Genomic DNA, 288,358 nt, shown 5'->3' with positions numbered 1-288,358 from the left:
TTTCAGATGGGGGGGCGGAGGCATATTACATATAATTTTTGGGGTGCTTGACATGAAATATTGAGCACCACTGATACAGAAACATGAGGTTTTTCAGAAAACTGTCAGGATTTTGAAGATTTTTTTTTATTTCTACGTCGGGCCTAAATGGGTTAATGACTCATGCTCGACTCTGGCACATTCCTCATTCACACACGGACTACTGGGATGCACTGCAGAGCCATAAGCATATGCCTGCAGTAAATATTTAATTGTAACTAGATGGATCGGATTTGTACCCTCATATACAATATCAGTGTTGATATCCTGCACATATATCTTTAGTTGATACTGCATGCAGTATATATATTCATGCATATATTTAATGGTGATAGATTGTACATTATACTTACTGTAAATGAATTACAGATGGTTAGGGTAAAAGTAAAACTGTTATTATTACTATTATTCCTCCTATGTTTCACACTTGTAATGCTGCTGAAACCTGAATTTTCCCATGAGGATCATTAAAGGTCTATTGCATCTTATCTGATCTCGTCACAGACCTTTGTTTGTTATAATGGCCATCTTCAAAGGTGTTGTTTTTTAGCCAGGAATGAGGAGGAAAGGCAACACCTAAATATCACAAAACAAGGAGGTGGTATTTCAAATAATTCTATCAGCATCGCTGTCTATTTGAATCATGTTCCGTTTTAAACATCCCCTCGTGAAGTTACTTGTTTTCGATTTACCGTCATTAACGAGGAAGCGACAAAATATACATTTTGTGTTGATTAGAGTCATTTAGCTGTTGATTATTGCAGAGGGGAGGCTAATTTGGAGGATGTGACTGTCAAAGCTTATTGCCTCATTATACGAGTCAGACGTAGAGAGAGAGGAGGAGGAGAGATAAAAACTCAAGAGTTCAGAATATTAATCATCACCAACTGATGGCAGCACAGAGGTTTTTGTTTTGATGTCTATCTGATCTAATGAACCTCCTGCTGAGAGACAGCAGAGACTTGACTGTCTACTGGCTGGGTCTCATGCACTGCTTACCCCATTTAAACTGCTGAGAGACAGCAGAGACTTGACTGTCTACTGGCTGGGTCTCATGCACTGCTTACCCCATTTAAACTGGGTCTCATGCACTGCTTACCCCATTTAAACTGGCTGGGTCTCATGCACTGCTTACCCCATTTAAACTGCTGAGAGACAGCAGAGACTTGACTGTCTACTGGCTGGGTCTCATGCACTGCTTACCCCATTTAAACTGGGTCTCATGCACTGCTTACCCCATTTAAACTGGCTGGGTCTCATGCACTGCTTACCCCATTTAAACTGCTGAGAGACAGCAGAGACTTGACTGTCTACTGGCTGGGTCTCATGCACTGACTGTCTACTGGCTGGGTCTCATGTACTGCTTACCCCATTTAAACTTTGCTGTAGATGGAGCACAAATTAACCCGTTTAGACCCCGAGGCTGATTCTACAAAAATGTCAAGTGCTTTTCAAAATATTTCATGTCAAGGACCCCATAAATTATGAAATTGGCCGCCGATTCCCATCTGAAAATATGTCATTCCAGGGACCCCCTCCCAGAAGCAAAGATTTTACTTAAAAAACGTTCGCTCTGAAAGAATATATATATATATATATATATATATATATATATATATATATATATATATTCAAAGATTTGCGCCTCATTTAAAAAAATAGCAGATCTACAAGCTCATAGCACGGCACTCTGTGCCACGTTATGAGCTTGTAGATCTGCTATTTTGCAATAGCTAAAGTATAACACAATCCTTAAAGCACCAAAAGGGGTATATGTAAACTCCTGAAATAATGAGTTGGTTCTGCTTTTCAGCTTCCCACTTTATGAAAGAAGCTAATTGTGATAACGTTCTGATTTAAAAATTCAGGGCTTTTACTATTGTGGTGGAAATGGGCTTCCATAACTTTCATTTCCTCACCGTTAATAAATGGGCTCTCTCTTCATTGCTTCACACTTTCCAGGTTCTTTATTGATGTCAGATTAATTTATTTAGTTAGGGTTGTTTATCATTGTGCTTATTTGTGCAGGGTATGGACATCTTTGGTGCTCAAATACACCAGAAGGCTGTGTGCAAGAGTGTACATGTTACTAACAAGACTCTGTATGAGAGAATACCAAGGGTGAGCCAGAGAATAGCAGCCAGGAGAATGAGACTATAGCAGGACACTGCCAAAGACACCAAGAATGGCCAGCTAGCAAACTGGTGCACTCGGAACCAACACACGGGCATCGATCACGTCCCCCACACTAACATACGTGGATGTACTCAAGAACGATGCAGGAGTGCAAAGTACCAATGAGCTGGCCAGATATATGGACGAATTAGAGAGTGTTCAACATTCTGAGCCAACATTCCGAGTAAGAAAAGTCTTGGTAGGACTGGTACATTTTTTTATAGACCAAACCAGTTGCTACTGTAATATTATAGTATTGCCCTACAGTATATGTTGCTCGACATGCTATGATGTACTATAGTCTAGATAGATCATTCTTTGATGTTTGAGAACCCAAAGCAACAGTCAGAATCACTTACAGAAACCGTAATGCCTCAGGGCATTAACAAGAAAAACAAACACTGCAGGCGTTTCTACATGGATATTTCAGCATGCTTCCATGCTCACCAGATACAATACTGACAGCGTAGCAAACTGTGATATATTGCAGATAGCATTTGTTTTTCGTTTTCATTAAAGATCATCCTTTAAAAATATGTTCCAACAGGTTAGTATGGTATGAGATACTGACTAGTAAAAAGGTAAAACTGCAATTTCTCAAGACAATATAGCATTGTTATACTTCTGCTTCACGAGTAAAACTAAAAATATATACTCAACCTGAATATTGGTGTAGAAAGACAGGGTTTGAATAGTATATTAATGTTGTTTTTTTTTTCATATCAATGTTAGCGTTATAGTTTATATATTAACCACATTTAGACCTGAGGCCTATATTGATGTAATTTAATTTACTGTATCAATATAATGATTATTAATATGAAGTCAAACTGACATGACAAGACAATTACAGACTGACATCAGCTGTTTTATAATCAAACAAATAACTACTAACTTACAGCACGTAGTATCTACCTCCATACGATACAGACTTTTCCCAACCTACACATTTTATTAGGCCAATTTTGTTACTTGCGCAAGCAGAGAGCGCTCAAGTACTGTGATCGGCTGGGTATGTATGTATTTAGGTCGGTGTTGTCCACCGGCCAATAAGGGACCACCGTTCTTGATGACGTAACTAAGGTACGTTTGGATCGACTGGGAATGTATGCATGTATGTGTCGGGTTAAGAATGGTGGTCCCTTATTGGCTGTTGATGGTGATGTAACTAAGGTACGTTTCAACTAAGGTTGGTATAAGGTAAACAATAAGTTGTAATAGACATTTAGTTAGTAGCAGTACCATGTATGGCCTACAGTACTTGTGTGCAAGGCGCAAGTTGGCACCTCGACAGAGTGCATGTCTATTGTCTAGTTCTATTATACGGTAGTTGCTACAAGATACAGTTTGTGCAATGAAAGTAGTAGTAACTAAGGGCTGTCCAGTGTCCACACCACCAAGCACCAGAACAATAACCACATTGTTCATCACTACTGTCATTGTGTTGTGGACTATATTTATAGTCGTAGTAAAGTGGCTTGGTGTGTTGGCCCTTTAATCCCAATGGAACTAAATGCAATCTCTTCTGGGCACCTGCTGAGAAATGGGGGGGGGGTGCAGTGTGTTTTCAGGGTGAAAAATATTTCCCAGCGGGCAGATTCATAATACCATCCCACGGGGGAGATCAATATTCCCCGTTTTTTGCAGGATCGTATTTCTGCTGGAGCCACATTTTATCGGGGAGCCATTACATCAATGTTCTATACAAGCTTTCAGAGGGGTAGTTGAAAATAGCTTTGAGACTTTTTAACACACTGTACCTTTCCCGAAAACAAGTAGCTGGGCACCCACAGCCAAGGAGGCAATCAGAGCAAGGGCACCTTCTCCACCTTTTTGACCAATTTACAGTAGGTATTAATAACACTATGTAACGGAGACTGTTCTGCATCATATATACAGTACACTTTTTACACTTCTGTGTTAGGGCTGCATTGCATTGTGCCATAGTTTTTATTACAAAATTACAAGATCTCAAAAACGTATATAAATATTATATATAGGCTACTGCATCATGTTATATTGTTAAACTACGGCCAGACTCCTGCTCTGCTCCTCCTAGACTTTATGGGCTCACCTCCCTGGGCACCTGAGTTGTTGAAAAACCTTCAAGTTTGACACCTGCCTTGCTCTTAAAAGTGTGCTCTGACACCCGCCTCCCATACCCATGATTCCCTTTAATGCGTTCCGGGGGATGACTTGGAACTGCATTTCTGCTGAATTGGCCATTGTTAAAAGTAGTAAACCTTGCCGAGCCCATCTCCAGGTTGATGCAGTTGGGGAGAGCACATGTGCTGATGCATTCGGCTGATGGACAGCCCAACGCATGTGCTTTCCCCCTCAGCACATGTGCTGATGCATTCGGCTGATGGACAGCCGAACGCATGTGCTTTCCCCCTCAGCACATGTGCTTTCCCCCTCCCCCCCAGCTCTGTACGATGAACGCTGTGTCAGCAAAGCTCGAGGAATCGTGAAGGATTCAAGCTATCCCAACCGCAGACCGTATGAGATGCTGCTGCCGCATGGGAAGCGGTTTCGCAGTCTCAAAGCCACTGGAAATAATAGAGCGCAAAAAAAGCTTCTTTCCCCGAACAATCAGATACTGGTTCTGATAAGAACCAGAGCAAACAGGGAAAAGGAAAACGCTAGCCCCCCCGCACCTCTCGCAACTTTTAAGCTCAAATTGCACCTTTTGTTGTATATTTTTATGGAACATAGCCTACTATGAAGCTGTTCATAAAAAGTTCACCTAACCTTGCTACTACAAGGAAAACATGCACATGGTACTCTTTTTCTAATCTTAGTTTGCTCTTTATTTTATTTATTTATTTTATATTCTATGCCTTGGTTTGCTGTGTTTGATGTGTGATGTTATAGAATATAAATATGCTGCTGCAGCCAAATAAAAATAATTTTTATGTACCTGTATACAAGCTGCAACAACAAAGCACGACCTTGAACCCCCTGGACATGCTAGAATGTGGCAGGGTCATTGGTCCGGGTCCAGGGACCACCAGTGGTCCTTGAGGGGGTTCCAGGTGGTCCCCAGCTAAATGACAGAGTGTTGGTAAACAAATAGAACCTTTATCTATTGTGTAAAATGCAAATGTTTACACTCTCAAGAGTAAAAGTATTGTTAAACATCTGCATTACTTAATTTACAAGAAATATACACAATTAGAGAATGTAGAATTGTTATTTTGATCAACGTTTGCCTGTTATCTCTCCTATAATGGTACCAACATCAAAACAGCATGGACTTGTGGCAAAAGAGGGTCTGAGAGGCAAAAATCTCATCAAATGGTGGTCCGTGGCTCAAATGCCGAATAAATAATGGACCTTAATTGATATGAAAAGGGTTGAAAACCACTGGTGTAAAGCCATGGTGTAGCCAAAGCCATGGTGTAAAAAGTACAAAAAAGTAAAACCCAACACCTTGGATCATACCAGTGTTGTTTTTGGCAGCAATGACATCAATGGATTTAATCACCTGGAATGTTTTAGTGTTAGTCAAGTTTTAGTTGACTAAATCTACAGTTGATTTAGTCGACTAAAATGTATTTTGGCGGGCCTTGATGCCGGAGTCGTAATGACTGATTTTACACGTAGATCTGCTATTTTCAGCATGCAACCAAGTGTAAAATGACTTATACTGGATCTCTTGTCCAATAGTCCCTTCCTAATAGTCTGTTTTATCTGTTGACGAAATTGTCAGTATATTTAGTCTTAGTTTTAGTCATCGTAGCTTAGTTTTTATTTAGTTTCCATTTAGTTTTCACCAGTGAAAAAGAGTAGTCGAACATTTTTCGTCTTAGTTTTAGTCGACAAAAACAACACTGGATCATACTTCCCTTTTGTAACAGATTCTATTCATGGAATAACATACTGTCTTTGATGTAGTCAGAAAGCTGCTAACAAACCTACGCCTACAACTTTGAAAACGGATCCTCATATCAAGGACCACCTTTTTCAGTTTGCATTGGTTCCGCTATGGAGTTTGATTTAAAAATTTCTGAACTGTTTCTAGAAACTGAAGGTGGTGATTTTGGGTGGGCTGGCGATTAAACATATTCCTTAAGTTATACTAAGGCTACCCATAGTTCACGTTGAGCACTGCACTGCAACAGCAGCATCACATCCCAGATACCAAGGTACAGCATTTTATTTTTGCACTAGGCCTACAGTATACTTGGTTATGCATGCAGCAGGTGTCAAGAGTGCTCTGAGGAGGCAAAGAAAAACATTTCTCTGTACCGTGACTGTCTGTCTGTCTGATTTCTATCTCACACAAACAAAGTTTCTCTGTAGCCTACACATTAGCACATTCTATTTTTAGCTAAAACAATATGCAAGAATGATGGAATGAAAGCTGACATAAACATTACAGAACAGTATATGCTCCAGAAAAGGGTCCACCTAATGCACTACAGTGTTTCGGTCTGTGAGAAATGCAGATAGATAGATAGATAGATAGATAGATAGATAGATAGATAGATAGATAGATATAGATAATCAATAAAAGCAAAAATGGACAACAAATGTGTTAGCTTGGATCAAGACTATATCATTGAGCTTGTTTTTATCTGGAGTTGCAACACAGATCATTGACAGCCCATATACATTCAAACAGAAAAGTCCTATCAAAAGAATCACCTGCACAAATGTGTTGACAGAAAGTAGCTCAAACATAACCTGACTTTGCCAGCTGGGAGCTGTGAAACAAACGTGTAGCAAGCTTCTTGGATCTGGCAGCGTCAGGTTAGCTCAAACATGTCTACTTTATGAAACAAAAAGAGGATAATTCAAGCTTTCCGTACAGCATGTTGGTGAGTTTAATGTCCTTTATTTTCCGTTTGAATGTATATGGAGTATGGACCGTCAATGGCTGGTCTTGCAACTCGTCAACATTATTAAAACAATGTTATAATTGTTCCAAATTGCAGATAACTTTTGCTTACCGTCGTATGCAAGCAAAATGTATAATGTCAGACTCGACAGAATACATGGCAGTCTTGATCCAATTAAGGCTAATAATGTTGTAGTAGCCTATTTAACAGAAAAGGAAATGTATTTTAAGAGGTTTATTAAGGCTTATTGCTTGAACCTACCTTATAGAGCTCGTTATCTGTAGCGACGCGGTGGCCCAAGTTAAATTGACACAATGACAGCCAGACCTGTCAGTGCAACTTTACCAGCCGTTTCCAATGGACTTAATTGTGCTGCCTTCATTTTTTAATAATGTTGTCCGATAAATGTTTCAAATCCACTTGTTGGTTACTTACAAGCAGTCAATCCTCCAAAAAAGAAAGCATGAAGTATGCATAGAAACCAAAAAAACCTTTTTAGCTTCTCTTATTGCATTTAATAGTCGGAAGTCCAATTGAAACCAACACAAAATAACATAATTTGGACTATGTGTCCCCATTTCTTCCTCCAAAAACATAGGCACAGAATGTAAATAATCCTCCTCGTTCATCTGCATGGAGGCAGCCATAATCTCACAAGCCACAAACACGCAGGTGTAGCTGCAGTAGCCTAATGATGAGTAAATTAAGGGGGCGTGTTTACAACAAAAGTGAATGGAAGCAGATTTGTAGAAAATACTTTATACATTTGATATATTTTGTACTTTTGCACAGAATGTATTGACAGAAAGTAGCTCATAACATGTCTATGGTGGATTTTTATGAAACAAAAAGCTTGGCAGATTGAAAGAGGATAGGCCTAAGTCAATTTGGCCTAGAGCTGCAATGTTGGTGAGTTTAAGGTTGTTTAATACAAGCAGATTGCAAATGTAAATTGGATGAATCATTCAATCAATCAATGGAGGGTATTGCAACTCTAAATTCATCCCATTATAAAAAAAATCTAGAGTTGCAAATTGCGACTAGGGAGGGATATGGCCTTTTAGCCCACTTATACCAGCCATCCCTGGTAGTTTCCACCCAATTCTAGACCCTATAATGAATTTAAATGATGTCTCACCAGACAGCAGTTGAGAATATAGATTGTCTGCCTTTGCAAGACTAAAGGCTATAGCCTAGAATAGCTATAGTCACAGTGCATATCTGCTCACTAGGTGTTCGGGAAATTAAAATAAAACCAATCAATATCAATCGATCACAATCATGCTACCTAATTCCACTTGAACCTTAGTGTCCTGTTCTGGGCATTTATAATAGGCAAAAGTTTGGTAAAAGAAATTAGCTGATATGCAAGCCTACAATATGTCACAACGTCACGTGACACATTGTGAGCTATAGCTATTTGCAGCAAAATAATAGATGGGTATGCGCGTGACATCATCATACCCAGAAGTTATGCGGGAACGCCTCCCGAGTGGCAAAAAACGACTTTCTGGCCTTTACAGGCTTAAACCAGCTCAGTGGCCTTGTGGTTAGAGTGTCCGCCCTGAGACTGGGAGGTCGGGTGTTCGATCCCCGGCCAGGTCATACCAAAGACTCTAAAAATGGGACCCAGTGCCTCCCTGCTTGACACTCAGCATCAAGGGTTGGATTGGGGGTAAGTCTCTGCGACATACTAGCGTCATGTCCAGGGGGTGTACTTGTACATCAAGCTGCCTCACGCTACAGAAACAGGAGATAGGCTCCTGCCCCATGGCTCGGCAAGGCTACTTACTTGTCATTGTTCCGACCTCCCGTTAGTCCCACCGATTACTAACAATATCCCAAACCCTAACCAACCTCAGTCTTAACCGCCATGTAGGTCGCTAAAGCGTTATTCATAGTTCAATATTTTCGGTGGTGAGGTGACCACCGAACTACATCATGACGTCACGGACTCACGGAGCCCCAGCCCTTCTCTCTGTTTTTACTCACCAACGCTCCACGTTATTACAGCTCCGCTGTTCACCTCACCAACGGAGCGGTGGTCACCTGACCTCACCACCAAAAATCCAGACTATGTATAGGCCTTAACCCAGGGCTCCAGTCAGACTAACTTTTTCACAGGTACTGTAGCACTATAGTGCCACCTACCTTTTCATTTGGTATCACCACCACAAATTACATAGCACCATTATTTTTTCTTTGTATATCATGATATTAATACACACATGATAAGGTCGCCATTTATTTAGGTAGTGGTTTCCACCATTAAAGGTTTGAATCATAAAACCCCCTACAAAGTGTGTAAAAAACAGCAACCTACCTGGTAGCCTACTTAAAAACACTGTAAATGATTTCAACCTAACACAAAGTCACTCAAAGTCAACAAAAGCTATACTTATATTCAGCCAGTTTAAGGTTTTGTGTTAAATTAAATGCAGTCCAAACCTTAAAAAAAACTTTAATAAAGGATTAATAAAGTGACAACTTTACCATTATACAAATTAATTTCTAATTATAATATTTTTACATTTTGGAAAAAAATAGCTCTTTTGCAATGTGAAATGCCACCGAATTCTTAATCCTTTTCCTTGTCTTCATGGGCCAATTTGTGAAAGCTGCATGCTTTTATTGTGAAGTGCAAAAGTTTCTGAATGTTCTATGTTCTCAGAGCCTGCATATCCACGTGTGCTGAAAATAGCTAATCTATAAACTCGCAACGCTTTGTGAGCTTGTTTCAGCATGGTACGCGTTGTACGACGAAGAATAAATCAGGCATCAGTGCGCTTCACTCACTCAGTGTTTGGGTCAGGAGTCGGCTGTCTGCGTCCATGACTGGATTAACCTCACGTTGCGATACTAATATACCACTGCGCTGCACTGTGTGTATACAGTACAGTGAATTAGGGGCAGATGAAGTCTGGCTGCGCCAGGCTATGACTGTTTTTACAGCCGAGAAAAAATAGTTAATTTGTGTCGGATAAGGGCTTATTGGTGGGTTTTCGTAAATGATCGTTCTTTGAACGCGCTCAGGGACAACACTGGGTGTCAGGCGAACGTCCAATGTTTTTATCAATGGAACAGACAAGCACCACGGGATGTTTTTTTTTTTCCTCCACTCATCCTTCCTGCAAGTCACACCGGTGCAACCTTGTTAAATTTTAACTTGCACGTTATGAAATGATCAAATTAAGTATCATATGCGACCTATTAAGTCGCACGCTGGAGCCCTGCGCTAACCCTATCCTCAGTCTTAACCGGCCAAGGTCGTCCTCAGACGAGCCTTCCATCGTCGCTTCCAGAGTTCCAGTCATCCCGGTTCTCCATACATCCGGCCAGCTCGTTGGTGCTTTGCGCTCCTGCGTGTTTCTTGAGTACATCCACATATTAGTATGGGACGTCCTCGTGACCGGTGCCCATGTGTTGGTCCCCACAGCACCAGTCTGCTGGCTGGGACTGGGAGCTCTTGGTGCCTCTGGCAGTGTCCTGCAAGTCTCATTCTCCTGGCCGGTTAAGACTGAGGTTAGGGTTAGGTTTAGACTGTGGTTAGGCTTAGCGACCTGCACCTCACCACGCCTCAGTCTTAACCGGCCACGTAGGTCGCTAAGCCTAACCTCAGTCTTAACCGGCCATGCCTCAGTCTTAACCGGCCACGTAGGTCCTACCGTCCTACTAACGGGATGTCGGACTGCTGCACAGTCCCCCTTGAGGGCCCATACAACCAAACAGAAAAGTCTGATTGCACTAAACAAGGTAAAATTAAGTTAAACTCACTTTGCCACTAACTTTATGCATGCACATAGCCTCTATGTGTAGTGAGAAAAAAGGAGGTGTGCCTAGTGCCTGCCTGTGTGTGTGTGTGTGTGTGTGTGTGTGTGTGTGTGTGTGTGTGTGTGTGTGTGTGTGTGTGTGTGTGTGTGTGTGTGGATGCGTCATTCTGGAATCTAGTGTCTCAATAATGCTATCATTCTTCTGGTGCCTCTCAGCTGCTGGCAGCCAGCATGCAGTCTCTTTCTGACCTTGAGGAGCTATTATCCAGAGCTGTAGCCTAATTACTGCCACGGGAGCCGAGTAGTGTTTGTGTTGCTGGCAGCACAGAAGACACAGCAGACAGCACAGCACAAATTTACTTAATGAGGAAATACATTAAATGCCAGTAATGAATAAACTGATACATAACATTTCCAAAGCTATTTGTCAGTGGAGGACGACTGGTATCTGCAGCAAGCCTACTACTAGACAAGAAGATAAAATAGCAAAAGTGGCGTACACTGAATGTAGTGGACTCATGGGAAATCAATAATGGTAGCCTAAACCAACAACCAGGTATGATTTGAAACTTGAGGGCACTGACTGATAGGATGTACTGGAACTGGACGATATTTGACCCTCTTGGCTGACAGTGAGATGTTTTTATTTAGAGAGATATACTCATCTACAGTATATACTTTAGGCCTCAGCTGCTCCTTGAACCAGCGCTGAGTGCACCACCCATATGGAAAAAAAAGTAGAAGAAACATATATGTTGTCCTGTTGCCTCCAATAGTAAGTATTTACATTTTCTATGTATGTCATTTACATGTAAGTCATGTAAAGTACATACTAGATTTTATATGTGAACTCTTGAAAGTGGCACCTTTCATACAATCCTCATATAAGACAATAAAGTGAATCATGTATGAATCAAGTAAACAACATGTATGTGATCTATGAGGTAAGTACATGGCAAACTGTATTTTCCTTACATGTTCCATACAATGTTTGTAGTTTTAAATTATATGAGATATATCCTTTCCATATATAAACAAAATACCATTATAGTATGTATTTTATAGTTTGTAACCATTTAATTTACAAGAAAAGTATGCTTCTTTTATATGATTTTTATAACATTGTTATATGTCAGCCAATACATTATACCTTATAGTTATAAAAAAAAACATATGTTTTATCTATGACTATATATAAGTTTTTATATGTGAAGTGTATGATAGGTATAAAAAACATATGCGCTATAGACCCCTGGGAGATAGTTGCTGAGATAGAGCACCACACCTACTATACCATCAACTCCCAATTCTTCCCGCATCACTTGCCGCACCCAAGCTGTGCTACTCATACGCTGAGTTGCCAGTGCCCAGGATCGAACCCACGAACTTGTGGTCTTAAGGCGAGAGCTCTACCGACTGAGCTACCCAGACACATCCTGACATATGTGAAGTGTTTGATATGCTCTCTTTATGTTTTTTGTTTTTTTTAGAAGATTCTTATAAGTTACCATAGCAGTATAAAATAAAATGCATTGGGGGGGACATTGGTGGTGACACTGGCTGGGGGGGCACTGGCTGGGGGGGGGCACTGGTTGGGGGGGCACTGGGGGCTTGTGTCACACTGGGGGGTTACTGGCTGTGGAGGACACTGGCTGGGGGGGGGGGCACTGGCTGGGGGGGGCATCACACTGGGGGGACACTGGCTGGGGGGCACTGGTGGTGTCACACTGGGGGGTCACTGGCTGGGGAGGACACTGGCTGAGGGGGGCACTGGGTGGGGGGATCTTAAATAATGTAGGAGTCATAAAATGTAAAAGGGAATACAACTCATTATTTAGTCATCTCATGTTATTTCATTGTAAGATTAGGTTTTGTTTAATTTGGATGTCTCTGTGACATACATGGCCTGTATTGTATGGTTTCTATACAATATCCTATCAGATTTTGGTTTCACTGATGTTTGCCCAACTCTACAAGTTTGACAACACACAATTACTAAGGATTTTGTATGTGGATTTACTGCAGTAATTATTTATAAGTTCATATATATTTAAATTTATACTACTTTACTAAGAATATTGTATGTGGATTTACCGTCACATATAGTTCTTATAAATGACAAAATTATATAAGTTTCACTTTACAAAAACTTACTATGGCTCTTATATGTGCTTTGACTGTTTTATATAGTTCCTATAAATGACAAAATTATATAAGTTTCACTTTACAAAAAAATACTATGGATCTTAAATGTGCTTTGACTGTTTTATATAGTTCCTATAAATGACAAAATTATATAAGTTTCACTTTACAAAAAAATACTATGGATCTTATATGTGCTTTGACTGTTTTATATAGTTCATATAAATGACAAAATTATATAAGTTTCACTTTACAAAAAAATACTATGGATCTTATATCTGCTTTGACTGTCATATATATTAACTACAAGTTTCATGTAAAACATATAGAAATTTAGTATTTTTTTTTCCATATGGGCATCATCAGAAGAAAAGGGCTCTACTGCTCAGTGCCCCAATCTCGTATGGGGGATATATAAGTAGGAGACATGTTGTGAGTGCAGAAGATGCCTGCAGTGCATATACCCGCCGAATACACGGAAGGGTGAAATGTTGTTTGTTACTCTTCAAAAAAAGTACTTTTTGTTCAGCACCTGTGGAGTTTTATTTTGTTGATGTGAGTGCTTCCCTTAAGACCCCATCTCTGCAGATCATACAAATCATCATCACACACAGTGCTGCTGAACAACAACTGTGGGTTTAAACATGGAGGAAAGAGAGGAAAGAAGAGAAAGCAGTAGGGATGCATGATTAATCAGTAGCATAATTGGAATTGGCCATATCGGCCATAAAAATGCCATATCGGTATCGGAGTGGTCTCAAAATAATACAGATTATTGAATCGGTTTTCAACAGCAAAAAATACATAAAATGTAAAATAAATCTACATTTAATGTGTGTACTCATCTCATTCAGTAGTCATTCAGTTGTGAAAACTAAGTATTATGCTATTTATTGACTGATTGATTGATTGTATACTTTATTAACAGGCTTTGGGCAAAGCTCCAATTGGCCATATTCAGACCGCAGCCATCTTGCCATCAAGGTGCTACCTACGTACGTAGGTGACACTTCCCATAGACAACCCATTCCTCCATACAGAAAAGTCCTCTCTAATTATATTAAACAACGTCAAAAAGCAGCTATAGGGAATTATCCTCTTTCAATCTGTAAAAGTGTTTGTTTAATAAAAATCCACGGTAGACATGTTATGAGCTACTTCCTGTCAAGGAATTCCTTGCAGATGATTATTTTCTAAGTATCAGAGTATGGAGGGGACCCTCCATTTGGTTCCATTTGTACACTCTCAGAGTTACAGACCCACCCATAAGGGTCCATTTGGTTCCATTTGTACACTCTCAGAGTTACAGACCCATAAGGGTCCATTTGGTTCCATTTGTACACTCAGAGTTACAGACCCATTCCAAACTACAATTTAGTTTGGGAACCACTTATCTACAGTACTCAGCTGTTGGCTTCCTGCCAATGACTGCAGCACACCTGTGCCACGTTTGCAATGTATTTTCATTAATTTGTAGTACTGTAAATGCCACCATGCAATCAATTGACAGCGACAGAAATAGTGTTTTTCCAATAGCATTATATACTCTTTTGTGCAGCGTTTGGCTGAATAAGCTAATCATGATGATTGTACCACAACATATAGTTCCATACTGACACAGGCAGCTGTAACTCTAGTAACATTATTTACTGAATGATTAAAACGCAGTATAGCCAATTATGTCAGTGATTATAAGTGTCCTTATTGCGCCTCAAATCTTGCCAACACTACAGTATGTAATTGTATTTATCAATTAAGTAAATATAGCAAACCATTAGTTGGGTGGAGTTAACATTAGCACTATACTTTCAACTAGTGATGGGAGATTAATCAGCAAACACATCGGTATCGGCCGATATTGGCCTTAATCGGTAATCGGTATCAGTAAAATAATATATCGGTTTTACTAGCAGATATTTTATTTTATAATTATCCGAAAAAGCCTTTTGTTATAATGAAGGCTGCAAATTATATCAATGATTTCTGGGGAAGCTTTCAAAACAGTCAACAAGTTGATTTTTTTTTAATTCAGAGTTTATAAGCCTTTTTCAGAATGGCAATTTTAAAAATATTTTCTTAATACAGAATGAGATCATATCGACATATCGATCGGTTATATCGGCATAACAGCAATTAATTTGATATCGGATATCGAAATGGCCCAAAATGTCTCATCGGTACAACCCTACTTTCAACACATCCCAGATCTCCTTGACATTTTAGACACCCTTGCTTCCTGTATCACCAGGCAGTGACAGCTTGACTATTAAAAGTTAATTATTCTACAGTATATTGTATGGGCTGTCTGCATACTACACTGAATACCACACACAGATCTGCTGTGATATTGTTTTACAATCTCACATGCACAATACAAATGAAGAATATGTAAAACATAATGTCAGCCTATTTATAGCCTTCCGTTAAATATTGAAATGGGGATGAGTCATCCACGTTGAATGACGCATGATACTATAATTAGTGAAAATAATGATGCGTGTGTCATCAAGGCCAAGGGAAGAAAGGATGGGACTAGGTTACAGAAACGTTTCAACATGAGGTTATACAGTACCATTTATGAGAAATAATGTTTCATTCCGGATAAAAGAAGAGTCCTTATGGGAAAGAACACCATCTAACAATTTTTTGAGGGGCGCTAGCTCCTCTTATATTCAGCTATATAGTGTAGATTTCCGTCTTACACAAACATTAACTTCCAAATGACAAAAAAATTAGCATTTACGTCATATGTAGACGAGCGAATCGGCTATTTTGTCCTATACACAAAGTTTAGATTCCTATGAATGGAGCATTTACGTCATAGCAAATCGGCTATTTTTGTCCTACACAAATTCTACTTCTCATTGACAAGGAGTAGGAGGAAGGCTCTACGTCCTCCCGGTGGGGGCTCCTCACTGGCAGGTGAGTTTATCACAGCAGTGACAACACGGTAAAGTGTGTGGGGAGGCATCGACTGGCATAATGACTAAAAACTATTGATTTCAAGATTCTTTTAAGGTTCAAGGTTATTTTATTTACTTTTAAATCCCTAAATGGCTTGGCTCCCCTGTTATATGCACGTATGTATACATCGCCGCCCACACAACCCATCCAGAGCTCTAGTCTGAGGTCACTATTGACTGTGCCGACAGATCCAAGCCGCAAAACAAGAGGTGACGTGCTTTTGCGGTGGCGGCAGAGTTATGGAATAACCCCCCCAACCCCACCCCACATTAGAGCTAAACTCAATCCATACACATTTTTAAGTCCCTTCTTGAATGAGAATTCCATGCTAGAAGGCTCTATTACCTTAATTTGTAGTTGTTACGTCCCCACCAAAGAGGTCAAGCTATTATTTTGTGCAAAAGTGTATTATTGGCTTTTTCCCCTAATCTAAACCCTCAATGGGGGTTGGTTTGTTGTGCTAATTCGCTTATTTCCATCGAAATAAGTAGTAAAGTGTGCCGCTTGGGATACTATTTACATTATGAAGAGAGGATATGTACAAAAAATAATTGATTTTTGAGCGGAAATAAGGACCTCTTATGGTGGGGACATAACTACAGATAAAGGTAAGAAAGCCTTCTAGCATGGAATTCTCCTTTAAAACTCACCTTTTCTCAGTCTAGCCTTTAATGTTGTCTGATTTGAATGGTTACTTATTCTTTTATTTTATTACTTTCTTGATGTAATTTATTTTTTTATTTTACTTTTTCTACTGTGAAGCACTTTGGTAAATTTCGGCTGTGTAAAACGCACTGTATACAAGTAAAGGTCGATTTGATAAACGGGGGAGAAAAGGGGTAAAAAAAAAAATTGGCTACTGTGATTGCTTCATATGCCAAGAAAGGGAAGGAATATTTTTTTAACAACTGGATATAAAATGAGAGCACATCACAAGAACAAGAACATGAGCAGTGAGCACCGCTTTCAGTGAACAATAACTCTTGATTAGAATTAATTAATATCACTATCAGCACTAAAGAGAGCCATTATTCAGATTATGTGAACATCGGGACAACGAACTACACTACTGCCAACGTTAGGCAAAATGTCAAACATTCAGTTATTCCAATGAATATTTATATATTGCTCAGTTTCTTTTTAACCAGTTCTGAACGGGAACTCCATTTGGTGTTTTAAGCATTATGTTATACTTTAACTATTGAAAAATAGCAGATCTACAAGCTCGTAGCGCGACACGAGCTGCTATTTCTTTGAAAAATAGTGAAAATGTGGCGCAAATCTTTGAATATATATTCTTTCAGAGCGAACGTTTTTAACTTTGCTTCTGCGGGGGGGGGGGGGTCCCTGGAACAACATATTTTCAGACAGGGGTCGGCGGCCAATTACATTACAGTTTTTGCGGTCTTTGACATGAAAAACCTTGAGAACCACTGACATAGAAACATGAGGTTTTTCTGAAAACTGTCAGGATTTAGGAGACATTTGTAGAATCGTCCTCAGGTCTAAATGGGTTAAAGTGCTTGCAGGCCAATGTGTGACTGCATGACGTCCTCAAATCATTTCACCAAGGAAAACTAGTAGCGACACAACTCACATCCCACAGTACAGTCAGTGCCTCATTTGTGCCTCATTAGCTGTTGCAAGTTTCAACTCTTGGAAAAAAAACATGCATTTGCAGAAAATTGGCAAAGGCTTTAAACCTTGTGGTAGCAATTAGCAAAGGTATCGTCCACAGCTGCCACCTGGTGAAGACTGGAAGTCATGTGGTCAGGGATGAAAGGAGATAAGGACGGGAAGAGGAAGACAAGAGAATGAGAAAACTGGTGGGGAGAGAGAGATAGAGAGAGAGAGACTGGTGTGAGAGAGAAAGAGATAAACTGGTGGGGAGGGAGAGAGAGAGAGAGAGAGAGAGAGAGAGAGACTGGTGTGAGAGAGAAAGAGAGAAACTGGTGGGGAGGGAGAGAGAGAGAGAGAGAGAGAGAGAGAGAGAGAGATACTGGTGTGAGAGAGAAAGAGAGAAACTGGTGGGGAGGGAGGGAGAGAGAGAGAGAGAGCGAGAGAGAGAGAGAGAGAGAGAGAGAGAGAGACTGGTGGGGAGAGAAAGAGAGAAACTGGTGGGGAGAGAGAGAGAGAGACTGGTGGGGAGAGAGAGAGAGAGAGACTGGTGGGGAGGGAGAGAGAGAGAGAGAAACTGGTGGGGAGAGAGAAAGAGTAAATGGTGAACTGGTGGAGAGAGAGAGAGAGAGAGAGAGAGAGAGAGAGAGAGAGAGAGAGAGAGAGAGAAACTGGTGCATGGGGAGAGAGAGAGAGTAACTGGTGGGGAGAGAGAGAGAGAGAGAGAGAGAGAGCAGGGGCGTAGTAAGGCCAGCATGCTTTGATGAGTTAAGCGTAGACGATGGAGGGGCACATCTGGCATGTAAGGACACACAGTGTAATTCACTACCAACAACACATTACTTTTTGGCCAAGTTTAGTAGACTATACTGTATTTATCGTCGTGTCAGCGGCTTCTATTACACCCCAAATAAATTGGCTCATTCTTTCTGTAAACTGAACTGCAGTGGGAGCTATCAAGTTATCAACATTACTGCATTACACATACAGCGCTTACATTGTTAAATACTTTTTCTGGGATCAAAAGCAAAGCAGTAATTATATTAATTTCAAACGAATAATGTTTGTGCAATGGCTGCGGCTCAGTGCAATATGTGCACTGGCAATGTCTAGCGTGCGTGCATGGGCGGGCACGGGCACACACACACACACACACACACCTCTGTCATCATTCATGTGTCTCATATATTGTTGCTTCATGCTGCTTCAGTGGCCTTGGTTCTTGCTGTATAATTGGCACCTTGTGTTTCGATAAACAAGCTGTAATTCCTTCCTGGAGTGGACCCATAACCTCTACCCATAGAGTATTCATTTCAGTGGAAGTTGCTCAGTGGCGTTTTGAAGCACCCGGAAGAACGGTCTACTTCTGCATATTTTTGAATTGGTGTCCAAAGTGCGGAAGTGCACTTTGGACGTTAAACCCCAGCTGCACGGGGTTTCCTCGTCATAACTCCATGACATGACATGAGGAATATCAGCCAAAGAAAAATCTGAAATAGATGTGCTATTTTTGTGTGGACAAAACAGTCCATGTACCGTTGCAACCCAGGTCCGTTTGACATCTCATTCCGGCCAATCGCTGACTTCAGAGAGCGCCATGAGGGGCGCTCACCACGACTGCTCTGAGTCCTAAAGCTCTCTGGTCAGCGGTCCCTCATTGCCCGGTGGAGGACACCCACATACACACATACCCAGCCGATACATACATACCCCCTACTGATCTCATACCAATTTTGAAACATACTTTAGTTCCATGGAGAACAGTGGTTTCTCATTGGCTGGTGGAATGTACCGACATACAGTACATATACTTGGTCCCTGATTGGCCAAGCGATGCCACCGACATACACAGCCGATTATTGCAGTATTTTATAGAAACTACAGTAGGATATGTAATGTACAATAGTGGGGCTAAAATTATCGGGTTATTTGAATTGAGTTGGACTTTCTGGCATTATGTGGCTCCGCCTGTCACTATGATTTAAAGCACGATGTAATGGAAGTATAGGCTACGCTACGCTTTCATTCTTGTGGAGAGATGAGATGGACTCCCTTACTTCCCCCTGCACATAATGGATTGAGCTATGTAATATGGACTTTCAATGAATAGCCTATGGGCTATTTTTAGACGCACTTAGAGTGATATGTGATATGTAATTCTAAATGTCCTGTCCCAGTCAAAGTCTATGGACTTTAATGTAGGCCTGTGTTTAGGGAAAATGGTCAGGATTGTCATCTTTCTGATATAAATTCATCTTGTAATAAATCATTTTTCACGGATGTGAGAACATCAACATGCCCCCCGAAAAATCTGGGCACCCCTCACTTCACACAAGTGTGATTTCTGTGTACAGGTAGTCTACACAAGGGTAAAAAAATATACTTTGGTTGCATGCACTTTGCATTCATAATTACTGTATGTCACATGCTGGTGAGTCACTTTGTCTACACTGTCAAGGTCATTACACAACAGGGGAGTGTAACAAATAAATGATGCAAAAAATAAATAAGAACTCGGCCTTCAGTGAAAAATCAACCTTGTTCCGAATAAAACATAATGCATAATTGCTTTATATGGCAGGCTGCGTAATATTAGGTGTGGATGTATTCATGTATTCAAATTAAATGTAAGTGTGATTTAATGGCACGAAACAAATGCTGCCCGGTGTCTAAGGGCCATGAAATGATTTTACAGTCCAGTGGCCTGGCAGCACACAGTCATGATTATACCGTGGTACAGTAAGTACAGGTCACTGTACTTCCATGGGAACGGAGCCAGCAGGGCAGCAGGGCGGGCCCACATCATATGGAAGGCAATTATGTACAGAGAGTTTTTTAACTGCTCTATAGCCATTTTATATACATTCTTGTTATTGGTTTTTGTGCCATTCTCATGTTGTTTGTTTGTTTGTTTCTGTTTGCACTGTGCAGCACTTTGGAACCGTTTTGAAAAGCGCTATACAAATAAAGTTCATATAATTTCATGTTCATGCAGGGGTCCTTGAGGGAGTTCCAGGGGGTCCCCAGATAAAGGATAGTTTGGAACCAAATGGACCCTTATGGGTCTGTAACTCAGAGTTGTACAATAACGGGTCCATTTGGTTCCATTTGTACACTCTGAGTTAAATTAACTTTGATTTTACAATATACAGTAAATTGGGGTCCCAGAGATAGAAATGCCATTAAATGGGGGCCCATAGAATAATGCATGTCAAACTGGGGGTCCTTGAATTTAAACAGGTTGAGAATCACTGTAGAGCGTACTATCTCCTCTCATGGTGGTCCCTGGCATATCTTTTCAAAAGGGGGTCCGTGTGCTAATTATTTTTGAAAAAACTGTTTCTTTTTAATGAGAATCGATTTTTTTCAGTTCGCGACCCTTCAAAATAATCATATTTGAACAGGGGCCCCCCAGCCTGACAACCACCTGTAGGAGTTGAGGCATTACATTGTCGGCCGCAAAGTAAAACACGAATTTCAAGCCCTGATTGAGAAAAGGTTAGGACGGATGCTGTACACTGTATAATGAATTCAATTACAATTGTTAAATTAACTCTGAACAAATCTAAGCTCATTTGTTCACTCTTATATATAGTTACAAATCCCTAAATGAACAGTGTGAGAAAGTCCCAGTTGCTCTGCCCTTTGAATAAACAAGTACCTTATTATTTTGATTCCCCGCTCCGAGGATGTCAAAACCTGCCCGCTGCAGGTCTGACCTTCACACTGTGTTGAGTGTGATGCACGACCTTTCAACGTGGGATAATAATAATAATAATAATGGGTAAGGAGGGCGAGCGGAGGCACTTCTGTTCTCTGACAAAAGCTTATAATCAGTTCATCGCTTTAGGAGGTATATATTATGGGGCAACAGTTTAGTCTCGCTGTGATATTATTCAGCAGCACCTGGAGAGGATCACTGCAGAAACAGAGTGCTCCAGCGCTGTTCATGCAGCCTGAACTGGGACAAGCTGGGGTTTCAAATACATTGTTTTCAACGAGGGCGGCGCAAATACGAGCAATTTTAGGCATGTGTGCAACATGCCAACTGTTTAAAAGTATTCTACAGTGACTAAAGTCTCTGTCTGTAATGTTTATGTTGTATGATTACTACAAAACAATCTAAAATAAAGGGATTTAAGATCATCAAAGCTGGGCTGTTGCCCGAGTCCAATGCATTTCTGCCTACTTCCGGTCCGGTCCCTATTTGTTGTCCCCATTCTCATTAGAAGTTTATGTAGGACTGAAGCCCCATGAAGTGAACAGAGTTTGCGTAACTCTGTCTTACTATGGCTCTGGCCTGCATGGTCCCCAATGCATCCAAGGAGTGTAAAAAGAGGAAAGGTCGCCAACGTCACTCATTTTCTCTACCCTATACAGTATAGCTGCAATTCCAGCCGGCAGATTCGTCACACTTGGTGGCAAACTGCTGCAGAAACTCTGGAGCCGAGTGGACAAGCACTGTATGAACAAACACTATTTCTGAATGATTGAGACCATTGTAAAATAATCGCAAAAAAAGAAAGAAAGAAAAAAGTAACGTTTGTGGAAGTACTCTACTACTGACAGTCTGCACAGAGAATGTGTCACTGATCGGTCAAGCTGTTTGGAAGCTTATCTCCGGAGACACAGACTGACCTGACCCTTTAGCCTCTTGCAAAGCCATGCCATAAAAATAAAATAAAATCCATCACCATTTAGTGATGCCTCTCCTCTTTATCGGTATGCAAACCTTTCCACAGCCAAGTGTAAAATATATTTTGTGATAATGTATGCATTCTGAAAACTAGAATTAATAGTTTGCATACACACAGCTGCATCATGTTAGGTACAAATCTATTCTTATCCTCCTGCTGGCTGTTTGTAATCAAGGCTGTTGGGACTGTCCTGCTTTGATGCGTGCTGTGACTGGCTTCAGCACTCAGCCTGTACGTGCGTGGCCTCGTGCCTAATGCCTACACACCCCAATCACAGCCACGCTGATATATACAGTACACCCCCCAAAAACACCCAAAGAAGCAGAGGTCATGTGAACTGACCTGTAGGGTCAGTTGTAGAGAACTGTGAGGCTGAGAGAAAGGGACAACCAAAGCCTCCTCCGTCCTTGGTGGGGCCTCCAGCCAGCAATGCACCATGTGGTTGGCGGGTAATTAGCATGTTTGTTGTTGTTAATGTTGTGCAGGAGATGAAAGTGAACTGCAGGGAGGAAGCAAAGGAGATGAGCACTCATTTCCCAGAAAGGGATCGACGTCCTTGTCACTAAACTTTTTTTTTTTCTGTTGTTTTTTTGTCTGGGACAACTAAAATGGAACAAAACATATTAGTGAGAGTTGACGTTTTTTTTAAATATATAGATCTATGGCGCATATATAGACCCACATTAGTTACTCAACACACTGTTAGCTCACATTACAGGAGTTTTAAAATCCCCAACCCGATTTTGAAATTGTGTTGCATTATACGTACATAGGAATAATCTTAACAGATTATTTTATATATAATGATCTCAAACACACAGAGTGCCCCGGAGTGGCCATTATTGACACCACCCCCACTCCCCTGGGAGACTTAAGGAACCACGTAGCACACGTTTCCTCCATCTCAGCGCATGCCTCTGTGCCGTCCGTACGGACAACAGGTTGTTTTCTTCCTTGTGCCGCTTTGCTGCAGCCAGACACAATAATCTTTAATCTTTAATCATGAAGCTGGAAGGAGAGGGAGCCTAAAGTAGATGAGCACTGCAGTGGAGGGGTAAGTAAGTACACATCAGAATTCCCTCCATCTACAATGAATTTTAATGGCATTGAATATAAAACTACAGATAGCAAAAGTCAAATTGCTATCTGAAGATGCATAATGTGCAGTGAGTGGAATCAATGGAATATAAATGAGATATATCTGCCTGTGGTGGTTGTTCCCACTTACTCTAGGGCTGGGCTCCATCTGGGCTGTGTGGCTGTGTTTACACAGGCATATGCAAAGATACAGTCTACCATTCATTTTCAATGGAAGTCAGCGACATGAATTGCATGAATATACAAAGATACATCAGTTTGTAACTGCTGAAAAAGATACAACAGCTCAAAGCTACAAAAGACCATTACGAACACTATCCCAATCCTAACCTCACAGGAAGCCACGGGTGATTTGTAACCCGCAACACGGGCGATTTGTAACCCGCAACATGGGCGATTTGTAACCCGCAACACGGGTGATTTGTAACCCGCAGCACGGGTGATTTGTAACCCTGTAGCATAACTACATTGGAGTAGTCAGTTATCAGTGGACACACTTCAAATCATGCACCCATAACCGTTGTGGCATGTCAGACCGGTAATGTAATTACTTTAATTGGCAGAATTCACCTTGACAGTGAACTAAACAGGCAATCAACAAGGTGAGAGATTTATTCACAGCATGGGGGAAAATGCAGCTGCCGAATTACTGAACTGTGCCGAGAGGCAATTTGAGACGCTTTGCCAGATCACATCAATGTCCTCATTAATGAATAAAGAGTATACAAGAAAATGGCCTCCCTAGTGACTAATGACTTGAGTGACAATATTCAGATTAATTGATGTTGACACCAAATTAAATGTCACACAGTATATCATAAGTGAAGTATGTTTCCTTAATTCTTTCTCTGCAAAGTACGTACACCCCAGCTATGGGACGTTATCAGCCATGTACGGACATGTTCGTAGTCGTACATGGCTGTCATATATACTCATATACTATACGTCTATATAGTGGTTGGGCCCCACAACATCTTTTCACGTTGATCCGGTTGCTATGCAAAACCTCCGTCACCACCAGCTATGGGACGTTAAAACTGGTCTTTGTTTACCTCAGTTCATAGCAGGATTTTTTTGAAAGCTCCATAAATCGGATTCTAGGAGAGCCGTCCTTGGTGGATCTTTAGCCATCCAAAGTTCGGATGTCATTTGTGACTTTGTACCGCATCGGTCCCGACGACATGTACACGTTTTCTGACGAAAGGTAAACAGTAAGCGCTAATACTAATGATAGCAAATGGTTACAGTGTGTGTGTGTGTGTGTGTGTGTGTGTGTGTGTGTCGGGAGAAAACATCCTGTTAAAGTGAACGCAGCCATGGCACAGCTTAACTACAATTATGCTACGTCACCATTGTTGTTTCTATTTTAGTTTTAGCATAGTCTCTTGAATAGTTTTCTTTTTGTTTTAGTCACATTTTAGTCACCTGGAAAGTGTTTAAGTGTTTAAGTGTTTTAGTCGACTAAATCTGCAGTTGATTTAGTCGGCTAAAATGTGTTTTGGTGGGCCTTGATGCTGTACGTTGTAATAACTAGCCCTTACCCGTTGTGAGATACCCCCCCTTGTGGCCGCGGGGGGTACTGCTTCGTTAAGATCTCCATATTATTATGGTCAATGCCTGTGTGAAAAGTGGGAGTGATTGGTGCAGGCAGTGAGGAGCTACGGCAGTCACAGTGACACACAGACACACAGACAGACACACATGATGATGATGACTGATTTAACACTTGCTGAAAATAGCCGATCTAGAAGCTCACAATGTGTTGCGCTGCGACGCATTGTGAGCATGTAGATCTGCTATTTTCAGCATGCAACTAATTGTAAAATGACTTATACTGGATCTCTTGTCCACTAGTCCCTTCCTAACATTTTAGTCTAGTTTGTAATCTGTTGACGAATTGTCAATACTTTTAGTCTTAGTTTTAGTCATCATAGTCACAAATAATGTTATAGTCTCAACAAGTGACAACTGTAATTTGCTGGGTATTTCTGAGCTTTATTCAATGTTTGAACAAGAGTGTCAGAGAGGTTTAATGACAACTTTTCTTAGAGAGAGAGAGAGAGACAGAGAGAGAGAGACAGAGAGAGAAGATTGAGTGCACGTCTGTCTAAATCATTAAGCTAAATTAACTCCAGCCTTCAAAACATATTATTAGATATGGCTGACATAGCCATCAGCCATATCTGTCTCCTGTTGCTCACTCATTTATTTTGTTCTCCGCCGTATGATTTCGCTCACCAAACTGCAGCACTGTCAACTATTACCGTAGACCACTTTGGCCAGTCTCCGTTTCACTTGGCATATTGCCCTAGCCTGTTTATACCCACTCCCCCTTGAATACATTTCATAGGCTAATATTGCCCCCGATCCAAGGTTGATTCATGGCCATTCAGTGTATTAAAAAAATCACACCCGTGTGGGGGTCCCCGGGGGGTCCCGGGCCGGTTCCGGCGAGCCGCCCCGCGTCCGAAACGATTGAGAAATGACAGAGTTACCGTGTGGGGGTCCCTCTGCTGTACTGTACTGTACTGTACTGTACTGTACTGTACTGTACTGTACTGTACTGTACTGTACTGTACTGTACTGTACTGTACTGTACTGTACTGATACACCTGAAATCATCATATATACAGTTAATATCTATGTGTGTGTTAGGCTGCACAACAGTGCCAGCCAGCCAGCCAGTTATGACTATATGGACTATGGTAAGCCGGCTATTTTAACACCTTTTTGAATATCATATTAGACAATATAAAAATGCAAACGGCACAAGGTAGAGTCAAGCATTCGGTCCAAAGGGTTTCACTGAAAAAGAAAGACCTTGCGGTCTTGTTTCCATCCGTGTTGATTTCGTCAACTAAAACTATGACGAAAAATGTTCGTCGACTACCTTTTTTCACTGACGAAAACGAAATGGAAACTAAATCAAAACTAAGCTATGATGAATAAAACTAAGACTAAATATATATACAATTTCATCAACAAATAAAAATTGACTAAAATGTTAGGAATGGACTAGTGGACAAAAGATCCAGTACAAGTCATTTTACACTTGGTTTCATGCTGAAAATAGCTGATCTACAAGCTCACAACGCGTCACAGCGAGACACGTTGTGAGCTTGTAGATCGGCTATTTTCAGTGTAAAATCAGTCATTGGGACGGCATCAAGGCCCGCCAAAATACATTTTAGCTGACTAAATCAACTGTACATTTAGTCGACTAAAATCTTATGATATTTAGTCGACTAAAACTAGACTAACACTAAATCATTCCAGGTGACTAAAATATGACTAAAACGAAATGAAAACTATTCAAGAGACTATTACCAAAACTAAAATCAAAATGTGCTGCCAAAAACAACACTGGGTCCTGACTCCTATGCACTCACACACGTTGATGAAACAAAGTTTGAATTGGGTTTCATGACCCCAGCTTTACTTTCTGCTCTCTCAACACGTACAGGCTGATTTAGAAGTTTGTTTTACAGTTCAGGTTAAAAACTAAAGTTGGCTAAAACCATGGCTGGCTGCATGAGACTGAACTGCCAATTTCCAGGAGTTCCAGACCCACAGGAACGCACCCAGGGTGCCGGCCCGGTTCCGGCGAGCCGCCCCGCATCCGAAACGATAGAGAAATGACAGAGTTACTGTGTGGGGGTCCCTCTACTGTACCCTCTACTGTACTGTACTGTCACTGTATTGTACTGGCACACCCCCAGCCAGCCACCCACCCAGCCACACACACAGCTCCGTAAGGACTCAAAAATATAACACAGGCGATTGGTAACTTTGAAAAGGAATGGGCTCTTGATGCCAGATGAACATGCAGTGTTGCTGAGGTATTATAGCTTACTGTAGGTAATTAATGTAAATAATACTTTACAAAAATAATTTATAGCCAACAACCAACTATGGTAATCTCTACGAATATGTGCCGTTGTTACAATCTTCTGCCGAGCCTCCACAGAAAGGGTTACTGTCAATATAATAATAGCAAACTCTACAAATGAATACAATTTGTTTTAAATTGTTAAACAATAAACATTGGTGATATATGTGTGTGCTCAATCTCATCTGCTAGGTAACAAGCAAGCAATGCTCAGCCTGCTCCAGACAATGCTGGTTTTCAGTATAATCTATCAAATGACCAGAGAGATATTTCAGTACAATCATTATTATGGACAATCAAATGTAATTATGCAGCACACTACTTTTTTCCACGGGCAGTACAGTACGTCTCCTATACAGGTGACTGGTGAGGTTTTGGTAGGCTAATTATCTCTTGTTGCAGCACTTTAACCTGTGGTTGAACTTTGTATTGTGGTTCTGGCACGGCAGCGGTTCAGGCAGAATGAAGTAATGATGGTGGGATTCTCTTGGAATGAAAGAAACAAAAGCTGTCTTGTCGTTACCCTCTATTAAGCCATTCGGGACGGGGGGAACTTTATACTTTAGATGTTGAAAAATAGCAGATCTACAAGCTCGTAGCGCGGCTTGTAGATCTGCTATTTTTTTTTAAATCGTGAAAATGTGGCGCAAATCTTTGAATATATATTCTTTCAGAGCGAATGTTTTTAACTCAAATCTTTGCTTCTGGCAGCCAGGGGGTCTCTGGAACTACATATTTTCACAGCCAAATACAGATAATTCTGGGTGTCCTTGACATGAAAAAGGTTGAGCACCGCAGACATAGAAAAGTAGGTTTGCCTTGCTCATCACAATAAAACATACAGTATACAAGTGTTCACCCCTTTGGGAATTAAGCAGTACAACTTTCGTCTATAAAAACATAGGTTTTTCAGAAAAGCGGATTTAGAAGACTGTGAAGACAGAGGTCTAAATGGTTTAAGAGAAACTCAAGTTTTATGCCCATAAGCATCCAAACCATGTGAGCCCAGTTCTCACACGGTTTACAGAGAAACCATAATAAGCCATAAAAGGCTAGGCTAATTGTAATTATTCTGGCCACCCTTCTAAAGTGAACCAGACCACCATGGAAGCAGCAGGAGAGTGGAACGCACGCGCGCGTGTGTGCGTGCGTACGTGCGACGTGCGTGCGCTTGTGTGCGTGTTACAGGAATTCACCACAGATGTTTAGACATATGCGGGTTCACCTGAAATGAACTAGGCAGGAAGTTCTGTTTTGTATCTATACTAAACATGGACATATGCTAAACTAGACTGCAGTATTATTGGATTGTCAATTCTGACGTGTGCATCTTTTGCTGACCAGCATTTCCATAAACCTCAGAGATTACAGTAGCTGGTTTAGGCTGATTTCAGCCCATGACCAATAAGACACTCGATCTGTCCGTCAGTCAGTCAGTCTACACAGAATCTGTCCAAATGTCTCGAGTTGCTTGCTCTGAGACACTCCATGACACAGGGACATGCAGAGTGTTGCTCTGAGACACTCCATGACACAGGGACGTGCAGAGTGTTGCTCTGAGACACTCCATGACACAGGGACATGCAGAGTGTTGCTCTGAGACACTCCATGACACAGGGACGTGCAGAGTGTTGCTCTGAGACACTCCATGACACAGGGACATGCAGAGTGTTGCTCTGAGACACTCCATGACACAGGGACGTGCAGAGTGATGCTCTGAGACACTCCATGACACAGGGACGTGCAGAGTGTTGCTCTGAGACACTCCATGACACAGGGACGTGCAGAGTGATGCTCTGAGACACTCCATGGCACAGAGACGTGCAGAGTGTTGCTCTGAGACACTCCATGACACAGGGACATGCAGAGTGTTACTCTGAGACACTCCATGGCACAGGGACATGCAGAGTGTTGCTCTGAGACACTCCATGACACAAGGACGTGCAGAGTGATGCTCTGAGACACTCCATGACACAGGGACATGCAGAGAGTGTTAGAGTGGCAGGGGCTGGAATCCCATTAAGAGGGCACTTTTGGACCAAAATAGCGAAAATAGCAGATCTACAAGCTCTCAACGCGTGCGTCATGCTTGAGAGCTTGTAGATCAGCTATTTTCGGTGGTGCAAGCCAGCACTCTTTATCTACTGAGATGCGGTGTAAGACATGGATTTTGAAACAAATTTGTTCAACACAAAATGCTACGTTCCAAGTTCAGGAGACTTCGGAAAAAAGCTATTCTCCTGAATGCTGCCTTCCAGCATGACATGCATTTCTTTCACCATGTAGTAAATGCTGCATTCGTGGTCTGGAGTTGTTTTACAGTTCTGTTGTTTGTTTTACAGTTCTGTAAAACAACTCCAGACCACGAATGCAGCATTTAAAGGCTACAGCTATGGCATATTACCCTTCTAAGGGTAATATGCCATGGCTATAGCCTTTGTCCAGTTGGACACAGTACAGTGCAGACAATGACTGCACAAATACAAGCACACACACACACACACACACACACACACACACACACACACACACGAGAAAAAAAGAAAAAAAAGGCTGGCTGATAAAACATTGTAGTTCTAACATGAATTAATGTTTCCACTGATTAAGCCCTTTTGGAACCCATCACATTTGAAGACTCCATTTTATGATAATGATCCACTCAACAGGCACTTTAAATGTCTTTGTCTATAATTTGACAGACTGTACTTTGTTAAAAGCTTGAGCATAAATTAGCATAGGCCCATACTTGCAATGGAAGGCACTAGGCATGTAACAACATATCTTATAATTTATATAATATCGATATGAACTGAGTAGCCGGTATAGAGGGGCCGAGCGTGAGGTTGCCAGTTTGATCCCGGGCTCCTCCAGAGTTAGTGTCAAAGTGTCCTTGAGCAGAGTCCCAATGTGCAGGTTGGTTGGTTCCTTGGATGGTTTCCTCTGCCATCGGTGTTGAATGTAAGACGATATATCGCGATCCAGACAGCAAAGGCCCAGAGGGTGCAATCAAGTTGTTCAGCGGCCTGTTATGAATTGAAATGATACTTTACTGTATTATGGATCCCCATTAGCACTTGCAAAAGCGTGGCTATTCTTCCTGGAGTCCAAACGTTTCCTGTCATTGGTAATTGCTATGGAAAACAAACACTATTGCAAAAGAAAATGGGTAATAATAAAAAAATGATAATAATAATAAAAAATATTGTTCTGTCATTTCAATTTGGGTTTAACAAAAGCGTGAAATATGGTGATTTGAAACGTATTGTGAGTTGAGTGAATCGTTATATGCCTATAGAATGCACACTAAAGCAAACCTTTCCACGTCAAGGAGCCCCAAATTGACACTAATTAACCCGCGGAACCCCATTTGTAAAGATATTCCAGGGACCAGTGATTCTCAACCCGTTTAATTTCAATGACCCCCAGTTTGACATGCATATTAGTCTTCAGACCCCCACTTAATGCCATTTCTATCTCTGGGACCCCAATGTATAGGCTATTGTAATATCAAAGTTAATTTAACTCTGAGAGTGTATAAATGGAACCAAACCATTTGGTTCCATTTGTACACTCAGAGTTACAGAGCGATAAGGGTCCATTTCCATTTGGTTCCAAACTATCATTTAGCTGGGGACCCCCTGGAAGTCCCTCAAGGACCCCTGGGGGTCCTCGGACCCAACTGTGGGAACCACTGCTCTAAAGGAGCCAAATACAGTATCATTTTTCATGACCAATTTTACTCACATCCATCTTCTCTTTTCCCATGGCACAAAGGACTGATGTTCTTTACATTGAATATTTAAAGCAAATACGATAAGATATAAACATGTCTGGCTATTTGAGCAGAAACGGATGTTTAAAGACAGTACATCAAGACCATAGGAAGCTTATTAGCATACCACTCTATAATTAATTTCCCTATTTGTCAGTTTTATGACTTGAGCCATAATATCACATAAATCACACATCACATGCTTAGCATTCGAGTTCGATCAGAAAAGGACATGCAGTACAGACAAGCAAAGACCAATTTAAGCTATTCTAGAATCCCTTGGACATTTTTGTACTTTATTTTCTGAGATAGTGGAATAATTTGAAAAGAAAATTGTCAAGTTGGAAGTGGTTGGAAATGGTTTAAAGGATTAAATGACAATACATGCAATATGATACTATATAGTGCTAACATCCCTCTTTTTAGTTGTGCCAATTAAATTCCAGGGTGAAAATCCTTCATATTTATAAATCAGACATGAAATTATAGACACACTTGACTTGCCTATACCTTCTCAGTATAACTTGGCCAGAATTTGTTTTTAGAAATGTGCGTTCCCTTCGACAGTAAATCAACAACTGTATGCACTACTCTCCCTACACTCCTTATGGCTGCCATTCAACCCCCCCCCCCCCCCCCCCCAACCCCTTACTGTACATATTACAGTAAGGGGTTACAGTGATTTCTAACCGTTTACATTATGTTTTTGCATGGTAGCCTAATTTGTATGCCATTAATGTTCTGATGAATTAAATATGAAGAACCCCATTGGAAACAAGCCATAGGCTTTCTTGGGGTTTAAATATTCATAGCAGACCTTTTATTGAACTGTACTTTCTTGTGCCTTCTTCTTCTACAAACTGTTAATTATTAACAGTAAAGTATTCAATCAATCAAAAAGGCTTTCTCGTTTTCTAAACAAAATATAACAACACTTTATTTGCTTTAAATTATGAAATACCACAGAAAAGAAAATATATATATATATATTTTGTGTGATATTTCATCTTACATGCACCACTTTCCACCTGGCGTTCCAATTTTGGGCATGTCTGTCAATATAGAAAAACATTTGTCAAAAACAGAGATGCAACTATAGGGTTTACACCCTAATTCAACGGCTCAAAGTTTGCCAACAAGCACTAAGTAGTAGTGCAAAGTACATCTAATTTAAGAAATGTTGCATTTCCAACTGGGGCTTACATAAAAGCTTTTTTATTAGCCTCCGGAGCACCTTTATTATTGAAGAGACTTTGCTGCTAAAATCTCCCTTTATTCGGGAATGGTAAATGGCAAGGTGCATTTATATGATGCTTTTATCTAAAGTGCTTTACATATTGCGCATCACACACACACACACACACACACACACACACACACACACACACACACACACACACACACACACACACACACACACACACACACACACACACACACACACACACACACACACACACAGAGTTGGTTAAACACTAATAGGAAAACTAAAGTTACTTGATCCTCTATGAAATTAAATAAGTGAACTAAAAGCATTTTAAAGAATTATAGGAGTTAGGACTGTGGGGTTAATGGTCTACTACTCCTGTACAGTATATAGTGCTTTTCATTTCAGGTTCATTAAAATGCTTTACATTCATCCATTCCCACACACATTGGCATGCCGATAGACAGTGCAGATGAAGCCATGCAACAAGCGGCACCGATCTCATCAGGAGCATTTAGGGATTGTATTGTCTTTCCCCACTCCTGAGTCCTGGGCTGGCATGGGACTATAGTGGACATGTTCTGAATGTTGCATGGAGTTGGGCTGATGTAGCTGTCCGAACACCGATTACCAATACGTATCCAAAATAGCAGATCTACAAGCTCATAGCGCGGCACAAGTGCTGTGCTACGAGCTTGTAGATCTGCTATTTTTGAAAAAAACTTGAAAATGTGGCGCAAATCTTTCAATATATATTCTTTCAGAGCGAACGTTTTGAACTTGTATCTTTGCTTCAGGGGGGGTGTCCCCGGAACAACATATTTTCAATCCGTGGCCAAATGCAGATCCCGGGGTCCTTGACGTGAAAAAGGTTGAGCACCACTGACATAGAAACATGGGTTCTTCAGAAAAGTTTTAAGGAAGTCGGTCTAAATGGGTTTGGTGAGCGGGACTGATTCCTGCACTAGGCTTTAAGTCATCACAGACTCCACAGTCATCAGCAGGCACACAGACTCCACAGTCACCAGCAGGCTCACAGACTCCACAGTCACCAGCAGGCTCACAGACTCCACAGTCACCAGCAGGCTCACAGACTCCACAGTCACCAGCAGGCTCACAGACTCCACAGTCACCAGCAGGCTGCAGGCACACAGACTCCACAGTCACCAGCAGGCACACAGACTCCACAGTCACCAGCAGGCACACAGACTCCACAGTCACCAGCAGGCTGCAGGCACACAGTCACCAGCAGGCACACAGACTCCACAGTCACCAGCAGGCACACAGACTCCGCAGTCATCAGCATGCAGGCACACAGACTCCACAGTCACCAGCAGGCACACAGACTTCACAGTCATCAGCAGGCACACAGACTTCACAGTCATCAGCAGGCTCACAGACTCCACAGTCACCAGCAGGCACACAGACTCCACAGTCACCAGCAGGCTGCAGGCACACAGACTCCACAGTCACCAGCAGGCTCACAGACGCCACAGTCACCAGCAGGCTCACAGACTCCACAGTCACCAGCAGGCTCACAGACTCCACAGTCACCAGCAGGCTCACAGACTCCACAGTCACCAGCAGGCTCACAGACTCCACAGTCACCAGCAGGCACACAGACTCCACAGTCACCAGCAGGCTCACAGACTCCACAGTCATCAGCAGGCTCACAGACTCCACAGTCATCAGCAGGCACACAGACGCTGAGAGTTCAGCCATAGTGACTCCACAGTCATCAGCAGGCCCACAGACGCTCTGAGAGTTCAGCCATAGTGACTCCACAGTCACCAGCAGGCCCACAGACGCTCTGAGAGTTCAGCCATAGTGACTCCACAGTCACCAGCAGGCACACAGACGGAGAGTTCAGCTATAGTGACTCCACAGTCACCAGCAGGCACACAGACGGAGAGTTCAACTATAGTGACTCGACAGTCACCAGCAGGCACACAGACGCTCTGAGAGTTCAGCTATAGTGACTCCACAGTCACCAGCAGGCACACAGACGGAGAGTTCAGCTATAGTGACTCCACAGTCACCAGCAGGCACACGGACGCTCTGAGAGTTCAGCTATGGTGACTCCACAGTCACCAGCAGGCACACAGACGCTCTGAGAGTTCAGCTATAGTGACTCCACAGTCACCAGCAGGCACACAGACGCTCTGAGAGTTCAGCCATAGTGCAAAGCTAGATCAGATGAATGGATAGAGGAGAACGGATTCTCCTTTTCCAGGCTGCCGTGTTGGTGACCGTCAAAAAAGGGAAGGAAATAAAGAAAAGTGAGGGAGCATGTATCTGAAAACATGTATTGTTTGGCACCTATATACAAAAAGGCAGGTTAAAACCTAACATGTGGCAGGTTAAAACTAACCCGTGGCTCCCACCATGCGTGGCAGGTTAAAACTAAGCAGTGGCAGGTTAAAACTAACCCGTGGCAGGTTAAAACCTAACACTAGGGTTGGGCGGCTGCAAAGGCGGGAATTTAAGCAACGTGATTGGTGAAAATGTGTTAACCACTGAAGGAGGATTGATTAGTCTTCGGTCCCTAGGGGGGGGCGAGACAAATTATGAATCAATAATAATCCATCACCACAATCAATAATCCTAGATCAATAATATAATGAATCAACGCTAAATTCTTGTCCTTGAGTGAGGCGATAATGCCTTGCATGGTTTCCTCCACTGTTAGTGAGTGATGTGTGAACGCATGGGGCGTTGACAGTCTTGATAAAGTACAGTAGGCTATACACTACCGTAATGTACTGCTTCATGTTTACCGTTTAAACTCTGCTGGATTGGAATCCTGTAACATATAGGCTCACACTAAGGTTCCAAAATGTAAACTCAGAACTGGGGAAAACGTATAGCCTTTTGTTTTAGTGCCCCAACCACATGGAATGACTTAGACAGCTTAAATTAAAGATCTGCTCTCCCATTACATACGGTCAATTAAAATCTTTGATTGCAGACTTATCCCCAAGTGTCTAGTTGTTTTTAAACATGTATTACTAGATTACACAGAGGAATCTGTGCTGTTCCGTTTTGTTTAAAATATATATATATATATTGCTTTGAAAATGTTGTATTATGTTGTACTGTATCTCGACAACACGGCAAATGAGGGAAACATCAATGTCTCTCGAATGTTTCATGCATTTATATTTTTCTATTATGCAAAACATAAGCATTTTTTGTGTACGACAGATGAAATTGCTAGGGGAGGTTTCAATCTCTGATTTGTTGTTCATTATAATTATTGCAACTTACTGTTACCTACGCAAGGGTCGAGAGGCTTGGGCAACTTTGAAGATGGAAAGGGCCACAATAGTTCCACCATTGTGTTGCTGTTGTAGCATGGATACGTGGATATGTGAGAGTGTGCATGTCAGGGCCCAGGGGAACATTTTCCATCTTCTGGATGAACAAATACCCGTCTTCCCCTTTAACTTCTTATGGCATGGTCATTTTTGACCCGGAACACCAAAGGTGCAAACCTCAGAATTCACTAAAAGTGGTAATCAGCTATTTTCCACGTTCATCTTGAGGTCTTGACTGAGGCAATCGGAAAGAAAAACACAACATGAAATTAGTATACAGAGTGTAGGCTACTAGTACTACGAGTACTCAAAGTTTGAGAGGATGTATAGAAAGAAGAAAACAAAGTTGCGCTTGAATCGTTATTCTTTTATTTTATGTAACTAATATATACTTATATATTCTCTAGTGCATGGGTGTCAAACACAAGGCCCGCGGGCCAAATGTGGCCCGCCATGTCATTTAATGTGGCCCGCCTGCCTCAAGCAAAAAAAAAAATAGCCAAAATATAGGCTTATAAGTAAGGCTGCATGATATATCGAACATGTACCTTCATCAGAGTGGAGAATATAAGTATAAATCAAGTTGAGCAAAGCCACTCTTCTCTGCCCCTCTCTCTAACAGACACAGTTAACGATTGCTTGTTAAGTGCCTGCCAGACAGACAATCAGATGAAATGAAGGCAGGTGTAGAGTAGAGTGTAGACTAGTGAACTGAACATGTTCTCTTTATATCAAGTACTTCATACCAGCCCCTTATGAAACTACTTCTCCCCAAATCCAAATGGATTTCATTTTCCATCCTGAATGGCAGTAACTATAGCATGCAATGAGAACTGAGAAGATCTCCACAAAGGTTTACTCATCAAAACTGATTATATAACTGTAACCATCAAAGCATGCACTCAACATAATGGTTATGTGACCATGGCATGTGCATAATATAAAATCTTATACGTTTTATCTGATATTGATTAATATGGGGGGTGGGTTCAATTAATCGATTATTAATCGGCAGAGCTGTCGACTATTCAATTTGGCTGATGTTCCCTTTGTGGCATCCCTACAAGTTACAACAAGTGAGTAAGTGACTATCTCTCTTCCATACTGGTGTGTGGCGTCTCTTGCGTGATATGATGAAGTAGAACGGTGCCGTGCACATTATAGGGACAAAGTCGTGTGTGTGTGTGTGTGTGTGTGTGTGAATGTGTGAAGACCCATCTTCTCTTTCTGTCATAGTGACATTGTCCTGCATCAGATCATGTCCAAATCAGGTTCTCCAATCTCCAGTAGCCTCTTCAGTTTTTTGAAGATTTTTTGAGTGGTGCAACCACTCCCTTACGGAGGTGTGTGTGGCTGGCTGGGTCTGAGCACTATGTGTGTGGCTTGCTGGCTGGCTGGGTCTGAGCACTATGTGTGTGGCTTGCTGGCTGGCTGGGTCTGAGCACTATGTGTGTGGCTGGCTGGCTCTGAGCACTATATGTGGCTTGCTGGCTGGCTGGGTCTGAGCACTGTGTGTGGCTGGCTGGCTGGCTGGCTGGGTCTGAGCACTATGTGTGTGGCTTGCTGGCTGGCTGGGTCTGAGCACTATGTGTGTGGCTTGCTGGCTGGCTGGCTGGGTCTGAGCATAGATAGATAGATAGATAGATATTATAGCAGTGACTGACTGAAGGGCCTCCCACACCGTCTGCGAACGCCGCGCGTCAAAACAGCCGCCTCCATCATTTTCAATTAACCTATCGCACACCGGCGGCGTCCGACGTGCGCTGACGCGCCGCGTCGGACGGAGCCGGTGTGTGTTGGGCTTGAGACATAGAGCGTGCGTCCGCAACTGGTTGTGGCCCCCATCAAGTGACCTTTTGACCAATGCGGCCCTCGCCCCAAATGAGTTTGACACCCCTGCTCTAGTGTCTCTATCTGTTCGCTCTCTAGTATAGAGGGTATGCGCATGCAGAATAGTGAATGGCAAATCGAGTGGCAAAGTGACAGGCAAAGTGAGTTTAACATTGTTTATTTTTTTTTACTTAAATTTTTATCCCACGATTTTGTAACCCAGTTTTTCTTTTCACCCAGTGCCAATTATCTAAGTAATCCTGGGCGCTACACTTCCTCTGCCAACCTGGGGGGGCAGCGGACTGACCTCATGCCTCCTTCTATGCATGAGGAGTCCAAGCTGCTTCTTTTCACCTGACAGAGGGGAATTTCCCCGGTCGGACGTAGCGCGTGGAAGGGACACGTTATTCCGACCAGTTCCTTTCCCCTCCATCAGGCGCCCCGGCTGGCCAGGGGGAGGTAGTTTTAGAGACCAGGATTACGGCATGTTTTTGTGAGGGTATCTACCCTAGGGGACACGGGGAGAACATGCAAACTCCACACAGAAAGGCCCTATCGCCAACCCCCGCCTCGGGTATGGGCACTGATGACGCGGAGGAGGGAACACGCCGCCAGTGCCCACAGCGTCCCCAGCGGGAATCGAACCCAGGACCTTCTAGCTGTGAGGCGACAGCATTACCAACTGTGCCACCGTGCCCCTTAACATTGTTTAATGTTGTTTAATGCAATCAGATAGGACTTTTCTGTTTGGATGTATGGGCTGTCAAGGCCAGAAAGTAGTTTTTTGCCACTCAGTAGGCGTTCCTGCAGTATGTCCGGGTATAATGATGATGTCACGCGCATACTCTCTATAGGCCTATCAAAGTCCTGGGTCACAGAAGTATTTTTTCACCACTCAAAACTGGCCCCACAAAGTCTGAGTTCCCCACGAAACCCTTTTTTCCCTCTCACTGTGTGTAATATATATATATATGGTGGACCCTGTTGTGTAAGTGTAATGTTTTATGGTGTCGTCCACTGTAACAGTTTTTGTATTGAGTTGTGCTTTCGTTTGAAATGTACTGTATTCCGCATACTGTTAATACAATTTTCAAATCTAAACCATATATCAAACCATATAAATAAACAAAATGATTTGTTTAGATTTGGAACACATAGTTCTTAAACTGGGTTCCAAAACAAAACAAATCACCCTGGCCATTATCATTTTACATTTGTCACTACATTTCATAACGCCTTAGATTTTTTATTCTTTGGATAAATTAGTTGCCTACTACTAGTAGTAAAATCACCAGGGTGACGTAACAGGTGTTCTCTCTTGTTTCATTATATCAGTTTAGATTTAATTTCATAACTATTAATTCATAACCAAAAATCAAACAAAATCAGACTGTAATAAGGTTTGATATTCAGAGTTTAAAACTAAATTGAGGTCAATTACAATTATATACACAAGTACTTTTTGAGTGTTTTTCTAAGCTACTGTAGGTCCATGGTTAGCATTCAGTTTACAGTGTTTAAATGGAGCTAAACGCTTATGTGTCTTGCTCACGCACACCCAGAGAGAGAGAGAGAGAGAGTGAGAGAGAGAAATTCACATCTATCGTGAGAAAGAGGCCTGCAGGGTCTCTGTGTCACAGAGCAGGTCTCGGGAGAATAGCTTCAGTAAACTGGGTATCACCAGCAATCAAGTGAGATTTACACAGTGTCAGACAGAGGCCAAGTCAAGAGGATATGTATGTGTGTGTGTGTGTGTGTGTGTGTGTGTGTGTGTGTGTGTGTGTGTGTGTTGAAGAGTGTTTACGTCTGTGTTAGACTCAGAAAAGAACTCAGAAGCACTGTATTGTATAAGAATATAGGAATTGGAAGTTGTCACATGAAACATAGAACATCTTTTATGACAAAAAATTATACGACAAATTATCTATTTTGTGAGTTGTGCAGATTTCAGATTTCAGAAGGTGCCGTGTCCTTTGTCCGAAGCTCATTGTTCCGAAATTACTAAAGCCTATCCCTAACCTTTTCCCAAAACATAACTGCAAGCACGGGAGCAGCGCATGTTCAGACTAACGCGACTTCGGAGTTAGGGGCAGTCCCCTTTCAGAACACAACTAAAGTTGTCAGAAATTGTACTTAGGCCTATAGTTAGACACAAATACTGGTACATGTCCAATGCCTACGTCAGTGTTGGTGGCAAACACAAATACAAATTGTGTTTAAAACTCTTTTGTTGCTGCTAGCTGGTAGCATAAATGTAGTTAACCTGTGCCAGCGCCTGTGTCCAGTTTAAGATAATCGGTTTCCTTCCTGCTGTAGCCCCATGCACACACTCACTGTAACCATTTGGGTTGGCGAAAGGGCCTTTCTGTGTGGAGTTTGCATGATCATCCTGTGTCCTCTAGGGTAGGTACCCTAAAAGAAACATGCAATAATCCTGGTCCCTAAACCGCCTCCCCCTGGCCAGCAACGGGCACCTGATGGAGGGGAAAGGAACTCGTTGAAATAACGTGTTCCTTCCACACGCTACATCCAACCGGGAGGTCAGTCCGCTGGCAGAGGAAGTGTAGCGCCCAGGATTACATTAGATAATTGACACTGGATGAAAAAAGTGGGTTGCAAAATCGTGGGATACAAATGAGCAAACAGCACCTATACCTTCTCCTACAGTACTTGTTTGAATCTATGGTGTGACACTGATCCTCATGTGAATCCATGTATTAGATAGTACATGTCACATACAGAAAGGTTCAACACATTTAAATTCTGTCAGCATGGGATTCTTGCTTGCCACGCCTGTCTGTCAGCATTCCCACGCCTGCCTCCCTACCACCACATATTGAAAATGACTAGACACAACGTCAGTCACAATTCCCCTGTGGAAATTCCATCACACACACACACACACACACACACACACACACACACACACACACACACACACACACACACACACACACACACACACACACACACACACACACACACACACACACACACACACACACACACACACACACACACACACACACACACACACACACACACACACACACACACACACACACACACACACACACACACACACACACACACACACACACACACACAGCTTTCCTCCACCAACCACTTTTGGCTCAAAAGATAAACTGACATTCAATGTTCTTCCATGACTCTAAAGTTGCATTTGAAATTGCTTGCCTTGTACCCTGGGAGGATTTCTGCTCTGTGCTCCTTGATTTGGCTTATGCTGCATGGTTAATTGACAAACAAATGTACCATACCCACATCCTCAAACATTCAAAGATGCCCTTGCAGCTAAATCTCGACATTTCACAGATAAAATTACTGCTGGCACTGTTTTCAGTGGTCATCAACTCACTCCGCCCCCCCGATTCCCTCACCCCACACTTCTGCTCCACTGACCACGGTAACTCCCTGATGTCATTTTTTCAAAAAAAAAATAGCCACTATTCACCAGCAACTGACAGTTGCTCCAGTTGCCCACCTCCTTTGCCCCCCCCTCCCTCTCTGTACCTCTATCCTGCTTCGAACTCCTCTGCCACTGATTTATCCAAACTCATCCGGAATTCCAAGCCATCCACCTGCCAACTTTTGGCAGCTGACTCCGCAACTGCCAAAGTTTAGTATCCATCCTCATCCTCCTTGATCTGAGTGCGGCCTTTGACACCATTTCCCACTCCACCCTCCTTAGCCGACTTGCATCCATTGATTTAGCTGACACACCCCTAGCCTGCGGTTTCATTCTTATCTCTCTGGCCGTACTCTGTTCATTCAGTTAAAATCATTCACATCCCAGCCCTCCCTCATCTCCTCTGGTGTTCCCCAGGGCTCCGTTCTTGGCCCCATCCTATTCATCATCTATACCTCCTCCTCCTTGGACAACATCAATTTCCACTGTTATGTGGACGACAAGAACAAGAGCTAAGTTTGTTGCACAGTCTGAACAAGAGCTAAATCAGTCTGACCTGATTCATGATCTAATAGGGACTCATTTTATGTATAGCCATAGACGTACATACATGCACCCATGACAAACTTATTTATTATCCACTCACAATTGTCATGTTATGCACTTTATGCTCTTCTCTTCTCTCTACCTTTTAACTGCAATATGAGCCTGCACAACCAAGTTTTTCACCCACCTTACTTGTAATGTTATGTGACAATAAAGATTGATTCTGATTCTGACACCCAGCTCTACGTCTCCTCCAAACCCCTCTTCCACCTTCCCACCCTCCTCTGTACCCGTTTACAGGAAATCAAATCCTGGTTCACCTCAAATTTCTTCAAACTCAACAGTGACAAAACCAAGGTAAGATATTGGTTCAAAATCCACACTCACCAAGCAACCCAGTTTTACCCTCACCCCATTGACAACTCCTCGGTTTCCCCCTCCCCTCAGGTTAAGAGCCTGGGTGTCGTCCTCGACAGCACCCATATCTTTCCAAACCCATATCAACAACACCATCCGGTCCGCCTATACTTCCACCTCAGAAATATCAACCGCCTCCGCCCCTCACTCACCACTCCCCACAGTGCCGCTATCCTGGTTCACTCTCTCGTCACCTCCCGCTTGGAGTATTGTAATTCCCTCCTTTTTGGTCTCCCCCACAAACTCCTCCACAAGCTTCAACTGGTCCAGAACGCTGCTGCCCGTATCATCACCAGAACCCCTGTCATCAGTCACATCACCCCTGTTTTACACCAACTCCACTGGCTTCCCATCAAACACCGTATCGACTACAAGATCCTACCTCCACACATTCAAGGCTATTCATAACCCCCCCATACCTGTCTGACCTTGTCCACGTCAACATTCCAACCCGGTCTCTTAGGTCTGCCTCCTCCATCACTTTGAAAGTCCTTCCTTCAGCCGCTCTGCCCCCCACCACTGGAACTCCCTCCCCCCTGATATAAGAAACATAGAAAGCTATGCAAGCTGTACTTTAGTTTATTTTATTATTATTATAATTATTATCAGCACCAAATATAACTGTATTATTGTAATAATTAGTAAAATCTGCAACTAGAATGCAACTAAACCTTCAAGGGACAAGATGTCCAATAAGTGGCATGATCTGGATTTGCAGTTCCACCAGTTTTGGAGATATGGCTAATAGAGTGTCTTGCAGAGTTGAGAAAACAGGCTTGAAAGGTTCACTTCTGTGGAACATTACACCTAGCTGTTTAAGCATTTACTTCATATTTAAATGTCAATTTCAGCTCTGAAATTTATTTCAGACATGATGATGTGAAGAGTCTGCCTGTGCTATTGATTTTGAGAGAAAAAAAGTTTTTCTCCTCTCCTGAACAATTAGTCTTTCCGTCATGACTGTCTCTGTATCAAAGAGTCACAATTGAAGAAAGCCCGGCCCCTCGCAGAGGGCAGTATGAGTCACCAAAGCCAAGGACTTAAACTAGATGCCTCATTGGCCGCTGCAGGTTCTGCAGTTCATTGGAGCGACCTTTATCGCACGGGAAGCAAGGACTGTCTAAAGAGGACGAGACGCGAAGACCGTACGGGCGACGCCATGTTGCTCCATGGTGCAAACAAACATGCGCAGTCGAGACCAGAAAGTTGTACATGTCCAAATTTGTGCATGTACAACTTCCTGGTCTCAACTGCGCATGTTTCTTTCCTTCCATGGAGCAACATGACGTCGCCCATACGGTATTCGCGTCTCGTCCTCTTTAGACAGTCCTTGACGGGAAGGAGGAAGTGCAGAAAGCATGCTGCCACTCACGTGACTATACTGGCCAATCACAGTGCCTCTTTTCTGGGATTAATCAATTCAATGGAGCTTTATTGGCATGAGAGAACAAACATTTACATTGCATCTGATTGTCCTGTACCGAGCGTAGTCTTCGGTGACGCACGCGGGAGCTTGGCGGGCTTCCGAAGTTCAATGAATGCATCACAGAAGCTTGCCCTATACTGTAGCTCCCTTGAGATACAGACACATCAAAGCCGAAGGAGGCGTCTACCTTTCTATGTCTATGCAAAGATGGGTGTTTCCGATCAATCTGTCATGGTTGAAATGGAGTTTGAAGTTGCAATGGCTTTGTATAGGAAGTGGACGTAAAAAAAAAGTAATTGAAAAAAGTAAAAGAAAAAGCCCTCACGGAGGGCAGTATGAGTCACCAGGAGGACGGGTGTTTTCCATGAATCGTTCATTGAAATGGAGTTTGAAGTTACTTTGTGTAGACATCAGAAAGTGTTTATCAAGATCATTATCTCATTATCTCTATAGACATCACATGTCTATAGAGATAATGTGTACAGAATCAGATTAGCGTGATGTTTGGACAAAATCGGTATCGGTAATATCAACAAATGTGTTTTTCTAAAATCTGCCTCCTGGTCCATGCACTATGATAAGGTGTGTACAAAGGGTGGCATTGTTCTTCAACCGTGCGAACGTGCGTTCAAAGTTTCACCGCAGTTGGACTCTGCATTCAAGATTTGCGCCCCTTTGTTCAAAACGGGTCACTCCTGCAAACTTTGTCAATCTTAGCCAATCAGGATGGAATATGAAAACTCAAATGGAGCCGCCTTGACCACATGACAACACGTGTACCGATCTGCATGAAATTTGGAAAGAATCTGGAGTAATATATATTTTTTTTTTAACAGTTTTACATAAGTCGGCCTCCTGGTGGCGCTATGCTGTACTCTCAAGTCCATTTTGTATACGTCCAAGTTATCTTGCATCAACATACCATACAGATTTTAATAAAGAAAGTTACATAGGGCCCATTTAAATTACATGTAAAATGTTGCTACTTTATTCATTGTTTGTGTATGTTTAATTTACACACACATTTTGTTGAGAAGTCATACTGTCTGCCTGAATGAGGCATCATTCCCCGTCTCCTCCTCTCTGCTTATCTTCCTTACAGAAAATACAATTATGTGGATGGTAATTATTTTCTCATGCTCCCCTAGGTCATGCCAATCACATTTTAAAACTCTGCCAAACCCAGTGTTGTTCTAACCCTCAAATGGAATTGTGTCGATTGACCCTGAACCAAAAAAATACCCCGAGGTACAGTATATTATTACCAAACCACGCAGCCTAAGATGAAATACACATACTTTGCCACACTGCATTAGCCTTGGAGAAAATGACAAACTCATGGCACAAAAATGTCCTTCAAGCTGCAGTTCTAATTGATATTAAAACTAAATAATGAAACGGAGAGTTGAGTTGGAGGCGGCCGCGGGTGGAAGCAGGTCAAGGAAAAACTAAACAAAACACAACAATAAGAGACCAAAATCTCTTCCAGAACATGAATCAAACTTTTAAACGATTACTTTCGGGCAAGCGGGGCAGAATTGTTGTTTGAACCTACTTGCAGCAAGACTTACTTGAGGCGGTTATAAATATGTGTGCTGTATTATATGCAGCATTCTGCTTAGACGGTGTCCTCTGTTCCTCTCTCTGTGATCACTGGCCAGAGGGACTCCAGTCCAAGCAGCCTATCTATCTCCAAGCTATGTGTGTTCACTGGAAGGTCTCCCAAATAAATACATCATCACACTTACACTCAGCAGAGTAGCAGAGCAGATTTGCCACTCTAGTCCGTAACTTTGTCACCGCAATTGCAATAAACAGTGTTTACATTTATCCGGTTGTGTGACTGTGTAGGCCTTAATGTACAGTAGAACATATCGCATATCGGTATAGTGTCCACCATGTTTTACCAACTTTGTGTGGCTGTCAACATTGTGAGTGTGTGCGTTCGTGCCGTGCGTGCATGCGTGTGTGTGTGTGTGTGTGTGTGTGTGTGTGTGTGTGTGTGTGTGTGTGTGTGTGTGTGTGTGTGTGTGTGTGTGTGTGTGTGTGTTCAGCACACATTTGCAAAAAGGTACATATGGTGATTGGTGACACTGACATTCCATCCATTCATTACACACAAACATTATGCTGAAAGCTTGCACTTGAAGTTAGTCCATCTGTCAATAACTGAGTCAAAACATGTTTCAAAAGCTGTTTTGTGGGTAGTGGGGTATAGCTACTTACCTAGCTTGAAAAGTCATAGTTATAGAACTAAAACTTTTAAGGATTAGGCTAGAGTCGCTAGACTAACGCAGTGTCTCCCACACATTTTCATGTCAAGGACCCCCAAATTGACACTAATTAGCCCCGAGGACCCCCATTTGAAATGATATGCCAGGGACCCCCATAAGAGAAGATTCTTACGGCTCTAGCAGTGATTCTCAACCCATTTAATTTCAAGAACCGCCAGTTTGACATGCATTAGTCTACTCTATAGACCACCATTTGATGGCATTTCTATCTCTGAGACCCCAATTTATATTGTAAAATCAATGTTCATTTAACTCTTAGAGTAATTTCTACACAGACCCATAACTTAAGGGTCCATTTGGTTCCAAACTATCATTTAGCTGCATGGGGACCCCCTGGAACTCCCTCAAGGACCACTTTGGGAACCACTGGACTAATGTATAGGCCTACAGTAAAGGCTACCAGTTGGATTCTCTTATGGTTGTCTCTCCTTCATATCTTGACCTCATGCATTTCCCATCGCAGTCATAGAAAATTGGTTAGGATCAGAAATAAATAATACATCATTTTTTGACCATTCTGGATTCATATGAATTGTATGAAAAGAGCAGCCGAAAGCAACAACATTGACGACTATAGCTCTCTTATGAATATAATATGAATATAATATGAATTATTTTGGGGGGGGGGGGGGGGGAGAAAAGTCAAATGCCTTTTGAAAGCAGAGAGCAGCCGAAAGCAACATAATGCCTTTACTTTACTGCATGTCACCCCCCTATCTCTCTCCCCATTAGTCAGCCTACTGTGATTCTATCCCTCTACAAATAAATAAAATTAAAATAAAGACGAAAGTCACAAAAAATATCAAATGTGTGTGTTGCATACAATTTAAAGATATAACACAAAACAGAAAAGAAAATACAATTCCATACATAGAAACATAAGGGCAAAGAGCAATGTCCACAGCTCAGTCTAGTTCTGCATGCCAAAATCCTGAATAAGCCTCAGCCTCAGTCGACTGATGGACAAAAGATTTCTTCAGTCTGACCTTTTTGTATGCTGGAACCATATCTCGTTCCCGAAGGCAGCAATCTATACTCTCCATACAAAACGTGGCTACAGTATTAGAGGTGATATTCCTTGCTAACCTTAGGATGCTGTTCATCATACGTGGATGTACACTGCAGGTATAGAGCCTCTGAGGCTCTGAAGTGGTTGTCCAATCTTTGAACAAATTAATGTTTAGTTGTTGCAGCTGAGGAGAAGGACTGAGGAGGCCTGACAAATGGTACGGCTGGGATTATTCAGTATAGTTGTTTCAAGTATCTCAGCCACCCACTTATGGTAAATAAATTTAGCTATCTGGATTCTAGACTAAATACTACACTATATTTGGTTTTTAGGATCTATATATCTGCCAACACTGACGTTTCTCCCTTATTTTTAAACTGGCTGCTGTACTCCCTTTCCTGCAATATATTATTAAAACTCTCCTGCTGGGATAGCACGCAGCCAGATTTAATGAACTACCGTCTGAAACATACACTTTCCGTCCATGTATATGTTTCTCTCTGGTTGTAAATAATCACTTTAATTGGAGATGTGACCTTTTCCTAAGATGCAAGATTCAAGGTTTATGCGTTACTCCAATCGCTATATATGCTCTGCAGATTGTGTTATTAATATTGACCAGTAATGAATACAAAAACAGTAATAAAGAGGAAAGAGTATTAAAGTTTGTCTGTCAGTCTGTACATTCTGCAAGCTGTAGAACATTTCTAAAATATCCCTTTTTCTATGCAAAGGTTGGAATTGCGTCTCTCCTTGAGTTACTGAGTGGAGGATACAGTAGCTATTTGTTTTTGTGACTGTAGAAGAGAATGAGAAACTTCAGCATAACGTGAGTTGGGTGGCAATATCCCGACTCGAGTGTTGCAATGTTTGTTTCTGTGTGGCAATATTACACATCTATAATGCATGTCCGTTAGAGACTTGTGGAGTTACACATGCACACGTTAGTGCAGCACGATTCTTGCTCAAATGTGAATCTCAATTTTCCTCCTCCACACGATTCCCACTTTTCCCATGAAAAGATTTAAAGTGTCATTTTAGATTTTAGCGTTGGATATTCAAAAATCTTGAATCTTTAACACAAATCTTCTCTTCTAGGGGTCCCTGGCACATTTTTCGGACACTTTATTTAGTTTCACTTCATTATTCAGACTTAAAGCCCTTCCCACGGCAGCCGTTTCTGGGATGGGCGTTGCCAACGCAGTAGTCTTTGGTCATTGGTTCACACACCAACCAATCAAAATAGCAGCACAGCAGATGCCGCACTATGAGCTTGTAGATCTGCTATTTTTTTTAAATCATGAAAATGTGGGCGCAAATCCTTGAATATATTCTTTGACAGTGAACGTTTTTAACTCAAATCTTTGCTTCTGGAAGGTCCCTGGAACAACATATTTTCAGATGGGAGTCGGCTGCCAATTACATATATATTTGGGGGTCCTTGACGTTGACATTGTAGAATCGTCCTCAGGTCTAAATGGATAAGGAACAGTGTCTCTCATTGCTAATCCCCTCACATGTGCCAACCCTACCATTCTCCCCTGAGATTGCACCGGTGCTCTGGTATATATCTCATGGCCCTGCGCCATGAGGGGCTTCTCAGCAGAGGCGTATTTACAATAAAGCGAGGACAGGCTGTCCAAATCCATTTCTGCCTGGCCAAAATCCATACACTGAGGACAAAAACAAGACCTGAGAACTATTAGTGGACAGCGGCTTGGCCGCTGCGCGTATAGAGCGCGACCCTCAATCACCCATTCGAATGCAAATGCATGCCTTTTCAGCCTTTGTATCCTAGTGTCTGGCAGGTATCTCTCTTTGAAAACCGTTAGTGCTACTGATTGTGCGTGGGGGGACGACAATTAACACATCTTGCCTGCCCAAAATGTAATTCCTGGAAACGCCACTGCTTCTCAGGCTCTTGGACAAATAGAACAACCTCAGAAACATGCCAATCCAACCAAACGGATCACAATACGATTTGCATTCCCCAGCTGTCATCACAATCCGGTGCTTATTTTTTTCAGACCTGCGCTAGCTGCTGGCAAAAGCCTACAAATATATCAAGCCCGGAGCTTGAATGAATTCATCCTGAAGTTATTTATTAACTAATTTGCCCACTACTGTATATCAATATTAGTGTAGTCCTGAATAAAACTGAAGCAATTATAATCTCATACTCCAAACTAAACCAGATGTGAATCGAATTAATTCCCAACGTTGCTAATGTAAATATACTATAGCAATATCTTGCCATCTAGGAAATTCTTTATAGAACAGGGCGCTGTCAAAAGTTCAAGGTGGTGATTATTAATATTATTATGCACCATAGGGTTGATAAAGCTCTTTTCTTTCCACTCTGGTCCACCTGGAGACAGAGTCATCTCTTATTAATAAAGCAGGGGAAGGAGTGTTGAGAATTTAAAGACAAGAAGCAGGATGAAATCATGGATCTGAAGTGAGGACCGCAGCAGCTGAGTGCAGCTGAGCCTGTAACGACTAACGTGTAACCTGTAAAGCGCTCTGTGAAGGCCTTATGTGTCCACAAGGCATAGACATAATATAAAGGCTAGATGGCTCAAGGCGGAGTCTGTGACGGGGTTCACCCGGCGGCCATCTTGCCTCGGGGCTACAGTACAGTAGGAGTAGGCTAGAGTAGGCCTACTGTATGTTCTATGGCAGCTCAAACAAAAACAGTCATAACTCGCTCAAATCTTGACGTTTACAAACGGGTTGGTTTATTACAAACGTTAGCAACGTGGCTATGATTCAGGTCTGCTTTTTTATATGAACGTCATATTAAAGCATATAATTATGCGGACGTCTGACGTTTATAACAAAACCAAACCGTTTGAAAATCAGTTGAAAATTGAGTAAGTTATGGTTATTTAAAAAGTACATGCGCCCATAGACAATGTTATGCTGCCCTAAAGTAAGATGGCCACCACGTAGCGACGTCGCTCTCCATTGGCCAGCAGCGCGGGTGAGCGATCTATAGCTTTCTTATATATATCTATGCCACAAGGCACAAAGTGGATAGGTAACGGGTAACAGGAAGGCGTGTGCACACTGTGCACTGTGCAGCTGCATTTAACACACCAGTATCAAGCCATAATGGCATCATAGAGCTCATTCACTGTTTCTGACCGGTTCACGGAAGTAATTTCTCTATGGAGAATAACATGGGGTCAACTTAAAATCGTTTCATATAAGCATTGTGGTCCGAAAATAAACAAACATCTTTGAATATATATTATTTTTTAGCTCAAATCCTTGCTTCTGGGGGGGGTCCTTGGAACAACATATTTTCAGATGGGGGGGTCTGCGGCCAATTTCATATAATTTCTGGGGTCCTTGACATGAAATCATTTGAGAACCACTGACATAGAAACATATAGGTTTTTCAGAAAACTGAAATGATTCAGAACTTAAAAAGACATTTTGTAGAATCGCGGGTGAAAAAAATTGAGTAAGTCATTTCTACAGTTATATTCTACATTTTGTAGAATCGGCCTCGGGTCTAAATGGGTTAAACAGTTTAACACAGAACTGCCTATACACACACACACACACACACACACACACACACACACACACACACACGCACAGTAAAGTATGATGTGGATAGTTGACTCCGTGGCCAGCAGATGCCGCGGGCCAGGAATTGATATGAGAAAGTTCTGACCATCTGACCCTGAAGAGAGACAGTTGGACATCTGTACACCCCGTATGATTGCAGCGCCATGTGATTCGAGGCAATCTGGATTGCATACTGTTTGGGACTGATAAGATGTCTAGTATAGTCTGGGGGAGCCAATCACTATGTCTTGGAGTCATATTGTGGCGTGCGTGCGTGCGTGCGTGCGTGCGTGCGTGCGTGCGTGCGTGCGTGCGTGCGTGCGTGCGTTCGCCCAAGTCCTGAAATCCCAATTCATCATAAGAAAGTGTGCCCTTGGTGGTCAAATGAAAAGGTAGAAGGACAACGATAAATTGAACCAAAAAGTGCACTATAAAATAATTAGAAAAGCATAGATTCAGACGGGGCACAGGTCTCCACCAGGCCAGGTCAGGTTGTGGCCTCCTGGTGGTGCTATAATAGGCCAATGTGAAAAGGGTGCCATTTCTTCTCACACCTTTGATGGCAATTGGACAATTTGAGGCATTTTGTTCCGGAAATGTGTTTTGCAAAAGTCCACCCGTTGGTGGGGTGGGATATATTCCTCTGCCTAGTAGGTAAGTCTGTGAAAAATGTCACGTAAACTAAATGAAAACTAAGCTATAGTGACTAAAACTAAGACTAAATATATTGACAATTTCGTCAACAAATGTATGTATATACTTTTATGTACAGTAGAACGTATAGTGCTGAAAATAAATAAAATAAAGTGTCCACCTTGTTTTACCAACTTTGTGTGGCTGTCACTGTGCGTGTGCGCGTGCACGAGCGTGATTGACATGCAGTATATTGTATTATGGCATTGCAACTTTTAACTTGCCTGAGCCTGACATATCCAATCTGACATAATATTATACAATATCAATTGCTAGTGTGAGCTAGTGTTCCTAGTTATTATTATGACACAATGTGACTTTTTTGTACTTTATTACTTTGTCTTTTGATGGAAAGCCGGTGCATGTGTGAATGTAGACTAGAATCTTCAAGGGAGTCATTTCATTTATTTCATGTCACTGAGGGAGACGAGGTGAAAGCTGCCATTATTAAGTTACTGCTCCTGCAATACAGTGCTAGACAGTGTTGTTTTTGGCAGCACACTTAGATTTTAGTTTTAGTCACAGTCTCTTGAATAGTTTATTTAGTTTTAGTCACGTTTTAGACACCTGGAATGTTTTAGTGTTAGTCTAGTTTTAGTCGACTAAATATCATAAGATTTTAGTCGACTAAATCTACAGTTGATTTAGTCGACTAAAATGTATTTTGGCGGGCCTTGATACCGTTGTTATGACTTAATTAGTCTATAGTTTTAATTTGTTGACGAAATTGTCAGTACATATAGTGATATAGTTTTAGTCATCATAGCTTAGTTCTCATTTAGTTTCCATTTAGTTTTTGTCAGTGAAAAAAAAGGGTTAGTCGACGAACATTTATCGTCTTAGTTGACGAAATCAACACTGGTTACTGCTCCTGCAACACAGTGCTAGATGGATGATTAAACCCATCTGACAGCAGTGCCATCTTGGATAATCACCGCAACAAATCTGCATCAATATTTCAATGAGGAATACAGGCTAACTTTCACCAACCATTCTGTTAGAGCATGTGGTTCCCAAACCTTTTCATGTCAAGGACACTTATTAGCCCGCGGACCCCCCCCCCTTTGAAAATATATGCCAAGGACCCCCTAAGAGACCCATAAGGGTCCATTTGGTTCCCAACTATCATTTAGCTATATAGGGACCCCCTGGAACTCCCTCAAGGACCCCTAGGGTCCTGCTCGCTTTGCCTAAAAAAATGGCAACTAAAGAATATGGGGAAGCTGGCTCAGACATTTTTAAAGCACAGCTCAAGACCCACTTCTACACTCAAAATCCATTATCATTAATCCTGTTATATTTCTGGAACATCAAGCATTTTTTGCATACTGTGAACGCACTGGTGTTCTGGCGGGTTTGTAAGGCGTGCTGAGTTCTTTAAGATACAGTGTGGTGCTTATGACCATTGACAGCTTTGTAGGTGAGGAGGAGAATCTTAAACTCCATTCTCTATTGAACACGGGGAGCCAGAGAGGCGCCAGTGAAGGAGTGATATGATATGATCTCTTCTTCTGGTTCCTGTCAGTACACTCACAGGCAGCAGCATTCTGGACAAGCTGTAGGCCGTTTAGAGACTTACTTGGGCATCTTAATAACGAGTACAGTAGCCAAGCCTGTAACGAATGCCTGAACACGTGTCATTTTGAGATGTGCCTAACTTTTGCAATATAACGCAGGTTGGAAAAAAAGCAGTCTTCGAGATTTGTTTGATGTGGACATATAAGGTTACCTTGGCCCTGGAGGCCAAGGTAATGCCATCTAGGGTATAACATTTTCATCAGCTAATTTGTCTCTAAGGTGCATGCTTAAAGGGCCAAGAACAATAGAGCGCCGAAGTCCTTACGTCACTCGCTCATCCCCTTGGTTCTGCCTGGTTCACGGAAGTATGGAGAATAACATGGGGTCATCTTAAAATCGTTTCATATAAGCATTGTGGTCCAAAAATAAACAAGCTGTCTCTGTGTTATTGTCAGGGAGGTGTCTCTGTATCGTTTGCGACCGTCAGTCACTCATATGATACAGTTTGTTTCTACCGAAAATGTAACTAATTCAGTAGCAGCGTTTTGGCCGGGTCATCCAACTCTTTATGCCTTTGCAGACACCTGGTGTAGAGTGTTCCTCTCACAACGTACACAGCAGTAAACTGTTCTTTGCTCCACACCCTATGACCATTGGCCACGCTTGGTGTTGTCCAGGACGCAAACTAGATTTATGTTAGGAGGGGTGCTGTCTCAACCGAACTTGAACCACGAGACCACCAAGCGTGCTAAAGCGAGCGCGTTGCCGTGTCGAATGTTGCCCCCCTGCAATGAACACAGCGGAGCGCTCCCTACCCCACTGGCCGGCCCGTCTCAACCAATCACAAGCCGCGGCGCTCCATCCAGCCCCTCCCATCGGACGGGCGGGTGGCCGAGCAGGCATTGGCTTCTAGAATAACTTTGGAGTGAACTCAATAAAAATGTTGCCATTGAAAACATGCCAGGTGTACCACAAGTTGCATTCAGATATTTTAGATTCAGAATTGCACTTACTATTTGACAATATACAGTATCTCTGCTGTCAGGAGGAAACCTCATAACTCCAAAATATAAATTTTTCAGGAAATTAAGAAAACCTTATATTTTTAAAACAAAGTAATACAGCCTCATCAAAGTTGGTGTTGTAACTGTATATATTGCCAATTACTTCCATGAGAGGGAGAGAAGTGGTGGAGTTAGTTGCTTTAGCAGACATTTTGAGGGTCCAATGGAGTTAAGAGGTTTAGTCCAAAGCACTTTTTACTACTTTCCATTGGTTCAATATTTTCGAAACAGACGTAAAGGGTGTTCAATAGCACAGATTTATGCCAAAACAAATCTAAAACCTAAAAAATGGAGTTATGAGGTTTCCTCCCGACAGCAACGAATATAGCGTATGAGACTTTTGGTTCAGAAACACGGCGCAAAGCCCATGTTTTTAATCTGGTGACCAGGTTGCAGCAGTACAAGGAGAAAGAACAGAAATCTGTGAAAGTGTATCAGCATAAATCACAAAATAAATAGAAATAAATCTATTTGAAGTAAAAAAAATAAAAAGGGGGAAAAAGTCTCCTGTGAATTTAACCTTGAAGTTAGGGAAAATATTAGGTTAATGAACTTCTTTTTAGGTGATGGATTATTCAATAAGTGACAAGATGACTCATGCAGCAAGAATGTGCATTTAGGCAAAAAAGACTGGGTTTTCAAGCAGGTCCAGGTGATTTATTTTACTAATTACAGCGCATTCAACACTATAATTGAATAAAGCGCTCAGAAATGCTCGAGCATAGAGTTATGTAAAATCCAAATGGCTGAGATATTCTTCGTTTCCTCTGCGGATGGTTGCCATAATTCTGATTGTCAAAGGAAATACCAGGGATTTCTAACAGAAGTCACAGGACGGGGTTATAGTGACATGTAGACAGAAAGGGAACTGACATTTTGCAACACACCAGAAAATCATGTTAACCCATTTTGGACTGAGGTCGATTAAAAAAAAAGGCTTAAATCCTGAAAAACCCATGTTTATATCAGTGGTGCTCAACCTTTTTCATGTCAAGGACCCCCATCTCAAAATATGTTGTTCCAGGGACCCCCCAGAAGTTAAAAATGAAATTAAATATATATTCAATGATTTGCGCCATATTGTTTTTGGCAGCAAATTTTGATTTTAGTTTTAGTCATATATAGTTTCTTTAATAGTTTTCATTTTGTTTCAGTTACATTTTGTTGACGAAATTGTCAGCATATTCTGAGTCAGTCTTAGTTTTAGTCATGGCTTAGTTTTGTTTAATGCTGCGATGGCTGACGGGATAAAGCTTCTACTGAAACGGAACTTTTTCCATGGTAAGGTTCTGTCTCTTTGTCCAACTGTAGCAATGTGGCTCTCTGGAGTGAGTGTGGAAAAACAGTGGCCCTTCATTTCTATCATCCAAGTTGCCCATTACATCCATGTTCTAATAGAATGGTTCACAGAGAAGCCATGCAGTGCTGGACGTTAAGAAAAGGTATTTTAAAATTGAAAAGGGGACACATCCAGACAAGCTCACTCACGGCCGCAATGTATGCATTACGAAATAACACATCAACGACAGCAGCATCTGTCAACAAAACATCCTTCCCTAGTGGTATAGGAGGCCACAAAGGAAAGGATGGGGGTTGGGAGGGGGGTTAGGCTGGCGCTGGGGTTACTGGGTGCAGATGGAGTGGAATAGCATGGGGGGTCATGGTCCCAGAGATATAAACACCGTTAATAGACTGACGTTGTTATGATGACATATACAGTACAGACAGTATGCTGACAGATACTGACTCCAGGTCTATAGACTTTCAACATTGCATACTGTAGAACAGTGGTTCCCCAAAGTGGGGTCCGGGGACCCCCAGGGGTCCTTCAGGGAGTTCCAGGTGGTACGTCCCCAGCTAAATGATAGTTTGGAACCAAGTGGACCCTTATGGGTCGGTAACTCAGAGTGTACGACGGGTCCATTTGGTTCCATGTCCGTACACTATCCATTATTAAATGCCATTAATTGGGAGTCCGTAGCCTAATTCATGTCAAACTGGGGGGTCCTTGAAATTAAACGGGTTGAGAATCACTGCTAGAAGAGTAAAAATCTTCTCTTATGGGGGGTCTCGGGCATATCTCTTCAAATAGGGGTTCGTGGGCTGATGAGTGTCAATTTGGGGGTCCTTGACATGAAAAAGTTTGGGAACCACTGGTATAATAGATTTAATGGAGTGCATGGACAAGGTCATGCTTGCAATTGTGACCATGTTTAGCACAAGGTAATGCTAAAGCATTCAATCAATCAATCAATCAGTTGTGTTCAAAATGGTCAAAAAGTGCAAGCCATTACTGGAAATCAATGCCTTCTGAAGGTTATAGCTCCATAAAGTGGCTGTTGGCAACGGCACTATACACACACACACACACACACACACACACACACACACACACACACACACACACACACACACACACACACACACACACACACACACACACACACACACACACACACACACACACACACACACACACACACACACACACACACACACACACACACACACACACACACACACACCATGCAAAGATGACATTCTGGACAACTTAGTATAGAAAGTGTTTATGCAATGCACGTCTCGACTGACTACAGTAAGCAGGGCTGCATTATATTAGGGATCGATCAGTGTTTTGTTTTGACAAAAGAGCGACCTATAATCCAATACTTTTCACTTTGGTGTACTGGTTAATGTCCTGTATGATGCTTAACAATAATAATGTCTGCTAGAGGAGAGGAAGTATTTATACACTTTTGCTAATCCATTTGCAAGCAATACAAATAATACAACATGTTTATGATGAAGCTAGGTAGGCTAAGGGCAAATGTATCTAGAACAAAATCCAATACTTTTCACTTTGGTGTACTGGTTAATGTCCTGTATGATGCTTAACAATAATAATGTCTGCTAGAGGAGAGGAAGTATTTATACACTTTTGCTAATCCATTTGCAAGCAATACAAATAATACAACATGTTTATGATGAAGCTAGGTAGGCTAAGGGCAAATGTATCTAGAACAAAGAAAGTCAAATGATCTGAAAGTCTCAATCAGCAGACACGTATACTCCATTAGGCCTCGGTATGTTAAGGTCACCACGGCTGCTGCTATAGACAATACTAATGGTTGCCTACACAGCAGAAAAAAGAAAAATCACAAAATCACACCCATGTGAAGTGAGTACATCATCAAATCAAATCGACAGAAATGTCATTCCAGCCTATCGCAATTTGCGTCCTCACTTTTGTCTTCAATGTTTGTGTTTACACAAACACTCAAAGCTGGACTTAGGAGGGGCTAGCGCCCCTAAAATATAATGATCTGACTTAAAATGAGAAAGTTCTGAAAATGTAGAGGAAGTAGAGGAATTCGCTACTGCACATAGGCAAGGCAGGCAAGGCTCTAGCAGTGAGTCTCAACCAGTTTAATTTCAAGGACTCCCAGTTTGACATGCATTAGTCTACGGACCCCCATTTAATGGTATTTCTACCTCTGGGACCCCCATTTATATTGTAAAATCAATGTTAATTTAACTCTGAGAGTGTACACTCTCTGAGTTACAGACCCATAAAAGGTCCATTTGGTTCCTAATTATTATTTAGCTCGGGACCCCCTGGAACTCCCTCAAGGAGGGTTGCTAGACATTGTAAATGTCTAGCAACCCTGTGGAAGACTTTCTACTGTTACATAACACAATTGACCTCGACCTTGAAATTCCATGATATTGGGACCACATTTGTGTAACTATTTATTACGACTCTACATCCTGGCGACGATGATCGTTTTTCCCACAGATTGTGTTTCTAATTCTCCCCCTTAACGCGTTCAGGACGGGAACACCCTTTGTGTTCTAAGCACTAATATGTTATTCTTTAGCTGTTGAAAAATAGCAGATCTACAAGCTCATAGCACGGTGCCGCGCTATGAGCTTGTAGATCTGCTATTTTTTTGAAAAATCGTTTTCTTCTGGGTGGGGGGGTCCCTGGAACAACACATTTTCAGATGGGGGTCCGCCACAGCCAAATACAGATAATTCTGGGGCTCCTTGACGTGGGAAAGGGTTGAGCACTACTGACATAGAAAACATAGGATTTAGTTCAAGCCTTTTTTTCCTTTTTAGAATCCAACTCAGGTCTAAATGGTTTAACCTTTCCACTGCTGCAGGCTCCCTGATGGCTTGTAAAGGCCCGCCGTAGCCTTCGTCTCGAGATATGTATACCCTAAGCCTGTAGCGGCGGCAGCTGCAGAGTGCAGCATCGATGAGAAACTTCACAGTTCTTCCCCGGGGCAGTGTGGGGCTGTAATTGGGTTTAAGCCTCAGATTTGGCTGTACTGTATATATAGTAGGCTATCGTTCCAGCCTATCTGATGTCTTCTAATTGTTTATCTTATCTCGTTTAATCATTTTACATTTCCTTCACATATTATTCAGCAGACAGTGGAACAAAGATGATGCCATTTTGTACCTGGATTAACCCATTTACAGTATATACAGGACGGGAAGTCCTTTTGGGGGTTTTATCCTTCAAAACGGGAACCCCTCATGTACAGTATAACAACCAGTATATAGAAACATAACAACTGTATACGTTTTGAGGGGTGCTAGCCCCTCCTATACACAGGTTTAATGTTTGTCTTTAGTTCAAAGTTTGTTTAGTAAACACATTGACAATGAAGGTAAAATTTACGTCATAAATTAATGTGTCATTTTTACGTCATATTGTCTCTATTGTTAATGGCGTTTAATGTTTGTGTTGGCACCGTTTGTTTTACATCACCATTACATCACCTAATCAACATGAGTTAGACTTTCATATATTAGTGCCCCTCACTTCTCACACGTGTGACTTTTGAATAAATATTTGAAGCACAAACATTGGCTTGTGATTGGCTGAGCAAAGTAGGCTACATATTGACGATAAAAGTGAGGGCAGAGAAGTGAAGACGGAAAAGTGAGGACGCAAATTGTGATTGGCCAGAATGAGATGATGTACAGTATGATGATGTACGATGATAAGAGCGCCCCTCACTTCACAGTCACACAGGTGTGATTTTTCAGAAAACTGATTTAGAAGACATTCGTAGAATGGGCCTCGGGTCTAATGGGTGAATTAAGGCAAGGGGACAGCAGGCTCATGTCTCTGTCTGGACAATCGCTGCTCCTTTATTGCCATTGTGTACACACTGACCGCGCACATGCACGCACGCACGCACGCACACACACACACACACACACACACACACACACACACACACACACACACACACACACACACACACACACACACACAGTCATTTAGCTGGAATGCAGGCCACACGGGCCTATAATTGTTAAATACCACTCTTGATTCAATGATAGGAGGCTACTAGCAATCTGGGGATCCATTCTTGCTTTTTTGTCATGATGAACATGTACAGTATGATGATGAAGTCATCAAGTGTCATCAACTTTTGTCAGTGTTTTCTGATGAAAATGGTATAGGCCATACATGCATAATTGTAAATTAAACTGTTAATAAATACTTCAATCAATCATACTCACTGTACTGTGGCACCTGTACACTACATATTAAATTGGCGTGACATTTTTGTACGGAATAAATTGTTCTGTACACTGGCGGAACAAGTCAATACCGGGCCAGCTAGAAAAACAAAATAGCTAAAGTATAAAACACCAAAAGCAGTTCCCGTACTGAAAACACAACACTGCGGGTCTTCCAAGCCTGGGCTATACTGCAGTTTTCTCTCACACAGATTCAAACCGTTTGAAGAGTTAAGAGTTCAGCACCTGCATGCACAGTGCACAGCAGACCCACTTCAACTAATGAACTAAAATGTTTGGAAAAGGATTGGCACAGCGGCCAAAGAGAGTTCCAAGTACAAGCACTATTTAAGGGCAGGCTTAAGTGAACTTCAATTTAATGACATTCCTTCTTGCAGGCAGTGAAGTGACATGTCTGTAGCCTACTGTTAATTAAGCTGTTGATGTGTTTTCAGACCGTTTATGCGTTGAACACATGACATTCAGAACCCATTTCTTCCGAATGAGGATGGGATGGCCCCAGGCCCCAGGCCTAGGATGGCCCCAGGCCACCCTATAGCTGCCCTGCCCAGCTGTCCTTTAAAGATACCTTTATAGATTGTATTATAACTTTAATGCTACTGACTGTGTACAACACAAGAAAACAAAGTATTGCATTGTGGGTTTGAGGTTTGAGCCGACAGGCCATTATAGATGTCAGTCAATCAAGTCACCTTAATTCAAGTGGCACATGCAAAACAGTTGTTTTTATATTTAAATTAAATATATTTGTAGGACCATGCCATGTGATCTACCTGCATGCACAGCCTTTGTGATCTACTGGTACCGTAGATCACAATCTACCTTTTGGGAACCCCGGGCCAATTTGAATGTGATCATGCATGCATTTGTCCACTGACTCAGCAGGGCATTTATTCTCTGAAGATTTAAATAGGGGACATGAAGGAATACAAAAGAAAACAGTTGTCTTGGACAGACTATTACTGAAGGCTAAGATGGTCTGAGACTGAGTTGTACCCATTTTCTTCCATACATACTATCTGGAATTGTTTTATCCCTGATGAAACATACATAATTAGCTTAAGAAACGGGTAGATTCATTGGTACTGGTCTGGTACATTACAGAATCATGATTTTCTTTTTTTTGTTAAACAAGACAAGACAAACAAAATAACAGCATGTAAGTCCATGTGGGCTGGGCACCCCTCTGGTGCATGAATAAATAAATAATCCTTCAAAACCGCTCTCAAAAGGCACCTATATGGATGGCCCCCGTCGAATCTAAATCCCCCCACCCCCTTTCCCCCTCACTGCATGTTTTCTTTTCCCTTTTTACCCTCTTTATGATGATGATTTCCTGTTTTTTGGCTATATAGAAGTGTATATTTGCATGTCTCTAAATGTCATAATGAATTGAACAAGGTGGACCATCTTGTAAACAAATGTAGTGCTTTATTTGTCGTCCACTCACAGTTGACAGTTTTTTTTTGTATTGAGTTGTGCTTGAAATGTACTACCATTATGCAAACTGTTGATAAATACTTGAATCAATCAATCAAAACTCTCACCGTCAGAAGCAGGGATGATGCCCTCTTGTGGCGCGTTATGATCACAACACTTAATTGTCCGGCGCGCGTCACAGAAGCCCCTCGCCGGGGAGGAGCTGTGTTTAGACATGATCGAGGGGCTCTCAGTACGTGCACGTCGGGACTTTAGTTGCTGCAAGGAATGCCACCGTTCATGGGAATAGAATCGGCGTGAGTGAGGCTCCTGCATTAGGTTCACATTGGCGATATTTAAATTAACTGCGTAAAAATGGAGCAATGTAGACTATAATTTTCACTATACCCCAAGAAGAAAGTGCTACGTTATTTTTGTTTGGTGGAAAGAAAACAAACTCACTCTTTAAAAAGGAAGGAAAAAAACCGAACATCCTTCATTTTCGTCATTTTGTTCATATTTTATCAATTGATTTAATTTCAATAGCCTACACTCTCGCCCATCAGTGAACCTGGATGACGTTTTGGAGGGTGCAACTGTGCACTCACTATAGCGCACGGAACGCATGCAATTTTGGAAGCAGTCTTAGCAGTGAGTGAGACGGGAATCATGGCGCACAAAACGTTGTTTTCGATTGGAAACCAACTTTAACATTTTCTGCATGGAGTTTCAAAATGACAAAATATTTTAACTTGATGAACACAAGCAGCAGCAGCGATGGGATCTACTACGACGAAGCTCTCAACAACAACGTGTCGCTTTTTGACACCATATTCTCCAACAACAATAATAGTAATAATAATGACAGTAACGCCACGGCGATCTGCAGGAACATCGCGCTGGACCCCCAGGTCCTGGGTGTCGGGGTGTTCCTCGGGGCCTTCATCCTGGTGGCCATCGTGGGGAACATCCTGGTGATCCTGTCGGTGCTGTGCAACAAGCACCTCCAGACGGTCACCAACTTCTTCATCGTCAACCTCGCCATCGCCGACCTCCTGCTGAGCATCGTGGTGCTGCCCTTCAGCGCCTCGCTGGAGGTGCTCGGCTGCTGGGTCTTCGGCCGCGTCTTCTGCGACGTCTGGGCGGCCGTGGACGTGCTCTGCTGCACGGCGTCCATCCTCAGCCTGTGCGTAATCTCCGTGGACCGCTACATCGGCGTGCGCCACTGCCTCAAGTACCCGGCCATCATGACGGAGCGGCGCGCCGGCGTCGTGCTGGTGCTGGTGTGGGCGTCGAGCGCCGTCATCTCCGTGGGACCCTTGCTGGGCTGGAAGGAGCCGCCGCCGGCCGACGAGAGCATCTGCAGCATCACGGAGGAACCGGGCTACGCGCTCTTCTCGTCGCTGTGCTCCTTCTACCTGCCGCTCACCGTGGTGCTGGTCATGTACTTCAGGGTGTACGTGGTGGCGCGCCGGACCACCAAGAGCCTGCTGGCGGGCGTCAAGCGGGAGAGGAGCAAGTCCATGGAGGTGGTGCTGCGCATCCACTGCCGGAGCATGGCGAGCGGCGGCGCGACGGAGCAGGAGGCGGCGCAGCGGCGGCGCGACGTCGCCGGAGGAGGCTCCAAGGGCAGCAGCAAGTCCTCGCACCCGTTCAGGAGCTCGCTGTCCGTGCGCCTGATGAAGTTCTCCCGGGAGAAGAAGGCTGCTAAAACCCTGGCGATTGTCGTCGGGGTGTTCATCGTGTGCTGGCTGCCGTTTTTCTTCATTCTCCCGCTGGGTATGTATATGTCATATTAATATTAGCATTGTTTATAATCATTATTATGGAACTTATAGCATAATGTGGTCCCTGGCAGTGGTTTCAACCAGTGGTCCGGGGACCACCAGTGGTCCTTGAAGTGGAGTAAATGGAGAGTTGGTAAACCCTTTATAGATATTTAACTCTTGAGAGTATACGGGTCCATTTCAGTTTCATTTTACGCTCTCAAGAGTTACACAATTACAGAATGTAGAAGAATTCACAATCTTATTAAATGACAAATATTCTTCATTTTTGGGTCTGAGAGGCTAAATGTCATCAAATGGTGGTCCGTGGCTCAAATCTGCAGAATAAATAATGGTCCTATATGAAAAGGGTTGAAAACCCCTGGGCTGGCCTAGGCTATATAATACAAGTAGGCTATTACGCGCAGACAATATATGCCCCTTAGGCTACACAGCTATATTGTTTATTACCCATCATCAGTGTCAAATTCAGTTGTTATTCACATCAGAGTCAGACTAATGTATAGGCTATTATTAGTCTAATAACCCGCCCTCCTCGCTGTTGATTTCAGTTCAGCCTTTAATATTTGTTAACTGAATTAAGTATTCTCTGCAATTTCATGTGGAATGAGTCAGAGTGTGCTATTCTCATTAATCAATGCAACATGCAATTGGAATGTGTATACCTCCCTTACTTTGCCCTCACATACACACATTCCAGCTTTAATAGGCCCGATATCCCTAATAGACCAATCAGAAATGCTTTGAATATAAATTACTTTATGCAGCCATGGAGATTTGTTAACCAATAATAACAAAATGAAACTACCCTACACTACCACTAAAACACACTCAAAATGCATCATGGTAAATGGTAAAAATCATGCCGTGTCAAATGCTCATCATCGTAGGCCTATCAGTGGGAATATGAAACAGGTTCTGACATGGATCCTTATATATTTACTGGTTTTGGTTGAGCTTGTGATGATCCAGATACTGTATGTTTTGCACATTCTTATAGTAGCTTAGCCACAGAGGTGCCACTAAACAAAGCAGTACATCATGGTCTCCAAACACTGCTGCTTAAATAGTCTTAACCCAACAATAAATGGATTGACTGAACATAGTTCATAGTTGAGCTATAATTATGATTGAGCTAAGACAAAGCAAACTGAACCATATAGGCCTAGTGCAGTGGTTTTCAACCCTTTTCTTGTCAAGGTCCATTCTTTATTCTGAATCTGAGCCACGGACCACCATTTGATTACTTTTAGCCTCTCAGAAGCCTGAGGAAGGTCGCAAGACCGAAACGTTGCTCAATAAAATGCTCTGAACCAGCAAGTGGCAGTGCGCGGATGTCCCTCCTTTCACATGATCAGCCTCTCAGACACAACACGTAAGAATAGTTTGTTGTCGTTGGATAACTGTGCTGGGCAAATGTTGATCAAAAATAACAATTCTTCTACATTCTCCAATTGTGTAGACGTCTTGTAAATTAAATAAGGCAGATGTATAACAAAACTGTAACTCTTGAGAGCGTAAGGACCCATTTGGTTTCATTTTACGCTCTCAAGAGTTCAAGATCTGCAAGGGTCCATTTGGTTACCAACTCTCTATCATTTAACTGGGGACCACCTGGGAACCACCTCAAGGACCACTGGTGGTCCCAGGACCGCTTGTTGAAAACCACTGATATAGTGGGATTGATGATAGATGTGATTGACATGATATTATTATGGCTTTAAGACAGAATAATGCACTCAAGAGTGTAAGGACTCATAGCAAAACCTGCAGGAGTCTGAATCCAATCCATTTTTAAACTTTACTTACAGAGTCCATTGACATTGGCTGTATGTTTTACACACACTTGTAAACTGGCATCCACACAAGACAGAAATGTATACCTGGGCCGTATTTTGTATATAAAGTGGGTTGGCAATTAATAAACCAAATATTAATCATTAGTCATTATTTGCATATATTGGGTCAATGCCTAATGTATACTGGGCCAGCACTTCCTTCATTGACAATGAATGGATAATTTTACATCATAGTGTCTGAGCAAATAGATGTACGATGATAAGAGCGCGCCTCACTTCACACGGGTGTGATAATAAAAAAAGCATTCAGTGCAGGGGTATAATACAGAGATCACTTCCTTTCTTGTAGTCATATGCTCTACTATCCATAACGCGAGACAGTCATGGTTCAGTTACAAATCCCCTCAACGTGACTTTAATTGAACTGCAGTGAGTGTCAAGATCCCCTTCTCTTGTTGTGGAATCATGCACGGTCGGGAGTGATAACATCTCTTGGCAGAACTTTTAACACAGAGAGAGAGAAGAGAGAGAGAGAGAGAGAGAGAGAGAGAGAGAGAAAGCGTTGTCAGGCAGCTGTCTGGCAGCCCCAACAGAGGTTCCTTGCCACTGACTGTGCTAATCTATTGCCTTTCTGACAACAATACAGTATATCAAAGAGGTTATTCCATATTTTCATTGACATGTACGTACGTGTGCGCGCACACGCAGGCACACGCCCTCTCCCTCCGAGTCTCATTCTCTCTTTTTCCTCACCATTTACATAACAAGCGTCAATGCAGTGATTTGAATACCTCGATCCTCTTGACATAATTTGTGGCGCACAAGGAACAACATTTGGGTAACGTCAAAGCATGTGGATACTTTTGGATTTGTTTAACGTTGTTGCGGCCACTTTAAACCAGATTCTCTCTCACTGTGTGTGTGTGTGTGTGTGTGTGTGTGTGTGTGTGTGTGTGTGTGTGTGTGTGTGTGTGTGTGTGTCTGCGTGCAAGCATGTATTTGTGAGAGAGAGAGAGAGAGAGAGAGAGAGAGAGAGAGAGCGTACAGACAGCTTGTCACTCAACTGTCACAGAGCTAGGCATGCATGTTTAAGGTCATAGTTTAGTTGTTCCAGGGTTGGAGACAGTATTCAGGAACCAGATCCTCTGCAAAGGTTTCTGATCTAGGCCTACTGGCATATAATGAATCATAATATTGCATTAACACCCTATGACCTTAAACATGCATGCCTAGCTCTGTCACAGTTGATTGACAAGCCCCCCCCCCCCCCCCCCCCTCTCTCTCGCAGATCTAAAAGCTTTGTAGTGCTGCACGAAGTCACGCTTTATGAGCTTGTATATCTGCTATGTTTTAAAGCCAAAGTATAAGATAATGCTTCTTAGTTAAACGTCTAAAATGACAGATGCTTTCCCTGTCTTAATGTTTTTTTTGGGGGGATTTAACCACCATGATTCACTCTATCAAAGTGACTCTATAATGTTCAGGCACACATTCTCTAAAGTTGGGGTGGGATGCTTGCAAGGGCAATAGGGAGGGCAAGGGGTGTCCGATCACTAAGGCCAGGGTGAAGACAAGGTGTATGAGTAACGAAAGAGAGGATAGGATGCCCGGACCCATAGAAATACAATTGATAACAAGGTGGCTTTTGTTATTAGGTTGGCTGCCGTGAGTTCTGGAACGGTAGGTATATGTGGTGGGCGCCAAGGAAAAGGATTGTAGAGAGGGTGTTTATGAGGACGATATTGGCGTATTTGGCAAGGAAAAATAGAGCAAAAGGGCCACCAGCATAATTGAACATTGAAGCCAGAGACTAACTCAGTAAGGTCGAAAGGGGCTCGATTGGTTTTGGGCCAGGGTGGAAATGGAAACATTGTCAGAATTTGTAACTTTATTCAGGGTAACTTTATTGAACTTTATTCAGGGTTTCAACTCCAGTATATTCACATTCTACATCACACATTTTGTTTTCTGGGCTTTTCTCCGTCCGGGCTATTCTAAATCCCAGTGGTGAAAGAGAAGGGGAAATACCCTGCCAAAGGAAACAATTACACCAGGGAAAATAGGTCCGATGTTATCTTGAGGATTTAGTTTTTGTCACGTAGTGTAAACGAGTATAAAATCACGAGTGTAAATTAAACCTACAAAGTTTAGCTTTTTGTTTATTAATACAACAAGTGAGTTACCGACAGTCGTCCTCTTTGGTTTGTTACAGGTTTACAACACTGGCCTCTGTAGCGTTGTTCATACTGCATGGACGTGGTTAGCACTGACCTTCTGAACTGATAGTTATATACAGGGGAAGGGAAGTACACTGACAGTGCTGCCTGCTTGCTAGCACTGGTGGACAGCAGTAATGTACTTAAGTACATCTTTTGAGTATCCATGATTGATTGAAGTATTTCAGTTTTACAGTACATTTCAAGCACAACTCAATACAAAACATATACATAGCCAAAAACAGGTCAAATAATCATAAAGGCTCAGGTAAAAAGGGGGGGAAAACCTATACAGTGGCACTTTGGCTATCAGTGTCTGTGCGGCCACTCTTTTGTCTTTTTAAGACTAAACTCTTTAGATGTTTCTGCCGTGAGCTGGCACCACTACCAAGACTGGTGTGCATTTAGCATTCTCCTGCACAAGTTTAAAGCATGTACCGGTACCTTGGAATAGTTATATACACATTTTGACAGAGCAACTTTTACCATGAGTGTCTATAGCAGGGCTGTCCAAACTTTTTTCAAAGGGGGGCAGTATTATAAAATATTAAAACACCCAAGGGCCAACTACATTACCAAATATAACCAGACGTGCAAGGTAATTATCTTTAAAATAAAATAGCTTTTCTTTGACCCCTTCAGAATGAGACAGCAAGGAATCCTGACAAATTATACTCTGGGAAATAAAAAACTTGAATGTAAAAATGTCCCATACTGTTGTGGGTGAGCAGTTCATAATACATTGTACAGTAGGTGTGGGTACTCCAGTAAAGTACAAATACTTCACAATTGTACTCAACCACTGGTGACAGAATGTCTCATTTGCTGTACTGGATGTAGTCCTGCTGTATATACGGTTTAATTATAGGCTAGAGGTCGTGACCTCTGGGGGCTTTGAGAAGACCATGCCTGTAGGCAGGTTGTCATTACTGAGCTGTCCAGATGGCAATCAACAAGAGAACCCAGCTGGCTGACTAAATGCTAATTGAAATCCTTGAATGGCGATCTAATTCAGTGGTTTTCAAAACACTTTTATTCATACCAAGGCCCATTATTTATCCTGCATTTGAGCCCCACGGACCATCTGAGAATTATCCTCTCAGACCCAAAGGGCTTAGAATATGTTGTTGACTCGTTGGATAACATGTTGTCCACAATTCCATGCTGTATTTTTTATCCAACAATTTTGCAACCCACTTTTTCCACCCAGTGTCAATTATCTAATGTAATCCAACCTGGGGGGGGCGGGGTAGTTTAGAGACCAGTATTACTGCATGCTTTTTGTGAGGGTACCTGCCCTAGGGGACACAGGGAGAACATGGAAACTCCACACAGAAAGGCCCTTTCGCCAACCCCGCCTCGCGTATTGATGTTGGTACCATTAGCAGAGATAACAGGCAAACACACTTTGATCAAAAGAACAATTATTCTCTAATTGTATAGACTTTTTGTACATTAAGTAATGCAGATGCTTTACAATGAATTAACTCTTGGAGCGTAAAATCAATGGGTCCATCTGGTTTCATTTTACACTCTCAAGAGTTAAAGATCTACAGTATGAGGGTCCATTTGGTTACCAACTCTCCATCATTTAGCTGGGGATGACCTGGAATCCCTTCAAGGACCACTGGTTGAAAACCAACAATCTAATTGTACAACCAAGTGGTAATTGTGTAACCAAGTGGACCCGTGAGGGTTTGCAGACGCTGTCAAGAGCTACATTAATCCTGAGGATTGTGTGCATGGTACAGTATGTGCAACACTGCCTGCAATTCATTATGAAACGATAAGAATATAACATATTTTTGTAAGGGTTAGGGTTATTTTCCCAGGACGGGAATCGAACCGGGGACATTAAAGGAAAACTTTTGTTTTTTATTATTAGAGAATAATTAGAGAAAGTAAAAAATGAAGGTTAATTCTTTTTCATTTGCAGCTTTCTTACGTTTTAGCGATTTTAGACATTTTTAAACACTTATCTTCTACTTTCTCTAATAACAATCTAAATAAAACATGAACCTTAGTTGAAAAAAAAACAAAGTTGTCCTTGAACCCATTTTGGGCAGGAACCCCTTTTGGTGTTTTAAGCATTATGTTATACTTGAGCTATTCTAAAATAGCAGATCTACAAGCTCATAGTGAGGCACTGAGTGCCGCGATACAAGCTTGTAGATCTGCTACTTTTGAAAAATTGTGAAAGTGTAGTGCAAATCTTTGAATATATATTCTTTCAGAGGGGATGTTTTTAACTCAAATCTTTGCTTCTGGGGGGTCCCTGGAACAACATATTTTCAGATGGGGTCGGCGGCCAATTACATATAATTTTGGGGTCCTTGACATGAAATAGTTTGAGCACCACAGAAACAACGTTTTTCAGGATTTAGAAGACATTTGTAGAATCGTTCCCAGGTCAAAATGGGTTAAAGCCTAAGTGGTAGGCTACACGGACACAGCCTAACCTCCACCAATCGGAACCAGCATGGATAAATAACTAAATATAAAAAGCAATCTGGGATCATAGGAATATTATTTCGGGGAATTATTCTACAGTACAAAGCCATTATTGGATTGGTTTAATTATATGAAGATAGGTTGAACAGTGGTGAAGTGGACCTTTTAACAGTTTGGCAGCACAGTGCACGGCGAACCCACTTCAACTAAAACGTTTATAAGAATTGGCAGTGGCACGGCGGCCAAAGAGTTCCAACTTCCAAGTACAAGCACTATTTAAGGGCATGATATAAGCAGGCTGAGTGAACTTCAATTTAATAACATCACATTCTTGCAGGCAGTGACGGTAACAACTACTCTGCAGTAGCCTGCCTACCTAGTGACATTACCAGCCTGAGCCAGACTTGATACAATGAACTACTCACCTAATGCTGTAGAAACGCTTCCAAAGTGTGTACATTGTTTAAGTCACAGATGCATGGTTTTAATATCGTGAATATATTCACTTTGGCCTAAAAACTTGTGTTTAATCCACATGGATCCTTGTTTACTACTGCAGACCACGGCCATCTTGCCATCAGCGTTTGGAAGCACTTGTTTTCAGTAAAGCAATGTCCTGCTGCCTCCTCCATCATGTGCAAATTCAAAACAGGTGGTACGAAGGACAGTTGAGTGATATCTAACGAGCACTTCCAATCTGCAACACTCACAGCAACTTGTCATGCCAGCTTGGCTACAACCAAAAAAGACCTCTTCAAAATAAGAGCCACTTGTAATGATTAGTCAACACCAGTTTTAAGTGTACTTACAGCAGTGGTTCTCAAAGTGGGGTCCGGGGACCCCCAGGGGTCCTTGAGGGAGTTCCAGGGGGTCCCCAGCTATATGTTAGTTTGGAACCAAATGGACCCTTAATGGGTCTGTAACAAATTTGTACACTCTGAGTTAAATTAACATTGATTTTACAATATAAATTAGGGTCTCAGAGATAGAAATGCCATTAAATGGGGGTTTGTAGACTAATGCATGTCAAACTGGGTGTCCTTGAAATTAAACAGGTCGAGAATCACTGCTAGAAATCGGGCTACTGTAGTGTCAATTTGGGGGTCCTTGACATGAAAACATTTGGGAACGAACCACTGACTTAGAGATAGACATTTTGTATAGCAGCCTGAGATAATGCTTTGAACGGGCCCCGCTGCCTGCTGCTCATACCGAGAGTGCCAGAAGTGTACCAAAGTGTGGCCAAGTAAAGGTCTGTGATGACTGTGTGATGGTGATCATCTGACAGCTGGATAAGGCTGGGGTGGGCCCGGGCCCCTGGAGTCCCGGGCCGGGGGAAATGGTCGTACGCCTGCAGGCATGGCCTTTAAAGTAAATGAGTGAGTGACTGGTATTTGGCTCACAACAAATGTAGTGGGAATGGCTGTATACTTTAAATAACTATTGTGCATACTTGCATTGGGGTTTGAATATCAAAGCATAGATTCATGACCTTCACTTGGACTGTCAAAGATGATTCCCATAGCTCTGTGGCAGGTGATTGACAGGCGTTCTCTCTCTCTCTCTCTCTCTCTCTCTCTCTCTCTCTCTCTCTCTCTCTCTCTCTCTCTCTCTCTCTCTCTCTCTCTCTCTCTCTCTCTCTCTCTCTCTCTCTCTCTCTCTCTCTCTCTCTCTCTCTCTCTCTCTCTCTCTCTCTCTCTCTCTCTATGAAATGGAAACAAAACAGCACACGCACGCACACACACACAGGAGGGGGACTCTCGCGTCGTGATCTTGTAGACCAGCTATTTTTGGAGAGAGAGAGAGAGAGAGAGAGGAAAATGCTATAGTGTATTTCTCCTTGTATTTCACAGTTTAATTCCAGGTAAAACAAAAGACATGATAGTGACTGTGATGCAGAAACAACAACTAAAACATGGAAGAGTACGGAAATGAAAGGCAGTGTTTGTTGACCCGTCGTGGTATCGTGGTACAAATGGACCCTTATGCGTCCATGTGGTCTCATTCGACACTCTCAAGAGTTACATTATTGTTAACCATCTGCATTACTTAATGCTACACAATTAGAGAATGTAAGAAGAATTGTCATTTTGATCAACGTTTGCCTGTTGTCTCTCCTAATGCTACCAACATCAATTCAGCATGGAATTTAGTTTAGTTTTGGGTCTGAGAGGCTCAATGTCATCAAATGGTGGTCCGTGGCTCAAATGCCGAATAAATAGTGGGCCTTGATATGAAAAGGGTTGAAAACCGAAACCACTCCAGACCACAAATGCAGCATGGTGAAAATAATGCAAATGTCCCCTTTTCCATGCCAGCAGAAGGAGAGAATTGCCTCTTTTCAAGCTGAAAGAATTTGTCATACGCAGTAGAAATCCATGTCGTACGCCGCATCTTCAGTAGCTAACGCCACGCCACGCCACGAAAATAGCTGATCTACAAGCTCTCAACGCAACGCAGCGCAATGCGTTGGGTGCTTGTAGATCTGCTGTTTTCGATATCTTTGTTCAAAAGTGCCCTTTTAGGGGATTTCAGCCCCTGCCTCTCTAACATTCTCTGCACGTCCCTGCTCCCAAACATAGAATCCTGGGGTCACAGACACATTTTTTACAGGTGGTGACTGAGTGCACCTTTCCTTCAAAATAAATATTCCCAAAACAGCTAAATAAATCTTCATCACTCACGTTTCTTGTTTCTCTGGTAGAAATCATTGATTTTCTTTTTTGTTATTGTTTTTGAAAAGGAAATAAATTAAATAAAATGAATGAAAAAGTAATTGGAAAAAGCACAGCCCCCGGCACATTAGAAGGCCAATATAAGTCACCAGAAGCAAGGACATGTGTTTCCAATTAGTCTAACATGGTTAAAATGAAGGAGCATAAAAGCCCAAAGTTCTGCTTTTGGTGATCCAGACTGCACTCAGCTGAAAAGGACAAATACAATCAAATAAATAAATGAATATAAAAATATATATATCAAGCAACGTTAAAAACTGTCTGGGGTGCACACAGAAGTGGTTAATTCGGACAGAAATTATCTCTGTTGGGTCTCGAGCTATACAAGGTTTGGGAACCCCTAAACCAGTGGTTTTCAACCTTCATATCAAGGCCCATTATTGATTGGGCATTTGAGCCACCGACCACCATTTTATGAGATTTTAGCCTTACAGACCAAAAACGAAACAATATTTTGTTTTCGTTGACACACAATTCCATACTGTTGGCAAATGTTGATCAAAATAACAATTCTTCTACATTCTCTAATTGTGTAGACTTCTTGTAAATTAAGTAATGCCAGATGTTTAACAATAATGAAACTCTTGAGAGCGTAAAATAAATACGTGTCCATTAGGTTTCATTTTACACTCAAGAGTTAAAAGATCCATAAGGGTCCTGACTCCTGAGGGTCCAATTGGTTATTATCAACTCCATCATTTAGCTGGGGACCACCTGGAACACCGTCAAGGACCAATGGTGGTCCCTGGACCACTGGTTGTGGTACCCATCGTACCGATTAAAAATCACGTCCCCAATCTCGGCACATAATGTTGTTGTTTCTAAAATAAAAAAGTACCTATATTCTTACAAAGATCCTGTATTTTTGCGTCACGATTCGATTGCTATTTAATCATGATTTAAATTGTCACCAGTTTGAATGGATTTTAATCGCTTTACAATTACGATACATGGTTACATGCCTAGTGTATTAAAGTGATATATGTTGGGTGGAAAGTTTTAGCATGTCCAAAACGGTTTCTTTTCAGAAAACAATAACCTATGTTCCAATGCACTTTGTCACTTTTCATTGGTATTTTTTTCATACATCCCACAGACACACCTAACCACGTTCACATTTTCTTTCACAAATGTAAAAAATAAAATCGCCCAAATAGCAGATCTGCAGTATAAGCTCTTGACACGACACAAAAGTTTATATATGGAGAATTGGAGATACGATGGTTTTTGCCCGACATTTACATCATATTTTGCAATTACAAGATAAAGAATAATTAATTAGTATGGAGTACGTGGCCGGTGACAATTTCTCAAAAGAAAAGTGTCCAAGATTGTGTCCAAATTGCATGTAACGAAAATGTTACTGTTGAGTCTTTCTGTTTTGTATCTTAACATATTCATTTCTATTAATAATAAGATTGAGACAGCATTGTCTGGTTTTAAACATAACCCAAGGTTTTTGTGAATAAACATATTCAAACTGAATAAAATATTGTCATCGTATGGCAAGTGAGTAGATCTGTTGAATTGTTGTATCAGCACCTCAACAGTCCAGAATTGTTATTCTTTTTCATTATCTCAAAGCAAAATCAGAGTAGGACTCTCTTGCGACTGGGAAAATATGAGCCCAGTCTCTGAGGTTATTATTTGATGTCAGAGGTTTGGCATTGCACTCAAACAGAGTGCAGAGCCTGCTTTATTTTGTATTGAGTACATAGAAGTCATATTAAGTCAACATGTTATTCTTATGTTACAGTAGTCAAGTTGAACTTGAGAAAGCCCGGAGGGGCGAAACGTTGTATTTAGGTTGAAATAAAAAGGACGGGGAGCAGAATTATATTGCGTGCAGACATTCCACTCTTTTCTTCATTTAGTCACGTTTTGGGTCCAGCACCATATTCAGAAACTGGGATGTGTATATCGTTTTCCTTCTTTACAGTAGTCAAGTTGAAAACAAGACAAATTCATTATGAAAGACAAATGAATTGTTATCTATTATGATTTGTGAAAATGAAATGAAATGTTCATGGATTAAACTTTTATTATAAAATGTCAATCACATTAAACCATATCTAACGGATTGTTCCACATCCTTCCAGGTTCCTTCTTCCCGGCCCTGAAGCCGTCCGAGAGTGTGTTCAAGGTGATCTTTTGGCTGGGCTACTTCAACAGCTGCATCAACCCCATGATCTATCCCTGCTCCAGCAAAGAGTTCCAGCGAGCGTTCACCCGCATCCTCAGGTGCCAGTGCCACCAGCGGCGGCGGGTCCTGCGCCGATTCTACGACCAGAGGTGGCGCACCGCCGTCAAGGGCATGTCGAGGGACCACCGCAGGGGAGACTACTGCCCCGGCAGGGGAGACTACTGCCCCGGCTTCGCCTTGCACCAACCCTGCGGAAACTCGTGCTGCTTCTACAGGCGGCGGGGCCGCTCACGGGGGAGGAGCTGCAAGGGGTGGAGCCTGTTCCGTCCGCTGCGGACGAGCTCCGTCCAGCTCAAAGAAAAGATGAACAACCTGTCCAATAAGATCAAGGGAGGAGGGACGGGGAAGAACACCAACAGTACGTCGCAGGCTGCGCTCGGCCGGACGGAGATCGACACGGTTTCCATGGGGATTTACAATGACTGCGCTGAGCAGAGTGATTATCAGATCTATGACCTGACGGAGTGTTACAGTCTGAAAGAGACTGACATTTAGATTAGTGATTATCAGATCTATGACCTGACTGAGTGTTACAGTCTGAAAGAGACTGACATTTAGATTAGTGATTATCAGATCTATGACCTGACAGAGTGTTACAGTCTGAAAGAGACTGACATTTAGATCTATGACCTGACGGAGTGTTACAGTCTGAAAGAGACTGACATTTAGATCTATGACCTGACGGAGTGTTACAGTCTGAAAGAGACTGACATTTAGATCTATGACCTGACGGAGTGTTACAGTCTGAAAGAGACTGACATTTAGATCTATGACCTGACGGAGTGTTACAGTCTGAAAGAGACTGACATTTAGACTGAGCAGAGTGATTATCAGATCTATGACCTGACGGAGTGTTACAGTCTGAAAGAGACTGACATTTAGATTTTATGTTCTCCCAGAGAATACGAGTGACATTTTGATTTTGGTCATGGAACAATGAATGGGCCATGATGGGACTTTAATGAAGGCAAAGGCAAGGCATCATTTGACACCACACTAGAGCGGTGCCCGTTGGGCACTGGCATACTTGGAACGATGCAAGTTGGAAATTAATGCCCTAGCCAGATATTATGTCTGTGTCCCTTGTATGCCCATATATGGAGTTCTTTGTCAGGCATGCCCAAATATGCAGTCTATGCAGACGTCAGAATGATGTCAGAACAGGCCAGCTCCATATATGGACACTGGGCAAGGTCCAGAGCCGGGGCTAAAAAGAGGCCTTTTGTGGCGGTTCTGGACAACTGTGGGTTCGACCGACTCGACACCGGGCACTGCACTCCCCGTGGGGGTGTGGAACGCGTGTGTCGAATTTGAAGTCGGTGGGGCGAACGGTTCTCTAGTTACGTGGATTACAGACGTACAGACGTATGTACACACACACACACACACAGAGACTTGGTGCATTTATCGATGAGATAAAGACCCTGAAAGGGACTGGAAACGACATTGATCAAACTCTGAGGAGGTTCATTTTGGATGGAAACTTTTTTTTATGTGAAACTGAAGGCAAATCTTGGGTTGTGTTTTATAAGGAATTGATATTGGACCACTCTCTGCAGCTCTTTGCTGCTGGGGTATAGCTGTAAAGTACACACACACACCTGAGGGTATGATTAACATAAACAGGTGTAGTGATTGTTTATGATCTCACTGTGGCCTATTAAGTGCTGTGTCCATTTGTCAGCTAAATAACCAGCAACAGCGGTATTTTTGATCATCGATAATGAATGAAAAATGCTTTATTTTCTATTCAGTTTGATTTAAATGAAACGTTAAGACATTAAGAATAATTGTTTTTAGTAAACGGAGATTAAAGTGACTACTGTGGTAGGCCTACAAGTAAGTGCAGGATAATATTGTCCGTAGAAACTTACAGTAATTAATTCATTCATTTGTGTACCATTTGTTACTTGTGTTTTGACAAGACGTTGTAGAGTAATGGGCCAGCACAATAATTTATGTAAGATTTACTGCAGTATAACCATCCATTATATGAAGTAAGAATAAACGAAAGGTAAGGTCAGCTGTTAATGGGACTCTATTCCAGGATAAAAGCAAGGAAAGGAGTCGGACACAGGCTTAATTCTATGAAATGTACATTGCTACTGTAAATGATTACACATGCTAAAAGAACATGCTTCGTTTGTACAGTATTTGCTGCTGTGATGATGTCCGTTAATGTCAGCAAGGTAAAGCAAAATAAAAATGCCCACATTTAGGCTATTTTTTTTGTTAGTCATAATAGTCAACTTTTCAAGGCCCAGTAAGTAGTAAGCCTTAGCCATGAGGCCCATAGTTGCCCATCTCCTGTTTCTGTAGCCATGAGGCCCATAGGGGCAGCCAGGCAAGAGGCTATCATCCTGTTTGTTTGTTTGTTTGTTTATTTCGAATATGCCAATAAACAGAACAATACCTTGCATTTCACAATAAAAAAATAATTAAAATAAAATAGTTAAAAAAAAATAGCAAGAAGAAATAAAAGGAAAATAATAAAAGAAATAAATCTAAGCATATCCGAAAAGGAGTGAGAAGAAGTAAAAACGTATAAACTCCCACCCCTCTATAACTGAAATTACTTGCTGTATTCTGTGCCAGTTAAGCTGCTCTTCAAGAGTAATACTAGTATACATATAAAGTTAAACATATGAACACCCATATTCTTACACACATACATCCAAAGATTTCTGTAGCCATGAGGCCCATAGTTGCCTATCTCCTGTTTCTGTAGCCATGAGGCCCATAGTTGCCTATCTCCTGTTTCTGTAGCCATGAGGACCATAGGGCAGGAGCCTATCTCCTGTTTCTGTAGCCATGAGGCCCATAGGGCAGGAGCCTATCTCCTGTTTCTGTAGCCATGAGGACCATAGGGCAGGAGCCTATCTCCTGTTTCTGTAGCCATGAGGCCCATAGGGCAGGAGCCTATCTCCTGTTTCTGTAGCGTGAGGCAGCTTGATGCACAATTACACCCCCTGGACAGGGATTTATCCCAAATCCAACCCTTGATGCCGAGTGTCAAGCAAGGAGTCTTTGGTATGACTCGACTGGGGATCGAAACCCGACCTCCCAGTCTCAGGGCAGACACTAACCCCAAGGCCACTGAGCTTGTAGATCTGCAATTTATTGTGGAATGTTTGCCTATTATGACATGCCCGCTACTGATGTGTCCATGTAGTAACTAAGATGATCAGTGTCCATGTAGTAACTAAGATGATCAGTGTCCATGTAGTAACTAAGATGATCAGTGTCCATGTAGTAACTAAGATGATCAGTGTCCATGTAGTAACTAAGATGAGCAAAGTGAAATTCCATTTTACATTGGTCATTCAATTAGACTATACCCACTATACCCAGCAGATGTCACTGTTGATTTTGCCTAATTTATTTTTTTATATTTTCTGGGCAACCATAAGGATGCATATTGGATGGGATTTGAAGGATTACCGTGAAGTGAATCCTCACGAGAGATGAAATTTGTTTTTGTCCTCAGGACATCTGCTTAGAGCTCATAGTCATAAATAAGTTAGCCCCTTTGTGGAACCCTGGAATACTTTTTTTGTATTTTGGATCTCGGTACTGTATGTCGGTATCCAGGATACCCACATTCAGGGTTCTGAAAGGGGCTAATAAATAGTGAATAGTGAAAAACGTAAATGCAAAGAGGAAGAGAGATGCCATGTAGTGACATTTTGAAGAGTACATCTTGTACTGGCTTGCTAAAAGGACACAAAAGACAGTTTGTGTCCACAGTTTTTTTTGGGAGCCAGAAGCTTAGAGTCGGGGGCATGTGGAGGAAGGGTTCTGACTGACAGCTTCCATGTGTGATCACTGCTTTGTACTCAGTAAAATGGGAGCCATTTGAGGGAGTGGAGAAGGGGAGAGCCATATGAGAAATTGGCTGTTTGAAGACCAAACATGCAGCGGCATTCTGGATCATTTGGAGGGGCTTAAGTTCACAAGCCAGGGAGGCCAGTAATACAGTAGTCAGGTTTTGATATGACTGGATAAGGAGCTAGATGGGCTGACTCCTGGGTGAGGAAGGGTCAGATCCTTCCAATGAGTGGCCTGTCAAAGAAGAAATGCAACCCGACATTATTTTTAATTGGCTTCATAGTGGCGCTATAATTCAGATTCACGTTTTGCCCTATAGGTCTTGAACATAGTCAAAATATTTTTTTCCACCATGTTGCGTTTTCATTTTATTTTATTGTTTTAACTTGCCTGCTGGCTCATAAGCTGGCCTGGTGAAGACCTTTTTCTAGGTTTTCTTTTTTTAAACACAGCTCTCTAACAAACCCAATAAACAAATGGGTAATGTACAATACTAATATAATAACATTTTGAAAGAAGAAGTAGAAGAGGTGGATGATACATTTGGACATCCTGTACTGTACTACAACTTTGTCATGTCAAGGACCCCCAGTTTGACATGCATTAGTCTACGGACGCCCATTTTAACAGCATTTCTATCTCTGGGACCCCAATGTATTATTGTAAAATCAATGTTAATTTAACTCTGAGAGTGTACAAATGGAACCAAATGGACCAGTGAGGGTCCATTTGTCACAAACAGTATACATGTATACAAAATATAAACAAAACAAACCCATGCATCCCTCCCAGGACCAACGAAAAGCATACCTGTCCAAACCACTGTGTAAAGACAAACAACAATCGTACCCTTCAGTTTACAATGCTAGACCATTATGTCATTTTCCTCTTTTGCTCCATGTAATCTCGCCATTGACATTTCTAGGTAAAATACATGTAGAATGGAGGTTTCCACCACATAAGCAACCATCCTCTTAGCCGCTGGTAAGCCAGCAAAGAACAATTTAGCAATTAATTGTATTGCTCAGAGACACTTTGACACATACTCTGAGCCAAGGGTCGAACCGGTGACCTCTGTCGTTTCCCAGAAGGCCTCCCTACTAAGTACTATCCACCCACTCAGCTACAGTTCCCCCCCATTAATGCATTTACTGATGAGCCAGTCTAAGCCAAAGGTTGACTGTGCTATCAATAAGAGGAAAGTGCTCAGTTCAGATTTCATTTCAAGATTGCTTTAATAGGAGGAATTAAATTATATTGACCACGCTGGCCTGTACCAGAACACCTGCCGGTTATTGCGTGTTAGCGTGTATGTAACTCGTCTCTCTTGCAGATTCACCCGCGGATTGTTCAATAAGTAAAACATAACATATTGCACATGAATTAATCCAAATATTTAAATAATTTATGTCTGTGTGCTTACTTTTCTATGCTAATTAATTCAACCTGAGGTATGCAAGTGAGCTGTGAATCGCCCCTAGGACAGAAAGAAATACAAAGAAAGAAAGAAAGTCAGATTGAAGTATAGTATTGTAGCTGGGCTCTGGGCTGTATTCTAAAATGTTACCATATTAAGACAAACACGGCCATGTGGAATCACACACACACACACACACACACACACACACACACACACACACACACACACACACAAATACGCCTTCCCAATCACAATATCCTGAGGTCCATTCTGGCCTTTATTATTGTTAGCTGGCTGGTGCCACGTACAGACAGTAATCATTTTGTAAACATCATTTAATCAAACCAACCATATCGTTGCTGTCGCGTGCATGGAAACCTTATCCAAAACCCTTCCTTTTTTATTAGTAACAAAAAGTTTTGTGCCTTTACTTTTGTACTTTAAAGTATTTTGATTCCAATACTTTTGTACTTTGATCAATTCATATTTCATTTTAATAGGCCTACATTATTTTGGCATTAACAGGATATTTCTACATTGTGATATTGCTACTTTTGGAGAAAAATGTATGTTCTCATAAATGAGAATGTTTTCCACCACTGACCATGTTCAATAGAAGCAATCTACAATAACCAGGCTGACTAAAAGTCTGTCGAACTGGGTTCATCGTGATTTCAAACACTGTTTACATTGTCACACTGCCAATAACATAAAAAATTAAATAAGATATATCAACATGCAATGCAAATTACACTTTCAGAAGTGTACTGTTGAACCAAATTATCTTCAGATCTGGATGACTGATTTTGATTTCTGTTGTTTCTATAAACAGCTTAATTATTCACACTGATAAAGCCATGACTGATAAAGCCATGACAGTGTGGCTGCAACAACATTAGTGTTTCCGCATGTTGGCACTGTATACCGCAAGCTACCAAGATATCACGCTTATTTCTATAGTGTCATTTGTGGCTTCACAGTCCAAGAATGTGCCATACTTTTCTTCCATGTATTTATATGCAATGGGTTTACATGCAGGTTTATGTCACAGGTGTAAATATCAATGGTGCAAAATAACCGCTGCAATGCACCCATGGAGGCCCAGACGCTGTGGGGGTCGAATACCAGACGAGTCGCCCATTTACCAACACGCCCCGGACGTACAGCTGGCGAGGTGACAGTAAAAATAAATCTGGGTACCGAGGTTCACAAAGAGTAACACCAAGGATTTGTCAGTGATGTCACTGACTGACTGGTTTATAAACAGCTTCAAGTCCGGAAGTCCAGTTCAGAAGATAACCCAGGTAAATTAATGTTTATGTGCTTTAGAACTCTCCAGTATGATCCTTTAGATAGACATTACTAAATGAATGGTCGGGTGAAGTAATCCATAAAGTCATCAAATAAAAAAGGCAAATCATTGCCCAAGAAGGGAAAACATATATATTCCTTACCCCTTCAAGTCAGGAGGCCACAGCAGGTTCCCCTTTGTCCAAACGCTTTGAACTGATTCATTCAGAACTAAACAAAATGTTCTTTGTCCAAAAGCTCAGAATAATTTCAGAGCTGAACAAAATGTTCCTTGAGCAAACTTTTCTTCTTCAGATCTCAAAGTTGTCCAGCCCTGCACACTAATTGTGGCTTATCAAGTTCTTATTCTGGTTTAGTATTGGCCTTAAAAGAGTCTTATTGACAAACCACCACCAAACACTCTTTCTGATACCTAAAATGGAACCCCTGGCGCGCCTCACTTCCTGTACTTTTATAGATGTTCCTGGTACCTCACTTCCTGGAACTAATGCTAACATGCTTTTTCTCCACAGCTGCCCCTATTCTCCATATTTAGACCGCAGCCATCTTGCCAGCAAGGTGATACCTATAGGTCACACTTCCCATAGAGAGCCCATTCATCCAAACAGAAAAGTCCTCTCTAATTATATTAAACACCGTCAAAATCACCAACATTGCAGCTGTAGGGAAAGCTTGAATTATCCTCTTTCAATCTGTAAAGTTTTTCTTTTTAATTTTGTTTAATTTATTTACGTTATCAGTAAAGCAACCTCCTTTTAGTAATGATTAAGCAGGCACATTAATCAAGATATCGCCACAACTATAGAGACCAAAATGTAAATGTAGTGAAAATAGCACTATTGCAAAAAATGTTAACCATAGTTTATATTCTGTAGCATCAGTAGTGGATATAAAATAACACACAATGCATGGGATAGTATTGCTGATGTTGTGGGTTTTTTATTTCAGACTGCAGGCCTGTCACAATTATTACACAATCGCCTAATCGCAATTATTTTAGGTGATTGTAATAATATTTATTTTCCTTGTTCAAAGATTGTGGAAATACATGTTCAAATGTGCCACGATGCAATGCATTTTGAGTCCATTTCCACAATTAAAGGTAGGTAAGTGATTTTCTTCCGTTAAAATAAGTGTCAAAAGCTTTATATTGTGATAGTACTCATTGCTATAGAATATATATAGTGTTTGTTCAGCAACAGGAGAGTCCATGTCTCTCCAGCTTTTTAATTTTTATTAAACCGAAATTTTAATTTCAGGTCAGTCATCATGGCAGATCCATTCATTTATTCTCCTTCTGGACTAGCTGACCTAGCTGGACTCTCCGTCTGTGTGCCTGCTGGTGACTGTGGAGGAGCCGGCCGGGGGCAGTCCGTCTGTGTGCCTGCTGGTGACTGTGGAGGAGCCGGCCGGGGGCAGTCTGTCTGTGTGCCTGCTGGTGACTGTGGAGGAGCCGGCCGGGGGCAGTCTGGGCAGTCAGTATAACAATCAAATCAGGATAGAGAACTGTCAGGATACATGAAACAAGTGGAATTGTAAGTGTTGACACAAAGATATGAGGAGACAAAATGGAACACTATGAAAAAAAAAATCTGAGAAATAGCAACTTTCTTCTGATTGGCTGAAATGTAGTTGTTATTGAACAAACTCTCTATAGCAATGATCAGTAAATAGACTTTTGTCATATCTGCCCTTTGTTTATGAAGCCTAAAAGCCCCAAAAAATGCAATTTGTTCAATGTTCAGGGGTGGCGGTTGCTCAGGGGTAGAGTGACCGGATGAAAACGGCAAGGTTCCCAGTCCGAACCCGGGCTCGCCCAGAGTTAGTGTCGAAGTGTCCTTGAGCAAGACTCTGAACCCCTCATTTTTCCTGATGTGCAGGTTGGTACCTTGCATGGTTTTCTCCGGCATCGGTGTGTGAATGTGTCTGTGAATGGGTGAATGTAATGCACAATCTATGTAAAGGTGTGTGTGAATGGGTGAATGTAATGCACAATCTATGTAAAGGTGTGTGTGAATGGGTGAATGTAATGCACAATCTATGTAAAGGTGTGTGTGAATGGGTGAATGTAATGCACAATCTATGTAAAGGTGTGTGTGAATGGGTGCATGTATAATGCACAATCTATGTAAAGCGCTATATAAATGCACCATTTACAATGTTCAATACATTAAAGGGTAATTTCACAGCTGGAAGAAACTGTAATCACTCAATGTTAATATTATTTGTAGTAGATAACACTATCACAATTTGAAAAATGCACTCATATGGCCATGAGTCTTACTGAGATAACAGTCCAGGAAGGAAGTGAGAACACATTTTCATGACAAATTTTGGTCATGAACATGACCAAAATGAACATTTAGCTGGCATTCCCCAGCTAAATGATGGGTAGTTGGTAAACAAATGGACCAAATGGACCCTTAAGAGATCTTTAACTCTTGAGAGCGTAAAATGAAACCAAATGGACCCAATAGTCACCATGCAGTGATACTCAACCTCAGGCCCGCGGGCCACATCAGGCCTGCGGGACCATTATGACTGGCCCACCAATGAAAATCTAAAAAAAAGAAGAAAAAAAAATCTGGAAAATGAAAAAAAAAAAAAAAAATCTGAATGAAGTTATCTTTAATTACATTATTATAAGTAATATACTATTAGAGTTGTACTATTACTCGAACGAAAATAAAAAAGTAATTAAAAAATAATTGCGGAAACTGTGGAAATGGTGGAAATGGAAATTGCGGAAATTGCGGAAATGCGGAAATGGAAATTGCAGAAATTGCGGAAATTGCGGAAATTGCGGAAATGGAAATCGCGGAAATGGAAATTGAGGAAATTGCGGAAATGGAAATTGCGGAAATTGCTCTTCACTTATAGCTATCTATTTTCAGGTAGATTGTTTTATTTTACTCAGTCAGCCATATCACTACTCATTTTTTTTCATGAAAAAGGTCATAGCTGGGTAATCTATTTTCAGGCAAATTGTGTTTATTGTATTTAGACAGACAGACAGCTACTCATGGACAATTGGACAGGCAGGAAGGCAGACAGCTACTCATAGACAGGCAGACAGACAGCTACTCATGGACAATTAGGCAGGCAGGCAGACAGCTACTCATAGACAGGCAGACAGACAGCTACTCATGGACAATTAGGCAGGCAGGCAGACAGCTACTCAGACAGGCAGACAGACAGCTACTCATGGACAATTGGACAGGCAGGCAGACAGACAGCTACTCATAGACAGGCAGGCAGACAGACAGCTACTCATAGACAGGCAGACAGTAAGACAGCTACTCATTGACAGACAGACAAATAACTACTCATGGACAGACAGACAGACAGGCAGGCAGGCAGGCAAAGAGCTACTCATGTTATGTTATTATGTTATTATAACAGATACTCATGTTATGTGCAATAATTTGTGCAGTTATGGAAACAGCTCTTTGTGTTTATGCAAGAAAATGTAACACATTTATTTATTTACATATTGTGTGCATGCACATTGTACTTTGATACATTTTGCGAAAATAAAGCAATTGAAAGAGAGAAGTTATCAAGTATCATTAATGTCGTAATTTTATCTACTGGCCCCTGGCCCCTTGCCATTTTTGTAATGTGGCCCACAGGTAAATCTATTTGAGTATCCCTGCCCTAATGGGTCCATTTGGTTTTCTTTTTACACCCTCAAGAGTTCAATTATTGTTAAACATCTGCGTTACTTAAGTTACAAGAAGTCTACGCAATTAGATATTTTTTTTCCCAAGTGCAGTGAAGCTCATAAACGAACTGCGCCCCCTACCCCCCCTCCCCCGGCTCATAAACGAGCTGCGCCCCCTCCTCCCCCTCCCCCGGCAAAACTGAATGAAGCGTTGGACTGAACTGGACAAAAAATGTACTTTGGATGCACAACATCACTTTAAAACAACAGTGCTGGTAACGTTTTGTTTTTAAGGATAGCACCAGGCCACTTTATTTATTTATAGGTTGTGCGTGGTGTTGGTAACTCTTAACTTTTCCATATGAATTGCACGTCATCATACATACTGGGGCTCTTTTTAAATGTTTGTCCATGTTTGGTTTTAGTTTTTAGCTTGTGTTTTTAAATAGGCTCTATGTCTTATGTTGCACTAATAACTGAGGGGAAACGATATTTCATGTTCTTTTGTATGCAAGTACATAGGAAAATGACAAATAAAATGATTCTGATTCTAGAAGAACTGTAATTTTGATGAATGTTATGTTATCTCTCAGCATGGACAAAATCTTATCCAACGATATACAAAAATATTCCTTCGTTTTATGTCTACGAGGCTACAGCTCATCAAATGGTGGTCTCAAATGCCGAATGAATAATGGGCCTTGACATGAAAAGGGTTGAAAACCACTGGAATAGTGTGTGAGTTTGAGTGTGTGCGTGCATTCCTAACATAATTCACAAATTACAGTCCACTGGTGATCTGCATGCTTATGGAACTCTTTCCGAAAGATTGATCCCAGGGGTGAAACCAGGCAGGCATATCCTACAACCCATGATCATGAGGAACGCCCTGCGGAAGGACCGGTTGAAGAAACCGTATATGAAGGGATTCAGAGAGGAGTTGCTGTACGCTATCCAAGTGATCGCTTCCCAGACGGCCCCCGGGGTGCCGTGCTCGACGAACGGGTCCACGATGTTCACCGTGAAGAACGGAAGCCAGAACAGCAGGAACACGCCCATGATGATCCCCAGGGTCTTGGCCGCCTTCCCCTCCCTCCTCATGGCGTTGCGGTGCTTCTTGCCGGAGTCTTTGGTCAGGCAAAAACAAGAAGCCATCTGGCTCTCCATGGCGCTGATCTGCATGGCCTGCCGTCTGGCCGCGCGGTAGATCTTCCAGTACGCCACCAGCATGACGGCCATCGGCAGGTAGAAAGCCACCAGGGAGGCCATGACGGCGTAGACGCGGTTAGGCACCAGCGCGCACACGTCGTCGGGCAACGAGACGACGAGGCCGATCGCGTGGAGGCCGAGCATTATGGGCCCGAAGGAGATCAGACTCGGGACGGCCCAGCAGACCACGATGAGGAAAGCCACGCGACGCGGGGACATCTTTATCGGGTAGACCAGCGGGTTGCAGACGGCGTAGTAGCGGTCGAAGGCGATGCAGCAGAGGTGGAATATGGAGGCGGTGCTCAGCATCACGTCCAAGCTCGAGTGCAGCCGGCAGAAGAGCGCCCCGAAGAGCCAGCAGCCCTCCACCGTCCGGATCATGCTGTAGGGCATCACCAGGAGGCCGACGAGGCAGTCGGCCACCGCGAGGGACAGGATAAAAGTGTTGGTCTGTGACTGCAGCTGTTTGAAGCAGGCGATGGACAGGACCACCAGGAGGTTCCCCACCACCGTGCAGACGATGGTTAAAGTGAGGAGAGCGTACAGGAGCAGACTGGAAACGGGGTTCCTCATCGTGGAACAGGGCTGAACATGGTCGCCGTAGGCAGATGTGTTGGCATGCAGCTCCTGCCAGTCTACGCTGCTGTTATCCAACATGGTCTCCTTATCCGAAAATCTGTCAAAACACACACAGAGACACTTTGTTTTACTGAATCCCTTGGCCTGAGCTTGCAGTAGGAGGTCTGGAATTCTACCAGTGTTTATGGTAAAACAACCTGATCAAAGATAAACAAAATAGCTCCCAGGATTCCGGCTCCATGTAAATTCCTGCTGTAAATAGTTGATTAGTAGCCTACATTTACAAACTGTATGTTTGATTTCGACATGCAAATTGAAATAACTGCTAGATGATCATCACCCAATTGATAGATGATCGCCTTAAGGCCCATATCGCCACTGCTGTGGTCTAGAAGTTTCTTGTCATCTGTACAATCCACTCCAGCCCCATGCAGGAAAGTTACAAGTGACTTTGTGTTTGTTGTTGATTTACTATTGAAAAGAGGCATCCGAACAAGTGTCAAATGATGCCTGGAGTGTCAGGGAGACTTTCAAACGTTTCCCTGTGGAAACCATTCCAGAATTTTCCTCCCTCCTGTCATCAGAACTGTTGAAGTGCAACATGACAGACCATGACAACCACATCATCTTTTAACCCATTATAACCGAGAAAGTCGTCTGTCATTTTTGCATTTTTTGCTATGCTGTATCGTCTCTGTCAGGTGGAAAACCTCATATGTCCAAAAAACTTTTCAGGATTCAAAATTCAAAAGTATAGCAGATCTACAAGCTCAAAATGTTCTCACCGCGTTTCGAGCATGTGGATCTGCTACTTTTGATGATTTTGTGTGACGCTGTATTATGATGAATTAAGGCATTAATTTACGTTGAAGAAAAAAATGGGAAAACCCACAAAAGGTCTGCAGAATATGGAAGATGTTCCTGCCGGGCAGCAACGATATATACTATAGCAACATAGGATTTAAGAACATTTTTAGAATCAGCCTCAGGTTTTAACCCATTCAAAATGGGTGATTTTAGATTTTTGTGTTGGCTATTTAAAAAATAGCAGATACAAGCACACATCGTGTGCAAGCTTGTACATCTGCTATTTTTGATCATTTTTGAAAAAATAAAATCTTGAAAGCGTAAGAACCACTAATTTAGAAACCATTCGTGGAAGTCTTAATGGATTATACCGTTAAATGATGTGACAGCTTAACCTTATGGGACTTGATTGGAGAGGACATATTGCATTGCATACACTGCAGGGGATAACCGTATGATGTTTGATGACAATTCCAGGGATGTGTATTGTATCGCGTTACGTTACCCATGGGGTTGTCACCTACCTGCAGGGAAATTAATTATCTCAACTGCGGGCAGCAATCCATGTTCTTCATGCAGAGAAGAACATAGTGTGACTCAGACAGGCGGAACGACTGTCACTCTTCCAGTGCTGGTGGTGGAACACTGGTAGATCTCTCAGAGCAATAAAGCCTACGCAGAAATCCTTGTTCTGGCGGAGATGGGATGGAATTTTAATTAGAGCCATGCATGGACATTTTATGGACATGCTATACAGATTATACTATAGCTGACCTATCATTTCACACTGAGCACATCATATATCCATTTGTATCTATGAGTGTACAATTGTGACACTGTGACAGTATAGTCATTTCCTCACTTATGTACATTTAATGTAGTAACTTTTTAAATAAATAAATAATCAATCAAATGATTTGGTTAATACATTCCACTTGTTACTTTTGATTTTATTTACAACCGTGGTAGGGTGAAAAATCAAATCAATTTATTACATTTACATACAAGCAGACATTGCCCAAAGTGCTGCAGAGCAAGAACATCAATGAGCCTTCGAAGGCACCACACATGCAACACATAATGAAAAAAATAATAAATAAAAAAGCAAGGATGAAGTCCTCCTCTAATGGATCGATCTACTTGGAAGGGGCAGACTATATTCCAGAGACTGGGGGCAGCAGCAGCAAAAGCCACCCCTACATTTTACTCCAGTATTGGACACAACTAGCAACAGCATGTCAGCAGATATCAGACCTCTGGCAGGGATACAGAGCTGTAGTAGATCTGAAAGATAAGACAGCCGTAAACCTTACAGGCTAAACAAAGAGGGGAGCAAATAGTCAAAGATCGTGACCTGCTAAACACAACATGATCATTAGATAAATTATATCTGTGTTTGCTGCAGGCATGTTCCAACAATGTCCACCCCTATGGGCCCTCATCTCCACTTACTGTATGTTACCAATGTCCACCCCTATGGGCCCTCGTCTCCACTTACTGTATGTTACAGACTGCTCCCCCGGCTGGTTCTCACTGAGAAGCTATCTGCTTGCTTGGCTATCTACTCTAAATATAATAGAAGCATGGTTTGCTGTCACTTTAACATTCCGGGGTTATGTTGTGTCCCCTCAGACCAGGGGTTCTCAACGTTTTTGGCCGGGAACACCCGGGAAATGCTTTGCCAATGTCTCGGGACCCCCGCCCTGCCCCCTCCCGACCCCCAATATAAATGTACTGCTACATTAACCTTAATAATTATAGAGACAATACACCATAAATATATACTGAAACCAGATATAATCATTAGGGAAGGTGTATGCATGTACTATGTGTACTATATGTAAACTCTTCATTTCCATTTTACAGCCATTCAGTTGCATTCAGTTTTCTTTTTTAAATAATTTGGCGACCCTCCGAAGGGTCGCGACCCACGGGTTGAGAACCTCTGCCTTAGACTAGAGAAGGGCCACGGCAAATGCAGGTACACACTGTTATCCTTTAATTCATGTCATGACAATTCCATCATCCACAGGGCATGCGATGTCACTCATGGCCCTGGGTGTGATGTGTATAATATTATGACCCCTGCACTCATGGGTGTGATGTGTATATGACACCTTTGGGAGATTTTGAAACAACGGGTTAGAGTTAGACCACCATGCAGCTTCACCACCACCACCACCACCACCACCATCATCATCAAAACACCAAATCTTTGGTAGAATATGGCATTCTCCAGTAGAGTTCCAGAGACGTGTAATCTATCCAAGGATCAATAAAGCTGTTCTGGTGGTTCACGGTTGGCCAACACTTTACTAGGACACTGTTTGTTTCCTTTAACCCAGTGGTTGTCAACCTTTTTCACATCAAGGCCCATTATTTATTCAGCATTTGAGCCACGGAAACCACCATTTGATGAGATTTAGCCTCTCAGACCCAAAACTAAAGAATATTTTGTTATCGTTGGGTAAGATTTTGTCCACAATTCCATGCTGAATTGATGGTGATGGTACCATTAGGGGAGATAACAGGCAAACTCTTGTATACGGGTCCCTTTGGTTTCATTTTAAGTTCTCAAGAGTTAAAGATCTACAAGTGTCCATTTGGTTACCAACTCTCCATCATTTAGCTGGGGACCACCTAGCTCTGGTCCATAGCTCTAATGCGTTGCAACGCATTAGAGCTATGGACTACCACCTGGAACACCCTCAAGGACCACTGGTGGTTCATTCTACAAACGCCCTCTAAAGTCAGTAGTTTATAGCCTCGGAAACCCAGACGTTTTTAGTAGTTCTCACACTTTTGTGATGTTTCCAAAAATGATCAAAAATAGCAGATGTACAGCTTAATTGTAGATCTGCTGTTTTTGAATAGCCAACGCCAACATCTAAAATGATGCTTTCCTGGTGTTAATGGGTTCATTTGTCATCCGTTATACTATATTTCTGCTGTCGGGAGGAATCCTCATAACTCCAAAATATTCATTTTTCAGGAAATTAAAAATATACATTTTTCAGGAATTTAATTAAACCTTATATTTTTTAAACATAGCAATACAGCCCCATCAAAGTTGGTGTTGTAACTTTATATATTGTCAATTACTTCCATGAGAGGGGGAGAGGTGGTGGAGATAGTTGCTTTAGCAGACATTTTGAGGGTCCAATGGAGTTAAGAGGTTTTGTCCAAAGCACTTTTTACTACTTTCCATTGTTTCAATATTTTTTTTAAAACATACAGACGTAAAGGGTGTTCAATAGCACTGATTTACTAAAACCTAAAAAATGTAGTTATGAGGTTTCCTCCCGACAGCAACAATATTATATTATCTGTTGTATATTTATATATGGACACAGTGACATCGGAACATTCGTTTCATCCTCTCCACAAAGTGGACGTTTTTGTTTCTCCTTTTAAACTAGCATCATGACCATTTCCTTGTTTGTTCTTCTAATCCTGTAAAAGCTAGAATGATTGCATGTCAGCAAAGGACATTATAACAAGAGTAGATTAGAGGCTGTTATTTTTGTACAGTCCCGAAACCGCTTCCATCGTCCAAAATAAGCAAATAATTAGTTAGTGTGGGTGATTCATATTGCCAACGGACAGTAAGTATGCATTGATTTCATGTTTTAGGAATTAGGAGCAGGACTGTACCTTGGCACATCATGGAGCAGAGGAGAAAACCAGGCTTTTATCAGATTTCCATCAACTAGTTGTACCAATAACCAGTAGACCAACACTATTCGTATTAATCATATGTGATACAGTGATGCGTGATTATACAATAGGAGTTTTACACCGCAACAGTTTAAATATATTGAATACATAACACGTCCAGTGTGGAATGGATATGGATGTACATTTTGCTGAATCTATAGATTCTATGATTTTAAACTATTCAATTATAAGGTTGCAAAAATGTGTGTTTCATTGCTTATCTACATTAATAAAATGCTTTTATTTCCAATGAATGATACATTTACTATCCATATATTTTAAAAAGAAAATGCTACATGTCCCTAACACCAGGAGATTTTTCATGATCTAATAAACGACTGCATTTCTTTAATGAACATATTTAAATTTTTATTTCATATAAAAAATAAAACAAATGTTTCCCTGACTTATTCAAGAAAATCATGTAAAGTATGGAGCTTACCTTTATATGGTGAGAAATTATCCTCCAAGAAAGTGTGTGATTTTACAGAATGATGAGAGGATATGATGAGAGGAGGAAAGTAGAGCTGAGGAGACAGAATGCAACACTAATCACAGTCTCCTGCCATCCAGGAATAGATGTGTGTGTGTGTGTGTGTGTGTGTGTGTGTGTGTGTGTGTGTGTGTGTGTGTGTGTGCGTGTGCATGTGTGCGTGAGAGATACAATGAGGTGTGCTTAAAATCAAGTGCATTGTTGTACCAATGCATGAGGGAAGTGTCATTTAAAAAAGATATGTTATGATTAAAACAAAATGGGAACATTTTCAAACATTCAATAAAGATGACAAATCTAGATCATCTTACCGTAATATCCCTTTCCTCTAAAGCTTTCCTCTCTTTGAAGTGGATATTTTTGTAACATTTATACAAAATAATATTGTGGTCGACATTAAATCCGCTTCTGTTCAGGAGGATATATAAATCACCCTAGTATTAGTGTAAAATATTATTCATGAAAAAGCTAATAACAGGAAGACATCAAAGGTATGATCACAATTGTTATTTTTTCCCCCGAATGGTTGTCGGTTATGAGTGATGGCAGAAAGTATAGGCCATCATAATCTTTCCCCATTACTGTATATGTTTCCTTTCCGTTTTTACCGTCTCTTAATGTTCTGATGAATTGAAAATGGTGGACCGTGTTGTAAACAAGTGTAATGCTTTATCAGTGTGTCGTCCACAGTTAAGTCTTTGTATTGAGTTGTGCTTTCATGTGAAATGTACCCATTCTGCAAAACGTTCATAAATACTTCAATCAATCAATGTTGTTGAAGTTGATATATAATAACATGGCTTGAATTGCCTAATATAGCTATTACTGTACATGCAGTTGCTTGTACAGTATGTATATGAAGCCGTCATTATTTAGTCCCAATGTGCTGGGTGTAGGCTTCCAATTCCTCCCACTCCATCCATCCTTCATTACAAGTGTCCTATAGACATATAATATAGCTAACTGAACAGATTGGATTAGTTTAACTCTTAGAGCTCTTAAAGGATGTTATCAAATATGAGCAGGCCATTGCAGATCACTTTCCGTGCTTGTAATGAAGGCTACTGTAAATATATTGAGGTATATTTATGGAATTAATTGTGGGGGCCCACCCATCTTTATTCAGGCCCACCCGAAACATTCGTTCTAGCTATGCCACTGTGACATGCTTAATGGGTCCATTTGGTTCCATTTGTACACTCTCAGAGTTAAATTAACTGATTGATTTTACAATATAAATTGGGGTCTCGGAGATAGAAATGCCGTTAAATCGGGGACCGTAGACTAATGCATGTCCTTGAAATTAAACGGGTTGAGAATCACTGCTAGAGCCTCTTATGGGGGTCCCTGGCATACCTTTTCAAATTGGGGGTCCGCGGGGCTAATTTGTGTCAATTTAGGGGTCCTTGACATGAAAAAGTTTGGGAACCACTGGTCTATATTAGCACATACCGTAGGATGTCATGCTGTTTTTCTAGAAAAATAAACATGTAATATGTTATACATACATCATTGTTGTTTCCCTCTCCTGTAATGTCTGTGCTAACCCGGGGTTCGGAAATAAAAGAAAAAGAATTGGTCGCAAAAAAAATTTCATGTCACTCCACATCATGTTACTCCATCACTCAGAGCTTAGCTCTGCCTGTCATTCTCTTTCATGTGACATTATAGTGCGCATTAGAGCACGGCTATACAAACACGGCCTTGCCTGAATACCTTTGAAATCTAAGCCAGAAAATCATGTCTCTCAAGTGTGGCAGATGCTAATTAAACATGGGGAGATTTTTAATGAAGGATTTAATAAAAAAGGACCCACGGGCCCTCATGTGACTATGGAGTTGTTGTTTTTTCAGGCTAGTTACGGCAGAGATGGTAGACTGGCTGCACATCTGTTAGGTTAGTTACGGCAGAGATGGTAGACCGGCTGCACATGTGTTAGGTTAGTTACGGCAGAGATGGTAGACCGGCTGCACATCTGTGCTTTTGTACCCAAAAGAGGAGTGATCAGAGGCTGATTCCTGGGCTTTGTTACATTTACTGCGGGGCAATTATAGCCCCTAGAGGCCTCTATAATGTGATTACACATATCATTATGGACAGTGGGGGGTAAATTCCTGACAGTTTAAACGGGTAAACTGTCAGGAATTTAAAGTTAAACTTTAACCCATGAGCCAGATTCTAACAAACTTCCCGCAAATGGATATATATTTGGCCACGGACCCCCTTCTCATAATGTTTTGTGCCAGGGACCCACAGAAGAAAAGTGTTAGTGTTAACATAAAATCAATATTCAGAAACACTTTCAAGATGTTTCAAAAATGTACAAGATGTATACAAGCTTCGTGCCACACGGTGACGCGGTTTTTGAGTAGCTACAACGCTAAAATCTAAAATGACACAGATGCTTAGTTTTAGTGGGTTAATAAACTGACACTATGTGTAAATGGTATTAGGCTACAGAGTGTGGTTACATTTATTTAAATTTGTGCATTTTATTTTGGTCAGCAGTTTGGGACTATTCAAACAAAGCAGAGTGCTTTGTTTCAATGGAAATGTCCACACAATGTCATGAGCTAAACTCGAGTTCTTGAAATAATGGAGGGAAAAACTGTCCCTGCGTCCTGAGAAAACCAAACTCACAAAAACCACGAAGCTGTAAGATTAATCGCTTGACTCAGGGCTACATTTTCTTCAGCCAGTCACAAAATCTACTGTTACTCATCCTAATGCTGCAACACATAACTTTTTTCAGTGATTAAAATGTTATTTTAGCCTACGGTATTTGTATAGTAGAGTACACTACTAAGACCCAGATTTGAATCCCTCATATGACATAAATCTTAAAGATTGCCACTTTAAATAACTCCCTTGTAATGACCCGTGAGGTGTTGGGTGCCTCTGTCAGTCAGATAAGATTAATGTTCCCTTGGGGGCAGGGATGCACTGACCCCTTGAATGAGAACTCACTAAAACAGTGGGTGGCAATAATAAATGACCACAAACATGTTCTCTCTGAAGACTCTGATGATAACAAGCAACCAAGCAACAGGGAAAACTCTGATTGATGTCTTTTCCCCACAGTGAAGTCTGAAGTGGCCATGTTTGAAAAGCACTCAACGGAGAAATGGGTGTTTACACAGAGCTGTCATTCAACTTCAATTCTTGAATTGGGACTATAGGGCATTTGGGGGCATGGCTGAGTCCCGCCATTGCCTTGTAGGGGGAAAACAACACGTGTGTATCAGCATTGAGTTTGTGAGAGAAATGCCCTAGTGCAAAACTATATGGCCTAAATATCAAGAAATGACGAGGGGTTATTCAAATATTGTTTTTTTGAAGCTCACAAACCACCAAATGGAACCAAATCCCTGCATGCACCACCATTGCACTATTTATGCATTATTTTCTGTACTAACTTCCAGAAAGAAATGCAAAGAGAAAAAGAGAAAATGCCAGGACAGACCCAGAATCCACAGATATAGTTCAACAAGACTTTACTCGACACGAAGAACATTATATACACCTTTTAGAGAAAAAGCTGGTGAACAACTCGAATATACAAACAAACGGAGAAGCTGTCATACAAACTCTAATGCAGTAGTAGCTTATTAAACAGCACTGGGGAGAAGGGAGTGGCAGGGGGGAATTGGGAGGAGTGGCACACGGGTAGCAACCGTGACAAAAACAATATCAATTATGCATAAGTAAAAAAAGGGGGGGGGGGGGGGCAGATCACACTCCTGTGAAGTGAGGGGCACTCTTATCATCATCATCATCATCATCATACATCACATTGCGTGCTCAGTCAATCAAATCATCACAAATGTCATTCCGGCCAATCACTTTTGGCGTCTTCACATTTTTACAGCCCTCACTTTTTATCCTCAATATGTACTTTGCTCAGCCAATCAAATCATCACTATATGGGAAGATCCGCCAATCAAATCATCGTGTTTGCGTTCGAACAAACAGACAAAGCTGGGCATAGGATGGGGCCTATAGCGCCCCTCAAAAAAGAGAGACATTGCTTAAAGATGGAGTGCCACGATTTTTGTACTTTTTTCTGTTTTGCATGTATGGAGTTAACATTACTCTAATAGACCCCCATGTGTGGTTATAATATTCAAATATGTCTTCCCTGTGTATTTTTGGTTTCTTCCTGAAAGCTGAAAGCCTTTGAGTCAAAAGGCCCAATCGAAATAACACCATTTTAGTGACATCATAACCCTAACCCCTCCCACATTATCATACAACAACAGCGTGTGCGAGGCACACAGCTCAGGTTCAGGTGGGTGGTGAAAACCAGGTATATTTAATGAACTGAAGTGTGGCCACATAAAAACATAGTTTGAACACTTTCTGTACACTTTTTTGAAAGAAATCTTCCTCCTAGTATAATAATAATACCTGATCATGTTTTACAGCAGATATCAAGTATGTAAGAAATGTGAGAATGGAATATAGTCACAATCATATTTGCATACTGTCTTTCAACAGCCTGAGCTGTAGATAAAACGAACTGATATTATGCATGTTTGTTTGCTGGGTCAAAGACAAATACACAACTCTGTTTTCACATGTTGATTCCCGTGGCCTTAGTGTCTGCCGCGTTTAGATTGGCAGCCCAAATCCAGCCCTAATCTGATTTGCTATGCAGATTGTAGTCAGATTGGTTTAATGTAGTCTGAACAAGTCTATGGAAATTTACACAATTTGTTGCTGTTCAGACTGCGTAAAAACAATGTAACTCTGATATGAGATATGATATATTGTATACATGATATATTTGTTTACTTTACTTACTTTCCAAGAGACCAGATGAATATTTTAATTAAATCCATGCAGTGCAGGCTAAAACATACTCTCTCCCCATGCCTTCGGCCTGGTGGAGACAATTATTGTAAATTGGTGTAAAGATCTCATTGGGTTCATAGGCATCCAATATTTGCCTCCATCTGTACACTGTACTACACTATCTGAGTAAATTAAAGGTAGGGTTTACAAGTGATATTTTTTTGGTTAAAAAGGTTTTTTGTTCAAAGTTAAATCACTAAAACTTTCAGCCATTCAGGAGGGAGTATCCATTTATCAGATTATTATTATTACTTGTGCAAGTAATGTTATCAGTCAGGTGCTACGATGCGTATGTCCCTTAGCAGCATGATATGACGTCATATGCTGGCACGAAGCAGACCGTGCAGGTATGTTTTCCGTCATGCTACGAAGCGTATGTCCCATGACGTGATGAATATATGTACCAATGCCAGGGTATAATTGGTTATCGATGGTGAAGTAACGATGACATGTTTCGGGTGGACTAAAGGTAATGCCCCTATATGTATACGGTACATGTATGTAATCTGACACCACTGCCATAACAGGCATAAGTAATCATTACCATACTTCAAAATACTACTTTTTCTCCTCCAAAAGCAAGGTACTGTACGTAGCAAATAGCTAAACCTAATAATTCAATATTGCAAACGTTCTTTCACAGAGAGGCTGAGATTTGATAGTTTGTAGTGGTCTACAGTACTAGCAAGTAGGCACTCGACAGAGTGCAGTTCTAGTTATTATTATTATTTATAGTTTTCCACTGAGTTCTCTATCCTGATTGGATGTCGACCTGAACATAAATGTTCTGTTTATATTAAAGAGCTGGAGAGACATGGAGACTGAACATCAGAATATAGAGCTATTTAACCACTCACTTACCCTACATATAACACTCTGAGGGATAAACACAACAAAATCACTTACCCTACATATAACACTCTGAGGGATAAACACAACAAAATCACTTACCCTACATATAACACTCTGAGGGATAAACACAACTAAATCATGTATCATAAGTTGTCTGTTGATGAAACAGCATCTCACAGGTTTTCTCCCAAAAGCCAAAATGTTGTCACAAGTCCCTTTCCCTACAAAAAATAATCAGAGAGAGAGAGAGAGAGGCTGCTTTTTGTTACCAAACATAATCCATGAATTAGAAATGACAACATACTTCTCCGTGCATATATATTTATTTTTATGTTTTTTCTTTGTGGCTTTCGTCTTTATTCTTATATTTTTTATGGAGGGACAGACAGTAGGCTGACAGGAAATGGGGAGAGAGATGGGGGGGTGACATGCAGTAAAGGCCGTCGGGATTGGGAGTCGAACCTGCGGCACACTGACTGGATTACCAGCCAAGGTGCCTGGACCGCTGAGCCACGGCCCAGGCCCTCCGTGCATATATTAACCAGTAAAACCAGTGACGTGTGAGAAAAGTATATACATTCTGGGACGAGGGGCAGTAAACTGTATACCTTCATAGGGATGTCCCCTCTCAGCTGACAGTGGAATGTTCTGAATGTGTCCAGAAGAGTCTTGGTGGAACTGCTCACATGGATCTTTAGTGCTGAGGAACACAAAATGAGAACATATTACCGCTGAACAGGACTGCTTTTTACAGCACTGCATGCTTCAGATGTATTAGGCCACAGACCCCCCCATCTGAAACTCATACAAGATTTGTGCTGTTAAAATGTTTCACATTTGAAAATAATATGGCATTTATCATTTTAGAGATAGATAGATGGATACAGATTGTTGGACACAACAACAACATACGCAATCCATGTGACTCCATCCTTGATGCAGTGTTGACTGTATCCCCAAACAAACAATACCGAGGCATCTTCAGTCCGACCACACCTGCTACGCAAGGACCTGAAATACAGTGTAAAAAAAGACAAAATGACATGGCTTTATCATCAGATGGCCTGACTTGTCAGTTTCCACAATAATTAACTATATACTGTAGCCTACTATTGTATTTGTCTGTCTGTTCTATATAATCACTGCAGTTACTCACGTTAACCACTGGTAGAATACATGAGTGGTGCAACTACTCCAAGGAAAAGCAATGTCCCTATCTATGTCCCTATGTCCATCCCTATGTTTAGAGTAGCAACAGGGGGTGCTTTGCACCACTCACTTTAGACTGGTCTGATTTTATTACTTGCGCAAGCAGAGTGCGCAAGTACTGCGATCTGCTGGGTATGTATATGTCGGTGTTGTCCACCGGCCAACAAGGGACCGTGCACCATTCTTGATGACGTAACTAAGGTACGTTTGGTGATCGGATGGGTATGTATGTGTCGGGGTAAGAATGTTGGTCCCTTATTGGCTGTTGATGGTGACATAACTAAGTTTCAAGGTTGGTATTGTGGCGTCTCGCTGAGGGACCGCGTGCCGTGCCACCACCTTTCCCGGAGAGAGATAGAGCATGGGAGGCGGAGTAGAGCGCAACAGGCTGGGCAGCATAATAGGAGGCAGGTATTATCATGATTACCTGCTGGAGAGCTTCAGATGAGAAACACCTGCGCTCCCAGCCAAACACTACAACAAGGCTTCGTCTCCCCGCACTCGCTCTCTCTCTCCGTGGCAGGTTGGCGGGCGGTCTAGCGGTCAGCGAACACAGACTGACTGTACAGTATGTTTCTCACCTCATAGGCTGCATACTGATGCCCGGTTCCCCGTTGGGTTCGGCTGGAAACGAGGCTTGCAAGTATATGGCTTGGAGAATGGAGAACTCCCTTTAAAGCCTGACATTATTATTTAAGATTTCAAACCCTGTGAATATAATTTTGGTTTCAATAAATGGGCGCCAAATTCTGGGCTCAATCCTGTTTCCTGCCTATTTGTCTCTTGCTATTGGTATCAATCCTCACAGTATAAGGTCAATAACGGGTCTAAAATATTTAGAACAGCAGTTGTAAGAAGACATTAGTTAGTAGCAGTACAAGTAGGACATGTATGGCCTACTTGGCGCAAGTTGGCACCTCGACAGCGTGGATTTCTAGTTTTAACTGCATCAGCTATTTCGGCTTAGTTTTGGAGTAGATGGTAAAAGAAGGGGACTAATTATAGACCCCTGGGGGACCCCATTCAACTGAAGTATATAGAACGGTCAAGTAATTACCTGTTAACTACCTGGTAATTAGCCTGGTAGTAGACACTGAATTATGGGAGGAACAACAAACACACCATAACTAATGTGGTCTGTGGATTCTACCTGAATGTAGCCCGATGCGGACCTTCAGTTGCTGATGGGGGACATGTGAGCTGTGGTACTCCTTCAATACGTGTACGATCGCTAAAGACATCCGGGCAATCTCTTTAGCGTGGTCGTCTCCATTTCTGATAGGTAGGCCAGATACCACCATGTACGCATCTCCAATGGTTTCTACCTGAAAAACAAGACCATTACAATTTTATTTCGCTCCTATGCCGCAAACCAACGCCCTACCAACAGCCATTAAGAAATGTGAATCCCTATAGCCTCCTTCAAAACCGCTCTAACTGGCCCCTGTAAAAACGTTTAAGTCTCCCCATCCGTTTTTTTCTATACTATACACATATTCCCTTGTCTCGAAGTGTGTATTTCTTTTTGCATATAATGTGTATATGTGTATCTCTTTAAATGTTTTGATGAACAAGAACAGTATAAAGAAATCATTAAATAAATAATATTGAAAATAGCAGATCTACCAGCTCACAATGCGTCACATTGAGACGCGTTGTGAGCTTGTGGATCTGCTATTTTCACTACCTCTGTGCGTCACTCTTGTATGATGAAGTAGGGCATTAATGAACTAAAAAGTTATAAAATATGGAGATACGAGGTTTCGATATACATTATGTATACGCAGAAAGTATTTTCTTTTTACCTTATAAACGTCATAGTTGTCGATGATTTGATCAAAACACGTGTACAAGTCATTCAGCACATTTACCACCTGCAGCATAAACAAAGTTATTTCAGCACATTCTTATTCACACTCACATGAATATAATGACCAGCATGACGTGTGTTTTGACACGAGAACACTAGCATCAACACGTTATGAAAATTCATTCAGATACCAGCCTATAGTCAGGCCACCACCAGGGCCCAACTGCATTAATTGGACAAGCTGCACCGAAGTGGAAATGTGCGTGATTAAAAACTGTAGGATAATTGTAATTTAACGGTGTACTTTTGTTCCTTTAATTGTCTGCTCAGTCAAGAGAAGACAAAACAACATACATAGCATGACAGTCTGACACTATGGGGGAGGACAACCTTAGGGAGGACTGCAAATTGTATATTATGTTCAGAAGGCAGGGGAAGGAAGAGAGAAAGATCTGCCTTCAAAATGACCTCTTCTGTGGAAGCCCCAGACCCTGACAGGCACATTCACAGCACATTTTAAATATTGTAAATAAGCCTCTCTGACTTACTTAATAACTCATTCACCAACGACCACTTTTTTCCACTTTTTTTGGTGTTCTCTGAAATAGATTCACATTCTGATGTGAAATGTTTTTGCAAACCATTTAGTTTCAGCCAGTGTCAATTGTCTGGAATATTATCAGAATAATGTCAAATCTGGGAATACATTTCTTACCAAGAATTTTCTTCACCAATGTGTTTGTAAAGGTGTCTACTAACATATCTCACATAGGCTATTCGTTTTCTATTCATAGGGGCATTTTTGACAGCTGCTGAAAGTTGGACTACTTGCCCAAATGTGCCCAAATGTGCTGACCTCATCACATTTGTGATGACGGCTATGGCCGTTTTTAGCCCAAGGAGTGTTTTTCGTGCAAAAAACTAATATTGCCTTATATTGGTTGTTGATGGTAAGGTTGGTACCCCTACTTTCAGCAGCTGTCAAAAATTCCCCTAGGGTGGCTGAATAGAAACCAATGTGGGATATGTTAGTAGACAACCGTACAAACACATTGGTGAAGAAAATTCTTGGTAAGAAATGTATTCCCAGATTTGAATAATATCCTCTGACTATCTAGTCTAGTGTAATCCTGGGTGCTACACTCCCTCTGCCACCCTGGGGAGAGCAATGGACTATTCCTCATGCTTCCTTCAATGCATGAAGTTCAAACCGCTTATTTTTTCACCTGACAGGGGGAGTTTCCATGGTTGTATACGTAGCACATGGAAGGAACACATTATTCCAACCAGTTCCTTTCCCCTCCATCAGGCTGGCCAGGGGGAGGCAGTTTAGAGACCAAGATTGATGAAGGATTAATGTTTCTTTCCGAGCAGAGTTTCCCAAATGCCCTTACAGTATGAGAGCTCCCCCCCAGCTCCCCCCCAGCAGCCCCTCTATAAGGGGTTCCCAACTAGCATGCACCCCACTGTCCCTCTATAAGGGGTTCCCAACTAGCCTGGCGCAGCAAGACTTCATCCGCCCCTATTGCTAATGCATATGCATATGCCACGAGGTGCAGTTGTATATGCGACTAGTTCCCAACCACTGGTACTGTCTGGTACCACTGGTGGTACTTGAGCCCCCCCTCTGGTGGTCCAGAGGTGTCCAAAAGAGAAAAAAGTCAAAAGTGGACTGAAATATTTACATTACTACAGGTACAGTAGTTCTTTGGTTGAAATCGGCTCTCCAGCCGTGCTGAAATGAGCATGACAGCACAGCACACCTATAGCCGTTAATAGAAGATTTGAGAATGGAGTTAATCACATTAGAAATATCATCAGTTGTGCTGTGCCTTCATCTTTCCAACAGAGATGTGGTCGCTCTGCTAAATGCCTGAATTGTAAATTATAAAGTGATGTGCCCTGAAGCCAGGCCAGCTGGGTGGTCAGTCACCTGCATAGGCGTGATTCTGGCTGACATGGCCGTGAAGCCCTCTATGTCACTGAAATAGATGGTGACACAGCTGTAGGTCTCTGCCTGCACCGTCTGCCCAGCTATGAGTTGTGCAGCCACAGATCTGGAAAAAGTAGTTCAAAAGTAGAACTGGCTTTGATATTTGATACAGAGTTGCCATCTACAAAAGAAGACATGGGCCTATAGCTTAAAAGGATATTTCAACATTAAATGAAAAACCACGGCCGCCTCACATATTAGAAGGACAATGTCAGTCAACAGAAAAAAAACGTTATAATGGGTTTGTATAGGAAGGGGACGGCGGACGGGACAGCTAAAAGGAATATCAAATATCGAATTAGTGAATCAAGCAACATAAAAACGTATGGGGTGTTCACATAAGACCGAGTAGACGATACAATGACCAAAGGTTTTTTTGCACTGATTGTAGCTTGCTGAATATGCAATTATGGTAATATAATATGAACCAGGGAATGAACAGGGAGACCAAGGTCATCTTGACAATCAAAGCCACAAGAATAATGCAAGAGAGAACATTGGAAATATCAAGCATTTTGAAAACATAATAGACTAGGAGGTACACACACGCAGAGAACCAAATAGAAAAAGAAAAAAAAATCAAGGCTTTGTTACCGTGGCAACATTTGGGTGAGCAGGCCTTCGGCACGTCTCTTCTCTTCCAGGAGTTGAGCAGTCCGTTCGCTCACGATCTCCTCCAGATTGGTGGCATACTGCTCCAAACGAGACAGCAGGTTGTCTAATATGTTCTCGCTCCCGCTTAAGAAGTCATGCCCACACAAATGGGGAGATAGGAGACAGGGGGATTAATCCTAAAATCAGTTATTATGAAATTATATACATATTTGACTTCATGGAAATAATACCCTGACTTACAAGTTTACTATATAGGCTAGGCAGGGAACCCCCTTTGGTGTTTGAACCATTATGTTATACTTTAACTACTGAAAAGCTTGTAGCTGGAACAACATATTTTCAGATGGGGGTCCGTGGCCAAATTCACTCCAAAGGTCGTCAGGATCGGGAGTCAAACCCGCAGCACACTGCCAGACTGGTGCCTGGACCGCTGAGCCACGGCCCAGGACAATTCTGAAGGTCCTTGACATGAAAAAGGTTTTTTTAGAATCGGCTACTTTGTAAGTCAGTCAGGGGTTGTAAGATACAAATCGTTGCTGTCGGGTGGAAACCTCATATCATGTCCAAAACTGTTACTTTTAATGATTCAAATATAAAAATAAATAAATAGAAGATCTATAAAACCTCTTCAGGCACTGTGCGTAATGGTGGTTCAGTAATCAGTGCTTCACTGATGGGGTTCCCTAGCCTGGCTAAAGTCAGACTCATAATCCACTGGCAGGGATTTTTTTTGTTTTTGCCAACGGCTGATCGTCGAAACTCATCCAGACTGTGCACTCTGTGACAAGTTTTAGATTGCTTCCCTTATCCACCCACCTTTCTCAGTCTCTTAATTGATCTGTCCTGTCTAGTCAAGCTGTTGTATTTATATGAGCTGCTGGTCTCTAAGTTATATTAATGACACCGTCTGTCCTACTGAACACAAATCAGTCTCTTCGGTCTCCACACCCCCAACAAGACCTTTACAGCAGCATCACGCTCGAAAAGTACAGTGAATTTATATTTTTATTTTTATTTTTTTTCCCCAAGATTTTGCAACCCATTTTTTCACCCAGTGTCAATTATCTAATTTAATCCTGGGCGCTACACTTCCTCTGCCAACCTGGGGGGGCAGCGGACTGACCTCATGCTTCCTTCTATGCATGAGGAGTCCAAGCTGCTTCTTTTCACCTGGCACATGGAAGGAACACATTATTCCGACCAGTTCCTTTCCCCTCCATCAGGCATTTACAGTTTTAGAACTGTAATGCAAACCTTACTTTACTTTAAATGGTAAAAGGTAAATGGTGCATTTAGATTCTGCATTACATTCACCCCTTCACACACACACACACACGGAGGAAACCATGCAAGGCACCAACCTGCACATCGGGAGCAATTAGGGGGTCATGCCACATAGGCCCCTTTTCCACCGGTTGGTTCCCAATGGCAAATTGACTTGTATTGATCCTATAAACAATGTAATATAGGTCTAGTTTTTCCTACCAATTTTGGAGCTCTGGCTCATGAACTAAGAATCAAAAGGAACTGAACTGGTTCCCATTGGGAACCAACCGGTGGAAAGGGGGTCTTAGTGTTCTTAGTTAGTGTCCAAGTGTCATTAGACACTAACTCTGGGGGAGCCCGGGTTCGAACTGGGAACCTTGCTGTTCCCATCCGGTCACTCTACCCCGAGGCACTGCCGCCCTTACAATTCATGGATTTAGCTTTGCTTTCTTCATTGAACAAGATGTGAAGTGCGTTCCTCCCTCTCTTACCCACTGGGGCAGAGTCTCCTCATGACGGGCCTCAGCGAGCAGAAGTCCGGTCTTTCACTGGGCGGTTCAGCCCAGCAGGACGTCATCAGAGCCTCCACGCTCTCTGGACACTGGCTGGGGTCATCGCTGTGGGGTCGCAGAGGACTGCCAGCACCCGCCTTCACTCTCTGAAGGTATACAGCAAGACAGACGGTTCCTTCACTCTCTGCACAGCACGACAGACGATTCTCAGCTTTTTCCAGGCCATGACCCCCCTTCCAAAATAATCCTCTTTGAACCGGGGACCCCCCCCAACCGGGGACCCCCCCCCCCCCCAACCTGAATCTTACAATTGTAGGAGTTGAGACAGATCAATATTGTGGAAAGAGCAGATCTACAGTTGTGAGCCAACCCATTCTGGGCTTACCCCCTCAGGCCGGGAACCCATATTTGGGTTCTGTACAGTATGTACAGTATTCAAAAAAATTAAAAAATTGATGCTGCTATAAACATATTTGAAGTTTTTCAGGAAACTTAGGTCAGGCTTTAGAAGCCGTTTTTAGAATCGGCCGTAGGCCTAAATGGGTTAATTAGCTAATTTCACAATTCGTGCCTCTTTCTTATGTTATTTGATGCAGTAATGTTTTTTTTTTTTTCATTTCTTCCCTTGTTTTTTTTTAGGAATTAAAAAGGTCTTAAATGTCCTTAAATTGTAACTTTACTATCATCTGGGGGCTGGGGTCATAAACAAAAACAGAGGCAAGGGAACTATCACCTGTGTGTATCGTCTCTACAAAAACTCTGGCTGGCACAAACTTAGGATGTAATATTCCATCTATCTCCATCTGTCTGTCTTTCACACGCACGCACGCACACTACACCAGCATACATGATTACATATCGTTGCTGTCGGGAGGAAACCTCATAACTCCAAAATGTATTTTTTTCAGGAAATTAAGAAAACCTTATATTTTTTAAACAAAGCAATACAGCCTCATCAAAGTTGGTGTTGTAATTTTATATATTGTCAATTACTTGCATGAGAGGGGGAGAGGTGGTGGAGTTAGCTGCTTTAGGAGACATTTTGAGGGTCCAATGGCGTTAAGAGGTTTTGTCCAATGCACTTTTTACTACTACTACTTTTTACTTTCCATTGGTTCAATATTTTCGAAACAACACACAGACGTAAAGGGTGTTCAATAGCACTGATTTATGCCAAAAAACTAAACAAAAGCAAAACCAGGAGTTATGAGGTTTCCTCCCGAGAGCAGAGATACATTTCACTACATATTCAATACACAAATACAGGGGTAGATGACTCACCTCGCGGTCTGAGATTGCTGTTGGGGATATAGAATGGACCACAGCGGAACACCAATTCTTGGACAATGATGCCAAAGCTATAAACGTCAGCCTTCTGGGTGCCAGCAGGAGGCATGTTGATTCTCAACAGCTCTGGGGCGCGCCACAGCAGTGCTTTCAGACAAACAGAGGAGGAGGAGGGGGCAGTATAAGATGCACTGTAATGTTCTTTATTCATTCGGATAAATACGGTTGTAATGCACGTAACTCGAGAACCGTTTCACCCACCGACTTCACATTCGACACACACGTTCCACACCCCCACAGTACAGTGCCAGGTAAGTCGATCAGAACCACCACAAAATGCTCTGGCCAGGCTCTGCCAGTGGGCCTAACGAGGCCAACTCCTTTCACCTGTGCAATTTCCAGCCTCTGCCTCAGCCAATTGAGGCTCAACCAATCAGGCTCTGCCAGTGGGCCGAAATGATTGCCAAGTACATTTTTCACAGTCAGTTTGCAGTCTTCACTCTTCACACACAGGCACATACACAGATCTCCATGTGGGACACCTGCTGACAGTTAAAACGGGTGCTATGACAACGTATATCATTAGGTTCTCAAGTTGCATCGTTCCCAAGTAGGCCGGTGGCCGACTGCGACGGGCACGTACTGGTCTAGTCTATCTATAAATGCACCAAGTCTCTGTGCATGTATACGTACGTCACGTCTAACCAACGTTAACTGGAGAACCGTTCGCCCCACAGACGTGTTCCACACCACCACAGGGAGTGCAGTGCCCCAGTGTCAACTCCGTCGGATCGCCCGGTTGTCCAGAACCAGTGCAAAAGCCCCTGCCCAGGCTCTGCACATCTCCATATATGGAGCTGGCTTGTTCTGACATCACAATGACATCTGCATGATATACTCTATATTTGGGCATGCCTGACAAAATAATAACTCCATATAATATACAGTAGATTACATAACACATAAAAACACAAGACTTCTTTTCATGCCTAGCGCCCAAGTTGTATAATGTAGTGGCATGCACTCATCTGTACACATGCTGCTCTTAAAATGGAAACACGTTTAGGTAATAAAGAAAATGTCTTGAGACATTGATTCAAATGAGGTGTGTTATGTAGAGAGAAAAGTCAGAGAGCGATTGTGCCTATATTGGCCTATATTGTCAGGTTTGCAATGTGCCCTGCATGCATACTGCTTACTGCCTGAAACCAAATTAATCCTTTAGAGAAGAGCTTTCACACACCTAAAGTAGAGGCTTAGGGAAAGGTGTGTAGGCAAGTGCATGCACATCAATAATAAATAGAAAAATATTATGAAGGCAACTAAGGTAACTATAGACCTTCAGGCAATCAAAATGAATCAGAAATAAACATAATTTATGATCTGGGCAAGTTTATAGCCTGCTGCCTTGGTGGCACATATACAGTTCCTATTCATTTCAGGGCTGGCATGCGCGGAGCGTATAGCTGTCCGTCATGATTTAATTTTTTTTAAATAAATAAAGTCAAGATATCAAATGTCTCTTGGACAAAAACGAGGAGACATTGCAAGTCGATGTCTCCTGCAACAATGCCAATGACTGCACCGCCATGCAGCATGGTCCCGCACCTCCCGTTTCATTATATCACATTACTAATGCTTCTCCCGTGCTTTCACTTCACAGCACAATCCTTCCCTCAACAGAAAATAATTTACGTCTCGTACTCCAACTTTACGCATGATTTAGGTACTTGGCTTAAGCCAATATACCCATGACTATACACCCATGACTAATTCAGAGAAGAAACACAAGCCCTTTGCACCATGCGCCACCTTGCTTATCCTCTGATAAAGCACTATACCTGGACATTCCAATCTGTCGCTTCAAAACAAAAGCTATTTTAGCTGTCAGAGGCCCTGCCCTTTGGAATGCCCTGCCCTGAGATCAGGCTCGCTGAGTCTGTCCCCCGTTTTAAATCCCTCCTTAAAACTCACTTACATGCATGTTTTTTGTTTTTACTTTTTTTGTGTATCACTTTGTAAATACAGTTTATTATTATTATTATTGTCTATTGTGCAAATGGAACAAGTAAAGCCTGAGTTATACTTGACTGCATGTGCATCATGCCATGCACTGAAAATAGTAGATCTACAAGCTCACAGCACATCGTGCTGCAACGCGTGGTGAGCTTGTATTCTCGGTGCGAGACGGCGCACACGGCTAAGTGTAAATCAGGCTACGGGGTCCATGTGGTCGCATTCACAGTCAACATTCACATTTGCACTTTAACAGTGTGTGTCTGGGGTAGTATGAATGGATGACTGATAACTATAGTAATTAATAATGCATAGCCTCATGTCTGCCAGCCTCTCTTCCCTCGTCATCTCTACTCACTGTTCCAGCGTTCTGAGGACGGCCCCAGAGGCCGCTCGTCAGAAGCTGCTCGTCTCAGGTGTGTGAGGCCGTAGTCGGTCACCTTCAGGACAAAACGGCTATCCACCACACAGTTAGAGGAGGAGAGGCGACCGTGAGAGTGTACAGGGCTACGGTGCAGATAGTCCATTCCCTGTAGGATACGCACAAGCACGGCCACACGCGCACACACACACACATATGATCAACTCTTCAATTTGTAGAGATTATTATTGACAAGCCGGTACTGAATGCCAATTGATTTCCAAATTGTGGAAATGATAGCTACAGTATCACACAACACACAAAGGGTGCGTTCGGAAATGTGCATCGGGAGCGCACTCGCCTATTAGTTTGCATTGCACAGTGCGCTATTTCCGAACACACCCAAAGAGCATGAACTGTAATTATATTAACCACATGAATCCCAGCATTCCTTTTCTGGGCATGTCATAATAGTTGGCATTAAACATTTTGGCGCATCTCCTCTGCTGCCTTTTGGGCACTGTAAGTGTAATCCCCCTGTTCTCTCTGTTTGTCTCTTCACTCTCTGGCTCTGCCACTCACACTTTCCTTTGAGTCTCAGCTCAGTTGCAGTAGTAACGCAGCTGTGTTTCCACTTCATTGTCCCTGTGGCTCCCTTCCTGTAGCTCCCTGACTGTACGTTGCACACCTGCTGCCACTTCCCTCGTCATCCTATCTACAAAACCACACACACATATATAATATATATATATATATATATATATATATATATATATTGTAACGAGGGAACTGCCATCCTGTGCCTTGCTACTGTAAGCCTATAGTGTGTGTAGTTACTAAGTCTAATGTCTTCTGATTGGATCTTAGCCTCAGAGGGTTCTGGGTAGTTTCTGTGGAGCCTGCCAGTTTAGTGTGTTGTTTTCCGGTTTTCTATGTGTACGGACGTCTGAGTGATTCCTCCTCCGTCTCTGCCTGAGAACCACGGACCGACAACAACCAAAGAAAGAGTTTAAAGAGTGTGAGTTTAACTATACTTGCCGTTATTTGTGGCAAGTTCTGTCAATATATCTGCTGAAGTTCTGTAATTCTGCCGACGTTCTGACAAGTAAACATCATATGGAAACCCTTGTTGTTGTGGCATCATTACCACTCGCCTCCAATCCACCACATAATTAAGTCCACAACAATATATATATTATTAGTATATATCCCTTTTTTCTGTACTTGATTCTGTACTTGACCACCGCTCTCGGCGGCTTCAACGTTGGCCAGCCACTCCTGGGGGCTTTGCCAGTTGGTGGAGGTGTGTTAATGATGGCAACATTTAGGCTTGATGCCTTAAGGCCCTTGCAAAGGGGGAGAGATAAAACGCGCCAGTCGCGCCTATAGTTTATTTTCAATGAGACCTGCGTTTTTGCGCGTAGCAATGTATACATAATGCTTAAAACACCAAAAGAGGTTCTCGTCCAGAATGGGTTAAGACAAAAGTTGAAAAGCAGAGACCTTTACAATGTCCAGCATCAGCGAGTACTTGAAACTCCAGTCAAGCTTGATAGAGCCATTCTTTAAAATGTCCTAAGGGTGAGAGAGGCAGGTTATAGAAAAGGTCATGGTCCATGTAATGACAAAAAGATGGTGGTGTGTGTGTGTGTGTGTGTGTGTGTGTGTGTGTGTGTGTGTGTGTGTGTGTTTCACCTGCAGGCTGCCTTTAGGACAGTACTCGGTGATAAGAAAGTGCTCTAAAGGCTCAAGACAAGCACCGATGAAGCTGCAGATATTTGGATGCCTCAAATCTCTGCACTAAAACACACACACACACACACACACACACACACACACACACACACACACACACACACACACACACACACACACACATTAGTAGTAGTAATAATAATAGTATAGTAGTAGTAGTAGTAGTAGTAGTAGACAGTAGTGCTTTACCTGTTTCAGCTCATTGATTAGATCTCCATGCAGATTCACACTTTTTACGCTCAGAAAACGCACCCAGCAGATGTTGTCCTGCAATATGATGGAGTGAAGCTTAAACATTTTCAGCAGTGTACAGAAATGCTACTGTTAAGACAGAGGTTCTTAGCATATACTTATTACCCATGATGACGATTTCTATGTATTTGATGAATTACCATGTGTTGTTCTTAATGCTTAGCCTACTGTTAAATCGCTCTGGATTACGAGCGTCTGCTAAATGCCTAAATTGTATATTGTAAAATGGCACAGGCATTTACAGTAACAACATTAACCCTGACATCTACATTTTGTTCGGCTATTTTCAAATAGCTGATGTGAAATAGATTTAAACTTATGGACCCCTAGCCCTGGGCTGTGGCTCAGCGGTCCAGGCACCTTGGCTGGAAATCCAGTCTGGCAGTGTGCCACGGTCTTACCCCCATCTCTCTCCCCAGTCCCCATTTCCTGTTAGCCTACTGTCCGTCCCTCCATAAAAAATATAAAATAAAGGAGAAAGCCACAAAACAAAAACATTCATAATAAAAAGAAATCCTTTTACTTTGTAGATGGCTCTTCGATGGACATTTCTGTCTGTCACGCTGCCAAGTATCGACTCCAAGGAGGCGTGAAATGTGTTGGAGTCGAGGAAGGAAACCTGGAATGTCACAAGAACCATCAATACTGACCAGTGTCCAGTGGAGCACAAATAAAGAGAAATGATGACCTCGATTTTCTCCACACCTCTCGCACGCACGCACACACACACACACACACACACACACACACACACACACACACACACACACACACACACACACACACACACACACACACACACACACACACACACACACACACACACACACACACACACACACACACACACACACACACACACGGTTTCCGTATGTGTGTGGAGGAGGTCGTTATTGTTACCTCGCTGAGCTCAACCCGCCACAACATCACCTTCTCATGGAGAATGTGCTTCCTGTAATACAGTAACATAAGACTGTCGTCAGTAAAAGGGTTAATCCACATACAGTACAGTATAGTAGAGGAGCATTATACATGTAGAGAGAGAGAATGGTGATTTCGCGCCAATTTGTCTAAAAGACCCACATTTTGCACAGATGTATAGCCCAGAGCCTGCTCTAATGATGTAGCTAGGGCGCCCGAGCCGGGACGCACACGCAGATCCGACACACCAACGGACCGACATGCGAAAGCAGCGGTCGGACATGCGGTCGGACATGCGGTCGAACATGCGGTCGGACATGCGCCGCTCTGTGCTTGCAGTTATGGTTAGGTTAGGGTTTGAGGTATAGGTTGTCGGTCTAATGACAGTCGGACCAATGTCTAAACTGAAGCCTGTACACCATTAGACTCTACCTTACCCCAAGGCATGCTCTAATGATTTACATGCTCTAATGATTAGAGCATGTAAATCATTAGAGCATGCCTTGGGGTAAATCTGTGCAAAATTTGGCGCTTTTAGACGAATTAGCGCGAAATATCCTTAATATGCTCCTCAACTAGTACAGTAAATGTATCATATTATGACACCAATAGCGTTCAAGTGCACTGTATAGCACCTGACTTGGCTCTGTACTTGGCACAGTTCTTTCTTACCTCTACACCAATTCGTTTTGCCAAAAGCCGATGTACGAGCTTACAATGTGTCACGCTGTGGTGCATTGCCATTTTTGGAGTGTCCCCCCCCCCCCCAGAATGGAGCGTTCTACCCACTGCTGGCTGTCTGAACTCTGAATACCAAAAAAAAAAAAAAAAGTAATTAAAATGTTGACATAATAGCAGCTTTAACTCGAGCTTCCCTATTTTGTCTGTCATGCTGCAAAGTGTTGACTCCAAGGCCTGCAAACAATAGCAGAGCTACAAGCTGCATCTTTGTGAATTTGTGACGCACTATGATCTTGTAGATCTTCTATTTTCACTATTCACCGTATGTAATGTATGTAAGAAGTATATATAGGGTTTAGGCTAAGGGGTCAAAGATATCAAGGAGCTATCCTTCATGACGTGTATTAAGTGTTTTAATAGTTTATAGCAGATATGCGAACAATATCCAGAACCGATTATACAGAATTATGCTGAGTTTGACAGAACCAGCAGAGAATATAATTACAAAACGTTATAGCCAGCTAACTCATAGAATATAATGAATGTGGCCTCATTTGAAGTCATTTTAAACAAAGACTCCTCGGTTAATATTCTCCACTCACATTGTTATTATCTTTATATTTTGACCTATAGATGTTTATCAGTGCTTCTGAGCAGCACTTCCTTTCATCTGTTGACTGAGTTCAATGTATCCAATCATGAATTTGCATTAAAATAAATTGCCTGGAAAGTAATTTTTTTGTCATGCAGGGACGTGCATACATAGACATCAAAGGGGTCTAGAGCGGCTTTTACCCGTCTGTAAAACAACTGCCCTCTCAAGACCATGAATGCAGCATTTACTACAGTGAAAGAGATGCAAAATGCTACTCCTTTCCATGCCATTCCGGAAGGCAGCATTCAGGAGAATTGCTTTTTTTCCCGAAGTCTCCTGAACTTGGAACGCAGCAAATGCATGTCGTTACACCACATCTCCAATAGATAAAGAGTGCTGGGTTGCAACCGGTTGCAACCGGTTGCAACCGGTTGCAACCCGGAAATAGCTGATCTACAAGCTCTCAACGCGTCGTGAGCTTTTTGTCCAAAGGAGCCCCTGCCATTCTCTGCACGTTCATGTTGTCATGAAAGAAAGGCCCTCATACTATCGGTTGGAAGACCCTCAATCAATCAATCAATCTTTATTTATATAGCACATTTTTCAGGCAGCGAGTGCAGTTCAAAGTGCTTTACAGTAAGAACAAAAAAGTAATAATAATAAAAATTATATATATATATATATATATATATATATATATACACACATATACATACATGTATATATATAAATACACATAAACATACACAAATATACACATGTACATATCACACAAAGAGCAAAACAAAGCAGGAAAGCATCGACTATAAAGTAATAAAAACAATAGTAAAAAGGAGAGACTAATCACAGGAAAAGGACATGATCTAGGAGGTAAAAGCGATGCTAAAAAGGTGTGTTTTAAGATTTCGTTTAAAAATGTCAACAGATTCAGAGAACCGTAGATCCCTTGGCAGGCTGTTCCAGAGCACAGGGGCGTAGTAGCTAAAGGCGGCTTCACCATATTTTTTTGTTTTTGGGGTCTCAGGTATCTCTAGGAGACCAGCACTCGATGAACGAAGTGGTCTGCCTGGCACATATTTAGGAAGCATTTCTGAAAAATAAATAGGTGCATTTCCATTTAGTGTTTTAAAAACAAGTAAAATAATTTTAAAATCTATTCTAAAATGTATAGGCAACCAGTGCAGGGACTTTAAAATTGGTGTAATGTGTGCTCTGCGTTTGGTTTTTGTCAGCACGCGGGCAGCTGCGTTTTGGACCAGTTGTAACCGACCAATGGATTTTTTGGGTAAGCCAGACAGGAGAGCGTTGCAATAGTCAAGCCTGCTGGTGATGAAACAGTGTATGAGTTTTTCTGTGTCATTTTGGGACCTGCAACAGTTCCATGTGATTATACCAGCGGATTCGAGTATTAACTCAAAGGTAGTACCTTTTCTACCACTGGGAGCAGGGCTGGACTGGGACAAAAGTTCGGCCCGGTCATTTTCGAGCTAATTTGGCCCAGACCGGGCCCACCACAACCAGCTCGCAAATAGCAGAAACTCTACCGCCCGCTCCGTCGAGGCACACACAAACAAACAAGCCCAATACCACCACAAGATAGACAAGGGTGTATTTGTCACTCACTTTGCCTGCCTGGAAAAAATAAATAATAATCATATCATAACTTGAGTGGCCCCCTACGGTCGTGGCCCACACCGGTAATCTGACCGGTACGTCCTGTGGCCAGTCCACCCCTGACTGGGAGCACCTGACCTTTCCAGGTCAACAAGATGATGGGGTTTATGATTGAAGCTTGATGCCTGCTCGCCAGGGCTCACCAACATACATGTCCGTACAGTACATGGACAAAATGTGTCCGTGGCAAAGAGATGCGCCGTGTGGGTCTCGCGCTTGTATCACGGCATCCTACACATGCATGTCAAAATGAATTGGAATACAAAAACAAATGATGTAGCCGCTGCCTATGTATCGGGTCTGGATCGCATCTTGGTGAACTCTTGCAGTGTGTGATCCCTGCCTGGTCGGCGATCAATCGTTTAGTTTAGTGTGAAAGCCACAAAGATATAATGACTGACTCCTGCAGTGTGGGCCATTAGTCCCATTGTGTCTGAGAAGTAAAACACTGTAATGGGGGCGGCCGGCACATCTGGGATACTTCTATCATCCTCTAAAATAATGAGGGTTTTACTTACTTTATTGTAGTTATTTTCATCAATAAGCTATATACCAGATTGCAAGCACAAGCACACAACTTAAAGAAGCTACACAGGTGACACCGATTGGCAGAAGAAGCTCATAAGATTCCAATTTGAAGAATATCATCTCAATGACCTGGTTAAAAAAAAAGGAGAAAAGAAAAACAGAACCCAAAAGCAGCCAAGGGGAACACAGGAGGGGGCCTTAACAGCAGGCAATAGATCAAATCATTAGACATAGGCCAAACCGTCCGTAGGTGCCCTTTGAGAGTGGTTTTGAAGGAGTCATGGGAGGGAGGGAGAGAGAGAGAGAGAGAGAGAGAGAGAGAGAGAGAGAGAGAGAGAGAGAGAGAGAGAGAGAGAGAGAGAGAGCGATAGAGAGAGAGACAGAGAGAGAGAGAGAGAGAGAGAGAGAGAGAGAGAGAGAGAGAGAGAGAGAGAGAGAGAGACAGAGATAGAGATTGAGCAGTACAGTGCAGTTAGAGTATATGTGGTTATGAACAAGAGAGAGAGATTGAACAGTACAGTACAGTGCAGTTAGAGTATGAACAAGAGAGAGAGAGAGAGAGAGAGAGAGAGAGAGAGAGAGAGAGAGAGAGAGAGAGATTGAGCAGTACAGTACAGTGCTTTGTCAGACTGTCATTGAGCCTCATCATCTGTAGTTGTTTAGAATACAGTATCATAATTCACTTATATCACAGTGACCATTACCTTTGGTTTTAGACAGGCCATACATGTACACTCTGGGACCTATTTTGTTACACTTTAGAAAGGGTGCGTGTGTGTGTGTGTGTGTGTGTGTGTGTGTGTGTGTGTGTGTGCGTGCGTGCACGTGCACGTGTGTGTGCATGTGTGTGCGTGCATGTACCTGTAATGGACACAAATGGCTAGTGTCATGGCAAGCAGAATACCAGCAGCCATCCCCACAGCAATCAGGAGTCTCTGATCTGTAACAGTAATGGACAAGATACGGCTTTCACCCAAAGAGCCAATTTCACCATTTTGTCTTATCTAAAAAATAAAATAAAAACAAACATAGGCTACCCCGAGGTACCCTTTCAGGTATTTTAATTATTTGTTTGTTTGAGCGTAGAATTCCATTGTGGTCCAATGGCGCATGGCCTTTTGTGTAATTGTGAAAATGTTAATTCCTGAAATGTATTTGGATCAGTGGTTTTCAACCAGTGGTTCGGGGACCACCAGTGGTCGTGAGGCGGTTCCAGGTGGGCCCCTGCAGCTAAATGATGGAGAGCTGATAACCAAATGGACCCTTGTACATCTTTAACTCTTGAGAACGTAAAATGACACCAAATGGACCTGTACAGGTACATTTGGTGTCATTTTACGCTCTCAAGAGTTTAATTTTTGTTAAACATCTGCATTAGCCTTTTTCAAGAAGTCTACACAATTAGAGAATGTAGAATAATTGTTATTTTGATCAAAAGCATGGAATTTTAGATAAAATCTTATCCAACGACAACAAAAGATTCTTTAGTTTTGGGTCTGAGAGGATCAAATGGTGGTCCGTGGCTCAATTAATGCTGAATAAAAAATGGGCCTTGAAATGAAAATTGTTGCACATAATGGCTATACTATAGTAAATCTATTACAATTCTGTGTAAGATGCCTATTCATCTCATCACCAGCAATTATTAGTGTTATTGCTCGTGCCTGTTATTATAAGCTATTATAAAGTGATGGATAGCCTGAATCGGTCCATGCATGTTCTTCTTACAACAATAGCTCATTAGCCTTAATTAAAAATCCAAACAGCAGTACGTACATTCTTCCAATTCTTCACAGGGCCATCTGCATGCAGTCGATATAATTACTGCCAAGAAGAACTGGATGGTAGCCAGAATAGCATTTTCTGAGCACGTATCGTGTCGCGTTACAAACAAATCCACTGAAAACGGCAGAAACAGGGCTACTGATATCGGGAACGTAAAACCTTCTTGCGAAATATAGCCCCAGATATATTGATGCGCTTTAGGCTGCCTGCAAGCTGTTGGAGGACTTTAAGCCATTCTGGACGGGAACCCCTTTTTGGTGTTTTAAGCATTATGTATTATAATATATATTATTATTTAAGCTAAAGTAGCTGTTGAAAAATTGCAGATCTACAAGCTCGTAGCGTGGCACAGAGTGCCGCACTATGAGCTTGTAGATCTGCTATTTTTGAAAAATCTTGAAAATTGTGGTGCAAATCTTTGAATATATATTATTTCAGAGCGAATGTTTTTAACTCGAATCTTTGTTTCTGAAGGGGGGTCGGCGGCCAATTTCATAAAATGTTTGGGGTACTTGACATGAAATAGTTTGAGTACCACTGACATAGAAACATAGAAAACTGTCATGATTTAGATAGAAGACATTATGTAGAATCTGGTCTCAGTCAGGTCAAAATTTGTTAAAAAAACTGTAGGCTTTGAACTGAACTCCACAAAGGTTGCTCTTGGCCAAACTGACAGGTGAATTATTCATAGCATTCTGCTATGAAGCAGAGACAGAGCCCAGAGGTAGATTGTATCACGGAGCACACACAAACACATACCCCAAGAGCCAGGAGGAGGGAATCATGTCAGAAAGCACATATTTTTGCACTCAGATTTGGATTAAGGATAGCGTACTACAGCCCTCTTGTGGTGCCTTGTGAGTATAGCATTGCAAAAAAAATAATCATACAGTACACAGCAAAGCAGTGTCTGTTGAAAAACAGGAATACTGTATCCTTTTTAGGAACTGTAATGCTCAGGGGCGTGCACCTGCTCTTTTGCCCTCTGGACAGCAATGTGCCCTTTTGAAAGTTTTCTTGTTTGGTTTTGGTTTGTTCCTTTTATTTTTTGTTTTGTACAGTGTACAGTATGTGGCCCAGCTGGGTAACATTCTGGATTAAAAACGTCTAATATATTATTTATGCCCCAAAATCTATAAATGTCACACACTATTAAAGGAGAATTCCTGCATGCTAGAAGGCTTTCTTACCAATATTTGTAGTTGTTACGTCCCCACCAAAAGGTCCAGGTGTTATTTTGTGCAAAAGTGCATTATTGGCTATTTCCCCTAATATAAGCCCTCAATGGGGGTTGGGTTTTTGTGCTAATTCGCTTATTTCCATCTAAATAAGTAGTAAAGTGTGCCGCTTGGGATACTAGCCTATTTACATTATGAAGAGAGGATACACCCCAACACCCCAATGCCCCATTCAATGCAATGCAATGCAATGCATACACTGCCAGACTGGATTACCAGCCACGGTGTCTGGATCGCTGAGCCACTTATCTATAGATATTTTAACATGTTTTCCTTATTAGAAAGTAACTGAGAATCTAAGTTACCATTGCAGAATTCCCCATGGTAGCCACACATAGGTGTATCCTTCGGTGGACTCCGTCTTCCTCCAGGCCAGTCGATGTTTATCCCAAGCACAGACTCGTATTCCTTTTTAATGCCAAAGTAGTTTGCTAAAACCTAAGGGGTATAATAGCAGATGGTTATGGACAGCATATTAAATAATACACACACAACATAGAAAAGTTATGCTCAAGAGCCTTGGAAAAGTGTCCAGTTCTACCACAAACTAAGTGCTCAATTTTCGTCTCAATGCTCAAATGTTTTTCAATCACAGATCGGCTATTTGGACTACTTTTGCACGACAACATTTTAATGTTGTATTAATTCACAAGAGAAAATGATCAAAAGTTGAAATAATGGAGATACGAGCGACAACATCATGATAGCCTATACTTGATGCATTTAAAATAAATGGTGCATTTATACAGTGCTTTAATCCAAAGCGCTTTACATAGATTGTGCACACGCACGCACGCACGCACACACACACGCACCCCCCCCTCCCCCCCATTGGCGGAGAGTAATGGGCATCATATCTGTGATTTCGCTAACCGTTCTTGAAGCCCACACAGAAACACGCGCTAATGGTTATAGTGGTTATAAAGATAAACAACATGACTAATATGAGACCATCTCATCACCGTGAACTGCTGCTGTCCCTGGAGGTGCTTCATCATGTAGGCCGACTCTCGGTCTCCGCTGGCGTCCATCGTTACGTCACCCTGTATTCCTATAATGATGACAGACGACAGGGGCATATCCATCGTTACGTCACCCTGTATTCCTATGATGATGACAGACGACAGGGGCATATCACCTTACCACGTTCAGGACGTTTTAAAGCATTATGTTATACTTTAGCTATTGAAAAATAGCAGATCTACAAGCTTGCGAATGTGGCGCAAATCTTTGAATATATATATTCTTTGAGAGCGAATGTTGTTAAATCAAATCTTTGCTTATGCAAGTCGCTTAACTTGCTTAATGTAAGTCGCTCTGGATTAAGAGCGTCTGCTAAATTGTAAATTGTCTTATGGGGGTCCCCGGAACTATACATATTTTCAGGTGGGGGGGGGTCCGCAGCCAAATACAGATAATTCTGGGAGTCCTTGACGTGAAAAGGTTGAGCACCCGCTGACATAGATAGATAGAGGTTTTTCAGAAAACCGATTTTAGAATCAGCCTCAGTCCGAAATGGCTTAACACGTTCAATTTACAGCCGTTTTTCCAATTTAGACAGGGGGCGTGGCTGACCTGTGATGGTTCTGTTCCACATCTTGCGGGTGATGGCGATGCCGTCGTAAGGGTCTCCTTTCTCCGCCAGGGTTTCGTTCAGGGCCTGAGCGTACAGCCACACGCAGTCATGGGCAATGGCTGCAAACACGGACACCTGCCATGAAACAGACAGTTTAGAGCTTTATATCTCAGGATGTTATTTGGTCACAGTGGTGGAAAAAAGTACTTGTTTTACATTGTTTTACTTAAGTAAAAGTACCAATACTGAAATTTAGAAGTACAAAAGTATCGGCATCAAAGTGTACTTAAAGTAGGCCTACTAAAATTACTCATTGTGCAGAATGTCCCATTTCACAAGTTCAAAATGTGTACAAAATCTATTGAAAATAGCCGATCTACAAGCTCACAATGTGTTGCGTTGCTATTTTCAAATGGCCTAAATGTAAAGGGTTGAAGTGGTTAATGTATGTTTTCTAATCAAAAATTTTAATCCCCAAAGTAACTAAAGTTTTCAAATGATTGTTTGATTGATTGATTGATGAAAAGTACAAATGTTGAGAAGTAAAAGTACTTGTTACTTTCCACCACTGTATTTGGAACAGAAGCTATATGCATCTAGCTGTGGGTCTACGGGCTCACCTTTTCGTCTGCTCCGTATCTGTAGCCAAAGTGGTCCTCGGAGCGACGGATGACCTCGTTAGAGAAGTTCCAGTAGCTCTGATCATCAGGCTGGTACAAGGATAACAGGAACAAGGCCTGGTATGCTTCTCTGGCCACGCGGTCGTCCTCATCACCTGCAAACAAAACAAAACTAACTTGAACTGAACACAAAAGAAGTTGTGTAACACATCCTTTTCCACCGGTTGGGAACTGGTTCAGTTATTTTTGCTTCTTATGGGCTAAAAACTGGTTCTGAACTGAACCGGTTCCCCACCGGTGGAAAAGGGGTCATAGAGCAGTGGTTCCCAAACTTTTTCATGTCAAGGACCCCCAAAATTATATGAAAATATATGCCAAGTACCCCCATAAGAGAAGTTTTTACGGCTCTCAGTGATTGTCGAAAATGTTCATTTCAAGGGCCCCCGGTTTGACCTGCATTAGGCTACGGACTCCCATTTAATGGGATTTCTATCTCTGGGACCCACAATTTATATTGTAAAATCAAAGTTAATTTAACTCTGAGATTGGTTCCATTTGTACACTCTCAGAGTTACAGACCCATAAGGGTCCATTTGGTTCCTAACTATCATTTAGCTGGGGACCCCCTGGAACTCCCTCAAGGAACCCTGGGGGTCCTTGGACCCCACTTTGGAAACCACTGACATAGAGGTATTGCTCTAAAATGTGTTTTGTCTTATAAATCAACAATTCTAAGCCAGCCTGGCGGTGTGTCGCGGGTTCAACTCCCGATCCCGACGACCTTTGCCAAGTGTCACCCCCCCATCTCTCTCCCCATTTCCTGTCACCATACTGTACTGTACACTATCCAATAAAGGCAGAAAAAAGCCCAAAAATATATCTTAGAGGACATTTAACTCAACTTAACTTAAACAATTATTAACAATTAAATTGTTTGCTTCTAAACTTACATTTTTACTAAAACCGAACAGTCGTAAAGCCATGAATCTAATGTTTACATGACTTTGTTAGATTAAATACAACCCATTATCTCTGGCAACCTCTTCTCCAGTCAAAGCTGCCAAACAAATCTTCCAGCTGGTATGGTTCAAAGCAGAAGAATACATAATCGCCATCAATCAGGCCGTTTCTGTGTGCCTGGATCATTATGTTCCGCACAGCACCGCCACTCACTGACAGGACAATGACTGTAGGAGAACAAGAACACATAGAAGGCTTGGTTTGTACTTGGTTGAAAATAGCACGCTGAAAATAGCTAATCAAGAATCACACATAATCGTTCTGCGACACAGCCATGTGAGCTTGTAGGCTATCGGCTATTTGTGTTGCACGATACCAGGACGCAGCCATGTTGCATTCAGTTGAATCTTAAAAATGGCTGTTTGTATTTTTTTCAAGGAAATACAAATACTCACTGGGTCAGGCTTGAGTGAATCCAGTTGAATTACAAACAAAATGGTTAATTTATTGTGTATATAAACATTCCAAAGAAATGAAGTAGGCTACATAACTAGTGAATTTAATACTGTAAATTTACATCCACAATTCCTCATTTGTGGTAAAACTCAGATCTAAAAGGTAGCTTAATTTGAAACAAAGTCACTTACTGCGTGAGACCATAGCTACTTCCATCAATATGAAACAAAGTCACTTACTGCGTGAGACCATAGAGCTTCCATCAATATGAAACAAATGGTCTTACTGCGTGAGACCATAGTGAGACTATAGTGAGACACTTACTCATGAGACCATAGTGAGACTATAGTGAGACACTTACTCATGAGACCATAGTGAGACTATAGTGAGACACTTACTGCGTGAGACCATAGTGAGACTATAGTGAGACACTTACTCATGAGACCATAGTGAGACCATAGTGAGACCATAGTGAGACTATAGTGAGACACTTACTCATGAGACCATAGTGAGACCATAGTGAGACACTTACTCATGAGACCATAGTGAGACCATAGTGAGACTATAGTGAGACACTTACTGCGTGAGACCATAGTGAGACCATAGTGAGACCATAGTGAGACTATAGTGAGACACTTACTCATGAGACCATAGTGAGACCATAGTGAGACTATAGTGAGACACTTACTGCGTGAGACCATAGTGAGACACTTACTCATGAGACCATAGTGAGACCATAGTGAGACTATAGTGAGACACTTACTCATGAGACCATAGTGAGACCATAGTGAGACCATAGTGAGACTATAGTGAGACACTTACTCATGAGACCATAGTGAGACCATAGTGAGACTATAGTGAGACACTTACTCATGAGACCATAGTGAGACTATAGTGAGACACTTACTGCGTGAGACCATAGTGAGACTATAGTGAGACACTTACTGCGTGAGACCATAGTGAGACTATAGTGAGACACTTACTGCGTGAGACCATAGTGAGACTATAGTGAGACACTTACTGCGTGAGACCATAGTGAGACTATAGTGAGACACTTACTGCGTGAGACCAGAGCTACTTCCATCAATATGCCATCCACTACTTCCATTAGAGATGTTTTGTCTTGGGCAAGGAGTGGTTGAAATACCACTAATGTAGCCACTGTGATGTTATTAACCTGAGCTTGGTACCTACAAGAAAAATACCAAAATGGATTGGTCAGTTACCGTATCTTGCCTGCATAAAACGGAAGGTGACCAGCCTCAAAACTGGTCACCAGACCTATTTTCTACAGTCTATGCACCAGACGCAGTCATAGAATTCGGTGCCATTTGTGTCCCCAAGTCACAATACAGCATATCTTGTGGGGAAAAAAAGATAAAACACCAATACTATTAAAGCTTTTCTAAAATAATATATTTGTACTTCAGAGTGAAATAAATATAAAATAATACCTTTGATTTGAGTAGAGGTATGCTAAAATGCCATGTCCCCTATCATGTTGCACAAAATCAATAATAAATGTATTTTAATGCTTAGAATCTTGAAATCAATGTTTGTCCCTGACTTTAACGTCCCCGCTGTTACAACGATGCAAATTCACCTGTAAATGTAACAACAGTATAGAGGAACTTGATATGTTTTCATAATTCAGAAAATGTGGGTTGATAAAGATATTAAAATTCTTACTCAGTGCTCACAATGTGCTACCATGATTCTTCATGACACGAGGAGCAATGGCAATCTTTAGCATAAAATGTCACCTGGGAAGTTCCTCAATGATGATATATTTATTACATTAAAATGTTGATGAAATTCTCCTACACTATACAAGATAATGGTTTGGAATGAAGCTCAAAATAAATGTTGAATGTTCGCAATACTTGAATCGGTTGGGGTGAGTTGTATTTACCTGATTCCTTCAGCTGGTATACTCCAGACTGGGCTGGGTTCATGTATGATACCAATGCGTTTCCAGCCAAACTTCTCACATATCCTCACAAAGAAGGAACCCATTTTAGTGAAGGGCCCAAAGACTCGGGTTAGAGTTTGGTAACCCTGTTTTCAGAGAAAAATTAAGAAGGTGATTATGGATTGATAACTGTACAATTGCCCACCTATTGTTAAGTTAGCGTTATTTCTATGCTTCCATATTATTTCACCGTTCTGTTTAGAAACTGCTGGTCTGCACAAGTGGGACTGATGACAGGAATATTCCAGAAGACGGCAAGTTTAGCAGCAATGGCACATACCTAAAGGTACAAGAAGGTAAAGTGGTTTTACCTTTTATCTTCAAGTTTATGACTAGAGGACAGAGGTGAAAAGCATTGAGATGTGGACATTATTGAATGTGAGGCTATAGTGTCTTACATTTGAACAACTGGGGCCTATGAAAGCACTGTAGTTCTTTTTATTTTGCTTCTCCACTATCTTTCCGGGACCATTGATATCGGAGCACTCCTCATCCACATAGTCGTACTCAAGAGTGTGACCTGAAATAACACAGCATTTGAAATAATAGTATCAGATCAAAATGAGGGGAGATCGAAATGATGTCCCTGCATCATGCCTATAGTTAGCCGCAATTTGCAACTCTAGATTTTTTTACAATTGGCTGAATCTAGAGTTGCAATAACCTCCATCGACTTCCTATGCATGGTTTTGGTTTTGCATTGGTTTGTGACCTCCTGGTCTTAAATTACGTTAAACTCACCAACATTGCAGCTGTAGTCCAAGCTTGAATTATCCTCTTTCGATCTGGTGTCGCTTGTTTATCATAAAAGTCCCCGTAAAAAAAGTTATGAGCTACTTTCTGTCCAAAATATTCCACAACTATTATTCCGAGCCGCCATCTTGGATTTTTTCAACGTGCCATAAAACAAGACGTGAGGGGGAGCGCTTGTTTAATAGTGTCCCTCCCTCCCTAGGGTGTCGGCCTCTTCTTTGGGTGTCTTACCTGCGCAGGTAAGATTCTATTAAACAAGCGCTCCCCCTCACGTCTTGTTTTATGGCACGTTGAAAAAATCCAAGATGGCGGCTCGGAATAATTGTTGTGGAATATTTTGGACAGAAAGTAGCTCATAACTTTTTTTACGTGGACTTTTATGATAAACAAGTGACACCAGATCGAAAGAGGATAATTCAAGCTTGGACTACAGCTGCAATGTTGGTGAGTTTAACGTAATTTAAGACCAGGAGGTCACAAACCAATGCAAAACCAAAACCATGCATAGGAAGTCGATGGAGGTTATTGCAACTCTAGATTCAGCCAATTGTAAAAAAATCTAGAGTTGCAAATTGCGGCTAGCCTATAGTCTCTTCGCAGAGCAGTGGTTCCCAAAGTGGGGTCCGGGGACCCCCAGGGGTCCTTGAGTTCCAGGGGGTCCCCATGCTAAGTGATAGTTTGGAATCAAATGGACCCTTATGGGTCTGTAACTCTGAGTGTGTACAAATGGAACCAAAAGTAATTAATTAATTGGGGTCCCAGAGATAGAAATGTCATTAAATGGGGGGACTGATGCACGATAAAACTGGGTGTGACGGCGGACGCCGTCACTATACCTAATGCAGATGCTAACACAATTCTACATGTAGGGTATAATGTAAATAAGGACACAAATATTAACAAATGCATTTATTGAAGTTAAGGGGGGACACTGAGTTGTCGGTGATTCTCTGAAGTGGTGGATCTCCTCATACACCTACAAATGAGCAGAGATAAGGCACATTGGTTGAGGAATAGATAGGACAGCATACTTTCTAATTGACCAGTATAATGAAAAGACTTGTGAAGAAGGAATGTAAATCTCTGATGTCTAAACTTACCTCTGTTTACTCTCATCCTCCTCTCAGGGTGGTGTTCGGGCAAATGAGTTCCCTCTGGGTATAGGCACCCCTCTTATAGTTCCGGGAGGGACCAAGTGGGAAATGGATAGCAGGGGGGATTGGGATGGACTATAATGCATGTAATCCTGTATGTGTTGTATATATATTCTATGCTAACTACTAATTGTAAATAGGTATTGAGGGTGCATATACAGGGAGTAAGTTTATATAAAATGGCATTGTGTGATTCTAAGAATGGGGAATATGGTTATGGTTACCCATGGGGAATGGTATGGGCTAACCAGGTAATGGACTGCACTATAAAAAGCAGTCAGTTGTCTTGAACCCAAGATATGACAGGTTGTTATGCATATGACGGATGGATGCAAGTGATGGAGAAATAAAGCCTTATTGAAGGTGCCCTGGACTGGTCTCTATTCATTTGTTGCCTTGGCCGCTCGACACTCTCACACTGGGGGTCCTTGAAATAAATAAAATAAATAAATCACTGCGAGAGTCGTAAAAGTCTTCTCTTATGGGGGGTCCCTGGCATATCTTTTCAAATGGGCGCTATAATTAGTGTCAATTTGGGGGTTCACTGGAGTAGAGTACACAGACAAGCTATGCTAAGCGTGCTGGACAAACTAGGGTCCGTTTAAAACACCATCGCCTGGTGTTGGACAATGGACAATGGTGGAAGTACAGTGATGGACCAAAAGTATTGTTATTAATGAATGTACTTAAAGTGCCAGAAGTTAAATTATTCATTATTCCCCATTTAAAAATAGCAGATCTACATGCTCGGAATGTACGTGTTGCAGTGCTCTGCTGTGAGCTTGTAGATCGTCTATTTATACAAAAGATTTAGTGGCGTAGAAGTATAAAATATAAGCATAGTAAGAAAATCTACCTCAACATTACAGTAAAAAGTCAAAGGTACAGTAGGCCTACTTAGTTACTTTAACACCACTGGAACTGGGTAAAAGTACAGTATATGGCTCTGACCTGTCAACAGATGTGGTGTCTGGTTCACGCTGTCTATGGCGATGAGAGCCCCTGCCCCGATCCTGCCCACACTGAAGGGCACCGACGTGTTGGGCAGAGATAGCAGGAGGGTGAACGCTGACCCTTCAACCGCACTCGCCCAAGACAGAAAGACTGTCAGCGTGGCCCAACTGTAGAATGCCATTAGGTCTGGGAATCGGGAAAGGGACAACTCGTTCACAATGGACAGACACTGAGTGTAAGGACCCAAATGCAGGATGAGAGACAGAGGCAGGGAAAGACAGGTTCAGTGTTTTATTGCGACCAAAACTTTGTCGGGCACGGGGCAGGCAAAATCAAAGGCCAGGCACAGGCAAAGTAAAAAACACTAGAGGCAGTCAGAACACTACTATACTTGGAAAACTAGGGTATCTAGAAGGAACCAAGGAATTTGGTTACAAATACTCACAGGCAACATATAAACAACGTACTCACAACTGCCACTGAAAGAACACAGGGAGTAAGCTAGGACACAGGTGAAACTAACTGACATGCAACAATGGGATAGGCTGGGGACTAATTAGAGGACACAGGTGGAAACACTGGCAAAATCACAGGACTGGTTAGACAACACAGGTAACAGTAGCAACAGAGGAAACCAAGATACACTACATTAGATTACATAAGAAACAGGGTGGGAGCATATGAAAACACAGAAGGTTGACAGAACAGGTCACGGATCGTGACACAGGTTCTATGGACATCATAGTCCTTTCCGTAAATGTACTGAATATGAAGCGTGCATGCCATACTGTAACATACTTATGGTAAAAACAATGCATGGATTAATTAAGTAAAGTAAGGAATGTGGCTCAGAGGTAGAGTGACTGGATGGGAACCGCAAGGTTCCCAGTTCGAACCCGGGCTCCCCCAGAGTTAGTGTCCTTGAGCAAGACTCTGAACCCCTAATTGCTCCCGTTGTGCAGGTTGGTGCCTTGCATGGTTTCCTCCGGCATTGGTGTGTGTTAATGGGTGAATGTAAATGTAATGCACTACGGTAGATTTTACTTAAACACACTATATTTGCCTTTTAACTTTAAGCAGACAATGATATGTCTTGAAGGTGTTATGGTATGCCATAACATAACTATCATGTCTGGTTTAAGAAAAAAAACATGTTCATTAACATACTTTTCATGCCAGGTTGAGTGGTTATGATCATGATAATCATGACACCTGACTTTATATAAGGCTTATAGGAAGTCTTATAACACATTAGGCTATGGCTGATAGTGATTTATATGTTATGAACATAGAGAAAAGTACTGCCGTAGCAGACAACCCGCAGCACTCCGGGTTCAAACAAAATCCTTCTAGGTGCAAGGCTCGAAGATATGAGTTAAGATGAAGAAAATGCCAGCACTCATTGTATGACCTTTTACATGATTTTATTTATCTCTGAGACTAAAACGTACTCGTTTCGGCCTGTATGGCCTTCCTCAGCGTTTGTAATATGTTATGAACATAGCCTATCTATTAATTGTAGCTCATTCATTATATAGGCCTATATAAAAAAATGTAATATATTTATAGCTTTGTTATCTACATATAGGCATTACTGTTACCATCCATCTGTATAATAATAACCTGTAGGCATCATAGGCTGTTATTATTTATGTATATTGTATAGTAATGTATGAAATCTACTTACCGGTGAGGCAGTACAATGTTCTGCAAGTGCTGCAATGGCCCGGGGGAGAAAAACAGAAAAACGTGACATCAAACGGTTTCCTATGTCAGGGTGGAAGCATGGTGGGGGATGATGATATACTCTGTCCAGACTCCAGACACACAACATAAAAAAGGAAAAGAAAAAAAAAAGTTTTTTGAGTCTTCTAAGATAAGTCCCATGGTTCTCAGCTGGTCAATCAATTAATCAGGTCCACAGTGGTGAAGCTCTGGGAACATAAAACCACTTGATGGCTGTTTATCTTAAGTAAACAGTTGGACATTAATAGGCACGCTCGTCAGAACCACACAGATGATAGTTCACATCTGCTCTGAAACATATCCTGCTGTTGCATACAGAAACCAATAAGTGTAATGTGTTTTTCTCATGTACCAAATATGATACTGTATAATTATTACTGTATTATTGTGTATTATTATACAGTATCTTCTTCTTCCTCTTCTTCTTCTTCTTCTTATCTATTTTTTAACCCCACAAGTAGACTGTTTTTGAAGAATGGTGAATCTTAGATAATTTATGAATGTATTTAAAACAACTTCTGGTTCATTATGTTGTATACAATTGTCTGAGGAGTGACATTTTTTACGTATATTTATTGTTGATTTTCATCATGCATGTGTCACTTTACTCTTTATCATTGCCTTGTACCATATCTCTGACTTGTTGTGATCATGTGATTCTGTACACAGCTGTTACCCATTCCATGTGATCATGATTGACAAGAGGGTTGTATAAAGAATTCCTCTGTGTTCACCTTTAGTCTGAGGAAGAGCATTGTGCTCGAAACGTCAGTCATTCATTGTGCAAATAAAGGCACTTATCACTAGCATCGGAGCCCACAGTGTGCGAATGTCTTCATTCCTTATATACAATATAGGCCCAGTAGGCGTCATACAATCATACAATCGTATGTCAAGTTGACATTGCAATGGAATACGACTGGTCTAACTAGTCTATATCTGTAGAGCACTGATCGAGTGACAGCGAGGGATGTGATGACAGGTTTATGACATAATTCTCTCCGGGCCATGACTGCACAGTGGGTGCCACTGGTCTTGATGATCTGGTATGGTATATAAGATCAGCATTAGATAAACATGTTACATGTATCTGATTCAAAATGCATGTGTAAAATGAAATTGAAAAATAATGTTATTTAATGTAGCTATAGGCCTACTCAGATTTCTAATAGATCCCAATTTAACAAACTGATTTGAAACTGCTTCAAGAAAAATCTTTAATTGTTTGCCGCAATTGCTGGGAAGTTTTCTGCTGATAAAATGTGCACTCTTCAATTGATAATCAATGAGACACATTTTATGAGGAGTTAGTTATCAACATTATCAAAAACAAAATATTAAAATATATGTATTAAAGCATACAGAATGTCAAAGTAATGTCATTCCTGGCCTTAACTTATAGTGACTTAGAGTCACACTATAATGCATTATAATTTTGTAATTCGCATTCTAATACAGTACTACCGATCCTGGCCCATTGTTAAGTATTATGATAAGTCATTATAAAATGATTGTCTCCACCAGGCCGAAGGCATGGGGAGAGAGTATGTTTTGCACTCCGTCCTCTCCGGCACCGTTAACCCGGTCCATGCCAAATTTTGCACAAACACTCCCTGGATGCCAACGATGAACCTCAGCCCCAAACTTTCCAGAGAGTCCTGTTATAGCGCCACCAATAGGCCGACTTTTGTAAAACACATTTTGTGATATTACTCGAGATTCTGTCCAAAAATCCTGCAAATCGTTACACACTATCTCTATAGTCATGTGTTCAAGACGGATCTGTCCGATATTACATATTCCATCCTAATTGGCTAACATTGGCTTTCAAAGTTTGCAGAATTGGCTTGTTTTGAACAAAAAGCCTCAAGTCATGAACGCAGCGTGCAATTTACTTGAAATCTTTCACAGACTTTCCTACTAGGCTGAGCAATCCCACCCTTTTCACATTGGCCTGTTATAGCGCCACCAACAGTTGGCGCTATAATAGGCCTATAACCAATGCGAATAAAACGCATTTTGGAACAAAATGCCTCAAATCATCCAATTGCCATCCAAGGCGTAAAAAATAAATGGCACCACCATATAGTGCCACCAGGAGGCCACAACCTGACCTGCCCTGGTGGAGACCTGTGCCCCGAGGGGCACTTTATCTAGTTTATAATGTATTGTGAATATTGTTATAAAACATTGCTATGGGTGCGTAATTACAGTGTACGCGGATAACTTGCTGAATAACAAGTGACTCATTATGCAGATACTATGCTTTTTATTTGAAACAGTTTATTTCATGATTAGACAGTTTAAAATAAAACAATTCATGCAGACATAAAAAATATAGGTTTCTGGAATGACGCACAATAAGAAAGCACTGCATCATCACCTTGCCAAGTTTAAAATATTTCCGAACTCACTACATAGCAACAACAAAAATATGAATAATAATAAAGTTTGGCACAATAATAAATAAAGTTGCTACATTAACTGAGTTCTTATCTTAAATAATAGGCAATGGGATTTTTAAATAGGAACAATTATTCATGACAGCACCAGGTGTGTGGTTTTGACATCAGACTTAGTTGTACTGCATGCAATAGACGAACACAATAGCAATTTCCTTATACTTTCCTTGGAAAATGCATTTGCTGTTGTCCATCAATTGGTATTTCTTAAATGTAGATTGTATAGGCTTGTTGTTTTCTTCACAAACAAGTCCATACTTACCTATAGCACTTGGCTATATGCTTTCTTTTTTTCAAATTGAAAACCAATTGCATTGTTAAATACAATATCCACTATGGACCACAACATATACAAGCTTTGGCTTTTTTGTGATTAATCCATTTTGGTGCTTTTAATTGGTGATAATGTGCTTTCTATTGCTAAGAATATATTACATTTTATTCTACCCAATGATGTACGTCCACACACCTTGCTATAGTAACTCCTCAACCACACATTGCAAATATATAGGCATAATGATTCATTGACACCCCTAATCAAAGTAAGCACACACACATCATTGGAGTAAAATATGATCTGCTCTGTCAGCTTACAGTATGTACATCATATATTAAGTTGTATTAAACAAATATTTACTTTTCTCAAATAAATAAACATTCAGTAGAAAATGTTGAGAAATTATTACAAGACACCCCAAATGGATGCCTTTGCATTTCTCCTTTCCCCTCATTTCTTCTGCTCTGTCCTTTTTGTATTATAATCGTCTGCAGTTAAAAGCTTTATTATAAACCCTTCGTACAGTTTCCATGAATTAAAATGGAATTGGCACACAAGCAATAAAATGGGGGGAAATACTGTACGTTAAGCTTTAACATGTCCATAACACATACACATCCTTTTACCACAAGCGCATGGTAAAATTCATAGCGCATAATTCTCTGTGGCTTCCTGGAGTTTTCTTCTGCTTGGTATAGGAGTGTAAAACGGGGTCAACTAATGTCACCTACGACGATGGTAGCTATAACCTAGCCAGTAGGTGAGCCACATAGAGTACAATAAGTGGCAGCACAGCCACGGAGAAGACCGTCGGCCGAGGCCTGCTGCTGCCTGATATCGTTGACGGCTCTGAATGTTGGAAAAGGAGAGAGAAAAAAAAAAGGTGAGAAATGGGAATTCACTGCCATATGTGAAGAGATTTCACAGGCCCGTAACCACTCAAAGCCTCTACACTTGCGCACAGGGTACCTGCACACGGGGGCGGCGGTGGCTCAGGGGCTAGAGTGGCTGGTTGGTAACCGCAAGGTTGCCAGTTCGAACCCGGGCTCGCCTATAGTTAGGGTCAAAGTGTCCTTGAGCAAGACATTGAACCCCTAATTGCTCCTGATGTGCTGGTTGGTGCATTGCATAGTTTCCGCCGCCATCGGTGTATGAATGTGTGTGTGAATGGGTGAATGTAATGCACAATCTATGTGAAGCAGATAGATATAGATAGATAGATATTGATCCTTTTAAATCATATTGGAGTGAATAATGAATGTAGGTTATATAAACAAGTTTCCAGAATTTTTAAAACCCATCCTATCCTTTAACTGGACACCTTTCTCCAACTTTCAACTTTTGATGCTTTTACTATTCGTTTAATTAAGTAGTTTAATTAACTATTAGGCTAGTATACTTCATCAAACCAGCATAAAGGTAGTGAAAATAGCAGATCTTCAAGCTCACAATGCCTCGCAATGTGAGGCATGCCACAGCTTGTAGATCTAACCCTAACCCTACTGTGGTTGTCAGTAGATATCTTTAAAATACTTTTAAAAAGGAACAGTTTCCACCGACAGCAACGATAAAAATCATATGACATTTCAGCTATTGAAATAAATTGTAATTATGTATTTAAAAAAGACAAACATACCTGCACTAACGGAACCGGCGATGATGTTCAGGGAGCCGGTGGAGCCGCTGCTTATTGCAGTATTCATCGCTCTTTCTACTGCGCTTGTAGAAGGAACTGAGCCTATTGGGAACACCAGACTCATTCTAGTAACGACTGATCCTGACCTGTAATGTGTGAGAAAGAGAATGTGACTTTTAGATTGCAAATCGTTAGCCAAACTCCTAATGGAAAGTAAACAATTGATAAAAAAAAAAGTCTTACGTGAAACTGTTGAGTATAGAGCGTTTGAAAGATGAAGTGCTGCTGCTGGTGCTGTAAATCGAGTTTACCTGAAAGAGAAGAATACAAATAGGTTTAGCTCAATTGCTGATGGAAATAAGCAATAAGCAATAAGCTGCACTGCAATGCAGTGAATTTGAATTACGTTTATTATTTCTGGTGTTGAACTGATTTAAATTTTATTTAAACCGAAGCAAGTGTTCTAACTCAAACAGAAGAAATATCCATTCATTGAAAAATGGCGTTAATGCCATGGTTCACTTTATTAAGGACCACAATAGAAACAAGCCCTCAGGGCTTTTTGTGTTATCCTTTTAGCATTATTGTACCTTTTGCACACTGCTAATAAAGTATTCATTCAATCATTCAATCGATTGATCGATCAATCCACATCTTGACGTAAATTAGATTAATACACATTAAAAGCTACATTACTGTATGCATTATTATTACATTATTGATAAAGTACAACATTTCTCTTACTTGTGAGACCACTGTGGCAGCCAAAGCCTTATAGGCTGTGGTAGACATGTTGGAGAGATCAGAGCTGAAGATTTGGTTGAGACTAAACGTAAGAGTGACGGTGTCTTCATCGGCAGTAGGAGCATCTGTATTGACAGTGGCAGCTGCAGTGGTGGCAGCTGCAGTGGTGGCAGCAACTGTGGTGGCAGCAACTGTGGTGGCTGCAACATTGGTAGCAGCAGCAGCAGTGGTAGCTGCTGCAGCAGTGGTAGCTGCAGCAGCAGTGGTAGCTGCAGCTGTAGTGGCTGCAGCAGTGGTAGCAGCTGCAGTGGTAGCAGCTGCAGTGGTAGCAGCAGCAATGGTGGTAGCAGTGGTGGAAACGGTTGCGCTGACGGTGCTTGAGATGATGTTTAGGGAGCCGGTGGAGCCGCTGCTTATTGCTGTAGTCATCGCTGTTTCTACTGCGCTTGTAGAAGGAACTGAGCTCGTCGGGAACACCAGACTCATTGAAGTAACGACTGATCCTGACCTGTAAGGTGTGAGAAAGAGAATGTGACTTTTAAATTGCAAATCGTTTGCCAAACTCATAATGGAAAGTAAACAATTGATTAAAAAAAAAGTCTTACGTGAAACTGTTGACTATAGAGCGTTTGAAAGATGAAGTGCTGCTGCTGTTGCTGTAAATCGAGTTTACCTGAAAGAGAAGAATGCAAATAGGTTTAGCTCAATTCTGTCCCAACTAGAAAATGCTGCACTGCAATGCAGTGAATTTGAATAAAGTTTATTATTTCTCTTAAATGTTTCGTGTTGAACTGATTTAAATTTTATTTAAACCGAAGCAAGTGTTCTAACTCAAACAGAAGAAATATCCATTCACTGAAAAATAGCGTTAATTCCACAATAGAAACAAGCCCTCAGGGCTTTTTGTGTTATCCTTTTAGCATTATTGTACCTTTTGCACACTGCTAATAAAGTATTCATTCAATAATTTAATCGATTGATCGATCAATCCACATCTTGACTTAAATTAGATTAATACACATTAAAAGCTACATTACTGTATGCATTATTATTACATTATTGATAAAGTACAACATTTCTCTTACTTGTGAGACCACTGTGGCAGCCAAAGCCTTATATGCTGTGGTAGAAGTGTTGGAGAGATCAGAGCTGAAGGTTTGGTTGAGACTAAACGTAAGAGTGACGGTGGCTTCATCGGCAGTAGGAGCATCTGTATTGACAGTGGCAGCTGCAGTGGTGGCAGCTGCAGTGGTAGCTGCAGCAGTGGTAGCTGCAGCAGTGGTGGCAGCAACTGTGGTGGCAGCAACTGTGGTGGCTGCTACAGTGGTGGCAGGTGCATTGGTGGCAGCAACAGTGGTAGCAGCTGCAGTGGTAGCTGCAGCTGTAGTAGCAGGTGCAGCTGTGGTAGTATCCGTTGTTTCTGCAACTGTAAATAAAACAGTGTAAATCATTATCAAAACTTGAGTAGTAATGAAAGCAGCATTGGTTGCAGATCCCTGTCAAAGATTTGAAATGAAATAAATAAAAAGAAAACAAAAACATACTTGTTGCCACAACTGTTGATGCATTCACATTAAGGGAGAAGCTACTGTTGGACACAGCCTCTACTAAAGCATCTACCACAGAAGTGGTTGTTGGTGTACTGGAGTTGGCGTTGTCATCCTCGTTAAATATCAGGGTTGCATTTACCACAATTGATCCTTGGCTGTGAAGACAAAATATAATTATTGTTGTTGCCCACATGTCAGACCAAAACACAAAATTGGTGATTTCAATAGAGCAATTTCCTGAAATAATTTTTTTAAATGTATAGTCAATTTTGTATTATTTGGTCGGTTAAATCAAGACAATACCTGAAGCTGTTGATCACAGTACGATTAAAGCCTGGGAATTTCTCACTGTAGAGAGCGTCCAGCTTTAAAAAATAACACAAAAACATAGCACATGTATTAGAATTATTACCACAATAAACACTTTAATCATAGTAAAATGTACACTGTACTTATTTAGAATGTATACAGTGAGGAGTGAGGACTTACTGCTGAGGTTACTTCGCTTGCTAAGGCTTGGAATTCTGCTGAGTTTGAGTTTTCAAGAGCTACTGTGAAATTGTCCATGAGTTTGAATTCCAGCCCGAATGTCACTGCAGCACCAAAGCAGAGAGTTCAAAGTTAGTTGACACAATTAATGGAGTCAGATTAATTTGCAATCAACATGATTGTAGTCATGGTTAAAAAACATTTTTTTTACCTTCTGATGCAACTGGTTCAGGAGCGACCGTAACTGTGGTAGTAGCAACAGTGGTGGGAGCAGGTGTAGATGTGGAAGCTGCAGAAGTGGTGGCAGCTGCAGTGGTAGCTGCAGCAGTGGTGGAGGCTGCAGTGGTAGCTGCAGCTGTGGTGGTAGCTGTGGTCGCAACGGTTGCGCTGACGGTGCTCGAAATGATGTTCAGGGAGCCGGTGGAGCCGCTGCTTATTGCTGTAGTCATCGCTGTTTCTACTGCGCTTGTAGAAGGAACTGAGCTCGTCGGGAACACCAGACTCATTGTAGTAACGACTGATCCTGACCTGTAATGAGCGATAAAGACAATGTGACTTTTAAAATTTGAAAATGAATTGCTAAACTCAAAATGCAAAGTAAGCAATTGGTCAGAACTCCGTCTTACGTGAAACTGTCGACTATAGAGCGTTTGAAAGATGAAGTGCTGCTGCTGGTGCTGTAAATCGAGTTTACCTGAAAGAGAAGAATGCAAATGGGTTTAGCTCAATTGCTGATGGAAATATCGTGTCCCAACTAGAAAATTATAAGCTGCAATGCAGTGAAGTTTCATAAAGTCCCAACCCCCCCCCCCCCCATTGCTCTTAAATGTTTCGTGTTGAACTGATTTCATTTTGATTTAAACCGAAGCAGGTGCTGAAAAATGGCATTAATTCCATGATTTTGGACCACAATAGAAACAAGCCCTTATGGCTCTCTGTGTTATCCTTTTAAAAATATTATTATATTATTATATATCATTCAATCATTCAATCAGTTGATCGATGAATCAATCAATCAATCCACATCTGACTTAAATGAGATTAATACAAATTAAAAACTACATTCCTGTATGCATTATTACATTATTGAGAAAGCATGTCATTTCTCTTACTTGTGAGACCACTGTGGCAGCCAAAGTCTTATATGCTGTGGTAGACGAGTCGGAGAGATCAGAGGTGAAGGTTTGGTCGAGACTAAACGTAAGAGTTACGGTGTCTTCATCGGCAGTAGGAGCATCTGTATTGACAGTGGCAGTTGTGGCAGCTGCAGTGGTAGCAGCTGCAGTGGTAGCAGCTGCAGTGGTAGCTTCAACAGTGGTAGCAGCTGCAGTGGTAGCAGCTGCAGTGGTAGCTTCAACAGTGGTAGCAGCTGCAGTGGTGGTAGCTGCAGTGGTAGCTGCAACAGTGGTGGCAGCTGCAGTGGTGGCAGCTGCAGTGGTAGCTGCAGCAGTGGTGGTAGCTGCAGTGGTAGCTGCAGCAGTGGTGGCAGCTGCAGTGGTAGCTGCAGCAGTGGTGGTAGCAGTGGTGGAAACGGTTGCGCTGACGGTGCTCGAAATGATGTTCAGGGAGCCGGTGGAGCCGCTGCTTATTGCTGTAGTCATCGCTGTTTCTACTGCGCTTGTAGAAGGAACTGAGCTCGTCGGGAACACCAGACTCATTGTAGTAACGATTGATCCTGACCTGTAATGAGCGATAAAGAGAATGTGACTTTTTTAAATTGCAAATGAATTGCTAAACACAAAATGCAAAGTAAGCAATTGGTCAGAACTTCGTCTTACGTGAAACTGTCGACTATAGAGCGTTTGAAAGATGAAGTGCTGCTGCTGGTGCTGTAAATCGAGTTTACCTGAAAGAGAAGAATGCAAATGGGTTTAGCTCAATTGCTGATGGAAATATCGTGTCCCAACTAGAAAATGATAAGCTGCAATGAAGTGAAGTTTCATAAAGTCCCCCCCCCCCATTGCTCTTAAATGTTTTGTGTTGAACTGATTTCATTTTGATTTAAACCGAAGCAGGTGCTGAAAAATGGCATTAATTCCATGATTTTGGACCACAATAGAAACAAGCCCTCATGGCTCTCTGTGTTATCCTTTTAAAATTATTATTATATTATTATATATCATTCAATCAGTTGATCGATCAATCAATCAATCAATCCACATCTGACTTAAATGAGATTAATACAAATTAAAAACTACATTCCTGTATGCATTATTACATTATTGAGAAAGCATGTCATTTCTCTTACTTGTGAGACCACTGTGGCAGCCAAAGTCTTATATGCTGTGGTAGACGAGTCGGAGAGATCAGAGGTGAAGGTTTGGTCGAGACTAAACGTAAGAGTTACGGTGTCTTCATCGGCAGTAGGAGCATCTGTATTGACAGTGGCAGTTGTGGCAGCTGCAGTGGTAGCAGCTGCAGTGGTAGCAGCTGCAGTGGTAGCAGCTGCAGTGGTAGCTGCAACAGTGGTGGCAGCTGCAGTGGTAGCAGCTGCAGTGGTGGCAGCTGCAGTGGTAGCTGCAACAGTGGTGGCAGCTGCAGTGGTGGCAGCTGCAGTGGTGGCAGTGGCTGTGGTAGCAGCTGTGGTAGCTGCAGCAGTGGTAGCTGCAGCAGTGGTGGCAGCTGCAGTGGTAGCTGCAGCAGTGGTGGTAGCAGTGGTGGAAACGGTTGCGCTGACGGTGCTCGAAATGATGTTCAGGGAGCCGGTGGAGCCGCTGCTTATTGCTGTAGTCATCGCTGTTTCTACTGCGCTTGTAGAAGGAACTGAGCTCGTCGGGAACACCAGACTCATTGTAGTAACGATTGATCCTGACCTGTAATGAGCGATAAAGAGAATGTGACTTTTTTAAATTGCAAATTAATTGCTAAACACAAAATGCAAAGTAAGCAATTGGTCAGAACTCCGTCTTACGTGAAACTGTCGACTATAGAGCGTTTGAAAGATGAAGTGCTGCTGCTGGTGCTGTAAATCGAGTTTACCTGAAAGAGAAGAATGCAAATGGGTTTAGCTCAATTGCTGATGGAAATATCGTGTCCCAACTAGAAAATGATAAGCTGCAATGAAGTGAAGTTTCATAAAGTCCCCCCCCCCATTGCTCTTAAATGTTTTGTGTTGAACTGATTTCATTTTGATTTAAACCGAAGCAGGTGCTGAAAAATGGCATTAATTCCATGATTTTGGACCACAATAGAAACAAGCCCTCATGGCTCTCTGTGTTATCCTTTTAAAATTATTATTATATTATTATATATCATTCAATCAGTTGATCGATCAATCAATCAATCCACATCTGACTTAAATGAGATTAATACAAATTAAAAATGACATTCCTGTATGCATTATTACATTATTGAGAAAGCATGTCATTTCTCTTACTTGTGAGACCACTGTGGCAGCCAAAGTCTTATATGCTGTGGTAGACGAGTCGGAGAGATCAGAGGTGAAGGTTTGGTCGAGACTAAACGTAAGAGTTACGGTGTCTTCATCGGCAGTAGGAGCATCTGTATTGACAGTGGCAGTTGTGGCAGCTGCAGTGGTAGCAGCTGCAGTGGTAGCAGCTGCAGTGGTGGCAGCTGCAGTGGTAGCTGCAACAGTGGTGGCAGCTGCAGTGGTGGCAGCTGCAGTGGTGGCAGTGGCTGTGGTAGCAGCTGTGGTAGCTGCAGCAGTGGTAGCTGCAGCAGTGGTGGTAGCTGCAGTGGTAGCTGCAGCAGTGGTGGCAGCTGCAGTGGTAGCTGCAGCAGTGGTGGTAGCAGTGGTGGAAACGGTTGCGCTGACGGTGCTCGAAATGATGTTCAGGGAGCCGGTGGAGCCGCTGCTTATTGCTGTAGTCATCGCTGTTTCTACTGCGCTTGTAGAAGGAACTGAGCTCGTCGGGAACACCAGACTCATTGTAGTAACGATTGATCCTGACCTGTAATGAGCGATAAAGAGAATGTGACTTTTTTAAATTGCAAATTAATTGCTAAACACAAAATGCAAAGTAAGCAATTGGTCAGAACTCCGTCTTACGTGAAACTGTCGACTATAGAGCGTTTGAAAGATGAAGTGCTGCTGCTGGTGCTGTAAATCGAGTTTACCTGAAAGAGAAGAATGCAAATGGGTTTAGCTCAATTGCTGATGGAAATATCGTGTCCCAACTAGAAAATGATAAGCTGCAATGAAGTGAAGTTTCATAAAGTCCCCCCCCCCCCCATTGCTCTTAAATGTTTCGTGTTGAAATGATTTAATTTTGATTTAAACCGAAGCAGGTGCTGAAAAATGGCATTAATTCCATGATTTTGGACCACAATAGAAACAAGCCCTCATGGCTCTCTGTGTTATCCTTTTAAAATTATTATTATATTATTATATATCATTCAATCAGTTGATCGATCAATCAATCAATCAATCCACATCTGACTTAAATGAGATTAATACAAATTAAAAACTACATTCCTGTATGCATTATTACATTATTGAGAAAGCATGTCATTTCTCTTACTTGTGAGACCACTGTGGCAGCCAAAGCCTTATATGCTGTGGTAGACGAGTCGGAGAGATCAGAGGTGAAGGTTTGGTCGAGACTAAACGTAAGAGTTACGGTGTCTTCATCGGCAGTAGGAGCATCTGTATTGACAGTGGCAGTTGTGGCAGCTGCAGTGGTAGCAGCTGCAGTGGTAGCAGCTGCAGTGGTAGCTGCAACAGTGGTAGCTGCAACAGTGGTGGCAGCTGCAGTGGTGGCAGCTGCAGTGGTAGCTGCAGCAGTGGTGGCTGCAGCAGTGGTGGCAGCTGCAGTGGTGGCAGCTGCAGTGGTAGCTGCAGCAGTGGTGGCAGCTGCAGTGGTGGCAGCTGCAGTGGTAGCTGCAGCAGTGGTGGCAGCTGCAGTGGTAGCTGCAGCAGTGGTGGCAGCTGCAGTGGTAGCTTCAACAGTGGTAGCAGCTGCAGTGGCTGTGGTAGCAGCTGTGGTAGCTTCAGGAGTGGTGGCTGCAGCAGTGGTAGCAGCTGCAGTGGTAGCTGCAGCAGTGGTGGCAGCTGCAGTGGTAGCTGCAGCAGTGGTGGTAGCAGTGGTGGAAACGGTTGCGCTGACGGTGCTCGAAATGATGTTCAGGGAGCCGGTGGAGCCGCTGCTTATTGCTGTAGTCATCGCTGTTTCTACTGCGCTTGTAGAAGGAACTGAGCTCGTCGGGAACACCAGACTCATTGTAGTAACGATTGATCCTGACCTGTAAGGTGTCAGAAAGAGAATGTGACTTTTAAATTGCAAACCAATTGCTAAAATGAAAATGCAAAAAGTAAAAAGTAAGCAATTGGTCCGAATTCTGTCTTACGTGAAACTGTCGACTATAGAGCGTTTGAAAGATGAAGTGCTGCTGCTGGTGCTGTAAATCGAGTTTACCTGAAAGAGAAGAATGCAAATGTTTCGTGTTGAACTGAATTCATTTTTATTTAAACCGAAGCAGGTGCTTAAACATGGCATGAAACATGTAATTCCATGATTTACTTTATTAAGGACCACAATAGAAACAAGCCCTCACGGCTTTCTGTGTTATCCTTTTACCATTATTGTACCTGTAAACTGCTAATAAAGTATTCATTCAATCATTTGATCGATCGATTGATCAATCCAAATCTGACTTGAATTAGATTAATACATATTAAAAGATATATTCCTGTATGCATTATTACATCATCATCAAAAGCACATCATTTCTCTTACTTGTGAGACCACTGTGGCAGCCAAAGTCTTATATGCTGTGGTAGACGAGTCGGAGAGATCAGAGGTGAAGGCTTGGTTGAGACTAAACGTAAGAGTTACGGTGTCTTCATCGGCCGTAGGAGCATCTGTATTGATAGTGGCGGTGGTGGCAGCTGCAGTTGTGGCAGCTGCAGTTGTGGTAGCTGCAGCAGTGGTGGCAGTGACCGTGGTAGCAGCGGCCGTAACTGTGGTAGTAAAATCAGTGGTGGGAGCAACTGTAGTGGGAACCACTGTAGTGGGAGCAGATGTCATATTTGCAACCGTAGTGGGAGCAGATGTCATATTTGCAACCGTAGTGGGAGCAGATGTCATATTTGCAACCGTAGTGGGAGCAGATGTCATATTTGCAACCGTAGTGGGAGCAGATGTCATATTTGCAACCGTAGTGGGAGCAGATGTCATATTTGCAACCGTAGTGGGAGCAGATGTCATATTTGCAACTGTAGTGGGAGCAACTGTGGTCGGAGCGGTTGAAACGATGGTGGTGAGAGCAGCTGTTGTTGTTTCAGCACCTATAAAACACAGTGTAAATGAGAGCATGCATGGCCTTGGGTGGTAATGAATTGCAGCAATGGTTGCAGCTTTCTGTTCAATTAAAAATAAAATAGAAAAATAAACAAACACATACTTGTTGCAACAACTGTTGATGCATTCACAGGAAGGGAGAAGCCTGAACTGCCATTTGTCACAGCCTCCACTAAAGTGTTTTCCACAGCATGGATTGTTGGTGCACTAGAGTTGGCGTTGTTAAACAGCAGGGTCGCATTTACCACAATTGAACCTTGGCTGTGAAAAGATGAGTATTGTTAGATTTCATTATTGTTATGGATTTTGTCATGAATATTGGTAAAAAAGATTATGTCAAGAGCATACCTGAAGCCGTTGATCACAGTTCGATAGAAGCTAGGAAATTGTGCTCTATACAGATTGTCCAGCTGTGAAAAGAACACACACACACACACACACACACACACACACACACACACACACACACACAATGTATATTTGTATTATTCACCTATTAAAATCAAAATAAAAGTAGAATAAATTCTTGGTAGAGTCTTTGAGGGATATTTGACAGAGTGGACTTACCGCTGTGGCAACTACGGTTGATAAGTTTTTGAATGCTGCTGAATTTGGATTCTCAAGATCTGCTGTGAAGGTTTGCTCGAGTTTGAATTCCAAATCGATCGTTGCCACTGATGCTGGAGCACAAAGGATAGGACAAAATTTGTTGCTGTAAGTAGCTATTACTAAGGATTAAGTCAGATGCATTTGCAATAAAGATCTATTGAGTCATGGTTGAACTGTTTAACTTGATATTATCTTAATCATAGCACAGGCACCGCACGTGAACAAGATGAGTTCATGATGTGTATGGTTTCTGTTTGTGATATAGTGGTGAAGTTGTTTTGACTAATGGTTGAGTTGTTTTACCTGGTAATGTAGTTGCAATGACTGGTGATGAAGTTACAGTAACATGTGGTGATGTTGTATAGACTGGTGTTGAAGTTGCATTCACTGGTGGTGATGTCATATTAACAGGCGGTGATGTCACATTAACTGGTGGTGATGTCACATTAACTGGTGGTGATGTCACATTAACTGGTGGTGATGTCACATTAACTGGTGGTGATGTCACATTAACTGGTGGTGATGTCACATTAACTGGTGGTGATGTTGTATTAACTGGTGGTGATGTTGCATTAACTTGTGGTGATGTCACATTAACTGGTGGTGATGTCACATTAACTGGTGGTGAAGTTATATTAAGTGGTGGTGACGTTGCATTAACTGGTGGTGATGTCACATTAACTGGTGGTGATGTTGTATTAACTGGTGGTGAAGTTGCATTAACTGGTGGTGATGTCACATTAACTGGTGGTGATGTCACATTAACTGGTGGTGATGTCACATTAACTGGTGGTGATGTTGTATTAACTGGTGGTGATGTCACATTAACAGGTGGTGATGTCACATTCACTGGTGGTGATGTCACATTAACAGGTGGTGATGTCACATTAACTGGTGGTGATGTCACATTAACTGGTGGTGATGTCACATTAACAGGTGGTGATGTCACATTAACTGGTGGTGATGTTGTATTAACTGGTGGTGAAGTTGCATTAACTGGTGGTGATGTCACATTAACTGGTGGTGATGTCACATTAACTGGTGGTGATGTCACATTAACTGGTGGTGATGTTGTATTAACTGGTGGTGATGTTGCATTAACTGGTGGTGATGTCACATTAACTGGTGGTGATGTCACATTAACTGGTGGTGAAGTTATATTAAGTGGTGGTGACGTTGCATTAACTGGTGGTGATGTCACATTAACAGGTGGTGATGTCACATTCACTGGTGGTGATGTCACATTAACAGGTGGTGATGTCACATTAACTGGTGGTGATGTCACATTAACTGGTGGTGATGTCACATTAACAGGTGGTGATGTCACATTAACTGGTGGTGATGTTGTATTAACTGGTGGTGAAGTTGCATTAACTGGTGGTGATGTCACATTAACTGGTGGTGATGTCACATTAACAGGTGGTGATGTCACATTAACTGGTGGTGATGTCACATTAACTGGTGGTGATGTCACATTAACTGGTGGTGATGTCACATTAACTGGTGGTGATGTCACATTAACTGGTGGTGATGTCACATTCACTGGTGGTGATGTCACATTAACTGGTGGTGAAGTTATATTAAGTGGTGGTGACGTTGCATTAACTGGTGTTGATGTTGTATTAACTGGTGGTGATGTTGCATTAACTGGTGGTGATGTTGCATTAACTGGTGGTGATGTCACATTAACTGGTGGTGATGTCGTATTAACTGGTGGTGATGTCACATTAACTGGTGGTGATGTCACAGTAACTGGTGGTGATGTTGTATTAACTGGTGGTGATGTTGCATTAACTGGTGGTGACGTTGCATTGGCTGGTGGTGAAGTAGAGTTGATATGTGGTGAGGTTGTGTTTACTGGTATTAAAGTAGAATTACTAAATAAAATTGAAATGACTAATGATGACATTGCATTACCTGGTGGTGAAGTTGCAGTAACTGGTGATGAAGTTGTGTTGAACGATGACGTAGTAGTAATTGAAGCAGTGGTTGGAGCAACTGTTGTAGAAGCTGTACCTTTAGAAATATTGTAAATTAATGGAAATGCTGGAGCAGCAGTTAAAGCAGTAATGTAGCTTCATATATGTTGTAAATTTGAAAGAAATTTAAAATTTAAAATCTCATACTTGTAGCAACAACTGTTGATGCATTCACAGGTAGTGAGAAGCTGGAACTGGCATTTGTCACAGCCTCCACTAAAGTGTTAGCCACAGCATCGATTGTTGGTGCACTGGTGTTGGCGTTGTTAAACAGCAGGGTCGCATTTACCACAATTGAACCTTGGCTGTGAAAAGATGAGTATTGTTGGATTTCATTATTGTTATGGATTTTGTCATAAATATTGGTATTGGTCCAAAAAAGATTATGTCAAGAGCATACCTGAAGCCGTTGATCACAGTTCGATAGAAGTTAGGAAATTGTGCTCTATACAGATTGTCCAGCTGTGAAAAGAACACAGAAATCACGCACACGCACACGCACACACACACACACACACACACACACACACACACACACACACACACGCATGCATATTAGCATTATCCACCCGTTAAATATCTAAATAAAGATATAATTAATTCTCGGTAGAGTCCTTGAGGGATATTTGACAGAGTGGACTTACCGCTGTGGAAACTACGGTTGATAAGTTTTTGAATGCTGCTGAATTTGGATTTTCAAGATCTGCTGTGAAGGTTTGCTCGAGTTTGAATTCCAAATCGATCGTTGCCACTGATGCTGGAGCACAAAGGATAGGACAAAATTAGTTGCTGTAAATTGTTATTACTAAGTCAGATTCAATTTCGATAAATATGTATTGAGTCACAGTTGAACTGATTAACTTGATATTATTATATATTAATCATGGCACAGACACAGCACTTGTGCACGAGATGAGTTCATGAACATGGTTTCTTTTTGCGATATAGTGGTAAAGTTGTTTTGACTAATGGTTGAGTTTCTTTACCTGGTAATGTAGTTGCAATGACTGGTGATGAAGTTACAGTAACATGTAGTGATGTTGTATAGACTGGTGTTGAAGTTGCATTAACTGGTGAAGTTGCATTAACTGGTGGTGATGTCACATTAACTGGTGGTGATGTCACATTAACTGGTGGTGACGTTGCATTAACTGGTGGCGACGTTGTATTAACTGGTGTTGAAGTTGCATTAACTGGTGAAATTGCATTGACTGGTGGTGAAGTTGCATCAACTGGTGGTGATGTCACCTTAAGTGGTGATGATGTTGCATTAACTGGTGGTGATGTCACATTAACTGGTGGTGATGTTGCATTAACTGGTGGTGATGTTGCATTAACTGGTGGTGATGTTGCATTAACTGGTGGTGAAGTTGCATTAACTGGTGGTGATGTTACATTAACTGGTGGTGATGTCACATTAACTGGTGGTGATGTTGCATTAACTGGTGGTGATGTTGCATTAACTGGTGGTGATGTCACATTAACTGGTGGTGATGTTGCATTAACTGGTGGTGATGTCACATTAAGTGGTGATGAAGTTGCATTAACTGGTGGTGATGTTGCATTAACTGGTGGTGATGTCACATTAAGTGGTGATGAAGTTGCATTAACTGGTGGTGATGTTGCATTAACTGGTGGTGATGTTGCATTAACTGGTGGTGATGTCACATTAAGTGGTGATGAAGTTGCATTAACTGGTGGTGATGTTGCATTAACTGGTGGTGAAGTTGCATTAACTGGTGGTGAAGTTGCATTAACTGGTGGTGATGTTGCATTAACTGGTGGTGACGTTGCATTAACAGGTGGTGACGTTGCATTGGCTGGTGGTGAAGTAGAGTTGATATGTGGTGAGGTTGTGTGTGTACAGTAGAATGACTTAACAATTTATAATACAAATTAACTCATTGGGTACAAAGTAATTACTTGTTGTGTATGAAGTTGTGCTAACATAGAATTCTGAGACAATACCTTGATCCTGTATGAACACACTGTATTCAATTTTTGTTTGTTTTTTTAGATGTCTTGATAGTACAGCCATTCAGAGAAGTCATTGTTGACTTCTGAATATGCTGAACTATCAGAACTTGATATTATCTTAATATCTTAATCATGGCACAGATATAGTGGTAATGTTGTTTTGACTAATGGTTGAGTTGGTTTACCTGGTAATGTAGTTGCAATGACTGGTGATGAAGTTACAGTAGCAGATGGTGATGTTGCGGTGATTGGTGTTGAAGTTGCATTCACTGGTGGTGATGTCACATTAACTGGTGGTGATGTTGTATTAACTGGTGGTGATGTCACATTAACAGGTGGTGATGTCACATTAACAGGTGGTGATGTCACATTAACTGGTGGTGATGTCACATTAACAGGTGGTGATGTCACATAAATTGGTGGTGATGTCACATTAACATGTGGTGATGTCACATTCACTGGTGGTGATGTCACATTAACTGGTGGTGATGTCACATTAACTGGTGGTGATGTCACATTAACTGGTGGTGATGTCACATTAACTGGTGGTGATGTCACATTAACTGGTGGTGAAGTTGCATTAACTGGTGGTGACGTTGCATTAACAGGTGGTGACGTTGCATTGGCTGGTGATGAAGTAGAGTTGATATGTGGTGAGGTTGTGTTTATTGGTATTAAAGTAGAATTACTAAACAAAATTGAAATGACTAATGATGACATTGCATTACCTGGTGGTGAAGTTGCAGTAACTGGTGATGAAGTTGTGTTGAACGATGACGTAGTAGTAATTGAAGCAGTGGTTGGAGCAACTGTTGTAGAAGCTGTACCTTTAGAAATATTGTAAGTTAATGGAAATGCTGGAGCAGCAGTTAAAGCAGTAATGTAGCTTCATGTATGTTGTAAATGTAAATTAGAAAGACATTTTAATTTAAAAAGCTCATACTTGTAGCAACAACTGTTGATGCATTCACAGGTAGCGAGAAGCTGGAATTGCCATTTGTCACAGCCTCCACTAGAGTGTTAGCCACAGCATCGATTGTTGGTGCACTGGTGTTGGCGTTGTTAAATTGCAGGGTCGCATTTACCACAATTGAACCTTGGCTGTGAAAAGATGATTATTGTTGGATTTCATAATTATTATGGATTTTGTCATGAATATTTCTATGGTATTTGGTACAAAAAGTATTATGTCAAGAGCATACCTGAAGCCGTTGATCACAGTTCGATAGAAGTTCGGAAATTGTGCTCTATACACATTGTCCAGCTGTGAAAAGAACACAGAAATCACACACACACACACACACACACACACACACACACACACACACACACACACACACACACACACACACACACACACACACACACACACACACACACACACACATTAGCATTATCCACCCGTTAAATATCTAAATAAAGGTATAATTAATTCTCAGTAGAGTCCTTGAGGGATATTTGACAGAGTGGACTTACCGCTGTGGCAATTACGGTTGATAAGTTTTTGAATGCTACTGAATTTGGATTTTCAAGATCTGCTGTGAAGGTTTGCTCGAGTTTGAATTCCAAATCGATCGTTGCCACTGATGCTGGAGCACAAAGGATAGGACAAAATTAGTTGCTGTAAATTGTTATTACTAAGGATTAAGTCAGATTCAATTTCAATAAAGATGTATTGAGTCACAGTTGAACTGGTTACCGTAACTTGATATTATTATATATTAATCATGGCACAGACACAGCACTTGTGCGCGAGATGAGTTCATGAACATGGTTTCTGTTTGCGATATAGTGGTAAAGTTGTTTTGACTAATGGTTGAGTTTCTTTACCTGGCAATGTAGTTGCAATGACTGGTGATGAAGTTACAGTAACATGTAGTGATGTTGTATAGACTGGTGTTGAAGTTGCATTAACTGGTGGTGATGTCACATTAACTGGTGGTGATGTCACATTAACCGGTGGTGATGTCACATTAACTGGTGGTGACGTTGCATTAACTGGTGGCGATGTTGCATTAACTGGTATTGAAGTTGCATTAACTGGTGAAGTTGCATTAACTGGTGGTGAAGTTGCATCAACTGGTGGTGATGTTGCATTAACTGGTGGTGAAGTTGCATTAACTGGTGGTGATGTCACATTAAGTGGTGATGATGTCGCATTAACTGGTGGTGATGTTGCATTAACTGGTGGTGATGTTGCATTAACTGGTGGTGATGTTGCATTAACTGGTGGTGATGTTGCATTAACTGGTGGTGATGTTGCATTAACTGGTGGTGAAGTTGCATTAACTGGTGGTGATGTCACATTAACTGGTGGTGATGTTGCATTAACTGGTGGTGATGTTGCATTAACTGGTGGTGATGTCACATTAACTGGTGGTGATGTTGCATTAACTGGTGGTGATGTCACATTAAGTGGTGATGAAGTTGCATTAACTGGTGGTGATGTTGCATTAACTGGTGGTGATGTTGCATTAACTGGTGGTGAAGTTGCATTAACTGGTGGTGATGTTGCATTAACTGGTGGTGACGTTGCATTAACAGGTGGTGACGTTGCATTAACAGGTGGTAACGTTGCATTAACTGGTGGTGACGTTGCATTAACTGGTGGTGATGTTGCATTAACTGGTGGTGATGTCACATTAAGTGGTGATGAAGTTGCATTAACTGGTGGTGATGTTGCATTAACAGGTGGTGAAGTTGCATTGGCTGGTGGTGAAGTAGAGTTGATATGTGGTGAGGTTGTGTGTACAGTAGAATGACTTAACAATTTATAATACAAATTAACTCATTGGGTACAAAGTAATTACTTGTTGTGTATGAAGCTGTGCTAACATAGGATTCTGAGACAATACCTTGATCCTGTATGAACACACTGTATTCAATTTTTGTTTGTTTTTTAGATGTCTTGATAGTTCAGCCATTCAGAGAAGTCATTGTTGACTTCTGAATATGCTGAACTATCAGAACTTGATATTATCTTAATATCTTAATCATGGCACAGATATAGTGGTAATGTTGTTTTGACTAATGGTTGAGTTGGTTTACCTGGTAATGTAGTTGCAATGACTGGTGATGAAGTTACAGTAGCAGATGGTGATGTTGCGGTGATTGGTGTTGAAGTTGCATTCACTGGTGGTGATGTCACATTAACTGGTGGTGATGTTGTATTAACTGGTGGTGATGTTGTATTAACTGGTGGTGATGTCACATTAACAGATGGTGATGTCACATTAACAGGTGGTGATGTCACATAAATTGGTGGTGATGTCACATTAACATGTGGTGATGTCACATTCACTGGTGGTGATGTCACATTAACTGGTGGTGATGTCACATTAACTGGTGGTGATGTAACTGGTGGTGAAGTTGCATTAACTGGTGGTGACGTTGCATTAACAGGTGGTGACGTTGCATTTGCTGGTGGTGAAGTAGAGTTGATATGTGGTGAGGTTGTGTTTATTGGTATTAAAGTAGAATTACTAAACAAAATTGAAATGACTAATGATGACATTGCATTACCTGGTGGTGAAGTTGCAGTAACTGGTGATGAAGTTGTGTTGAACGATGACGTAGTAGTAATTGAAGCAGTGGTTGGAGCAACTGTTGTAGAAGCTGTACCTTTAGAAATATTGTAAGTTAATGGAAATGCTGGAGCAGCAGTTAAAGCAGTAATGTAGCTTCATGTATGTTGTAAATGTAAATTAGAAAGACAGTTTAATTTAAAAAGCTCATACTTGTAGCAACAACTGTTGATGCATTCACAGGTAGCGAGAAGCTGGAATTGCCATTTGTCACAGCCTCCACTAGAGTGTTAGCCACAGCATCGATTGTTGGTGCACTGTTGTTGGCGTTGTTAAATTGCAGGGTCGCATTTACCACAATTGAACCTTGGCTGTGAAAAGATGATTATTGTTAGATTTCATAATTATTATGGATTTTGTCATGATATTTCTATGGTATTTGGTACAAAAAGTGTCAAGAGCATACCTGAAGCCGTTGATCACAGTTCGATAGAAGTTAGGAAATTGTGCTCTATACACATTGTCCAGCTGTGAAAAGAACACAGAAATTACACACACACACACACACACACACACACACACACACACACACACACACATTAGCATTATCCACCCGTTAAATATCTAAATAAAGGTATAATTAATTCTCAGTAGAGTCCTTGAGGGATATTTGACAGAGTGGACTTACCGCTGTGGCAACTACGGTTGATAAGTTTTTGAATGCTGCTGAATTTGGATTTTCAAGATCTGCTGTGAAGGTTAGCTCGAGTTTGAATTCCAAATCGATCGTTGCCACTGATGCTGGAGCACAAAGGATAGGACAAAATTAGTTGCTGTAAATTGTTATTACTAAGGATTAAGTCAGATTCAATTTAAATAAAGATGTATTGAGTCACAGTTGAACTGATTAACTTGATATTATTATATATTAATCATGGCACAGACACAGCACTTGTGCACGAGATGAGTTCATGAACATGGTTTCTGTTTGTGATATAGTGGTAAAGTTGTTTTGACTAATGGTTGAGTTTCTTTACCTGGCAATGTAGTTGCAATGACTGGTGATGAAGTTACAGTAACATGTAGTGATGTTGTATAGACTGGTGTTGAAGTTGCATTAACTGGTGAAGTTGCATTAACTGGTGGTGAAGTTGCATTAACTGGTGGTGATGTCACATTAACTGGTGGTGATGTCACATTAACCGGTGGTGATGTCACATTAACCGGTGGTGACGTTGCATTAACTGGTGGCGATGTTGCATTAACTGGTGTTGAAGATGCATTAACTGGTGAAGTTGCATTAACTGGTGGTGATGATGTTGCATTAACTGGTGGTGATGTTGCATTAACTGGTGATGATGTTGCATTAACTGGTGGTGATGTTGCATTAACTGGTGGTGATGTTGCATTAACTGGTGGTGATGTTGCATTAACTGGTGGTGATGTTGCATTAACTGGTGGTGAAGTTGCATTAACTGGTGGTGATGTTGCATTAACTGGTGGTGAAGTTGCATTAACTGGTGGTGATGTCACATTAACTGGTGGTGATGTTGCATTAACTGGTGGTGATGTCGCATTAACTGGTGGTGATGTCACATTAACTGGTGGTGATGTTGCATTAACTGGTGGTGATGTCACATTAAGTGGTGATGAAGTTGCATTAACTGGTGGTGATGTTGCATTAACTGGTGAGGATGTTGCATTAACTGGTGGTGATGTCACATTAAGTGGTGATGATGTTGCATTAACTGGTGGTGATGTTGCATTAACTGGTGATGATGTTGCATTAACTGGTGGTGATGTTGCATTAACTGGTGGTGATGTTGCATTAACTGGTGGTGATGTTGCATTAACTGGTGGTGATGTTGCATTAACTGGTGGTGATGTTGCATAAACTGGTGGTGAAGTTGCATTAACTGGTGGTGATGTTGCATTAACTGGTGGTGAAGTTGCATTAACTGGTGGTGATGTTGCATTAACTGGTGGTGAAGTTGCATTAACTGGTGGTGATGTCACATTAACTGGTGGTGATGTTGCATTAACTGGTGGTGATGTCAAATTAACTGGTGGTGATGTTGCATTAACTGGTGGTGATGTCACATAAAGTGGTGATGAAGTTGCATTAACTGGTGGTGATGTTGCATTAACTGGTGGTGATGTTGCATTAACTGGTGGTGATGTCACATTAACTGGTGGTGATGTTGCATTAACTGGTGGTGATGTCACATTAAGTGGTGATGAAGTTGCATTAACTGGTGGTGATGTTGCATTAACAGGTGGTGAAGTTGCATTGGCTGGTGGTGAAGTAGAGTTGATATGTGGTGAGGTTGTGTGTACAGTAGAATGACTTAACAATTTATAATACAAATTAACTCATTGGGTACAAAGTAATTACTTGTTGTGTATGAAGCTGTGCTAACATAGGATTCTGAGACAATACCTTGATCCTGTATGAACACACTGTATTCAATTTTTGTTTGTTTTTTATATGTCTTGATAGTTCAGCCATTCAGAGAAGTCATTGTTGACTTCTGAATATGCTGAACTATCAGAACTTGATATTATCTTAATATCTTAATCATGGCACAGATATAGTGGTAATGTTGTTTTGACTAATGGTTGAGTTGGTTTACCTGGTAATGTAGTTGCAATGACTGGTGATGAAGTTACAGTAGCAGATGGTGATGTTGCGGTGATTGGTGTTGAAGTTGCATTCACTGGTGGTGATGTCACATTAACTGGTGGTGATGTTGTATTAACTGGTGGTGATGTCACATTAACAGGTGGTGATGTCACATTAACATGTGGTGATGTCACATTCACTGGTGGTGATGTCACATTCACTGGTGGTGATGTCACATTCACTGGTGGTGATGTCACATTAACTGGTGGTGATGTCGCATTAACTGGTGGTGAAGTTGCATTAACTGGTGGTGACGTTGCATTAACAGGTGGTGACGTTGCATTGGCTGGTGGTGAAGTAGAGTTGATATGTGGTGAGGTTGTGTTTATTGGTATTAAAGTAGAATTACTAAACAAAATTGAAATGACTAATGATGACATTGCATTACCTGGTGGTGAAGTTGCAGTAACTGGTGATGAAGTTGTGTTGAACGATGACGTAGTAGTAATTGAAGCAGTGGTTGGAGCAACTGTTGTAGAAGCTGTACCTTTAGAAATATTGTAAGTTAATGGAAATGCTGGAGCAGCAGTTAAAGCAGTAATGTAGCTTCATGTATGTTGTAAATGTAAATTAGAAAGACATTTTAATTTAAAAAGCTCATACTTGTAGCAACAACTGTTGATGCATTCACAGGTAGCGAGAAGCTGGAACTGCCATTTGTCACAGCCTCCACTAGAGTGTTAGCCACAGCATCGATTGTTGGTGCACTGTTGTTGGCGTTGTTAAATTGCAGGGTCGCATTTACCACAATTGAACCTTGGCTGTGAAAAGATGATTATTGTTAGATTTCATAATTATTATGGATTTTGTCATGAATATTTCTATGGTATTTGGTACAAAAAGTATTATGTCAAGAGCATACCTGAAGCCGTTGATCACAGTTCGATAGAAGTTAGGAAATTGTGCTCTATACACATTGTCCAGCTGTGAAAAGAACACAGAAATCACACACACACACACACACGCACACACACACACACACACACACGCACGCACGCACGCACGCACGCACACACACACACACACACACACACACACACACACACACACACACACACACACACACACACACACACACACACACACACACACACACACACACACACACACACACACATATTAGCATTATCCACCCGTTAAATATCTAAATAAAGGTATAATTGATTCTCAGTAGAGTCCTTGAGGGATATTTGACAGAGTGGACTTACCGCTGTGGCAACTACGGTTGATAAGTTTTTGAATGCTGCTGAATTTGGATTTTCAAGATCTGCTGTGAAGGTTAGCTCGAGTTTGAATTCCAAATCGATCGTTGCCACTGATGCTGGAGCACAAAGGATAGGACAAAATGAGTTGCTGTAAATTGTTATTACTAAGGATTAAGTCAGATTCAATTTCAATAAAGATGTATTGAGTCACAGTTGAACTGATTAACTTGATATTATTATATATTAATCATGGCACAGACACAGCACTTGTGCACGAGATGAGTTCATGAACATGGTTTCTGTTTGCGATATAGTGGTAAAGTTGTTTTGACTAATGGTTGAGTTTCTTTACCTGGCAATGTAGTTGCAATGACTGGTGATGAAGTTACAGTAACATGTAGTGATGTTGTATAGACTGGTGTTGAAGTTGCATTAACTGGTGAAGTTGCATTAACTGGTGGTGATGTCACATTAACCGGTGGTGACGTTGCATTAACTGGTGGTGATGTCACATTAACTGGTGGTGATGTCACATTAACCGGTGGTGATGTCACATTAACTGGTGGTGATGTCACATTAACCGGTGGTGATGTCACATTAACTGGTGGTGACGTTGCATTAACTGGTGGCGATGTTGCATTAACTGGTGGTGATGTCACATTAACCGGTGGTGATGTCACATTAACTGGTGGTGAAGTCGCATTAACTGGTGGTGATGTCACATTAACCGGTGGTGATGTCACATTAACTGGTGGTGACGTTGCATTAACTGGTGGCGATGTTGCATTAACTGGTGTTGAAGTTGCATTAACTGGTGAAGTTGCATTAACTGGTGGTGATGTTGCATCAACTGGTGGTGATGTTGCATTAACTGGTGGTGAAGTTGCATTAACTGGTGGTGATGTCACATTAAGTGGTGATGATGTTGCATTAACTGGTGGTGATATTGTGGTCATTGGTGATGATGTTGCGGTGATTGGTGGTGATGTTGCGGTGATTGGTGATGTCGCATTGACTGGTGATGATGTTGCAGTGATTGGTGATGATGTTGCATTAACTGGTGATGTCATATTGACTGGTGATGATGTTGCATTAACTGGTGACAATGTCGTATTGACTGATGGTGATGTCACATTGACTGCTGGTGATGTTGCATTGACTGGTGGTGATGTTGCATTGACTGGTGGTGATGTTGCATTGACTGGTGGTGATGTTGCATTGACTGGTGGTGATGTTGCATTGACTGATGGTGATGTTGCATTGACTGGTGGTGATGTTGCATTGACTGGTAGTGATGTTGCAGTGATTGGTGGTGATGTTGCTGTGATTGGTGGTGATGTTGCGGTGATTGGTGATGTCGCATTGACTGGTGATGATGTTGCATTGACTGGTGGTGATGTAGTGGTGATTGGTGATGATGTTGCATTGACTGGTGGGGAAGTTGCATTGAAGTATTGCAATATTAGTTATTATATTGTGTTAAGCAACAATGATCACACTATTCAGACCAGATTTTAAATGTACAGTATAGCCTATAATGAGATACAGATGTCTTTAATATAAATGTTTGTTTGTTTTTTGGGGGGGGGGGGGGTCCATCTATATTCACAGGAGACAAAGTTGAATTATTTATTGATGAAATTGCATTACCTGCTGGAGAAGTTGCAATGATCGTGGTTAAAGGTGCAGCTGTTGTGGTCTCTTGATTTGATGACACAACTACAATGTGAAAATAAAGACATTACATCAGTACTTGTTACCCTAATACTTAATAAAAATAACTGGTATAGTTGTATTATTATTATTTTTTTACCAGTGGCAACAACAGTTGATGTGTTCACGGGAAGGGAGAAATTAGAGCCGGATACAGCGTCAACGAGAGTACTAGCCACAGACGTTGCATTTGGTGCAGTTGCATTTTCCTCTTGGTTGAATATTAATTCAGCCTCTACCTTAACTGATCCAGCGCTGCAAAAGGGATGTTGATAAGTGGCATTATTACTATTGGTGCCAATACGACTACTATGTAATTTTCTGCATTAACTTATGATTGCTTAAAAAGTAGAAAGGCATTCTATAATCAATTATATTGCAAGTAATACAGTGAAGACCATTGGTGCATACCTGAAGCCTTTTACAACAGTGCGATTGAAATTAGAAAACTTTTCTTTGTATAGATTGTCCATCTGTAAACAAGAAAAGGATGGTCACTGATATAACTGGAAAAACACCTTTCTATACAGTGTTTCATTGTAAACTTCAGTTGTATTCCTAAGTCAGAGATGTGTATGTTATTATTAAAGTCGTGATATTAGAAATTGCTGAAGCTATGTGAAATATTTAATTGACAGGCTGTACATCGTGATAGGTTACTTACCGCTGTTACTACTATGGCTGCTAACATCTTGAATTCCTCAGAAGATGTGTTTGCAAGTTGTGGTTTGAAGTCTTGCATTATTTTGAATTCCAACGCAATCTTTGGCTGTGCTGGTGATGCAGGCGTTGTAACTGCAAGTGGTGCACAGTGGGTAGAAACCATTTATAATTGATGCAGTTTTATGGAATTAGTATTTGGGCACATGTGTAGTAGTGGTGCATTCAATTTGGTTTAATAATAGTACAGTTGGTTTTACCTGGGAAGGTAGCTGCAGTGAATTGCGCAGAAGTCGTGTGAACTGCTGGTGAGGTTGTGTTAACAGATGGTGAAGTCGCAGTCACTGGTGGTGAAGTTGCATTACCTGATGGAAAGGTTGCGTTAAAATAGTGATGTTATGATTACCCGTTTCTTATTTCTAAAGTTATAATAACTAGTCAATACCCATTCGGGGAAATGTCCTGTTCTGTCTCGCTCCCACCGTCTATCTGCCACTTATATGGGTGTCCCCTGTGGCACACCCGTTATGTGAAGCTCAACCAATCACTGTGCAGAATGGCACACCTTCCAGCCAATATTTTCCGTCCTCAACTTTTGCGGATAAGACTAAAATGATTAGTTAGAAGACAGTTCGACACATTATAGTTGTAATGGTATTTGACCTCTATAGTGGTATTCAGATATTATAACTAAGCTGAGTAATGATTCATTCAAAGTAATTAGTGGTAAAGTTATTTTGTCTATTCATTTGTTTTACCTGGGGTAGTACCTGAAGTGACAGGTAGGGATGTTGTATGGACTATAGGTGAAGTTGCATTGTGACTTGGTGAAGTTGGAATGACTGGCAGTGACGTTGCATTGTGTCGTGGTGAAGTCGGAATGACTGGAGGTGAAGTTGTATTACCTAATGGAAAGGTTAGATCACATTGTTAAGATATGACTACTTGTGTTTCTTATATTGCTGAAGTTATTATACTAAAGATATTTTAATGTACTTTTAGTTGTGGTGATGTTGCTTTACCTGATGGAAAGTTTACATGAAATTGTGAAGTTACCGGTGTTTCTTATATTTCTAAAGTTATAATAATAAAGATTATAATTTAATGTGACTATTATTTATAATCATAGGGGTATGTCACTGTAGTCTTGCATATCCCATTGTCCGCTCCAGTTATATTCAGATAGTTTCGGAGGGGAATTCGTCACTATAGTCTTTGTCCTCTGTTATGTGTCCTAAGTTATGTTCAGATGTTATAGCTAAACTGAATGGTGATTAATTCAAAGTTATTAGTGGTAAAGTTATTTTGACTATTCATTTGTTTTACCTGGGGTAGTACCTGCAGTGACAGGTAGGGATGTTGTATGGACTATAGGTGAAGTTGCATTGACTGGTGATGAAGTTGCAATGAGTGGTGTTGAAGATATATTGTGTCGTGGTGATGTTGCATTAACTGGTGGTGAAGTTGAATTGTGTCGTGGCGAAGTTTGAATGACTGGTGGTGAAGTTGCATTACCTGATGAAAAGGTTACATTTCATTGTGAAGTCATGATTACCGGCGTTTCTTATTATTTCTAAAATTATAATAATTGAATGTGCTTTTTCAACACATTATAATAATATGGGCATTTGTCACTTTACTCTTGCATATCCCTTTGTCCACTCCAGTTATATTCAGATATTATAGCTAAACTGAGTACATAATCATTCAATGATATTATTAGTGGTAAAGTTATTTAGACTAATATTTCATTTGTTTCACCTGGGCTAGTAGCTGCAGTGACTGGTGGGGATGTATGGACTATAGGTGAAGTTGTATTGACTGGTGTTGAGGTTGCATTGTGTTGTGGTGAAGTTGGAGTGACTGGTGTTGAAGTTATATTGGGTCGTGGTGATGTTGTATTTTGTCGCGGTGAAGTTGCATTAACTGGTGGTGAAGTTGCATTGTGTCGCGGCAAAGTTTGAGTGACTGGTGGTGAAGTTGCATTACCTGTTGGAAAGGTTACATTCAATTGTGAAGTCATGATTACCGGTGTTTCTTATTTCTAAAGTTACAATAATAAAGATTACAATTTAATTAGCCTTTTCAACACATTATAGTCGGAGGGGAATTTGTCACTATAGTCTTTGTCCTCTGTAGTTATATTCAGATATTATAGCTAAACTGAATGGTGATTCATTTAAAGTTATTAGTGGTAAAGTTATTTTGACTATTCATTTGTTTTACCTGGAGTAGTACCTGCAGTGACAGGTAGGGATGTTGTATGGACTATAGGTGAAGTTGCATTGACTGGTGATGAAGTTGCATTGTGTCGTGGCGAAGTTTGAATGACTGGTGGTGAAGTTGCATTGCCTGATGGAAATGTTACATTACATTGTGAAGTTATGATTACCAGTGTTTCTTACATTTCTAAAGTTATAATAACAAAGATTATAATTGTGCACACATGCCATTGTCTGCTCCAGTTATATTCAGATTTTATAGCTAAACTGAGCAAAGATTCATTCAAAGCAATTAGTGGTAAAGTTAATTAGGGTTTGTTTGTGTTACCTGGACTAGTAGCTGCAGTGACTGGTGGGGATGTTGTATGGACTATAGGTGAAGTTACAATGACTGGTGTTGAAGTTATATTGGGTCGTCGTGGTGATGTTGTATTTTGTCCCGGTGAAGTTGCATTAACTGGTGGTGAAGTTGCATTGCCTGATGGAAATGTTACATTACATTGTAAAGTTATGATTACCAGTGTTTCTTACTTTTCTAAAGTTGTATTAATAAAGATTATAATTGTGCACATCCCCTTGTCTGCTCCAATTACATTCAGATTTTATAGCTAAATAACTAAAGTTATTAGTGGTAAATTTATTTTGACTATTCATTTGTTTTACCTGGGGTAGCACCTGCAGTGACAGGTAGAGATGTTGTATGGACTATAGGTGAAGTTGCATTGACTGGTGATGAAGTTGCATTGTGTCGTGGTGAAGTTGCATTGACTGGTGATGAAGTTGCATTGTGTCGTGGTGAAGTTTGAATGACTGGTGGTGAAGTTGCATTGCCTGATGGAAATGTTACATTACATTGTGAAGTTATGATTACCAGTGTTTCTTACATTTCTAAAGCTAAATTAATAAAGGTTATAATTTAATGTTCTTTTTCAACACATAGTCGGAGTGGAATTTGTCACTAGTCTTTGCCCTCTGTAGTTATATTCAGATATTATAGCTAAACTGAATGATGATTAGTTGTAAAGTTATTTTGACTATTCATTTGTTATACCTGGGGTAGTACCTGCAGTGACAGGTAGGGATGTTGTATGCACTATAGGTGAAGTTGCATTGACTGGTGGTGATGTTACAGTGACTGGTGTTGAAGTTATTTTGGGTCGTGGTGACGTTGCAGCAACTGGTGGTGAAGTCGCATTGTGTCGTGGCGAAGTTTGAATGACTGGTGGTGATGTTGCATTACCTGATGGAAAGGTTACATTAAATTGTGAAGTTATTATTACCGGTGATTCTGATATTAGTTATAATAAATAATAATTGAATGTGCCTTTTCAACACATTATAATCATAGGGGTATGTCACTGTACTCTTGCATATCCCTTTGTCCACTCCAGTTAATTCATTAGATGTTTTATACATTGGAAGTACAGTTTCAATTTGCTTTGATGAAATTGTACCTGCTGGTGAATCTGTGGTGATTGTTGTTAAAGGTGCTGCTGTAGTGGGTGCTTGAGTTGACGGCAAAACCACTGTAAAAATAAAACTTTCATATCAATATCAATGCAGGCCATGATATATAATGAATAACAAGGAAGAAAAAATACCATTAAACAGGTCATTAAAGAGCCACACTGTGAGCTATTATCGGTTGAGTCGACAATTCTTACCCGTGACAACAATAGTTGACGTGTTCACAGGAAGGGAGAAATTAGAGCTGGATGCAGCCTCAACAAGAGTACTAGCCACAGAAGAGGCATTTGGTGTAGTTGCATTTTCCTCTTGGTTGAATATTAATTCAGCCTCCACATTTACTGATCCCGAGCTGTAAAAGTGATTCATTATTAGTAATTATAACATTTATGTTATAATTAACACCAAATATTATGGTACATTAAAGTTACAAATCAATGATACGTTATTATTTATGTACTAAAAACATATATACTTAATACAGTATAACTCTATTGGTGCATACCTGAAGCCGGTTATAACAGTGTGATTGAAATTTGAAAACTTTGCCTTATAGACGTTGTCCATCTGTAAACAGAAATTCAGTCATTGAAATTATTACAGAAATAATTACACAGGAACTGTAAAATAATACTTAGTATCCCACCAAGTTCATTTCATGGTTCATGATTAATAGATTTACATTTGATTAATTAATAACAATGTTCTAGAGAACATTTTGAAAGGTGGAGGCTTGTTTAGTTATTTGGTAATTTTACAATGAAAGCAAAACATTTCCATAAAGTATGGTTATTTTTAATCATCATCATAATTATACATTTGCCAGAGATCAATATAATAGTAAAATGCATGATAGAAGGAATCGCTGAAGTTATGGAGAATGTATTGGCAGGTGTTGGATCATCATAATGGTACTTACCGCTGAAGCTACTTCGGTTGCTAAGTTCTGGAATGCGACTGATGATGTGTTTTCAAGGTCTTTTGTGAAGGTTTGCATTATTTTGAATTCTAACACGACCTTTGGCTTTGCTGGTGGTGCAGGTGTTGTAGCTACATATGAAGCACAATGGGTAGAAACAGTTAGTTACAGTTAAATTGAGTTATTATAGCTGAACAGTAAATTATATGTTCAAAGTGATTAGCGGTGAAGTTCTTTTCACTAATAGTGCAGATGTTTAACCTGGGGTAGTAGCTGCAGTGACAGGTAGGCGTGTTGTATGGACAATAGGTGAAGTTGCAGTGACTCGTGGTGAAGTTGCAATGACTGGCAGTGAAGTTGCAGTGACTCGTGGTGAAGTCGGAATGACTGGAGGTGAAGTTGTATTACCTAATGGAAAGGTTAGATCACATTGGTGGTGAAGTTGCATTGCCTGATGGAAATGTTACATTACATTGTGAAGTTATGATTACCAGTGTTTCTTACATTTCTAAAGTTATATTAATAAAGATTATAATTGACACATGCCATTGTGTCTCGGCTTGACTACTGCAATGCACTTTTTTCAGGACTGCCTAAGAAAACAACTGACAGACTACAACTTGTCCAAAATGCAGCAGCCAGAGTTTTAACTAGAACTAAGATGAGGGAACATATTACTCCAGTTTTGGCATCACTGCACTGGCTTCCGGTTGTTTTTAGGATTGATTTAAAAATTATTTAACTTGTCTATAAAGCTCTCAATGGTCTAGCACCTTCCTACCTACATGACTGCCTGCCTAAATATGTCCCGAACCGCCCCCTAAGGTCTTCCACTGCTGGCCTGCTCGCTTTGCCAAAAAAAATGGCAACTAAAAAATACGGGGAAGCAGCTTTTTGCTTCTACGGGCCGTCGGCATGGAACAAGCTCCCACTGTACCTTCGTCAGGCAGCCTCTGTAGACATTTTTAAAGCTCAGCTCAAGACCCACTTCTACAACATTGCTTTTAATTGATCTTTTATTTTTTATTTTTGTTATTCATGTCCTCACTGTATTGCATTACTGCTTGTTTTTGATGTTGTTGCCTTGCTTTTCTTTTATCCTCCATTTCTCTGTAAAGCACTTTGAGCTGCATTTCATGTCATGAAAGGTGCTATACAAATAAAGTTTTATTATTATTATTATTGTCTGCTCCAGTTATATTCAGATTTTATAGCTAAACTGAGTACTGATTCATTCAAAGCAATTAGTGGTAAAGTTAATTAGGGTTTGTTTGTGTTACCTGGACTAGTAGCTGCAGTGACTGGTGGGGATGTTGTATGGACTATAGGTGAAGTTACAATGACTGGTGTTGAAGTTATATTGGGTCGTCGTGGTGATGTTGTATTTTGTCCCGGTGAAGTTGCATTAACTGGTGGTGAAGTTGCATTGTGTCCCGGTGAAGTTTGAATGACTGGTGGTGAAGTTGCATTACCTGTTGGAAAGGTTACATTCAATTGTGAAGTCAAGATTACCGGTGATTCTTATATTCCTAAAGTTATAATAATAAAGATTATAATTGAATGTGTGTTTTCAACACATTATAGTAATAGGCGTATTTGTATTGCACTCTTGCATATCGTTTTATCAATTCCAGTTATATTCAGATATTATAGCTAAACTGTGTAGTGTTTCATTCCAAGTAATTAGTGGTAAAGTTAATTTGACTAATGGTTTGTTATTTTGTTTTACCTGGACTAGTAGCTGCAGTAACTGGTGGGGATGTTGTATGGACTATAGGTGAAGTTACAATGACTGGTGTTGAAGTTATATTGGGTCGTGGTGATGTTGTATTTTGTCGTGGTGAAGTTGCATTAACTGGTGGTGAAGTTGCATTGTGTCGTGGCGAAGTTTGAGTGACTGGTGGTGAAGTTGCATTACCGGTTGGAAAGGTTACATTCAATTGTCATGATTACCGGTGTTTCTGATTTATAATGTTATAATAATAAAGATTATGATTGAATTAGCCTTTTCAACACATTATAGTCGGAGGGGAATTTGTCACTATAGTCTTTGTCCTCTGTAGTTATATTCAGATATTATAGCTAAACTGAATGGTGATTAATTTAAAGTTATTAGTGGTAAAGTTATTTTGACTATTCATTTGTTTTACCTGGGGTAGTACCTGCATTGACAGGTAGGGATGTTGTATGGACTATAGGTGAAGTTGCATTGACTGGTGATGAAGTTGCAATGACTGGTGTTGAAGTTATATTGGGTCGTGGTGACGTTGCATTTTGTCGTGGTGAAGTTGCATTGTGTCGTGGCGAAGTTTGAATGACTGGTGGTGAAGTTGCATTGCCTGATGGAAATGTTACATTACATTGTGAAGTTATGATTACCAGTGTTTCTTACTTTTCTAAAGTTGTATTAATAAATATTATATTTGTGCACATCCCCTTGTCTGCTCCAGTTACATTCGGATTGTATAGCTAAAAAACTAAAGTTATTAGTGGTAAAGTTATTTTGACTATTCATTTGTTTTACCTGGGGTAGTACCTGCAGTGACAGGTAGAGATGTTGTATGGACTATAGGTGAAGTTGCATTGACTGGTGATGAAGTTGCATTGTGTCGTGGCGAAGTTTGAATGACTGGTGGTGAAGTTGCATTGCCTGATGGAAATGTTACATTACATTGTGAAGTTATGATTACCAGTGTTTCTTACATTTCTAAAGTTATAATAACAAAGATTATAATTGTGCACACATGCCATTGTCTGCTCCAGTTATATTCATTCATTTTATAGCTAAACTGAGCAAAGATTCATTCAAAGCAATTAGTGGTAAAGTTAATTAGGGTTTGTTTGTGTTACCTGGACTAGTAGCTGCAGTGACTGGTGGGGATGTTGTATGGACTATAGGTGAAGTTACAATGACTGGTGTTGAAGTTGTATTGGGTCGTCGTGGTGATGTTGTATTTTGTCCCGGTGAAGTTGCATTAACTGGTGGTGAAGTTGCATTGTGTCGTGGCGAAGTTTGAATGACTGGTGGTGAAGTTGCATTACCTGTTGGAAAGGTTACATTCAATTGTGAAGTCATGATTACCGGTGTTTCTTTTCTAAAGTTATAATCATAAAGATTATAATTGAATGTGTGTTTTCAACACATTATAGTAATAGGCGTATTTGTATTTCACTCTTGCATAATGTTTTATCAATTCCAGTTATATTCAGATATTATAGCTAAACTGTGTAGTGTTTCATTCCAAGTAATTAGTGGTAAAGTTAATTTGACTAATGGTTTGTTTGTTTGTTTTACCTGGACTAGTAGCTGCAGTAACTGGTGGGGATGTTGTATGGACTATAGGTGAAGTTACAATGACTGGTGTTGAAGTTATATTGGGTCGTGGTGATGTTGTATTAACTGGTGGTGAAGTTGCATTGTGTCGTGGCGAAGTTTGAGTGACTGGTGGTGAAGTTGCATTACCTGTTGGAAAGGTTACATTCAATTGTGAAGTCAAGATTACCGGTGATTCTTATATTCCTAAAGTTATAATAATAAAGATTATAATTGAATGTGTGTTTTCAACACATTATAGTAATAGGCGTATTTGTATTGCACTCTTGCATATCGTTTTATCAATTCCAGTTATATTCAGATATTATAGCTAAACTGTGTAGTGTTTCATTCCAAGTAATTAGTGGTAAAGTTAATTTGACTAATGGTTTGTTATTTTGTTTTACCTGGACTAGTAGCTGCAGTAACTGGTGGGGATGTTGTATGGACTATAGGTGAAGTTACAATGACTGGTGTTGAAGTTATATTGGGTCGTGGTGATGTTGTATTTTGTCGTGGTGAAGTTGCATTAACTGGTGGTGAAGTTGCATTGTGTCGTGGCGAAGTTTGAGTGACTGGTGGTGAAGTTGCATTACCTGTTGGAAAGGTTACATTCAATTGTCATGATTACCGGTGTTTCTGATTTATAATGTTATAATAATAAAGATTATGATTGAATTAGCCTTTTCAACACATTATAGTCGGAGGGGAATTTGTCACTATAGTCTTTGTCCTCTGTAGTTATATTCAGATATTATAGCTAAACTGAATGGTGATTAATTTAAAGTTATTAGTGGTAAAGTTATTTTGACTATTCATTTGTTTTACCTGGGGTAGTACCTGCATTGACAGGTAGGGATGTTGTATGGACTATAGGTGAAGTTGCATTGACTGGTGATGAAGTTGCAATGACTGGTGTTGAAGTTATATTGGGTCGTGGTGACGTTGCATTTTGTCGTGGTGAAGTTGCATTGTGTCGTGGCGAAGTTTGAATGACTGGTGGTGAAGTTGCATTGCCTGATGGAAATGTTACATTACATTGTGAAGTTATGATTACCAGTGTTTCTTACTTTTCTAAAGTTGTATTAATAAATATTATATTTGTGCACATCCCCTTGTCTGCTCCAGTTACATTCAGATTGTATAGCTAAAAAAACTAAAGTTATTAGTGGTAAAGTTATTTTGACTATTCATTTGTTTTACCTGGGGTAGTACCTGCAGTGACAGGTAGAGATGTTGTATGGACTATAGGTGAAGTTGCATTGACTGGTGATGAAGTTGCATTGTGTCGTGGCGAAGTTTGAATGACTGGTGGTGAAGTTGCATTGCCTGATGGAAATGTTACATTACATTGTGAAGTTATGATTACCAGTGTTTCTTACATTTCTAAAGTTATAATAACAAAGATTATAATTGTGCACACATGCCATTGTCTGCTCCAGTTATATTCATTCATGTTATAGCTAAACTGAGCAAAGATTCATTCAAAGCAATTAGTGGTAAAGTTAATTAGGGTTTGTTTGTGTTACCTGGACTAGTAGCTGCAGTGACTGGTGGGGATGTTGTATGGACTATAGGTGAAGTTACAATGACTGGTGTTGAAGTTGTATTGGGTCGTCGTGGTGATGTTGTATTTTGTCCCGGTGAAGTTGCATTAACTGGTGGTGAAGTTGCATTGTGTCTTGGCGAAGTTTGAATGACTGGTGGTGAAGTTGCATTACCTGTTGGAAAGGTTACATTCAATTGTGAAGTCATGATTACCGGTGTTTCTTTTCTAAAGTTATAATCATAAAGATTATAATTGAATGTGTGTTTTCAACACATTATAGTAATAAGCGTATTTGTATTTCACTCTTGCATAATGTTTTATCAATTCCAGTTATATTCAGATATTATAGCTAAACTGTGTAGTGTTTCATTCCAAGTAATTAGTGGTAAAGTTAATTTGACTAATGGTTTGTTTGTTTGTTTTACCTGGACTAGTAGCTGCAGTAACTGGTGGGGATGTTGTATGGACTATAGGTGAAGTTACAATGACTGGTGTTGAAGTTATATTGGGTCGTGGTGATGTTGTATTAACTGGTGGTGAAGTTGCATTGTGTCGTGGCGAAGTTTGAGTGACTGGTGGTGAAGTTGCATTACCTGTTGGAAAGGTTACATTCAATTGTGAAGTCATGATTACCGGTGATTCTTATATTTCTAAAGTTATAATAATAAAGATTATAATTGAATGTGTGTTTTCAACACATTATAGTAATAGGCGTATTTGTATTTCACTCTTGCATAATGTTTTATCAATTCCAGTTATATTCAGATATTATAGCTAAACTGTGTAGTGTTTCATTCCAAGTAATTAGTGGTAAAGTTCATTTGACTAATGGTTTGTTTGTTTGTTTTACCTGGACTAGTAGCTGCAGTAACTGGTGGGGATGTTGTATGGACTATAGGTGAAGTTACAATGACTGGTGTTGAAGTTATATTGGGTCGTGGTGATGTTGTATTTTGTCGTGGTGAAGTTGCATTAACTGGTGGTGAAGTTGCATTGTGTCGTGGCGAAGTTTGAGTGACTGGTGGTGAAGTTGCATTACCTGTTGGAAAGGTTACATTCAATTGTCATGATTACCGGTGTTTCTGATTTCTAATGTTATAATAATAAAGATTATGATTGAATTAGCCTTTTCAACACATTATAGTCGGAGGAGAATTTGTCACTATAGTCTTTGTCCTCTGTAGTTATATTCAGATATTATAGCTAAACTAAATGGTGATTAATTTAAAGTTATTAGTGGTAAAGTTATTTTGACTATTCATTTGTTTTACCTGGGGTAGTACCTGCAGTGACAGGTAGGGATGTTGTATGGACTATAGGTGAAGTTGCATTGACTGGGGATGAAGTTGCAATGACTGGTGTTGAAGTTATATTGGGTCGTGGTGACGTTGCATTTTGTCGTGGTGAAGTTGCATTGTGTCGTGGCGAAGTTTGAATGACTGGTGGTGAAGTTGCATTACCTGATGAAAAGGTTACATTTCATTGTGAAGTCATGATTACCGGCGTTTCTTATTATTTTTAAAATTATAATAATAAAGATTATAATTGAATGTTCTTTTTCAACAAATTATAATAATATGAGCATTTGTCACTTTACTCTTGCATATCCCTTTGTCCACTCCAGTTATATTCAGATAGTATAGCTAAACTGAGTACATAATCATTCAATGATATTATTAGTGGTAAAGTTATTTTGACTAATATTTAATTTGTTTCACCTGGGCTAGTAGCTGCAGTGACTGGTGGGGATGTATGGACTATAGGTGAAGTTGTATTGACTGGTGTTGAGGTTGCATTGTGTTGTGGTGAAGTTGGAATGACTGGTGTTGAAGTTATATTGGGTCGTGGTGATGTTGTATTTTGTCGCGGTGAAGTTGCATTAACTGGTGGTGAAGTTGCATTGTGTCGCTGCGAAGTTTGAGTGACTGGTGGTGAAGTTGCATTACCTGTTGGAAAGGTTACATTCAATTGTGAAGTCATGATTACCGGTGTTTCTCATTTCTAAAGTTACAATAATAAAGATTACAATTTAATTAGCCTTTTCAACACATTATAGTCGGAGGGGAACTTGTCACTACTGATTCATTCAAAGCAATTAGTGGTAAAGTTAATTAGGGTTTGTTTGTGTTACCTGGACTAGTAGCTGCAGTGACTGGTGGGGATGTTGTATGGACTATAGGTGAAGTTACAATGACTGGTGTTGAAGTTATATTGGGTCGTCGTGGTGATGTTGTATTTTGTCCCGGTGAAGTTGCATTAACTGGTGGTGAAGTTGCATTGTGTCGTGGCGAAGTTTGAATGACTGGTGGTGAAGTTGCATTACCTGTTGGAAAGGTTACATTCAATTGTGAAGTTATGATTACCAGTGTTTCTTACATTTCTAAAGCTATATTAATAAAGGTTATAATTGAATGTTCTTTTTCAACACATATTCGGAGTGGAATTTGTCACTAGTCTTTGCCCTCTGTAGTTATATTGAGATATTATAGCTAAACTGAATGATGATTAGTTGTAAAGTTATTTTGACTATTCATTTGTTATACCTGGGGTAGTACGTGCAGTGACAGGTAGGGATGTTGTATGCACTATAGGTGAAGTTGCATTGACTGGTGGTGATGTTACAGTGACTGGTGTTGAAGTTATTTTGGGTCGTGGTGACGTTGCAGCAACTGGTGGTGAAGTCGCATTGTGTCGTGGCGAAGTTTGAATGACTGGTGGTGATGTTGCATTACCTGATGGAAAGGTTACATTAAATTGTGAAGTTATTATTACCGGTGATTCTGATATTAGTTATAATAAATAATAATTGAATGTGCTTTTTCAACACATTATAATCATAGGGGTATGTCGCTGTACTCTTGCATATCCCATTGTCCACTCCAGTTAATTCATTAGATGTTTTATACATTGGAAGTACAGTTTCAATTTGCTTTGATGAAATTGTACCTGCTGGTGAATCTGTGGTGATTGTTGTTAAAGGTGCTGCTGTAGTGGGTGCTTGAGTTGGCGGCAAAACCACTGTAAAAATAAAACTTTCATATCAATATCAATGCAGGCCATGATATATAATTAATAACAAGGAAGAAAAAATACCATTAAACAGGTCATTAAAGAGCCACACTGTGAGCTATCATCGGTTGAGTCTACAATTCTTACCCGTGACAACAATAGTTGACGTGTTCACAGGAAGGGAGAAATTAGAGCTGGATGCAGCCTCAACAAGAGTACTAGCCACAGAAGAGGCATCTGGTGTAGTTGCATTTTCCTCTTGGTTGAATATTAATTCAGCCTCCACATTTACTGATCCCGAGCTGTAAAAGTGATTCATTATTATTAATTATAACATTTATGTTATAATTAACACCAAATGTTATGGTAGGCTACATTAAAGGTACAAATCAATGATACGTTATTATTTATGTACTAAAAACATATATACTTAATACAGTATAACTCTATTGGTGCATACCTGAAGCCGGTTATAACAGTGTGATTGAAATTAGAAAACTTTGCCTTATAGACGTTGTCCATCTGTAAACAGAAATTCAGTCATTGAAATTATTACAGAAATAATTACACAGGAACTGTAAAATAATACTCAGTATCCCACCAAGTTCATTTCATGGTTCATGATTAATAGATTTACATTTGATTAATTAATAACAATGTTCTAGAGAACATTTTGAAAGGTGGAGGCAGTCATTTGTTAAAAATCTTTTCATTTTAACTTGTTTAGTTATTTGGTAATTTTACAATGAAAGCAAAACATTTCCATAAAGTATGGTTATTTTTAATCATCATAATTATACATTTGCCAGAGATCAATATAATAGTAATATGCATGATAGGAGGAATCGCTGAAGTTATGGAGAATGTATTGGCAGGTGTTGGATCATCATAATGGTACTTACCGCTGAAGCTACTTCGGTTGCTAAGTTCTGGAATGCGACTGATGATGTGTTTTCAAGGTCTTTTGTGAAGGTTTGCGTTATTTTGAATTCTAACACGACCTTTGGCTTTGCTGGTGGTGCAGGTGTTGTAGCTACATATGAAGCACAATGGGTAGAAACAGTTAGTTACAGTTAAATTGAGTTATTATAGCTGAACAGTAAATTATATGTTCAAAGTGCTTAGCGGTGAAGTTATTTTCACTAATAGTGCAGATGTTTAACCTGGGGTAGTAGCTGCAGTGACAGGTAGGCGTGTTGTATGGACAATAGGTGAAGTTGCAGTGACTCGTGGTGAAGTTGCAATGACTGGCAGTGAAGTTGCAGTGACTCGTGGTGAAGTTGCAATGACTGGCAGTGAAGTTGCAGTGACTCGTGGTGAAGTTGCAATGACTGGCAGTGACGTTGCATTGTGTCGTGGTGAAGTAGGAATGACTGGAGGTGAAGTTGTATTACCTAATGGAAAGGTTAGATCACATTGTTAAGATATGACTACTTGTGTTTCTTATATTGCTGAAGTTATTATACTAAAGATAATTTAATGTACTTTTAGTTGTGGTGATGTTGCTTTACCTGATGGAAAGTTTACATGAAATTGTGAAGTTATGATTACCGGTGTTTCTTATGTTTCTAAAGTTATAATAATAAAGATTATAATTTAATGTGATTTTTCAACACATTATAATCATAGGGGTATGTCACTGTACTCTTGCATATCCCATTGTCCGCTCCAGTTATATTCAGATAGTTTCGGAGGGGAATTCGTCACTATAGTCTTTGTCCTCTGTACTTATGTTCAGATGTTATAGCTAAACTGAATGGTGATTAATTCAAAGTTATTAGTGGTAAAGTTATTTTGACTATTCATTTGTTTTACCTGGGGTAGTACCTGCAGTGACAGGTAGGGATGTTGTATGGACTATAGGTGAAGTTGCATTGACTGGTGATGAAGTTGCAATGAGTGGTGTTGAAGATATATTGGGTCGTGGTGATGTTGCATTTTGTCGTGGTGAAGTTGCATTAACTGGTGGTGAAGTTGAATTGTGTCGTGGCGAAGTTTGAATGACTGGTGGTGAAGTTGCATTACCTGATGAAAAGGTTACATTTCATTGTGAAGTCATGATTACCGGCGTTTCTTATTATTTCTAAAATTATAATAATAAAGATTATAATTGAATGTGCTTTTTCAACACATTATAATAATATGGGCATTTGTCACTTTACTCTTGCATATCCCTTTGTCCACTCCAGTTATATTCAGATATTATAGCTAAACTGAGTACATAATCATTCAATGATATTATTAGTGGTAAAGTTATTTTGACTAATATTTCATTTGTTTCACCTGGGCTAGTAGCTGCAGTGACTGGTGGGGATGTATGGACTATAGGTGAAGTTGTATTGACTGGTGTTGAGGTTGCATTGTGTTGTGGTGAAGTTGGAATGACTGGTGTTGAAGTTATATTGGGTCGTGGTGATGTTGTATTTTGTCGCGGTGAAGTTGCATTAACTGGTGGTGAAGTTGCATTGTGTCGCGGCGAAGTTTGAGTGACTGGTGGTGAAGTTGCATTACCTGTTGGAAAGGTTACATTCAATTGTGAAGTCATGATTACCGGTGTTTCTTACATTTCTAAAGTTATATTAATAAAGATTATAATTGTGCACATGCCATTGTCTGCTCCGGTTATATTCAGATTTTATAGCTAAACTGAGTACTGATTCATTCAAAGCAATTAGTGGTAAAGTTAATTAGGGTTTGTTTGTGTTACCTGGACTAGTAGCTGCAGTGACTGGTGGGGATGTTGTATGGACTATAGGTGAAGTTACAATGACTGGTGTTGAAGTTATATTGGGTCGTCGTGGTGATGTTGTATTTTGTCCCGGTGAAGTTGCATTAACTGGTGGTGAAGTTGCGTTGTGTCGTGGCGAAGTTTGAATGACGGGTGGTGAAGTTGCATTACCTGTTGGAAAGGTTACATTCAATTGTGAAGTCATGATTACCGGTGATTCTTATATTTCTAAAGTTATAATAATAAAGATTATAATTTAATGTGTGTTTTCAACACATTATAGTAATAGGCGTATTTGTATTTCACTCTTGCATAATGTTTTATCAATTCCAGTTATATTCAGATATTATAGCTAAACTGTGTAGTGTTTCATTCCAAGTAATTAGTGGTAAAGTTCATTTGACTAATGGTTTGTTTGTTTTACCTGGACTAGTAGCTGCAGTAACTGGTGGGGATGTTGTATGGACTATAGGTGAAGTTACAATGACTGGTGTTGAAGTTATATTGGGTCGTGGTGATGTTGTATTTTGTCGTGGTGAAGTTGCATTAACTGGTGGTGAAGTTGCATTGTGTCGTGGCGAAGTTTGAGTGACTGGTGGTGAAGTTGCATTACCTGTTGGAAAGGTTACATTCAATTGTCATGATTACCGGTGTTTCTGATTTCTAATGTTATAATAATAAAGATTATGATTGAATTAGCCTTTTCAACACATTATAGTCGGAGAAGAATTTGTCACTATAGTATTTGTCCTCTGTAGTTATATTCAGATATTATAGCTAAACTAAATGGTGATTAATTTAAAGTTATTAGTGGTAAAGTTATTTTGACTATTCATTTGTTTTACCTGGGGTAGTACCTGCAGTGACAGGTAGGGATGTTGTATGGACTATAGGTGAAGTTGCATTGACTGGGGATGAAGTTGCAATGACTGGTGTTGAAGTTATATTGGGTCGTGGTGACGTTGCATTTTGTCGTGGTGAAGTTGCATTGTGTCGTGGCGAAGTTTGAATGACTGGTGTTGAAGTTATATTGGGTCGTCGTGGTGATGTTGTATTTTGTCCCAGTGAAGTTGCATTAACTGGTGGTGAAGTTGCGTTGTGTCGTGGCGAAGTTTGAATGACTGGTGGTGAAGTTGCATTACCTGATGAAAAGGTTACATTTCATTGTGAAGTCATGATTACCGGCGTTTCTTATTATTTCTAAAATTATAATAATAAAGATTATAATTGAATGTGCTTTTTCAACACATTATAATAATATGGGCATTTGTCACTTTACTCTTGCATATCCCTTTGTCCACTCCAGTTATATTCAGATATTATAGCTAAACTGAGTACATAATCATTCAATGATATTATTAGTGGTAAAGTTATTTTGACTAATATTTCATTTGTTTCACCTGGGCTAGTAGCTGCAGTGACTGGTGGGGATGTATGGACTATAGGTGAAGTTGTATTGACTGGTGTTGAGGTTGCATTGTGTTGTGGTGAAGTTGGAATGACTGGTGTTGAAGTTATATTGGGTCGTGGTGATGTTGTATTTTGTCGCGGTGAAGTTGCATTAACTGGTGGTGAAGTTGCATTGTGTCGCGGCGAAGTTTGAGTGACTGGTGGTGAAGTTGCATTACCTGTTGGAAAGGTTACATTCAATTGTGAAGTCATGATTACCGGTGTTTCTTACATTTCTAAAGTTATATTAATAAAGATTATAATTCTGCACATGCCATTGTCTGCTCCAGTTATATTCAGATTTTATAGCTAAACTGAGTACTGATTCATTCAAAGCAATTAGTGGTAAAGTTAATTAGGGTTTGTTTGTGTTACCTGGACTAGTAGCTGCAGTGACTGGTGGGGATGTTGTATGGACTATAGGTGAAGTTACAATGACTGGTGTTGAAGTTATATTGGGTCGTCGTGGTGATGTTGTATTTTGTCCCGGTGAAGTTGCATTAACTGGTGGTGAAGTTGCGTTGTGTCGTGGCGAAGTTTGAATGACTGGTGGTGAAGTTGCATTACCTGTTGGAAAGGTTACATTCAATTGTGAAGTCATGATTACCGGTGATTCTTAAATTTCTAAAGTTATAATAATAAAGATTATAATTGAATGTGTGTTTTCAACACATTATAGTAATAGGCATATTTGTATTTCACTCTTGCATAATGTTTTATCAATTCCAGTTATATTCAGATATTATAGCTAAACTGTGTAGTGTTTCATTCCAAGTAATTAGTGGTAAAGTTCATTTGACTAATGGTTTGTTTGTTTGTTTTACCTGGACTAGTAGCTGCAGTAACTGGTGGGGATGTTGTATGGACTATAGGTGAAGTTACAATGACTGGTGTTGAAGTTATATTGGGTCGTGGTGATGTTGTATTTTGTCGTGGTGAAGTTGCATTAACTGGTGGTGAAGTTGCATTGTGTCGTGGCGAAGTTTGAGTGACTGGTGGTGAAGTTGCATTACCTGTTGGAAAGGTTACATTCAATTGTCATGATTACCGGTGTTTCTGATTTCTAATGTTATAATAATAAAGATTATGATTGAATTAGACTTTTCAACACATTATAGTCGGAGGAGAATTTGTCACTATAGTCTTTGTCCTCTGTAGTTATATTCAGATATTATAGCTAAACTAAATGGTGATTCATTTAAAGTTATTAGTGGTAAAGTTATTTTGACTATTCATTTGTTTTACCTGGGGTAGTACCTGCAGTGACAGGTAGGGATGTTTTATGAACTATAGGTGAAGTTGCATTGACTGGGGATGAAGTTGCAATGACTGGTGTTGAAGTTATATTGGGTCGTGGTGACGTTGCATTTTGTCGTGGTGAAGTTGCATTGTGTCGCGGCGAAGTTTGAGTGACTGGTGGTGAAGTTGCATTACCTGTTGGAAAGGTTAGATTAAATTGTGAAGTCATGATTACCGGTGTTTCTTATTTCTAAAGTTACAATAATAAAGATTACAATTTAATTAGCCTTTTCAACACATTATAGTCGGAGGGGAATTTGTCACTACTGATTCATTCAAAGCAATTAGTGGTAAAGTTAATTAGGGTTTGTTTGTGTTACCTGGACTAGTAGCTGCAGTGACTGGTGGGGATGTTGTATGGACTATAGGTGAAGTTACAATGACTGGTGTTGAAGTTATATTGGGTCGTCGTGGTGATGTTGTATTTTGTCCCGGTGAAGTTGCATTAACTGGTGGTGAAGTTGCATTGTGTCGTGGCGAAGTTTGAATGACTGGTGGTGAAGTTGCATTACCTGTTGGAAAGGTTACATTCAATTGTGAAGTTATGATTACCAGTGTTTCTTACATTTCTAAAGCTATATTAATAAAGGTTATAATTGAATGTTCTTTTTCAACACATATTCGGAGTGGAATTTGTCACTAGTCTTTGCCCTCTGTAGTTATATTGAGATATTATAGCTAAACTGAATGATGATTAGTTGTAAAGTTATTTTGACTATTCATTTGTTATACCTGGGGTAGTACGTGCAGTGACAGGTAGGGATGTTGTATGCACTATAGGTGAAGTTGCATTGACTGGTGGTGATGTTACAGTGACTGGTGTTGAAGTTATTTTGGGTCGTGGTGACGTTGCAGCAACTGGTGGTGAAGTCGCATTGTGTCGTGGCGAAGTTTGAATGACTGGTGGTGATGTTGCATTACCTGATGGAAAGGTTACATTAAATTGTGAAGTTATTATTACCGGTGATTCTGATATTAGTTATAATAAATAATAATTGAATGTGCTTTTTCAACACATTATAATCATAGGGGTATGTCGCTGTACTCTTGCATATCCCTTTGTCCACTCCAGTTAATTCATTAGATGTTTTATACATTGGAAGTACAGTTTCAATTTGCTTTGATGAAATTGTACCTGCTGGTGAATCTGTGGTGATTGTTGTTAAAGGTGCTGCTGTAGTGGGTGCTTGAGTTGGCGGCAAAACCACTGTAAAAATAAAACTTTCATATCAATATCAATGCAGGCCATGATATATAATTAATAACAAGGAAGAAAAAATACCATTAAACAGGTCATTAAAGAGCCACACTGTGAGCTATCATCGGTTGAGTCTACAATTCTTACCCGTGACAACAATAGTTGACGTGTTCACAGGAAGGGAGAAATTAGAGCTGGATGCAGCCTCAACAAGAGTACTAGCCACAGAAGAGGCATCTGGTGTAGTTGCATTTTCCTCTTGGTTGAATATTAATTCAGCCTCCACATTTACTGATCCCGAGCTGTAAAAGTGATTCATTATTATTAATTATAACATTTATGTTATAATTAACACCAAATGTTATGGTAGGCTACATTAAAGGTACAAATCAATGATACGTTATTATTTATGTACTAAAAACATATATACTTAATACAGTATAACTCTATTGGTGCATACCTGAAGCCGGTTATAACAGTGTGATTGAAATTAGAAAACTTTGCCTTATAGACGTTGTCCATCTGTAAACAGAAATTCAGTCATTGAAATTATTACAGAAATAATTACACAGGAACTGTAAAATAATACTCAGTATCCCACCAAGTTCATTTCATGGTTCATGATTAATAGATTTACATTTGATTAATTAATAACAATGTTCTAGAGAACATTTTGAAAGGTGGAGGCAGTCATTTGTTAAAAATCTTTTAATTTTAACTTGTTTAGTTATTTGGTAATTTTACAATGAAAGCAAAACATTTCCATAAAGTATGGTTATTTTTAATCATCATAATTATACATTTGCCAGAGATCAATATAATAGTAATATGCATGATAGGAGGAATCGCTGAAGTTATGGAGAATGTATTGGCAGGTGTTGGATCATCATAATGGTACTTACCGCTGAAGCTACTTCGGTTGCTAAGTTCTGGAATGCGACTGATGATGTGTTTTCAAGGTCTTTTGTGAAGGTTTGCGTTATTTTGAATTCTAACACGACCTTTGGCTTTGCTGGTGGTGCAGGTGTTGTAGCTACATATGAAGCACAATGGGTAGAAACAGTTAGTTACAGTTAAATTGACTTATTATAGCTGAACAGTAAATGATATGTTCAAAGTGCTTAGCGGTGAAGTTATTTTCACTAATAGTGCAGATGTTTAACCTGGGGTAGTAGCTGCAGTGACAGGTAGGCGTGTTGTATGGACAATAGGTGAAGTTGCAGTGACTCGTGGTGAAGTTGCAATGACTGGCAGTGAAGTTGCAGTGACTCGTGGTGAAGTTGCAATGACTGGCAGTGAAGTTGCAGTGACTCGTGGTGAAGTTGCAATGACTGGCAGTGACGTTGCATTGTGTCGTGGTGAAGTCGGAATGACTGGAGGTGAAGTTGTATTACCTAATGGAAAGGTTAGATCACATTGTTAAGATATGACTACTTGTGTTTCTTATATTGCTGAAGTTATTATACTAAAGATAATTTAATGTACTTTTAGTTGTGGTGATGTTGCTTTACCTGATGGAAAGTTTACATGAAATTGTGAAGTTATGATTACCGGTGTTTCTTATGTTTCTAAAGTTATAATAATAAAGATTATAATTTAATGTGATTTTTCAACACATTATAATCATAGGGGTATGTCACTGTACTCTTGCATATCCCATTGTCCGCTCCAGTTATATTCAGATAGTTTCGGAGGGGAATTCGTCACTATAGTCTTTGTCCTCTGTACTTATGTTCAGATGTTATAGCTAAACTGAATGGTGATTAATTCAAAGTTATTAGTGGTAAAGTTATTTTGACTATTCATTTGTTTTACCTGGGGTAGTACCTGCAGTGACAGGTAGGGATGTTGTATGGACTATAGGTGAAGTTGCATTGACTGGTGATGAAGTTGCAATGAGTGGTGTTGAAGATATATTGGGTCGTGGTGATGTTGCATTTTGTCGTGGTGAAGTTGCATTAACTGGTGGTGAAGTTGAATTGTGTCGTGGTGAAGTTTGAATGACTGGTGGTGAAGTTGCATTACCTGATGAAAAGGTTACATTTCATTGTGAAGTCATGATTACCGGCGTTTCTTATTATTTCTAAAATTATAATAATAAAGATTATAATTGAATGTGCTTTTTCAACACATTATAATAATATGGGCATTTGTCACTTTACTCTTGCATATCCCTTTGTCCACTCCAGTTATATTCAGATATTATAGCTAAACTGAGTACATAATCATTCAATGATATTATTAGTGGTAAAGTTATTTTGACTAATATTTCATTTGTTTCACCTGGGCTAGTAGCTGCAGTGACTGGTGGGGATGTATGGACTATAGGTGAAGTTGTATTGACTGGTGTTGAGGTTGCATTGTGTTGTGGTGAAGTTGGAATGACTGGTGTTGAAGTTATATTGGGTCGTGGTGATGTTGTATTTTGTCGCGGTGAAGTTGCATTAACTGGTGGTGAAGTTGCATTGTGTCGCGGCGAAGTTTGAGTGACTGGTGGTGAAGTTGCATTACCTGTTGGAAAGGTTACATTCAATTGTGAAGTCATGATTACCGGTGTTTCTTACATTTCTAAAGTTATATTAATAAAGATTATAATTGTGCACATGCCATTGTCTGCTCCGGTTATATTCAGATTTTATAGCTAAACTGAGTACTGATTCATTCAAAGCAATTAGTGGTAAAGTTAATTAGGGTTTGTTTGTGTTACCTGGACTAGTAGCTGCAGTGACTGGTGGGGATGTTGTATGGACTATAGGTGAAGTTACAATGACTGGTGTTGAAGTTATATTGGGTCGTCGTGGTGATGTTGTATTTTGTCCCGGTGAAGTTGCATTAACTGGTGGTGAAGTTGCGTTGTGTCGTGGCGAAGTTTGAATGACTGGTGGTGAAGTTGCATTACCTGTTGGAAAGGTTACATTCAATTGTGAAGTCATGATTACCGGTGATTCTTATATTTCTAAAGTTATAATAATAAAGATTATAATTTAATGTGTGTTTTCAACACATTATAGTAATAGGCGTATTTGTATTTCACTCTTGCATAATGTTTTATCAATTCCAGTTATATTCAGATATTATAGCTAAACTGTGTAGTGTTTCATTCCAAGTAATTAGTGGTAAAGTTCATTTGACTAATGGTTTGTTTGTTTTACCTGGACTAGTAGCTGCAGTAACTGGTGGGGATGTTGTATGGACTATAGGTGAAGTTACAATGACTGGTGTTGAAGTTATATTGGGTCGTGGTGATGTTGTATTTTGTCGTGGTGAAGTTGCATTAACTGGTGGTGAAGTTGCATTGTGTCGTGGCGAAGTTTGAGTGACTGGTGGTGAAGTTGCATTACCTGTTGGAAAGGTTACATTCAATTGTCATGATTACCGGTGTTTCTGATTTCTAATGTTATAATAATAAAGATTATGATTGAATTAGCCTTTTCAACACATTATAGTCGGAGAAGAATTTGTCACTATAGTATTTGTCCTCTGTAGTTATATTCAGATATTATAGCTAAACTAAATGGTGATTAATTTAAAGTTATTAGTGGTAAAGTTATTTTGACTATTCATTTGTTTTACCTGGGGTAGTACCTGCAGTGACAGGTAGGGATGTTGTATGGACTATAGGTGAAGTTGCATTGACTGGGGATGAAGTTGCAATGACTGGTGTTGAAGTTATATTGGGTCGTGGTGACGTTGCATTTTGTCGTGGTGAAGTTGCATTGTGTCGTGGCGAAGTTTGAATGACTGGTGGTGAAGTTGCATTACCTGATGAAAAGGTTACATTTCATTGTGAAGTCATGATTACCGGCGTTTCTTATTATTTTTAAAATTATAATAATAAAGATTATAATTGAATGTGCTCTTTCAACAAATTATAATAATATGGGCATTTGTCACTTTACTCTTGCATATCCCTTTGTCCACTCCAGTTATATTCAGATAGTATAGCTAAACTGAGTACATAATCATTCAATGATATTATTAGTGGTAAAGTTATTTTGACTAATATTTCATTTGTTTCACCTGGGCTAGTAGCTGCAGTGACTGGTGGGGATGTATGGACTATAGGTGAAGTTGTATTGACTGGTGTTGAGGTTGCATTGTGTTGTGGTGAAGTTGGAATGACTGGTGTTGAAGTTATATTGGGTTGTGGTGATGTTGTATTTTGTCGTGGTGAAGTTGCATTAACTGGTGGTGAAGTTGCATTGTGTCGCGGCGAAGTTTGAGTGACTGGTGGTGAAGTTGCATTACCTGTTGGAAAGGTTACATTAAATTGTGAAGTCATGATTACCCGTGTTTCTTATTTCTAAAGTTACAATAATAAAGATTACAATTTAATTAGCCTTTTCAACACATTATAGTCGGAGGGGAATTTGTCACTACTGATTAATTCAAAGCAATTAGTGGTAAAGTTAATTAGGGTTTGTTTGTGTTACCTGGACTAGTAGCTGCAGTGACTGGTGGGGATGTTGTATGGACTATAGGTGAAGTTACAATGACTGGTGTTGAAGTTATATTGGGTCGTCGTGGTGATGTTGTATTTTGTCCCGGTGAAGTTGCATTAACTGGTGGTGAAGTTGCATTGTGTCGTGGCGAAGTTTGAATGACTGGTGGTGAAGTCGCATTACCTGTTGGAAAGGTTACATTCAATTGTGAAGTTATGATTACCAGTGTTTCTTACATTTCTAAAGCTATATTAATAAAGGTTATAATTGAATGTTCTTTTTCAACACATAGTCGGAGTGGAATTTGTCACTAGTCTTTGCCCTCTGTAGTTATATTCAGATATTATAGCTAAACTGAATGATGATTAGTTGTAAAGTTATTTTGACTATTCATTTGTTATACCTGGGGTAGTACGTGCAGTGACAGGTAGGGATGTTGTATGCACTATAGGTGAAGTTGCATTGACTGGTGGTGATGTTACAGTGACTGGTGTTGAAGTTATTTTGGGTCGTGGTGACGTTGCAGCAACTGGTGGTGAAGTCGCATTGTGTCGTGGCGAAGTTTGAATGACTGGTGGTGATGTTGCATTACCTGATGGAAAGGTTACATTAAATTGTGAAGTTATTATTACCGGTGATTCTGATATTTCTAAAGTTATAATAATAAAGATTATAATTGAATGTGTGTTTTCAACACATTATAGTAATAGGCGTATTTGTATTTCACTCTTGCATAATGTTTTATCAATTCCAGTTATATTCAGATATTATAGCTAAACTGTGTAGTGTTTCATTCCAAGTAATTAGTGGTAAAGTTCATTTGACTAATGGTTTGTTTGTTTGTTTTACCTGGACTAGTAGCTGCAGTAACTGGTGGGGATGTTGTATGGACTATAGGTGAAGTTACAATGACTGGTGTTGAAGTTATATTGGGTCGTGGTGATGTTGTATTTTGTCGTGGTGAAGTTGCATTAACTGGTGGTGAAGTTGCATTGTGTCGTGGCGAAGTTTGAGTGACTGGTGGTGAAGTTGCATTACCTGTTGGAAAGGTTACATTCAATTGTCATGATTACCGGTGTTTCTGATTTCTAATGTTATAATAATAAAGATTATGATTGAATTAGCCTTTTCAACACATTATAGTCGGAGGAGAATTTGTCACTATAGTCTTTGTCCTCTGTAGTTATATTCAGATATTATAGCTAAACTAAATGGTGATTAATTTAAAGTTATTAGTGGTAAAGTTATTTTGACTATTCATTTGTTTTACCTGGGGTAGTACCTGCAGTGACAGGTAGGGATGTTGTATGGACTATAGGTGAAGTTGCATTGACTGGGGATGAAGTTGCAATGACTGGTGTTGAAGTTATATTGGGTCGTGGTGACGTTGCATTTTGTCGTGGTGAAGTTGCATTGTGTCGTGGCGAAGTTTGAATGACTGGTGGTGAAGTTGCATTACCTGATGAAAAGGTTACATTTCATTGTGAAGTCATGATTACCGGCGTTTCTTAATATTTTTAAAATTATAATAATAAAGATTATAATTGAATGTGCTTTTTCAACAAATTATAATAATATGGGCATTTGTCACTTTACTCTTGCATATCCCTTTGTCCACTCCAGTTATATTCAGATAGTATAGCTAAACTGAGTACATAATCATTCAATGATATTATTAGTGGTAAAGTTATTTTGACTAATATTTAATTTGTTTCACCTGGGCTAGTAGCTGCAGTGACTGGTGGGGATGTATGGACTATAGGTGAAGTTGTATTGACTGGTGTTGAGGTTGCATTGTGTTGTGGTGAAGTTGGAATGACTGGTGTTGAAGTTATATTGGGTCGTGGTGATGTTGTATTTTGTCGCGGTGAAGTTGCATTAACTGGTGGTGAAGTTGCATTGTGTCGCTGCGAAGTTTGAGTGACTGGTGGTGAAGTTGCATTACCTGTTGGAAAGGTTACATTCAATTGTGAAGTCATGATTACCGGTGTTTCTTATTTCTAAAGTTACAATAATAAAGATTACAATTTAATTAGCCTTTTCAACACATTATAGTCGGAGGGGAACTTGTCACTACTGATTCATTCAAAGCAATTAGTGGTAAAGTTAATTAGGGTTTGTTTGTGTTACCTGGACTAGTAGCTGCAGTGACTGGTGGGGATGTTGTATGGACTATAGGTGAAGTTACAATGACTGGTGTTGAAGTTATATTGGGTCGTCGTGGTGATGTTGTATTTTGTCCCGGTGAAGTTGCATTAACTGGTGGTGAAGTTGCATTGTGTCGTGGCGAAGTTTGAATGACTGGTGGTGAAGTTGCATTACCTGTTGGAAAGGTTACATTCAATTGTGAAGTTATGATTACCAGTGTTTCTTACATTTCTAAAGCTATATTAATAAAGGTTATAATTGAATGTTCTTTTTCAACACATATTCGGAGTGGAATTTGTCACTAGTCTTTGCCCTCTGTAGTTATATTCAGATATTATAGCTAAACTGAATGATGATTAGTTGTAAAGTTATTTTGACTATTCATTTGTTATACCTGGGGTAGTACGTGCAGTGACAGGTAGGGATGTTGTATGCACTATAGGTGAAGTTGCATTGACTGGTGGTGATGTTACAGTGACTGGTGTTGAAGTTATTTTGGGTCGTGGTGACGTTGCAGAAACTGGTGGTGAAGTCGCATTGTGTCGTGGCGAAGTTTGAATGACTGGTGGTGATGTTGCATTACCTGATGGAAAGGTTACATTAAATTGTGAAGTTATTATTACCGGTGATTCTGATATTAGTTATAATAAATAATAATTGAATGTGCTTTTTCAACACATTATAATCATAGGGGTATGTCGCTGTACTCTTGCATATCCCTTTGTCCACTCCAGTTAATTCATTAGATGTTTTATACATTGGAAGTACAGTTTCAATTTGCTTTGATGAAATTGTACCTGCTGGTGAATCTGTGGTGATTGTTGTTAAAGGTGCTGCTGTAGTGGGTGCTTGAGTTGGCGGCAAAACCACTGTAAAAATAAAACTTTCATATCAATATCAATGCAGGCCATGATATATAATTAATAACAAGGAAGAAAAAATACCATTAAACAGGTCATTAAAGAGCCACACTGTGAGCTATCATCGGTTGAGTCTACAATTCTTACCCGTGACAACAATAGTTGACGTGTTCACAGGAAGGGAGAAATTAGAGCTGGATGCAGCCTCAACAAGAGTACTAGCCACAGAAGAGGCATCTGGTGTAGTTGCATTTTCCTCTTGGTTGAATATTAATTCAGCCTCCACATTTACTGATCCCGAGCTGTAAAAGTGATTCATTATTATTAATTATAACATTTATGTTATAATTAACACCAAATGTTATGGTAGGCTACATTAAAGGTACAAATCAATGATACGTTATTATTTATGTACTAAAAACATATATACTTAATACAGTATAACTCTATTGGTGCATACCTGAAGCCGGTTATAACAGTGTGATTGAAATTAGAAAACTTTGCCTTATAGACGTTGTCCATCTGTAAACAGAAATTCAGTCATTGAAATTATTACAGAAATAATTACACAGGAACTGTAAAATAATACTCAGTATCCCACCAAGTTCATTTCATGGTTCATGATTAATAGATTTACATTTGATTAATTAATAACAATGTTCTAGAGAACATTTTGAAAGGTGGAGGCAGTCATTTGTTAAAAATCTTTTAATTTTAACTTGTTTAGTTATTTGGTAATTTTACAATGAAAGCAAAACATTTCCATAAAGTATGGTTATTTTTAATCATCATAATTATACATTTGCCAGAGATCAATATAATAGTAATATGCATGATAGGAGGAATCGCTGAAGTTATGGAGAATGTATTGGCAGGTGTTGGATCATCATAATGGTACTTACCGCTGAAGCTACTTCGGTTGCTAAGTTCTGGAATGCGACTGATGATGTGTTTTCAAGGTCTTTTGTGAAGGTTTGCGTTATTTTGAATTCTAACACGACCTTTGGCTTTGCTGGTGGTGCAGGTGTTGTAGCTACATATGAAGCACAATGGGTAGAAACAGTTAGTTACAGTTAAATTGAGTTATTATAGCTGAACAGTAAATTATATGTTCAAAGTGCTTAGCGGTGAAGTTATTTTCACTAATAGTGCAGATGTTTAACCTGGGGTAGTAGCTGCAGTGACAGGTAGGCGTGTTGTATGGACAATAGGTGAAGTTGCAGTGACTCGTGGTGAAGTTGCAATGACTGGCAGTGAAGTTGCAGTGACTCGTGGTGAAGTTGCAATGACTGGCAGTGAAGTTGCAGTGACTCGTGGTGAAGTTGCAATGACTGGCAGTGACGTTGCATTGTGTCGTGGTGAAGTAGGAATGACTGGAGGTGAAGTTGTATTACCTAATGGAAAGGTTAGATCACATTGTTAAGATATGACTACTTGTGTTTCTTATATTGCTGAAGTTATTATACTAAAGATAATTTAATGTACTTTTAGTTGTGGTGATGTTGCTTTACCTGATGGAAAGTTTACATGAAATTGTGAAGTTATGATTACCGGTGTTTCTTATGTTTCTAAAGTTATAATAATAAAGATTATAATTTAATGTGATTTTTCAACACATTATAATCATAGGGGTATGTCACTGTACTCTTGCATATCCCATTGTCCGCTCCAGTTATATTCAGATAGTTTCGGAGGGGAATTCGTCACTATAGTCTTTGTCCTCTGTACTTATGTTCAGATGTTATAGCTAAACTGAATGGTGATTAATTCAAAGTTATTAGTGGTAAAGTTATTTTGACTATTCATTTGTTTTACCTGGGGTAGTACCTGCAGTGACAGGTAGGGATGTTGTATGGACTATAGGTGAAGTTGCATTGACTGGTGATGAAGTTGCAATGAGTGGGGTTGAAGATATATTGGGTCGTGGTGATGTTGCATTTTGTCGTGGTGAAGTTGCATTAACTGGTGGTGAAGTTGAATTGTGTCGTGGCGAAGTTTGAATGACTGGTGGTGAAGTTGCATTACCTGATGAAAAGGTTACATTTCATTGTGAAGTCATGATTACCGGCGTTTCTTATTATTTCTAAAATTATAATAATAAAGATTATAATTGAATGTGCTTTTTCAACACATTATAATAATATGGGCATTTGTCACTTTACTCTTGCATATCCCTTTGTCCACTCCAGTTATATTCAGATATTATAGCTAAACTGAGTACATAATCATTCAATGATATTATTAGTGGTAAAGTTATTTTGACTAATATTTCATTTGTTTCACCTGGGCTAGTAGCTGCAGTGACTGGTGGGGATGTATGGACTATAGGTGAAGTTGTATTGACTGGTGTTGAGGTTGCATTGTGTTGTGGTGAAGTTGGAATGACTGGTGTTGAAGTTATATTGGGTCGTGGTGATGTTGTATTTTGTCGCGGTGAAGTTGCATTAACTGGTGGTGAAGTTGCATTGTGTCGCGGCGAAGTTTGAGTGACTGGTGGTGAAGTTGCATTACCTGTTGGAAAGGTTACATTCAATTGTGAAGTCATAATTACCGGTGTTTCTTACATTTCTAAAGTTATATTAATAAAGATTATAATTGTGCACATGCCATTGTCTGCTCCGGTTATATTCAGATTTTATAGCTAAACTGAGTACTGATTCATTCAAAGCAATTAGTGGTAAAGTTAATTAGGGTTTGTTTGTGTTACCTGGACTAGTAGCTGCAGTGACTGGTGGGGATGTTGTATGGACTATAGGTGAAGTTACAATGACTGGTGTTGAAGTTATATTGGGTCGTCGTGGTGATGTTGTATTTTGTCCCGGTGAAGTTGCATTAACTGGTGGTGAAGTTGCGTTGTGTCGTGGCGAAGTTTGAATGACTGGTGGTGAAGTTGCATTACCTGTTGGAAAGGTTACATTCAATTGTGAAGTCATGATTACCGGTGATTCTTATATTTCTAAAGTTATAATAATAAAGATTATAATTTAATGTGTGTTTTCAACACATTATAGTAATAGGCGTATTTGTATTTCACTCTTGCATAATGTTTTATCAATTCCAGTTATATTCAGATATTATAGCTAAACTGTGTAGTGTTTCATTCCAAGTAATTAGTGGTAAAGTTCATTTGACTAATGGTTTGTTTGTTTTACCTGGACTAGTAGCTGCAGTAACTGGTGGGGATGTTGTATGGACTATAGGTGAAGTTACAATGACTGGTGTTGAAGTTATATTGGGTCGTGGTGATGTTGTATTTTGTCGTGGTGAAGTTGCATTAACTGGTGGTGAAGTTGCATTGTGTCGTGGCGAAGTTTGAGTGACTGGTGGTGAAGTTGCATTACCTGTTGGAAAGGTTACATTCAATTGTCATGATTACCGGTGTTTCTGATTTCTAATGTTATAATAATAAAGATTATGATTGAATTAGCCTTTTCAACACATTATAGTCGGAGAAGAATTTGTCACTATAGTATTTGTCCTCTGTAGTTATATTCAGATATTATAGCTAAACTAAATGGTGATTAATTTAAAGTTATTAGTGGTAAAGTTATTTTGACTATTCATTTGTTTTACCTGGGGTAGTACCTGCAGTGACAGGTAGGGATGTTGTATGGACTATAGGTGAAGTTGCATTGACTGGGGATGAAGTTGCAATGACTGGTGTTGAAGTTATATTGGGTCGTGGTGACGTTGCATTTTGTCGTGGTGAAGTTGCATTGTGTCGTGGCGAAGTTTGAATGACTGGTGTTGAAGTTATATTGGGTCGTCGTGGTGATGTTGTATTTTGTCCCAGTGAAGTTGCATTAACTGGTGGTGAAGTTGCGTTGTGTCGTGGCGAAGTTTGAATGACTGGTGGTGAAGTTGCATTACCTGATGAAAAGGTTACATTTCATTGTGAAGTCATGATTACCGGCGTTTCTTATTATTTCTAAAATTATAATAATAAAGATTATAATTGAATGTGCTTTTTCAACACATTATAATAATATGGGCATTTGTCACTTTACTCTTGCATATCCCTTTGTCCACTCCAGTTATATTCAGATATTATAGCTAAACTGAGTACATAATCATTCAATGATATTATTAGTGGTAAAGTTATTTTGACTAATATTTCATTTGTTTCACCTGGGCTAGTAGCTGCAGTGACTGGTGGGGATGTATGGACTATAGGTGAAGTTGTATTGACTGGTGTTGAGGTTGCATTGTGTTGTGGTAAAGTTGGAATGACTGGTGTTGAAGTTATATTGGGTCGTGGTGATGTTGTATTTTGTCGCGGTGAAGTTGCATTAACTGGTGGTGAAGTTGCATTGTGTCGCGGCGAAGTTTGAGTGACTGGTGGTGAAGTTGCATTACCTGTTGGAAAGGTTACATTCAATTGTGAAGTCATGATTACCGGTGTTTCTTACATTTCTAAAGTTATATTAATAAAGATTATAATTGTGCACATGCCATTGTCTGCTCCAGTTATATTCAGATTTTATAGCTAAACTGAGTACTGATTCATTCAAAGCAATTAGTGGTAAAGTTAATTAGGGTTTGTTTGTGTTACCTGGACTAGTAGCTGCAGTGACTGGTGGGGATGTTGTATGGACTATAGGTGAAGTTACAATGACTGGTGTTGAAGTTATATTGGGTCGTCGTGGTGATGTTGTATTTTGTCCCGGTGAAGTTGCATTAACTGGTGGTGAAGTTGCGTTGTGTCGTGGCGAAGTTTGAATGACTGGTGGTGAAGTTGCATTACCTGTTGGAAAGGTTACATTCAATTGTGAAGTCATGATTACCGGTGATTCTTAAATTTCTAAAGTTATAATAATAAAGATTATAATTGAATGTGTGTTTTACTGTTTTCAACACATTATAGTAATAGGCATATTTGTATTTCACTCTTGCATAATGTTTTATCAATTCCAGTTATATTCAGATATTATAGCTAAACTGTGTAGTGTTTCATTCCAAGTAATTAGTGGTAAAGTTCATTTGACTAATGGTTTGTTTGTTTGTTTTACCTGGACTAGTAGCTGCAGTAACTGGTGGGGATGTTGTATGGACTATAGGTGAAGTTACAATGACTGGTGTTGAAGTTATATTGGGTTGTGGTGATGTTGTATTTTGTCGTGGTGAAGTTGCATTAACTGGTGGTGAAGTTGCATTGTGTCGTGGCGAAGTTTGAGTGACTGGTGGTGAAGTTGCATTACCTGTTGGAAAGGTTACATTCAATTGTCATGATTACCGGTGTTTCTGATTTCTAATGTTATAATAATAAAGATTATGATTGAATTAGACTTTTCAACACATTATAGTCGGAGGAGAATTTGTCACTATAGTCTTTGTCCTCTGTAGTTATATTCAGATATTATAGCTAAACTAAATGGTGATTCATTTAAAGTTATTAGTGGTAAAGTTATTTTGACTATTCATTTGTTTTACCTGGGGTAGTACCTGCAGTGACAGGTAGGGATGTTGTATGGACTATAGGTGAAGTTGCATTGACTGGGGATGAAGTTGCAATGACTGGTGTTGAAGTTATATTGGGTTGTGGTGACGTTGCATTTTGTCGTGGTGAAGTTGCATTGTGTCGTGGCGAAGTTTGAATGACTGGTGGTGAAGTTGCATTACCTGATGAAAAGGTTACATTTCATTGTGAAGTCATGATTACCGGCGTTTCTTATTATTTTTAAAATTATAATAATAAAGATTATAATTGAATGTGCTTTTTCAACAAATTATAATAATATGGGCATTTGTCACTTTACTCTTGCATATCCCTTTGTCCACTCCAGTTATATTCAGATAGTATAGATAAACTGAGTACATAATCATTCAATGATATTATTAGTGGTAAAGTTATTTTGACTAATATTTAATTTGTTTCACCTGGGCTAGTAGCTGCAGTGACTGGTGGGGATGTATGGACTATAGGTGAAGTTGTATTGACTGGTGTTGAGGTTGCATTGTGTTGTGGTGAAGTTGGAATGACTGGTGTTGAAGTTATATTGGGTCGTGGTGATGTTGTATTTTGTCGTGGTGAAGTTGCATTAACTGGTGGTGAAGTTGCATTGTGTCGCGGCGAAGTTTGAGTGACTGGTGGTGAAGTTGCATTACCTGTTGGAAAGGTTACATTAAATTGTGAAGTCATGATTACCGGTGTTTCTTATTTCTAAAGTTACAATAATAAAGATTTCAATTTAATTAGCCTTTTCAACACATTATAGTCGGAGGGGAATTTGTCACTACTGATTCATTCAAAGCAATTAGTGGTAAAGTTAATTAGGGTTTGTTTGTGTTACCTGGACTAGTAGCTGCAGTGACTGGTGGGGATGTTGTATGGACTATAGGTGAAGTTACAATGACTGGTGTTGAAGTTATATTGGGTCGTCGTGGTGATGTTGTATTTTGTCCCGGTGAAGTTGCATTAACTGGTGGTGAAGTTGCATTGTGTCGTGGCGAAGTTTGAATGACTGGTGGTGAAGTTGCATTACCTGTTGGAAAGGTTACATTCAATTGTGAAGTTATGATTACCAGTGTTTCTTACATTTCTAAAGCTATATTAATAAAGGTTATAATTGAATGTTCTTTTTCAACACATATTCGGAGTGGAATTTGTCACTAGTCTTTGCCCTCTGTAGTTATATTCAGATATTATAGCTAAACTGAATGATGATTAGTTGTAAAGTTATTTTGACTATTCATTTGTTATACCTGGGGTAGTACGTGCAGTGACAGGTAGGGATGTTGTATGCACTATAGGTGAAGTTGCATTGACTGGTGGTGATGTTACAGTGACTGGTGTTGAAGTTATTTTGGGTCGTGGTGACGTTGCAGCAACTGGTGGTGAAGTCGCATTGTGTCGTGGCGAAGTTTGAATGACTGGTGGTGATGTTGCATTACCTGATGGAAAGGTTACATTAAATTGTGAAGTTATTATTACCGGTGATTCTGATATTAGTTATAATAAATAATAATTGAATGTGCTTTTTCAACACATTATAATCATAGGGGTATGTCGCTGTACTCTTGCATATCCCTTTGTCCACTCCAGTTAATTCATTAGATGTTTTATACATTGGAAGTACAGTTTCAATTTGCTTTGATGAAATTGTACCTGCTGGTGAATCTGTGGTGATTGTTGTTAAAGGTGCTGCTGTAGTGGGTGCTTGAGTTGGCGGCAAAACCACTGTAAAAATAAAACTTTCATATCAATATCAATGCAGGCCATGATATATAATTAATAACAAGGAAGAAAAAATACCATTAAACAGGTCATTAAAGAGCCACACTGTGAGCTATCATCGGTTGAGTCTACAATTCTTACCCGTGACAACAATAGTTGACGTGTTCACAGGAAGGGAGAAATTAGAGCTGGATGCAGCCTCAACAAGAGTACTAGCCACAGAAGAGGCATCTGGTGTAGTTGCATTTTCCTCTTGGTTGAATATTAATTCAGCCTCCACATTTACTGATCCCGAGCTGTAAAAGTGATTCATTATTATTAATTATAACATTTATGTTATAATTAACACCAAATGTTATGGTAGGCTACATTAAAGGTACAAATCAATGATACGTTATTATTTATGTACTAAAAACATATATACTTAATACAGTATAACTCTATTGGTGCATACCTGAAGCCGGTTATAACAGTGTGATTGAAATTAGAAAACTTTGCCTTATAGACGTTGTCCATCTGTAAACAGAAATTCAGTCATTGAAATTATTACAGAAATAATTACACAGGAACTGTAAAATAATACTCAGTATCCCACCAAGTTCATTTCATGGTTCATGATTAATAGATTTACATTTGATTAATTAATAACAATGTTCTAGAGAACATTTTGAAAGGTGGAGGCAGTCATTTGTTAAAAATCTTTTAATTTTAACTTGTTTAGTTATTTGGTAATTTTACAATGAAAGCAAAACATTTCCATAAAGTATGGTTATTTTTAATCATCATAATTATACATTTGCCAGAGATCAATATAATAGTAATATGCATGATAGGAGGAATCGCTGAAGTTATGGAGAATGTATTGGCAGGTGTTGGATCATCATAATGGTACTTACCGCTGAAGCTACTTCGGTTGCTAAGTTCTGGAATGCGACTGATGATGTGTTTTCAAGGTCTTTTGTGAAGGTTTGCGTTATTTTGAATTCTAACACGACCTTTGGCTTTGCTGGTGGTGCAGGTGTTGTAGCTACATGTGAAGCACAATGGGTAGAAACAGTTAGTTACAGTTAAATTGAGTTATTATAGCTGAACAGTAAATGATATGTTCAAAGTGCTAAGCGGTGAAGTTATTTTCACTAATAGTGCAGATGTTTAACCTGGGGTAGTAGCTGCAGTGACAGGTAGGCGTGTTGTATGGACAATAGGTGAAGTTGCAGTGACTCGTGGTGAAGTTGCAATGACTGGCAGTGAAGTTGCAGTGACTCGTGGTGAAGTTGCAATGACTGGCAGTGAAGTTGCAGTGACTCGTGGTGAAGTTGCAATGACTGGCAGTGACGTTGCATTGTGTCGTGGTGAAGTCGGAATGACTGGAGGTGAAGTTGTATTACCTAATGGAAAGGTTAGATCACATTGTTAAGATATGACTACTTGTGTTTCTTATATTGCTGAAGTTATTATACTAAAGATAATTTAATGTACTTTTAGTTGTGGTGATGTTGCTTTACCTGATGGAAAGTTTACATGAAATTGTGAAGTTATGATTACCGGTGTTTCTTATGTTTCTAAAGTTATAATAATAAAGATTATAATTTAATGTGATTTTTCAACACATTATAATCATAGGGGTATGTCACTGTACTCTTGCATATCCCATTGTCCGCTCCAGTTATATTCAGATAGTTTCGGAGGGGAATTCGTCACTATAGTCTTTGTCCTCTGTACTTATGTTCAGATGTTATAGCTAAACTGAATGGTGATTAATTCAAAGTTATTAGTGGTAAAGTTATTTTGACTATTCATTTGTTTTACCTGGGGTAGTACCTGCAGTGACAGGTAGGGATGTTGTATGGACTATAGGTGAAGTTGCATTGACTGGTGATGAAGTTGCAATGAGTGGTGTTGAAGATATATTGGGTCGTGGTGATGTTGCATTTTGTCGTGGTGAAGTTGCATTAACTGGTGGTGAAGTTGAATTGTGTCGTGGCGAAGTTTGAATGACTGGTGGTGAAGTTGCATTACCTGATGAAAAGGTTACATTTCATTGTGAAGTCATGATTACCGGCGTTTCTTATTATTTCTAAAATTATAATAATAAAGATTATAATTGAATGTGCTTTTTCAACACATTATAATAATATGGGCATTTGTCACTTTACTCTTGCATATCCCTTTGTCCACTCCAGTTATATTCAGATATTATAGCTAAACTGAGTACATAATCATTCAATGATATTATTAGTGGTAAAGTTATTTTGACTAATATTTCATTTGTTTCACCTGGGCTAGTAGCTGCAGTGACTGGTGGGGATGTATGGACTATAGGTGAAGTTGTATTGACTGGTGTTGAGGTTGCATTGTGTTGTGGTGAAGTTGGAATGACTGGTGTTGAAGTTATATTGGGTCGTGGTGATGTTGTATTTTGTCGCGGTGAAGTTGCATTAACTGGTGGTGAAGTTGCATTGTGTCGCGGCGAAGTTTGAGTGACTGGTGGTGAAGTTGCATTACCTGTTGGAAAGGTTACATTCAATTGTGAAGTCATAATTACCGGTGTTTCTTACATTTCTAAAGTTATATTAATAAAGATTATAATTGTGCACATGCCATTGTCTGCTCCGGTTATATTCAGATTTTATAGCTAAACTGAGTACTGATTCATTCAAAGCAATTAGTGGTAAAGTTAATTAGGGTTTGTTTGTGTTACCTGGACTAGTAGCTGCAGTGACTGGTGGGGATGTTGTATGGACTATAGGTGAAGTTACAATGACTGGTGTTGAAGTTATATTGGGTCGTCGTGGTGATGTTGTATTTTGTCCCGGTGAAGTTGCATTAACTGGTGGTGAAGTTGCGTTGTGTCGTGGCGAAGTTTGAATGACTGGTGGTGAAGTTGCATTACCTGTTGGAAAGGTTACATTCAATTGTGAAGTCATGATTACCGGTGATTCTTATATTTCTAAAGTTATAATAATAAAGATTATAATTTAATGTGTGTTTTCAACACATTATAGTAATAGGCGTATTTGTATTTCACTCTTGCATAATGTTTTATCAATTCCAGTTATATTCAGATATTATAGCTAAACTGTGTAGTGTTTCATTCCAAGTAATTAGTGGTAAAGTTCATTTGACTAATGGTTTGTTTGTTTTACCTGGACTAGTAGCTGCAGTAACTGGTGGGGATGTTGTATGGACTATAGGTGAAGTTACAATGACTGGTGTTGAAGTTATATTGGGTCGTGGTGATGTTGTATTTTGTCGTGGTGAAGTTGCATTAACTGGTGGTGAAGTTGCATTGTGTCGTGGCGAAGTTTGAGTGACTGGTGGTGAAGTTGCATTACCTGTTGGAAAGGTTACATTCAATTGTCATGATTACCGGTGTTTCTGATTTCTAATGTTATAATAATAAAGATTATGATTGAATTAGCCTTTTCAACACATTATAGTCGGAGAAGAATTTGTCACTATAGTATTTGTCCTCTGTAGTTATATTCAGATATTATAGCTAAACTAAATGGTGATTAATTTAAAGTTATTAGTGGTAAAGTTATTTTGACTATTCATTTGTTTTACCTGGGGTAGTACCTGCAGTGACAGGTAGGGATGTTGTATGGACTATAGGTGAAGTTGCATTGACTGGGGATGAAGTTATATTGGGTCGTGGTGACGTTGCATTTTGTCGTGGTGAAGTTGCATTGTGTCGTGGCGAAGTTTGAATGACTGGTGGTGAAGTTGCATTACCTGATGAAAAGGTTACATTTCATTGTGAAGTCATGATTACCGGCATTTCTTATTATTTTTAAAATTATAATAATAAAGATTATAATTGAATGTGCTTTTTCAACAAATTATAATAATATGGGCATTTGTCACTTTACTCTTGCATATCCCTTTGTCCACTCGAGTTATATTCAGATAGTATAGCTAAACTGAGTACATAATCATTCAATGATATTATTAGTGGTAAAGTTATTTTGACTAATATTTAATTTGTTTCACCTGGGCTAGTAGCTGCAGTGACTGGTGGGGATGTATGGACTATAGGTGAAGTTGTATTGACTGGTGTTGAGGTTGCATTGTGTTGTGGTGAAGTTGGAATGACTGGTGTTGAAGTTATATTGGGTCGTGGTGATGTTGTATTTTGTCGCGGTGAAGTTGCATTAACTGGTGGTGAAGTTGCATTGTGTCGCGGCGAAGTTTGAGTGACTGGTGGTGAAGTTGCATTACCTGTTGGAAAGGTTACATTCAATTGTGAAGTCATGATTACCGGTGTTTCTTACATTTCTAAAGTTATATTAATAAAGATTATAATTGTGCACATGCCATTGTCTGCTCCAGTTATATTCAGATTTTATAGCTAAACTGAGTACTGATTCATTCAAAGCAATTAGTGGTAAAGTTAATTAGGGTTTGTTTGTGTTACCTGGACTAATAGCTGCAGTGACTGGTGGGGATGTTGTATGGACGATAGGTGAAGTTACAATGACTGGTGTTGAAGTTATATTGGGTCGTCGTGGTGATGTTGTATTTTGTCCCGGTGAAGTTGCATTAACTGGTGGTGAAGTTGCGTTGTGTCGTGGCGAAGTTTGAATGACTGGTGGTGAAGTTGCATTACCTGATGAAAAGGTTACATTTCATTGTGAAGTCATGATTACCGGCGTTTCTTATTATTTCTAAAATTATAATAATAAAGTTTATAATTGAATGTGCTTTTTCAACACATTATAATAATATGGGCATTTGTCACTTTACTCTTGCATATCCCTTTGTCCACTCCAGTTATATTCAGATATTATAGCTAAACTGAGTACATAATCATTCAATGATATTATTAGTGGTAAAGTTATTTTGACTAATATTTCATTTGTTTCACCTGGGCTAGTAGCTGCAGTGACTGGTGGGGATGTATGGACTATAGGTGAAGTTGTATTGACTGGTGTTGAGGTTGCATTGTGTTGTGGTGAAGTTGGAATGACTGGTGTTGAAGTTATATTGGGTCGTGGTGATGTTGTATTTTGTCGCGGTGAAGTTGCATTAACTGGTGGTGAAGTTGCATTGTGTCGCGGCGAAGTTTGAGTGACTGGTGGTGAAGTTGCATTACCTGTTGGAAAGGTTACATTCAATTGTGAAGTCATGATTACCGGTGTTTCTTACATTTCTAAAGTTATATTAATAAAGATTATAATTGTGCACATGCCATTGTCTGCTCCAGTTATATTCAGATTTTATAGCTAAACTGAGTACTGATTCATTCAAAGCAATTAGTGGTAAAGTTAATTAGGGTTTGTTTGTGTTACCTGGACTAGTAGCTGCAGTGACTGGTGGGGATGTTGTATGGACTATAGGTGAAGTTACAATGACTGGTGTTGAAGTTATATTGGGTCGTCGTGGTGATGTTGTATTTTGTCCCGGTGAAGTTGCATTAACTGGTGGTGAAGTTGCGTTGTGTCGTGGCGAAGTTTGAATGACTGGTGGTGAAGTTGCATTACCTGTTGGAAAGGTTACATTCAATTGTGAAGTCATGATTACCGGTGATTCTTATATTTCTAAAGTTATAATAATAAAGATTATAATTGAATGTGTGTTTTCAACACATTATAGTAATAGGCGTATTTGTATTTCACTCTTGCATAATGTTTTATCAATTCCAGTTATATTCAGATATTATAGCTAAACTGTGTAGTGTTTCATTCCAAGTAATTAGTGGTAAAGTTCATTTGACTAATGGTTTGTTTGTTTGTTTGTTTGTTTTACCTGGACTAGTAGCTGCAGTAACTGGTGGGGATGTTGTATGGACTATAGGTGAAGTTACAATGACTGGTGTTGAAGTTATATTGGGTCGTGGTGATGTTGTATTTTGTCGTGGTGAAGTTGCATTGTGTCGTGGCGAAGTTTGAGTGACTGGTGGTGAAGTTGCATTACCTGTTGGAAAGGTTACATTCAATTGTCATGATTACCGGTGTTTCTGATTTCTAATGTTATAATAATAAAGATTATGATTGAATTAGCCTTTTCAACACATTATAGTCGGAGGAGAATTTGTCACTATAGTCTTTGTCCTCTGTAGTTATATTCAGATATTATAGCTAAACTAAATGGTGATTAATTTAAAGTTATTAGTGGTAAAGTTATTTTGACTATTCATTTGTTTTACCTGGGGTAGTACCTGCAGTGACAGGTAGGGATGTTGTATGGACTATAGGTGAAGTTGCATTGACTGGGGATGAAGTTGCAATGACTGGTGTTGAAGTTATATTGGGTCGTGGTGACGTTGCATTTTGTCGTGGTGAAGTTGCATTGTGTCGTGGCGAAGTTTGAATGACTGGTGGTGAAGTTGCATTACCTGATGAAAAGGTTACATTTCATTGTGAAGTCATGATTACCGGCATTTCTTATTATTTTTAAAATTATAATAATAAAGATTATAATTGAATGTGCTTTTTCAACAAATTATAATAATATGGGCATTTGTCACTTTACTCTTGCATATCCCTTTGTCCACTCCAGTTATATTCAGATAGTATAGCTAAACTGAGTACATAATCATTCAATGATATTATTAGTGGTAAAGTTATTTTGACTAATATTTAATTTGTTTCACCTGTTGTTTCACTACCTCTGTAGTTATATTCAGATATTATAGCTAAACTGAATGGTGATTCATTTAATGTTATTAGTGGTAAAGTTATTTTGACTATTCATTTGTTTTACCTGGGGTAATACCTGCAGTGACAGGTAGGGATGTTGTATGGACTATAGGTGAAGTTGCATTGACTGGTGATGAAGTTGCATTGTGTCGTGGCGAAGTTTGAATGACTGGTGGTGAAGTTGCATTGCCTGATGGAAATGTTACATTACATTGTGAAGTTATGATTACCAGTGTTTCTTACATTTCTAAAGTTATATTAATAAAGATTATAATTGTGCACCTGCCATTGTCTGCTCCAGTTATATTCAGATTTTATAGCTAAACTGAGTACTGATTCATTCAAAGCAATTAGTGGTAAAGTTAATTAGGGTTTGTTTGTGTTACCTGGACTAGTAGCTGCAGTGACTGGTGGGGATGTTGTATGGACTATAGGTGAAGTTACAATGACTGGTGTTGAAGTTATATTGGGTCGTCGTGGTGATGTTGTATTTTGTCCCGGTGAAGTTGCATTAACTGGTGGTGAAGTTGCGTTGTGTCGTGGCGAAGTTTGAATGACTGGTGGTGAAGTTGCATTACCTGTTGGAAAGGTTACATTCAATTGTGAAGTCATGATTACCGGTGATTCTTATATTTCAGATATTATAGCTAAACTGTGTAGTGTTTCATTCCAAGTAATTAGTGGTAAAGTTAATTTGACTAATGGTTTGTTTGTTTGTTTTACCTGGACTAGTAGCTGCAGTGACTGGTGGGGATGTTGTATGGACTATAGGTGAAGTTACAATGACTGGTGTTGAAACTATATTGGGTCGTGGTGATGTTGTATTTTGTCGTGGTGAAGTTGCATTGACTGGTGGTGAAGTTGCATTTCCTGATGGAAAGGTTCAAATGTGAAGTCATGATTACCGGTGTTTCTTATATTTCTAAAGTTATAAAATTAAAGGATATAATTGAATGTTCTTTTTCAACACATTATAATCATAGGGGCATTTTTCACTCTAGTATTTGTCCTCTGTAGTTATATTCAGATATTATAGCTTAACTGAATGGTGATTAATTCAAAGTTATTAGTTATTTTTGTTATGTTGATTTGTTTTACCTGGGGTAGTACCTGCAGTGACAGGTAAAGATGTTGTATGGACGATAGGTGAAGTTGCATTGTGTCGTGGTGAAGTTGGAATGACTGGAGGTGAAGTTGTATTACCTAATGGAAAGGTTAGATCACATTGTTAAGATATGACTACTTGTGTCTGAAGTTATTATACTAAAGATTATAATTGAATGTGCTTTTTCCAACAAATTATAGTCATAGTGGCATTTGTCACTGTACTATTCCCTTTGTCCGCCCCAGTTGTGCAAGGGTACAGTGACAAATACCCCCACAAATATAAAGCACTTTAATTATCATATTATGCAAATATCACTACAGTATGTCATATCATATAGCTAAACTGATTAGTGATTCATAATTAGTGGTTATTTTGACTAATGGTTCATTTGTTTTACCTGAGCCAGTAGCTGGAGTGACTGGTAGGGATGTTGTACGCATTACAGGTGATGTTTCATTGACTGGCACTGTATTTGCGTTTCCTGGTGCTGTCGTTGCATTGATTCTAACGTTAACAGTCGTAACATTAGCAGTGATGTTAATGCTAACAGCCACTGTAATATTTGTTATAGTGACCGCTGTTGTGGTTGAGTTTACTGGTGCTATAGTTGCATTTGGATTGAGTGGTGGTGAAGTTGCATTGACTGGGTCTGGTGTCCCATTGCCTGGTGGGGAAGTTCCATTACCTGGTGGAAAATGTACATTAAACATTACGATTAATATTGCACACTATGAAACTGTTACCGCTTATTGTAGTTAACTTTCTAACACTTAGTAGTCAGTATCTGACTTGTATTACCTATTGTAATAATGTATGTACAAACCAATCATTGAGTCTTAGCTCCCAGTATTAGTGGGAGGGTTCATACAAGAAAACAACATTCAACCAACCCAAAATTGGAATGATATATTGAGGGGTCTATGTAGAGAACACCTTCACTCAAAGTCAAAGTCGCACACGTCCCCTTTTTACAGTCTTTGGCATGACCCGGCCGGCCTCCCTGCAGTTTCATGGCAGACACTGTAAGGCCACTGTGGCACTTTCACTCATGCCCATATGCCTAAAATGGCAAAAGTCTCACCATACTTTGTATAAATGCTATTTCTCAGTTTCCAATCCTTTCTACATGGCTGCTACTGTACACACAATAGACGTTTCTAGGCAATCCAGCCCTGTACTGCAAAAAGAAATGCTTACCACTAGGCTTTCTTCACAAAGTTTTCATAATGGTGTCTACTCTAAACTACAGTATCAATTTGTTCCAAGCCAACTCCCTTGTGAACCTTTGTGACAGCTGCTGAAACTTTGGGTAACAATCTATACTTACCCAAAATGTACATGCCCAAATGTGCTGACCTCATTTGTGATGACGGCAATATAGACGTTTTTTTATCAGAAGGAGTATTTTTCATGAAAAACTAATGCTTGTAATGCATTCAGAATCCCGTAGTTTGACATGTCACATGCTACATAAACTTTCAACTTTCAACAGCTGTCACAAAGTTTCCCAAGGGAGTTGAGTTGGAACAAATTGATATGTGATAGTAGACACCTTTATGAACACATTTGTGACGAAAGCTAGTGGTAAGCTTTCTTTGTGTTGCAGATTTGCCACACATTTCGTTAACTTTCCCTAACTACTGGTTAGACAGCAGACAGCTGCCTTCACATAACTGGAGGCCGTACCTGCCGTGTTCACCTTACGTGCCCACCACCACCCAACCCCCTCAGCGCGCACACACACACACACACACACACACACACACACACACACACACACACACACACACACACACACACACACACACACACACACACACACACACACACACACACACACACACACACACACACACACACACACTGTCACATTGACTTAAAAACTCAACAAGTGATTTGTAATGAAGTTGCAATGAATCTTTCGTTAATCTTTTAACCTGTTCTATATGTAGGTCTGATTTGCGCATTGCCAATACCATGACATTCCCATTGACTGGATCTGGATGTCATGTCGGTCCATATAGTAGAGTATACTGTATACAGTATATAGCCTGCCCTATATATGGAAGGAAATGTTGAATCAGGTTCCTAAGGTTAATGCAATGCCTGTGTATTGCCACCCACGAATGTGTTCAAAAACATTGTATGGTGCCATTGTAGAAAGTAGCACCCTCTAATGAAGCTATAGAAGATCTGGAGATAACAACCAAGCATGGCAGCCCATTCATTTCAATCGTCGTGTCATGTCATATAATGAATCATAGCCGTAGCTGTCTGGCAAATTGATTGACAGGTGGATACAATATCAGGAAAGTGTTGGGTAATGGTTAGTACCTGATGATGACATTGAGGTATAATGTAGTTTCATTAACTTGAAATGTCACATTTACAGGTGCAGTATTTGCATTGACTGGTGCTTTTTGTGTGTAGGATATTGATTTTTGTTATGGTTGCAATTCCTACTGGGAAACTTGTTGAAGTTTGACTAGCAATTGATCTAGTTAGTGGAAGTAAATATTAATTTGAATTGGGTAATTGTAATTAGTGGTATTAAATTAAGTCGACATATGTAATATTGGGCTTCGTTGGTGATAGTAAACTCATGAGTTACATGTTTTTTTACCTGGTGATGTAGCCGACTTGACTGATGATGTAGTTGCATTGAGTGCTGTTGTAGTTGCATTGACTGGGGATGTAGTGGCATTAACTGGTGAAGTTGTGTTTACTGGTACTGTAGTTGCATGTATGGGTTGGGTTGTTACATTGAGTGTTGCTGTAGTTGAATGCACTGGTGCTGTAGTTGCATTAACTGGTGTTGTTGCCTTTACTGTTTCTGCAAGCAGTGTAAAATAAGTTAGTTATAATAGTTGAAATTGTCCTGTCTTACCACAGCTGAACTGAGTAGGGATTAATGCAAAACCATTAATAATGCTTTGAATAATGGTTGAGTTTTACCTAGGGATGTAGCCACCATGACTGGCTTGGATGTTGTGTGGACTGGAAGTGAGGTCGGATTGACTGGTGATGCAGTTGTCTTGACTGGTGTTGTGGTTGCAATGAATAGTGCTGTACTTGCATTGACTGTTGATGTAGTTGCATTTACTGGTGATGCTGTTGTAGTTAAAGATGGTTTTGCATTGACTAGTGATGTTGTTGCATTCATTGGTGAAGAGGATACATTAACCAGTGCTGTAGTTGCATTCATTGGTGATGTAGTTGCATTTACCAGTAGGCCTACTGTAGTTGTATTTCCTGATGAAAATGTTGCATTTACTGGGGCTGTAGCTGTGATGACTGGTGCTGTAGTAGCAATGATTGGTGATGTTGCATTGACCACTGATATTGTTGCATTGACTAATACTGTGGTTGCATTGATGGGTGCTGCAGTTGCCTTTACTGTTGATGTTTCATTTACTTGTGAGGTTGTTGCAATGACAGGTGTTCTAGTTGCATTAACTGGTGCTGTAGTTACATTGAGTGTTGATATAGATGCAAGTGCTGTAGTTGCATTAATTGATGGCGTTGAATTTAAATTTACTGCAGCTGTAGCTGCACTGACCAGTGCCGTAGTTGTAATGATTGCCGATGACGTTGCTTGTATTAATGTTGCATTGACCGATGATATCATCGCATTGACTAATGCTGTAGTTGCATTGACTGGTGAAGTAGATACATTAAACCGTGCTGTAGTTGCATTAATGTGTGAGGTTGTTGAATTAACTGGTGATGTAGTTGCATTGACTGTTAATGATGATGCATTTACTGGTGATGGTGTTGAATTTACTGATGACATAGTTGCATTTATTGATGATAATGTTACATTTACGGCAGCTGTAGCTGCACTGACCGTTGCTGTAGTTGCAATGATTGGCGATGCCGTTGCCTGTATTGGTGATGTTGCATTGACAGATGATATTGTTGCATTGACTAATGCTGTAGTTGAATTGACTGGTGTTGTAGCTACATTTCCCATGGGTACTGATGAGGTGACATTAAATGATGCTGTAGTAGTAGTAGTAGTAGTAGTAGTTGCATTTACTGGGGATGCTGTTGTAGTTAATGGTGATGTTGCATTGACTAGTGCCGTAATTGTATTAACTGGTGCTGCAGTTGAATTTACTGGTGCTGTAGTAATCAATATTGAAATTACTTTGGCTGGTGAGGTTGAGTGATTGCCTGGTGATGTAGTTACATAGACTGGTGATGTTGTTGTATTGACTGGGGACATTACATTTCCTACTGCTGTAGTTGCGTTGACAGGTGCCATTGTTACATTGACTGTTGCTGTAGTTGTATTTACTGGAGCTATAGTTGCGTGTGCAGGTGTTCTTGCATTTACTAGAGGTGTAGTTGCATTGGTTGGTGCGATATTGACAGATATTGTTGCAGAGACCGGTGGTGTAGTTATATTGACCACTGATGTTGCATTGACCAATAATATTGTTGCATTGACTAATGCTGTGGTTGCATTGACTGGTGTTGTAGCTGATGAGGTGGCATTAAATGATGCTGTAGTTGCATTTACTGTGGATGCTGTTGTAGTTAATGGTGGTGTTGCATTTACCAGTGATGTAGTTGCATTCGTTGGTGATGTAGATACATTAACCAGTGCTGTAGTTGCATTCGTTGGTGATGTAGATACATTAACCAGTGCTGTAGTTGCATTGACTGTTGATATAGATGCAAGTGGTCCAGTTGCATTCATTGGTGAGGTTGTTGAATTTACCGGTGATGTAGTTGCATTTACTGGCGGTAATGTTACATTTACTGCAGCTGTAGCTGTAATGACCGGTGCTGTAGTTGCAATGATTGGCGGTGATGATGCTTGAATTGGTGATGTTGCATTGACCACTGATATTGTTGCATTGACTAATGCTGTGGTTGCATTGATGGGTGCTGCAGTTGCCTTAACTGGTGAGGTTGTTTCATTTACTTGTGAGGGTGTTGCAATGACAGGTGCTCTAGTTGCATTAACCGGTGCTGTGATTGCATTGACTGGTGAGGTTGAGGCATTGACTGATGATGTAGTTGCATTGACTGGTGATTTTTCATGTAATAGTGATGTTGTTGCATTGACTGGGGATGTTAAATTCACTAGTGCTGTAGTTGCGTTGACATGCTGTGCAACTGTTATGTGGAATGTTTCTGTAGTTGGATTCACTGGCGCTAAGGTTGCACTTGCAGGTGTAGTTGCATTGACCGGTGCCATAATTCCGGTGACCGGTGATGTAGTTGCATTGACCAATGTAGTTGCACTAGCTGCCTTTACTGGTGATATAGTTGCATTTATCAGTGCTGTACTTGCATTGTCCAGTGTTGTGACTGCATTGATCTGTGTTGCATTTGCATTGACCACTGTTACGTTTACTGACGGTGTGGTTGCATTGAGTGGTGCTGTACTTGCATTCTGCGCTATGGTTACATTTACTGTTGGTGTTGTGTTTAAGGGCGATGTTGTTGCAGTTGTATTAATTATCATTGAGGCAACAGTAGTACCTCCTGGTGTTGAATTTTTATTGATTGTTGTTAAAGGTTCTGCCGTGGAGGCTGCTTGAGTTGGTGGCAAAACATCTGTGAAAGTAAAACTTTTATCAGTTGTATATCAGTGTACTAGCAGTGATTTTTATATTCTTTTAAATGTTATGTTAATTTAATTCAAGTCAACTACTATGTAAACATGAAGTACCTAGTAAGTAAGACACTATGGTTATTGATCCTGTAATGTTAGTTAATTTGTATTCCACTGTGGCACAGTGTATCACTGACTGGTGTTTCATTAACTGGTGCTGTAGTTCCATTAAATGACCATGTTGCATTGACTGCTGCATGTTGTTGCATTCACAATTGAGAAATTGATTATCTCATTACGAAGTTGCTGGGGTTACGAAGTCGCTGACAGGGTTATCACACGTGATCACCGTGGCAGCCAGCCTGTGACATAACTGACTTATGACTACAAATTGGGCAAGGGTTTCAGCCCTAATTTATGTTAAATATTTTTAAGTATACAATTTATGTGAAAATGAGGATATGTGGCCTACTGGCAGTGTGTAATTTGGTGCTGATCGATCGGTCCAGCGGTTAGCAAGATAACATACCCTGAGCTTGTGTAATAGAACGTAATAGACAAGCAAGGTCATTCAGATTAGTGGTTTAGTGCTACTACTACTACTACTACTACAGATTCTGTCCAAAACTCACACCAATCATACACGTACTGTATTATGTGGAGTCATGTGCCTCCCTGTCCAGGATTTCCTTGAAAAAGAGACACTTGCTATGCATCCCATAATGCATTATAATGTGCACACACTGTTTAAGTATTGTTAATTTGTTATAAATGCTCATAATGCTTTATAACTAAATTGATGGCACATTATAAAGCACTCTATAATGAGTTATGAAGTCACCCCTTCTACTCCACCCGACCTTGTGAGGACTTTATCATCCCCACCCACGTTTCTGAAGGTGTAAATGGATTGTAACACCCAGTCCCATTCAGTTATGCGGTCAGGCGCAAGCTTGGCTCAGGGAGGAGGGCGCCCCTCCCCCCGCCCACTTTGGGTAATAACATCATATCCTGTGTTTGTAAAACGTATACGAAGTCAAGTAAAATCATAACAATGTATAATTAATTACATGTAGCCTTTTGGTCATTTCATCGTCTACTAAATCAACTAATCAAATGATTCCCAAGCATGTCACGGCTGCGGCTCACCGCTCCAAGAGATGGGTCAAATGCGGCGAACAAATTTCACTGCGTTAGTGTGTGTGACAAATCGTACAACTTTAACTTTGACTCAGGCTTAGGTAAACACCCCAGGCAGTTTTTAAGTTGCTTGATTCAGTATTTAGATATTTAAAATTAAAACTAACTCATGGTAACTTCAAACTCTATTTTAACCATGTTAAATTAATCGAAAACACCCTGTCCTTTTTTTCTGATGACTCATACTGCCCTCCTAATACTTAAAATTTACTTTTTTCATTTAATTTTGGAAAATGAAAAACATAAGAAAAACATCCAACATGGTTAAATACTGAATCAAGAAACTTAGAAACTGTCCGGGGTGTTCACTAAAGCCTGAGTAGATGAGGAAAGTAATTTTTTTAAGTGAAATATCCCTTTAAAGCACATGTGACTTATAATCACACTATAATGCATCACAACAGTGGTTATAATACTTACACTATTACGTTGCGTTATGCATTATGTATGCTTATAATGTGTTATAGACATGGGATGCACACATACATCGCACACTGAGGGCCTCTAAACAACAGAGGCTGAGCCAAAACGGTATTTCACTTACACTCAATGGGGGAGGGGGGGAGCTACCACCAAATGTCACCAAATGATTTACAAGTAATCTTGTGAGTCATGTGGCAATGACTGTTGCATACTGCAACATCCACTCAACCCAAATCGGAATCGAGGGGCCTCTATACTGTAGCATGCGCCTCCAAACGCTTCTCCTATGCCCTTAAGGAGAGCAGAAACACTATACTGTAATTCCCTGGCAGCGTCTTGCTTCCTGCCGGCTACAAGCCATGACTGACACACTGCCCCTGGGCAGGCCAACCAGCCCAGCAAAGGCTTGCAAAGACCTTCTCTTCTAGTTTGAATCTTAACATCAATGTCTGTCTGTCTGTCTGTCTGTCTGTCTGTCTGTCTGTCTGTCTGTCTGTCTGTCTGTCTGTCTGACTGCCTCCCTCTCAGAATGGTTCACTGTCAGTGTCTGAGTACGTACTTTACTTCACCTCGCTGTCGGCTGGCCGCTGGCTGAAAGTTAATAAACCAGTGGTTTACCTCTCAGTCACGCTCAGTAAAGCATGGCGTGCTTTCAACTCAAGGGCAAGCCCCTAGAAGCACTATTACCCATAGGACTGTGGCGACAGATATTCATGCAAATCAACAATCTGCCTGAAGAGAATGTACTCACCGGGTGATGCTGTTGTAATGACTGGTGCTGTCGTTGCATTGGCCGATGGAGTTGCATTGTCTGATGACGCAGAGAGAGGCGATGTGGACGCATCTACTGGTGGTGCCGTTGCATTGTCTGTTGAAGTTGCATTGTCTGATGACGCTGTGACAGGCGATGTTTGTGCATTTGATGATGATGTCGTTGCATTTACTGGATGGAGAGATAGGCACATTTGCATTAATGTACCGAAATGAGTAAGTAATTTTGCAATAGTTGAGATGCACTGGTGAAATTGTCACTTTGTGATTTGATAACATTGTCTGATGATGATGACATTGTTTTACTTGGCACAGTGACAATGCTGCTTTGAATGAAATGGGAAATGGGCTTTCTATCAGTTAAATAACCATTAAGCATTTTACCCTATTATGGGCTCTATTACGAACACCTATTCAAGTAGGTGCAGCTGAGCCTTCTGATGTGATTTATAGCTGTTTGCGTGCCAGTGTCACATATCCATGACAGCCTATTGTATAATAGGCTATTTTTAGCATGTGATACCGGCACACAACTAAGTAAAACTCAGGTGGCGATGGTAGCGACAGGGTGATCCACGCTATGTGGACAAAAAGATCTGACAATTTGAATCTTATGAGCTCATGTGAGTAACCTATTCTATTTTTGTTAAACATTGTTGTTATAAAAAACACAGAAAGCTTTATTACATAAATCGTCATGAAACCAGTTGGCTAATTTATAGCGATGACAATGAAGAAGTCGCATGGACTAATGGCGCAGATCTTTCACCCATGGGTCTGGGGCTGCACTGCCCAGTGATGTAGTGGCATTGAAAGGTGATGTGGTGCTGATTGTTATACATATTTACTGGAGATTTAGACAAATTAACTGCTGCTATGTTCTGTGTGCGTGTGAGTGTGTGCTGATTTTGAAAGCTTCAATTTCCAGCTAAAAGAACACTAAGGAACAATGTATACAATCTTAGAGTATTAACAACAATTATGAACATAAACTCTCTGTACCCCACAATATGCCTGACGCAAGAGTATCTACATAGCAAATTTCAGAGACCCCTTTTTCCACCGGTTGGCTCCCAATGGGAACCAATTCAGTTATTTTTGGTTCTCAGTCCAAATATGAGCCAGAGCTCCAAAATTGGAGTTAATTATGAATTGAGTGGGCAAAACTATACATATATACTGTACCTATATTAAATTGTTCATATAGGATCATATTTTCCTATATAATGCCTCATTTGCATATTTAAATGCATTATATTATATTTGTAATTGTAATACAATAAATCATTGTCTTCGTGTAAGTGCTCAACTGCGGAAGTTCCATGGTGATAACAATCTAATGTAAGTATGGTTTTGCCCAACCAGTGGTAAAGGGGTCAGAAAGTTAAATACGGATTTCACTGTGGCAATGGGCTGGTCTTTGGAAAGCAAGTATGACAACATTCTGTGCCGTTTTAATATAGCCTAAACAATGGCCTTCCTGGGAATTTCCAACTTGCATTCCGTCAATGTCAGGGGGAAACTTTGTATGTAAAATGTTTGTATTCATATTATTTAAAGATCTGGGGACATAAAAAGGTTTTTGTAAAAAAAAATTATTTTAGGTTTTCTGAGCACCCAAAAAACCTGAACTTCAATAGATGTTCTGTGGTTTTCTGAATAATTAGGCTCAAACAAGTGCTCCGATTTGCCTGTCGACTGTGAGGTAACGTCCCACAAATCCCATATATGACATAACAATTTGCCATTGCTATACTTTTATAAAGGTTATTTTTTCCATTTTTTTCACACAAACTACTAAGCACTAAAAACAACTGTAACCCTAACATGAATCTGCAGCTCAAAAGGCTTCAGAACACACAGAAATCTGAATCTGAATGTTCAACGTTCAGGTTGTTTGGGTGTAATTGAGGTCATAAACCCCCCCCCCCCAAAAAAGAAAAAAAAAGAAATGATTCATGAAACCTTTAAGAACGTAAATTAAAATTGTGAAAATAGCTGATCTACAAGCTCACAACGTGTCACATCGCAATGTTGTGGGCTGTCTGCTATTTGCACTACTTTTGTGCGACTCTTGTATGATACAACACATTGAGATACAAGGTTTGTGCCTGACTGACAGCAACGGTTTGTAATATAACAGTGCAATTGTATTACCTGTCACTGGGTTAAGGGTTGTTGTGTTGACGTTTGCAGAGACTACTCCTAGAAGTCCTGAAAAATAAATACAAATACATTCTCAGTGACACAAAGCTCCTTATTTCTGAGTATTGAAAATATTCCTACTTATCAAATATTTGTGATGGCTTCCTCCCACTCTTTCACTCTCTCTCTGTTTCTCTCTCTCGCTCTCACACACACGCACGCACTCACGCCCTCTCTCTCGCACGCACTCACACACGCACGCACGCACACGCGCACGTTGGTATTGCTATACTTTTATAAAGGTTATTTTTCCAAAAAAGCAAATATTAACCACAAAAGACTAGTCTCACTCACACTCGAACTTTAATATAATTTCACCAGAATTATTATTTTAAAAAAATACAATGGCTGTGGCTAGCGATTCAGGGTTGGAGCCAGGCTAGCAAAAGACTGCAAAAGACAGGGATAAAAAAATATATATATCACAAAAAAAACATAGAAATGTTGCTTGTGCGTGTGCACCTATCTGACGCATACAAGCGTGCATGCGTGAAAGCTCCCCCCCCCCCACACACTATCAGCTTCTGGCTAGGGGAAACACTGTATATGGTTCTTAAGAATCACTCATTTAGTTGGGGACCCCCGGGCCCAACTTTGAGAAGGATTACACTACGGTAAAAAAAAAGACCATTAGATACCTGCTACTAGGAGATAGATGATGAGGTGATGGTCCATCCTCCGCCGCTGCTCCCTGTGAAAGGACAGAACAACTCTTTAGTCTTGACAAAATAAAAGAGGTCCAAGGCACTCCAGTTCCAGTCAAGTGTAAAAAGAACCTTCATTGTAACGGCATGGCAAAGATCATTAAAATAGATGACGAAGGCTATACAAGCCTTCGTCAGGGTCCCACAAAGTTTGAACCCTCGCCAACCGAGCACCTGCTTTCAATGAACTGCAAGGACCACGGTATAGTGCTTCTTTCCTCTATTCAACTCTTTAGTCTCCTTCACCCAATGCCCAAATTTTGAATACATTTTAAGAACATGCATCAACACAAATGGTTCAGGGTGATACTGGGTGATACTGTGTACAGTAATTATATGTGTATACATACATGCAATGAATTAATACTTACATTTTCTGGGAGTGTGAGGACACTTTGGGTAGAGGGTTTGGGTTGTATAGCTATACTAGAGATGCACAATATTTAAATTATGACGATGATTATGATTATAATTATTGAACTCATATGCATTGCTGATTTTTGTTTTGTTTTACATTTTGGATTTTCCGGTGAAAGTAGATGGTAAGCCCCCACCGCTGACACGCCGTTCTTGTTGTTCAGTTTATCCTTTAAGCCAGATATACAGTGATTAAATTCAGCCTAAAATGTGGCATATTTATTTCCAAAATACAATGGTTAAGATTTCCCTAATAGCGAATGCAAAATACAAAATACGAGCCTGAACGTTTCACGAAAGTTTGATTCGCTCCACTAGCAGATCGCCTGGGCGCACTCCACTAACGCGGAGCAGTCTGTCAGTGTACTGAATGTCTCTGCTCCACAGAGAATTATAAAGTTCTTATCTTTTATCAAACTGTATCTTATCTGTGTTCTCGCTTCTAATTGGACCACGTACAGCTTCTGTGAACACTCTTCTAAACAATGGTTGATGCTCCTAATTGTACCACGTACAGCTTCCGTGAACACTCTTCTAAACAATGGTTGATGCTCTAATGGTCTACGGCTGTTGTATCATCACTACTAACGGCTGACGCTCTTAAAGAGACACACAGGTAGACTGGGCTGCTCTGCGAGTACAAAGCAATCGACGGTCACGTCATTATTGCATTGTCAATATCGGTGAAAACAATCTGGATTATTGTGAGACTGGCATGGTATGGCACCGATTATATTGTGCATCTAGAAGCTACTAGCTATACCATAATGTAAAATAAATAGCTGCTGAATTGATCATTGAAAATATGGTCCTGTCAGTATTGACATACTGTACATTGTACGGTGAAACAGCTAAATTGACTCTATTAGCCCTTAAACAAACACAAACAAAGCGGGTTGTGTTAATAGGCTATTGAATATCATAGATCCCTTTCTCAAAAAAACAAAACAATGTAATAAATGTGTGATGTTCTAATATTGGCAGAATCAACTTTGTGCGCATTAATTTACAGGTTAAAAGAGTCTGTGAGAGCCGTTTAACTGTTTAAAATGTAAATCAACAAGGACCATATTTTTGAATGACTTAACTTCTATATCTCGCTCAGCAGTTACATCAAGGCAAACTACACAACTCTACTAAAGTGTCCTTTCAGGCACAGTAGCTGCTAATGAAGGCCTATTCTCCTTTTTCTGATTTGAACTTTCTTATGCTATTAAATATAACAAAAAATCGTGAAAAGGAAACTCAAATGACTTTCACACTATTTTTTTGTCCTTTTTTTTGTTGTTGCATGACTCGGTCTGTACTGGGGTTTAGATATCAGAATCAGGTATGTTAACATTCTGTGAGAGCGGTATATCTGAGTGACTTGACGCCTTGTGACAGTTCAGAATTGCAGCCACACCTATTGCTTAACCACAGTCCACATTAACCCTGGTATCGTATGATTGAAGAGGTTAACCTGTTAACCTCAACAAAGCACGTGTAGTGCCTAAAGTCCTATACTTAATGTCACTACTGGTTGCCGACGGCCAGGTGGAAGCTCTTACGTGTGCCAGTAGAAACTGATCTCCAAAACATGTCCGTTGAGTTTAACTTTGCTTTATTTTCCGCAGTCATTTTCCTATATAACATACAGATACAATAATCAGAAAGAAACACTAACAAACACAGGGGACCAGCCCTCCTGAACACAGTAGAAAACTGTTAGCCTCTGCCGTCTGCCACTGACAACACCTGTGCCTGATCAGGAGCCTGGTTAAATACCTGGGCTGGCCCAGACACTCACCAAGCTGCAGTGACACTGTCAATCAGCAAAACATTAGGTCATAATGGCTCTTACAGCACGGACACAGGGAAATGTATTCAATAACAATCATCTGCTACTGATGGCCATGTGACATACCAGGGGTCCATACCTACTGTAGCCTATGTGTGACAGACCAATCCTTAGACTTACAAATACATTACAGTAGCAGTAGCATAATGGTTGTAGGCCTGCGATGCTGGTCAATTTAGACACTTGCGGGCGGCCATTCGAAACTGCCCCCCCCCCCCCTATTTTTCTATACTGTAGACATTTTCCCTGTTTTGTTTTTTAACTGTGTATATGATTTATTTTTTGCATTTTAGTGTACATTTGGGCTCTATTTGCGTCCATGCTAAACCCTTTATCCCTATAAAACTACTTTTCCTTTTCTGAAAAAAACTTTTTTGAATAGTTAAAATAGCCAATCTACATCGACATGTTGTAAGCTTGTAGATTGGCTTTTTTAACGATTCTATGTTTTTTTCAAAATAGGAAAAACAGGCAAAGTAGTTTAGGGATAAGGGGTTTAGCATGGTCACAAATAGCGAGTCCTGTCTTTAAATGTTATGATGAATTGAAAATGGAGGACCCTGATGTAAACAAGACTTGGTTTTATCCTCGTAGCAGATTTTGTATTGACCTGTACTTCAATCAATCAATCAACCAACCAATCAATCACGATAATAACTAGATGGAGTAATTTACTTTACAATCCACATAGTTTATTCATGCACAGCTTCAAGCCTCTGTGAACTTTATTTCAAAGCTAGAGACACCTAAATGAGCCATGCCACTGTTGCAACACCACAAAACTGCAATGCTTAAGTGTTAGTAGCTTAATATTTCCTGTTCTTTAGAAGTGACTATCTTCTCTGGCATTTTTCTTTTTTAATCTGATGAGTTGTCATTGCCGGACATCACTCAACAGATACATCCATCCATTGCACCACAAATCTGCTGACAGAATAATGAGATGCTAAACAGAACAGCCACACCTTGAAAAAGCCAAGCAGCATGTAGGCAACTATACCAAGTATCAGTCCACCAGAAATACATGTTCCTTCACTTATATAAAAAGGTATCATATCAGATCATTCATCCATGGAAACTAAAATTTATTCGTCAATTTATAACTCTTGAGAAGGACCAAATGTAACCAAAGGGACGTGCAGGGAGGGTCAATGAACACTGCGGATTTCACTAGCGTTCCCATGGGGAAACTCATCTTCTGCGTTAAACCGTCTCTAAACTATTGGTAGCTCCCATGCAAGAACCACTACATCTCTTAGGACCATGCCTTGGTGAGGGATATTCCATATCTTAATAAACAGGTTATTAAAGGTGGTGTAAGTGATATTTTTATGGTTGAGTTCATTAGCTCCATATTCCTATATTCATGGTTTTCAAATGCAGTCCTACACGGGTCTGTCATGTTGGGTACCAAACAGGTTTTGCAGACCTCGAAATATATATATTTTTAAAGTCTTCTAAATCCTGACAGTTTTCTGAAATACCTATGTTTCTATATCAGTGGTGCTCAATATTTCATGTCAAGGACCCCAAAACTATATGTAATTGGCCTCCAACTCCCCATTGTTTCAGGAACACCCCCAGAAGCAAAGATTTGAGTTTAAAACGTTGGCTCTGAAAGTATATAATTATATTTAAAGATTTGAGCCACATTTTCAAAAATAGCAGATCTACAAGCTACGAGCTTGTACATCTGCTATTTTTCAATAGCTAAAGAATAACATAATGCTTAAAAAACCAAAAGGGGTTCCCGTTCTGAATGGGTGAACGTAAACAGACTGTTCAGACACCTGTTTGTCGCCAACATGCCATTTGAAACCCATGAATAACATCAATTTGTGTGAGTGTTAAATCTATAAAAGGGGTCTCTCGCCCCTCTCTCCAGTGCTAAACAGAAAATACATATTCAGGTCCTCAAATATATCAATATGATCATCCAGTCAGGAGAAATAATTCCTACAGGATTATGGGATGAAATCAAGTGAAATTGGAAGTCATGAAACATGAGACCACAAGCTCTTAACTGAGCTTTGAGGGGTTCTCTCTCTGGATTGGAATGAAAAATATCTCAGGTGTGAAAAAAACACACCTGAAAACATATTTTCTGTGTTTACTAAAGAGCTGGAGATGAGGAGACGCCTATTATTGAACAAACAAACTGTATATCAGTTGTTTACTATTGGAATAAAGAACTTTCACTTTTTTAACAAAATATACACCTTTAATACAAACCTAGAGCATATATAAAGGGGTGCACTTAACATTAAAAAAAGTAAAGGATTACTGCTTTGTGGGATATTTGGGAAATGTCATATCAATCATGACAGTGTATGACATGCATGATATGATCATTATGATCTTTGAGAAATATTCTAAAATCCATTGCTATAGCTCTTCTCAACAAAATAACTTTTCCAACAATGCTTTTTGAGAGATGCAAAGGTAAATCCTCCTGATCAGACTTTTTCTTTCTATAAATGTTCTAAAATCCAATTGCTCAGCTTTGCTGTTCTCAACAAAATAATTCAGTAAGTATTTCAACAATACCAGACGCAAGAAGTCAGACAGACAGATATATATATATATATATATATATATATATATATATATATATGTGTGTGTATAATTAAAGTGTTTTCTTACCCCAGTGTCGGTCAAAATCCAAGTGTAAACCAGTAGGGTACCCTGTTATAGAGTGACCAATTGATGTCCAATGGATGTATAAAAGTCTTCACAAGACGCAGAGGAAAAATGAACTGTACCTCCTTTAGCTTGAAGCGAGACTGAGCAGGGGAACCTTTTTGAGTGTCACAAGAGAGAACATTTGAATGGTCTTTCAAGTCATACATTCATAACCAGCAGGACTTGTTCTGTTGTCATGTATCAGTAGCACGTCAAAAGGCTGGAATAAGCTGAAAAAAATGCAGTCACATTCAAGGAACAAAGCTGGAGGGCATTTTCGACCTAACCTACAGTAGATGCTAATGATGCTGCAGCCCAGGACAAAGGAAGCATCTTTGCTATGTCAAGCATGTATCTCGACTTGACTAAATTTCAAGGCGTCTGTATTTAGTGTTGCGCGTTTCCAATCTAATCGGAGGATCTTTCAAAGGCGAAATTATTTTATGATGATCCGGTACCAACAGGTTTGTTTGCTGGTTCATACTAGATTAGATATGTTTTTTGGGGCAGCTCCAGCATCTCGAATGGCCTGCGCTGTAACCGAGAAGGCCACAGTATGGTCTAGACTGTATAATGGTTTCTATGCTACAGAAGCTCAACAGAAGTTAAAAATAATTATCTACAGATACAGTAACAAGAGGAAACAAATGGGGAAATAAAATACTTAAACTAGAATTGGGGGATGCCAACACGTAAGCTTGTAGATCGGCTATTTTTGCTAAATGTTCTGAGCTTGTTGAATCTCACCCCTTACTACCACACATTATAATAAATAAATAAAACTAAAACTTTCTTCTAATGAACCTCATGACAAATGTAAAACTATAATAACGTTGCGTAGCAGCAACAATACAAAGCAGGAACTTACACAACTTCAATATTTACAAAAGAGTGCAAACAGAGTCAGAGAGAGAGATACCTTTATTAATCCCACAGGGGGAATTCAGGTGCCGGAGAGCTAAGAGAGCAAACAGTGTGTGCGTGTGCGTACGTGTACGTGTGCGCGTACATCAGATATTGTGGTCGATGAAGAGTTCAGAGAGGTGTCCGTATTAGAGATACGTGTATATTCTGCACTTTGACCTTAACCTAGAGGAAGCCTTATGACCACGGCCATTACACGGCCATTACCATCCACTCTCCTACACATACCATCCCAGAGCTCAGCTGTAAGAGTCAGACTAAGTGTTGCACTGTCTCTGCTGTAATTGGCAGCGGCCACATATAATATTATGGCGTGAGACGCTGAGTCACTGACGCCCAGTACCGAGTGGTATGCCTATTGTCATGAAGTCATATGCCATTATATATTATGTGAATACAATTTTACAGCACTGTTAATATTTGTGTCCTTGTATGCTCTACTTTATGTCGACGTGAATACATTGTAAAACTTATGTTAGTGTGTGCGTGTGACGTGTGTGCATGAGAGAGAGAGAGAGAGAGAGAGAGAGAGAGAGAGAGAGAGAGAGAGAGCGGGGTGTGTGGATGGGGTTTGCTACTATTACAGTCTGTGTACCTATCTATGTCAAACAAATATTGTCTTCTTTACTGTATGATGTCACACTGACTCACACGATTAGTAGCGTACATTAAGTATTTTTTTAAGTGGTGCAACCACTTCATTAAGTAGCTTTGTGTGTGGCTGCCTGGCTGGGTCTGAGCACGAAAATAGCATTTGGTTGGTTTTCAAAACCAAGTGTCACTGTTGTACAGCCTAACACACAGATATTGACTATGATGATTTCAGGTGTTACAGTACAGTACAGTACAGTACAGTACAGTACAGTACAGTACAGTACAGTACAGTACAGTACAGTACAGTACAGTACAGTACAGTACAGTACAGTAGAGGGACCCCTGGGCACCCATACACTGCATGTGTCATTTGTCAACCGTTTCGGACGTGGGGCGGCTCGCCGGAACCGGCCCCCATGGCGCGTTCCTGGGGCTCTGGATGTTCCGGGGACCCCCGAGGACCCCCATACGGTAACTATGTAATTTCTCGACCGTTTCAGACGCGGGGCGGCTCGCTGGAACCAGGCCGGCACCCTGGGCGCGCGTCTGGAAGTTCTGGGGACCCCCACACAGAGTTGCACCACTTACTTCACACGGGTGTGATTTTAGTAGTATTTTGGGATACTTTCATTCCACTACAGTTATGAGATCAATATTGTACTTTTGACTACACTACATTTCTAGAAAGGGATAATATGCATTATCACTTTCAAATAGTGAACTAAAGCTTAATAAATTCTCATATAGAACTGAGTTCAAGCAAACAGAGACAACATTGTACTACAGAGTACACATTACAAATAATAATGTACTGTACTCAATCAAGTCATCATTCCTAATGAGGTACTTTATACCTACTGTATTCCATACAGTAGGAAAGTCAATAAAACATCCTATTATGAACTTCAGTAGGAATGAATTATAATGAAATGAACAACCAAAAAATAGGGGATGGCTTAGGCTTATCCTGTGTGCACGCCTGGGTCTCTAAGCTTAGTGTTGAGCTTGGCATGGAACTACTGTGTTGAATGCTGAGCCATGGGAATTGTGTTGTGGGTGGATGTTTTGATGATATATAAATGAATCATCATTGCCATGCACCAACCTCTTAAAGAATTTACTGACAACAGTGGTGAGGGTGGCAGGTTCTCCAGTCATTTAGACATGATACCTGCTTGGAGTACTGGGGGGGCACTGGGGAGACACTGGGGAGGCACTGGGGAGACACTGGGGGGGACACTGGGCACTGGGGAGACACTGGGCACTGGGGAGGCACTGGGGAGACACTGGGGAGGCACTGGGGGGGCACTGGGGAGACACTGGGGGGGACACTGGGCAGGCACTGGGGGGACACTGGGCACTGGGGAGGCACTGGGGAGACACTGGGGAGGCACAGGGGAGGCACTGGGGGACACTGGTGAGGCACTGAGGGGACACTGGGGGGACACTGGGGAGGCACTGTGGAGGCACTGGGGAGTCACTAGGGAGGCCCTGGGTAGACATTGGGGAGGCACTGGGGGGACACTGGGCAGATAGAGTTGGGACAGAGTTAAAGAATATATATATATTATTTATTTATTTTTGGCGCCCCCCTCCCCCATGGCGGCTGCGTGCTCAGCCTGTAGCCTGCCAGCCACACATGCTTTGAGGATGCGGATGCCGTTGCCGCACTTGCTCTCTCTCACAAATTCCTGCAACCATTAGTGAGGTGACAGTCAGCCTACTGACGTGAATATGTGCAATAATATGTGTCAAAATACCAGTCCTGTGTCACCAAATACGTATATGGGAAGAGGCATTATACAAAGACACCACCAATCACAAAAGCTAATTTTAGAAAATCTGCTGTACAACATGTGCGTTGACAGACATCATGCTCTGCTTGTTAGATAGCTGTCTAACAAGCCCCCCCCCCCCCCCCACACACACACACCGCTTCTATACCGTCGTTCATTCGTCACAAACAGGAATGTGTACCATGACGTGCAACTGCAATAGATTTGCAACTGAAACATCCCGAATGTTGTACTGTAGGATCACCATGGCAATTATTGGTATGCAGTATGTATTGGTATGTGGTACGTGCTTAGAATATCTGGATTTGTTTTTATAAATCTTTTATCACACGATTTTGTACCCCTGTGTCAATTATCCAATCATTCTAATGTGATCCTGGGCTGGGCTCTGCACACCCTCCGCCAACCTGGGGAGAGCAACGGACTTGAACTCATGCTTCTTTCATGCATGAGTGTCCAATTTGCTCCTTGACCTGACAGGGGGCAGTTTCCCTGGTTGGATGTAGCGCGTGGAGGGAAGTGGGAACACATTATTCCAACCAGTTCCTTTCCCCTCCATCAGGCGCCCCGGCTGGCCAGGGGGAGGCAGTTTGGAGACCAGGATTACGGCATGTTTTTTTACTAATCATTGTGTATATTCCTGCACTATACCTGCATCGAGTTATCTTGGTACACAGAAGTTGATCTATTGAAGATTCTGACCTTCAAAGTACATAATTTTTGTTTTGATTGTATTGCTGTATTGTTGTATTGTTCTTTCTGCTTTGGCAATGTAAACGTATGTTTTCTCATGCCAATAAAGCCCTTTGAATTGAATTGAATTGTGAGGGTATACCTAACCTTTTTTTTTGTCAATTACTGACGTTTTCAGGAAAATAAATAAATTGGTACATTGGTAATATTATTTATTGTAATGTAACTAAACATATCGTGGGTTTTATTACATGGCATTTTGTGCCTTGCTATATTAGAATCAGTACATTATCTAATAGTTATAGTTATTTCCCAGCTACGACATTTCACAAGGTAATTTAAATGGTTATACTTAACCACCCATTTAGGCCTGACGTGGACATTTAAAAAAAAATATTTTTTAAATGTATTCTTTTCTGAAAAACCTCATGTTTCTATATCAGTGGTTCTCAATATTTCATGTCAAGGACCCCAAAAATGATATGTAATATGCCGGCGACCCCCATCTGAAAATATGCTGTTCCAGGGGACCTCTCCAGAAGCAAAGATTTGAGTTAAAAACTGAAACTCTATATTTTTTCACGATTTTTCAAAATTCAATTTTTTTTTTTTCAACTGATTTTTACAAGTTCATAGTGCGGCACTCAGTGTTAGGTTAATCCTACTTATGAAGTGATCACTGAGGGTACTTGACCTATCCTAATGAACGGTTAGCCACTGAACAACAGCGCCCAGGGCTCTGAGCTCTGACCTATCCTAATGAACGGTTAGCCACTGAACAACAGCGCCCAGGGCTCAGAGCTCTGACCTATCCTAATGAACGGTTAGCCACTGAACAACAGCGCCCAGGGCTCAGAGCTCTGACCTATCCTAATGAACGGTTAGCCACTGAACAACAGCGCCCAGGGCTCAGAGCTCTGACCTATCCTAATGAACGGTTAGCCACTGAACAACAGCGCCCAGGGCTCAGAGCTCTGACCTATCCTAATGAACGGTTAGCCACTGAACAACAGCGCCCAGGGCTCAGAGCTCTGACCTATCCTAATGAACGGTTAGCCACTGAACAACAGCGCCCAGGGCTCAGAGCTCTGACCTATCCTAATGAACGGTTAGCCACTGAACAACAGCGCCCAGGGCTCAGAGCTCTGACCTATCCTAATGAACGGTTAGCCACTGAACAACAGCGCCCAGGGCTCAGAGCTCAGCTCCAGCTCTGTAAGGCCACGGTCTTGGTCATGGCTCATGGGTAGGGGTGTAACGATACATTTTTAACGGCGATACGATACGTACTGTATCCCGATACATGGTTGACGATATGATACATGCACGATATTGGTTCATTATGGCGATACGATACGGTACGATTCAATGATTTGAAATCGATACAGTAACTATTTAAAATACATTGACATTATTTTAAACTAGGTAAGTAAACCCCTCTTTTTCTTTTTTTCCTAAGAATTGCTAAATACCATGCACAAAAATGTAGTATTGGTAAAATCGATTATATGCATTGCAAAACGATACGATATGATACATAATGTTGCTGTTTTCATTTCGATACACTTCGATTCTTGAAATTAAAACAGATTTTTCGATGCAGTTACTATATCGTTACACCCTTACTCATGGGCTGTGACACGAGTGCTTCTCTATAAGAACATGTATGGGTGATACTGAGGAACATTGATTCTATTCAATTATTTCCTTAACTAGGGCTACGGTGATAAGCTTACATTAAGTTTCCATTAGTGCCATTTGAAAACGGTAGCTGTTAGATAGGGTTTAAAAGGACTGTATTGGCAGGGACTAGTTCTGTGTGTGAGACATTCGCCCATGGGGCGTCGGTCAAAACACACCAGTGTTGTTTTTGGCAGAACATTTTGATTTTAGTTTTAGTCATAGTCTCTTGAATAGTTTTAGTCACATTTTAGTCACCTGGAATGTTTTAGTGTTAGTCTAGTTTTAGTCGACTAAATATAAGATTTTATTTGACTAAATCTACAGTTGATTTAGTCGAACAAAATGTATTTCGGCGGGCCTTAATTTTGTCGTATTGGCTGTTTCACATGCTGAAAATATACCGATCAACAAGCTCACTTGTAGATCGTCTATTTTCAGCATGCAACTAATTGTAAAATGATTTATACTGGATCTCTTGTCCACTAGTCCCTTAACATTTTTGTCTAGTTTGTATTTGTTGACGAAATTGTCAGTATATTTAGCATTAGTTTTAGTCATCATAGCTTAGTTTTTATTTAGTTTAGTTTGTGTCAGTGGAAAAAGGTAGTCGACGGACATTTTTCGTCTTAGTTTTAGTCGACAAAATCAACACTGAAACACACTGAAGGGGGTTATATATGGCAGTTTACTGTAGTTGTAGGCACAGGCATATACCGGCATGGCATATGGGAATGAAGATGGTACAGCACTGAGTGCGAATGACAATGTGTCAATGGTTCTGCAATAAATACAGACAATAATAAGTATGAGTACATGACAGTAGCGGTTTACATACAAATTATTTAATCTTAAAAAATGTTGTCCCAATGCTGTGTTATCCTCCTGTTCTGACTGTTACTAAGCCAATCTCAACAATGTAAAACAAACTCTGCTCATCAGTATTGGAATGTTTAGACAACTAAAGTATTCGGTTTACATACAAATTATTTGCCATCCAACTTCTCAAAATGTTGTCTCAATATTGTGTTATGCTCCTGTTCTGACTGTTACTAAGCCAATGACAACAATGTAAAAACTCATCAGTATTGGAATGTTTAGACAGCTAAAGATAATACTATAAAAAAGCCACTCAATCTACTAGACTAGGAAGTTGTTTCCACTTGGCAAACATGCATGGGCTGTTGGACAACAGTGTTGCTTTTGTCGACTAAAACTAAGACGAAAAATGTTCGTCGACTACCCTTTTTTCACTGACGAAAACTAAATGGAAATTAAATGAACTAAGCTATGATGACTAGAAGCAATGATGACTAAAACTGAGTACTGACAATTTCGTAAACAGCTAAAAACTAGACCAAAATGTTAGGAAGGGACTAGTGGACAAGAGATCCAGTATAAGTGATTTTATACTTGGTTGCATGCTGAAAATAGGCGATCTACAAGCTCACAATGCATCTCGCTGCGACGCATTGCCTAACTGGCGTCCCGGGGGCCACATGCTGCCCCCGCCTTCACTTAATGAAGAATACTGAATACTGATATATTATTGATTTCAGCCTTTCAGTTACAATTCCAAACATGCAAACATCGCCCGCTTTAAGTACTTCAGTCTATATTAGTAGCTAAATGACTAGTATTCAAAAAATGTATGTCCAATGTATCTGCTATATTTGCTACGACAGTATATATGCAATGTGGCCCTCTGGAGTGAGTGTGGAACTATAGTGGCCCTCTGGAGTGAGTGTGGAACTATAATGGCCCTCTGGAGTGAGTGCGGAAATATAATGGCCCTCTGGAGTGAGTGTGGAACTATAGTGGTCCTCTGGAGTGAGTGTGGAACTATAGTGGTCCTCTGGAGTGAGTGTGGAACTATAATGGCCCACTGGAGTGAGTGTGGAACTATAATGGCCCTCTCCATCTTCAAAGTTGCCCACCCCTGACACAGACCATGGCACATGGTTATCGCTTGTGTGATATGACCGTTTGTGGTGCGCCTCGATGCTGCTCCACAGGCACTGCGTATCAGTATACACTGAACATGTTAAGAGATGTGAGGTCTCACCTGCACTGAGACACTCTATTCTACTGCTGTGATACCTGCTGCTATGTTTCTACACATGTCTGCCTCATTTTATTGCTATTCTAACCACACAACAGGAGGCAGTTGATATATCTGCTGCCTTAAGGTGTCTTTGTGTCTCCATTGACCTTTCTTGAAACTGAATATGTTGGGAGCTTCTTTTACCACAAAGAATTTCACCCACTCTTTTACACCTGTAAACTTGCGACTTGTTGCCAATAAATCAAGTAAGTACAAATAGTCCTCCTGACACTATAGACATCTGCAACTGGATGTCTGAACGCGTGCATGAGTGAACAATGTTGACATACCTGCAGCTTTGCATTGTTGTTAACTATACTGTACATGTGATGTATGTTGGAAAACTGTCAATGAACCCCCATGAATTGGTTTTTGGTAGAGGAATTTAACCTCCAGTTTAGCACCTGTGAAACTAACTAAGGAAGAAACCTGCTGTATTCTATAAGGCCTCATTCACACCTAAGACACACTTGTCCTGTGTCTTCTGTGTGTCATGGCCGCCTCAATGTATTTCCAATGGGAGTCCCCGAAAGGGTCCATTTGGTTTCATTGTACACTCTCATGAGTTAAAGGATTGTTAAACATCTGCATTACGGTACTTGATTTATAAGTAGTCTACACTACAATAATTGTTATTTTGATCAACATTTACCTGTTATCTCTCCTATGGTACCAACATCAATACAGCATTGTGGAAAAAACTAAAAACATTCTTTAGTTTTGGGTCTGCGGAGCTATAATTCTCATCATATGGTGGTCCGTTGCTCAAAAAACAGAGTAAATAATGGGCCTTGACATGAAAAGGATTCAAAACCATGCTATAACCATGCAATATGGCATATAGGTTCTTGGAGTTCATTACACATGACATGACGTGACATTGAAGAAGCTTGAGATGATTAATAGGTTGAGTCGTAAAGGAACTTAAATTCTTGCTTGCTTCCACAAGGAAGCATACTAGGACCTTTACTGTTCCTAATATGTAATTGATTGATTGAAATATTTATTAACAGTTTGCAGAATTACAGTACATTTCAAGCACAAACTCAATACAAAGACTGTTAACTGTGAGTGGACGACCCAATTAAGCATTACATTTGTTTACAAGAGGGTCCACCATGTTCAATTCATCAAAACATTTAGAGACGTACAAATAGACAAGGAACAGAACAGGAATTCATCATAAAAGGTAAAAAGGGAAAAGAGACATATACAGTGGGGTGAAAAGGGGGGGGGGGGGGTGGTGGGGGGTATTCAGGTTTTACCGGGGCCAGTTTCGAATTGCAGGCGTCTGTAAACGACATGAAATCAGCTTGTGACTGCAATTTGTTCCTGTTCGCAGATGACTCAGCCCTGCTGGTCTCGGACAGGAACAAACTGCAGGTTGAAAAGGCCCTCAGCTCTGAACTTGGTAGAATCTATTCTGCACCTGGCTCGCTCATAACAAACTATCTTTACACCTGGGAAAAACGGAATCCATTCTATTTGGATCAAATAGTAATCTCAGCAAGGCAGATGGCTTCTTCGTTAGAGTGGGTGACAATATTATCACACAAAAAGATGAAATTACCTACCTAGGTTCCATCCGGGAGGCAAATCTTTCCGGTGATAAAATGGCCACGAACATATTTTTTTTTTCAAAACTGGCCCCCGTAAAATCTGAAATTCTGAATCCCCCACCCACCCCTGCTTCCCCTCACTGTATATGTTTCTTTTCCCTTTTTACCTCCTATGATTTATTTTTGACTATATAGTTGTGTATATTCATACGTTTCTAAATGTTTTGATGAATTGAAAATGGTGGGCCCTATTGTAAACAAGTGTAATGCTTTATGGTGTCGTCCACTCACTGTTAACAGTTTTTGTATTGAGTAGTACTTGAAATGTACTGTAATTCTGCAAACTGTTAATACAATTAATCAATCAATCAAGAATGTGGACATTGTGTATTTGTGTAAGTTTGTTTAATTGTATGTTATGTGTGTATACGGGTATACAACATGACATTTTTATTTATCTTTTCTTTTGTCTTGTCTTGTCTGTTTTGTGTTCATGGACATATCCTATTGATAACTGTTATTTATTTGTATGTATTGCCATTTGTGTGTGTAGGGAAAAATATGTGAATAATTGTTGCGTGAATATTTTTTGTCAAATAAGAACATTTAAGAAACATATTGAATGTGATCCTGGGATTGATCCTGGAACATTCAAATAAAAAATAACCCTATTTATGATCTATATAAAACACCTTTCTTAAAGCTTCCTCAAGCACCACCACATATTTTATCCATAATAAATAATGTGGAACACAAGACAACAACAAACATTTGCATTTATCAGGGCATTCCATAACACAAGCTATAGCTGGCTTCAACTGGTATATAGCAAGGGAGACACCGCGATGGGACAGACAGATAGATACCGTGTGGGAGGAGGAGGAATATGCACTTTGCATACAATGTAGTCTGAATGACAGAGAAGGCGGTACACTCCCATTGTGTCACGTTTCTTAAGAAGTCAATCTGTGACACTTGAACTGGTTCTTCTAAGTTCTTCCCCTAACCCCAAGCTGCCTCCCCCCTCCCACTTAATCAATAATCCTGCACCCTCCACCTATCATTCCTTTTGCCATAAGGCTACCTCATGTTCTGCGACAATTATAGTTATGTGTGATTGTAATCTACACACAAGTGCAACTCACTTCCAAGTAACTCCACATCAAAGCAGCCTCCAACCTATTTGGTTGTTTAACCATTGTAACCGTTTAAATCTTAGTTTTTAGCACCTAAATTGTTCGTAGCCTATAGTTTATTTGTTTTAATAGTCATCTACAATGCACCAATTTCACAAAGTCAAGTTTAAATGGTTATCTGTATAATGAAGATATAGATTAATATAGATTCAGTCTTGTTACTTTTTAATCATATCAAATTGTTAAATTAGTTTTGAAAAGCACAGTCAAGGGATGCAAGGATTGTGGTAATGTAGCCTACTCTTAGTTATTATTAGTACCACTCAACATCCATACAGCAGCTATTTCACTTTACAAATGTGGGCCAACAGTAGAGTAATCCCAGTTCCCACTAGTGTTTGCCAGATCCCCCAGTAACAACTGTAGGGTATCTCAAATCTAAAGCAGTAATAAATAGTATCTAAAATGGCAGCGAGCCAGCTCATACTTATCAGATGCACAACCTTTTTGAAATGAAGCTGTGCCCTATTTGTCAAGACATTCAGTGTGCCGTGTCAACATTAATTTTAATGACACCACATCATAACAAATTCCAACAGACTTTGCATAAGTTACTAGTACTGTTTGCAAGGATGCCACTGCACTGACGCCCTGGGGCATTATCACAATTGTTGTCAATCTGTGGGCTGGGGGGAGGGGGGGGGGGGGGGTTAATGACTTTGAAAACATTTTTAATAAGAAAAAGACCATTACTGCATCAAAATTGTCAAATAATATATATTGAAAAATATATGAAATGGCCATGCATTCAAATCTACAATACAATATTAATATGTGGAACAGAGTCAAATGATTATATAATTCAACTCCTAAATTCCATGTGCTTATCAGGGTGGGAGGGTCCCCAGTTCAAATTATTATTTTGGGGGGTCGACAGACTGAAAAGGTTGAGAATGAGAACCAGTGTCTGCCTGGAACCATTTTGTGAAGAATGAATGAATGAATGCGTACAGAACTAGACTGCATGATCTAATTCTAAGATGCTGCAGGGAATAAATATAAATTATTCTTTAATTTAAATTTAACTTTGAAGCAGCACTATGTAACTTTCCACCCCTGTTTACTGCTAATAGAGAGCTTGCCTGCTTGTTCAGGGGATAAATTGAATCTTGACCTTCAAGTCAGCATTTGTGTCAGATCCTGTGTCTAGGTGAGACACTGCATTTGATGAAGATCTAAATGTCTCAATAGAAGAGCAGGTTGACAAAATACAACCACTCAAAATTATATAAAGTACACAATAGACAAAATTAAAATGTATTCCTAAAAAAGTTACATAGCGAGGCTTAAAAACGAATTGTATGATAAAACAGTGCATGGATGAGCCAGGGAAATAAAGAGGGCATGATGCTATAAATCACACTGCCGTCACATTCTTTGCAGGTCAGCAGTGTCATCATGAGACATCAATTTGAGCACCGCAACCAATTAAAAATAAATGAAACTTGCCCCCAAATGACTCATGCTTTTAATATGCGACTCATTCCTTCTCAGACATGGATGGTGGTAAATGTATGTAACTGGACTGAACCGGCATGCTGTTGTGAACAGACAATAAGGGGCCTGAACCACACCTAGCAGAGATACTCACAGCTGCAGTGTGTTAACAATCGTACAAATGTGCCCCGGGGGCAATAGCTTGCCTCGTGGGACAGCTAGTAAGCCAGGCATCCTGTTCATCTGCTTTCTGCTAAAGGAGATATACAGCATTCTCACAACAATACCGACTCCTCCCTTCCTTTCATTCTGGTCGACTGGTCCCCCACCCTGGTGTGACGCGCTCCGCGTGTGACTGCACGCAGCGACGGCATGATCAGGTACCATTCGACCAATCCTTGTGTGCAGCGTGAGGCTGCTGTAGATGTACAGTTACGAAGGAGCATTCTTTGGCCACAATGGAATTAAAATAGACGAAATTAGCATAAATTGCATGAAGACAAAAAAAAAAGATTAGATTGAGTCTGACTTCCTATTTCTGGAAGGGCGTTCAGCCTAGCGATTGCGAAAGATGTGTGACCATAAAATTTGATAAGATGTTTTGTGGATTAGTCATTTGACCATAATCTAATCAACAAACCTTTAAATATAGGTTTGATTTCATCTTGCTACTACTGATAGAAGTGTTATTAGACTGTGTTGAAAACAGTTCAAAATATTTGCTTCATACTACAGTATACCTCCAAGAAGTAATTTAGAAAAGGTTTATATGCTCCTTTTTGTATGATTGATGGTAGTGCTTCTTAGATCTGGTGTGAAAAGCCTTTACATGACACAATGGTCTCCATGTCCAGGTTTGACCATCGACTGACAATAAATAGGCCTACATTTGAGGCAGCAATAGTCAGAAAGGAAATGATATTAGATGAGGTTATTATTTTACTGTTAATATTTAAATGTTGTTCTTTAGGTTTGTTTGTTCACAAACATGGATCATGCTGTACTGCATTTCATGATTTCGATTGTGATGTTATTTTTGCCTGAACCCCAGGAAGAATAGTCTCCACTACGGTGTACTAATGGAAGAATAGTCTCCGCTACGGTGTACTAATGGAAGAATAGTCTCCACTACGGTGTACTAATGGAAGAATAGTCTCCACTACGGTGTACTAATGGAAGAATAGTCTCCACTACGGTGTACTAATGGAAGAATAGTCTCCGCTACGGTGTACTAATGGAAGAATAGTCTCCACTACGGTGTACTAATGGAAGAATAGTCTCCGCTACGGTGTACTAATGGAAGAATAGTCTCCACTACGGTGTACTAATGGAAGAATAGTCTCCACTACGGTGTACTAATGGAAGAATAGTCTCCACTACGGTGTACTAATGGAAGAATAGTCTCCGCTACGGTGTACTAATGGAAGAATAGTCTCCACTACGGTGTACTAATGGAAGAATAGTCTCCGCTACGGTGTACTAATGGAAGAATAGTCTCCACTACGGTGTACTAATGGAAGAATAGTCTCCACTACGGTGTAGACTAATGGGGGATCCTTAAAAAACGAAACAAAACAGAACAGTCAGGTTATTTGTGTCATAGGAAACAGTTTGCTACACTCTTGCTCTAAGCATGCACAACAGAGCTCAACCCATGGTGCATTAATATAGCGCTTATATCCAAAGCGCTTTAAACATACATACACACACACACACACACGTATACAAGTGAGCCAGGCCAGCTCATATTTAGCACATAATGCTTTACAAACCGAAGTCAGACTTTGTCTGCATAAATTACTACTGTAATTCTGTTGGCAGGGATGCCACTGCGCTGATCAGGTGCGATCAACCAATCCTTGTGTACAGTGCAGTGCAGCTGTTGATGTATGATGTATCTTTGGCAACTGAACAATGGAACTAAAGTTAGATTGAACTTGCAGACAGTACCCAAGATGCAATCACTAATATACAAACAAGCAACCAGTATAAATAGACAAAAGATTAGATATGAGACATTCCTGTCTGGAAGTTACGTTCAGCCTGGTACCCATTGTGAGAAATGACCATACAATTCCATGAGAAGACGTGTGTGATGGGTGTTTTGTGGATAGTCATTTGACCACATCAACCAATCATTAAATATATTCTTTTCATCATACTATAGCCTTGTGGGTAGAGTGTAAGGCCTGAGACTGGGAGGTCGGGGTTCAATCCCTGGCCGGGTCATACCAAAGACTCTAAAAACACTGCTTGTCCCTGTGACATACTAGTGTCCAAGGGGTGTACTTGTACATCACGCTGCCTCACGCTACAGAAACTCACGCTCCTGCCCTATGGGCCTCATGGCTCGGCAAGGCTACTTACTATTACTCGTTAGATCAAACGTATTCACATTTCACTCCCATTGTACATAAATGCCGGCAGGCATGCACTCGCATACAAATGAACGACAACTGTGTTTACAGGTATAGGGAAAAAAAGGGTTTATTCATTCTCTCTATTCAACTCAAGTATAATTCCATGAATGCTTGTTTTGGTGCGTAAACATACGTATATAAAAACAAAAAAAAGATAACTGACTGGTCAACAAAACATTTATGATATTCTTCAAAAACCCAGTGGTCAAGTTACATCTACAATGTATTAACGTATATGCGGTTAGTAGTATTCCTAAGATCAGTCTATACGACGGTTGACGCCAGCCCCACGGGGTTGGTTCTAACGCGGCGGGAAGCCCCTGTGCGGCCCTCCTCTGCCCCTGAACCCTCCTCCTCCTCCTCTGTCTCCGCGGAAGTTTGGTCTGTTCCTGTCGCGGCCGCGGTCGTCGCCGCCGCCCCTGCCTCGGTCTCCGCGGCCCCTGCCTCGGTCCCCGCCGCGGCCGCCGCCGCGCTCCGACTTCATCTTGGCCGGGGGGGACTTGGGCCGGAGCCTCTCGATCTCCTCGGAGCAGCCGGACAGGTGGGAGTTAGGGATGACGAAGTGGGACGCGTACGCCTCCGGGTTGAAGTTGCTGTTGGTGAGGGTGGGCCCCACGGTCAGCCAGCCTGGACACAACACGGAGAAGAGACGGACGGCATGATTCATTTCGCTTTCTCGATTTAACTACCGGTAGTAGACTAGTAAATCCACTAGTCGACCTTGTTGGTACTAGTTGACTAGTAAAAAAAAAATAATCCCCGATTTTGTAGCCCTCAAGGTCAGGTAGATTATAGTTATAGTCATCACTAGTCAACTAGTAAATATGCCTAGAAGTGAATACCCTAGCGTATGCCATGCTGATAATTCTTCTGTGCCCATGTATTGGTATGCTTTCATCTCACTCAGATTAGTGGCTTTGGTGTGTGTGTGTGTGTGTGTGCATGTCTCTGTCTGTCTGTCTGTCTGTCTGTCTGTCTGTCTGTCTGTGTACAGTAATACCTTTATGCATTACATAGTAACACTTACATGAGAACTTCCTTCTGGTGATAAATCTGTATAGTATAGTAATATTGATCATTCTATTTCTAACCCTTTTAGCCACTCACATCATGTCACTTTGCGACAAGTTGTGAGCTTCTAGATTGTCTATCTTTGTTGAGCAGACTTGGAATTGAGGGGGTAAAAAAAACGAGGGGACAATAAAGCGATTACATATCCATTGCTCTGAAGATGAATAATTTATCATGTTCAATTATTACATGCCGATCCTCAATGAATGATATGAATAATATCAGTTGGCTTGCAAATACTTTACATAGTGTAGCGTAGATAACATTAGCCTAAAAATGTACAATTAAATTCCCAATTAAACTTTCCACCTCACAACAAGCCCCCCGTCAACCGGTGTACCTTTAAATTAGTTCAAATAATGTCCTCCCTTGAGGAACCAGTCAAACGGGGCGAGTACGGTGAACGAGAGTGATCAAAGTTAAGTGTTGATTTGCAGGTCCTGTGAATTAATTATCGCATCACAGAGCAACTCTCCATCCAGTCAATAGGATACACGTCTGTGAGGAATTAGCTATAATACAACAGGAAGTTCTGAGGAAGCAATCCGATTGGTTGAAATAGCCAGTGCTTCAAACGAGCACCTAATCAAAACAACAAAAAACAGCTGTGCTGGGCAGTCCCTGCATGCGATTTGGTTGACAAAACACGCACAAGTTCTGGAACATGTGTAAATTATATTTAAACACCTCTGAATTATATTTTTTTGGTGCACAAAACATGCACGTTCTGAAACCCGTGTGAATAAAATGGGCACTAAATGAACGCCATGGTACTCCTGTCCCATCGGCTGCCAACATGCAACGCTATTACATAACAGTTAATAGAAGCATGCACAATGCAGCTAATCTCTCTAAATTACACAAACACAGAGTTGCTTTCTTTTTGTTTTCTAAAGACCACAATGACATTCAGAATCTCCTCCACAAAGCTCTGTAGAGGAAGGGAGGGAGGGAGGGACGACAGACAAGACAGGCAGGCAGTAGCCTCGTCCCAGTTTTAAAGTCGTCTGCGAGTCATCAGGTCGTTTATGTATTTCACACTACAGGAGTCTTTTTTTCATTATATCTGTGTGGCTTTCACACTAAACGATTGATAGCCGACTAGGCATCACACACTGCAAGAGTTCACCGAGATGCAATCCAGACCCGCTACATCATTTGTTTTTTATTCCAATTAATTTGGACATTTCACACACGTGATACAAGCGCGAGACCGACACAGGACGCCTCTCTGTCCCTCTGTCCCACACACACACACACCTCTCTGTCCCTCTGTCCCACACACACACACACACTCCAAAGGTTTGCTCTGCACTGTCGATTCCGATGCAGTTTTATCAACATATTTCAAATGAAATGCGTTGGTTTTATAGAGAAAATATGGTGCAGTGTGTACGAGCCATAGGGCAGAGACGCCATCGGCGGAAGTGTCGGTCTGGAACATCCGTCAGATGAATTTCCCCCGGATACGATATTGTTTTCCGGGCCAATTACAACACTCATTCACAGAGAATGTAAACCTTGAGCGGTACAAAATCCCGCAACTTCCGTCCCCCAAAACAATGATAGCGTCTACAGCGTAGGTCTTGCCCAGCGTAGGCAGGCAGGTCTGAACCCCTGCTGCTCGTGCGTCTCACCTGGTCTGAGCTTTGATCTTGCCGCAAAGCGAGTGCCTGTGGGCTATAGTTCCAAACATTGCTCCTATGGCTGGAACTATCCCATTGAGATAGAATGAGCACTTCCGCATTTCATTGTTAACAATGGGAGTCAACGCTAGTGTCGCCACTCTCTTACTAGATTACTCTGGTCTGAGGCAGGTCTAAACCCCTGCTCGTTGTGTCTCACCTGGTCTGATGGTGGAGTCTCGCCCGAACAGGTGCAGCCTCCTTCGCCCTAAGCAGAAGTGCTCGATGATGTGGAAGATCTCCACGGGCTTCTCCACGTTGCCGATCTCCGGCTCCTCCGTGATGATCAGGTCGATGTCCACGTTGGCGTGGATGAAGTCCCCGTCCGTACTCCTGCGGACCGTCCCTTTGATGCCCATCAGACAGTGCTCCTGGGGCAAGATGTGGGAATGCGGGGGGGACAATGAAGGCACGCGACAGTGGTGGAAAGTAACTAAGTACTGTACAAACATTTTCTTGTGAAGGACCCCCACAAATATATGAATTTGGCCACCGACCCCCATCTGAAAATATGTTGTTCCAGGGACCCCCCAGAAGCAAATATTTGAGTTAAAAACATACATTAACCACTTCAACCCTATACATTTCGGCCATTTGAAAATATCAGATCTACAAGTTCACAATGTGCACTGTGAGCTTGTAGATCTGCTATTTTCAATAGATTTTGTACACATTTTGAACTTGTGAAATGGGACATTCTGCAATAAGTACATTTTGATGCAGATACTTTTGTACTTTTACTCAAGTACATTTTCAATTCCGTACTTTTACTTATAACGAAGTACTTCTAAATTGCAGTATTGGTACTTTTACTTAAGTAAAACAATTGAGTACTTTTTCCACCACCAATGGCACACGGGTTGGTACCAGAAGGCAGGGAGAAAAGATGGTTCAAGCCCCATTTCAAATGATGTTTTTTTGTGCAGCATAATCCCAGTCACCACGTTGTACCTTACCTTGGTGCGCTGGAACACTGCTTTTGGGTCCAATGTCTTGGTCTTGCCTGGGTTGTTTTTGTTGGTTTTGATCCAACAGATATCCTCGCACCGTCTGAAGCCCCATTTCCTCAAACACTGAAAATAAATAAATATATATATATATATAGATCAGGGATTTAGAACCCGACAGGTTGTGTCGATCTTTTAATTCTCACATATATATTAGAGAACGGCACGTGAAAGGCCTCGCTCACACATTCCAAACAGAGACAGAATGCGTGTTCCGTCTCTGGTTTTGAGGAAACTGCCTTGCTTGATGGGGGGAGGGGGGCAGAACAGAGCAAAGCTGCTTCGTCAAAACCAGTTTTGAATGTGTGAGCGAGGCCAAAGGCAGTCTAACAGCTGCACAGAGTTATTTTTCTGCCATCTAGGAACATATTCGCCCCCCCCCCCCACTCTATATGAAAGCGGTGACCATCAAATTTACCTTGTAGCATTGCTTCGGTTGCGGCTATGCAACGCCTCCGTCCCCACCAGCTATGGGATGTTTTACATCCAGGCTCCATTTATCTCCATTAAAAGCAGGATTTTCAAAGCCCTGTATCTCTAAAGCGTCGAGCGCTGTCCATGGTGAGCCGTCGCGCACCCCGATGATCGGATTTTCATTTGTGACTTTGTCTCGCATCGCTCCCGGACATGTAACCGTACTCTGACGGGAGGTAAAGGCTATGAATGGTCACTGCTCACAACAACAGCCCCCTCTCTGACGGGAGGTAAAGGCTATGAATGGTCACTGCTCACAACAACAGCCCCCTCCTCCTCCCCGATAACCCGGAAAGGAAACGGATGCTCGTTACAATGGGAGCCTATGCCTGGCACAGCTTATGCTACCACCTAGCAGGCAGAAAAAGTGCTAATGACTCACTGCACTCCGTTGGAAAAGGAAAGTAGAATCACCGAATCACTTGTCTGTGACAATAACCAATCCTACAGTTTGAATTCTGTACACAAGCATATACAATGATACAAAAGTGTGTGTGTGTGTGTGTGTGTGTGTGTGGGTGTGTGTGTGTGTGTGTGTGTGTTGCAGTGCTCCTCAGTCTCAGACAGGCTTTTTTGTTATTGTCAAAACTTGTTGTCACTCAGTAGTACTAGTATAAGTTCACTCTTATCCTCAACTGTTGAATAAAGGAGAATATGTTACTCTATTCGTTACATGTTTTAAATTGACTTAAAGGAATAGAGCTTTTTGTTAATAAATAAACATTTGACCTATTATTTAAGTTATTTTACACCATTTGGGAACCAATAAGCAGAAGCGGTATCGGTACCAAACGGGGTACATACTAGTTTAAACTAGTCATTGGTTAGACATGGGTTAAGGTTAGGTTTAGGTGTGCTGCCCCATGGGAACCCCATTTGGTGTTTTAACGATTACGTTATACTTTAGCTATTAAAAAATAGCAGATCTACAAGCTCTTGTAGATCAGTTATTTTAGAAAAATCGAGAAAATGTGGCACAAAGCTTTTAAAATATATTCTTTCAGAGTGAACGTTTTTAACTAAAATCTTTGCTTCTGGGGGTCAACAAAACAACATATTTTCAGATGGGGGTCGGCGGTCAATTACATTATTTTTACATAATTTTTGGGGTCCTTGACATGAAAGTTTGAGAACAACTGACATAGAAACATGGGTTTTTCACACAACAGTTAGGATTTAGAAGATATATTTTTCTTAATCAGGTCTAAATAGGTGTGGAATTTATACATGAGTACAATGCCATCAAGAATGGAGTAAGGAACACAAAAACAAAAGATATGAAACACAACCTGGAGATATGAAATTCTTACTCGTCCGCTTCCGTTACGCTGAGCTACTTTCAACCTCGCAACAGGAGCACAATGTTGTTGTTTTTTGCAAGCATGACGCCTCTCTCTTGAGATAACGCTGACTGCATCTACGGGTGCTTATCCCTAAATCTGGACCGCAACGAACCGCACAACCTTGTTTTGGTATCCTGTGTCGATGAAAGCATTTCCTTGAGCTGCCAGTGGTTTTCAGCGACAGATTTCTCTGGCAAAGAAGGCACGCTTAGACATTGCTACTCTTCCCAGTGCATCATGTTTCAGACAGTGCCATGGGTTCACTTGACTAAAACAATTGTTACATTTTGGAGAGAAGTGCCACTTATCAATATCACTTTACTGGCAGTGTGAGAAACGTTGGTATACTGTAGTGTGACAGACGCCACGGTGCTTTTGGTGGGTTTAATTTGTTCAGCTGTCAAGCAGGCTTGGTGTCAACTGTCATAGGAGGCCTGTCATAGGATAGCTCATTGTCGCACTATATGACAGAGGTAGAGCTTCAAATCATCTGACAAGGGTTGATATATACGGCAAGCAAGATGGTATCTCAGTCATATCACACAACATATAATGAATGTGCAAGATGGACAGAATCACAGAGTATTCTGTGGACACCTTCAGATGGAAAAAAGGTGCGGAAGAACAAAGGCATTTTTTTGCTTTTCATTACAGTGTGCAACATGTACTTTAAAGGTACTTTAAAGGCAGACGTCCAGCCTATTGCAATAACATGATTGTGTTGAGCAGGAGGAATAGTCCAGTGGCAATGCTAACTCCGTAGTAAGATTGTGAGGATAATATGACATTAAAAGTGTAGGCTTATGTGAAACACAGCCGCCGTTTACTTTTGGTTCACGGCCCCAGGAATTTAAGAGCATGCATTGAAAAGGCCGTGGCACTGGTGAACGAATTAAAACATTAATACCTGGAATGTGTTAAGGTTAGTGTGTTGGTGCTTGCATACCATTCTTCCCAGATCCAGGCCCTCTCCAGAACCACACCAGAGGAAGACAAAAGAACGAAGGGCTGATATCTCGTCAATCTCCAACTTCATTATCTATAGTCAGAGGGGAAAAAAGGAGCGACTGAGCTGGGAAATTAACCAAACAAATATATAATTTTTTTCAAAAAAGGACAGGAAATGTTCAAATATATATCACTCATTCTTGAGATGAGGGACAAAAGTGGAAAAAACATGTCCCACACATAAGAGCCTTATTTTATGTAAAAAATAAATTAATTCATAAAAATAAAAGCACTTTCAAAGTTAAGTGTAATACAGTTGTGTATTATTATGCCCTTAATTTCATTATAATTGTTTTCATATTCCATCTGAATTAGTTAAAAGCAGGCCCTGTACCCAAAAAGGCCTGTATTTAGCCTGTCCCCAGCAAGTGGCCACAATTTCAAACTGCCAAAAAAGTGTCTAATACTGTCACAATCACATAAATATACATACTAAATGAAAGTAGATTGTCAACAACATAGCAAATAATATACACAGTTAATTTTAATTTATATTTTCTATTAAATATCTCATATCAAATGTTCGTCCCACGTCTCCGTCAACTCCGTCAGGTTTTTTTAAAAGTCTTCAATTAATCAGAAAATATTGTCGACAGATTTAGCCTGAAGACTCCTTTTCCAAGTCCCATTTATATTTGTTGCAACAGTGGAGTACCTGGTCTGACAAGCATTCAATTGTTTGATATTTTAAACAAACAATGTTGATAACAATGTGGTCACAGCTTTTACATGTCAACTCCGTCTGCACATTTTTATGATCTTTGTTAAGAATTCCAAAATAATGTTTATTATTTTAGTTTAGGGGTTGGGTTTAGCTAACAAAATTAAGCAAAAACAAAATGGCTACATTGTACTAAAGAGGGTTAAGATGAAAACAAATGCCATTTTGTCAACTCCGTCAGACGTCAACTCCGTCAGATTTTGTGTCTGACGGAGTTGACGTGTATCTGACGGAGTTGACAAAAGTGTTCCTAAAACAATAAAATTATTGTTTTTGAATAATGGGCAGTATTCTAATTTGGCACACAGTTAGAGCATGCCTTAAGGAACATTTTTGGCTATGGGGCCATCACAGATTTGTCTCGTGGTGACCATGGCAGCCATATTACAAAAGAGCCGCCACCTGATGTTATTTTACAATAACTCAAGTTCTACACCACCTAGGATCTTGATTCTGGTGACTAAGACCTCATTTTCAAGGATGAGGGATACAGTGGTACAATTTAGACTTTCCCTGTGACCATGGCAGCCATTTTTCAAAATGGCCACCACCTGCTGTTATTTTACAATAACTCAAGTTCTACACCACCTAGGATCTTGATTCTGGTGACTAATCATACATTTTCAAGGATGTGGGGTACATTGGTAATATTTAGATTTGTCCTGTGACCATAGCAGCCATTTTTTTTTTCAAAATGGCCGCCACCTGCTGTTATTTTACAATAACTCAAGTTTTAGACCACCTAGGATCTTGATTTTGGCGACTAATCATACATTTTAAAAGATGAGAAATACAGTGGTACTATTTAGATTTGTCCTGTGACCATGGCAGCCATTGTTTTTCAAAATGACCACCAACCTGCTGTTATTTTACCAATAACTCAAGTTTTAGACCACCAAGGATCTTGATTCTGGCGACTAATCATTACATTTTCAAGGATGAACTTTCTCTGGGAGAGGTAAGGGCTTATTTCAGGTGCAGGTTGAGTTTCTACTGACAGGACATTAAAAGGAGGTGGGCTTTCTGGCCTTTGACTTGCCCCTTTCAGGTACAGATGCACAGTTTGACTTCACTGGCCACTGCAGGGAACTGTGGGGGAGAAACTTTGGTCTCTTGACACCCCGATTAGGTTCAGGGTTTTTTTTGGTGGAGACTTGCCTTTCATGACATCTTTGCTGCAGCAGTTGATCTCCTTACTGCCAGTGGTGGCACACTCTGGGTCTCTGGGGCATTGTATCTTGGTGGCCTCCTGCCAGTGTTTCTCCATCCTTCTCCTGAGCTCTGTGTTCTGGGGCTCTGTTATAGTCAACTTACATTGTCTTGGCTGGAGATTGCTTTCCTGCAGGGTCCAGCCCAGTCTTGTGCAGATGGCTGCTGGCCCACCTGGAGGCCCCAACCTCACTTGTTCGGTTGGTGTGATTAGGTGGGGTGGTCTTCCCCAATCAGGATGAGGGGTTTGACCCTTTCAAACGGCAGTCTGGCCAAGTGTCTGTATTTAGTTGTGAGTTTAGATACAGCCAGGATACGATTGCTCACCCAGCCCCAGGTGACATGAGGTGAAGGCTCCTTTGATTTGGTAACATTGCTTTGGTTGACATGCTGGGGACACAGAGAAAGACACTGATGCCTTCAGTGTCTGCACATCCTGCCTGATGGTCCTGAAGCCAAATCTTCTGTCTTCAGTCTTTCGCTCACTGTTCACCTCACCGAATTTAGCCCAAGGAGTTTTACCCCTAGTTTGGCCATAGACCCCCTAGTTTGGCCATAGCCACTTGCCCAAATGTGTCGACATGTGCTGACCTCATCACATCTGTGATGATGGCTATGGCCGTTTTTAGCCAACGTAGTGTTTTTTGTGCAAAACTAATGCTTGGAATGGATCCAGAATCATGAAAAGCCCCTAGTTTGACATGCCACATGCTACTTAAAGCATAATGAAATTTAGAACATTTAGCCTTATATTGGTTGTTGATGGTACCCAACTTTCAGCAGCTGTCAAACATGCTCCTAGGGTGGTCAAATAGAAACCAATGTGGGATATGTTAGTAGACACCTTTACAAACATTGGTGAAGAAAATTCTTGGTAAGAAATGTATTCACAGATTTTATATTATTCTGATAATATTCCCTGAGTAAATTGGTAAAATAATAGCAGGTCCACCATTTTTGAAAATGTCTACCATCCATGGTCACAGGATAAATCTAAATAGTACAACTGTATTCCTCACCCTTGAAAATGTATGATTAGTCACCAGAATCAAGATCCTAGGTGGTGTAGAACTTGAGTTATTGGGAAATAACAGAAAGTTGGCGGCCATTTTGAAAAATGTCTACCATGGTCACAGGACAAATCTAAATAGTACCACTGTATTCCTCATCCTTGAAAATGTGGGATTAGTCACCAGAATCAAGATCCTAGGTGGTCTAGAACCTAAATCAGTTAAACTTGTCAACTCCGTCAGATGTTCGTCAACTCCGTCAGACGTTCGTCCCGTGATGTTTTTGTTAATTTCCAAAGAAATAGAAAATTCGCTGTCAAATCTTTTGTGCTTATGTATTGAAACACCAACTGAAATGATACGTAATGATGATTTTTTTTTTTTTTACATGGTTTTCATGTTATAATATTGAAAATAAAGGTTGAAATGACGGTTTTGAGAAATTGGATATTTCATAATAGTGTGATATTGGAACAAAATAATATTAAAAGATTTGTATTACTTAACTTGATTACTGAAAGCCATTATAAGATAACTGAGGACTTTATATTATTGTTGAAATTATAAAATTCAATTAAAAGGGATTTTAGTATGTCTGACGGAGTTGACATGAATCAGGTATTAAGTGCATAAATGTCCCATTTTAAAAAGAAATGTTATGCGAAAAACCTGTTCCTTCTCAAGATTGGTAGTTGAGACCTGTGTCTACAAATACATCTATTTGATTTGAATGTATCTTAAAAAAAAAAAAAATCCAGTTTGAAAAAAGTTTTGTCCCTTATCTCAAGAATGGGTGATATATTTTTTATAATCAACTACCGTAGTCCCGAATATAAGACGACTCTCATTATAAGATGACCCCCATTTTTCAAGACTCGTTTGTGGAAAAAGAACATTGAATGTCAAATAGTCTAGTCCCGATTAAAATATGACACATTGTGGTGTGTTGTAAGCTCAAGGATGCCATTTTCACCATCCTTGATTAATCGTAATGGAGGCACATGCCAAGATGTTTGCATATTAACATACGTCATCCCAGTTCCAGAAGCGCTCCGTGTGGCTGATGCCAGACTCTCTGTAGTACTCCTCTAGCGGAGGCTCCAGCAGAATCACATCGAACTTGCATTTCAAATCCCGCAGGTCAAAGTGCTCTGGGTCAGCTTGGAGGTACCTTCACAGAGACACGGGAGCGGAAGTTCAATAACATTACAACTGACAAATAAAATAAAATAATAAAAACCCTGATTTTTTTTAAGGCACTGAAGTGACTGATGGTAGATTTTGTATCATTGATCGTTATCTATTGATCCATTCAGGACCGGAACCCCTTTTGGGTGCAGAGCTACGAGCTTGTAGATCTGCTATTTTGGAAAAATCATGAAAATGTTGTGCAAATCTTTGAATACAGTATACATTCCTTCCTTCATAGTGAACGTTTCTGACTCATATCTTTGCTTCTGTGTGTGTGTGTGTGTGTGTGTGTGTGTGTGTGTGTGTGTGTGGGGGGGGGGGTCCCAGGAACAACATATTTTCAGATGGGGGTCTACTATGTGGACAAATTCAGATAATTCTGGGGGTCCTTGACATGAAAAGAGTTGAGCACCCACTGACAAAAACATCTGAAAACTGTTAAAGGCACTGAAGTGACTGATGGTAGATGTTGTATCATTACTCATCTATTGACATACATGGGAGGAGTGTTGGTGGTGGAGATGAGCTCGTCCTTCAGTCTGATGAGCTCTCTCAGTTTGGGGTACTCCTCGAACCGGTCAGCCAGACCTAGGCAACAGAGCACATGGAAGTTGGTACATCGAGTATTCATCCATTTTCAACAAGTGTGATGATAAATTAGAAATAATACGTTTTTAGGTCTGAGAGGCTAAATGTCATCAAATGGTGGTACGTGGCTCACATGCCAAATAAATAATGGGCCTTAATGTGAAAACTGTTGAAAACCACTGTAACATGTTACCTCCCCAGAGATCAGGTGGTTGCGAAGGACATTGCCAAATAATGAACCATCGATGGCCCAACCATAGTGAATTATTATTCCCACTTACCAACATCTCTGATGAAGTTCTGTGGCCTATGGCCCGTATCCACAAAGTGCTGGCAGTAGTCATTGTGGGGGTTTAGACTCTGGGTGCCCTAAAACAAGAGGTCACAAAGATGTCATGTGCAAATTAAACTATGATACAGCGGTTTTAAAAAGGAGGGGAAGAGAAGAGTACTCAGAAAGTTCCAAACTCAGAAAGAGTTTGGAAAAAATGTGAGGTTCACTCATATAATAATAAGTCCACAGGGTTGAAGGGTTCACTCATATAATAATAATAATTCTACAGGGTTGGGGCAGCAAAAGGCAAAAGCTCTGTTGCCCCATGTACAGAGAATGCAATTAATCAGTTTTGGAATTAGTGTGGACAATAAAATTAAACTGGATTCAAACGTATATACAGAGCAACAGGACATTGCAGAAGATTGTACATTTATGACAGGGGTTTTCAACTGATTTTGACCCAGGGACCACCATCCTGACTAAGAGCAACCTGGGGACCACCACTATTGTACGTGGCGAGTCCATCATAGACCCACCCCACACAATAGTGGTGGTGGGTTCATGCACCACAGGGAGCTGGAGAAAATAGCTATAATATCAATATAATATCTAATAAAATACAGTGATTTTGTTTGAATATGATGGAATATGATTAAGGATACTGTGATTATGGTAAGCTCACATTTCATATCACACACAAACCATACAATAACAATACAAAAAGAAAAAAAGAAAAGGGGGTTTGGTCACTGGTTGAAAACCCCTGATTTAGGATTAGGATACACAACATACGTTTATCGTCTCTGTTGGATGGAAGCCTCGTATCTCCAAAACTGTTACGTTTCAGGATTCATATTCATATTCAAAAATAGCAAAGGAAATAGATCTACAAGCTCGCTACACCATTTTAGAGCTTGCTGATCTGCTACTTTCGATGCTTTTGTGTGATGCTGTAGTATGATCAAGTAGGGTGTTAATTTGTTTAACCCATTCTGACCTGAGATCAGATTCATACGAGGTTTCCACGGGACACACACTGGTCTGATTAACCCATTCTGACCTGAGATCAGATTCTAAAAATGTCAGTCGTTCTTCGAATTTTTCAAAAATAGCAGACCTACAAGCTCGTATCGCGCCACTCGGTGGCGCGATACGAGCTTGTAGGTCTGCTATTTTTCAATAGTTAAAGCATAACATGATGCCAACACCAAAATGGGTGCCCGGTCAGAATGGGTTAAAAGAAGAAGAAGAAAAACAAAATAATATGGAGGTTTCTGCCCGAAAGCAACGATATAGTGAATATTGTGGTCAGATAGTTCCCATTACCTTAAGGAATGTACTGGAGTCCTTGTAGACCTCTTCGTATGGGTTGGTTTCCTCTGGCGGCAACACCTCCACCTCATCCTAAATTCATTTTAAATGTAGGCATTTAGCAGATGCTCTAAATCCAGAGTGACTTACAGTAAGAAAGGAAAGCACACGGTAGGCAATACATCAAATGCATAGAAATGGAGATCTAGGATGATTACACGGCAAAGAACTGTATAATAAAGACAATATGATGCGACGGGGTCAAGCCATAAAAGAAAAATCACACCCGTGTGAACTGAGTGGTGCAATTCCCCTGATGCAAAGACTGAACTCATCCATGCTTTAACAGGGAATCCTTTAATTTACATTCGTACATACATACATTCAGTATGACCTTTTATTCATTATGCACTCACATTGGTCATATTATGCACTTATGCTACTCCATTCTCTCTTATCTTTTTTTAACTGCAATGATGAGCCAGTGCACAACCAAGTTTTTGTAATAAAGATTGATTCTGACCTCTAAAAATCAATTCATTATAATTATGTACTGTACATTGAGTCTATACACTATGGACCTGCAGACCACAGCCAAGCCGGCCATCTTACCATATAAGTTAATGGCAAGGTGCTAACTAGGTGCAACTTCCCATAGACAGCCCATTCATCCAAACAGAAAAGTCCTATCTGATTGTATTACACGTCAAAATCAAACAAAAAAGTGTTTGTTTCATAAAGAATCCACCATGGCATGTTATGAGCTACTTTGTGTCCTTCATAAAATCCACCGTAGACATGTTATGAGCTACTTTGTGTCCTTGCAGCCGTTGCAAGTGATTATTTTTCTAAGTGTTGCCGTTTGGAAGTGCTCGTTAGATATCATTCAACTGCCCTGCGTACCACCTGCATTTGCACATAAGGCAAGAGGCAGAAGGACATTGCTTTACTGAAACGAGTGCTTCCAAACTATTGACGGCAAGATGGCCGTGGTCTGCAAATGGTCAATAGGATGCCAGGTCTACAATGACCTGGCATCTGTCTACATAACAGGCAATCCAAGTTACATTTTAGCCTTAGTTTGCAAAAGCCTACAAGGTCATCAACGCTAGGGCTACGGCAAGATGCACACAGTCATTCAATGAATGAAGTAATCCATTAAGCCTGAGTTATACTTGGCATGTGTGTGTTGAGTGACGCACCGTAAATAGCAGATCTACAATGCGTCACTGTTTTTTTTATGTGGAAAGGGTTGGCATTTGGCAGCAGTTCTATATGTCGACATTTTAACAAATGTACTAAAAATCTATGAATAAATCAACGCTCTTAATCCAGAGCGAACTCCAGAGTTGAGTGACGCACCGAAAATAGCAGATCTACAATGCGTCACTGTTTTTTTTATGTGGAAAGGGTTGGCACTTGGCAGCAGTTTTATATGTCGACAAGTTAACAAATGTACAAAATAATCTATAAATATCATTTAGATTGCAGTGTGAAACTGCTCTTAATCCAGAGCGATTTACAGTGAGCAGGAACAAAAGACATGCTAATACATGAAATACATAAAAATAGTCATCATGTTCAATGATGTAAATAGGTTTTCAATGTAATGAGTATGCAGCATGCAGGGATGGTATTTTAGATGAGTCCCATGAGTCCCACTCCACACGACGTTAGGAATAATATTTTGCCATTTTTACAAATTGCAGCATTTAACTTCCATTTAATTTGGTTATAATCATGTAGAAAACAGAATAATCCAATCGACGGATGCATTGGACAAGTCCTAGCGCATCCTCCATGATATCAGGCGAGGGGAGAATATTCTGAATTTTATCCTTTTTTTAAATTTTTGAGTCGTACTCTCTGTCTCCTATTTTGAAGGAATCCCAGGAATGATTGTGTTAATCTCTGCATGTTGATTATTTTACCTTAGGCTCCTCTGCGTCTTCCTCTGTATCCTCTCCCTCCGTCTGAACCTTCCGTTTGGATGTTGACGGCACCGAGGTGTCGAATGAGGATCTGACAAAACAATCATCAACTTTAAAAACACATAGACTTGCCTTTTATTTATTGCCTAAAACAGTGGTTCCCAAACTTTTTTCAAGTCAAGGACCCGCAAATTGACACTAATTAGCCTACGGACCGCCCTTTGAAAAGATATTCCAGGGATCCCTAATAACCGATTCAAGGACCCCCAGTTTGACATGCATATTTAGTCTACAGACCCCCCCATTTAATGGCATTTCTATCTCTGGGACCCCAGTTTATATTGTAGAATCAATGTTAATTTAACTCTGAGAGTGTACGCAGAATGACGGACCCATTAAGGGTCCATTTGGTTCCAAACTAGCATTTAGCTGGAACTCCCTCACCCCACTTTGGGAACCACTGGCCTAAAATAGTCAATCTACCACATGGATTAAAAGCCAAAAGAAATTCTCATGACAAAAAACTGGTGTCCCAATGTGCAATTTGTGAAACAGCAAACAATTTACACAATATGAAAACTAAAACTAGTGATGTTTTAGTAATATTGCTCGACCTGCTGGTTTACATACTGCCAGGTGAATAAATCACAATTTAAAGGGCCACAAGGAGGGAAAGTGCATTAAAGCATTATGGGCATTGTAGGAATTCAGCAATCCAGTCAAACCTTATAGTCAAGCACACAGACTTCATTATTGTTCTGGCCATAGGGTGCAAATTTCAAATTGTGCTACTGTTATCTACTACAAATACTATGAACAATTTGATTGACTGCAGTTTCTTCCAAAAATGTTCCTTTAACCCATTTTGGGCGGGAACCCCTTTTGGTGTTTCAGCATTATGTTATGCTTTAGCACAGGGGTAACCAACCAGGGGTTCGCGAGCTACAAGTAGCTTGCGGGAACCTTTCAAGTCGATCGCGAAGTGACGGGCAGCCAGCCATCACTGCCAATACACAGCAGAATGTCGTACGCAAAAAAGAGCAGATCTACAAGCTAACAACGTGTAGAGGCTCGATGCATTTTAGCTTGAAGATCTGTTCCCCTTGCTTCCACCGCACCGCCCTCGGCCCTCCCCCTTTTAGCACTATGTGCTCATGTGCTGCTGTGTCCTGTGTGTCTGTTGTTCCCTCGCAGGCAGCACACAGCGTCAGAGTGAACCCAGCATGCTAGCGTCCCCGACACATTGAATACTAAACTTATTTGTAAAGTTCGAACGCCAACTTTTAACCAAACATGGGAGAAACACTGTGCACGGCTGCACGCACAAATAAAGAGTGCACTCGCCATGTTTTAGTGGTAGATCTTGGCTTACAATTGGGAATAAAATGGGCTCTTGGGCTTGAAAAGGTTGGTTACCACTGCTTTAGCAGATCTACAAGCTCATAGCGCGGCACCGAGTGCCACGCTACGAGCTTGTAGGTCTGCTATTTTTGAAAAATCGTGAAAATGTAGTGCAAATCTTTGAATATATACAGAGCAAACATTTTTAACTCAAATCTTTGCTTCTGGAAGGACTCCTGGAACAACATATTTTCAGATGGGGGTCAGAGGCCAATTACATATATATTTGGGGGTCCTTGACATGAAAATGTTTGAGAACGACTGACATAGAAACATGTCAAGGGGGTACAGGCTTTAGTTCATGACATACTATCGGTCCGGCTGTCATTAGAACGACAACCTACCCTAAACCTAACCTTCTAATATCTCTCCCTGAGTCTTGTGGAATGGGGATATCGCTTTGACTGATCTTTCTTGCACAAATAACAAGCAACTGAGAGGAGACACATTGAACATGTCCGTCATCATCTCTCACCTGCATGTTTCTCTCGTCTCCTCGATCTCCTTCTGCTCGTCTTTGCTGTTCAGAACAGCGCCGATGCTGTCAGCACTCTCAGCTCCCAGCTGCACACACAATGGAAGAGAGCACATTATTATTCATGTGGTGTGTTAATTGTTTTTTTTAATATTTTTTATATATTTATATGGGGGACATGGGGAGAGCAACGGACTTGAACTCATGCTTCCTTCATGCCCAAGTTGCTCCTTTTACACCTGACAGAGGGGAGTTTCCCTGGTTGGACATGTGCGTGAAAGGAACACGTTATTCCAACCAGTTCTTTCCCCTCCATCAGGCTGGCCAGGGGGAGGCAGTTTTGGTGTGTGAATTGTGATTAGAGTATATGACAGTCATGATTCAGAGACACCTACTTCCCACAGATTGCAATCACCCCAAGGAGATTTTGAAAACATGACTAATGACAAAGAACTCCCATATCTGCTGGGCGAAGTAGCAACAAGATTTGTGAGCTGCTGCAATAGGAGAAGAATATATTATATAAGAATATAATATATATATAATTAAACTACTATAGACATAACACTTTATAGTATATATGTACAGTTTCATTATATAGAATCCACTGCTACAATTAGCTTGCGCAATGTACACATGTTTCATGATAACTACTTGTTATGTATGTGATGTATTGCCATGCTTTTCTTGTTCTTGCTTAATCTAAGTGGCTCTGGATTAAGAGCGTCTGGTAAATGCCTAAATTGTAAATTGAGAAGGATATCCAATGGAACACACAACCACCCTAAAAGACCAATCATTGTGTGTATTCCTGCACTATCTGCATCGAGTGATCTCGTTGAACAGAAATTGATTAATTGGAGATTCTTGGCTTTCAAATGTACATGAATGTTGTTTTGATTGTAATTGTTTCACTTTTTTTGCTTTGGCAATGTAAACGTATGTTTCCTCATGCCATTGATGCCAATAAAGCCCTTTGAATTAAATTTAATTGAAAATTGATTCAGGGCTATTGGGGGGGATTCAGGGCTATTGGGGGGGGGGGGGTCCCACCCATGCATATCAAGCTGGGGGGGGGGTCCTTATTGAAATGAAGAGGGTTTGAGAACCACTGATATAAACACAGCACTACACTTTACTAGCCAATTTCGTTGCTTAGTTTTTATTTATTAGTCTTTATTGGTAGCATTACTAGACGTTCCTGTTCTCCCTTTGAGCTTCTTCGGTAGTAGGTATTGTATTTACGAGCATTGTATGTTTTTCCTGTTTTTTTTGTCGTGTATTTATTGTGACTGGCAGAGCTGTCACTTGTTTTTGCCTCTTCTCTTGGCCAGTTCACACACACTTGTAAAGGAGACTTCAGTCTCAATGTGGTTTTTACTGGTTAAAAGAAATAAAAATAAAAACTATAGCAGAGCCAGAGACAATGCCAGCCATTGTGGCGCTAAAAACAAACCTGTTGAGCTAAGAGCTGCCGGCGGAGTTTCTGCCGTTCTCGGATCTCCTGCAGGCGGCTGTTCATCTCTGTGACAACTATGGCTGCCTGTCGGTGGCGGCCGTTATGCTTTCTGCATGGAATGAATTAATGAAGGTGTTGAAGACAAGCTGAGAAAGAAGAAGATGCTGCTGTTGTGTTTTGTTGCTGCAATGTTGAGCTGTCGCTGCTTGATGACGTGTGGCGTGCTACGAAATCAAAGTGCGACGACGTGACGTCCAGGCATGGGTGCGATATGTGTTTACAGTCGCTAGGGGAGCTGTCGTGTGTGCGCCGGGGGGGGGGCATGCGTGCGCGTGTGCGCGTCTGTGTCATATATTATCAGATTAAGCACTGCATAATATATTAAAAATAATAATAGCAAGTATTTTATTATTTTAGTTGATTGATCTAGGTCGAGTTGTTATATATTCAACAGATGAACCATGAACGGACAATGTGGTTGTGCGCGTGTCGTGAAACTCAGGTGCATGAGTGAGTGAGTCGTAGCGAGTATAGGCCTACTGACTACGCAAAATAAATAACAATAATCACGTCACCTTCATTCATTTTGCGTATCAATATTTAATAATCAATTATATTTTTAATCCCCAAATCCCTATATGAATTCCCCCAGTCGTGCACTGAGTTAGTTCGATTGCCTCGATCGGAGACCGCAGGCATTTTGTTTATAGGTTGACAGTGAAGTATATTTTGCTTAAAGGAAGTTGGAGCATAAGCAAATAATTATGCTCCATAAACAGACAGTGTCCGAATCCGTGTGTGTGGGTCCCCGCGACTCCCATGGGAATCCATTGAGTGGAGGCTGCAGCCATGGGGGCGCACTGACTGCACTGCACGCAGTAGTACAGGACTTTCATTGATCCGCGTCTCTCTCTCTCTCGTTCCTTCCAAACTAACCCTGGCTTCGATCCTCCCGTCCCACAGCAGGCGATGAGGAGGGTGCCTGACTGACAACAGGCTGATACAGGACGAGAGACCTCTCTCAGCGTATACTGATCTTTTAGGCTATTATTATTTTATTGTCCAGATGCGTGAGAGACACAGGCTAAACAACAATCATGGGGTTATTTCTAACTCTTAGCGCCGTGATCTTGTTGTCTGTTGTTGATGGCTGTTATTCTTCCATGAGCAGCGATCATCATGTCGCCTCCTCCTCATCCTCCTCGTTTATCCTCCCGTTCACCGACTGCGTCCAGAGCCGCCGCGGGAGAGAGGGTTTCTACCAGGGCGCGATAGACGTCACCGAGTCGGGCGCTCGGTGCATGAACTGGAGCGAGGTGGCAGGCTTCAGTGAGGAGCGCTACCCAGGGAAAGGGCTGGGAGGCGGGCACAACCACTGTCGGAACCCGGACGGCAGGATCCGACCCTGGTGCTTCTTCAGGAGCAGCAAAGGGAGGAGGGTGGACTGGGGATATTGCGATTGCAAACAAGGTATGAATGATTGCTTTGCACACATCATTTATGATATATTAATAACGCGCGTGTGTGCGTGCACGTGCGTGCGTGTTTGTGTGTGTGTGTGTATAGTGTGTACACAACTTTGTTGTAGCCTACTAGTAGCACCAATATACACCAAGATAGGCTAGGCTACCCTACCTGCAGTGTTCCAGCCAGGGCATGTGTACACACACACTGTAGTGTGTGGTCTCAGATGGCAAGTCCAAGCACATAATTTGGTCTTATAATGAGCACAGAGGTATTTGCCTAGACAGGTATGATTCACAGTGCAGAGACAAGTAAGACAGAGGCATCCAATGATCCACATCAAGGAAGTACCTCCACCCTGATATGTTATCACTGCGGTAACGATAAGTCATTACCACACAACAAGGAAAAAGAAAACACCTAAAAATAAAACAGGTTTAGGCCTACAGTAAATAGTAATACTCCTGGCTGGGATACAGCTTCATTCATGAGAAACAGACATTTGTGCAAACACTGCATGACTCACGCATGCACACATGCATGTCTCAATCCTTTAAAGGCAATTATGAAATTAATTGTGCTACATGGGCAGCCAGTCTTAATGCCTGTCATTAGTTTCTTAAGTCAGTGGTTCCCAAAGTGGGGTCCGAGGACCCCCAGGGGTCATTGAGAGAGTTCCAGGGGGTACCCAGCTAAATGATAGTTTGGAACCAAATGGGTCTGTAACTCTGAGGAACCAAATGGACCCTAACGGGTCCATTTGTACACTCTCAGAGTTAAATTAACATTTATTTTACAATATAAATTGGCGTCTCAGAGATAGAAATGCCATTAAATGGGGGTTCCGTAGCCTAAAAGCATGTAAAACCGGGGGGTCCTTGAAATTAAACTGGTTGAGAATCACTGCTAGAGCTGTAAAAATCTTCTCTCATGGGGGTCCCTGGCATGGTTATCTTAGTGTCAATTAGTGTCAATTTGGCACTTGACATGAATAGGTTGAGTCAGCTGTTTCCCACAGATTACTGGGATGGAGGACTCACCGTAAAATGTCTTCTTTCACTATGTCAATGAGCTTGTTTTATTTCCTCAAGTGACCTGAACATGACATCATGACAAAGAGTCCCAAATGCATCTCTAAAATTAAGTGACCTGATCATGACATTGTGAGAAAGAGTCCCAAATGTATCTCTACAATCAAGGAAGACTGATTATCTTCAAAAACAGGTTACTCCTGGCTGGGATATAGCTTCCTTGAGAAACAGACATGAAGTGCAAACACATACCGGTAATTATAGCCTACAGAGGCACGCAGACACGCAAGTGCACGCAAGCGCACACACACACACACACACACACACACACAGAAAATACATTATTATTATTATGCCGACAGATAAATCATAAATCGCTTGATTTATCAGACAAGTGTGCATTGGTCTAGTACTTATGGGCTTAAGATAAATCATAGAATAGTGTTGACCTTTAAACGGTCTCAGGTGCAAAGCTGAGCCAAAACAAACACAATAAATAAATACCAGCGTGACTCACAGAGAGATGTGACGCTGATGATGGCTTAGTTAGAAGCGAACCAACCACCTTGATGGATGATGGATCTGTCTGTGAGTGAGTGCCAGCTAGTATTCTGCTTGTTTTGCCTACACGGTACAGTGTGAGTGTCACAGTGGTGTGTGTGCATGCGTGCGTGCGTGCATGCGTGCGTGCGAGAGAGAGAGAGATAGTTTGTAGGATATAATGTTCTGTATATTTAGATTTCCCAAACCTGTCATTTTGTAATGCTTTGTGAAGAATGGAAAATGGTTTATTTATATAGCGCCTTTATCCAAGGCGCTTTACATAGATTGTGCATTACATTCACACATACATTCATCCACCGATGGGAGAGGAGACCATGCAAGGCACCAACCTGCACATCGGGAGTAATTAGGGGTTCAGAGTCTTGCTCAAGGACACTTCGACACTAACTCTGGGGGAGGCCGGGTTCGAACTGGGAACCTTGCGGTTCCCATCCGGCCACTCTACCCCTGATCCACCGCCGCCCATGCATGTCAAGGAGCTGATAATACCACCCACACTGAACCCCCACCAATTTGCTCACTGGCAAAACAGATGCACAGAAAAGTTAACGGCACAGCGCCCTCGCCCACTCGGAGAACAAGTGCTCTTCTACACAGTGTGTGAGAATTCTGCTTATAAACTACAGCAAATCCTCCAACTCTAATTGTCCCCTCCGGTCTCTATACACACAAAGCTCAAGAAAGATGCGTACTCAACCCCATGCAGGCCGTGCAGCTGCCTGGATCCTGGACTTTTTAAGTTGAATCAGCGCTAGGTGGTGGTGAGGATGGGCTCCCTGCTCCGCCGACCCTCAACACAGAAGTGCCCCAGCACTGCGAGCTGATCGAGCCCCCTCCTCTATTCCTATATCTATGACTGCATGGCCACGCACACACACCTCCAACCAACGCAGTGGTCAAGTTCACACGGATGACACAATTGTGATAGGCCTTGTTGTCACCGACAACGACGAGACAGCCTACGGGAGAGAGGTCGGTGCCGTGCCAGGAGAATGTCGCTAGCTGTCTCTCAACGTCGACGAGACAACGGAGCTCAATGTGGGCGACAGGAGGCCGGAAAGAGAGACCTCAACACCTCTTTCACTCAAGCCCAGACCAGCGCATCAGTCAATGTGAGGCCATTATCAGAGGCCCCCAGACGCCCCACTGCATAGCAAGTGGTTCTGCATCCACGGGCAGTATAGGCTCAGAAAAATCTACTTCCCTCAGGCAATCAGGTTTACGAAGGATTTACACTATGCGAGGCCTGTTGTCTTTCTGCCTCCAACACACTCTTTCTCTCGTGTAATATTTAGTAATAGTTCCCAAGACCACAGAAACGTCAAAACACCTAAAAGTGTGCTATGTAACTACTATTTAAATAAAATAAAATAACGAATATTATTTGTTATTCTATTCTCTCTCTCTCTCTCTCTCTCTACGTCTCCTTGCCCCTTTCAGGGTCAGTGCGTCTGCAGGGAGGGCGATCGAAGTTGGACGGACGGGTGGAGGTCTATCTCGGGGGAGCGTGGGGGTCCGTGTGCAGTGACGGCTGGGGTGATGAAGACGCCACCGTGGTCTGCAGACAGCTGGGACAGGGGTGAGAGCGCACACACACACACACACACACACACACACACTGTGGAGGATGTTTGAGTGACATTATTGAAGGCATGCATGCGCGATCCACGCAGCAGCCACCTGCATTTTCAGAGCATGTTTTGACGGAATAATACTTTGCAGGTGAGGTAGTACATGCAGGCAAAGGTTATGTGCAGAACAACACAAAAAGCCCCCAGGGGCTTGTTTACATCGTGGCCCATTGTACTCATTCTTCAGTAGTACAGTACAGTACAGTACAGTACAGTACAGTACAGTACAGTACAGTACAGTACAGTACGTCCGAGTTAACTCATTTAATCACGATTAACTCACCGTTATGTTAATTGTGATTTTAATCACGATTAATCCCATATTTTAGCCATTTGGACAGTGGTTCTCAACATGTGAGTCCCCAAATTATTTTGGGAGGTCCGCCAGATGATTATCTTAAAGTGCAACATGTTTTCTCACTCAACAGTAAACAAACCAACATACAGTATAAGTGTAAACTGTACCGGGTTATCTGCACATTTCAGAAGTGACAATTACACCATCTGCTGCAGCCTCTTTAATGCGTTTATTGCGTTTTTCATTTTTTTAACAAACAGACAATACAACAAAACAATACATAATACATCAGACAATACAATTACTTAAAATGAAAAACAAACAAACAAAAAGCAAAACAAGAACATACAGTACATACATAAATACAGTATAATAAAATAAAATAAGGGACAACAGAGTCCTTATGGCCACAAGACCAAACAGCTGCAGAGAATACAATTAGACCTTTTCAGTTTCCACCATTAAATAAGATAAATCATTAACTGTAATATATTGTATAAACCGTAATGCAGGGCCATTATTGGTTTCAACAGACTTTTGCATGAAGCCAGCATATTTTTACACTCCCATTAACAGTGGTATGAACAACTAAACAAAAATATCCCGCCAATGTACATTGTGAACAGATAAAAACGGATTACTTATTTGCGATTGATGAAAAGACTGCACACAAAGCTCTGTTATGATAACATTTGCTTATTCCTCTTTAATGTAAATGAAGCATGGTTCATTAGCAATTCATGTACTGTAGCACTAAGTCTTTTCTGTTTCCTTCTTTAAATTATTTTCGCTTCCTCTCTTCTCACAAACAGTCATTGTATGATGCTCTCGTGTGACCCTGGCATTCCAACCCCCATTCCCCAGGGGTATTTAAATAGCAGCGTGCAGCTATTTACCCCAACACACACGCAAGCACGCACGCACACACGCACGCACACACGCAATTCTAATCTGTGACTGTCTGTCCTGTATCACTCACACAATATACAAACACGTCGGTGCATGTGTGGTCTACTGATTTTGACTATCATGATGAGCTCATGTTTGTCAGGAAGAATATTCTCTGGTGTGATATATATTTATGTGAAGAAGGGGTGTGGTCAGTACTAATTTCAGTAAAGAGTATAGGAGTATCCTTTACACGTTGAAATAGTGACATCAACATAGACATCAACACATGCATGCATGCCGACCGACCGACACACACACACACACACACACACACACACACAGGGAAGGAAGGGGGGCCGGCCAGGATGTCGGAATTCTCAAGGGCAATGAAGGTGAGTTTCAAATAGGCATTTATTGACACTTATTGGCTGTGAAACCGTTGACTGCATTGACCCCAGGATGGTAGATTATTGACATATGGCTCCGGGCCTTTAGAATGCAAAAACAATTATAACCTTTCCTTCTTATAGTTCTATACGCTATGAGTCCAGTTGTCAAGATGTCAGGCCTCTTGGAAACTGTTTGTGTTCGTATACATTTTCTCGTGAACATGATTCACGATCAAGGACCACACCACCAAATAAAGACGTTTACAGTAACAACATTTATTAATGAAAAGAAGAATGCATGAAATTATTAACGAAACAGATAATGAACAGAAACACATCCAGCTGGTCATTTAAGCCGAGGTGGCGAGGCTTCGGGGATCCGCCGTGCTCCTGCAGGGCACAACGAACCAGTGTTGTTTTCGTCGACTAAAACTATGACGAAAATGTTGGTTCACTACCTTTTTTCACGGACAAAAACTAAATAAAAACTAAGCCATGATGACTAAAACTATGACTAAATATACTGACAATTTCGTCAACAAATAAAAACTAGACTAATGTTAGGAAGGTAGGCCTACTAGTGGACAAGAGATCCAGTATAAGTCATTTTACACTTGGATGCATGCTGAAAATAGTCGATCTACAAGCTCACAACGCGTCACGCTGCGACACGTTGTGAGCTTGTAGATCGGCTATTTTCAGCGGCATCAAGGCCCGCCAAAATACATTTTAGTCAACTAAATCAACTGTAGATTTAGTCGACTGAAATCTTATGGTATTTAATCGACTAAAATTAGACCAACACTAAAACATTCCAGGTGACTAAAATGTGACTGAGACTAAATGAAAACTAGTGAAGAGACTATGAACTAAATCTAAAATCAAAATTTGCTGCCAAAAACAACACTGCAACGAACCCCCCCTTTAGGGACCTGTAAAAAGGAGAGGTTAAAGAGAGTATAGGAAGAGAATTAGGGGGGGGGTGAAGCAAGAACAGAGGGAGAACCGTTGGTTGGATGGGCTCTTATATACGGGTGGAGGTGGCTTGATAGGAGGTGGAGGTAGCTGTAGATTGGAGGTGTGGTCCTTCTCCTGAACTTCAGCTATGAGCTCCATTTATGACGTGTGCCTGAGTTTTCCACCTATTTTTTTTTTCATCACTTTTGAACACGAAGAAGCATGCAACAAATGTATAACAAACTATAAATCCATGGAATAACTCGCAGATTAAATATATATTTTTAATTACATCTAAGAAGAAGTCAAGTCATGTTCCTATACCTTTCCCAGATTCTCAGGTCGTGCTCGCTCGTCCCCCCTGTCGCGCCTTAGCATGTCCAAGCTCCACTGGAGGACAGTGGATTGCCGAGGTGAAGAGCTTGACCTGCTTCAGTGTCCCAAGACGTCCTGGAATGGAGGCGAGTGCCCTCTGGCTGCGGCCGTCACCTGCGCCCAGCAGCAAGGTAAAGCCTGTCTTCTGCAGTCCTTATCTCCCCCTGACACTGACACCGTCAGGCCACCCGTTTCCAATGCCATCAATGCATCGAAAGGGACAAAATCAGGTTTAATCAGAGCATTGAATGCCCTCAGTAGACGCGTCTGCTGACCTACCAAGATCTCTGTGGGCTGCATTCTGTGCGGTTGATCACGGTTCCGCGCGTTGTCAACTGACTACGTGGCTGATTAAAACCGCTATGAGGTTAGGGGACTTATGTGGCTGGCCGTGTTAATCATGCATTACTATATTGTCCATTACGTTTACATGAAATGGAAATCTCTCTTTGACATTCTGGCAAATGTGTATTCATTTAAATAGCAGCGTGAGTATATGCAGGGTGGAAGCTTATAGTCAAAATATGTATGTGTACAGTATAGTATGTCCATTGTGTTTTATCCTTTACACTCTTGATTTATATCACATTCGTTTCACATGGTTTGAACAATAATTTCATCAGCCTGTGTGTGTGTGTGTGTGTGCGCGTGTGCGTGCGTGTGCGTGTGTTATGGAGACAGCAGTCACAGTGCTGCCTGTGCGGCTGGTGGGAGGAGGGTCCGTGTCAGAGGGCAGGGTGGAGGTGTTCCACGGGGGCCAGTGGGGGTCCGTCTGTGATGACCAGTGGGACGACAATGACGCAGAGGTGGTCTGCAGACAGCTGGGACTGAGGTGAGGGAATGCAGGGACACGCACGCGCACACACACACACACACACACACACACACACACACACACTTTGATCTTCACTACATCAAGTAATGAACTCCCTCACAACTTACAACAAAGAAGGAAGTGAGAAGCATGATGAAGAGATTTGGCTATAGAAGATAGATGAGTCGATGTGGGTGTCTTTCTCTCTCTCTCTCTCTCTCTCTCTCTCTCTCCAGAGGAATGTGAAGTATTCTTTCCATTCGGAAACCTAGAGATAGTCGAGCAGTGAAGAACATCTGGGAGTCAGCCACTGAATCAGGGTTATTGTTCCTGGATGGGATTGTGCCACAAAGATATGCATGCTTAGCAAAATTGACAATCCTGTGTGTGTGTGTGTGTGTGTGTGTGTGTGTGTGTGTGTGTGTGTGTGTGTGTGTTTGAGTGAGTGAGTGTATGTGTGTGTGAGAGAGAGAGAGAGAGAGAGAGCAGGAAGGGCACACAGATGGAAAATATTTGGAATTGTGTTACCAAATATTTGTCACATTAAATAATAAATCAAGTGACTTTACATTTGAACAAATCAGGCAATCGGAATGTCTAGAATGTATAGAGAAAAAAAACCATTGCACTCGTTTGATACTAACTAACCGAGCTCTCGTGGTCTTCTGGCAGCGGTGTGGCCAGAGCGTGGCGTCAGGCCCGTTTCGGTGAGGGCTCCGGTCCGGTGTGGCTGGACGAGGTGCGTTGCACGGGAAACGAGCTCTCTTTGGAACAGTGTGCCAAGAACGCCTGGGGGGAGCACAACTGTCTTCACTCTGAGGACGCGGCCGTGTCCTGTACTCCACTCACAGGTAATACGTCTGAGAAATGCTACAATTAGGGCATGTCTAGCCTCGGTGTTGATTTCATAGACTAAAACCAAGACGAAAAATGTTCGTCGACTACCTTTGTTCCCTGACGAAAACGAAATGGAAACTAAATGAAAACTAAGCTATGATGACTAAAACTAAGACTACATTTACTGACAATTTCATCAACAAATAAAAACTAGACTAAAATGTTAGGAACGGTCATCAGTGCCCATACCCGAGGCGGGGTTGGCGAAAGGGCCCTTCTGTGTGGAGTTTTCATGTTCTCCCCGTGTCCCCTAGGGTATAGGTACCCTCACAAAAAACATGCAGTAATCCTGGTCGAGAAACTGCCTCCCCCTGGCCAGCCGGGGCACCTGATGGAGGGTAAAATAACTGTTTGGAATAACATGTTCCTTCCACGCGCTACGTCCAACCAGGGAAACTCCCCCCGTCAGGTGTAAAGGAGCAACTTGGACACTCATGCATGAAGGAAGCATGAGTTCAAGTCTGTTGCTCTCCCCAGGTTGGCGGAGGATGTGTAGAGCCCAGGATCACATTAGATAATTGACACAGGGGTGAAAAATGGGTTACAAAATTGTGGGATACCCTTTTTGGTAACACTTTATATGAAGGTAGTCTTTATAATGCATTATAGCGCATTTATAATGCATTATAATGTGCTTATATGGCATTATAACACTCCTTATAAATGTTTATAATAATCTATAACAACTTATAACCACATTTATAACATATTATAAGTGCTGGTCATAATGCATGATTATACTCAGTGGAACAGTACATTATAACAATTATAAGGTAGTTATAAAGGCATATATATATATATCTAAAACCAACATTTTGCTGCCAAAAACAACACTGGTCCCAGCCTTACTCATCTGCAAAGAGAAAAGCCTGGTCACAACCTACCATTTTACCGACCAATCACAACACTCATTCACAGAGAATGTAAACTGATTTGTAAACCATCAACGTCATTTTCTTGAGCGGTACTTCCACCAAAACCCCACAACGTCCAAAAAGATGAAAGGTCTTGCCCAGCGTTGGGCTTGTCAGTATGACAATATTTACCGTTCATGTCATAGGCTACCATTGTGGTCATATCCTGGGATTTATTTTAACCCATTTAGGCCTGACGTCGAAAAAAAAAAGTCTTCTAAATCCTGACAGTTTTCTGTCAGGATTTGAGAGGGCGCCAAGTCCACGGGTTCATGTACTTTTTATTTGCATTTAGATCGCCTAATACAAGAACTGTGATTGAAAAATAAGCAAATCATCCTGGCCGTTTCACTCATATGATGTGAAGAATTAACTGACTGAGAAAACGCTAATGTTACTGCTGCTGAATTAGTTACATTTTCGCTAGAAACAGACTGTATCCAATATGAGTGAATGACTGTCGTAAACGATACAGAGACACCTCCCTGTCAATATCGCAGAGACAGTTTGTTTACCACAATTCTTATACGAGACGATTTTAAGATGATATGGAAAATATTCTCCATAGAGGAAAAACTTCCATGAACCAGGGGATGAGCGAGTGACGTCAGGACTTCGGCGCTCTTGGGAGTTTGTAGATGCTATTATGCTATTTTCCTTTGTGCGACATTGGCGCACAACTCCGTATGAATCCGGTTTCCCTTTCTCTCCTCAGACGGTGCCCTGAGGTTAACGGGAGGCCCTGGCAGCCACGAGGGCCGCTTAGAGGTTTTCTACCGCGGGCAGTGGGGGACCGTGTGTGACCACGACTGGTCCGACTCCAACACGCAGGTGGTTTGCCGACAACTTGGATACCGGTAATGGCACAAAGTCATTAATTCACACAGCCACAATTAAGCGTTCATACATTGTAGGCTCTCAAACACAGAGCCATAGATTTGACTGTTATTGGACGGCGGTTTTAGGGGAGAATGGTGCTAAACTGAGCAAAGGGTCGCTATAGTCCCTCCTATATGCCCAGCTGTATGTGTTTATGTGAATCATAGCGAAGATTTGATTGGCTTCAGCAAAGTACATATTGAGGATAAAAACAAGTGAGGACGCAAATTGCCATTGGCCCGAATGTGATGATGCATGACTATCTATCTTATCTATTTCTAGGTACTGTCTTTGCTGCTCTGTTTCTTATTTCATTGTTGGTTTATTTTTGATTGAGATGTTCTTGTTTTATTCCTTTTATTTTATTGTTACTGTTTTGAAAGGCGCTCTATAAATAAAATTACCTTACCTTACCTTACCTAGTGATGGGAGATTAATAGCAGTTTCTACATGCTGGGGACCCATACTAAACCTTTTCTTTTCTTTTTTATAATTGTTTTTTGCGGCTTATGCCTTTTATCGGTTTTTTGAAGGGACAGACAGTAGGCTGACAGGAAACGGGAGAGAGATGGGGGAAGACATGCAGTAAAGGCCGTGTCGGGCTCGGGAGTCGAACCCGCAGCACACTGCGACTGGATTACCAGTCGGGTGCCCAGACGGTTGCGCCACCGCCCGGGCCATACTAAACATTTCTAACATAAAACCGTGGTGTACTCAACATGTCCGGGTTCACAATGGGGCTGGCTACTAGACTAAATTATGACAAGATCTGACAAAGTCTGCCCATTATTCCAGGTCAGGTAGACGTGTTCGTCCCGAGGCGTCCGACATGACCCCGGTCCCTCGGTTGGGCCAGGGCTCGACAGGGCCCATCCTGCTGGACGATGTGCGCTGTACGGGGAAGGAACCCGGCCTGCTGCTGTGCACCAGGAGCGACCGGCTCCGCCACGACTGCACGCACCAGGAAGACGTGAGCGTCGCCTGCAGCCCAGAGCGAGCGGGACAGCACCTTCCCAGCAGTAAGACAACGATAACATCTGACCAACCCTTTATTTATTTCCTACCCTAGAAGTAGAGAGAGATTAGATGCCAGGCAGGCTCTCACCTTTTGTCTATGGTTTCGTGTGTATGTGTGTATCTCTATGGCGGGCAGGTTGTTATAGCAACGTCCCAGGAAATTTGCTGTGCCAAATGTCGGGGTTGGAAGAACTGCGAAAGTACACACACACTCCGCCACAGTCCTTAGTGTGCCAGGAATGCTGATGAAACAGTCACAGCGAGAGACTCCCCAAACCCCGACTCAGTAAAAATCCTCAGTGTTCATTTAAGTCCGAGCGTAAAAATATTGGCCCCCGGAACTTGGGACTGAGGATTTTATGGCGTGCCATAACAAGGAGACCACAGGATTCCTTCAGCCCACACAGCACACATGGCCCGAAGGAAGGAACGAGACAAAAGAGGAAATGAGGAAGTAGTTGATTTCATGTTCTTTCAGTATAGCCATGGCATGAGGAAGGGCAGTGTTAGCAATCAATCCACCATCTGAAAAGAAATGTGACCTGCTGGAACAAACCAGAGCCCCGATCACCGCAAGGGAAACGATCCCTGTGAGGCAAATGAAGCTTGAATTGTATTTAATTTCCTTTCGCTTCCAAACCCGGCCATCCTTATTTTGTACATTGTGCATACACAGGGCTTAAAGTTCTCAGTCCTGGGGACGGATTTCAGTCCTGAGGATTTCATGGGGCTCATACATTTTAATGAGATCAGTGCAGATGTGCAAAAAAAAAAATCAGTCTTGGGATTTGTTTTGGCTTTAAGCCCTGTTCATACATTATAGGAGAAAAATACATAGTCTTTTAAATAAAAAAAGTATAATAATAAATACAAATAATAATAATAATAATGGTAATAATAATAATAATAATAATAATGGTAATAATAATTCCAAATTATCAAAAATAGCTCATCTATAAACTTTTGTCAGCTTGTAGATTGGCTATTTTCCATATTTGATATACTGTCGTCGACAACGTATATACAGGGTTCAAGTGTTTAAGCCATGCAAGCTTTAATAGGCCCAGCTGCCAGGCGGCAGCTTATCCAGCCTCGACTACATGGCAGTCTGTAGAATCCTGATGATTTAACCTGTCTGTGGCGGCGGCAGCAATAAGCCTCACTAGTGCCGGCACTCACTCTCTCTCCCTCTCTCTCTCTCTCCCCCTCCCTCGAGGCCCACTCAGCTCACCTACATCAGTTTAGAAAATCCCAGGAACTTGGCATCATGCCACGCCACTACACTGCAGAACAAAGCATCCGTTTTATGGAGAAGTGCGCCTCCTTAACTCTTCCTAATGAGAGACACAGAGAGACCTGTTAGCGCTTTAGATCTGCTCTCCGACAGACAGACATGCATTGGGGGGAAGGGATGGGTATAGTAGCACTATTAAATCAGGCCCAAAGTCAACAACCCTCCAGACAGCTTTATAGTGTGCCATGAGACTAGACTGGACAGCGTTCCAAGGAATAGTTGATAGTGGGTCCGCGGTGCTCGTAACCCTCAGGTGTCGTTTTGTTTTTTATTGTCATTTTGTATTGCCCTAATGTACAGATGGATAGTTAGACCTTTATTGATCCAGGGGGGGGATTCAGTTGTCATAGCAACGTCACAGTATAAGGATGAAACGAAGATACAGGGATAAAAGTGACATACTGTAGTAACATAAAATAATAGTTATCTTTGCTTTCTGTTCCCGGGTCAGTCTTTTTGCTCAGATACTTTTGATTTACTCAGCACTGTTGGTTTCGTTGAGTCAAAGTTAGTTTTTTTGTTTTCTTCTGAAACTCTTGCTATTTTTTTTAATAGTGCATGCAAATACCAAGCTTTGCTTGAGATATGTTTCAAAAACGTAGGCAATAAAAGCTCCGTCTTCAGCCTATACTTTTACCCCATACCCGAAAAAACCCGTTAACAAGCTCATTGAGTACCTGTTATCAACAAGCTTTGGGCTGATTAAGCCCGTTATCGAGCATAGCGGCCCATGGCGTCATGTTTAAACAATCAAGACAAGAGGCGATCAAGAAATATATGTAATCATCCATGCTGGCACAAACATGTCAGTCTAAAAGTGTATACAAAAAAGTGTATTGATACCTGCCAACCAGCACTGTCCGCGTAAACAAAATTACGCCTTTAAAGTGACTGTACACATAAACCAGTTAACAGTTTCTTTAATATTATTTTATTTGGTAAAAAAGTCAATTGCCTTCCGTCTAAGTACTGTATTTGAAGGCCCTAATAAAAGATACTTGTCGTCTCCCGTCTTTCCACAAAATAATAGAAAATGCTCGATAGTGGGCTCGATAAGAACCAACCTGATCAATAAGGTGCTTGTTATCAATAAAAAATTCATGAGCTCCATCCCTACTTACTACTAATAATAATAATATAAAAGACAGTATAAAGATTAATTAACATCCACAAACCTGTCTCTCTATGCCTGGAGCGATCTGGTTTGTTTAGGCCACCAGTAGCTGGAAATAGAGGAGTATGTATCGCGTGCATTCTATCGCCAATAAAAACAGCATATAAATAGACTTCAAACCATTCAGGACGAGAACCCCTTTTGGTGTTTTAAGCATTATGTTATACAGATCTACAAGCTCATGAGCTTGTAGATCTGCTCTTTTTCTTTTACGTGAAAATGTAAATCTTTGAATATATATTCTTTCAGAGCAAATGTTTTTTAACTCAAATCTTTGCTTCCGGGGGGTCCCTGGAACAACATATTTTCAGATCGGGGTCCGCAGTCAAATACAGATAATTCTGGGGGTCCTTGACATGAAAAAGGTTGAGCACCGCTGACATAGAAATATAGCTTTTTACAGAAAACCGTTACGATTTTTAAAATCGGCCTCAGGTCTAAATGGGTTAAAGACCAATGAACTGATCTAGGAATAGATAGGACTGATATAAGTCTATCACCAGTAATATGTGCATATTGTAGGAATAGGCACAGATAATAACACCCTATTGGTGGTGAAAAATATTAGCAGCAGATGTGTCAAATTGTGCATAATGCGCATAATAAAATGATGTCAGAGCGGGACCTGTGTGGGATAGATTGCTCCAGTGCAGGTTGTCCAAAGTTTATGGTTTTCATCCCCGATAATAAATTCATGTGTTTTTTTGGTGTTGAAAGAGTCAAGAGACATTTTCCACTTTGCCAACATCCCACACTGAAATAGCTGTTTGATTAAATGAGTTGAGGCCTGCTTGGCAAGCTATGAGAGCAAAGTATATGGAGTTTGTCCGTGTCCGTGTGCGCGTGCGTGCCCTCTGTAAGCATACCACCAGCAAATTGGTTTATCTGCTCTTGGAAAAGCAGATAAGCTAGCCAATGCTTTGACATTTCCCTCTCTCTCATGAACGTGTGCACACACACACACACACACACACACACACACACACTCTGTTCTCTCTCTGTTTGCTAACAATTCAGTGTGTGCGTGCGAGAGGCCATAACATCGGGGAGGTGTGACGTCTGTGTGTGTCACACCTCCCATACTATTCTCTTTTAAAACCAGAGACTATAGTGTTTGTGTTTCCGCACTGTTAAACGTTCCCACCTTTCTTTCAAGCAACTATAAAGCCACTATTGGTCGGGGTGGTGTTGCTGTCTATTGTTTGATATACACTCGCGCCGCGTCGTCACAGAGATCCGAAAGTTGCGTCACAACAAATCACATTTATTTCTCCGTCACATAAACTTAAACTTAAGGTATTCTAATAAAACAAAAAGACCCTGCATAACTTAAGGTATTCTAATAAAACAAAAAGACCCTGCATGAGCGTGGTCAACAAACTGTGACTGCTTCCACGTTTGTGTCACATTCTATCTCCCAGCAGGGAGTCACCTGTCTGTCATCGGGTGCCCTGCACGGCTGCACCTACAAATCATTTCTCAAAGGGGAGGGTAAGCCTCCATTCAACCCATCAAATTCTTAGCATAATTAAATAATCAAGAAAATATACAATTCATAAAGCAGGCAGTAATAGAATAAATGCAAATAGTCATGAATAGAAATTGGCTCTAACATCACCTCTGGCTTTCTCTGTGTCTCCCGTCGTGTTACACTCCACTGTTGACTCGCATCAATAATCAATAAACTCAAAGGAAAAGAGCGGGGCACTGTTTTTCCTTTATTTCTTGACGATGGGATCTCAGATTTCCCGTGTCAGGGACGTGCCGAGGGTGATACAGAGGGCAGGGGGATTTGATTTGATTTGTTTTGAAAATAGGCTCTCAACACGCCGCTCTGCAACGCGTTGAGAGCTTGTAGATCTGCTATTTTCCCGGGCACGACCTGCACTCGTTGGCTACTAGTGATGCGATGACATGGACTTCTAAACAAATTCTTTCAGCGCAAAATTCCGCGTTCAAGATCTGGAGAGTTCAGAAAAAAGCAAGTCTCGAAAGGAGAGGAGGGGCATTTGCATTTCTTTCACCATGTAGTACAGTAAATGCTGCATTCATGGTCTGGAGAGGAGACTTTTACCCAGGCTTTACATGTTGTTGTTGCATACATACATACATACATACATACGCAGCCAGACACACAAACTGACATGCAAAGAAATACACACACGTGCACACACACACACACACACACACACACACACACACACACACACACACAAACGATCTGACAGGCTATGACGAGTTACATACAGGTCAAAGGTGTTCGGGTTTCATGCAAAGGAAGTAACTCAAACACCTGCCTCTTCCCATACACATAATCAGGCAGCTCACCAGCTCAGTGCACATGCCTGACTGAGGCCTGCCTGCGTGTCTGCGTGAGTGCGTGCATAGGGGGGGGGGGGGGGTGTTCAGGAAGTGAAACACTTAATCTCCTGTTGATATGAAAAGATCATTAATCGTCTCTCTCTCTCTCTCTCTCTCTCTCTGAAAAGTTATGCATCCCGAGATGGCTCATAACATCATCCGCCGTTATGATTAAGATCCATCATCATTGGTTTCTGCTTACAGGCAGGCACCCCCAGACACAGAAACCTCTCTCATCTTGCTGAACGCTAATGAGTTTTCCATGTGTTTACACACACCAAGGATTCATTTTCTCTCCTATACTGCCGTCTGTCAATCATAGTCTTTATTTCCCTGTGTCTGCTTGTCAAGCCTCATAGAAGCTAGAGGAGAGTTCTATATTGTTGGTCAATGTTTTTCATGATAGCGATGTACAGTACAGGTCCCGCCCGTGGCTGTGCCCCCTCTTCACACCCATTGGTTGCCGTTTCGTGGTTGGACAAAAATAAAAATGTTTACATTCATTTGTTTCTTAGACTTTTAATTGCAAATGTGGTCAGTTTTACTTTAGTGTCAGTTATCTTGTCAGAGTAGGCGTCTTTGTGTTTTAGATGCTGTAGTGTAGTAGTGTACATGAATGCGTGCATGCGAATGCATTTTTTATGCACACCGAAAATGCCAGTATGTGAAAGACGATGGCCTCTTCACTGAAACATAACGCTTGCTTCAGGGTCAGCCACCATCGAAAACAAATTAAGTAAATACTAAATAGGCTACATTGATATTATTATAAATCATGAGGAGAAATTATTTGTTTGTATTTTGTGCACAATTTGGGATTTACTACAGACAGAAATCAGCAGTATGATTCTGAACAGATTGGCCACCAGTCAAAATGGAGCATAAAATGGTAGGCCTACCAAAATATCGTCCAACGACAATGAAATGTTCTACGTTTCGGGTCTGAGAGGATACATTAAATGTCATCAAATGGTGGTTCTGTGGCTCAAATACCCAATACATAATGGGCCTTGAATGAAAAGGGTTGAAAACCACTGTAGTAGATTGTTCGAGATTCAAGACCGGCCTGGATTTTAACACAGGTCTGATCTGCCCTGCGTGGGAACCCAAACATGGGTCCCCAGGCCAAGGGGAATCCTCCCTGCATGGCTGAGGGAGATGTTTGGCTTCTGGCCTCCAAGCAGCTAGACCAGGGGTGGGCAACTTTGACCATGGAGAGGGCCACTATATTTCTACGCTCACTCCAGATGGCCGCATGTTGCCCCCGGGACACCAGTTGCCCATGTATGAGCTAGACTATATATATATTCTGCTTCATGAACACAATGCAATGTATAATTCAGTCAATTTCAACTGTAAATAATCCCCTCTGTCTCGGATAGGATAGGACCCTAGCTATAATGAGGTCGTCCAACATTTCCAAGATCAAGTTTTGATCCCCATGCATGATTTATAAGTGGAGGCATAAATAACTTGAGATTTTATCAGCGTATATTTTTATTTAAATAGAATAACTTAATGTGTTATGTGTGCGTTCCCCAGGTGTGCCAGTGAGGCTGGTGGGAGGAGAGAGCTCCAGAGAGGGCAGGGTGGAGATCTACTTGTCTGGTCAGTGGGGGACAGTGTGTGACGACGGCTGGACAGACCGCGATGCTGAGGTGGTGTGTCGCCAGCTGGGTTACAGGTGTGTGTGTGTGTGGGGTGGGGGGGGGGTCACTGTGTATTATTCCCATTGAGACCTGGAACGCATCTGTGTCGCCTTAACCGCTTTAACCATTATTTTACACTTTAGCTGTTGAAAAATAGCAGATCTACAAGCTCATAGTGTGGCACAGAGTGCCCCCACTACGAGCTTGTAGATCTGTTGTTTTTGAAAATTTGTGAAAATGTAGCGCAAATCTTTGAATATTTATTCTTTCAGTGCGAACATTTTTAACTCAAATCTTTGCTTCTGGGGAGGTCCCTGGAACAACATATTTTCAGATGGGGTCGGCGGCCAATTTTTGAGAGCCCTTGACATGAAAATGTTTGATAAACATGAGGCTTTTCAGAAAACCGTCATGATTTAATAGACATAATGGTCCTCAGGTCTCAATGGGTTAAGACGTTAGACTCCCAGTGAGTGCCTACTCTGTTTATCCACTCACTTCTGACCTCTCCATCACTTTGGCTACTCTGTTTATCCACTCACTTCTGACCTCTCCATCACTTTGGCTACTCTGTTTATCCACTCACTTCTGACCTCTCCATCACTTTGGCTACTCTGTTTATCCACTCACTTCTGACCTCTCCATCACTTTGGCTACTCTGTTTATCCACTCACTTCTGACCTCTCCATCACTTTGGCTACTCTGTTTATCCACTCACTTCTGACCTCTTCATCACTTTGGCTACTCTGTTTATCCACTCACTTCTGACCTCTCCATCACTTTGGCTACTCTGTTTATCCACTCACTTCTGACCTCTCCATCACTTTGGCTACTCTGTTTATCCACTCACTTCTGACCTCTCCATCACTTTGGCTACTCTGTTTATCCACTCACTTCTGACCTCTCCATCACTTTGGCTACTCTGTTTATCCACTCACTTCTGACCTCTCCATCACTTTGGCTACTCTGTTTATCCACTCACTTCTGACCTCTCCATCACTTTGGCTACTCTGTTTATCCACTCACTTCTGACCTCTCCATCACTTTGGCTACTCTGTTTATCCACTCACTTCTGACCTCTCCATCACTTTGGCTACTCTGTTTATCCACTCACTTCTGACCTCTCCATCACTTTGGCTACTCTGTTTATCCACTCACTTCTGACCTCTCCATCACTTTGGCTACTCTGTTTATCCACTCACTTCTGACCTCTCCATCACTTTGGCTCACGTATTCCTGTTCTAGTTATCACTCCTTCTCCTCACACCACCGCTCCATGATTCACTTTACATCACACTTTCACCACGTATCTCTCAACGATAGATCTCCCCTGCAACACTATACTGTATATGTATGCATTACGTTCACATTCTGTGTAGAATATTCCCATAACAGTGTCATTGAAAGATTACATTTTGGATGAAAAATGACTCACCCCGTGTGTGTGTGTGTGTGTGTGTGTGTGTGGGTGTGCTTTCAATTATTTACAACTGGAAGCTTGTGCACACACACACACACACACACACACACACACACGGCAGTTCCGTGACCGGCGAGCAAAGGTCAGTTTCTCAATGGATTTGTCATCTAGGAGGGTTATTAAACACATTGAGCCCACATGTAAATCGCAAAAAATGCAGGGAAAAGTCATGAGAACCCACATCCCACATCCATTCCAAGCATTAGCACTCAAATGTGATGAGGTCAGCACATTTGAGCACATTTGGGCAAGTGGCTATGGCCGTTTTTGTGCTAAACTAATGCTTGGAATGGATTCAGAATCATGAAAAACCCCTAGTTCGACATATCAGATGCTACTTCAAGCAGAATGAACTTTACGTAAGTTTGCCTTATTGTGCCTTAATTAACAGGTTTTGGATGGTGGCCATATGGATTTGAGGCTCTCATGAATTTTACCCACATTTTTGCGAATTCCATGGGGGCTCAATTCGTCTGTGTCCTTCTAAAATAGCAGCGGCTCTTACTGCAAGTCCATTATTGTCACATCAGAAGCTTACAGTTTGAAAGACTGGGTGGAATTATCTTCCGTAAAAGCTCTGGCTATTTGCAGTTTGGAAATCTAGTCAAATAACAGAGAAAGAAAAACTTATATGGTTGTATAAACCTTGTATCTTGTTGTATCTAGTAAAATAAGAGCTAAGTCACAAACAAGACCTTGTGACTAACTACAGTACATTGGAGGGTTGGCAGTCTCCACCCAACAGCAACAATATGCAAAAGGTGTGTGCATAAAGAAATGCAGGCATTTCTTTATGCATTCACTTGGCAGCAGATAAGAAACATTCATTACATTTGATGGTTGACAAATGTCTGTTGTCATTTGCTACTCAGAGCCAATCAGCCAACACAATCAAACCCTAACAAAAGGAAATTCCGCAAATTAATGCGTGTTCTTTATCCCATTCTGGACGGGAATCCCTTTTGGTGTTTTAAGCATTATGTTATACTTTAGCTATTGAAAAATAAGCAGATCAAGCTTGTAGATCTGCCATTTCTTTTTAAATCGTGAATGTGGTGCAAATCTTTGAATATACTGTATATTCTTTGAATATACAGTATGAGTAATTGAGTATGAGTGAACGTTTGTAACTCAAATCTTTGCGTCTGGGGCAGGAGTTCCTGGAACATCATATTTTCAGATGGGGTTCGGCGGTAAGTACCATACATTTTTGGTACTTGGCTGACATAGAAACACGGGTTTTTCAGGAAACTGTCAACTGATTTAGAAGACATTTGTAGAATCGTCCTCGGGTCTAAATGTGTTAACGAACGCTTGACTGAAGCAAACTACCTAATTTCATCCTCCTGTTTCTCCCATTATATCCTCCCTTATAAAACAAAAAAACATGTGAATAGCAGCGCATGCTATATGGAAAACGATTTGATTTGATTTGTTCCTCTTTCACTCTCTTCCATCCAGCATAAATTCATCGCTCACCCATCATTCCCTCTCGCTGAAACGTACGGTACATCTATTCTAGACTGCGGATAAAAGCCACATCTGGAGTGCATAAGTGTGTGTGTGTGTGTGTGTGTGTGTGTGTGTGTGTGTGTGTGTGTGTGTGTGTGTGTGTGTGTGATATTGAGCATGTCAGAGGCGTGTGAAAGTCATGTTAGGGTCATCGCTATGATGGACTGGGTGTGGTTAAAGACCATTACATAGGAGGGTGAAAGGTTAACGCGGTGGTGGTAATGGAATATGAACGTAATAATGACACAAATATACATGCAAAACACGCACGCACGCACGCATGCACACGCACGCACAAACACGCATCATGCATAAGATGCAAAGCCTGGCAGATAGACAAGTACACATTAACTATGTAACTGGATCTCTATAGATCTCGGGTTCTTTGATGTTCCTTAATTACTATAGATGAATAACAGTTTAAGTCCACGCTAATTATCCATAATGTATAAATGATGGATAAAGGTTCAGGACAACTATAGGTCTTTTCGTGGAGGGGTCAGAATAAAATGTGGACTTTAAACTGGTATTCGTCTATAGTACTATTGACTTTTAATATTTTATTGACCGTTTCTAATAAGGTACAGCAGTACGTAAGAAGAAAATAATGATAATAATCCAAATGGATCATCACAAAAACAGCCAAAGGCTTTATTTTCATTGTGATCCATCAACATTCAAGTGCTTTGGCTGCAACAGTCTAACGCACGTCAAGAGACTCATTCGCTAGCAGTGTAAACATTAGCCCATTTAGACCCGAGATCAGATTTTACAAATGTCTTCTAAATGATGTTTGTATGTCAGTGGTTCTCAAGCTATTTCACGTCATGGACCCCCAGAATTATATTGAATTGGCTGCCGACCCCCATCTGAAGATATGCTGTTCCAGGGACCCCCCAGAAGTAAAGATATGAGATAAAAAATGTTTGCTCTAAAATAATACACAGTATATTCACAGTTTTGCGACACAAATGTTCAAAAATAGCAGGTCTACAAGCTCATCTGCTATTTTTTCAATAGCGAAAGTATAACATAATGCTTAAAACACCAAAGGGGTGTTCCCGTCCTAAACGTGTTAGAGCACTGAACTGTGCTCCTATGACCTACTTCTGTCTGCAGGAGAGGCTAAACAATGGGACAATTATTGTGCGACTCACACCGTTGAAGAAGTTGGAACATTAAAAATAAATGCCCCCCCTACTGAAATCCAGGAATGTTGTTCTGCCTGACAAAGCCAAAACAGTGTAGTTCTTCTTCTCCATCTGTGGAGGACAGAGCTAGGTGTGGACTGGACTGATTCTTCAAGACGTTTAGCGGTACCCATTCAAAACAGGAACCCCTTTTGGTGTTTAAAGCATTATGTTATACTTTACCTATTGAAAAATAGCAGATCTACGAGTGCCGCGCTGCGAGTTTGTAGATCTGCTATTTTTTAAAATTCCCGTGAAAATGTGGCGCAAATCTTTGAATATATGTGAAGAGTCTGCCTGTGCTATAAACTCATTTTGGGGGAAAAAAATAAAACAAAGTTTTTCTCCTCTGGTGAAAAGCTGGAATTTGCGTGATGGCAGTCTCTCAGTCAAGGTGAACAACATATTTTCAGACGAGTGTATAATTACTTTCAAAAGTGTATAATTATCAGCAAAGATAGCAGATCCACAAGCTCACGTGTTGCACTGTCTCACGGCTTGTAGATCAGTCTATTATCTTAATTGGTCAAACTATTTATTAATAGGAAACTATTTATTATTAGAGTAAATAGAATATATTGTTAATTAGTAGTGTATGTCACACCTTCCACTAAATGCTCAGCTGTATTTAAGAGCCCTTTTTCGATTGCATAAAAATGACGAAAAAGGTACGACCATATATAGATACAATCGTTCACGATCACATTCGTAGCCCATTTCCAATGCCATTCCATTCAAATGCACAGAGACGTTCGGAGGTATACGTTCTCGTTCATTCCCTCAATCCTCCGTCGTCTTTCATCCGCTGACCAAATGACTATGAGAGCAGGGAGCTCATTGGTGCTGCCTGGTTTCCCAATCCCGTCCTTTTCACAATGATAATGATATTCCATTATTCTGCAACTAATTCATTCAAGCATGGCATTCATTCAAACATCACCATTATGTGATTATTAGAACCCATTTCTATTTTTATATATATATATATATATATATATATATATATATATATATATATATATATATATATATATATATATATATATATATATATATATATGGCATTTGAGCCACGGACCACGATTTGATGACATTAGCCTCTCAGGCCCAAAACGTAGAATATTTTGTTATCGTTGGATAACATTTCCATGCAGGTAGGAGATAACATTCTCTAATGGTGCAGTAGACTAGCTGCACATTAAGTAATGCAGATGTTTAACTCTTGAGAGCGTACAATTAAAACCAAATGGACCCATGAGGGTCTATTTGATTTCATTTGACCCTCTCAAGAGTTAAATAAGGGTTAAAGACATATAAGGGTCCATTTGGTTACCAACTCTCCATCATTTAGCTGGGGACTACCCTCAAGGACCACTGGTGGTCCCTGGACCACTGGTTGAGAACCACTGGTCTAGTACCAACAAAGGGCCCAATGGGGTCCAGTTTTCTTTTCTCCCACAGATTGAAACTCCATGCAGGTTGAGAATGTGTTTCAATTGACTTCCCCCATGTGTGTGTGCGTGGGCGGTGCACTCCTTTTGAATCGGACCCTCTGGCTTTAACCTCTGTGCGCTATAATAAAATAAAAGCACCACAGGGATCTCTGTGAGGCACAGACAGAAAACTGGATGTCTCAGTAACAGACCGACATACAGCAGCTTCCCTGTGGAGACAGGCCAGTGAAATGAACCCTGCCAATCAACCCGACCCCTCTGGGAAACAATATGAGATCTTCTCGGTCAGTCAGTGATCATTCCTAATTAATATGAGAGTAAAGAGCCATTCATATACGCAGAAGCGCACACACACACGCACGCACAGTCGCACCGGCGTGCTAATTGAAGTCAGAGGTGAGGGTATGATAGTGTGTCACAGACACACAGTTGTTATCAGATTGAAAGAGGTTTTGAGGTGCTTTGTGTCATGGCCAGAGAATGTCAAACCATAACATCTCTGCTCAAGATGTCATCACTGTCGAAATACATGGAGACATAGTGCTCTCTCTCACAGACTCACACACACACACACACACACACACACACACACACACACACACACACACACACACACACACACACACACACACACACACACACACACACACACACACACACACACACACACACACACACACACACACACACACACACACACACACACAACCAGGACTTTTTTGTCAGACTGAAGTGTATGTGGTGTTAGTCTCGTCTACTTACAGTAGAGACACACTTTTTGTTACATGGAAACGATCCCCAACATTTCAACCCTCTCTACTTCATCTAACTAATAAATGCACCAAGTCTCTGTACGTCTGTAATCAACGTAACTCGGGAACCGTTCGCCCCACCGACTTCAAATCCGACACACGTGTTCCACACCCCCACAGGGAGTGCAGTGCCCGGGGTTGAGTATGGTCGGACCCACGGTTGTCCAGAACCGCCCCAAAAAGGCCTCTGGGCCCGGGCTCTGGACTGGGCAGGGCCCCCTGCCCAGTGTCCATATATGGAGCTGGCCTGTTCTGACATCTGCATAGACTACATATTTGGGCATGCCTAACAAAGAACTCCATGTACTGTATGACCCACAGGTGTCTATACTGTATATATATGCAAATAGTTTCACTGAAAATAGCTGATCAAAAAGCTCACAATGCATTGTCACTTATTCATTCATTCATTCACTCATTCATTCAATTTGGATTAATTCACCTATAGCTAAGACCCGGCCTCTCCCACTTGGACACTTTCCAGCCGGGCTCATTCATTCCAATGTAAATATAATAGATTTTACACATTATATACTGGTTCATTTTTGGAACCAGACCTTCAAAATCTCATCCAAATCCGTCAACAAGGCCTTCCATATGCAGTGGATAAATTGTTTGCGTGGCATCAATTTTTTTAAATAATGTGGAAAACTATTGGTGGAGAGGTTTGTCTAACCCATGTTATGCTTAGCTGTGATTGGACCATAGCAGTTTGTGGAGGGGTCAAAGGTCAATTGATCTCAAGTGCCTCTTTCTGCCTGTGTGTTCCCTGCAGTGGCGAGGCGAAGGCCCGCGTAATGGCGTACTTTGGGGAGGGCTCGGGGCCAATACACGTGGACAACGTGAAGTGTGGCGGCGAGGAGCGCTCGCTGGTCGACTGCATCAAGCAGGCGCCCGGCTCGCACAACTGTCGCCACACCGAGGACGCGGGCGTCATCTGTGACTACGGCCAATCACAGGCCAGCTCCAAAGAGATCAAAGGTCAGTGATGCTAATTAATTGGCCTGCTGCATATCAACCTATATCCGTATCCCCAACAGCGTGTAATTATAAATTAATTGAGAAAGTACTGTAAAAGTGGTTAAAATATAATGCCATAATGAATGAACAAACAAACAAACAAACGGCTCTATTTCAAACATTGACAACAAAGTCAAAGAATATTAGGCCAAATAAAAACGTAGGAAGAAGAATAAACGTATATAACCCTAGCCTTTTATTCCTGATACTTCAGCATCATCTCTTGATGTCCATAAATGCATATACTGTACAATATACTGTACAACATGGTCTTATTTAAAGAATAAAGGACATATACTGTACAACATGGTCTTATTTAAAGAATATCTGTAGGAATGAATGAGCACTGGATATACAAAAAAAACCTAAAAAAATAAATAATTAATCTTTCCAGCAGTGTTAATTTTGACTAAGACTAAAAGACTATGTTTTTTTTCAGAAGACTAAATAGGACTAAGACTAAATGGTGTGTTATACAAAAGACTAAATCAAAACATTGTGGAAAAAAATTACGCTGCTTTCCAGGTTAACAATAATAGGCTATAAAAAATAAAAAAGAGTGTCTGTGATTTGGAACCCATGGAGAATTTGCATGTTAAACAAATACCTCCATTGTTTCACACTCTGAGACTAATGAGAAACAAATGACGAATGAAAAGGAAAGAGGTGAAGGTTCTCTTAAGTGTGAGGGAAACAAGTACAGAGGGCGACAACTTACAAGAGTGTGTGCGTGCATGTGTGCGTGTGTCTGCGTCTCCAGATGGTAAAGTGGAGAGAGCTGTAATATTACTTCACCCTGTCCGTCACACACACAGCAGGGCAGATGTTAGACTCGCCCAGTTGTCTCTATTACACGTGCACACGTGTGTGCGCTCACACACTTAATGCAAACGTCATGCACACACACACACTCATCAGGAGTGTGTGTTACTTCCACGCCTGGATGTGGTCTAGTCAAGTTGATCCTCTGAAAAAGCAGATTGTAGACTTTACTAAGTTTAACTGGCCTATAATATGAGAGCGGGTTCTCATTGAATGCAGTCGGTCTAATAATCTAATAAGGGCACCATTTGAGCCTGAATATACTGTATGGTTTATCCATCACCACTCGCATCTGTGCGCACACAACTCAGACACCCTTAAAAGGGACACTTGCAAATGTTAATGACGTTTAGAAGATTTAGAACACTTTCCTGGGGGGTCTTTATGTGTGTAATATGTGGTTTTAGGACTACATGTTGTCTCAGTAAGACAGCCCTCCCCCTATCCACAAGGAGGAGCAGTGAACCAAAGCATTATGGGAATTGTAGTCCAGGAAGGAAGTGAGCCCAGTCAGGGAAACTGCTCAAATCTAAAATATCTAAAACCACATATTACACACAAAGTATCCCCTCAGAATCATAATACTGTATGTCTGAGTTATATTAAAGAACTAACAAAATAAAGGTCCTTCAAAGTATATTTCAAAATATAAAAGAAAATGGTCAAAGTCCTGCAACGCAAAGTTCCTTTAAATGTCTCGAGTAAAGTATCCCAAAAATCTAACCAAAAATTGTATATCTTCTGAAAATCAAGTAATCCATAAATTCATTGAATAAAAAGGCAATGCATTGCTCAAAAAAAGGGAATGAAGTGTATTACTCACCCCACCTTCAAGTCAGGAGACAACAGCCGGTTCCTTTGTGCAAAAGCTCTAAACTGATTCAGAGCTTAAACCTTCAGAAATGTTCGACCAAACTTCCTTTCTTCCCCTTCACAAAGTTCTTTGGTCAAATTAACTAATCAGTGGTTTATCAAGTTCTTATTCTGGTTTAGTATTGGCCTTAAAAGAGTCTTATTGACAAACCACCACCAAACACTCTTTCTGATATCTAAAATGGAACCCCTGGCACACCTCACTTCCTGTACTTTTATAGATGTTCCTGGTACGTCACTTCCTGGAACTATTGCTAACCTTTTTTCCCCACAACTCCCCCGATTATGATCAAATCATTGTTAACAGAAAAGGAATGACCATGGTTTAACCAATATATTCCCTTGTTGTCAGCCAGTATGTTATGTTTCATTCTCATTTTTCATACTCATACTATGAGGACAGGAAATACATTTCTTCACACATTAATTTATGTGGCAGTATCATGACATTCCCCCCCCGGCATGTCTCCCGTCAGAACGCATGGATTCTGTTTGCGGTTTGCGGCTCATACACACTCGGCAGCGACGGATCATCGGAGGAGAGAACTCTCTGAGGTAAGATGGAATGCCCTAGAGCAGGGATGGGAGCTTGTAGATATAGTTTTGCTATATTTGAATTGAAATTCTGAATAATCTTTTGCTTTTTTTTTATTGGAATCCTGAAAAGTTATATTTCTATTTAATTTTAAATGCCTTAAAGTATAGTTATTTTAACATTATGAACTAAATACAAATACATTGAACATAGAAAAGACAATGATATTTTAATATTAGTCATTCAGCTACTAATTTAGAATAGAGTCATTCAAGGGAGTCATGTTTGCATGTTTGGAATTATCAGAGCTGAAATAAATAATATATCAACATTCGGTTATTAACCTGAGGGCCACATTAAGTGAATGTGGGCCCCGGGTCGACGGTCTGAAGAAGATAAATTAATCGATGTTGTTTGAATTTCTTTATTAGGAATAACCCTCGAGATGTGTGTGTTTGTCGTTTCTAACAAACAACCTTATAGTGTTTGAAATTCCTCCAACAAATGCAATAAATAATCTTATAGAGATGTTATGAGGATGTGGATTGGACACTCCATATAGTATGACTCATAGCTAAGAAAGAGCACAAGCCGTGATAATTATTGAAATTGTGTACCTTGTGTATTGTTATATTTTGCATGTTTGTGCTTTGCATGTATTTACCGTACAATGCACCTGTGTGTGTGTGTGTGTGTGTGTGTGTGTGTGTGTGTGTGTGTGTGTGTGTGTGTGTGTGTGTGTGTGTGCGCGTGCATGCGTGCGTGAAGGGGAGGCTGGCCATGGCAGGCCGCCATCCGTTTGCGAGGCTCTCGCGGGGACGGGCGGCTGGTGTGTGGAGCCACGCTCATCCACACATGCTGGGTCCTCACATCTGCACACTGCTTCAAGAGGTAAGCAGCAGCATTCACACAGCTGGTGAGCTCCTGTGTGAAAATGTCGGTACACGCACAAGCCTGTGTCTGTCTTCGTTTTGCAAGACTTGGCGTGCACGCTTTAATTTACCACAGAGCTTCCATGAAGCCATTCCCCCCTCCCTGAAGCCCCGTCATCTCTTCAACAGACTTCCCAACCCCCCCTCTGGTCTTAAACCTCTCTCATGAAACCCGGCCATGCACTCGAGACTCTGACATGGGCCTACAGTATAACCACAACTTGATGATGATGATGATGTAGTGACCACTGCTCTGGTGTTTGTGGTGAGCGTGGGGCATACTGAGGGTGTTTGTGGTGAGCGTGGGGCATACTGAGGGTGTTTGTGGTGAGCGTGGGGCATACTGAGGGTGTTTGTGGCGAGCGTGGGGCATACTGAGGGTGTTTGTGGTGAGCGTGGGGCATACTGAGGGTGTTTGTGGTGAGCGTGGGGCATACTGAGGGTGTTTGTGGTGAGCGTGGGGCATACTGAGGGTGTTTGTGGTGAGCGTGGGGCATACTGAGGGTGTTTGTGGTGAGCGTGGGGCATACTGAGGGTGTTTGTGGTGAGCGTGGGGCATACTGAGGGTGTTTGTGGCGAGCGTGGGGCATACTGAGGGTGTTTGTGGTGAGCGTGGGGCATACTGAGGGTGTTTGTGGTGAGCGTGGGGCATACTGAGGGTGTTTGTGGTGAGCGTGGGGCATACTGAGGGTGTTTGTGGTGAGCGTGGGGCATACTGAGGGTGTTTGTGGTGAGCGTGGGGCATACTGAGGGTGTTTGTGGCGAGCGTGGGGCATACTGAGGGTGTTTGTGGTGAGCGTGGGGCATACTGAGATTATTGCATCCATACCGACTTCATCTCAGCCACTTCATCTGGTCTAGGGTTCTGGTCATTTTTGGTCATCTGGTCATTTTTCACCTTGTGTAAACGGCAGAGGGAAAGCAAAACAGAACACCAAAAATGTACAGGCCTTATATAAGTCTGCAATGTTCATTGTGATGTCTGTTGTCAGGCAGTGTGTTTTGATTATGATAAATATCGTTGGGTTTGTGCTGTCAGTTATAATTTCCAGGGGTTTATTTTGCTTAGAAAACCAGAGCTCCTTCACAGGCAGTGTATTATGGCTCATGTTACACACAAACGCGCCCTCTCGCGCTTCGTTTCTACCTGTGATCCGTCTTGCTATTTCCACATTAGGGCCATGGAGGAATTCTAAAGTCTTCCCTATATTCCATTTTGTAACGAACCCACTTCATGTGTGGATGTAGTAGGTGGATGTATAGTATGTCATAATACACATGGGACATTCATAGGTAGGTAGTCATCCACATTTTCGACCGCGGTCGAGATCATGGATTTCACAATGCCACGCCAGACTTTCCGGTCCTTCATTGCCCATCCCCAGTTCCTGCTTACTGATGCATGTGTCCCTAGCAATGATGACATCAGGGAACGACAGTTTTCTGGTCTGCTTTGCTTTGAGGCAGGATTCCAGAGAAGAAATAACCTCATTGTCAGTTCTGTAGCAGTGGCCATGAAGAAACGTTGCCGTATATTAGATTAGTCGATGGGTGGCTCTTCCAAGACAGATTACTTCAGTACAATTTAGAGGAATTTGTACTTTATTTAGTATTTTCAATTTCCAATCATTTTACTTCTACTTCTGCAAAAGTGCATTATTGGCTATTTCCCCTAAAGCCCTCAAGGTGGGTTGGGTTTTTTGTGCTAATTTGCTTATTTCCATCTAAATAAGTAGTAAAGTGTGCCGCTCGGGATACTATTTACATTATGAAGAGAGGATACAAAAAATATAGATTATTGAGCGATGGAAAATAACACCTGGACCTCTTTGGTGGGGAGTCTGGGGACGTAACAACTACAAATAAATGTAAAAAAGCCTTCTAGCATGGAATTATCCTTTAAATAGGCTAAGCCCCTCCCACTGGACCATACGAAACCTGAATTGATTCTACAATTTTACAGGTGTCCAGAGACATTATATTTAATGTACACATTTTAAAGTGTCACATATTACCCAACAAAATATCCACATCTAAACATAATAATTAGAGCTCAGTTTCCCACTTTACACAAACCCAATGTTGGTATTATGTTCCCTATACACAGACCCACAGTTGGTATGCTCCCTACAGCTGGAGCCAACAATCAATCATCAATCAACAATCAAACAATATGTAGAGAGAATATGTTCCCTGCAACAAAGAATAATTCGAATCCTGTTTGTTAAATTCAGTGTCCGTGGCAGGGTGAACTGCCACAGTGGACATGTCAATTTAAAGAAAAGATAGGGAGAAAAAAGGCCATTTAATTTGCTGAATGAGGTCCCCCCCCCCCTGCTAAAATAGCAGATACCCAGACAAATAATGTAGGGAGTGTATATACATTTAGTTAACCGAAATAAGGAAGTATGTGTGAAGTATACATGTAGCTACATTACAGTATGTGTGAAGTATACATGTAGCTACATTACAGTATGTGTGAAGTATACATGTAGCTACATTACAAAGCCTTTTCTGTTTTCTCTCTACTTGCTTCCGTGTGTAAATCAATCCACGGAGCTGTACTACTCTCTGACTTCAGCTGTTATCAGTTGTGAGAAGGCATCTGTCTGTAAGCCAACACAGTGACTTCACTTCCAGCATGACAGTGTCACCTTTCATATGGGTAGCTGAAATAGGCTGATCAAGTATGCAAGCACAGATAAACATGTCCCCCCCCCCCCCCCCCCCCCCCCCAGGCCCCTACCCCTCTCTCAATTCAGATTGATTAAACCCCTCATGTGCGTGCGTGCGCGACTGCGCGCACGTGTTTGTGTGTGCCTTGCTTGCCGATCAGAAGAGTCATTATACCCTTCCCAGTAGAGGATCTCTTTCCGGACAGATCCTTGCGGTTGTAACAGGACACGGGGACTTGGCTCGGCCCTAAAGGCCTCCTCCTGCTTCCACTTCTCTCTCATATCCCTCCTAAAGGCCGCCTCCTGCTTCCACTTCTCTCTCATATCCCTCCTAAAGGCCTCCTCCTGCTTCCACTTCTCTCTCATATATCACTCTGCCTCATTCTTAATCTTATCCCTCCCCCTCCTCCCTTCTGTATCTTTATTCCTTCACGCCATCCATCAGTAAAATGGTTCAATCTGTATCTTTATCCCTTCCTCCTCCCCTTCACGCCATCCATCAGTAAATGGTTAAAGATGGAGTGCAGTGATTTTTGTCCATTTTTTTAGTAAAAAGTATTTGTTAAAATGTAGTTTTTATGTGGACACGCCGACTGGTGGGTGGTGATCCACCTGAACTGAAGCCGCAACCCACAGCTGTTGTTGATAAAGGGGGAGGGGTTAGGGGAGGGGATGATAATGTGATGTCACTATATCACTGTTTTCTTTGGGTTTTTTTTCATTGGCACGTTTGACTGTCAAGGTTTCAGCCTCCAGGAAGAAACCCTAAATACAAAGGGAAGACATCATTGCACATGACAACCACACTGAGGGGTCTAATGATAAACTCACTCAAACACTGAATAATAACATACAGCCTGTGTTCCAGTCATCCCTAACTTCTTCTTCGTCTTGCTTTCTGTACCTTTTTTTATTTAGTTTCATCATCAGCACGTTTTTATCATGAGTTTCAAGAGGAGCCTACATACTGTACATACAACCACATGTTATTCCAGAGGCCAGAATGCTGTAGTGTAGATTCTGTAGAACACGCTGAGAAAGAGATAACTGCAGAAGGATGGAGGACAGAGGAGAGGACGGATGATTAGGACATAGGAGAGGAAGGGTGATTAGGAGAGAGGAGAGGAAGCGTGATTAGGAGAGTGCTATAGGAGAGATTGGTGGATTATATAACCTGCTCGCTACTTGGAGTCATGTCTGACTAAAGCCTTAACTATTCTTAAACTTGACCAAAATTACGGATACTTTTTACTTTCCTTCTTCAGCGCTTCCTTGTTTACGTCCTGACAGAACTGTCTCTTTACCAGGAACGTGCAGAGAGTGTTAGGGGTTGAAATCCCGTAGCACTTTTGGACAAAAATAGCGAAAAAATTCAGGAGACTTCGGAAATAAATGCAATTCTCCTGAATGCTGCCTTCCAACATGGCATGGAAAGGAGTTGCATTTGCATTTATTTTACCATAGTAAATGCTGCATTCATGGTCTGGAGAGGGTAGTTGTTTTACAGATGGGTAAAAGGGCAGGGGCTGAGAATGGAGAAACCTCTCGGTTTTGAGGGGAAATGGAAGGCGGGGCTTTTCAGAGCAAAATCTGTCTCATTTGCTGGGCACTCTCTCGCCTTTATTCTGGAAAACAACAGTGCACTGGAAGTGTTAAAATAAAGAAGCAGCTCTGGACATTGAGGAAAAAAACAATGACATGGTATTGTATGTCTTTGATGTCTCTCTCAATCCCCCTCTCTCTCTGTCCTTCATCCATCCATGCATCCAATTACAGGTCCAGAGGTGACTGTGCTTTTTCAGTGGCTGGCCCCAACTGTCTGCCCCTACATATCAACCTCTGGAACTGTCTGCCCCTACATATCACCACCCACCAGGCAAACCAGGCATACTTAATGAACTGCTGGGGGTGCCCACATAAAAACAACATTTTAACAAATACTGTACACTTTTTGTTCATTTTTAAACTTCTTCCTCATATAAGAACATTATATAAGACCTGATGATCATGTTTTAGGGTGGAAAAAATCATGGCACTAAACACTAAACACTAAAACTCATCTCTTCTCCCTGGATTTCAATGATGTTTGACCAAATTAACTTGTGTAATATTTGTCTTGCTTTGATGTTGTTATTATACTATGCTGTTTGTGTTGCTTGTATCTCTGTATGCGTGTTTTTATGATCTTAATGTACAGCACTTTGGTTGACCAAGTTTTGATCCCTCCAGGTATGGGAACAACACCAAGCACTACAAGGTCCGTCTGGGTGACTACCACTCCCTGGTTCCCGAGGAGCACGAGGAGGAGTATGGCGTCCGACACGTCGTCCTCCATCCCAGCTACCGCGCCCACAGCAACAACTACGACCTGGCCCTGGTGCGCCTGTCCCCGGGCGCCATGGGCCTGGAGCGCCGCCCGGGAGCGTGCGTGTCCTTCACCCGGCACGTGCTGCCCGCATGTCTGCCGCTGAGGAAAGAGAGAGTGCTCAAACAGGCCAGCAACTGTCATATCACCGGCTGGGGAGACACAGGTGTGTGTGTATTTATTTATTTAACCTTTATTTAACACCCCCAATCGCCCAGGACGAAGTTCACCGTCCTTTCTATTAGCAACGCCCGACGCCCAAGACAAAGTTTTATCCAAAACGGATCGCATCGCTCCACAGCCTAGGAGCGCCTGTTGCGCAATCCTCGATGTTGCGCAACAGTGGAACGTCATCGAAAATGTTCCCCCCTGTTTAGCCGACGAGAATGAAAATCTTAAAACGTTAATAACTCGCGATCTAAATCATCCCGTCCAATTCTAAGAAAAGATCCTGTGTTAGACGGCCCTCCGCTGTCCAGTGGCTAGTCAAGATAGATTCAAGCTTACCTCCCGTTGTTGTCGATCGCATGGAGAGTGTTTTGGCTACATTTACAACCACATCCGGCATAACATCCGGTACGTCGGTAAAAGTGCTCCGTTGCTATAAATCGATTGTGACTGAGTCTCTTTTACAAGTGGGACCTGGCCAAGAGGCAGAAACAAAATCACATTTCAAATTTTGCACAGAGAAAATACTCAAAGTACATTATGGACAATGACATGTGTGTGTTGATATGCTTGCGTGTGTGTGTGTGTGTGTGTGTGTGTGTGTGTGTGTGTGTGTGTGTGTGTGTGTGTGTGTGTGTGTGTGTGTGTGTGTGTGTGTGTGTGTGTGTGTGTTTGCACGCATGTGCGTGCACTCAATCATTCCATATTATACAACAAAAAGTCCTTCAAACAAAGTGAGGAGCAAATTGTTGCAATTATTTACTTAACAGTTAAGTAGGTTTTTTTATTCTATGCTTAGTGGTTGCTTTTTTAAAACAAAGCTTACGCATTCATGAATGGCATTTGACTGCACGGTAAAAAAAGAAAGACCACACCTGTACTGTACTGAAGGCTGAAAGACTTAACATGTGAACGGAATGTGCAGGTGCAGATTAGGTGAGGAGGAAGGCCTGGAAGGAGGATGACACGATGATGTTGTGCTTTGTCGCTCTGAGCGCATAGGTTCAGGGTGATGGTTCACTTCAATGATATGAGCTCTGAGCGCATAGGTTCAGGGTGATGGTTCACCTCAATGATATGAGCTCTGAGCGCATAGGTTCAGGGTGATGGTTCACCTCAATGATATGAGCTCTGAGCGCATAGGTTCAGGGTGATGGTTCACCTCAATGATATGAGCTCTGAGCGCATAGGTTCAGGGTGATGGTTCACCTCAATGATATGAGCTCTGAGCGCATAGGTTCAGGGTGATGGTTCACCTCAATGATATGAGCTCTGAGCGCATAGGTTCAGGGTGATGGTTCACCTCAATGATATGAGCTCTGAGCGCATAGGTTCAGGGTGATGGTTCCGGGGACCACCAGTGGTCCTTGAGGAGGGTGCCAGGTGGCCCCCAGATTAAATGATGGAGAGTTGTTATAACCAAAGGGACCCTTATAGATCTTTTAACTCTTGAGAGCGTACATCTGCATTTAATTAGAGAATATAGAAGATTTTTTTTCAACAAAATATTCTTTAGTTTTAAAGAATATAAGAGAGGCTAAATGTCATCAAATGGTAGCTCCGTGGCTCAAATGCCTAATAAATAATGGACCTTGATATGAAAAGGGTTGAAAACCACTGCTGTATAGTCTCAGGAGACGGGTTTTGTCGTAGCGCTGTTCTTTTCTGAAGCAGTTTCTTACCCTCGTTATTGGTTTACAGCTGTAAAGGAGAGAGGATTTTTTTGTTTGTGTGTAAACAGACTTTTTCTAGAAGGGGAGAAGATGAAAAAGGACAGGGGGGTGGAGAGAGAGCAAGCAGGGAAAGAGAAAGTAAAAAACAATTATATGTAAATATATAATAGCGTGGAGCGTGTGAAGCAGAACAATTGCTGTGACATTGGCGGTGCATTTAATGTGCCGGTGATTGGCAACAGGGAGTTTCAGCGAGAGTGTCAAGGGGAGTGTCAACGACCCGAGAGCCTCAGGGAGACGGGACGGGAATCCCTTTTGTTGTTTTAAGGATTATGTTATACTTTAGCTATTGAAAAATAGCAGATCTACAAGCTTGTACTGTAGATCTTTCTTTTTTTCGTGAAAATGTGGCAAAAGATCTTTGAATATATATTATTTCACAGCAAAGATTTTTTTAACTCAAATCTTTGCTTCTGGGAGGTCCCTGGAACTACATATTTTCAGATGAGGGTCCGCGGCCAAATACAGATAATTCTGGGGGTCCTTGACATGAAAAAGGTTGAACACCACTGACAGAAACAGTTTTCAGAAAACTGATTTAGAAGACTTTTTTTAAATCGCCTTTTTTAAGTCTAAATGGGTAAAATGTATTACGAAGGAAGTAACAAAGTACTTCTAGCATGCAGCACCCCCCCCCCCCCTGTGCTCTACTATTTGAATGTGCAGGTATAAATAGGTTTGCTAATGATTACTAGGTTTGATATGATTAATTGGCTCGTGACATCGTACGTACTCGATCCAGTTGAAGGATTTCAACCCATAGTGAGTGCTTGTTTGACTTCTGCGGCTTTCGGTAACATCTGTGTTTGGCCAACACTTAAATGTGTACAAACTACAAAGACACACAGCGTCTTGTCTCGAGTGAACTCTGTGAGCACAATGCTGAAGTCATTAGTCACCGGTGTCATTATTAGTCTCAGCAGCTTTTTAAAACATCTCCGTCACAGAGAGGCGTCCCAAAGAGGGACGCCACATGCTGGGGATGCATGCTTGTGTTCTCAGGAAGATTGTGTGTTTTTTTTCCTTTCTTTGTGTAAGATTGTGTAAGAGTGTTAGTGCGCCATTTTGCAGTGAGAAGATAGGCTATTTAGAGAGGGTGTTATGGCGAGGTGGTGAGGTGTTAGCGCAGCTTAGTGTGAGATATGTGCATTGTACAGCTGCTTAGTTTGACTGACTCTCAGTCAGATGGCACGGCGCACGCACGCACACACGCACTCGAAAATATTGCACATACGTACATGCAGTGTCATCATCCTAAGCCCCCATGGAAAGGGCATTAAGACAGTGTGGTCGTAGATAAAAGAAAAGACAGATGTGTCATGGGAACCAATTCATTCATGTTGGCCAGGGACAGGATTCTGAGCACTGGCACAAATCCTCAAAAGGGCTAAATAATATTTCATTTTCCTTCCCAAGGGAAAAAAAAAACTGTTTCTTTGTGTGTGTTTTTTTCTGCCCGACATTTCGTTTAGCAATATACTGACTCTCCTCATAGGCAAAAAACGAACAAAAAATAACTTAAAAACGTACTTAAAAGCGCTCCAAGTGATATTTCTTTGTTGCATTCTAGGGAACATTATTCAAAATTGTTTAATTATTTATTTGTTCATCACAACATGTCGCTGCTCAGCTTGGCTCTTTTCTGCAAAGATATTTGAGGTGTAGAAAAAAAAAAGTCTATTCTATATTCTGATAGTGTATACTGTATACAAACAAAAACATTTAATTTACACCACCACTGGCTGTAGTGCTTTCAAATCAAAGACATCTTTGAATGCATCAAAGCTGCAGTGTCATCTGGGAGACAAGCTATAGTCACGCAAACGAAAAGCCTGTGGATTACTTCCAACAGATGATGAATTAATAATTATAAGCCTATAAATCTGTCCCCAGATGTCAGCTATTGTGAGCTAGGTTTGTTTGTTGAAGTTGCAAGACAAAAAAACAACAACTTAAATTTATGTAGGTATGAACACGCCCGCAGCATCCCCAGCAGGAATGGAACCCGGGACCTTCTAGCTTTGAGGCGACAGCGCTATACCGACTGTGCCACCCCCTCAACCCAAATAAATACATAGCCTACATAAATTAACAAATAAATAAAGGACCTAGCTCCCGCACTCAAACTTTCTACTGCTGAGCTAAGAATGGAAATCCTGTCTGGGAAGGGGAGATATTATGCTTTGAGCTTCATGCAATAACCTTGTATGATATCAGCTAGTAGTGGTCCTCCTACCTGACCCAATTAAGCCATTTTGGACTGAGGCTTCTTAAACTATTTCATGTCAAGGACCCCTAGAATTATATGTATTTTGCCGCCGACACCCATCTGAAAATATGTTGTTCCAACTTCCAGGGACCCCCCCAGAAGCAAAGATTTGAGTTAAAAACGTTCGCTCTGAAAGGATATATATTCAAAGATTCACGCCACATTTTCACGATTTCTTTTCTCGAAAAAACAAAGACACAAAGTGGGGAGATAGCGCAAAGGAACACAGAGACACACAAGAGAAGAAATTCCTGCCTTTGTAGATATATAAATATATTTTCTACGTCACTCGCGTCACGCATCAACCGTGTCACTTCTATTTCTTGGATACTTGCTTTGACAAGACACTGATAGACATGCCTGTCCTGTTTTTTCACATGACCTGCCGGGAATGAAAGGCTCTTAGTGCCATTGTGTGGTGGAGAATGTCGTTTTGACAGCTGTTTGTTTTGCCTCGATTCACGAGATAGCATTATTACGAGCATTACATTATGTGAACAGGACGTTCTGTGCTCGGCACAGTTTTATAGAGCCAGTGTCGCAGTCCCTCCCCCGACGATCGGCCGGAAGACGATTTCCAATCATTTTATTCCCATAGACTTTTCAGAAAGTATTTATTTAAAGACCTGTAAGGCTTTTAGTCTTAGCTAAATGTTTTTATTATTTTTCTTTTCTCAATGTTTAGCCTTTTAACTGAGCCTTCTAAAAAATGTTTTTTGTAAAGTGACTTGGTACTAAGAAAAGTGATACTTAAGTCTGATGTATTAGTATTAAAAGTATTTTTCTTTTACATTTGCTGCGTTATTTACCCTATTGGTCTAGTATTTTTGTCCAATAGAAGTATACTAAATAACAGGGGTCGTATTATAATCGGGGACTATTTGACATTCAATGTTCTTTTTCCACAAATGAGACTTGAAAAATGGGGGTATAATCAGAGTCGTCTTATATTCGGGACAATACGGTATTGTTTTTCAAAAACAAGAAAATAATAGTGAAAATACAAGACCTCAAGTAAATGTACTTTGCTGCTGTCCAGTGTCCACCACATCTTTGTAACGGCGTGTCTTCTCCTCAGGGCGTTCCTACTGTCCACCACATCTTTGTAACTTCGTGTCTTCTCCTCAGGGCGTTCCTACTGTCCACCACAGCTTTGTAACTTTGTGTCTTCTCCTCAGGGCGTTCCTACTGTCCACCACATCTTTGTAACTTCGTGTCTCCTCCTCAGGGCGTTCCTACTGTCCACCACATCTTTGTAACTGCGTGTCTTCTCCTCAGGGCGTTCCTACTGTCCACCACATCTTTGTAACTGCGTGTCTCCCTCTCAGGGCGTTCCTACTCCAAGACCCTGCAGCAGGCCCCCGTCTCCCTGCTCCCTCGCCGCCACTGCCAGCAGCACTACCACGGCGCGTTCACGCGCCGCATGCTCTGCGCCGGCAGCGCCGAGCCTGAGCGCCGGCGCGTGGACAGCTGCCGCGGCGACAGTGGCGGTCCGCTGGTGTGCGAGCGTCCGGGCGGCGGTTGGGTGGTGTACGGGGTCACGTCCTGGGGCCAGGCCTGCAGGACCCAACACTCCCCCGGCGTCTACACCAAGGTCTCCACCTTCGTGCCCTGGATAGAAAAAGTAATGGCGCGAGACGTGTCGTTGGGGGAATGAAGAAATAGTATGTAGCTGCCATGTGTGAATGGTGACTGTCTTCATTGAAATGAGAGAGAAGTACTGCCGTAGCAGACAACTCCGCAGCACTCCAGCTTCAATTGAAATTAGTCCCACCGCGCCTGACTGAGTTGAAATGGTGTGCTCTACACAGTACAGTATGAATTAATGAAATGACTTCAGGGTGAAGACACGACTGGACTTAGGAAAGGACTGACCAGTTCAGTTCAGTATCTTTAATTACTTTGGGGGTCCACCTTCATTGTAACCATTTTAAAGGGAGAGAAAAGGGACTCTCTCTCTCTAACGTATTAGCACTTATTTGACAGTGAGGTTTTGGACAGTACTGAATCGTATCTCTGCATTTGTGTATATGTCTTTTATTTCTTTGGTGTGAAAAAACAACAGCATTTTTAATCTAAATTATAGACAGAAATGTTGTCTTTGTTGCTTTTGTCCATTTTATTTATATTAACTGGTTGTGTTACTGTGATTTCTTGCTTTTTTTGTGTGTGTTGAAGAGGGACCAAAATATCTTTCAATACCAGTGTTGGATTTACTTAAGTACTGTACAATTATGAAGTACTTTTACTTTGCTGGAGTATTTCCAATGTTCAGTACTTTTACTTCTACCACATCTCTGAGGAAAATATTGTACTTTTTACTCCACTACAATTATTTGAAAACTTTAGCTAGTTACTTTGTAGATTTTAATTATATATATATATATATATATATATATATATATATATATATATATATATAGTATATATACATTTCAGCCATTTGAAAATATAGCCGATCTACAAGCTCACAATTGTTTAGAAATATTTTTATACATTTCAAAACTTGGAATGGGACATGGGTACTTTATACTTTTGGTACTTTAAGTAACATTTAGATACCAATACTATATTGCAGTATTCATACTTTTACTTTAGTAAAACATGTGATGCACAAATGCATCCAGGTAATACAGTGGTTTCCAACTAGTGGTCCGGGGACCACCAGTGGTCCTTGACGGGGTTCCAGGTGGTCCCCAGCTGTTATCTGCATTACTTCATTTACAAGTCTACACAATTAGAGCATGTAGAAGAATTGTTACTTTGATCAACGTTTGCCAACAGCACGGAAATGTGGACAAAATCTTAGCCAACAACAACAACAACATATTCTTCTGTTTCGGGTCTGCAATCAAATGGTGGTCCGTACGTGGCTAAAATGGTGGTCCGTACGTGGCTCAAATGGTGGTCCGTACGTGGCTCAAATGGTGGTCCGTACGTGGCTCAAATGGTGGTCCGTACGTGGCTCAAATGGTGGTCCGTACGTGGCTCAAATGGTGGTCCGTACGTGGCTCAAATGCTGGTCCGTACGTGGCTCAAATGGTGGTCCGTACGTGGCTCAAATGGTGGTCCGTACGTGGCTCAAATGGTGGTCCGTACGTGGCTCAAATGCTGGTCCGTACGTGGCTCAAATGGTGGTCCGTACGTGGCTCAAATGCCAAATAAATAATGGACCTTGACACGAAAAAGGTTGGAAACCACTGAAGTACTGAAGCATATAAGGGCATCGTTATAAACTCTGTGATCCAGGTGTTCGTTGACCTGGGTTCATGGTGCTTTCTCTGACATATACTCGTCTAAACAAAGGCTATAAATACCTATTGTAAATTGTGACAGGATACCAAGACATGTGTGACTCAATGCAGATACGCACGCACACACACACACACACACACACACACACACATCAAAGGCTATAAATACCTATTGTAAATTGTGACAGGATACCAAGACATGTGTGACTCAGTGCAGATACGCACGCACTGACGCACGCACGCATACACGGCCGATGGACAAAACAAAACGGGAGAAAGTACTGTACATATGTACAATTATCATGTTATGGTACAGTATGTTATGATATGCTATCATGGTATGGTACAGGTACAGTATGTTATGATATGCTAAGATGGTATGTTACCAAGTGAGATTATTGGATCAGTGTTTCTTTAGCATGTTCTTGTTCTTTGTGAGGGACCTGTCTCTGAGTTAATACGACGGGCGATTTACAAAAAAAGCATGCACGTATTCAGTGTTTGTCATCGCCACAATTGTACTTAAATCCCTGCAGATAGAGTTAAGCCCCTACCCGGGCCCATGAAATGATTCCCTGTTCATTTCCCTCATAGACTTTTCAAAAAGTATTTATTTAAAGACCTTTTTTTTAAGCCTCGTACAAAGCCAACTGGAGTTGTGACAAGTCATGACAACAATCACAGTTTTTCGGGCCGAACACTTTTTTGTTGTTTTTCTTCTTTGTAATTATTTGTTCGGTCCAAAATGTTGTGTTTGAGTTGGCTTTGTCCGCGGCTTAAACGTCTTTAAATAAATACTTTTTGAAAAGCCTATCGAGAATGAACGGGGAATTCACTTCTGGGTCTCACGTCGTCATGAAAGGGGGCGGGACTGCGACAATCTATACTGCAGTTAGTTACACGCAGGTGTGGTTCACCGAAAAGAGCAACATGGGTTCCCAAAATGGTGTCCGGGGTCCCCCAGGGGTCCTTGAGGGAGTTCCAGGCAGTCAAAGTCAAGTCAAAGTCGTACGCGTTAATCACAAGGTGAGCCCCAGCCGTGCGCCGCGCTCGGGAATCATTAGTTGATTTGAGCCCCCAATCCAACCCATTGATGCTGAGTGCCAAGCAGGGAGGCATTGGGTCCCATTTTTACAGTCTTTGGTATGACCCGGCCGGGGATCGAACCCCCGACCTCGCAGTTTCAGGGCGGACACTGTAACCACAAGGCCACTGTCTGGTCTGGGTACCCAGCTAAATAATAGTTTGTAACCAAATGGACCCTTATGGGTCTGTTAGGGTCCATTTGGTTCCATTTGTACACTCTCAGAGTTAAATTAACATTGATTTTACAATATAAATTGGGGTCCCAGAGATGTCATTGCATGGGGGCCCGTAGCCTAATTAAGGTCAAACCGTGGGGTCCCTTGAACTGAAAATGGGAGCTTCTCTTATTGGGGTCCTTGGCATATATTTTCAATTGGGGGTCCACGGGCTCATTAGTATCAATCTGGGGGTCCTTAATTGACATGAAAAAGTTTGGGAACCACTGTTCTACAAGCTCACAACAGCACATGGCTGCCTGACGCATTGTGTGGTGGTGAACTTGTACATCTGCTATTTTCAGTGTGCAACTAATTGTTGATCAGCTTGAGCTTTGACTACTGCCTATAGCTGTGTTAATAGTTTGCCATCATGTGCCGTATATGTCCTATAGTGATGTAATTCCAGTATTGTGAGTTTGACTTTGATAATCGAAGGGCGACAATTTAATACACTTGAATATAGTACGACACTTACTGTAACTGCCTTTTGATTTGATGTTTACAGATGTGACCTGAAATGATTGTTTCATAAAGCAAGGTTTTGTTAAAGATGTTGTGTGTTGAGTGGTCAGTCCCTCCCAGACCCAGTGCTCCTGGTCTGTACAACGGAGCTCTTTCAGCTCTGTTCTCTCCAACAAGTGAGAAAGTGAGCACTACCCTGTCAGACAATTTAAATAGAATCACACACACATGCAGTCGCACACACACGCACACTTTGTATCTCTCTCTCTCCCCCCTGTCTTTCTCTAACTCA

The 288,358-nt window shown here is 41.0% G+C and overlaps 6 protein-coding genes and 1 long non-coding RNA gene across 8 annotated transcripts; 2 read left to right on the top strand and 5 right to left on the bottom strand.

Moving 5' to 3' along the window:
* Positions 1-61,076: 61,076 nt before the first annotated feature.
* adra1d (adrenoceptor alpha 1D) lies at positions 61,077-75,853 on the top strand (the record flags this gene model as incomplete). Its single annotated transcript, XM_080758946.1, has 2 exons — positions 61,077-62,100; positions 73,409-75,853. 2 exons carry the CDS (start codon positions 61,077-61,079, stop codon positions 74,005-74,007), a joined length of 1,623 nt encoding a protein of 540 aa, XP_080615072.1. The 3' UTR covers positions 74,008-75,853.
* An 8,689-nt stretch (positions 75,854-84,542) lies between these two features.
* LOC308312343 (5-hydroxytryptamine receptor 4) lies at positions 84,543-85,601 on the bottom strand (the record flags this gene model as incomplete). Its single annotated transcript, XM_080758945.1, has 1 exon — positions 84,543-85,601. The coding sequence occupies one exon, from the start codon at positions 85,599-85,601 to the stop codon at positions 84,543-84,545; it is 1,059 nt and encodes a 352-aa protein (XP_080615071.1).
* Positions 85,602-96,419: 10,818 nt separating this feature from the next.
* LOC308312342 (atrial natriuretic peptide receptor 1) lies at positions 96,420-125,373 on the bottom strand (the record flags this gene model as incomplete). Its single annotated transcript, XM_080758944.1, has 22 exons — positions 96,420-96,467; positions 96,855-96,946; positions 97,159-97,257; positions 98,606-98,780; positions 99,261-99,329; positions 101,199-101,322; positions 101,853-101,996; positions 103,631-103,797; positions 104,916-105,085; positions 107,313-107,484; positions 108,819-108,890; positions 109,011-109,115; positions 109,260-109,337; positions 117,710-117,798; positions 118,323-118,458; positions 118,944-119,098; positions 119,984-120,130; positions 121,419-121,549; positions 122,272-122,417; positions 122,522-122,611; positions 122,730-122,851; positions 125,190-125,373. The coding sequence occupies 22 exons, from the start codon at positions 125,371-125,373 to the stop codon at positions 96,420-96,422; spliced, it is 2,715 nt and encodes a 904-aa protein (XP_080615070.1).
* Positions 125,374-129,198: 3,825 nt separating this feature from the next.
* On the bottom strand, positions 129,199-198,976 carry LOC308312341 (uncharacterized protein). Its single transcript, XM_080758943.1, has 70 exons — positions 198,856-198,976; positions 196,223-196,327; positions 189,641-189,871; positions 189,380-189,510; positions 188,938-188,999; positions 188,625-188,779; positions 188,415-188,486; positions 182,473-182,703; positions 182,212-182,342; positions 181,770-181,831; positions 181,457-181,611; positions 181,247-181,318; positions 175,023-175,253; positions 174,762-174,892; positions 174,320-174,381; positions 174,007-174,161; positions 173,797-173,868; positions 168,349-168,579; positions 168,088-168,218; positions 167,646-167,707; positions 167,333-167,487; positions 167,123-167,194; positions 159,576-159,722; positions 159,315-159,445; positions 158,901-158,962; positions 158,593-158,747; positions 158,383-158,454; positions 157,980-158,168; positions 155,465-155,611; positions 154,967-155,071; positions 154,711-154,841; positions 154,458-154,519; positions 154,147-154,301; positions 153,984-154,052; positions 152,686-153,762; positions 152,337-152,449; positions 151,991-152,052; positions 151,732-151,889; positions 151,517-151,615; positions 151,079-151,414; positions 149,134-149,246; positions 148,912-148,973; positions 148,659-148,816; positions 148,444-148,542; positions 146,752-147,273; positions 146,398-146,510; positions 146,124-146,185; positions 145,865-146,022; positions 145,650-145,748; positions 145,107-145,547; positions 143,589-143,701; positions 143,345-143,406; positions 143,092-143,249; positions 142,883-142,981; positions 137,473-137,669; positions 137,008-137,075; positions 136,345-136,909; positions 135,875-135,942; positions 135,209-135,776; positions 134,723-134,790; positions 134,308-134,624; positions 134,097-134,200; positions 133,911-133,972; positions 133,602-133,762; positions 133,143-133,483; positions 132,663-132,730; positions 132,058-132,565; positions 131,557-131,624; positions 131,314-131,459; positions 129,199-130,526 (listed from the first exon to the last, which is right to left on the bottom strand). The coding sequence occupies exons 5-70, from the start codon at positions 188,997-188,999 to the stop codon at positions 130,420-130,422; spliced, it is 11,187 nt and encodes a 3,728-aa protein (XP_080615069.1). The 5' UTR covers positions 189,380-189,510; positions 189,641-189,871; positions 196,223-196,327; positions 198,856-198,976; the 3' UTR covers positions 129,199-130,419.
* Positions 198,977-204,245: 5,269 nt separating this feature from the next.
* LOC308312824 lies at positions 204,246-212,380 on the bottom strand. The gene is made up of 4 exons (XR_013963814.1): positions 212,005-212,380; positions 207,039-207,091; positions 206,353-206,409; positions 204,246-204,367 (listed from the first exon to the last, which is right to left on the bottom strand). It is a non-coding gene; the product is annotated as an uncharacterized lncRNA (long non-coding RNA).
* A 14,125-nt stretch (positions 212,381-226,505) lies between these two features.
* mettl14 (methyltransferase 14, N6-adenosine-methyltransferase non-catalytic subunit) lies at positions 226,506-245,847 on the bottom strand. Of its 2 annotated transcripts, none has more exons than XM_080755358.1 (12): positions 245,722-245,847; positions 244,605-244,716; positions 243,149-243,237; positions 241,273-241,363; positions 239,357-239,434; positions 238,035-238,122; positions 237,663-237,753; positions 237,004-237,145; positions 232,973-233,065; positions 230,159-230,275; positions 229,363-229,573; positions 226,506-227,073 (listed from the first exon to the last, which is right to left on the bottom strand). In XM_080755358.1, the coding sequence occupies exons 2-12, from the start codon at positions 244,668-244,670 to the stop codon at positions 226,748-226,750; spliced, it is 1,392 nt and encodes a 463-aa protein (XP_080611484.1). In that variant the 5' UTR covers positions 244,671-244,716; positions 245,722-245,847; the 3' UTR covers positions 226,506-226,747. The 2 variants fall into 2 exon arrangements, with proteins under 2 accessions (XP_080611484.1, XP_080611483.1); XM_080755357.1 differs by having other exon boundaries at positions 245,544-245,835.
* Positions 245,705-285,415, top strand: prss12 (serine protease 12; the record flags this gene model as incomplete). The annotated part of the gene is made up of 13 exons (XM_080755312.1): positions 245,705-246,077; positions 249,107-249,245; positions 252,166-252,338; positions 252,889-253,039; positions 253,694-253,872; positions 255,548-255,689; positions 256,507-256,730; positions 263,100-263,241; positions 270,430-270,635; positions 272,846-272,924; positions 273,673-273,795; positions 278,741-279,042; positions 284,375-285,415. 13 exons carry the CDS (start codon positions 245,705-245,707, stop codon positions 284,701-284,703), a joined length of 2,562 nt encoding a protein of 853 aa, XP_080611438.1. The 3' UTR covers positions 284,704-285,415.
* Positions 285,416-288,358: the final 2,943 nt, after the last annotated feature.

This window comes from Protomyctophum bolini, assembly GCF_963924005.1.
Source record: "Protomyctophum bolini genome assembly, chromosome: 3".
NCBI lineage: Eukaryota > Metazoa > Chordata > Actinopteri > Myctophiformes > Myctophidae > Protomyctophum > Protomyctophum bolini.
This window is presented reverse-complemented; position numbering and strand designations above follow the sequence as displayed.

Bases quoted from the DNA above. Each gene is read 5' to 3' on its own strand.
- LOC308312341 (XM_080758943.1), bottom strand. From the start codon at position 188,999: ATGGACAACGTCTATAAGGCAAAGTTTTCTAATTTCAATCACACTGTT. The intron at 188,487-188,624 runs GTAAGAATTGTA...TTATTTTTACAG, and splicing joins GTCAACTATTGTTGTCACGG to TGGTTTTGCCGCCAACTCAA. The intron at 137,670-142,882 runs GTAATGCAATGT...CTACCACTGCAG, and splicing joins TACTGCAACTTCACCACCAG to CTGCCACCACTGCAGCTGCT.
- mettl14 (XM_080755358.1), bottom strand. From the start codon at position 244,670: ATGAACAGCCGCCTGCAGGAGATCCGAGAACGGCAGAAACTCCGCCGG. The intron at 230,276-232,972 runs GTATGCAAGCAC...ATTTATTTTCAG, and splicing joins GCCTGGATCTGGGAAGAATG to TGTTTGAGGAAATGGGGCTT. The intron at 229,574-230,158 runs GTAAGGTACAAC...ATCTTGCCCCAG, and splicing joins CAGTGTTCCAGCGCACCAAG to GAGCACTGTCTGATGGGCAT.